Source organism: Esox lucius, chromosome 8, assembly GCF_011004845.1.
Source record: "Esox lucius isolate fEsoLuc1 chromosome 8, fEsoLuc1.pri, whole genome shotgun sequence".
NCBI classification, from domain to species: Eukaryota; Metazoa; Chordata; class Actinopteri; order Esociformes; family Esocidae; genus Esox; species Esox lucius.
In genome coordinates, this window is record NC_047576.1 from 20,185,449 (window position 1) to 20,471,175 (window position 285,727).

Consider the following 285,727-nt stretch of genomic DNA (forward strand, 5'->3'; position numbering starts at 1 on the left):
AAGTAGGAGAAGACCATCGACCCCAGCTGTTATTTTGGAAGAGAGGAGCGCCGTCTTTCTTGCAGCTAGAGCAGTGCGTTTGGAGAGGTGTACTATCATGTCCTGGCATTGCCGTGCCGGTGAAATCCAATGCCGTCTCCCTCATTTGGTGCACGAACACCTGTTGTTAAAGCCCTCACCTGTGGTCTTTATCATTGTCCTATAAGTTCCTCCTTCCCCTGTGTATTCTGGGTCATTGTTCAGATTCTGTTCCTCTTTTGAAACATTGTTCTGTATTTTGTTTTACTGTTTTGTAACTTACTTTTTTTTAAATGAACAGTCCTCAGTTCTCCCTGCGTTGGTGTCCTGCCTCTCAACTGTCTGCACCCTAACTGAGTATGTGTGTGGTTCCTCATCAGAAACAGAATGTACAAAGAGAGGCTCAGTAGATGGCCCAGGTTAGAGTTCATTATCGTTTGTGTGCGCTGTGGTAATGATCTATGTGTGGCTACTGTGTTCAGGAGTATGATGTCTTGACCGGGTTACATTCATGTTGAACTGACACCCCCGTCTGTGGTTCAACCCATCAAACAGAAAACCAACCATGAATCTGTCAAATCAATCAGCAGCTACAATAGACTATCACATATTGAATTGGATGATTTAATCTCTAACATATGGACCGTTCATTTATTGGGGCCTCAGGGCTTGGAACGGTTCATGCTGAACTTAAGGAGTAATGTTTGGTGCAGTTCATGTCTCCACAAACCAGTGTTTTGCTCTCAGCACATTAAAGGGACACGGAGTCAGATATATTGGACTCACACACACACACACACATACTAATAAAAGGGAAACAGCCTTCATCCATATAGAGCCACCATGTAATCTGCACTCCGAGGCAGGTAGAGGGGCATCTGGAAAGGAACAGGACCAACGCAGAGCTGCTGGTTCCAACCAGAGACAAGCTGAATGATTGTGTGTGTGTTCACGTGAAAGAAAGTCAGAACAGGACAGAAAAAAATGAGTAAGACTCGGAGGTAACTGAGTGCTCCTCCCGCAGAGAAGTGTGTGTGTGTGTGTACCCTGGGATAGAACTGTTTCTAGGTCAGCCAGGGGCGGAAATTACCTCCTGGATCCTGCTGAGGTTATAGGAGAACGGGTTCAAATATGTGTGTGTGTGTGTGTGTGCGTACTATATATAGTTGTCATAAAACTACAAATATAATGAGTGTAAAATACAATGCAGTAAAACTATACCACTAACCCGCAAATCATCTCAACTCAATTCAAATAACTAATTCAGTGGCATAACATAGAGGTCTCTCTTTTACTGTGCTTAAAAGGTTAAATTGACAAGCGCTGTCCAAAAGTTCTGACTGCATTTAGAGAGAATGTGGGAATCGAATCTGAAATAAATATGCTTGCGTTCACACAGACACAAATGCGTCCACACACACACACTCAAGCAGCTGTCAGGGTAGCTGTGATCTCTAACAGCAGATTTGAAAGACTTACTGGAAGAACCTTCCCTGGAACAGTGAATGATGCATCTGCTGCCAGACATGAAGCCTGTAGCTCTAAGCAGTAAGAGCAGCAGGAGCTGCCCCGTACCGAGGTCCAAAAATGAAACCCTCTTCCCATGGGCATGGTTTATGTCAGTGTTTCCTTGGCAACAATCAGCAGGTGGATCAAATGGCAGACCAGGGCTATGAAGGCTTATACGCACTCAGGCACAGTGGTAGAGAAAGGGAGAGAGAGATGTTGCTGATGATTGATGGGAAGCAGGAATGTGTGTGGGTGTGTGTGTGTGTGTGTGTGTGTAAGGGGGGGGGGGCTTGAGGTTCTGCCTGGAACAGCTGAGATGGTGACGTCAGTCAGAACGGAAGCTCCACTGTGTGTATGCCCGTGTGTGTATATGTTTGTGTGCATCCATGAGTGTGTGTGTGTGTGTGTGTGTCTGACATTTGCTGTCTTATTGAGTAAAGCTGAGAGCCTTTGAGAATATACAGGATACATTATATCCTGATATAAACCTCATACATTCACAGAGCAATGTAGTCCCGGACAGCTAGCCGTCAGAGTAGCTGGACTGAACCAATCTATCTCAAGTCTATTTCTCAACAGTATCCTCTTTAGCTCTTTATATGTCTAGTCAGGGGGGTAAAGGTCAAAGTAATTTGAGCACACAAATACATATATACTGTGTACAAACATGTATGTATGCACGCGCACACACACACACACACTGCTCATAGACCTATATGACATCCGGTATAAATGTGTGTTTGGCTATAGCATCTGCAGTTATGATTTAAGCTACAATGTGTCATTACTTGGTGTTTCAGTGAAATAGTCTGTATTTCCACCCAAGAAACTTTGTGTAGACAGACGTAATGTTATACGTGGAGTGGAGTAATCATGTTGTTAAGCACACATTTATCATTACTAGCTGGTCAGAGTTGAATGGCAACAGCTGAAACATGATCAAGCAGTTACAGATCATCTGAAATTAAATATTATCCTTAACCTAAAAAAACTTACAGTTACAGTTGTATTTAGTGTTTCTTTTCATTTGAGTGAGTCATACAAAAAACAGATATCTCTCAGGGCTGAAATATTCCAGGAACTTCCAGTGAATACCAAGGTTTTCCCTAAATCCTGGCATCAGGATTTGCTGGAATCAGGAAGGAATGTGGTTGCTTCCAGATATGTTTCTGAGATTGAGTCAGTCTTTCAAGTGAACTGGGTTCACCCGATGTGTCTCTCTCTCACACACACACACACACGCAATGAAAGTACATGCTATATAATGGCGTGATGCTTACTACATCACTAGCTCCATCTGGGAATGTAATCATGAACTTCCCAACATCATGCACCCTGATAGCCCTCCTCTTTCACGGCTGATGGGAATTTTGACAGGTTGTGAAGACACTAGCACTCTTACCACTTACACACAGATAGGGGGAGTGGAAACTCTGATTGGAGGACATCAGGGAATTTTTGGAAACACCTTCTGGCCCATGAAGCTGGTCTTTTTATGAGTCATTAGCCTGAAATTATGTTATGTAATAGTGTGCATGCTCCCCAGTTCTGTCCCATGATACTAAACCCCTACAAATTGCAACACTGTTTGTTTCCACTAGTCCCCTCGTCTTCCTGTTTGCTGTGTGGTAATAAAGCTTGTTCTGTGTATCTGTTTCCTACTGGTCATTTAAATCTTTTAACCAGGACTCTGGGACAGTTGTATCCACAAACCGGCTTACCGGTTGGTGGCGCTATTTCTTATGCTGAATTCCTCTGTACACTACAACAATGGACTTGAAATAAAACCACCGAGATGCAATTGAAGTGCAGACTTTCAGCTTTAATTCAATGGGTTGAACCAAAATGACATATGAATGGTTTAGGAATTGCAACCATTTCCATACACAGTCCCCTTATTTCAGGGCTCAAATGTAATTGGACAAATTAACACAATCATAACTAAAATAATACTTTGTCGAAAATCCTTTGCAGGCATTGACTGCTTGAAGTCTGAAACCAAACGGAGTTTCCTTTTTTGTTGTTGTTTGTTTGTTGTTTTGTCTTCAGCAACTGAAATGCATGCTTGATCAGGTTGAGGTCAGGTGATTGACTCAGCCATTGCAGACTATTCCACTTCTTTGCAACTGTGTTGCTTTCGCCGTATGTTTTGGGTCATTGTCCATCTGTAAAGAGAAGCGCCATCCAATCAACTTTGCTGGCTTTGGCTGAATCTGAGCAGACCTATATCCCTATACACTTCAGAATTCATCCGGCTGCTTCTGTCTTCTGTCACATCATCAAGAAACACTAGTGACCCAGTGCCATTGGAAGCCATGCATGCCCGTGCCATCACACTGCCTCCACCGTGTTTTACACATGATGTGGTATGCTTCGGATCATGAGCCATTCCAATCCTTCTCCATACTTTTTTCAACCCATTATTCTGGTACAGGTTGATCTCAGGTTTCATCTGTCCAAAGAATGCTGTTCCAGGACTGGGCCGGCTTTTTTAGATGTTATTTGGCAAAGTCTAATCTGGCCTTTTTATTCTTGAGACTTATGAATGGTTTACACCTTGTGGTGAACCCTCTGTATTTGCTCTCGTGAAGTCTTCTCTTTCTGTTCTTCACTTGGCTGGATGTTGTGAAGGGGGTTTTCTTTACCATGGAAAGGATCCTATGATCATCCACCATTGTTGTCCAGGCCTTTTTGTGTTGCAGAGCTCACCAGTGTGTTCTTTTTTCTCAGAATGTACCAAACTGTGATTATGGCCACTCCTAATGTTTTCTGCTATCTCTCTGATGTATTAAAAAATGTTGCAGCCTGAGGATGGCCTGTTTCCCCTGAATTGAGAGCTCCTTTGACCGGATGTTGTGGGTTCAGAGCAACAGCTTCCAAATGTGAATGCCACACCTGGAATCAACTCCAGACCTTTCACCTGCTTAATTAATGAAGAAATAACGAAGGAATAGCCCACACCTGTCCATGAAATAGCTTTTGAGTCAATTGTCCAATTATTTTTAGTCCCTTGAAAAAGAGGGGGCTACATATTAAAGAGCTTTAATTCCTAAACCCTTCCACCAATTTGGATGTGAATACATTTTAAAGCTGAGAGACTGCACTTTAAGCGCATATTCATTATTTAAATGTAACTTGAATATATTTTGGTAAACAGCCAAAATAAAAAACTTTGTGTCAGTGTCCAATTATTTCCACACCTAACTCTATTTGAGTTCGAATGAATTTTTGCTGTTTTCTAAAGAACTTCTATGACATGAACAGCATTTGGCTACTACTCAATACGTCATGGTGATACTTTTTTACAGGCAGCTTGAGAGGAAACGGTGTATCATGTCTTGTCATGTTTTAGGCTACTTCCGTCGGTGGGACAAACATGTGAGTCTGACACGGTTTCCATTCAGTGATGAATGCCAAGTTTTTGAAATTCAGTCATTTCCCTTTTTGCAATCCTCTACGTCTTAGTGATGCTCAGGTGCACGTGGCCACTCGTAAAACTCTGATGATGAAGACATTTTTATTGGTTCAGTTGGATATACATGTAATAGGTCATGGGTCTGCTGTAGTCTGTATCGTTTACCTACAGGGGAGACATAAGACACGCACAGGTTAGGCATAATAAACCTAACAATGAAATCATAATTCTAGTGAAAAAAAAAAAAATCATAATTCTAGTGAAATGCTACTTTACCAAGAATAACGTTATCAATTGAATCTCATATTAATATGAAATGAATATGTAATTGTTCCCAAAGTTGTTGAGGTAATGGTTTATTACACTGTATCTGGTGAATTTATTATATTGAGGTAATGGTTTATTACACTGTATCTGGTGAATGTATGATATTGATAAGTGAACACAACATAATCAGTGACAAGCCAAGTCTGATGTGGAAGACAGCTAGGTAAAGAAACAACAAAAGTAATAAAACGGCTATACCTTGCACCCATGAGAGTGAAAGCTAAGCTTTGCTCCTGAACGCAACAATATTTACAAGCTGTAATTACTTTGGAGAAGACTAATGATTGCTGCAATCAAGGTTTTTACCAGTCTACATGTTTGTGAATAACATCATATTGCTCTGGAAATGAATTGACAGAAACAGCCTCCTTACTCATTAATCATCTCATACATAAGGTATATACGCAGATATTTTCCTGGGAAATTACTAACACACATTTACACAGTCCTGCCTCTGCTAGTGTTTTCCAAGCCTATTAAATCTGATGAGGAAATCTATTTACATATCAGGTCACTAATGAATGTGATTTAATCTAACACTATACATCTGGATTTGCTATATGCAGTACATGTAAGTTTTACCTTTTTTGTGTTATGTTAGGAGAATTAAGTAAATTAAGTTGTTAGATCACGTTAGAGCTTGTTTGCTTAGTTATTAGGTAATTAGTTATCAAATTCCAATTAAAAATGAAAGACTTGTTTGTTGCTTGCCTCTAGGTAATAATTGTTGGTTCTGTTTTCCATGTGCTTGCCCCTGGTTTTCTATGAGTTGAAGGGGGAGGTCAACTAATTTCCTCAGGGGGGACTTGGACCTGGGGCCCATATTGAATAAAACGAAATACATTACATGGAAGCCAGTTTGAATCCATCAGCAACTTCAACTTGAATTTCAATATTGGATCATTTAGATCGAACTGCAAATGACAAACCCTGCAAAGTCTGTGTTCACTAATGTTTATTATAAATGGGATCAGTTTCACAACATATGCTTCAATAATCTGTGGTACCCTAGTAGCCAGGCTGTAAGTCTGCAAGCTTATGTCGTTAAGTGGCATTAGCCTGATAAAGTCATGTGCTGTGTTATAGCATCCTAAACTGATTATACAAAGAAGTATGAATGTGGATGCACTCACTATTCAAAGACGATCTGGATAAGAGTGTCCGCTAGCCAGAAAATCACATTGTATGATTTTTAAATAATTAATTTGCATTTTATTGCATGACATAAGTATTTGATCACCTACCAACCAGTAAGAATTCCAACTCTCACAGACCTGTTAGTTTTTCTTTAAGAAGCCCTCCTTTTCTCCATTCATTACCTGTTTTAACTGCACCTGTTTGAACTCGTTACGTATATAAAAGACACCTGTCCACACACTCAATGAAACAGACACCAACCTCTCCACAATGGCCAAGACCAGAGAGCTGTGTAAGGACATCAGGGATAAAATTGTAGTCCTGCACAAGGCTGGGATGGGCTACAGGACAATAGGCAAACAGCTTGGTGAGAAGGCAACAACTGTTGGCGCAATTATTAGAAAATGGAAGAAGTTCACTATGCCGTCATGGATTAAAATCCTGCAGCGCACGCAAGGTCCCTCTGCTCAAGCCAGCGCATGTCCGGGCCCGTCTGAAGTTTGCCAATGACCATCTGGATGATCCAGAGGATGAATGGGAGAAGGTCATGTGGTCTGAGGAGACAAAAATAGAGCTTTTTGGTCTAAACTCCACTCGCCATGTTTGGAGGAAGAAGAAGGATGAGTACAACCCCAAGAACACCATCGCAACCGTGAAGCATGGAGGTGGAAACATCATTCTTTGGGGATGCTTTTCTGCAAAGGGGACAGGACGACTGCACTGTATTGAGGGGAGGATGGATGGGGCCATGTATCGCGAGATCTTGGCCAACAACCTCCTTCCCTCAGTAAGAGCATTGAAGATGGGTCGTGGTGGGGTCTTCTAGCATGACAACGAACCAAAACACACAGCCAGGGCAACTAAGGAGGGGCTCCGTAAGAAGCATCTCAAGGTCCTGGAGTGGCCTAGCCAGTCTCCAGACCTGAACCCAATAGAAAATCTTTGGACGGAGCTGAAAGTCCATATTGCCCCACGACAGCCCCGAAACCTGAAGGATCTGGAGAAGGCCTGTATGGAGGAGTGGGCCAAAATCCCTGCTGCAGTGTGTGCAAACCTGGTCAAGAACTACAGGAAATGTATGATCTCTGTAATTGCAAACAAAGGTTTCTGTACCAAATATTAAGTTCTGCTTTTCTGATGTATCAAATACTTATGTCATGCAATAAAATGCAAATTAATGACTTAAAAATCAAACAATGTGATTTTCTGTATTTTTGTTTTAGATTTCGTCACTCACAGTTGAAGAGTACCTATGATAAAAATGACAGACTTTTACGGCAGTGTATCAAATACTTGTTCTCCCCACTGTATTTAGGTAAACCAAAGGGAAGACAGAAGTGGCTACACTTGCTTCATTCCAGGTTACACCTGCTCCAGCCCTTATTTGAAACAATGTAAAAGTGGAAGTGGTCAATGTAAAAAAAGTACCTGAAGACAACAGTAATGTTTGGTCTAGGTAGGCACGGTAGGCTGCCTACCCTGGGGAAGAAATATAAATATATGATATTGTGTTCCAAATAAATATATTTCTCTGCAGTGATTGTTGATTTATCAACAGAAATTTCCTTTTCATTACTCCAGAAAATGTCAAATTTTCTGGATTGAATTACAAGAAATATGTGCGGAGGTAGTGTATGGATTAACCGCTCTCCACCACTCCCACTCCCTCTAACGTTCATGGGCTTTGCTTCACAAAAAGGTGGGGCAAATGCACTGTTCATCCTAGTTCGAGTGAATGCAAATCATTTTGACAGTTGGCGCAGTATGTAGTACATTCATGGATATGGAATAGCACAAGGCATCTGTGCTTTTGGGGAGTAGTGAAGTCGCTTCCTACCAATGAAAATATTTTACCCACTGGCTCTCCAGTTCCACAAGAATATCAAGCAAAGCTAACTGACCTAGCAAGCTACCGAAGTGGCAAATTCATTCTCTTTTCCTATTTATGTTTTGATGAAAAAAAACAAATTGCGTTAAAGGGTAGACTCACACCTGATTTTATGGATTTACAACAGCATAAGATTACCAGACATTTCCCAAATGAATGGAATTTAAGAACCGAGTGGTTGTGTGGTTGCACTGAAGATAGTTAGCAGGTTGTTCTGCTTTCCCTGCATGCTGTTCTCAATTGCTGACTCCGTGTGGTCAGAAGGGAGGGGATCATGCTCTGCTTCAGTATGTCACAGTACATTGGCATTCATGGTTCCCTCAATGACCTGTAGCTCCCCAGTGCCGGCAGCACTCATGCAGCCCCAGACCATGACACTCCCACCACCATATTTGACTGTAGGCAAGACACGCTTGTCTTTGTACTCCTCACCTGGTTGCCGCAACACCATCTGAACCAAATAAGTTTATCTTAGTCTCATCAGACCACAGGACATGGTTCCAGTAATCCATGTCCTTAGTCTGCTTGTTTTCAGCAAACTGTTTGCGGCCTTTCTTGTGCATCATCTTTAGAAGAGGCTTCCTTCTGGGACAACAGCCATGCAGACCAATTTGATGTAGTGTGTGGAACCTGTCCTGTTAAACTGCTGCATGGTCTTGGCCACTGTGCTGCAGCTCAGTTTCAGGGTCTTGGTAATATTCTTATAGCCTAGGCCATCTTTATGTAGAGCAACAATTCTTTTTTTCAGATCCGTAGAGAGTTCTTCGCCATGAGGTGCCATGTTGAACTTCCAGTGACCAGTATGAGGGAGTGTGAGAGTGATAACACCAAATTTAACACACCTGCTCCCAATTCATACCTGAGACCTTGTAACACTAACGAGTCACATGACACTAGGGAGGGAAAATGGCTAATTGGGCCCAGTTTGGACATTTTCACACAGGGGTGTACTCACTTTTGTTGCCAGTGGATTAGACATGAATGGGTGTGTGTTGAGTTATTTTGAGGGGACAGCAAATTTACACTTTGCTACTTGCGCACTCAATTGCATACTTTGCGAGTCAAGCAGATAAAAAACACTTTTGCGTTACTATTGTCTTGGGCACCAAGACAAATATTCTCATTCAAAGTCCTATTTTCCCTCACTCTAATGCTAACTCTAATATTATCCATCCATCCATATCATCCATCCATCCATCATCTTCCGCTTATCCAGGGCCGGGTCGCGGGGGCAGCAGTCTAAGCAGAGATGCCCAGTCTTCCCTCTCCCCAGACACTTCCTCCAGCTCTTCTGGGGGGACACCGAGGCGTTCCCAGGCCAGCCGGGAGACATAGTCCCTCCAGCGTGTCCTAGGTCTTCCCTGGGGTCTCCTACTGGTGGGACAGGACCGGAACACCTTCCCAGGAAGGCGTTCCGGAGGCATCCGAAACAGATGCCCAAGCCACCTCAGCTGACCCCTCTCGATGTGGAGGAGCAGCGGCTCTACTCTGAGCTCCTCCCGGGTGACCGAGCTTCTCACCCTATCTCTAAGGGATCGCCCAGCCACCCTGCGGAGAAAGCTCATTTCGGCCGCCTGTATCCGGGATCTTGTCCTTTCGGTCATGACCCAAAGCTCATGACCATAGGTGAGAGTAGGAACGTAGATTGACCAGTAAATCGAGAGCTTCGCCTTGCGGCTCAGCTCTTTCTTCACCACGACAGACCGATACATCGACGGCATTACTGCACCGATCCATCTGTCAATCTCCCGTTCCATCCTTCCCTCACTCGTGAACAAGACCCCTAGATACTTAAACTCCTCCACTTGAGGCAGGCACTCTCCACCAACCTGAAGTGGGCAAGCCACCCTTTTCCGACTGAGGACCATGGCCTCGGATTTGGAGGTACTGATTTTCATCCCCAATGCCTTCTCCAAATCCACAAAACACATGTGGATTGGTTGGGCAAACTCCCATGAACCCTCCATCACCCTGTAGAGGGTATAGAGCTGGTCCAGTGTTCCACGGCCTGGACGAAAACCACACTGTTCCTCCTGAATCCGAGGTTCTACTATCGGCCGTATTCTCCTCACCAGTACCCTGGCATAGACTTTCCCGGGGAGGCTGAGAAGTGTGATCCCCCTATAGTTGGAACACACCCTCCGGTCCCCCATCTTAAAAAGAGGGACCACCACCCCGGTCTGCCATCCCAGAGGCACTGTCAGTGCCTAATCTTAACTCCTAAATCTAATCCTAAAATTATAGACTTTTTCATTTCTGGGTCAGTTGTTCCGTGTTTTACAATCTGTGGATTTTTGGTCTCCACAAGTGTAGTAAAACAAGGACACATACACACCCCTTTTCTGGACTATTTGGAAAGAAAACCATTTAGTACATACAGACGCAACGCACTGTATTTTGTGAGTTAACATTGTCATTTCCCGGCAATGTAGGCCATGACAATGCCCTCTCTTCTTCATCTGGAGAATTCTACAAGGTTTCTCAAGTTTTCCGTATGCCAGGGCCTGACAACGGGTGTGCCTTGGTCATTTGCATTGTGGTTCATTGTTTGTGTTAAGTGTTATGCACAGTTCTTGGTTGGTTGCGCGATGTTTGTTGGTTTATTTTCTGTGGTTTGAGAAGACCATTAAAAGGAATGTACTACAGCTCTGCTCCATTTGTCCTGCCTCACCACCACATAACACAATAAAAAATAATATTGTTTATTTTCTTTCATTGTTTTCATTTTCCTACTGCATACTGTGCTTACCTTAACAATTGTAGATCAGCCAGTGGGTGTCCAGCAGCAAAAACAAAACCACCTCCTTGTTCCAGACACTCTACTGAATATAGAACATAGTTGTTTATTTTTAGTTACCACTGGTAATTATTAAGGTATTTATTTGTAAGTGCACCTGATGAGCCCAGCTTCCTGTCATCGTAGACCTCCAGCACAATCAGTGTCTGTGTAGGTCACAGGGCATCATCAGGGACCTTACACATCCATGCCACAAACTGTTTGCCCTCCTACCATCAGGCAGGCGGTACAGGTCTCTTCGGTCCCGCACCCGCAGGCTCAGCAACAATTTCTTCCCATCTACTATACTCTGTGAACTCTGTGATCCATCACTAACCACACTCCCCCCACCTCTCAGGGACCTTGTTGCACTACTCCCTTTGTACTACTCTGACAATGCCTTGGAAAACCTGATAATGGAGGTTTTTCAGTTGTTGCAGGCACGTGTCTACCTCAGGAACCTCACCTGCTGGTATCCCTGCATTTCAGTTGCACATGCACCTTGTACATTCAATTTTCCTCTTTGCAACTTTGCCCACTTAGGATTGCCATTGTGCTTGCATTTGTACAGTTGTTACACACACGTCTACGTCGAGGACCTTAGTGCAGCTATTTCTGCATCCCGGTTGCTCATGCTACCCTACTACATTACTCCTTCATTTGCCTCATTTTCAACAATGCCATTTAGAAATTGCCATTTGTACCTGAACAACAATTATCCATATTGCATTTGCCTTCATTGCACATCTATACATTCCACATGTTAATACTAGTAATTTGTCTGCCCTTTATTTGCACTTCTGGTTAGATGCTAACTGCATAATCTAATCTAATGAGGGTAAATTTCCACTGACTCCTTTGTTTAGCTTTTGGTTGATAGCATGGCTTGCTGGTGTCTTACAGCTAAATTTAACACCAACTCACAACTCACCTCCAAATAAAAGACAGCAAATTACGCATTTTGTCAATGCAATTACTGTAATGGCTTAAATTGCATCATCCACAAGATTCTGCAGGACACAGTAAAAAGAACAATGGTGCGGCAAGCCAAAACAACAGAATCAGGTGGCACGTAATGTCTTCAACAAGCTGAATCATGATCGCATGATGATGGACTCATAGGGATTACCTTGGTCATGTTTCAGAGAGAACAAGGAAGCAGAGTTCCTGTGAAGGTTGCCTGTGTGCGTACGCATGTGTGTGCGTGTGTGTATTTGCGTGTGTGTTTAAGTGATCCAGGTCTATATGCACATGTGGGGACCGGAGTTAAGTTATGGAGGTAAAGGTTAAGTTAGGGTTAGGCTAAGGGTTAGGTTTATAGGTTTATGGCTAGTGGATAAGGGATGGATTTCTGGGTTTCTAGTCCACACAAGGATAGAAGAACAAATGTATGTCTTTGTGTTGTGGGGCCTTGTGCATTCATATCGCTGGAGGTTTTAAGGAATTTATTTTAACAAGTTCCAGAACTTGTTAAAATGTTAGCATAATCTGAAATGTCCAATAATTCTCTTCCCCAGTAATAACACAGAGCTTTTTTCCCAGGATGGGATGCTGTCCCCAAGGGGACGCAAAGTGATTAAGTAATTGCTTCTAGTTGAAGGAAATGAGAGGAGAAAGGTGATGGTGAAGGGAAGGACTGACCAGCAAACTGCAGACTTGGAAATCAACCAGGTAGGAAGGAGGACCAATTCACTGTTGTTGACCTTCTGTAAGAGGTTTCTTTCCGCATGGATCTGAGAGAGAGGGAGGGAAATGAGGAGTGCATCAGTAGATGGGGTGTGAAGAGAGAGAATAAAGAGGTAGAGGGGTTAGAAAAAAAGAGTAAGAGGACAGAGTGAGAGGAAGAAAGATAGAAAGAGAGGCATGGGATCTTGTTCCTGCCACACAGACTGGAATACTAACAGGAAGCCGCTCTATTGCTGGGCTCCTGAAGTTCCCATGGGGATCAGGTCATGACTTCTTTACCTTTCACCCTTGATCCTAACCCCTGGCCCTAACCCATATGTGCCCCTAATGCTCTGAGTGTGTCTGGAATGCCTATTGGTCTGGAAACCCAGTGAGTGAAAACACACCAACATCATGTAAAGAGTAATTGATTTAGTAATTGACACTAGGATTGCTGTAAAAAAATTATTAGATCAGTTCAATAGTTGAAGCTATGGTATGGAATTTCATGTTGACGTTTGCAATTTAAAAACAAGGTAATGTGTTTTCTGATCAAACTAAAATACTGCACTTTCTTCAGGACGGAAATTTGTTAGGAAATGTTTTGCTTTTTTTCACTTTTACAGAATAAGTTCCCAGAAATTGCAAGTAAATTGTAAAAAGAGCAGGAAAGAGACTGATGGTGTTATTAAGAGACATGCAGTGACAGGGCTGAGGTTTAGCAGTCAGCTTTGGGTTTAGGTGGTCAGGCCTAAGGCCATTAAATGTTGTAGACTGTAGGCTGAGCTAAAGGCCCTAGTGGTCAGATGTAACCAGCGAGCAGGATGTCTGATTTGGAGAAGTCCTTCCAGCCGTGGGCCTCAGGGACTGACATTTCTAAAGCCTCTAAACGGGTTCATAATTAAAGGCAGCTTTTGTTTCCTCTCACAAAGCCTCTTCTGTCTGTGAAGTGTATCTCTCTGCATCCTCTTCCCCTTTCCTCCCCCCCTCTGTTTCTGTACTGCCCTCATTCGCTCATCTAATTTACCTCTCACTCACTCTCTTGCTCTATCTACTGCTCTCTCGTCCTCCCCATCTCCCACACTCTCCACTCTGGTCTTTTCTTCTGTATTAGCTTTTTCAGAATATTAGCCAGAACCGATAATAAGCAGTTTTTGGATTTACTGTACATTAAAGAAATAGCGATCCAATACATGTTGCATATAACTGAAGTTTCTAAACATCTTTTTATTCAACAAAAACGTTTTATCATTCCCACCCACATCGTTGTGTGCTGATATTATCAAATGTGTTACGAAATCTAAATATCTGATGCAACTTTTAATAGATACAACGGAAGTCTGGACTCAAAGTTCCAGATTTCCACAGAAATTTTGAAATTAAGTGGTCTTAATATGGTCAGGAAAAAAGTAGTTTTCTCGCTCTATTCATTCAGAACTATGTCCCGTGTGGGTGATTGCTTTACTGTCCAAAAGTTATTGGAATTCTAATAATATGTTCTTGCATGCTTGAATACGCTGCAGTACCTTCTAGTGTTTTTCAAGATCAGTATGTGCTCTACAGTTAAATAATGTTAGGTGTAAAAAGTATAATATGGTCGGCCCACACTCCTAACCATGCTCCTTTAAAGAGTCTGGGCATACTTTTTAATTAGCACTCCTAGGATATTACTGACCATTTGCTCTCTGGGAAAGGTTTGAAGGATCAAGCTGGGAGTAGTGGTTTTGTTTGTTCGATTTGAGTGATACAGTAGGATATTTTGAATCACATTCAAATTACCTTACTTAGATGTTTGTGATGCAGGACACTATAAGTACTACCAAGAAGTCATAGCCCAATTAATTTTGTAGATGGAAGACCTCTAACCCTGGCAGGGAGAATTCATGTTACTCTCAGTGTCCATACCTTCATTAGAAACCTTTTGGTCGATGCTAAAATTGTAGCCATAGAAGCTAACTACATTACATTTAGCTATCTTAGCATTCTAGTTAACATTATACAAAGAATGGTTTGGAATTAGTATTTTTAAAGCCTATCCTGCCTGTTATAAAAACATTTTTTTAGAAGAAACACTTTTTGTTCATGTCATAGACTATGGCAAAAGATATACAGACAGCTACTTGCTTCTCAGATTTGATATACCCGTTGAAAAAAAAAAAAGCATAACACCTTGCTTTTCAGGTCAAGTTGGCACATGTATTCCTCCATTGTTTGAAAGCAGTTCCTATATTTATAAGAGTTATTATGAATCTAGATTTATGGTATGGAGCCAAATTGAGCTCAAATGTATTGACTGTAAGAAAAATGCAAATGAAATATTTCATAGTATGAAAAACCTAATTCAATCGTATGAAAAAAAAAAATTCATGCGTGAAAAGGTTTATGCTAAAATCATTAAATTGATTTTTGCGTCCGATTTTAAAATGTCTTCGTTCAAACAAGTTTTTTCCTCCAAGTTTTGAGCCTCGTTGGCGTGGAGGCGGGCTTTATCTGGGCATTGAATCCTCCCAACCAATTAGCCATGAATCACACCATTATAAGGTGAATATCATAGTCTTTCCATGTACAGCTTTCCAAATGCAACCTGTGGAGAGAATTTTAAGAATCGGGTGGCAAAAAAAACTAAATTCAAAATCTAGAACTAATGGTTATTAGCCCATCTAACTTCTGTCCCTAGAACGATTGAGCATATTGTGAGTGATTTTGTAGCATGTTGGAGGACTGAGTGACCTCGGAATGATCTATAAAATATTCTTTAGGACTAATATCTAAAAATGTACAGCAGCACAAGTGGAGCACAAACAATTAAAGGTACAAAGATGTACCCCATCCAGCGCAAAATAGGCTTAATACTTCATGCTCGCAGTAAATAAAAAAATGTGTGCTGCTATAATTTTTTAGATATAAAATAATATTTCATAGGTTTGTTTTTGCGACTGCTTTCTTACCAATGAGCTATAGTGGAAAGAGAGTACAGCCAGTGTGCTATCTAGTGGGAATGTAGCTATATACCTAAAACTGTAGCAGCACAAACAAACCACCTAATACTGTAGCAGCACAAACAAACCTTTTAGCGGCACAAACGGAGCATAAATGATTGAGCTTATTTTTAGGAGCAAGTTGTGGGGCTGGTGACACCTAAAATTAAATGTCTAATATATAAAACACTGCATCAGCATGACTGAAAGTTAAAAGCACCAACCAGCACAAAGAAGCACAAACAAAAGAGACTATTTTGGTTGAATTCGGAGCATGTTGGGGGTCTGACTGAAGTCATCGGCAATAATTAAATGTATAATATTAAAAACACAGATGAAGCACAAACGAACATTTTAACGGCACAAACCAGCACAAACGAATGAGCCTATTTTGACTCAGTTTGGAGCATGTTTGGGGGCTGAGTGACGGCATCATCAATAATTAAATGTCTAATATATAAAATGCCAAAGCAGCACAAAAATATTTTTTGCAGCACAAACCTGTACAAATGAAGCACAAACAAACAAGACTATTTTCATTGATTTCAGAAGATGTTGGGGGGCTGAGTAACCTCAGAATGACCTATAAAATATTCTTTAATATCTATAGAATGATAGCAGCACAAACGAAAATGTTAACGGCACAAACCAGCACAAACGGAGCACAAACGATTGAGCCTATTTTGCCGAAGTTTTGCGTTGGGTGGGGGGCCAACTTCACGCAGGTGTAAAACCTTCATCAATATCTGTCTGTGACCATGCAGCAGTGACGTCGATGATACCTGTGAATAACCATTTATTATTCTGTTTAAATGTAGAAATTTAGCCTAGCTTATACAATTCTTAAACCTCTCTCCACAGATTGCATTGGAAAAGCTGTGCATGGAAAGGCTATGATTTTCACCTCATAATTGTGTGATTCATGGCTAATCAGGTGGGAGAATTCAATGCCCAGATAAAGCCCCGCCTCCATGCCAATAGAGGTTCAAAACTTGGTTTTGGAAAAACAAATCGTAAGAAGAAGCAAACGTGGAAAAAACGTGTTTGAACGAAGACATTTTAAGGTCTGACGCGAAAATCCATTTAATGTATTTAGCATACACTTTTTCCATGCTTGGATCAATTTCTTTCATATGATTGAATTTAGTTTTTTCATACTAAGAAATATTTCAGTTATGTTTTTCTTTTCTTAGTCAATACTTTTGAGCTCAATTTGGCTGCATATATTTGAGACTGGCAACATTACACAATGACAAGACCAAAATAAAGTGGAAGAGAAAATAATCTGGATTACGTTGGTAATAACCCAACAAAAACAAACTATTTGGGAATTATTCAATTGCAAATAACTTCTACACTCACCTAAAGGATTATTAGGAACACCTGTTTAATTTCTCATTAATGCAATTATCTAATCAACCAATCACATGGCAGTTGCTTCAATGCATTTAGGGGTGTACTGGTCAAGACAATCTCCTGAACTCCAAACTGAATGTCAGAATGGGAAAGAAAGGTGATTTAAGCAATTTTGAGTGTGGCATGGTTGTTGGTGCCAGACGGGCCGGTCTGAATATTTCACAATCTGCTCAGTTACTGGGATTTTCACGCACAACCATTTCTAGGGTTTACAAAGAATGGTGTGAAAAGGGAAAAACATCCAGTATGCGGCAGTCCTGTGGGCGAAAATGCCTTGTTGATGCTAGAGGTCAGAGGAGAATGGGCCGACTGATTCAAGCTGATAGAAGAGCAACTTTGACTGAAATAACCACTTGTTACAACCGAGGTATGCAGCAAAGCATTTGTGAAGCCACAACACGCACAACCTTGAGGCGGATGGGCTACAACAGCAGAAGACCCCACCGGGTACCAGTCATCTCCACTACAAATAGGAAAAAGGGGTTACAATTTCCACAAGCTCACCAAAATTGGACAGTTGAAGACTGGAAGAATGTTGCCTGGTCTGATGAGTCTCGATTTCTGTTGAGACATTCAGATGGTAGAGTCAGAATTTGGCGTAAACAGAATGAGAACATGGATCCATCATGCCTTGTTACCACTGTGCAGGCTGGTGGTGGTGGTGTAATGGTGTGGGGGATGTTTTCTTGGCAAACACAGTATTAGTATGGTGTTCTTAATAATCCTTTAGGTGAGTGTATATCCCCAATACCTTTTATGATATACAGTTCTGAATTTTAATGGTGAAAATTTTACAAATGGCTCCTTAAATATTTGAATGTAATATGGATCTTTATGTACAGTACATGTAAAGTAGATATATATCCTTTAACATGTGTAATGGAGTGTAATCTCCCCTCCTTGGATCAATTGGAGTCTGACTTCCTGACTTATGAGAAGCAAGTCAAACCTTAAAGGACCCTGACACATTTCCATGAGGATTCTAAAAACATAATTGAAAAATGTTTGCTCAGGCCAGTGATGAGGGAGCACTGTCTCTGACTCTGAAAAAGCTGCTGGAAAATGCAGGGATCCAGAAGAAATACATTCATGAAAGAATATTTGATCCCCTGCTGATTTTGTACGTTGGCCCACTGACAAAGAAATGATCAGTCTATCATTTTAATGGTAGGTTCATTTGAACAGTGAGAGACAGAATAACAACAACAAAATCCCTTTGATGCGTACGATCACACCAGTGTGATCAGGCTAGAGTCGTCCCTGAAGCATACGATCACACTGGTGTGATTAGAACGTATTGTTTAGAACGCACCATTAGCACGCCTAGGTACAAGTAACGTAACAATAGCAGGTCAGACCGCGCTGTTATTTACTCACATTTAGCTCAAACAGTATTTATAACTTTATTTCCTGATTGTAATTGTTTCAAGACCACACTATGATATTAACCAGGTAGCAAGCATTCAAATCGGGAGAAGAAGTGTTACTTACGTACCAACAGACAGCCAACACTAATAGACAAAGATGAATTATATTAGCAAGTACTATGTTAACATTTCCTGGAAGAGCTGACAACCGATCAAAACCATTGTAAAAACCTTCTAGAAGTTACGTTACCCATTGTGGGCGCCGCTATGCTTTTTATATAGTTTATTTTCACTGCACTGAATTACAGGTCACGCTTTGTTAGCTAGCAGTTAGCTGACGTTTGCTAGCTAGCTACAGTTACACATCAACCAGCTTTTGCAGCTCTTTGAATTTGAGTCAATGAGAGAAGCTTGCAATGCAATGTATGTAGTGTTCCTTACCTGGCAAGGTGACTGTTCAAATTCTGGAACTCTGAGTGAGTACTGAACTCGCGCAAAGAAACTCACACTGGGGGGTCATTAAGGAATATTTGAAACTCACGCATGAAAAGGTTAATGAGTGAAATAAGTATTCAACCCCTCTGCAAAACATGACTTAGTACTTGGTGGCAAAACCCTTGTTGGCAATCACAGAGGTCAGATGTTTCTTGTAGTTGGCCACCAGGTTTGCACACATCTCAGGAGGGATTTTGTCCCACTTCTCTTTGCAGATCTTCTCCAAGTCATTAAGGTTTCGAGGCTGACGTTTGGCAACTCGAACCTTCAGCTCTTCTTGAGCCACTGCTTTGTTGTCTTGGCCATGTGTTTTGGGTAATTTTCATGCTGAAATATCCAGTCACAACCAATTTTTAATGCTCTGGCTGAGGGAAGGAGGTTCTCACCAAAGATTTGACGGTACATGGCCCCGTTCATCATTTGATGCAGAGAAGTTGTCCTGTCCCCTTAGCAGAAAAACACCCCTAAAGCATAATGTTTCCACCTCCATGTTTGACAGTAGGGATGGTGTTCTTGGGGTCATAGGCAGCATTCCTCCTCCTCCAAACACGGCAAGTTGAGTTGATTGCCAAAGAGCTCGATTTTGGTCTCATCTGACCACAACACTTTCACCCAGTTCTCCTCTGAATCATTCAGATGTTCACTGGCAAACTTCAGACAGGCCTGTACATGAGATTTCTTGAGCAGGGGGACCTTGTGGCGCTGCAGTATTTCAGTCCTTCAAGGCGTAGTGTGTTACCAATAGTTTTCTTGGTGACTATGGTCCCAGCTGCCTTGAGATCATTGACAAGATCCTCCTGTGTAGTTCTGGGCTGATTCCTCACTGTTCTCATGATCATTGCAACTCCACAAGGTGAGATCTTGCATGGAGCCCCAGACCGAGGGAGATTGACAGTTCTTTTGTGTTTCTTACATTTGCGAATAATCCCACCAACTGTTGTCACCTTCTCACCAAGCTGCTTGGCGATGGTTTTGTGGCTCATTCCAGCTTGTGTAGATCTACAATCTTGTCCCTGACATCCTTGGACAGCTCTTTGATCTTGGCCGTGGTGGAGAGTTTGGAATCTGATTGATTGATTGCTTCTGTGGAAAGGTGTCTTTTATACAGGTAACAAACTGAGATTAGGAGCCCCCCTTTTAAGAGTGTGCTCCTAATCTCAGCTCATTACCTGTATAAAAGACACCTGGGAGCTAGAAATCTTTCTGATTGAGAGGGGTCGAATACTTATTTCACTCATTAAAATGCAAATCAATATATAACATATTGACATGCATTTTTATGGATTTCTTTGTTTTGTTATTCTGTCTCTCACTGTTCAAATAAACCTACCATTAAAATTATAGACTGATCATTTCTTTGTTAGTGCGCAAACATACAAAATCAACAGGGGATCAAATATTTTTTTCCCTCACTGTATTTCTCTTCTCAAAACAGATTTTTGAGAACACATAACTAGAAGCAAAATCTGTGGCCGACAGGGTAAGATCATTCATGTCTAAACTAATGCATTTGAATCCGACTCATTTCATCCCTAATAGACTGAGGCATCCCTACTGAACTCAGATATGGATCTCGCCATTATATTTTTTGATGCAGAGAAGGGCTTCAACTACCTTCATTAAGTGGATAAATTTTTTATATAAGAGCTCCTAAGCAAGAATACTCACCAACCAATCACTATCTCCTTCAATTAGTGAGGTACACAACAGATGTACAAATGGTTGTCACCACTACTCTTCACATTAAACACAATAGCCAATAGCATCAGATTACAGAAAAAACTGTGTCATTATACCGAAGACACCTAATATAAAATGACATTCCTCACAAACAAGGTGTTAGGGTTTAGGTTATCCAAAACTGTCTGAACATGCACTGTGTTTTGTGTTCAGTTGAGTTCTCTGTGTTCAGATTTGGAGCATAATGAACTACATAAAGTTTAACTAGTAATAGATTTTTGCAGTAGCTTTGCTTTTAGCCTTGTGAGCAAGACACTCAACATCTGGGAGAAAATTGTTTAATAGGCTAAAAAGCACATATAATATAACCTCAATGTAATCAGTTCTTGCAATTTGACAATTCAAATGTACTGTGAAATGTATTTTGACAACCACTTTTTTATTGTAACTTTGTCTAAATGAGCTATATTTTGCTATATTTCCATGGGTAGCTTTATTTAAGTTAATGGTGGTTTGGAAAGGATGTTTGTGGCTATATATTACCAAAAGCATTTAATGTAAATTAACTGAGGTGTGTAATGCTTGTGATCACGTAAATGGGGCTCTACTGTGAAGTAATCCCTTTAATTCCCTCAACATGTCACTGTTTAGTTCAGACCTCTGCTTTGAAAAGGCCTGTAGACCAGCATGTCAAAGGTGGACCACGTCGACTGATTCTTTTCAGTTGACTTCCATCTGAAAAGAAGGGATCGCTATGTCTCTGATGAAGTATGGACAGCAGCTTTATGCTAGATGGTAATCCCAGTAAGATACAGTGTACAATGTGGCTCTGCTGCTAATCATCATCTGATGCTGTACTCTCTGTTGCCTCTGAAGACCCTGAACTGAGCCGGAACAGAACTCCAAACTGAGAACAGCGATGTGTGTGTTTGCATGTGCGTGATCTTAGCCGAATTTTAACCTATTTAGACAGTATAACAAACCAGAGGCCAAAAAGAACACGCTTGTCCCAGCTAACCAATAAGAACGCGGCAAGGCTTTATCCCCCACAGAGAACTCTAAGACGCACATGCACACACAGAGAGACACAAACACAAGCATTTAGAGACCTTGCGAAACATTTTTCTCTGCCTCCTGTCCCGGCCAATGACAAAAGGCAGAACCACGAAAACAAAACCAGAGAACATCTCACTAATTACACCATATCTCACTCTTTATTCGCCCCCGCATTCTCTCTTTCTGTTCAAAATCTGTCTCTATTTTCCTCTCTCTCCTCCCCATCTGTTCTCCCTTCTCTCTGCCTAAAGTCTAGACCCTGCAGTATTTCAGAATAATGGCGTCCCATAGGAGGCTGTGACTTACACTCCATCAACACACCAACGTCAAAGATATGTTTCAAGGTTCTGATAAATATATATTACACCCATTAGATGGGCTGTGGGGCATTGAGGTGGAGTTTATTTCAGTCTTTTTTATTTTCGTCAGGCAGCCAGAGAACAAGGGGACTAGCTTGATGCAGTAACATGTTTGTGTTGTGATTGGTAAACCTGCAGCTGTGGTGTAAATGTGCATGGAGTCAGTCAGCATGCAGAAGGCATGGTTCATCTGTTAAAAGGACATCCTGGACAAAAACATTGATTCCAGGTAAAACATTTTGGTTCCAGGGAGCAAACATTTTGGTTCCAAATAATGTTCTCCCTGGAACCAAAAAAGGGATCTCCTACAGGGACCGCCAAAGTAACCTTTTAAAGTATTTGTTTTCTGAGAGTGTGAGTCGGCTGGAGGCAGGATGTTCCCACTGTTCAGGCTATCAGGATGGAAAATGTGTGTTTGTCAGTCGGCTCAGTCACACAGATCATGGCTCAGTCACACAGATCACAGCTCAGTCACACAGATCATGGCTCAGTCACACAGATCATAGCTCAGTCACACAGATCACAGCTCGGTCACGGCTCAGAGGTGATCTCCACGGCAGTACAGAATAAGTTCAACACACACGGCTCCATATACAGTACATTATAGTCTCTCAAACCTGCACACTAACAGGGCTCCAGGCCATCTCAAGACCTGCAGATTAACAGTGCTCCAAACTGATTTCCAACCTGCAGACAAACAGGGCTCCAAGCAGTCTCCGCACTAACACTGCTACTAACAGACTCCAGACCTGCAGACTAACATGGCTCCTAACAGACTCTAGACCTGCAGACTAACATGGCTCCAAGCAGTCTCCACACTAACACTGCTCCTAACAGACTCTAGACCTGCAGACTAACATGGCTCCAAGCAGTCTCCACACTAACACTGCTCCTAACAGACTCCTGACCTGCAGACTAACATGGCTCCTAACTGACTCTAGACCTGCAGACTAACAGGGCTCCAAACACTCACCAGATTTGCAGGCTTACAGGGCTCCAACCGCCTCCAGATCAGAGTAACAGGGCCACAAACTGCCTTCAGACCTGCAGACTAAATGGGTTCCAAAACAGACTCCAGACTGGCAGACTAACGGGGCAACAAACAGACTCACAACCTGCAGACTAATTGGCTCCAAGCAGTCTCTAGACCTGCAGACTAACAATGTTCCAAAGAGACTCTAGACTTGAGGACTAACAGGGCTCCGAACAATCTCTAGATATGCAGACTAATAGGGCTCCAAACTGCTTCCAGACCAGACTAACTGGGCTCCAACCTGCTTCCAGACCAGACTAACAGGGCTCCAACCTGCTTCCAGACCAGACTAACTGGGCTCCAACCTGCTTCCAGACCAGACTAACAGGGCTCCAACCTGCTTCCAGACCAGACTAACAGGGCTCCAACCTGCTTCCAGACCAGACTAACTGGGCTCCAACCTGCTTCCAGACCAGACTAACTGGGCTCCAACCTGCTCCAGACCAGACTAACAGGGCTCCAACCTGCTTCCAGACCAGACTAACAGGGCTCCAACCTGCTTCCAGACCAGACTAATAGGGCTCCAACCTGCTTCCAGACCAGACTAACAGGGCTCCAACCTGCTTCCAGACCAGACTAACAGGGCTCCAACCTGCTTCCAGACCAGACTAACAGGGCTCCAACCTGCTTCCAGACCAGACTAACTGGGCTCCAAACATCCCTCAGACATGCTGACTAATGCTAGGTGTACTTTGCACAACTTTCAAAATCCTAACATTCCGAAGCCTCTCACATTAAACGACTGTCTAGATACCACAGAGTACACTGTCTTGCAAAAACAATGACGTGATTATGTAATTATACTGTTAACATTGCTATAATGAGCAGTGGTGCAAAGCGGCTCAAACCTTTCAGTCAGACATTCTCGTTTACCACACAGAGTTGAATTATCTAGAGCTGGAACAATTTCACACTTTGGGAAGTGCCAACATATAATAGACTAAAATATGTAATCGGTGCATGATATAGGCAACACCTTGGGGTTTAGGTATTTAATCTCAAACACTTGTCTGCAACAGCCAATCAGACACAAAATAGTTTAGGTACACTAGACATAACCAGACCTGCATACTAACAGTGCTTCAAACATCTTTCACACCTGCAGACTAATAGGGCTACCGACTGCATTCATACCTGCAGACCAACAGGTTTCAATCATCCCATAGAGATACAGACTAACAGGTTTCAGTCATCCTCTAGAGCTGCAGACTTACAGTTTTCTGTCGTCCTCTATAGCTGCAGACTAACAAGTTTTGGTCATCCTCTAGAGCTGCAGACTAACAAGTTTCAGTCGTCCTCTAGAGCTGCAGACTTAGAGGTTTCAGTCGTCCTCTAGAGCTGCAAACTAACAGGTTTCAGTTGTCCTCTAGAGCTGCAAATTAACAGGTTTCAGTCATCCTCTAGAGCTCCAGACTAACAGGTTTCAGTCGTCCTCTAGAGCTGCAAACAGGTTTCAGTCATCCTCTAGAGCTGCAGACTAACAGGTTTTAGTCGTCCTCTTGAGATGCAGACTTACAGGTTTCAGTCGTCTTCTAGAGCTGCAAACTAACAGGTTTCAGTTGTCCCCTAGAGCTCCAAACTAACAGGTTTAATTCATCCTCTAGAGCTCCAGACTAACAGCTTTCTGTTGTCCTCTAGAGCTGAAGACTAACAGGTTTCAGTCATCCTCTAGAGCTCCAGACTAACAGGTTTCAGTTGTCCCCTAGAGCTCCAAACTAACAGGTTTCATTCATCCTCTAGAGCTCCAGACTAACAGGTTTCTGTTGTCCTCTAGAGCTGAAGACTAACAAGTTTTGGTCATCCTCTAGAGCTGCAGACTAACAAGTTTCAGTCGTCCTCTAGAGCTGCAGACTTAGAGGTTTCAGTCGTCCTCTAGAGCTGCAAACTAACAGGTTTCAGTTGTCCTCTAGAGCTGCAAATTAACAGGTTTCAGTCATCCTCTAGAGCTCCAGACTAACAGGTTTCAGTCGTCCTCTAGAGCTGCAAACAGGTTTCAGTCATCCTCTAGAGCTGCAGACTAACAGGTTTTAGTCGTCCTCTTGAGATGCAGACTTACAGGTTTCAGGTCGTCCTCTAGAGCTGCAAACTAACAGGTTTCAGTTGTCCCCTAGAGCTCCAAACTAACAGGTTTAATTCATCCTCTAGAGCTCCAGACTAACAGCTTTCTGTTGTCCTCTAGAGCTGAAGCTAACAGGTTTCAGTCATCCTCTAGAGCTCCAGACTAACAGGTTTCAGTTGTCCCCTAGAGCTCCAAACTAACAGGTTTCATTCATCCTCTAGAGCTCCAGACTAACAGGTTTCTGTTGTCCTCTAGAGCTGAAGGACTAACAAGTTTTGGTCATCCTCTAGAGCTGCAGACTAACAAGTTTCAGTCGTCCTCTAGAGCTGCAGACTTAGAGGTTTCAGTCGTCCTCTAGAGCTGCAAACTAACAGGTTTCAGTTGTCCTCTAGAGCTGCAAATTAACAGGTTTCAGTCATCCTCTAGAGCTCCAGACTAACAGGTTTTCAGTCGTCCTCTAGAGCTGCAAACAGGTTTCAGTCATCCTCTAGAGCTGCAGACTAACAGGTTTTAGTCGTCCTCTTGAGATGCAGACTTACAGGTTTCAGTCGTCCTCTAGAGCTGCAAACTAACAGGTTTCAGTTGTCCCCTAGAGCTCCAAACTAACAGGTTTAATTCATCCTCTAGAGCTCCAGACTAACAGCTTTCTGTTGTCCTCTAGAGCTGAAGACTAACAGGTTTCAGTCATCCTCTAGAGCTCCAGACTAACAGGTTTCAGTTGTCCCCTAGAGCTCCAAACTAACAGGTTTCATTCATCCTCTAGAGCTCCAGACTAACAGGTTTCTGTTGTCCTCTAGAGCTGAAGACTAACAAGTTTTGGTCATCCTCTAGAGCTGCAGACTAACAAGTTTCAGTCGTCCTCTAGAGCTGCAGACTTAGAGGTTTCAGTCGTCCTCTAGAGCTGCAAACTAACAGGTTTAAGTTGTCCTCTAGAGCTGCAAATTAACAGGTTTCAGTCATCCTCTAGAGCTCCAGACTAACAGGTTTCAGTCGTCCTCTAGAGCTGCAAACAGGTTTCAGTCATCCTCTAGAGCTGCAGACTAACAGGTTTTAGTCGTCCTCTTGAGATGCAGACTTACAGGTTTCAGTCGTCTTCTAGAGCTGCAAACTAACAGGTTTCAGTTGTCCCCTAGAGCTCCAAACTAACAGGTTTCATTCATCCTCTAGAGCTCCAGACTAACAGGTTTCTGTTGTCCTCTAGAGCTGAAGACTAACAGGTTTCAGTCATCCTCTAGAGCTCCAGACTAACAGGTTTCAGTCGTCCTCTAGAGCTCCAGACTAACAGGTTTCAGTTGTCCCCTAGAGCTCCAAACTAACAGGTTTCATTCATCCTCTAGAGTTCCAGACTAACAGGTTTATGTTGTCCTCTAGAGCTGAAGACTAACAAGTTTCAGTCATCCTCTAGAGCTGCAGACTAACAGGTTTCAGTCATCCTCCAGAACTGCTGACTCACGGGACACTTACACTAATAAGAAGTTAACTGGCTAACAGTCCATTAGCGGTTCACGTTACTCTGATCCAACTGTAGTTGGATGATTAGCTGGTGATTAGTCTCAAATACTCTTTATTTCTCTGGAGGTATTTGATGTTATTCTCCCATTGGAATATCTTTCTTTTAGCAATAACCTCAGACATAGTTCAACAGGAAAATAATAGATTTTATGTTGTAAAACAAACCCTTTTACTACCGTCCAGAATGTATGAATATGAACTGTGACGTGAACAACTGTAAAACAGTGGTAGTCAAACATGACTGATTAGCCACATGACAGATGATATAGGCCTAACTCATCTCTCTCTTTCTCCTCCTCGCTGCTCTCTCTCCTTGTTTTCCCTCTCTCTTGCCGTCCCTGGAAAGATTTTGTGCTTTTCGTTCCCGAGTTATGATTGTTCTGTCTCAGAACTCTCTGCTTGATTCAGCCGTCCTTTCACTGATCCCTGACAAGCACAGGAACTCCATCTGGAACTCTGGAACTGGGTTCCACGTATACAAACCCACTCTAGTAGAACAGCAACAGAGAAAGAGGCAAAGGGAGAAACAGAGTGGGAGAGAAAGAGATGGTATCCTATTTATCAGATGCTTCTTTTTTAGAACAACTCACATTTGTCAGTGCATAGGCTTCCATCCTTTTCAGTCGTGCCGTGTGTGCACTATTTTTAAAGCTGCCACTTTCATTTTCATAATTGAGTTTATCACTTGGCTTTGTTAAAATGAACATTGTTTTATTGTTGCCATTAAAGCTTATTGAATTACAGGGAGAGAGAGATGTAAGGATAGAAGTAGGGAGTGAGAGAGGGAGATAGAGAAGGGACAGAAAGGGAGGTAGAGAGAGGGAGAGAGAAGGGGGTAAGAAAGAACAGGGGAAGAGACCCATTTGTCCCTCAGACCAGGTAGAAAAGTCAGGAAAGTTCTGTGATGCCCCCCCCCCCCCCCCCACACATGCACACACACACTCACACACTCCCCACATGCACCCCCCGCAGATAGAGGAATGAAGTAGGGATAGAGAGGGATGAAATGGGGATGGGAGAGAGAGGGATGAAGTGGATATAGTGGAGCTACAGAATAACATACAGTTAATCTGAGACATTAGCACATGGGTTTTACAGAGCTACTTGCTTCAGCTCAAAAGGCTAATACATTTTCTCACAGCATAGACATTCTAGGGTGACATTGATATCACACACACAAACACACTTTGTGAATTACTGTAACAGTGAGGACCAAAAATGTATTAACCTTAAGCTAACCCTAATTCTAACCTATCTTTAATCACAAGCCTAAAAATGTGTATTTTCTAACCGAGAACCAGAAAAACAACCTCCTTTGCCCCCATTTTGGTCATTAGAGTACAGACAGAAATGGTGTGGGAGACAGAAGGTAAAGTAGTTAGCACGTATGGTAGTGATATTTAAACAGTCCCCAGGTATCTGGAATGCTACTTCACTCTTCTCCTACTGTATGCGTGTTACCCTGTTAAATAGAGAGCAGGGGATTTAGGTTGAGAATTGTTCCACTGGAATTTAATTTGGGGATTTAACTGCTGGCAGCATTCTGTGGGATCCCTAAGCACACCAGCCATGGGGTTTTTATAGGTGAACTTCACAGTGAAATAATGTTCACCCAATAGGGTCATAGCACACACAAACACACACACACATCGTATGATTTTTCATGCTGTATTCCCAGGAACAAAGACATATCTTTTCCCACACATGACATGTTGTACACAAACCCTCAGACAGATCCACAAATATACAGGGACACAAAAACCGAGACATATTCACAAAATCACAGACAGATCCACAAATACACAAGGACGCAAAACAACTGACAGATACACAAATACACATGGACACAAAACAACAGAGAGATACACAAATATACAGGGACACAAAGACACAGACAGATACACAATTATACAGGGACACAAAGACACAGACAGAAACACAAATATACAGGGACACAAAGACACAGACAGATACCCAAATATACAGGGACACAAAGACACAGACAGATACACAAATATACAGGGACACTAAGACACAGACATACACACAAAACTAGTCATACACACACACAAACAGATCCACAAACATCCAGACAGATCCACAAACATCCAGACAGATCCACAAACATCCAGACAGATCCACAAACAGACAGACAGATCCACAAACATCCACACAGATCCACAAACATCCAGACAGATCCAAAAACATCCAGACAGATCCACATACATCCAGACAGACCCACAAAAATCCAGACAGATCCACAAACAGACAGACAGATCCACAAACATCCAGACAGATCCACAAACGTCCAGATAGATCCACAAACGTTCAGACAGACCCACAAACATCCAGACAGATCCAAAAACATCCAGACAGATCCACATACATCCAGACAGACCCACAAACATCCAGATAGATCCACAAATATCCAGACAGACCCGCAAACATCCAGACAGATTCAAAAACATCCAGACAGATTCTAAAACATCCAGACAGATCCACAAACATCCAGACAGATTCATAAACATCCAGACAGATTCATAAACATCCAGACAGATCCACAAACAGACAGACAGATCCACAAACAGACAGACAGATCCACAAACAGACAGACAGATCCACAAACATCCAGACATTTGAAGTAAGTATGGAGGGAGAATCAAAAGAGAATATAGAGAGGGAGAGAGATAGGGAGGTAAAAAGCACTGTGCAAGTGACTCTATAAAACCATGTGTTCAGTCGGTACGACGGTCATCAGAGTTTTCACTGAACTCTACAGCAACAAAATCTAAATTAACATGAACACTGATAATACAAATGACCATTTTGATCTTAAGGTTAAGCATAACATTAAATTAAGGTTAAGGAAGGATGAGGTTAGGCATAAGGTTAGCTGTGTGGTTAAGGAAAGGATGAGGTTAGGCATAAGGTTAGCAGTGTGGTTAAGGTGGGGATGAGGTTGAGCATAAGGTTAGCTGTGTGGTTAAGGAAGGATGAGGTTAGGTATCAGATTAGCAGTGTGGTTAAGGTAAGGATGAGGTTGAGCATAAGGTTAGCTGTGTGGTTAAGGAAGGATGAAGTTAGGCATCAGGTTAGCAGTGTGGTTAAAGTAAGGGTTATGAATATAAATTGAAGAAATATAATTGTGGTTTAGCCATAATTATGACTTTGCGGCTGTGGGAGCTAATTACGAACAGTCATCAGCCCTTTGATGTCACTCTGTGTATTTAACTCAAAGCAGCATGATGGAAAACATGATTGGGAAATATTTGTCAATGGAATTAGATCCACATGTGATCTGCTCTCAAACCACCATTTATACTGACAGGAACACAAAACTCTCCCCTCCACTCACCTCCTCTCTTCTCCCCTTCCACTCACCTCCTCTCTTCTCCCCTCCACTCCACACTCCCCATCTCCCCTACACCCGTGTCCTACAGTAATGAGTTTACTGTAGTGGCTAATTGAACACAGATGGGCTAATGTCCATGTTTGTTTTATTTATACTCTGTCCAGTAAGGACCTACATGCATGTGTACGTGCATGCGTCTGTAGTATGTGTGTGCGAGCATGCATGCGTGCGTCTGCTTTTACCATGACTCTAAGAATCTGACCTACAAGTGCAATTGAATTGAGAGCATTTCAAACAGTGGTTGTTGGAGCCAAACACAACACAATTCTACTGCAAATTCATTCCCAATCCCCAGAGGGAGCAGGAGGAGGTGCATTGAATGGCATTTCATCTGTACACGCAAGAATCAGATTCCTTCTGTACCTCTACATCTCTTTCTCACTCTATTTCTTTGTCTCTCACTCTCTGTTTCTAGAGTCTCTCATTCTGTCTCTCTCTCCATCTTCTCAGTACTCTGACTCATCTGCTGACCTCATGATTTCTCATCACGCTGCAGGCATTTTTAACAAGCGTTTCCAGAAACCTCAATTTCACCTTCTTCCTGTATGAGACGATGACCATAGATGAGGAACCACTCGATGACCGCACACAGATCAACCAACCTTAACCGCAGAGGAGCCACTCAATGACCACACACAGATCAACCAACCTCAGCCGCCGATGAACCATTCAATGACTACACACAGGAAAACATCCACCACAGATAAACCAGTCAATGTCCACAAGCACGCCGACCAACCTCGACTGTTTAACTGATACCAAAATGCAAAAAAAAATGTTTTAACAAGTTATATTTATTTATTTGGTTTTCTTCCAGAATACACCCAGGTCACTCAGAAGACAAGGACAAGGAGAAAGAAGATAGGGAAAGGGGAGGATGAAGAAGAGGAGGACCTTCAGGACAGCATGACCACTAGTAATGTCAACATGACATCATCATACACTTGACATGAATCCTCCATCACAGCAGGTGGGCAGAATGATGGGTGTCATAGACGCTTGGCTCTCTCCTGGGTTTACATCATCACCACCCCCGACCCGTTGACATCACCTATCGTCATGGACACGGCCATTTCTGACCGGTGAGGAAATGAAGGGATCCAGAGGGGGAGGGTGGGAGAGACAGAGAGGGAGGGAGGCAGGAGGGTGGGAGAGACAGAGAGCAAAGAGGGACAGATAACTCAGCCTTTAGTGTGGAGGGGGGAGATGGGGGGGCTTAATGAAAACCACATGCAGGTTGAATCTCTCTTATTGTCTTCAACTCAAACCAGCTGTCTACTCCTGGCTCGTCCTTCAATACAAACATCCCTGCAGTCTCCCTTGCATAGGCACACAAACGCACAGGCGCGCACACACGCGCGCACATACACACACACACGTGCATAATCACAAACACACTTCTGACCAGTGAACTAAAATGGCCCAAAACATTCTGTGGTCACAGAGCTTTAGTGAACCCTTAAAGCATTTTCTGTATTTCTGCATGCATTTGACCTAATGTGATCCGGTCATCATCTAGCTAGCCAGCTCATACATCCTGTTCATAGATAAAGTGAACTTGGTTAAACAAATAGCCACTAAAAGGTTTTCATTTGGCAAATTAATAAACATTGAGTTTTTTTGTTGGAAGAATTATGTGAACCTCTAGATTAATCTGCTCAATAAAGTGTATTAAAATGTCAAAAGTATAATGTTTTTTGCATGCAATGACATCACCAAGCGTGTAACTCTACAAAATGTTTAGAAATATCTTCCTTTCAAACGACCAGTGATTCCAGAATGGCACATTTTTCACCCTTCAGTTCCAGTTAGGCCAAACTTTACCCAAAGGACAGAGAAGAAATGAAAATGCATCCAAAGACTTTGTAAAGTTACAAACTTCATGTTGTCATTGCATGTAAACAAAACGGGACCAAATACTTTATTACATTTTACAGAGCTTATTCATTTAGAGGTTGACATACTTTTTCAAAAACAAATATAGGATACATTTTCTTAATAGAGAAATAAAAAGTAATATGTTTAGCCTCTATTTATCTTTCACTAAGAGTGTCATTTTAGGTCAACTTTTATTTGCAGTAAAATTCCTAAGTAAATGCTAAAGGATTCACAATATGTCTCTGACCACAGTCTCTCCATTCTGCATTACCCAACACTCTTTCTGTCACACAGACAAACAGACACACATACTTACACAGATGTACACACACATAAACACACACACATTCGCGTTGCTGGGGGGTTGTAGGGGGGCAGGAAATAGCCTCTCCAGCTCCAAAGCCTCCGCTGTTGATCTTGGCACACTGCAAAGCATGCTGGGGGATACACTGCGCTGAGTGGACTAACAGACCAGCTTGCGCCAGCACACAGGCGCACACTCATGCACACATGCACACATGCACACATGCACTCATGCACAGTAGAGAGTTCCGTGTGTTTTATGGATTATTGCTGAGTCACCATGATCCTTCGCTCTTTCAGTTTGATCCTGTTCTTACTTTTTCCCTGTTAGTTTCCCACCTCCCATCTTCCATTTCCTCCCTCTCTACTTTCCCTGTCTCACACTGTCACATCACAGGTGTCAGCCATACTGAAATATTGTTTCCCCTCTCTGTCCCTCTCTCTCTCTATTTCTCTGTGTTTCAGCCTCATTGACCTGATGCCCTCCCACTCCACCCTGGTCTCCAGGTACGGTACCCTGCCCACAGGACATCCTCCGGGTCAGACACTACAGATGCTGACGTCAGTCTGCTAACCTCTCCACACTGCCACACACACACATGCAAACATGCGTGCGTTACAACGTGTGTGTGCTAGGACTGCCAGAGAGGTAATTGCTGTTTTCGCCCTCTTACAGTAATGACTAGCAGACCAACAGGTTGAAAAAAACAGGGAACATTTCAAAAAGAATGGAAGAAAAAAAAGAAAGCGTGAAAAAAGCGAGAAAGAGAGGTTGCAGCATGTTGTTTATTCATTAGTCAGACTGTTGTTTGTTCAAAATGATCAAAGACCAAACATTCTCTGTTTATGACTGTTCTGTGTGTGTGTGTGTGTGTGTGTGTATGGGTGTATGGGTGTACTGGGCCCAATCTTCCTAACAGATGCTGTTTATCTGCAGGTTATCGTTAGTACAGCTCTGTTCCCAGGCCAGGTACACATGACAGCTATCTCCCTCTCTCTCAAATGCATTTCAAAGGGGCTTTATTTACAAGGGAAACATTTGTTTACATTGCAAAAGCAAGTGGAAAATAAGACACGTATAATATAAATAATCCCAATTATTCATGATTCTCTTGTTCTCCCTGTGTGTGTGTATGTGTTTGTGTTGGCAGGAGATGTGACAGCAGGAAGAACCACCAGCAGGACAGAATGGGGCACCAGAGAGGATCTCCAGCTGAGTTCATAGTTCCAAGTTAAGTAAGCCCTGATTTGCCAAAGGACCACTGGTCCAGCAGACATGCCAGAACTGGCCCGGACTACAATGGCCATGAATACTACGGAGTTCTTCTCTCCTATGAGGATGTCGCGAGAGAGTTGATCCATTAATGGCAGTGAGGGAAGTGGGAGGCGGGGGAGAAGGAAGAGGAGGGGAAGGAGTGAGAAAGCTGTGAGGAGGTGTGAGGATGGGTGAGGATGGGTGAGGATGGGTGAGCGGGAGCAGGGTGGGAAGGGGGAAACTGAAACACAGACAGATGTGTGCGGCTGGTCTGGTGCCACTCCGGCTCCTGGCATACTCTAACGAGCTATTTCAGAACGGCGGCTCTCACTGGGAAGACTGTAAATAGCCCTTATCGACTCTTGATGATCTTGTTCCCGTGGAGCAGGAAGAGGAGGAGACAATACTCTATTAGTTTATCTGCCTGAGCTCCTGCACATACACATACTCTGTGTTTGAGTAATCAGTCTGAGATTCTTGTCGGGCCCCAGGGTTATCCTTGGAGGACGGATATCAGCACTCTGACCTACACTCTCTGAACAACACTCTCTGACCCACACTCTCTGAACTACACTCTGTGACCCACACTCTCTGAACTACACTCTCTGAACTACACTCTGTGACCCACACTCTCTGAACTACACTCTCTGACTTACACTCTCTGAACTACACTCTCTGAACTACACTCTCTGAACTACACTCTCTGAACTACACTCTCTGACACACACTCTCTGACCCACACTCTCTGAACTACACTCTCTGAACTACACTCTCTGAACTACACTCTCTCTCATTGTTTTGCTAGTTTGTGTTTACTGGAAGCTCTTATTACCTGACTAAATACAGGCACCTTTCATTGAGGAGAAAAGCATGTGTGTTTCCGCTTAATTGTGTGCGCACTACTGATGTGTTCAGTTATTCTTAATTAAAAGGCAACCTCACAAAACTGTGACCAACCAACTCTTTTACACTCTAGAAAAGAAAAAAAAAATGCTATTTTGCTGCCCCCATCTAGAATGAAAACAACACTTTTCAATTCCTGTCATGCTGTCATCCAACATAAATTATTTTGGCTTACATGAAGAACTTTTTCCTCTGAGGATTTTGCATGGAACTGAAAATGATTTACCTGGAAGCTAACCAATTCTTCTATTGTGCCAATATATGGAAGTAGTGGAGTGTTAGCACATAGACAACACAATCAAGGAAAAACATCCACATTACCTGCAATTATGTGGTGCTCGTTACTGTTTATTTTTGCCTTTTGCTATTTAATGTTAATGAAGCCTAAGACCCCTAAACATAAGTGAAGCCAAATCAGTAGACCTTTAGTTTTGTAACAGATAGGTTTTCATCCGAGATACATTGTATAATTAACCCAACGCATGGAATGTTTATTTGTTCTAAGTATGCACTTAGTTCACTGAGTATTAATTCTTGAATAATATAACCACAATTCAATCACAGCACAGGGGTCACTTTCATTATCTTTGACAATCTTGCTGCAACCATTACATAATCGTTCTTAGCTAAAACATAACGTCATAATGACCCTCGAGGGTAAACCAGTCCCATAACAGTGGTCTACGATTACCCTGTGCAGAGGTCAATTCTTGACAGACTATACCCCAGCAGATATGTGTATACATCTGAGCTTGAAAGACCACACATCTGTAAGACCAAAATATTTGGGTCATTTGCGCCTGTAATGGCTGACCTTGTCTCTAAACAAAGCATGTCAAATGTGTGTTTGTGTGAATCCCAGCTGGACAGACCACCACACGCATACGTTTTGAAACAGGATCCTCGCAAATAAATACATTATAAATAAGGTATTAATAATATCAGAGTGGAGGACTCACCCTTCCTCATCCTCGTCTATTTCCCTATGGCTCCTGTTTTCAGGACATACTTTCTAGAGTATCAATAACACACAAACCAATGCTGGAGGAAACAGGGCTGTTATGAACATTTAAACAAAAAGACAATTTTAGAAAGTTCCTCCGGAGCCTGGAAACAAAGGAGGGAAGAGAGATGACGTCGCACAGCGGGAATTGGAGGGTCAACTTTTGGCATTGGGGACACACCCTGGGAGTTCACAGTGGAAGGTCCACACACACACATATATATATATATATATATATATATATATATACACACTTCATGTAATCTTTCACACACATGTAACACCCACAACCAAGGCCTTCTGTGCCGGTCTTATTATAGCTATTTCCTTTTCCTTTATGTATCTATAATCAGAGGATATGTTATGTATGTATGTGGGTTTAAAGTGTGTTTGTATAGCTGTATTTTGTTGTCTTGATGTATACCTTGAGGATCTGGATATTTCTATTGATGCTGAGATGAAACAGTCCTGAGGTTTGACATTGGCTAATTCCATGTAAAGGGGCACACAAAGATTTTCCATTTTAAAAACATTTCAGACAAAAAACTATTTCGGCAAAGTTGAACATACCATATTACTTTGACCTCACCGTGTGCTTTGAATATTTTTTCATATTTTTTAAAAAAATCAAACAATAATAATAAAAATGAAAATAATAATAATTGCTTGGTGGCACCAACCAACTGTCACACACCCAGCTGTAATAGTTAAAAGTAGTGCATAAGAGATATAGGGGTTTGTGTAACTTTTCATTGGTTATACACTGAAATAACCCTATTAGGTCATGCTGTCTCAGGTTTCTGTATGAAGCTGCTATAAAGTGGCAGTCAGGGACAAAGAGAAGACGCATGGAGGTAAATCCATTTAGTTTCCTACCTTTAATGTTGCAACATGATATGGTTTTAGGAGGTGTAAAGAACCATTTCATTTCCCCCCATGAAATAAACATACTTGAGCTTAAGTGGCAACTGTTCTTGCTGAGTCATTGTTGTTACCCCATGTGCCCCAGGCTGATGTGTATTAGCAATTAGGGAACATTTCTGTCTTTCAACACAGATCTCAGATGGAATCTCTCGTTGTGATTGGACCACAACAGGAACTTCACAGCACAGCAATCCAGGAGTGTCCACACACATCACTTCTCTATCACATGCACACACATCACTTATCTATCACATGCACACACATCACTTATCTATCACATGCACACACATCACTTATCTATCACATGCACACACATCACTTATCTATCACATGCACACACATCACTTATCTATCACATGCACACACATCACTTATCAATCACATACACACATCACTTATCTATCACATGCACACACATCACTTATCTATCACATGCACACACATCACTTATCTATCACATGCACACACATCACTTATCTATCACATGCACACACATCACTTATCAATCACATACACACATCACTTATCTATCACATGCACACATCACTTATCTATCACATACGCACACACATCACTTATCTATCACATACACACACATCACTTATCTATTATATCCACACATCACTTATCACGTACACACACATCACTTATCACGTACACACACATCACTTATCTATCACATACACACATCACTTATCTATCACATACACACATCACTTATCTATCACATACACACATCACTTATCTATCACATACATACATCACTTATCTATCACATACACACATCACTTATCTATCACATACACACATCACTTATCTATCACGTACACACACATCACTTATCAATCACGTACACACATCACTTATCAATCACATACACACGTCACTTATCAATCACATACACATGTGATAAATCTATCACATACCTACGCGTCCCTCATCTATCACAGCAGCGAAGCACATGGTTGTAGTTGCAGGTAATTCTGTTCAGCAGTGGGGCTGTGATAGGGGCTGAGCTGCATGGGTCTGGCCCTTGGGGAGGACACACACACAGCAGGCATCTGGACCAGGTTAGATCTGCTATATTTATTATGCCTAAATATCCCTGGACCTAGGGGCTCATGCCATCAATCAATAGCAGGGGATACACACACTAACACACAGACAAACACACATGAATGTACACACAAAGCTTGCTGAGGCCTGCAGGTAAGGGGAAGTATTTGCCTTCCTCCCTGACAGATTAGCCTCCTACTGTAATTCAGGACACAGAGTCTGGAGTGGAAGTTAGCAGGGGGCAGTTAGTAAACCTAGCTTTAACCCACTTATCAGTAACTTGGTTAAGGTGGTCTTAAATCAGACTTTAGGTCTGGACAGTAATTAACAACTTGGAGGAGGAAAAAGGAGACAGGGCTTTGAATTGTAACCCCTAGAGAGTTGTACAAGTTTAAAATGATTCATGGTTGTACTACAGTGAGAGCTAAACTAAGGCGTAGTTGCAAGCGCAGTAGCCAGAATTGTCTCATTTATAATGTCACGGGATGTATACAGATCGACATTGAGAGGGGGGTAGTTCATCCATGTTGCATGAAAAATGCTTGTCTAATTTTGCATTACTTATCATTGACCACTATATTAAATTTAAATTTGTTCAAGCATATTATAAAATGCTCATAAACCCTCAAGATTCTGTATTATGTCTCTGCATTGATTTATACAATTCTGTGCAAGGGTTAGGTAATCCTCTCTATCAAGTCATTCCTGAAATATGTGGTGTTCCCAGTCATACTTATCTGGTAAATATGGGCAGAAAATATATTTTTAATGTCTTCTACTTGTTCTAACAAAGACAAAACTGATCTAGTAATTATATCTTCTCAACCAGAAACTAATCTAGTAATCTTCTTAACCAGAATATGGCATAATTAACAAACAACCGGACACAGATATGTACAACAACTCTAAGCTATGATCTAACCCTATGATCTAACACTAAATTACTTCAACCCATTCTTTATCCTCTCTCAGACAGGAAATTAGTGACTTGTTCACAAAGAAGAGCTTTGTGTCTCTCCATCAGCCATAATGTGTCAACCACAGCAATGACTTGACCACTGACATACCAGAACTCCCTATCTAGACAAAGATGGCTGCAAACAACTGTACAAAATGTTTCCGGTCAAATAAGTCATCCCTGCTGTTTACTGTGAAGTTAGTGATGTCCAGTATTTATGATGCTGTTTGTTGGTCTCTCATCAGTGATCAGGGGATATTCAGTTTGTCACACAAACACAGGTTGGAGATGAATAAGAGACATCGTAATCCATCTGGTCCCTCCCTGTCTCCCTCAGAGTTGCCAGTAGGTCTGGTAAACCATGGCCGGTAGTGTTTTACCTGGTATTAGTTAGACATGGTACCAATACCAGAGATGTTGTACACATGAAGACATAGAAGTGAAAAACACACACATACACACTTCATGAATACAACTGAGCTTTTCCAGAACTGCTGACTTACCCAACAGTGTGGTGTGGCGTTCTGCCCTGCTATTGTAACTGGCCTTCTTGATTGATGTTCGATATTTCTCAATCACATTTCTCAAGCACTTTCTCAGGGACTTCTGCGGTCACAAACAGTCAGAATGGTCCTGTGTTCTGTGAGTATGCATACTATGTGTATTTGCCAACACTGGATATTGTTCCGTTCGTCTATCTTTCATTCTGCAACAGCATGAAATTGCATGAACTTGTAACTCCTCCACAGCAAACACAATAGATTCACCTTGAGACGACTCACGCAGCCCTTGAGTAGGTGAATCAGGTGTGCTTATTCAGGGATACTGTATAGGCAGATAAGCGGGTGGGCCCAGAGGATATAGCAGGCTTCTATCACACCTCCCTTAAATAATACACTTTCCTGAGAGAGAAAGATTTGGATAATGGTGGGATGGCTGGTGAAAATAAACATTCAATCCTGTCTTTCTCTGTGTCCCTGTGGATGGAATTGAACCCCCCTCGCACAGTGTTACACCCCTGTTGTGCTTTTTCTGTGGCCGGACAGAACTAGGCCCCCCACACAACCTAGGTTCAAACCCAGTTAGTCATACAGTATGTTCTATCCCCCGAAGAAAGTAAGTTGTAGCAACAAGAGAAAACACCAGGTTGAAGCATTTATAGACAGAGAGGGGGCAGAGAGAGAGAAAGAAGAGAAAGAGAGAGGTAAATGTTACAGTATGAATAATGAGCTGGGCCTCCACTGGCCTAATGACAGAGACCTGCTTTCGATTAACCCCCTACAACCACGCACACACACACACACAAACACAAACACTCATGACACACAAGCATGCACACAGGAGAGGAGTGCAGAAGGCCCTATCCATTCTGATCTGTTGCTCCTGGCAATAGGATCAGTTGTGCTCTGCTCCAGGACAGCTAATCATCAACAGAGAAAGGGAGACATTTGGGGTGGAGGGGATTGAGAGACCGAGGGGGAAGTAGATTGAAGAGAACATTTCCCGTACATGTCCAGTGGAGTTGGTTGGGTTGCATGCGTGTTATGGCTTAGAAATGAAACAGTATGGAAATGTATGCACTAGCTACAGCAAGTCAGTCTAGATACCAGTAATGCAAATTGCTTATTTCAACTATTTTAAATTGTGTATGAGAGCCTTATAAGGTTCTGCTCTGAGGTATTTCCATGTATATTCAATGTACATTAAAATATTATTTGTATGTACCATTCATAGGTATATCACACTCATATTTATAATATTCAATACTTCTAACCATATTGTCCATATTTCCCATTCTACACTCTTTAAAATTGCTACTAGTTTTACATTGTTATATACACTCACCTAAAAGATTATTAGGAACACCATACTAATACTGTGTTTGACCCCCTTTCGCCTTCAGAACTGCCTTAATTCTACGTGGCATTGATTCAACAAGGTGCTGAAAGCATTCTTTAGAAATGTTGGCCCATATTGATAGGATAGCATCTTGCAGTTGATGGAGATTTGTGGGATGCACATCCAGGGCACGAAGCACCCGTTCCACCACATCCCAAAGATACTCTATTGGGTTGAGCTCTGGTGATTGTGGGGGCCATTTCAGTACCTTGAACTCATTGTCATGTTCAAGAAACCAATTTGAAATGATTCGAGCTTTGTGACATGGTGCATTATCCTGTTGGAAGTAGCCATCAGAGAATGGGTACATGGTGGTCATAAAGGGATGGACATGGTCAGAAACAATGCTCAGGTAGGCCGTGGCATTTAAACGATGCCCAATTGGCACTAAGGGGCCTAAAGTGTGCCAAGAAAACAACCCCCACACCATTACACCACCACCACCAGCCTGCACAGTGGTAACAAGGCATGATGGATCCATGTTCTCATTTTGTTTATGCCAAATTCTGACTCTACCATCTGAATGTCTCAACAGAAATCGAGACTCATCAGACCAGGCAACATTCTTCCAGTCTTCAACTGTCCAATTTTGGTGAGCTCGTGTAAATTGTAACCCCTTTTTCCTATTTGTAGTGGAGATGAGTGGTACCCGGTGGGGTCTTCTGCTGTTGTAGCCCATCCGCCTCAAGGTTTTGCGTGTTGTGGCTTCACAAATGCTTTGCTGCATACCTCGGTTGTAACAAGTGGTTATTTCAGTCAAAGTTGCTCTTCTATCAGCTTGAATCAGTCGGCCCATTCTCCTCTGACCTCTAGCATCAACAAGGCATTTTCGCCCACAGGACTGCCGCATACTGGATGTTTTTCCCTTTTCACACCATTCTTTGTAAACCCTAGAAATGGTTGTGCGTGAAAATCCCAGTAACTGAGCAGATTGTGAAATATTCAGACCGGCCCGTCTGGCACCAACAACCATGCCACGCTCAAAATTGCTTAAATCACCTTTCTTTCCCATTCTGACATTCAGTTTGGAGTTCAGGAGATTGTCTTGACCAGGACCACACCCCTAAATGCATTGAAGCAACTGCTATGTGATTGGTTAATTAGATAATTGCATTAATGAGAAATTGAACAGGTGTTCCTAATAATCCTTTAGTTGAGTGTATATAATTGCTATATTTATTAGTTTATATATTTCTTAATTCTTTCTACATAGATGTCGTATGCCATGTAATAGGAACTTAATTGTTATAAATGACACTGTTATTCGGTGCAATTTATAAATAAACTTTGAATTAATTAGGGTGGTTGGGTAGGGTTGGTTCGGGCACATGCGTGTGGTTAGTTAGAGTGTGTGTCTCTGGATATTGGTAAAGATGCGTTTGGCAGGTAAGCATTCAAATTGAAACAATTCAATCAGAATGCTTATGAAGCCTATCTCAGCTGTGTCTTATTGCACCATCATTCAGAGCGCTTATAAGTGCGATTCTGATGTTCCATCAATGACTCACACGAATAATAACAGCTCAAATTACAAATTCACACAACTATTTTTGATAGTCCTTATATAAAGAAACATCTAAATAATGTGTTGCGGCCTGTTACTTCTAGTTCCCTTTTCCCACCCTCAGCTGATTCACTTTTGAAAGGGGCAAAACATTTCTCTTTGAACATCTAAACTATGCCAAATGATTTGTACAATTAGTACTTTTACATTTGTAGTTTTATCTTCTAATAATCTGTCATTCAGAAAACATGTCTGAGATTAGTAGTAATTCAAGCATTGGCTTAGCACACAACTAAATAGATGCTTGTTCAGCTAATTCAATAATTTAAACTAGAAGAATAAAACATATTATTAAAGGAACCGTATGTAAGAAATCTATTTCAATTAATCATAAAATGGCCCTGATGTGTCACTAGACATTAAGAAATCATGTTCATTTCAAATACTTATATCACTGACAACTGTAGTCTGGCCAGGATATTGTCATTTAAAAGTGAGAGTTGCAGCCCTCAACTGATGTTGTCATGTTGTGTTTTGGCCTGTTGCGCCACCCTCTACCTATCTACCAATCACGAAGTCAGTAGTGTTTCAGGATCCGGGTTGCCAGCTCTGCTCTAACCTACCCTAACTCTAGTCGGATAAATAATGTCTAACGTTATGAAATCTAAAAGACCTCGTTATAATTCCGAAATACGTCATGAGAAAGTCCGAAATAAAACAAGAATTTGTATAGGAGATGCCTTTGAAAGATGGAGACGGCTGAAAACGGAGAAGAATTTGAAGACAGACGCCAACGTTGCTAATTTTCTCCTGGACAGGTAAGATTAATCTATGTTTGACTAACTTGTACTTGATGTCAATGGACATTTCATATATTCATGACAGTCGAACAAAGTTATGCATGTTCGTGCAAAGTAACGTTACGTTAGCTCATATGGACGTATGCTAATATTAGCAATGTCCTTATGCTGAGACGCTGAGGAAAACAACATTAGCACGCCCATTATGGCAATTTGAAACGTAATTGAAACAGAAGCCTTACTCAAAATAAACATTCTCTACCTTTTGGGCTATACACTATGTTAGTGTTGGTTTGGAAGCACTAGGCGCAATTCCAAGGTAAAATAACATTTTCTAATGTCCATAACACTAATGAAAACCACAGTGTAGCCAATGATGTTAAAAAAATTTGGCCCACTTGGAACGTTTTATGCCTACTTGTTTTTCATGCAAGTTCTACAGCCAAAAATAGTAGAATGTCATGTAATCTTTCACATCACATATTTTAGCGTTGTGGACGTGTTCTGCAGGGTAAGTAAAAAAATACAGCTGCACACTTTCGCTTATAGCGTCAGCTAAATGAATAGCTGTATCTTTGATATCGGTTACACATAGTGACATAGGCTTGTGCATGTACTTACGTTAATGACAGATACCTAATGTTACAAGTTAGACTAACAACTACTGTTCTAACAATGTACTGTCACATACGAGCATACATCTTTACGATTATATTTGACCAATGACAATTAGTAAATTTTTGCAATACATAATTACTTCGCAAAATATCTCTCTGTTAATTAAGCATAAACATAATTAACAGAAAAAAAACTTGCTGTGTACGACTCTTCGTCACTTGCCATTGGAAGCTCGTAGAAGCAGCCTACGTTTCTGCTGAATCCTGCAGCTTGTCAGGCAACCTTGAGTCAGGGGGAGGGGATACACCGCTCTACAGTATTTTTAAAGTGATTGCAGTACCAGTTTTGGCCACAATCCTACATATGGTTCCTTTAAGTAAGATACAGCAGACAGTACCAATTATTTCATTATATTACGTTTAGACTGGAAAGAAAGTTAAAACCTTATATATGTGAAGAATTGGGAGCACGAATCTGCACCTGTCTGTGGAGTTAAGCGGAGGGAGAACGGCTTCAACCCCAGGTTTGATAATGAGATAATAATGTAAATTTTTACAGATCACCAATTTGTATAATTTATAATAACATTTTCTTAATCGGGCTCAACAAACACACCACCTGCGTCTTTACTGACAGTCGAAAACAGCCAATTGAATGCTCAGCAATCCGCACTGTGTGAGTGACACAAGAATGCTTTTCTAAAAAACATAATTACCTCTTACCTTGGAACTCTCCATCACCACCTGTTTTTCGGTCATCTTACACTCTCCACTTAGATATATTCCTCCTGCTTCTGTCACAGAAAACAGTCACTGTAAAGTTTTTGATCTAAATTATGTTGATTTCTGGAATTAATAAAAGCACCAACCAGAAACAAATGATAATGACTTCCATGACGGGTTTGTGATCCAGACCATGACCTTGCACATGGGACATCAACATGGCTTCCAACGGCTTCCTCACTATATACATGTATGCCTTGTGTGTATCGGTCTGTGTCATGCTTCTGCTCCCCTTGTTCATCCTAGTAGGCAGGATTATAGTTGCCAACCACACCCAGTTACAAGAGGTTGTGTTCCTGCAAAGGTTGAAGCCTGACATGAATGCTTCTGCCTTCACCAGGACTGCTCATTACAAGGTGTTATAGGTAAGGCAGGGAGGGTGCGGTCTGTTATTTTGGAGGGATATGTTTGATCTTTCATACTTGTGTAAGTATAATGAGAAATACCTGGAGAAAGTCAGATGTCTCTGAAATTAAAATGGATGGCCCATAAGCCAAATATGTTTTCATGTGACCTTTTCTGAACCAATACCCCTTCTCTCCCTGGAAAATAACAATTAAGACCAGACCTTAAAGATTCATTCCAGGACTTTAGCGAATAGCAAACTATTTTTTAACCTATAATTTTGTTCTAGAAGTGTAATATGTTGTTTAAATGTGCGTAATTCATGAGTGGAACCACTTTCATACCACATGAAATTGCAAGGTTGAGAGTAACTGGTTTTGATGACATGGGTCAAATGTCACATGACATAAACATGACATAATTTGCAATTTTTGGAGTCCCATTTTAGTTCAACAGCCCTAGTTTTACAACTAATTTTACAAGAATGCATCTTTAATTTTTTGTCAACATGTGCTGGGTATTGTGCATGTTACAGGGAAATATTGATGGTTTTAGGTAACAGAACATCTTTTTTTGCATCGCATTTGTGTAGTGAAATAGAACATAGTTGAGCGTTCAGAAGTTGGGGATTTTTCTTTTTTACATATTGAAATGACAGTTTAATTTGACACTGATACACAGAAATTGAGGAACTCATGATAAAAAAAAAACTAGGCCTAGGTGTGTGAGAAATATAATGTAGCCTTAAATATAAGAACAAAAAAACTAATCAGGCAAGCCTAGTTTGGCTGGTCCATAATTAGAAGGGATGAATGTTGTTGCCCTCGCTGGATTCAAATTGGGGTCTCCCATGTGACAGGCTATTTCTATGACTACTACACAACTAAGCTAGACATGTCCCGAGTGTTGGTATAGCGTCTCAACATTGGATAATTTTGTCACGCATTAACATCACACCAAGTTTTTTAAGTTTTAAAAATATTTTGCTGGACAACATTATGCATTGTTTTAAACTGACTAACGTTTCTTAATCTATGAACTGTATGTCTTTTGCCACTGGCCATTTTAAACAACTTATTAGGCCTAGTATCCACTAACTTACTGTAGTAATAGTCATAAGAATTGAGCAATTGCTAACGAGATTGAAGATGAACATCACACTGCCAAAGCTATTTCATTTCATTGCAAAACAATGTACATTTTTTCTTTCATTGGTGAATGACATTGATGTAATACCTGTCAATACAGGGGACGATCTTTGACTTTTTCTTCAAGTAAAGAGATGAGAGAATCAGATATGTTTTTTTCCATCCTGAACAAATCCAAATTTATAATTTGTTTTGTCATGTCATCATCTTCCGCTTATCCGGGGCCGGGTCGCGGTGGCAGCAGTCTAAGCAGAGATGCCCAGACTTCCCTTCAAAGCTCATTTCGGCCGCCTGTATCCGGGATCTTGTCCTTTCAGTCATGACCCAAGGCTCATGACCATAGGTGAGAGTAGGAATGTAGATTGACCGGTAAATCAAGAGCTTCGCCTTACGGCTCTGCTCTTTCTTCACCACAACAGACCGATACATCGACCACATTACTGCAGAAGCTGCACGATCCGTCTGTCAATCTCCCGTTCAATCCTTCCCTCACTCGTGAACAAGACCCCTAGATACTTAAACTCCTCCACTTGAGGCAGGCACTCTCCACCAACCTGAAGTGGGCAAGCCACCCTTTTCCAATTGAGGACCATGGCTTCGGATTTGGAGGTACTGATTCTCATCCCCACCGCTTCACACTCGGCTGCAAACCGTCCCAGTGCATGCTGAAGGGGCCAACACGACAACATCATCCGCAAAGAGCAGAGATGAAATCGTGTGGTCCCCAAACCTGACACCCTCCGGCCCCTGGCTGCACCTAGAAACCGGCGACAAAGGGCAGCCCAACATGCACTGGGAACAAGTCTGACTTACTGCCGGCAATGCGGACCAAGCTCCTGCTTCGGTTGTACAGGGACCTGACAGCCCTTAGCAAAGGACCCAGGACCCCATATTCCCGAAGCACTCTCCACAGGATGCCACGAGGGACTGTGGATTGGTTGGGCATGTGGATTGGTTGGGCAAACTCCCATGAACCCTCCAACACCCCATAGAGGGTATAGAGCTGGTCCAGTGTTCCACGGCCCAGACGAAAACCACACTGTTCCTCCTGAATCCGAGGTTCTACTATCGGCTGTATTCTCCTCTCCAGAACCCTGGCATAGACTTTCCCGGGGAGGCTGAGAAGTGTGATTCCCCTGTAGTTGGAACACACCCTCCGGTCCCCCTTCTTAAAAAGAGGGACCACCACCCCGGTCTGCCATCCCAGAGGCACTGTCCCCGACCACCACGCGATGTTGCACAGGCGTGTCACCAAGACAGCCCCACAACATCCAGATACTTGAGGTCCTCAGGGCGGATCTCATCCACCCCCGGTGCCTTGCCACCGAGGAGTTTCTTGACTACCTCTGTAACTTCAGCCTGGGTGATGGACGAATCCACCTCTGAGCCCTCATCCTCTGCTTCCTCAATGGAAGACGTGACGGCGGGATTGAGAAGATCCTCGAAGTACTCCTTCCACCGCCCGACGACATCCCCAGTTGAGGTCAACAGCTGCCCACCTCTACTGTAAACAGCGTTGGTAGGGCACTGTTTCCCTCTCCTGAGGCGCCGGATGGTTTGCCAGAATCTCTTCAAGCCCAGCCGATAGTCCTTCTCCATGGCCTCACCTAACTCCTCCCAGGCCCCGAGTTTTTGCCTCCACAACCACCTGGGCTGCAGTCCGTTTGGCCTGCCGGTACCCATCAGCTGCCTCAGGAGTCCCACAAGCCAACCAGGCCTGTCCACCACCGGGTTCGGGGATCGCTGACAGGCACCGGAGACCTTACGGCCACAACTCCGAGCGGCCGCTTCGACAATGGCGGTGGAGAACAACAGTGAGAGACCTATCCCCGACCCGTAGGCGCAGGGAAACGACCTTCTCGTTCACCGGGGTAAACTCCAACACATGGCGGCAGAGCTGGGGAGCTATAAGCAAACTTACACCAGCACCGGCTCGCGTACGAGCCCCAACCCCGGGCCTGGCTCCAGGGTAAGGCCCCGGCTGCGCCATACCGGGCGACGTCACGGACCTCAAAATGTTTCTCATCATTAAGGGGTTTTGAACCGCTCTTAGTCTGACCCGTCGCCTAGAACCTGTTTGCCTTGGGAGACCCTACCAGGGGCATATAGCCCCAGACAACATAGCTCCTAGGGTCACTCGGGTACTCAAACCCCTCCATCACGTTAAGGTGGCAGTTCATGGAGGGGTCATTTGTTTTGTGCTATTTAATTTCATGACACAACAACGTTAGTTTTTTTGTCATTCATTGAATGACATTGATACACTAATTATCAATATAGGTGACGATAACTAACTTTTTGTCGAGTGAAAATAATTTGTGTAGTGATATTTCATTTCATAGCACAACAACATATGTTTTTCTTTCATTCGTGAATGACATTGATGCAATAACTATCAATACAGGTATTGTTAACTGACTTTTTCGTCAAGGGCAAAGATTAGAGAATTGTGGAAACTCCTCCTCTTTTACAGCGCAAGGTGTTGTGATCTACTGTATATTACCCCAAAAAGCAGGCACAGATGCATACTTCTAATCCACCAGGAATAGTCACAATATAACCGCAAACAGTTTTATTTTAGGCTTACTATAACGTAGCTAGTGAAGGTTGTAGACAGTGAAGTTTTCGTTGATCCTGAAAAAATCCTAATGCATAATTTGTTTCGATTGTGACTAGGCTCGACCATGGGTTTTTGTATGGCAGTCTGCGTCTTGAACCACTATTCTATTTAACAAGGGATAGTAACTTACACACTCAGTCAGTAAGAGATTTTCGCTGTTCTTGGTAGGCTCCCTGGGAAAATATTGTGTTGTATCACTGAGTTTCTCTGTTTTTGCAAATACATTTTATTCCAACCTGTGTTTTCCAAAGACTATTGAAACACTGTGAAGGCTGATGGAGTTTTAGAGCATCAAAAATGCAGGCCTTAGGATATTACACAAAATCAAATTCCAGGTGAAAATAATAATACAATTAAGCTAAACTGTGTTATTACATTTGGGGAATCTATACACACACCTCTGGAAAAAATTAAGAGAAAGAAGGGTTAAAATTAAGAGACCACTGCAAATTGAATGCTTCTGTTCCTCACTCAAAAGTTTGCAGTGGTCTCTTATTTTTTCTGGAGCTGTATATATAATCTTTTTTTTATTATTATTTCTTACCAATAACACAATAATAGGTCTAATTCTTCAACTTCCGCAAACTACAATATCAGGACATCAGATTGGAAGTGTCTCGTCTGGCTAGGGCATCTCTAGCACTCCTACTAGAGTATATTTCTGATAAAGGAAGTACATAAGGGCTATGTTGAAGGATTAAATGTTCTAGGCTAATGTCCACAGTCCAGATGGGGGACATTAGCCTAGAACATTTAATGTGAATCACATATAAGGTTGTGCAAACCATAACAGCACAACCTGAACAGCCTTAGGCTATTACATTATTAAAACTAATCTGTAGGCAATCAAGTAAATGACTAAAATCTGGCATATTCTGAGGTCAGTAATTGATTTATTGCTTACATTGTTGTTAATTCAATATTTTGTGGCAGAATTGCATTAGCAAGCTATTAAAGTTTAGGCTACCTACGGTCCTTTGGGCTTCATGACCTCGCTTGTCAAAGTTAACAATATCAAGTTTCAATATTACGGTGTTTCCAACTGACACCGCATGCGCTGATGAGGACCGATAACAGAACCGCAGTGGCGTAGGTCAACAGGCAAGGGGTTACCCTCAAACCATTCCTCGTGGAGCAGTGTGCTTTTTTGGTCGCTGCGTACGAGTTACCACCAGCGTATTGCATCCTGGGTGAGGACATTCCAGGGGTACCCCGTTCTTCGAAGTGGAGACTCCATCCCTCCTTAGGCTTCGAAGTACAGTCATGCCCATTATATACTGGACTTGAAAGGCGTGGCTGAATTGCGTGTTCCGCTTGTGCAAACGTTTACTGGGTATACGCGTTCCCCATGTTTGATACCTGCGTTCAAATCAGGGCATGTATATAGTGGCATCGTTAGGCCTGGGTTTCCGGGGACAATTACAACAATGGGCCAGTTAATGTATTTGATTTGGTGTATTTTACTTGCGCTAAGATTTCTGCGATTTCAAATTAATATAGCTGGTGCTGTATTTGTAAACTCGCACTATGTGAGCCAACGACTGTTTGTTTAGTTTTCATAGGTCGCACTTTGTTTCATTTGCAGAGGGTTGCATTTACTACCCCCCCCCCCCCACACACACACACACAAACTCTTATGTACACGGAATTTTCATTCTAAACCTGCTCATTGCACTGCCACGGACTGATTCCGACATAAAGTTGCTGGCTTATTTTAACGTTGGGCCACAACGACCTGCCAAAACAGCTTCAATTGATGTTGGAATATATTCAAGGGCCTGAAACTATACTGAAAGATTTTGGTCGGCGTTGTGTTGATTGTGGAAAGCTCTGTCCCAGAATCTGACATAAGTATCTAATTTAAATCTTGTGACAGATACGGGTATTGCTTATTGCAAAACATCAAGTCGGGCAGTTGTGGTAACTGACAGTATTGCCAAAGACACCCCAAACACTCGCTTTTTTTAAAGTCACTCAGATCTCGACATAACTGGCAACCTGTGTGGAGGCGCTTGCACTTTTATTATTCCTTATTTTCCGGTGTGTTGTTTTTTGGGTAGTACCCCGTACTTTCTCCCCTGCACATTATCTTGTAAAAATGCAGGTTATAGGGTTTATTAGATTGTCTGCAGTATTTAGCATCACGGTTCATCAAGATCCTAACGTGGATTTAATTTAACTCCAGTATGTTACAAACGCATTTACAAATATGGAGCACCACTGCCATCTCCTGGCCAGATGATGATGACATTTTATTTTCCAAATGTGTTGTCAATCGAAGGTGTACAATTTCACATATGGCAATGGTATTTAGGGACAGTAATGTTCACACAAAGAAAGTATTATAAAGTTAATTAGAAAATGTCTGCTATTTAAAGAAGCTAAAGTCCTTCAGTAGAAAAGTGAACGTGGTTGTCATCGTAGCTGTGTCACGGTCTGAATCAGGGTGGCGATACTATGTTAGTGTGCACCAGGGAAGGAGACAATTCCATATAAATTCACTAAATTAAGCAAGTGAATTAGAATTGTGACAGGGTGTCACAGAGTGGCTTTGCTAGTAGGAACACAAATACAAATGAGCCCCCAAAAAGCCCACCTTAACATGCAATGTTAATGAACCAACCAGAATTACAACACTAACATCTAACATCTGAGATATCCCTCCAACCAACTCCAGGCTGACTCATGTCTCTGGAATGACATAGAGCTGCTTTACATTTCAGCAGATATCACATGGGTTAGTCTACAGACTGGGCAACCAGTAACCCTCAGGCCTCCTCAAATAACCCATCTTCTTCCATTGCTTCTGATGCATTTCCTTATATCCTCCTCAGCGCTTCTCCAGTTTCTTGAACTTGGCCTCTGTAAAAACAGAGATGGACTCACTCACTTCACACAAGAAGCAGCAGTTAGCTTAGCAGTTAGAGCATCTTACAAGTAATGAAAATGTTGCTAGTTTCAATCCCAGAGCTTGCAAGTTGACAAATCTGTCATCCCTGAGCAGGGCAGTTAACCATAATTATTCTCAGGTCATTGCAGTAACTGAGAATGTGTTACCAGTCAACTTACTGTAAAATAAGGGTTAAGAAATAAAGAAAAAATGACTCACACTTAATAATATGCAAGAGTAAGGGGTGTGTGTGTGTATGTATAAAGCGCCTACTTGGGACACATTACAGGGTTCATCAACTCTAACCCTCAAAGCCAGTTCCACTCCTTTTTTCCCATTGCAACCCTCTAAACAGGGACCTATTAAGACCTGAGACACCAGGTGGGTCCAATTAATGATGAGGTAGAACAGAAAACCAGGAGGATCCTGCCCTCACAGTGTAAGAGTTGATGATCCCTGCTTTACTAGGTAAACAGACAGCAGAGGGCGCTGTCAGGCTGTCCCAAATCCAAGGCCTAAGGTTCAAGTTGAGCTGAACACTTTAGCATGGAAATATCCATGGAGACTGAAAGCAGATACTAAAACAGGCGCGCGCGCGTTAAGATTACACCCTGCAACTCAGGAGGCACTTCTCCTTTTACAGCCCTGGTTTAAATATAGACCAGCAATATGGACCTATGGTCTGCCTGCACAGGCATGCTACTTTGTGTGAGGGGGGGGTGCATGTAAACAACTGCTTATCATACCCAGCTTCTTGGAGTATGTGTCCAGTTTGTAAGCAGCCTGCTCCAGAGACGACACCTGTTCCTCAATCTGATTTATCTGGTCTAAGTAGGGCTGCAGGCTGGCATCTAAAACACACACACAATAAGTTAAGGTGTTTTTTGTAAACACATTGTATGGGAATTCTGTCCCCCTCCCTTTAGGTTATGGCTAATAAACATACATTTGTGGTTAAGGTCCTGCAGGTTTCTGCTAATATTGATGCTGATGTCCTTCATCTCCATGTACTTGAGACTGGTCAGCTTATTCATGTTCTCCAGCAGACAGTAGTCCTCACAGGTGCCTGGGAGAAAACAGTTATCATTTCAATGACTGATACTATCCTGAATTCCCATCCAGAAGTATATAGACAATGTAGAGAGACAGACAGGCAGACAAACCTGTGAGTTCTCCTTGTAGGAAGATAGCCATTTTATCAAACATGTCAGTACAGAGTTCATTGATGTCCGGCTCTGCCGGCTCCACTGCCTCCTCTGCAGTCTCCACACCACCATCACCTACTCACAGACAATTACACAACTTTCATTTCTGAAAAACATCCCAAATCAATTTCTGCACGCCAGGGTGTTGCTGGCTGCATTTCTCAAATACTTCAATCAAGGGGGGTGGACTAATTTGCCAGTCCTAAGTCAAACATGATATTTGATTGTCTTTCAACCTGCAGTATTTCATTGTAATGTATTCCAACATCATAGCAACAAGGTATTAAACCAGACGACTATCAGTAACAAGATAACCAAAATGTAAAAAAATAGGTACCTATTTAGCTTAAAAAGCTGCTACAATTCATAATCTGTTTGTCGACTAGCTACAGTTAGCTGGAAAGCTAACTACAACTACTCACTGCTGTTAGTGGGCTTTTTAGGTGTAGGCACAATTTGGCTATCACTGGAAATCTCGCCAATCTCTCCTCGGGGTTCGGGCTTTCCTCCCAAGCTCAGAACGGTGGGATGGGCCGTGGGTACTCTGGAGATGCTGTCCATCGCAGCAGCCTCCTCTCCCGTAGCCGCCATTTTACCTACCCCCAGTCACATGATAAAGATTTTCACGTGACATATACCCGGGCCCCCTCCTGTTCCCCTCCTCTTCAGATTTGAGCCCCACCCATTACTTGACAGGTGCTGAAGTTATAGTTAGTAGTTGTGGTTGTCATCATCAAACGTCACGATGCATCTACAGTCCAGGGGTCCTATTTATATTGGTTTATAATTATATATATATATATATATATTCATTTTTCAAGTCCAATGCTAGCGGTTTAGAGCTGTCTATGCTGATTGCCTGTATTCAATTTGTATCATGAACACCGTAATCGTGTTAGAACAGCATGTGTTTTTAGAACCATTTAATAATTATGAATATAAACTAATGTTAAATGTGTTTTTTGGGGAATAGCGCTAAGGCGGTTTCTCAGACCTCTGTCAGTGTAATGGGTGGGTCAGGGTGGTGACGCTCTAACGTTACGCAGGAAGAAGCGTTCGGTGAACCATCGTGACAGCCTGTGTTGCTGTAAACATGGCGCCATGCACGGTAATAGGGCTGTGCGGTATTACACCCCGTTTCTAGCTAGACTGAGATACACACAACCTAACCATGGAAACAGAAGAGGAGCAGCATATGACGACCCTCCTCTGCATGGGTTTTCCAGACGCGGTGGCGATACGTAAGGCGCTACGCCTGGCAAAGAACGACATAAACGAGGCTGTGGCGCTTTTGACCAACGAAAGCCCCGGACTTGGGTATGGATATGAGCCGATGGAGAGTGGCCCTGCACCGGGCCCTGGCTCTAGTGGAGACGGGGAGACCAGCGGGCGGACTGGAACTGGAGGGTTTGACCCACCTCCCGCCTACCACGATGTGGTGGAAAGCGAGGTAGGTTGACAGAATCTCGATTAAAACTGGTCTTTGCTATAACGCAAAGCTAGCTAGTTAGCATAAAAAAAACAGCCATGTCTAGGGATATATCTAGTCTGACTCGCCTATTACGTTCCACTCCACATAGAGCGCTGCGCTCATGCTTGGACTGTCAAAATAGGGAGGGAAAATCTGTAGTGAGCTCAAGTAATCTAATAAGATGAATCAATGTGGGGCTGCATACATTGATCGAAAGGCTCCGAATAAATGCATTACTTTGATGATCCGCATGCTACGTGCGCTAACCAACATCAGACATCTAGTCGTTGCTAGCTACTTCTACATAGTGGGTTAAGTTAGCTTGTTAGCCCAGCGTATTGGGCTGGGGGAGGGGATGGGGAATGCGCGGATCTTTACCAGGGCAGCGTTCAAATTTAGTTGCCAACGAACTAACGAGTTGTTCTATAGTTATCCTTATGTTTGCAACAAATATAATGTTTTGGTTTAGGCAGACTCAAAACCTTCGTAATGTGAAATGCACATAACTGTCTGCATGTAGCTAAATGGAAAATGTAAACGGAGCCTGCTAAACCGGAGCTACTATACGGATGATAGTAGATAGCCAGGCTAACATTGGTATGCTAACATTGGTATGGGGAGTAAGAATATGTGATTTCGTAATCGGCTATGGTTAAGATGATGTGGCCATCTTGGGATTTAAAGATTTTTTAATCATAGCTCTTTAATATTGTTCGTAGTCCAGTGACAACGTAATGTCTCGCTCTCAGGTCTAACCGGTCTGAACCGCATGTCTGGATTTCTTACTAGTGTCCTGTAGATAGACAGCATCAAGTGTTATCAGCTATACTGTATTCTGTTGTGAACATACATTATTTTGGTTTCTAGCTTTTATATGCCAAAGTTAGAAAAATGGTTCCTTAAACAATTGGATATTTCTGCATGTATTTATGACTCTCATTTCGTCGCTATATCTTTGTATCTAATGGTTTGATTCACTATACATTGTGCTGTAATCTCACTGTATTCTAACCTGTCATTTGATCTGGTTGTTTGATATATCATTTTAATGTGACCTTAGCTGGAGGGCAGCTGCCAATCATTTAATAAGCAAGTCACTTACACTGCTCTGGATGCCACCTGCCGGAGTGCTGATTGGGCTGCTGCTCTGTCTGTTCTCAGTCTTAGCTATGAAGCCACAGTTGCCCTAGAGTAACTTAATTGCAAATACACTTTTGTTGCAATCGAAAATCAGTATGGAAGATGCAGGAACGACAATAATTCTATGCAACTTACTCTTAGCTCCATCTTTATGGATGTGAACGTATTGGCTTTGTGAGGGTTAGTGGTAATTGCTTTCACTTACCCATTGGTTGGGTGACTGGTAGGCTACTGTTGTTTTGAGAGCTCTGGGCCAGTAACAGAAAGGTTGCTGGTTCAAATCCCAGAGCTGATGAGGTGACCTGTTGACCTGCCCTTGAGCTAGGCTATTAGTCCTTATTGCTCCTGGGAAGCCATAATTAATTTCTTATCCATGACCTCAAGAGGGGTTTGGAATGCACACAAAAACATTTGGATTTCACTACAACACACTACAAGACATGAGAGGTTGTGTGTGAGTGGAATGAGTCTCCCATATGTCACGTTTATGCATTTTCCCTGAGTTCAGTGGAGATTAAGAAGGGGACTCTCCACTGTACATTATTGGAGATTTTCAATGCCGTACTCCTCGTGTCTTTCCTTCTCAACACCTATTGAAGGAGAAGCTCGGAGGGGAGGGATTTCTGGCAATCTCATCTAATGGGTTTTGAGGAGGAGACCAGGGAGCTTTCCTGTAGTGAGGTGGGCAAAGCTTGGGAAAGCGCAATAAAGGGCAGTGGAGTCCTAATGTAGTGGTCACCAGTCTTGTATCTAACTAGGATGAGGTCACCATCTTTATTCTATACACTCCACAGATCATGTCAGATGTTCATTACTATGATCTCAAGCAGTTCAAAAGACAAACAGTCCCTAAGAAGCCACATGAAACAGGTATTGCATTCAGTATGACACTGCGTTGCGTTTTCCAAGATTTCCCAGGAACTGTTGGCAGTGTGACATCAGAGCAGCCTTGTTTTGATTTTGAAAGCATGTGTCTGTCCAGGTCCTATTTTCACATTCACACACCATTCCTCTCCCTTCGCATGCCTCCCCTCCATCTTCCTCCTTTCAGTTTGTAGTGCATCTCTGCTGTTTGTGCCTTGGGAGGCATGTCACAGGTCTGTAGCCCTGCGTTCTCGTCCTAAATATAGCTCTGGACAAACACACTCACACAGCTCTGCTGTCTCATTTGTCAGATGTACTGGGGGCTCAGTTACCTAGCCGCCCCATCTGCAACACACACTGATGCACCCCCACGAACAGTGCAACATACTCTGATTACAAAACACACACACATACACTGGAAAGAGTCAGACACACCAAACAACACACCACACCCTGTCCTCCTGAGAGAATCCAAGAGCTCCAGACCTCCCTACCCAGTTCCCCTGGCTTCTCCTAGTTCAGGAAAACATCACTGGTTCTGTTATTGTTACTGTGTGGAACCGGCTATGGGGCCTTTGGGCCAATAGTGCTTTATGCTAGTCATTATGGCTTACCAAAGGGTTAGATTGCAAAACCTTTTGTGAAACAGTTAGGGGAGCTAGGGCCCCCCCCCAAAAAAAGCAACTCTGTTTGACTGAATGTTTTTCAGCTGAAACATTATGTTTGGCTCAGTTTTCCCACAACCCATTTCTAGACTAGAACACCTATTCAGTGGAGATTCACCTACAAACTCTGGTTCAAAGCCCATATCCACAAAGCCTTTTAAGTAGTATTATATTTTCTCTAGAATCCGTTGTGATAATTGAACATTATTTATATGGACAATTTGGGTGCTGATCCCAGATCAGGACTTTTAAACGCTTTATGGATTCGTCCCCTTGAGCTGTCTGGGAAACTGGCAGCTTGTGTCTCTAACTAATACCGTTATTGTCTCTGATTGGACGGTGCCGCTCAGAGGTTTCTGGTACATAGGGGCTCCCCAGCAGTGGAATGTTTGCCTGATGACCTTTGGACCTTAGAGAAAGGCTCATGTCTATCACTGCTTCAGTCCAGATCCTCCCCTCTCCACCTTTCCCTATACATTCTTTCTCCACCTCCACTCCCCAAATCCCCTTCAGTCTGTCATGTTAGAATGAAGTACATGATCTGCTGACAATGCTGACATCTGCTGAGGAGTTATTACACAAACATACTCTCAACTGTTGCTCAACCTGTGGCTGTGACAGTGCTGACGTAGAGCATAATTGGCAGGCTGCAGTATAACTCAACTGTCTGTGTTTCAGAGGAGTAATGATGAGAATGGGAACTGTTCTGGGAGCAGCATGGAGTTCCCCACCACTAACCTGTATGAACTGGAGAGCAGAGTGTTCACTGACCACTGGTCCATCCCCTACAAGAGAGAGGAGTCTCTGGGCAAATGTCTGGTGGCAGCCACCTGCCTGGCCAAGCATGGTAAGAGGGATGGAGGGGGGAAGGCTTGGATGGAGGGGAACAGTTTAAGTGAGAATTGTTGTTGTGTGGGTTTTTGCCTTTTCACACAGATATAGATTTTTCTGTTTCTTTTCTCTGTCTTGCCTACTCTGTTCTCACATGCACTCTCTGTCTGTCTTTCTCTGTCTGACAGGCCTGGCAGATGCAGATGAGAACTGTAAAAGGTTTATGGACAGATGTATGCATGAGGCTTTCAAGAAGGTGAGTGAAAAAGTAGCCATTGGATGGGTTGTCAATACTGTTGATACTAGTTAATTATGCATTTTAATATACACTCACCTAAAGGATTATTAGGAACACCTGTTCAATTTCTCATTAATGCAATTATCTAATCAACCAATCACATGGCAGTTGCTTCAATGCATTTAGGGGTGTGGTCCTGGTCAAGACAATCTCCTGAACTCCAAACTGAATGTCAGAATGGGAAAGAAAGGTGATTTAAGAAATTTTGAGCGTGGCATGGTTGTTGGTGCCAGACGGGCCGGTCTGAGTATTTCACAATCTGCTCAGTTACTGGGATTTTCACGCACAACCATTTCTAGGGTTTACAAAGAATGGTGTGAAAAGGGAAAAACATCCAGTATGCGGCAGTCCTGTGGGCGAAAATGCCTTGTTGATGCTAGAGGTCGGAGGAGAATGGGCTGACTGATTCAAGCTGATAGAAGAGCAACTGTGACTGAAATAACCACTCGTTACAACCGAGGTATGCAGCAAAGCATTTGTGAAGCCACAACACGCACAGCCTTGAGGCGGATGGGCTACAACAGCAGAAGACCCCACCAGGTACCACTCATCTCCACTACAAATAGGAAAAAGAGGCTACAATTTGCACGAGCTCACCAAAATTGGACAGTTGAAGACTGGAAGAATGTTGCCTGGTCTGATGAGTCTCGATTTCTGTTGAGACATTCAGATGGTAGAGTCAGAATTTGGCGTAAACAGAATGAGAACATGGATCCATCTTGCCTTGTTACCACTGTGCAGGCTGGTGGTGGTGGTGTAATGGTGTGGGGGATGTTTTCTTGGCACACTTTAGGCCCCTTAGTGCCAATTGGGCATTGTTTAAATGCCACGGCCTACCTGAGCATTGTTTCTGACCATGTCCATCCCTTTATGACCACCACATACCCATTCTCTGATGGCTACTTCCAGCAGGATGATGCACCATGTCACAAAGCTCGAATCATTTCAAATTGGTTTCTTGAACATGACAATGAGTTCACTGTACTGAAATGGCCCCCACAGTCACCAGATCTCAACCCAATAGAGCATCTTTGGGATGTGGTGGAACGGGAGCTTCGTGCCCTGGATGTGCATCCCACAAATCTCCATCAACTGCAAGATGCTATCCTATCAATATGGGCCAACATTTCTAAAGAATGCTTTCAGCACCTTGTTGAATCAATGCCATGTAGAATTAAGGCAGTTCTGAAGGCGAAAGGGGGTCAAACACAGTATTAATATGGTGTTCCTAATAATCCTTTAGGTGAGTGTACAATACCATTCTAAAGTATGGGGACAGCTACTCTTTCAAGGTGATGTTTTCCCCCCTCCATTTTCCGCATTGTAGAATAATAGTGAAGACTTCATGTAGTAACCAAAAACTTGTTCAACAGATCAAAATACATTTCATGTTGTAGATACTTCAAAGTAGCCACCCTTGATGTTGCCTTGATGTTGTCTTTGCACAATTTGCATTCTCTTAACCAGCTTCATGAGGTGGTCACCTGCAATATATTTCCATTAACGTTGTTAAATATTAATTGGTGGAGCTTCTTGCTTCCTTAATGCGTTGGAGCCAATCCGTTGTGTTGTGACAAGATAGGGTTCATATATGGAACATCATTGTCTGTACTGTAGTAGTCCATTTTATAGCAACAACAGCTCAAATCAGCAATGAGAAACAATAGTCCATTATTTAGCGCTGCACCAATACCACTTTTATTCAGACCGAGTACAATTACGAGTACTTATATTTGGGTACTTGCCGATACCGAGTACGGATGCCAAGTATTCAAAGCTGCACTTGGTAGGATTTTCAGTAAAAAACAAAAGTTTTGTCCCCTGTAAACTTGTTGTGGACTGTGTTCATGTTGTGGACACTATTCTCTCATCTTTTCACTTATTGTATCAATGTCATTCACAAATGAAAGAAAAACCAACGTTGTTGTGCCATGAAATAAAATGGCTTTGTGAGTGTAAAGTTTGTCTTCAGTCTCGCTAGCAATCGCTCAATTCTTTTGACTTTTCCAAGGAGTAAGATACTAGTAGGCCTATTTCAGGCTAATAAGCTATTAAAACGGTCAGTGGCAAAAGCTATACAGTTCATAGATGCTATTTGTGGTGGAAGTAAACTTCATAAGAAACGTTAGTCAGTTTAACACAATGCTTAGTAGTGTCTAGTGACATATTCAAAGTTGGGGTGTTGTTAGTGCGTGACAAAATGGTCTAAAGTTGAGAAACAATTTTATGACTGGCATACTTGCTTACCATACATTAAACAGTTTGTACTTCATCTGCGAAGTATGAACTTGTAGTATGCAATTTGGTTGATATATGGCATTAGAACGCAATTGGGAGCAGCTAGAGACCAGAACGACAAACTGCCAATTCCTCCCTTGTCTGCTGCATCATACACTAAGAAAACTGTAAAGAAGAAAATGACTTAAACTAGCTCTCTATAGATAGCAACCAGGAACCCTAAGCTAAAATTAGCAAGGCTAAGAATAATGTTGAACTCTGAGTTAGCGCTGTTTTTTTTTGGAACAGGTAATTCTATTTTTCATATTATTGTTATTATTATTATGAACTTCATTCTCTATCGGCGTTAGTGCGGAACTGCTTTCTGACTGGTGAATAATTGAAACATTTTGTAATTGTTTTTTTACTGAGAAGATCCTAACTGGTGCGGCTTTAATAAGGCAGTATTCTCCCATATAAATCCCACATTTATAACAACCGATTATTGCTGGTCATCAAATCCAATGAACTCTTCAGGAGCCTCTGCTTTTTCTTTTTTTTTTCTGCCCGCGGGCTGTCTCTGGACATATTATTTTGCTTCTCCAGAGTTTGCTGCAAAGTTAGCTATTGTTGTGGGTCTGCACTGCTTGCATTAGCATACTCCTTGAACCCTGCACTGTGTTGTCTAAAGATGTTTGCTCAAATTGCTTGTGTTAAATTAGTGTTTCTCTTGACAGTTTAGCAGAGCTTTCATTCTGCTTTACTTGTGTCATTGCTGACATCTCCGTCTTCCTGCTCTACCAATCTGAGTTCTATACTCTATTCTTAGGTGTCCAGAGGCGACACAACCATCGAGTTTAACTTAATGTTTCCATGATGTGGTATCGGTGCATAGTCATATTTATATGAGTACAAGTACATAAGCTCAGAATTGTCCCGATACCCGATACTGGTATGGGTGCATCCCTAATTATTACTTTAAGACATGAAGTTCAGTCATTCAGGAACATTTCAAGAACTATGAACGTTTCTTTAAGTGCTGTTGCAAAAACTAGAATTACCTGCCTCAGAAACCAAAAATGTATTACTTCTAAGATTGCAATAAGTGCTTCACAGAGTTCATTTAACAGACACATCTCATCTTCAACTGTTCAGAGGAGATCAGGCCTTTATGGACGAATTGCTGCAAATGACTACTGAAGAACACTAATTAAGAGAGACTTTCTTGGGACAAGACACATGAGAAATGGACACTAGACTGGTGGAAATCTGCCCTTGGGTTTGTTGAGTCTAAATTTGAGATTCTTTATTCCAATCGCCCTGTCTTTGTGAGATGGGCTGATCTGAGCATGTTTGGTTCCTATTGTGAAGCATGGCAGAGGAGGTGTGATAGTGTGGGGGTGCTTTGCTGGTGACACGGTTGGTCATTTATTTTTTATTCAAAGGACTCTCAACCAGCATGGCCACCCCATCATTCTGCAGCGCTATGCCATCCCATCTGGTTTGCGCTTAGTGGGGCTATCATTTGTTTTTCAACAGGACAATGCCCCAAAACACATCTTGATGCTGTGCATGGCCTATTTGACCAAGGAGATATATGGAGTGCTGCATCAGATGATCTGGCCAAAATCATCTGACCTGAATCCAGTTAAGATGGTTTGGGAGTTGGACCTCCTTCAAGACTGTTGAAAAGCATTCCAGGTGACTACCTCATGAAGCTGGTTGAGGGAATGCCAAGAGTGTACACAGCTGTCATCAATGCAGTGTGGCTACTTTGAAGAATCTAAAATTTTAATGTATTTTGAATTATTTAAATATATTTTGGGTTACTATGTGATTCCAAATGTGTTATTTCATTGTTTTGATGTATTCACTGTTATTCTACAATGTGGAAAAAAGTAAAAAAAATAAAAAAATACCCTTGAATGAGTAGGTGTCCAAACTTTTGACTGGTGCTATATGTATGCACATTTTAAATGCTTGAAGTAAGGATTACCAGTACTTTAAGCAGAAGATTAAGCAGATTAACTTGTTCATTCTACCTGTCAAATATTTTTTCATTGTGACACATGCATTAGTTCCTCAAAACACTGAGCCATTCACGTTTTGATTTGTAAAGGGCACAGCGGTAGAAGGCAAGAGCTTGCTGACGAGGTTACACTTCCTACCATTTCACTGCTAAACATTTGTCAGCTAGATGTTTTATAAACCATCCCAGACGTGTTATATTCACCAGCTGTGTGTTTGGATTTACTGTATCGATAGGCAGAAGGGGCAACATAAGTGTTAGCTTCCTGCTATGTTTGGGAAGTCATAGCTGTGGATGAGTTATTCTTACAGCTGCCATTGCTGTCTTTAATTTCCCCCCTCACTGTGCTTCCTACTGTTTTTCTGCTCTGTTCTCCTCTGTTCAAAGCCTAGCCCTTTGCTCTAGCTGCAGAGGCTCCATGTACCATTAGAACTTTTATTTGCACAATCTTTCATTCACTTTTGCTGTTAACGTCCGCAAGCATTAACAATTACGGTTTGCTGCTGCTAGCTGTATTTGTTTTAATTTTGTAGCTGGTGTGACCATTGAAGTTAGATTAATGCTACATGACGAGTGGCCTCTTTTGGCATTTAGCTACCAGATTCTTAGGTAAGTTGTTCGTACTTATGTGAACTCTGTTAGCATTTGTTTTTTCTATACCGCCTTGTGTTTTATGCCAGGAATACTGTCAGTTCTGGGATGACAGCACGACTGTGACATCTACAGTATATAGCTCCCAGTTGTATGCATGTGTGTGCCAACACTTAACACAAAGTGCGAGATGCGAAACCCGTTTCAAATTGATTATATTCAAGAACGGAAGCTTTATTGAACAGTCCTGGTGAGATGTATCTGACCCCTCCCCTCCTCCTCAGCTCCTGACCAGCAGTGCGGTTCATAAGTGGGGGACAGAAATCCATGAAGGAATTTACAACATGTTGATGTTACTGGTGGAACTGGTGGCTGAGAGGGTCAAACAGGACCCCATTCCAGTTGGCTTGATGGGAGTACTGACTATGGTGGGAACATACACATGTGTTACATACACACACGCACACACCTGATACATAGAGTACATACACACCTGGTACACACAAACAGACCCCCAACACACACCTGGTACATAGGGTATATACAGGCCTGGAACACACGCACATCTGATACAAAAAGTACAAACACCTGGTACATAGAGTATACATACAGCTGGTGCAGACACACACCTGGTACATAAAGTATATACAAACCTGGTACATACACACACTTAATACGTAAAGTACAAACACCTAAATAGAGTGCACACACAGACCTGGTACACACAGACCTGGTACACACAGACCTGGTACACACAGACCTGGTACACACAGACCTGGTACACAGGGTACATCCACACCTGGTACATAGAATAAATACAAAACTAGTACATACGCCCCTGTTACATGGAGTACACAGAAATGTCTCTGCATTGCTGCTTTAAACCCTGACAATGAGTATCTCTGCCTCCTAGGCTTTTAACCCGGACAATGAGTACCACTTTAAGAACCGTATGAAAGCCTGTCAGAGGAACTGGAATGAGGTGTTTGGAGAAGAAGCCATGTTCGCTGTGTCGCCTAGCAACAACTACCAAAAGGTGAGGCGGGTGTGGCTCTATAGATCACGTGGAAAAATAAAGAAGCTGCAGCTCGACCTAAATGTGACTGATAAAATGTGCGTGTCTCTGGTTTCTACAGGAACCTCACGGCTGGCTGGTAGACCTGGTCAATCGGGTAGGCCCACACCCACTTCTGATAAGTCGGTTTTGTCAGTGTCTGAATTAAGTGGTGTGATTGTTCGGTCTTCTCTTTATTTCATCCCACAAGTTTGGAGAGATGGGAGGGTTTACTGCTATCCAGGCTAAACTCAACACAGAGCAGATTGAGATTGGGGTAAGGACAGGCATACATCCCCACACACACCCACACACACACCATCCTGAAGCCCTTCTCTGTGAAATGCTCCATTGTCGGGCCACTGTTAGGTCTCCTTGTGCGAGAAACTTCCTTTGAGGGGTCTAACCGGAACCACACTCTCATTGATCCCTCCAAAGCACAGACCATCTCCGCCATTAGCATGTTAATCTCTCTCTGTCACTTGAGACTGCAGCTGCCTCCCCCAAAACCCTCACCCGTGGGAGACAGCCACTCCGTAAATGATGTATCTGTAACGGCCTGTCTCCTTGCAGTGTGTGTCTGCGCTGGTCCAGCCTCTGTCTGTGTGTGCGGAGTACCTCAACTCCAGCCTGGTGCAGGTGAGGCCTTTTTCCCGCCTTCACGTGGCGTCCTGTACATCCTAAGGATTCTTAGTCAGTAAATGACACTAAATGCTATGTGTTTGCAGCCAATGCTGGACCCCGTCATCCATAAAATGATCACCTACGTTCAGAACTTGGAGGAGAAGGATCTGAAAGACAAGGTACCACCATACCACCTGCTCTATGTACCCACAGTGCCTAACTCAGTGTACCCACAGTGTGTCGACAATTCCCCAGTCTATATACCCACAACCCATGTGATTTATATATCCACAATGCTCTACCCCGAAAGATCATGGTTAGAAGGGATACAGCTCATGTCAGTGGCATCTCACTTCTGCAATGGAGCGGCGTGTTCAGAGTCATTCAGTTTTGACAGAAGTAGTTGTTTGCTTTCCCATAAACATTTGACCTCATTGGTAAACTCATAGTTTCAGTAGAAAAAATGTCATGTAAAGTGCTTAAGCAGTCCCCCCTGATATTAGCTACGTATATTTTAGCCACCTTTGTCACTTACTTTGGACAGCATTGTTGCAGCAATGCTGAGTAGATTCCCCACTGAGTAGACTGTCACTGATAGGCAAGTGGATACTAGGGATGGGCATGGATAGTCGAATATTCGAATACCTGAAATGTACTTAGTATTCGAATACTTGTGTGTGTGTATTCTATTAATGTTATTTTTCTAAATACTTTTACAATTTTAAATTCCAATCTCAAATGTTTACATATGACCATATACCATGACATTTAAAAAAAGTATAACATTTAAGTAGTTTTTATAACATGCGCTCCTTTACACGTGTTTGTTGTTTACGTTACACAATCCGTCGTGGTAGTGTGGTCTGGCCCAGTCAGTCAGAATGACGCAATATATACGTCTTATCCAACTGTTAACAAGTGGATGAAAGTCGGCTAATTCAAGGGAAGATGGAATATATTTACTGAATTAATGTTACTGAATTAATAAAAAAATATTTGTCTATAAAACGCTACGTAAAGTTAAGCTGCGGAATCGAAAGGCGGTTGAGAGCAAATAGCATATAGCTGGCTAGCTTAGCTAACTAGCTTCTCTAGACTCTTCCAAACAATAACCCAATGTTGTGTGTTGATGAATATTGTCTTCTAGTTCTGTAGTTTTGCATGTCAAACACACTGCCTCCTCTATGCACGCAGTCGTTTTTTTTGTTGTCACGAATGGTCATTGAGCCGATGTTACATGAGAACACCCTGTCCTTCGCGCATTATGTAGTAGCCCTCATGAAGTATCGTGTTTTTTAAAAACATGTACTTCGGTTAACCGAATACTATTCGGATAACACATACTATTCAGATAGTAAAATATGGCCCAATGCACATCCCTAGTGGATACAGCTACTAATGTTCCGGTACTTGACTATCCTACTCAGAAATGGCCTTCAATAGAGAAAAAACATGTTGGCTACCAGCCGTGACATAGAAATGCCGCATAATGTTTTGGCCTGTCCTGTGAGACATACTCTCTGTTGGAACCTCAGTGCAAAATGGTGCTGTGGTCATTTACACAGACATAATAAATACCAGGGGCATTAATATGACCTCACCTGTCATAATAAGCACAACCCCTTTTCACACGTACTTCTATAGCAGTTACATATCTTAGCTGTCAGAGTCTGAGTGCAGAGTGAGACTATGACATCACTGATATATATTTTTTTTTCTTCAAATCTTAAATTGAATACACTTTTATTTTATGATGTTATGTATATACTTTATGAACTGTCTTTATTTTTAATACCACTGAAAATACACCTACAAATGGGGAGAACGGCGACCATTCAACGTTCCCTCCTGACACATCAACAGGGGGTGGCTAACTGTTGTTCTCCCCCTTTCCTTCTGTAGAGGCTGGTGAGCATCCCGGAGTTGCTGTCTGCCATCAAGCTGCTGTGTATGAGGTTCCAGACAGCCTTGGTTACCGTGGTGGACGACCTGCGCCTGGACACCCTGCTGCGCATGCTGAAGACGCCTCACTTCTCCACTAAGATGAACTCCCTCAAAGAGGTGAGAGACCGGGGGTTACAATGTCCAGGGTTATCACACACCAGGCCAGACAGGAAGCCATTGTCCAGTATAATTCTGCGCACTCCATGGGGAATTCAGTTCCGTCAATCTGTTGTCACACTTCGTGTGTGTGTGTGTGTGTGTGTGTGTGTGTGTGTGTGTGTGTGTGTGTGTGTGTGTGTGTGGGTGTGTGTGTGTGTGTGTAGGTGACTAAGCTGATCGAGGAGAGTACTGTGTCTAAGACAGTGAAGAATGCAATTGACACCGACAGGCTGCTGGACTGGCTAGTGGAAAACTCTGTCCTGTCAATAGCACTGGAGGGTAAATACTTTAACATAATTACTTTGAGTTCTACTGTCCTGATGTGGAATTCCAGGTAATAAAGGCCTGTGTGTGTGTGTGGGGTGTAGGTAACATTGACCAGGCCCAGTATTGTGATCGAATAAAAGGCATCATTGAGCTGTTGGGCAGTAAACTCTCTCTGGACGAGCTGTCTAAGATCTGGAGGATACAAGCAGGCCAGTCGTCCACGGTGATAGAGAACATCCACACCATCATGGCTGCCGCTGCCGTCAAGTTCAACTTCGACCAGCTCAGCCACCTGTTTGTCCTCATACAGAAGGTATGAATGTGTGCTCTTAGGAACCATGGTTTCCCTGTGGGTTTGTGCATCTGCTAGTACTCTTTCTGTTTTCCAATTTTTCCGTCCTCCACAAGGATTGGCACAAGGAACCTCTGAGCTTTTGGCGACATTCGCCAGTTCCTGGGAGAAAAAAATACATTTTATGGTCGCAATTTTGGGCAAAAGATGAAATTATAATTAGGGTTGGTGGGTGGTTGGGTTAGGTTTAGGTTTGTGGGGTTAGGTTTAGGACAAATAGGACTTTTAGGATATTTCTAAAATGTGTGTGTGTGGTGTGGTCCAGAGCTGGGAGGTGGAGAGTGATCGTGTGAGGCAGAAGCTGTTGAGTCTGATCGGGAGGATCGGCAGGGAAGCGCGGTCAGAGGCCACCACAGGGAAGGTGCTGGAGGTCCTGTGGGAGCTGGCCCACCTGCCCACCCTGCCCACCTCCCTGGTGCAGCAGGCCTCCGAGGAGCACCTGGCTATCCTGACCGACGCCTACGCTGTGAAGGAGACCGTCAAACGCTGCTACATCATCAAATGTATAGAAGACATCAAGAAGGTAAAACACACCAAACCAGCCGCTTGCCTGGACGAACAGTCACAGCATCTGAGTTCAGGTTGCAGCTCTCAAATGTACACACACACACACACACACACCAGGGTTTTGGTTAGCCAATAATTGCTGGATTTTGGCAAATAAATACTGTTTTTTTCCAATAAATAAAATTGTCAAATTGCCCAGTGCTGTTGTTTATGTACGCCAATTTTCTCCTCTGCCTGCTGCTTGGGAGATACAAGCCAGGGAGGGGCAATTTATTGATAGGATTTTAATTCAAGTAAATTCAAAGTTAGAAGAAAGGGCTGTGGAAATAGTCCCCTCCCTATGGACACGTTTTAATACTAACTGCAGCATCCACCCATGATTAATCTGTGTTTTGCAAGGCCAGGCTTTGTAGCTTATCTTTTAGCTCTAGAAACCTGTGTCCCATGAAACCTTTCAAATGTGCATGCTTGGTTATTCGCTAGGTGTGCATTGGAGGACATGTTGCACACTCCACCTGCCTCTTATCTGACATCCTACTTTAAATACAACTTCACTGACTCATTTCTGTTGTGTTAAGATGAATTACCATTGGCTAAATGTGATTTTCCTGAGCAGCATGGGTTGACACCCTAATTGGTTACACTCCCATGTCCTGCATATTCCTGAATAGTCAGCTGAATTCAAATGCCACATGAAACCCTGACCCACACCTACACACAAACAAAGCGTGAATAAGCCAGTTTATGTTTGTAGACTCAGGCTGAGGAGGAGGGTAAAACCAGCGACGCCCCAAGCTCCTTTCTTAGTGGCTCCTGGGGCAAGAAGAAAGCCAAAGAAAACTCATTGGCCAAAGTAAGAGATGCCCCTCACCTTAAAACTCTATTGACCAATCAGCATTTACATTTAATCTTTTCACTGCTACTCACCAACCAATCCTAGAGGAGGGCTGGATCGGGGTGGGTTAAGGCGGGGTCGATTTGATTGTCCAGTGAGTAATTGCTTCATTGTTGATTTTACCATAAGATGTTTCAGTGAGGGAGTTCTAAGCTTAACTGGGTTGAACCAAGCGACGGCCCACCGCATGAACGGACAATAGCCCTGTTGTCATGGGTTTTGAGAATTTGTTTTCATTGTGAGCTCTATTTGTTATATACTTTTTGCCCAAAGCACCTGGCTTGTGATCGGGAAGCAACCTGGTTCCAAAGCATGTGACAGGGCCAAGGCACAAAAGCCAACAACTACCACCCAGGCCAGATAAGAGAACTCCCTCATTGATACTGCAGCTGTGTTTAATTCTTTGTGGGATGCGTGCGTTCTTTCCAAAATGTGAGAGCGAGCTATTGTTTAAGCATTGTAGGGATTGGCATCTTTCTAAAATGTTGATTACAGTGTTTGTTGTTGTAAGCAGCTTTGGTGTTCTTTTGTCTTTTCGTGATTGGATGAGATGAATGAAAGGCAATCAGAGAGCACTGTTTAAATGCTGTCTGTATTAATGAAGATAACACACAGGACTGTGTAGTGCTTTTCAAGGACCCAAGTGGCCTAACGTGTGTGTGTGTGTGTGTGTGTGTGTGTGTGTGTGTGTGTGTGTGTGTGTGTGTGTGTGTGTGTGTGTGTGTGTGTGTGTGTGTGTGTGTGTGTGTGTGTGTGTGTGTGTGTGTGTAGTCGTCTCAGCAGGGCAGTCCCCAGGCAGTCTGGGTGGTTCCGGCTCTTCGACAGCTTCATGAGATCACACGCTCCTTCATCAAACAGACCTACCAGAAACAGGATAAGGTATCAGACATGTGTCTTTGTGATGTGACTATCTGCCATTTAAATGGGTATTTAACTGTTTATGTACACAGCCCCAGAATTTGTTTTTGTGTTTAAAGGGTTGTTTGTATAAAGCCTACCAGTACTTATCTGAAACCCTTTCCAAATATATTTTCGTCAAACATATTTCAAATGCTGTGCTCTAAACATTTAGCAAAAGGCAAATGTTTATATAGAATTCAATGAAAAGATGTTCTAAGTTAAGGCTCAATCCTTGAATTACTCAAACTGACGTTGTACAAACACCCTTACAGTTTCGGTGAACCGCTGAGGAATATGGCTTGTGAAATGTTACCACCAACAAATAAAGAAATGGAGGATTACAAAATATTTTCCTCTGAAGTTCTGAAACACACACGGTCACACAAACCCACAGTGACTAATGACTGTCTACCTAAATGTCCCAGCATCCTCAGCACCTTTAGAGAAGCTTTTCAGCGTTGGAGTGTGTATCCATAGACTAGTGTGGCTGTCCAAAACATTTTTGAAGCAGCAGTAGACATCATAAATAAGAGCCACCAGGCACGTCTTCATAGTGTGTGTGTTCCCCCAGCAGAGTATCATCCAGGACTTGAAGAAGAATTTTGAGATCGTCAAACTGATTACAGGATCTCTGGTGGCATGTCACCGACTTGCCGTCTCTGCGGCTGGGAACAACGCACTGACCGGACACACACTTGTGGACGGAAGATACACTTACCAGGAGGTACAGCTGCCTGCCTGTGTCTGCCTGCCCTCCTGCCTGCCTGTGTCTACCTGCCTGCCTGCCCTCCTGCCTGCCTGCCCTCCTGCCTGCCTGTGTCTGCCTGCCTGTGTCTGCCTGCCTGCCTGTGTCTGCCTGCCTGTGTCTGCCTGCCCTCCTGCCTGCCTGTCTGCCTGCCCTCCTGCCTGCCTGTGTCTGCCTGCCCTCCTGCCTGCCTGTGTCTGCCTGCCCTCCTGCCTGCCCTCCTGCCTGCCTGTGTCTGCCTGCCTGCCTGCCCTCCTGCCTGCCTGTGTCTGCCTGCCCTCCTGCCTGCCTGTGTCTGCCTGCCCTCCTGCCTGCCTGTGTCTGCCTGCCTGTGTCTGCCTGCCCTCCTGCCTGCCTGTGTCTGCCTGCCTGCCCTCCTGCCTGCCTGCCTGCCCTCCTGCCTGCCTGTGTCTGCCTGCCCTCCTGCCTGCCTGTGTCTGCCTGTGCCTGCCTGCCCTCCTGCCTGCCTGTGTCTGCCTGCCTGCCTGCCCTCCTGCCTGCCTGTGTCTGCCTGTGTCTGCCTGCCTGTGTCTGCCTGCCCTCCTGCCTGCCTGTGTCTGCCTGCCCTCCTGCCTGCCTGTGTCTGCCTGCCTACTTAAATGTTTGACTTCTAAAATTACGTCATGCCTTCTCCTGACTCTCTCCTCCTTCAGTATCTAGATGGCCACCTGAGGTTCCTGGCCTTCTTCCTCCAGGAGGCATCCCTCTACCTGGTCTGGAACCGAGCCAAAGAAATATGGGACTGCCTCGTCTCAGGACCAGAAGTCTGTGAGCTGGACAGGGAGGTAAAAATGAAAACATTCCAGTCATTTACCAGAGGCTCTTCTAAGTGGGCCACTGGCTCAAGGACGGGTCAGCCTACATTTTCACATTGTCTGCTCTGGGACTCAAACTTGTGACATTTCAGGTTAATGACCCAACACTCTTCTGACTACCACTGGGTTATGTGGTTACCGACCGATCTATTTCAATGCATTACGTAACTGAGTGACTCTTGTTAAGAGGCCTTGTTGCTGGTCTAGTGTTATTATGTGTAAGTTCAGATAAAGTGTTAATGTGTAACTCCTCCTTAACTCTGTGTTTAGATGTGTTTTGAGTGGTTCACTAAGGGCCAACATGATCTGGAGAGTGATGTTCAGCAGCAGCTCTTTAAAGAGAAGATCCTCAAACTGGAGCCCTATGAGATCACTATGAATGGTGAGGCGACAGTCATACACACTGAGTGTTAATGCATGCTATGGCGACAGTCACGCTGGGTGTTAATGAATGGTGAGGCGACAGTCACACACGCTGGGTGTTAATGAACTGTGAGGCGACAGTCACACACGCTGGGTGTTAATGAACTGTGAGGCGAAAATCACACACGCTGGGTGTTAATGAACTGTGAGGCGACAATCACACATGCTGGGTGTTAATGAATAGTGAGGCGACAGTCACACGCTGGGTGTTAATGAATAGTGAGGCGACAGTCACACACTGGGTGTTAATGAATGGTGAGGCGACAGTCACACACGCTGGGTGTTAATGAATGGTGAGGCGACAATCATGCATGCTGGGTGTTAATGAATGGTGAGGCAACAGTCACACACTGGGTGTTAATGAATGGTGAGGTGACAGTCATACACACTGGGTGCATGCTGTGGCAACAATCACACACGCTGGGTGTTAATGGTGAGGCGACAATCACACACACCTGGGTGTTAATGAATGGTGAGGCGACAATCACACATGCTGGGTGTTAATGAATGGTGAGGTGACAATTGTTGTACAATTGCAAAAATTATATTTACAAATGTATAATTACTTTTGTAGTTGTATAGAAATACGTATAATTGTAACTAACTTGATATTTGAAGTCATGCAAATCATTAATAACACTTGCCAATGTAAAATATGCACGCTCTGAGTTTTGTCACTAATATTTCGCTAGAACTGTGAAAATTTTTTTTTTACTTAATCACAGCCTGTGGTAGTACGTTTCACAGCATTTACAAGCCGAGATACCCATGAGGCCTGATTGGCAGGCCATAGCTTTTTCTGACCAATTAATTGAATGCATCGTAAATGCAACACATTTTCACTCTTTAACCAAAAAATAAACATGGCTATTCGGCTTCTCGTAGCCTTCCTCAGTTTTAATGGGATAACAAATGTTTTAGATTATTTTTCCACCTAGCTAAATCAATGAACAAAGTCACACGCTGGTGTTAATGAATGGTGAGGTGACAGTCACACTGGGTGTTAATGTTGTGTTGGAGGTCAGAGCTGTGTGGCAGTGGCTTCAACCAATGTTTCATGTTTTAGGCTTTAATCTGTTTAAAACCTTCTTCGAGAACGTCAATCTGTGTGACCATCGACTGAAACGCCAAGGAACTCAGCTGGTGAGTCAGTCAGCTCACACACAGCCACTCTCCTTCCCTTAGCCAAGCTGAGACTATTAAAATATACACATTTAAATCTTAAGTTCATCTCTGTATTGGCTGCATCATGACTTTTGAGCTGGACACTCCTGGACTTGATTTCTGTCAATATGTTCCCTGTCTTAGTATATGACGCTAACACTAGCACGCTAACACTAGCACGCTAACACTAGCACGCTAACACTAGCACGCTAACACTAGCACGCTAACACTAGCACGCTAACACTAGCACGCTAACACTAGCACGCTAACACTAGCACGCTAACACTAGCAGGGTTTGGATCATTACACCTCTTTTCATCATATCTCTCCTGTCTGCGCAGTGTGTGGAACGACTGGATCTAGCCGGGATGGACTTTATCTGGCGCATCGCCATGGAAACACCTGACGAGGAGATTGCCAACGAGGCCATCCAGCTGATCATCACTTACAGCTACACCAACCTCAACCCCAAGATGAAGAAGGTGTGTGTGTGTCTGTGTGTGTCTGTGTGTGTCTGTGTGTGTAGGTGTGTGTCTGTGTGTGCCTGTGTGTGCAGCCTGCATACAGTCTTGTTGACTCTTCATGTCTCTGTAGGATTCTGTCTCTTTGCACAAGAAGTTTATCGCTGATTGTTACAAGCGACTGGAGGCGGCCAGTTCAGCCCTGGGAGGACCCACCCTGACCCATGCTGTCAGCAGGGCGACCAAGATGCTGACTGCCACCGCCATGCCCACTGTCGCCACATCTGTCCAATCACCTTCCAGGTCCACCAAGCTGGTCATCATCGAGAGGCTTCTGCTATTGGCTGAGTGTTACGTCATCACTATCGAGGTATGACATCACACTGAGGAGAAAGTAGCACATAAACCTGGAGCCCCCATGCTGGCAACGTGTCCGTCATTGAAATGTGGTTCCTTCTTAGACTATGGTTTCAAAAGTAGAAGATTAATTGTGGTTAAACATGAATAATTTAATCCTTAAATCAATGTTATTTCGTTATAATACATTTTCAGTTTGGCTGATGAGAAAAACTCGGCAGTGTTATGTGAAGATAACTGTGTGTGTGTAGGACTTGTACTCTGTGCCTCGGACCATTCTACCTCACGGTGCGTCATTCAATGGCCACCCCGTCTCTCTCCACGTCACCTATGAGTCCACCAAAGACACCTTCATCCTGGAGGCTCACAGCAACGAGACTGTAGGCAGCATTCGCTGGAAGATCGCTGAGCACCTCAGCTGTCCGGTGGACAATGTCCAGATCTTTGCCAATGACAGCGTGGTGAGTTTGTGTTATTCATTCAGCAGAGTGTTTATTGAACAGCGTTGTAAGCCAAAAGATGGAAGCATTTGGCTTTGTGTAAATCTGTCTGTAGCTGACCATGAACCGAGACCAGAAGCTGCTCTCCCAGCTGGGGTTCAGTGATGAACAGTCTCTGACGGTGAAGAGCTCCAGCACTGGGACGCCCTCTGGTGGCAGCTCCGAGTCCTCCGCCTCAGCCTCCTCCACTAGTTCGTCTGTCTTCAACTCCGCCTATGCCATGGAGCAGGTAGACTGCTCACAAAAACACAAACACCTTAAACACAGACATGTGTTTTTTGAGTTGATGTTTGAGTCCGTATGTGTGTGTGTGTTTCCAGGAGAAGTCTCTTCCAGGTGTTGTCATGGCATTGGTGTGTAACGTGTTTGAGATGCTCTATCAACTGGCCAACCTGGATGAACCCAGGTGAGTCGCACACACTCCCAGCGCCGACACCAGATTCCTGGTTTCAGAATGGTTCGAAATGGGAAACGGTGTGTGTTTGTGTTCTAGAATGTTGTTGTTTTGTGTGTGTGTGTGTGTGTGTGTGCGTGGGTTTCAGAATAACGTGTGTGTGTGTGTGTGTTCATGAATAGTGGTGTGTCTGTGTCTGTCTGTGTTTTCAAGAATAATGTTGTGTGTGCGTTCCAGAATAACATTGCGTGTACGAAAGCTGCTCCTGCTCATCCCTACGGACCCAGAGGTTCAGGATGCCCTTGATAACTTTGTTCCCAAAGAGTCCAGTGTCTGGAGTCACCAGGTACATCAGTTCTCTGGTTACTGAGCTACCAAGCCAACATGACCAGTATGTTGTTGTACCGAACTAGCTGCAATGGTAACATGTTGGGGTGAACTGGCAATGTTTCTCCAGCCCCATTACATAACTCTTTGAACTGCAGATTGCCCCTTTAACTGTGTGTGTTACCCATGTTTGTTTGTAGAAGACATTGTTCACATTGGGTCAGGGGTCAGGCTCTCGCTCTCCTTCTCTGGGTTCCAAACAACAACACCAGCCTAGTGCTGCCTCCATCCTGGAATCTCTGTTCAGATCGTCCGCTCCCGGGATGTCCACCTTCAGAGTCCTGTACAACTTAGAGGTACAATCACAAGCTGTAACTACACACTGTCACGACACACTTCAGTTCTACTTCGTACTCCCTTCCCGGGCCTCTCTTTTCTAGGTGTTGAGTTCCAAGCTGATGCCAACCTCTGATGATGAGATGGCTAAAACCAGTGTCAAGTCTTTCTGTGAGAACTTCCTGAAAGCTGGAGGGCTCAGTTTGGTGGTGAATGTGATGCAGCGAGATTCCATCCCTGCTGAGGTTGACTACGAGACCAGGCAGGGAGTCTACTCCATCTGTCTACAACTGGCCAGGTACACACACACACACACAGCAAATAAATATTCAGTGCCTTCAGAAAGTATTCTTCACATCTACATTTGGTTGTGGACATTTTGTTATCAATCTAAACACTACCCTTTTTTATTTTCAATAGTTTGGAATAAATGTCTATAAAAAGTGTTTTCGCTCTGTCGTTATAGGATATTATTCAGTTTAAATTAATGGCAGTAGATATACAGTATCTCAAAAGTGAGTACACTCACATTTTTGTAAATGTTTGATAGCGAGTGTACAGCTTGTATAACAGTGTAAATGTGCTGTCCCCTCAAAATAACACAACCCACAGCCATTATTGTCTAAACTGCTGGCAACTAAAGTGAGTACACCCCTAAGTAAAAATGTCCAAATTGGGCACAGAATGTCAATATTTTGGGTTGCCACCATTATTTTCCAGCACTGCCTTAACCCTCTTGGAAATGAAGTTCACCAGAGCTTCACATGTTGCCACTGGAGTCCTCTTCCACTTCTCCATGATGACATCACAGAGCTGGTGGATGTGAGAGAACTTGCGCTCCTCTACCTTCCGTTTGAGGATGCCCCACAGATGCTCAATAGGATTTAGGTCTGGAGACATGTTTGGCCAGTCCATCATCATTATCCTCAGCTTCTTTAGCAAGGCAGTGGTCGTCTTGGAGGTGTGTTTGGGGTCGTTATCGTGTTGGAATACTGCCCTGCAAGCCCAGTCTCTGAAGGGAGGGGATCATGCTCTGCTTCAGTATGTCACAGTACATGTTGGCATTCATGGTTCCCTCAATGAACTGTAGCTCCCCAGTGCCGGCAGCACTCATGCAGCCCCAGACCATGACACTCACCACCATGCTTGACTGTAGGCAAGACACACTTGTCTTTGTACTCCTCACCTGGTTGCCGCCACACACGCTTGACACCATCTGAACCAAATAAGTTGATCTTGGTTTCATCAGACCACAGGACATGGTTCCAGTAATCCATGTCCTTAGTCGGCTTGTTTTCAGCAAACTGTTTGCAGCCTTTCTTGTACATCATCTTTAGATGAGGCTTCCTTCTGGAACGACAGCCATGCAGACCGATTTGATGCAGTGTGTGGCGTATGGTCTGAGCACTGACAGGCTGACCCCCCACCCCTTCAACCTCTGCAGCAATGCTGGCAGCACCGATACGTCTATTTCCCAAAGACAACCTCTGGATATGACGCTGAGCACGTGCACTTAACTTCTTTGGTCGACCATGGCAAGGCCTGTTCTGAGTGGAAGCTGTCCTGTTAAACCGCTGTATGGTCTTGGCCACCGTGCTGCAGCTCAGTTTCAGGGTCTTGGTAATCTTCTTATAGCCTAGGCCATCTTTATGTAGAGCAACAATTCTTTTTTTCAGATCTTTAGAGAGTTCTTTGCCATGAGGTGCCATGTTGAACTTCCAGTGACCAGTATGAGGGAGTGTGAGATGGATAACACCAAATTTAACACACCTGCTCCTCATTCACACCTGAGACCATGTAACACTAACGAGTCACATGACACCGAGGAGGGAAAATGGCTTATTGGGCCCAGTTTGGACATTTTCACTTAGGGGTGTACTCACTTTTGTTGCCAGCGGTTTAGACATTAATGGCTGTGTGTTGTGTTATTTTGCAGGGGCAGCAAATTTACACTGTTATACAATCTGTACACTCGCTACTTTACATTGTAGCAAAGTGTCGTTTCTTCAGTGTTGTCACATGAAAAGATATAATCAAATATTTACAAAAATGTGAGGAGTGTGCTCACTTTTGTGAGATACTGTACATAGTTAATAAATTATGAATTATGAATAAATCAGCAAAATGTGGAGGACGTGAAGGAGTGAGAATCCTTGGTCCAGGCTCGAGGCATTGTTTTACGTGTGGACTGTAACAGAACCTTTTCCCTGCAGGTTCCTGTTGGTCGGCCAGAGTATGCCGTCGTTGTTGGATGATGATGCAGTCCGAGAAGGCGACACGCTGTCTAGTCGTCCGTTCCGTAACGCAGGGCGTCCGGGGAGGCAGTTGTCGCTGTGTGGAACGCCAGAGAAGATCTCCTACAGACAGATGTCCCTGTCGGAACGCTCTTCCATCAGAGTAGAGGAGATCATCCCTGCAGCACGCGTGGCTATTCAGGTACTACACACCTAACACACACCTAACATAACACATACACCTAACACCCCCACACACCTAATACACACCTAATATAACACAATACACACACACCTAAAACCCCCACACACCTAATACATACCAAACACAACACACACACCTAATTTACACAAAACACAATATAACACACACCTGATACAAACTTTTACACAACACACACACAAATTTTTCATCATAAATCTTGTCTGTAGACGATGGAGGTTGGGGACTTCACTTCAACTGTGGCGTGCTTCATGCGACTGACTTGGGCAGCAGCTGCTGGCCGATTGGATCTCGTTGGTAGTCCTCAGCCAATCAGACCTGAACACAGCTCGCTCCTACCCCTTGGGGTACGCAGCCGTGTCAGCAGCACTGGTGAGACGCACACAGCACAGATTCATACACACACACAGCACAGACTCATACACACACACAAGACTGCCTTGCTATCCATGTGAGGACTGGAAATACTCTTTGCTTACTTGCTTTTTAAAATAAACTAAACCCTTAATGCCTAAATTAACCATAACCCAAATTCCAAGCCTTGTTAATCCTAACCCAAAGCTTAAAAATCATCATTAATGTGTGAGAACATGAAGAATAGTCCCAATTACCCGAAAGGTTGTTGCTTCCTTGGAGTCAAACCCAAACCGGTCCTCACTTTGATAGTGATTTGAGTACACACCCACAGAGAAGGCCCTGGCAAGATTACTGACAACATAAACGCCTGCCTGAATTATTAGCAATGAAACAGGTCATCTGTTATTCTGATATCAGTTTTTCTTCTCTCTCCTCCCTCTCTTCCTTTCTACAGGAAGTAACTGCAGCTCCAGCAGTGAGGGCGAGACGGCACCCATAGCATTGCATGCTGGGATATGTGTAAAACAGCAGAGTGTTTCTATTAAAGACTGTATCATTGCTCGAGAGGCCCTGTCTCTATTGGTCACCTGTCTACAGCTGAGGACACAGCAGCTAGGTAATACACACAGACACACACACTCTATACGAGTCACCTACCGTGAAAACAGAATGCAAACAGAGTGTTTCTCTTTCCAGGGTCGTTTTACAATCTCCCCTGTGTCAGCGACTTCATCATCGACATCCTGCTAGGATCAGCCAGTGAAGAGGTAGTGTGTTTGTGTGTGCGTGTGCGCGCGTGTGTGTGTGAGACTGAGACACGTGTGCATTCTAACCCGTGTCTCTATGCTAGATTCGGCGTGTGGCGTGCGACCAGTTGTACACTTTAAGCCAATCAGACACCTCTGCGTTCCCTGAAATCATAAAACCCAATGTGTTCCTACTCCGAGTCGTCCTCACCTCCCAGCTACCCCTCTGGAGTCCCACATCTGTCATGAGAGGAGTCAACCAGAGGTACACATACGCACGCACGCACGCACGCACACACACACACACACACACACACACACACACACAATGTGTAGCTACAACAAGGAGGCAGTAGTTAGTCATCAGCAGATGGCACCAAATGATCTGTGACTAATTATATTTTAACTGGGAAATTTTTTGGGGGCTGTGATGTACTGTATAGTGTTCTGTAGTTCTATATACTGAATAATCTGTACTGATCTGTTTGTCTATTGGAGGGGATAATCTGTCTGTCTTTCTTTCTGACTGTATAATCTGTCTGTCTTTCTGACTGTATGATCTGTCTGTCTTTCTGACTGTATGATCTGTCTGTCTTTCTGACTGTATGATTTGTCTGTCTTTCTGACTGTATGATTTGTCTGTCTTTCTGACTGTATGATCTGTCTGTCTTTCTGACTGTATGATCTGTCTGTCTTTCTGACTGTATGATCTGTCTGTCTTTCTGGCTGTATAATGTGTCTGTCTTTCTGGCTGTATAATGTGTCTGTCTTTCTGAGTGTATAATATAGGTCTGTTTGTTTGTCCAGATTGCTGTCTCAGTGTACTGAATACTTTGACCTTCGATGTCAACTACTGGACGACCTGACCAGTGAGTCCATATGCACACGCATGCGCAAACACACGCAACCCCCCCCCCCCAACTGTTTTAAAGCACCATCATTGACACCATGATGGCTCCATGCCCCCAACCCCCACCCCCCTTCAGGTTCAGAGATGGAGGTGTTGTCTGTGAGCGCGGCGGCCATGTTGGAAGATGAGATCAGCTGGCTGGATAACTTTGAGCCCAGCTGGAGCTCTGAGATGGAGACAAGCGAGGCGGACAACATCCTGCAGGCGGGCCACCTCCGCCTCATCAAAACACTGCTGTCACTCTGTGGCACGGAGAAGGAACAGCTGGGTGAGAGCACACAACTGTTTTCATCCTCAGCATGCCACAGTTCACCGTGCGCACGTGTCCTCACGCGTCTGTGCGTGTTCCCCCCAGGTCCCTCCCTGATCCAGCAGCTGTTGGACGACTTCCTGTTCAGGGCGTCCCGCATCATCCTGAACACCTCTAACCCCGCCTCCGGCTCCGCCCCCAGCCACGACTTCCACCCCAAGTGCAACACGGCTAGCAGCCGGCTGGCGGCGTACGAGGTGTTGGTCATGCTAGCGGACAGCTCTGTGGCCAACCTGCAGCTCATCACCAAGGAACTGCTGTCCATGCACCACCAGCCCGACCCCACCCTCAGCAAGGAGTTCGACGTGAGCCTGTTTCTTTGTTTGCACTGTAGTCCGTTAGCAGACAATGTTGTATCGAGCAACAGTTGCAGGTGACGATTACTATCCGGTTTTTGCCTTCGTCAAGTCTAACGCTCTCATATCCAACCCCCCCCCCCCCCCAGTTCCTCCCCCCGGTGGACAGTCGGTCGGTGTCAGGGTTCGTAGGCTTGAAGAACGGGGGCGCCACCTGTTACATGAACGCCGTGTTCCAGCAGCTGTACATGCAGCCAGGCCTGGCCGAGGCCTTCCTGTCTATCGACGACGACACAGAGCAGCCGGAAGAGAGTGTCTTCTGTCAGGTCCAGTCTCTGTTCGGACACCTGATGGAGAGCAAGTTGCAGTACTACGTCCCAGAGAACTTCTGGAAGGTACGCTCATTACAGTACAGTACACTCAAATGTGCACACCTGACCAACAGCGTTTCAGTCGTAATGATTTGGTGTTTGCTGTAGATCTTTAAGATGTGGAATAAGGAGCTGTATGTCCGAGAGCAGCAAGACGCCTACGAGTTCTTCACTTCCCTGGTGGATCAGCTGGATGAGCATCTGAAGGTAATCTGCCCTCTTCTGCTGACGCTGCTGAACTCATGTCTGTACTGAGAACACACACAACACATCACACAACAAACACACAACACACATCTTCACTGTTCACATTTTCAGAAAATTGGCCGGGAGCAGATCTTTAAGAACACTTTCCAGGGAATCTTCTCTGATCAGAAAATCTGCAAAGACTGTCCTCACCGGTGAGTGCAAGCGCGCGCGCGCACGCACGCACGCACGCACATACACAACACCAAGTCTGGACCCCTCACTGTAACATCTGAACCTGATTTTAGGTATGAGCGCGAGGAGACATTCATGGCGCTGAACCTGGGTGTGACTTCCTGTCAGAGTCTGGAGATCTCATTGGACCAGTTTGTCAGGGGGGAGGTGTTAGAAGGAACCAACGCCTACTACTGTGAAAAGTGCAAGGAGAAGGTGTGTGCAGGTTGTACTGTACTTACGGGGACCCATTAAATAGTAAAACAAGGTTTTTGCGGTGAAAGTCACGGATGGGTTAAGGGTTAAAGATGTTTGTGATAATGTCAGGTTAAGGGATAATGGTTTAAATAGGGATAATGTAGTAGAACACGACGTGTGTTCATGTCTCCAGCGCACCACAGTGAAGCGGACCTGCATTAAGTCCCTGCCCAGTGTCCTCTGTATACATCTGATGCGTTTCGGCTTTGACTGGGAGAGCGGTCGTTCCATCAAATACGACGAGCAGATCCGGTTCCCCTGGGTGCTGAACATGGAGCCCTACACTGTGTCCGGCATGGCCCGCCAGGATGGGGGCGCGGAGGGGGGAGACGGCCGAGGGGAGGCAGGGGGCTCACCCAGGAAGAAGGTGACCATCTCCGAGAACTACGAGCTGGTGGGAGTTGTAGTCCACAGTGGGCAGGCTCATGCCGGACATTACTACTCCTTCATCAAGGACAGGCGGTAAGAGGAACACATTTCATTATAAGAGCAATTACTTTCAAACGTCTTCCTCACGAGTGATGTGTTTTGTTTATCTTGTTGGCTCTGGAGTTCAAACCAGCTATCTTTCGATTACTGGCTCCACCCAATTGATTACTATACTGTCCCTCGCCAATTTCAAATGTCTTTTTAGACAAGCCAAATAAATGCGTCTCCAGCTCTTCTAATTCTGTTTCTCTGTCTGCTTTGTCCTGTGCTGCAGTGGTAGTGCTAGAGGCCGGTGGTATAAGTTCAATGACAATGTAGTGGAGGAATTTGATATGAACGACGAGACTCTGGAGTATGAGTGCTTTGGTGGCGAGTACCGGCCTAAAGTCTATGATCAGTGTAAGTCTTTAGTAGATGACATATGGATGTCAATCAAAGTATGGGGTCCCTCTGGGTAGCGTTTTTGGTCCACACTTTTTTACCCTTGTTCATTATGGAATAATTTATGTTCCAACATGACTTTCTCTGTCTTTTGCTGCGTAGCTAACCCCTATCCGGATGTGCGGCGTCGATACTGGAACGCCTACATGTTGTTTTACCAGAGAATCAGTGATCAGAACTCTCCTGTTCTCCCCAAGAAGAGCAGAGTCAGTGTCATGAGGCAAGAGGCTGAAGACCTCACACTGTGAGTGATACACACACAAATACCCTACCCACACACACACACACACGCACACACACTCAACCCATTCTTTACCTCTCCTTCCCACATAGTTCGGCGCCCTCTAGCCCCGACATCAGTCCCCAGTCTTCCCCTCGACCCCCCAGGGCCAACAACGACCGCCTGTCGGTCCTGACCCGGCTGGTGCGCAAGGGGGAGAAGAAAGGCCTGTTTGTGGAGAAGATGCCGGCTCGGATCTATCAGGTGACTAGACTCAACTGAGTTGTATTCGTCATCTTAGTCAGGGACTTCACTTTAGATATATTTCTGGTGATGTTTTATATCGGTTTCTTCTTTACATTTGGTTTTTGCAGTTCTACTTCTGTGTAGACTTGCCTGGAGTCTAGCTAAAAAAAAAAATTTCTCTTTCCCACACCTTTCCCCTCCTCCCCTTTTTCGTCATCTCTCTCTCCATCTCTCCCTCGGTCTATGTTGTAGATGGTGCGAGATGAGAACCTGAAGTTTATGAAGAACAGGGATGTTTACAACAGCGACTACTTTAACTTCACTCTTTCTCTGGCCTCAGTCAACGCGGTACGTGTTTATGAGCGTTGGTTTGTAGAACAAACAGATGCTGATAACTCCAGCCTGTGCCTACCTCTATAAACACACCTCTTACAAGGCGTGTGCGTGCGTGTGTGTGTGTTGCAGACGAAGCTGAAGCACCCAGCCTACCAGGCCATGGCCAGAGAGAGCCTGCAGCTGGCGGTCCACTTCCTATTCCACACGTACCTCCACACTAAGAAGAAACTGCGGGTGGACACAGAGGAGTGGATGGCCACGGTGGAGGTGTTGCTGTCTAAAAGCAGTGAAGCCTGTCACTGGATGACTCAGTACCTGGTGGAACCTGAGGGCCGAGAGATCACCAAGTCAGCACTGCTTTTAAACTAGTTCTAATCAGCCAGCAAGGCACGAGGGTGTGGGGTATTTGGACATGTCGGCAACACGGAGTGCCTGGACGCAGCCGTTAGCGGTGCTATATTGGCCATATACCAAAAATCCTTGAGATGACCTATTGCTGTTATGAACTGTTTACTTGTTTGATAAAAATAGTCAAAGGTACGTGGGGGTTGACTTCTGCCAGTCAACCCCCACATCCCAAACCACAGTTTATAAACTAATTCATACCATGGATTTTGTTTATGTTAGTTTCTGATTGGCTTGCAGGGCATTCTGGACTGGGCATTATTTCCCTACAATGCACATTAATATTTTGTTCATTCTTACATGTTACGTGTTTGTTCTGCTTTTGATAACAACCCTCCAAATCCAAACATTCATTGTGTTGTTGAAGTACATATTTTTATTTTATTTGGCGAGGTTGAAAGATGGTTTGCTTAGCTAAGTTAACAAATGTGTTTGCTTACCATGGCAACTACACAGTGTGTTGTTTCCTATTGAGCGCATATCCCCTCGCCGTCTTTTATTGTTATTCCTGTACACAAATCCACTGCAATGCTAATAATACCGTCACAATCCTACTAGCCTTTTGCATTCATCTTGGGTCTGTCCTCTTACAGGGTGTGTTTGTTGGAGTGCGGGGTGAGAGAGGTGAGGATAGTAGTGGCGGCCATCTTGGAGAAGACCTTGGAGAGTGCACTCAACTTTGCTGACTCTGGATTGGACAGCCTGACCAACACTCTCCTCTCCCTATTGGACAAAGATGTTCCAGAGAACGTCAAACACTGCAACCAATACTTCAGCCTGTTCAGCAACTTTGCCCAGAGGGGCTCGGCTCCCTGCCAGTTGTTGCTGAAGCACTCGGCACACCGCAGGATGCTTGTCTTCCTCCTCGGTCCTAACAGACAGAACAACCAGGTGCGCATGCGCGCGCGCACACACTCTCACACACACACACACACACACACACTACTCCGCTGCAGATACATTCATATGATGCTGTTGTTGATGGTTCTGGGGGCTTATTACCTTTCTCTCCTTTTCTCTTTCTTTCTGTCCCTCCCTCCAGAATCGAAGGTGGAGTCCGGCCCAGTCAAGAGAGTTCTTGCATCTCCACTCAACCCTGGCACTAATGACACTCCACTCAGACGTCAGCTCGCAGCGCACACATGGTAACACACACACACAAAGACGTGAAAACAGATACCCTCTCACTTCCATTACCACAGTTAGGACACGTTAGTAATGGGCTGGTGTGTGTTTCTCAGACAAAGGTGTGTGTAAGCTGAATGTGAGCAGTGTCCCTGCCTCCTCCCCCCTCCTCCCCCTCAACGCTGACATCATGGCCTCGCTATTCACCCCTGAAGGACAGCTTTACCTGCTGGAGGTAGCACACGGTCTCATTACACACACACACACACACCGTCTCATTACACACACATCCCTATATGGAACAGGTTGTGTTTCTGAAGTGTGTTTGTGTGTGTATAGGTGATGTTTGCGATGCGTGAGTTGTCAGGCCCTCTGACGGTGCTGATCGAGATGGTGACCTACTGCTCCTTCTGTAATGAACCTTTTTCCCTCGGAGTGCTACAGCTACTCAATGTAGGAACTACAACTCCCAGCTCTAAATACACAGAATTATTAAAGAGAATTCCAAAAGCCAGTAAACCCTGCCATTACCATGTCTGTGTGTGTGAGTAGACCCAGTTGGAGACGGCTCCGCCTCATGAGCTGAAGAATGTGTTCCAGCTGCTGCAGGAGCTGCTGGTGAGTGATAGATGTCAATCAGTCCAATCTGTCTTGGGTCACAGTGACCAGTGCCAGCTGCAGGCTGTGTGTGTGTTTAACGTGTGTGTTTGCAATTTTTTCAGGTGGTGGAGGATCCTCTACAAAGCCAAAGACTGAAGTATGCCTTTGAGACAGAGAAAGGCCTGCTAGGTAGGATAACTTCCATCTTCAACTGTGTGTGTGTGTATGTGTTTGTGTGTGTGGATTAAAGTGTTTTCCTGTTTACAGCTTTGATGCATCAGAGCAACAACGTGGACAGCAGCCGCTGCTACCAGTGTGTCAAGTTCCTGGTCACCCTGGCACAGAAGTGAGTCTCTCCTTCAGAGTGTCTGACCACAGATCACTGCCTTATCTGAAAATATTCAATGGGTTTGGCAGCAGAGACTTAGAAGCAAGGTGCATTTTTTCAGTTCTAATTTCATGCCGACCTGGTCTATTTTCCTCTCCAGGTGTGGTCCTGCCAAGGACTATTTTAAGGATCTGTCTGGTCACTGGAGCTGGGCTGTGCAGTGGCTGCAGAAAAAGGCAAGCATCAAACAATCTAGCACACAATTTCAGACGTGTCTGCCTGCCTGCCTGTCTGTCTGCCTGCCTGCCTGTGTGTCTGTCTGCCTGCCTGCCTGTGTGTCTGTCTGCCTGCCTGCCTGTGTGTCTGTCTGCCTGCCTGCCTGCGTGTCTGTCTGCCTGTCCGTCTGCCTGCCTGCCCGTGTGTCCGCCTGCCTGGCTGCCTGTGTGTCCGCCTGCCTGTGTGTATGTGTGTGCATGTGTGTGTTTGTGAGGGGCAGTGGACTGTACATTAGTGTGACAGCGTGTGTTTCTCTGTCAGATGTCAGAACACTACTGGACTCCTCAGAGCAACGTGTCCAATGAGACGTCCACAGCCAAAACGTTCCAGCGCACCATCTCAGCCCAGGACACTCTGGCCTACGCCACAGCACTGCTCAACGAGAAGGAGCCGTCCGGCAGCAGCAACGGCTCCGACGGCAGCCCAGTCAATGACAACGCAGATCGTAGCCTCCGACAGGTACAAATGCATGCGCACATGCGGTCTGCCAGTCACTCATTGTGTTAATGGTAAACTTCATGTAGCGATAGCGTATGTTAAACAGGGAGTCCAAAGATCTCCCTGCTGAGACTCCTGGGCTGGTTTCGGTGATAGATCTAGACTGGAGTGTTTCATAACAGTATCAATCATTTACAATCTGGGTCGTTTAGGAATTTAAGTCATACAAAAACACCTCTGGCCTTTAGAATGTATTTGATCTCAAATGCTACATCTCATGCGATCTCTCTACCCACTGTTTACCTCAGGGTTCTGAGTCTCCCATGATGCTCGGCGATTCAAAGAGTGATTTGGAGGATGTTGACCCGTAGCTCCTACAGGACGCAGTCCCTCCAATGGAGACATGCCACAGCTCCAGACAGCCAATCAGGACTGCTTTTTGCCTCTGATTGGCCAGAAAATGGAGGGAGGGGCCCGTTACAGCCAATCAGAACACCTATTCTCCTGGTTGCTGGGGCATTTAAGGATGCGTGAATAATCATGAGGGACTTCCTGCCAGACCAGACTAATGGAATCCGAGCTGGAGGAAAGAGTAAAGACTTAAGTGGTTTATTGTACTACTGGTGGAGTCTGAAATGGCGCCTTGCTGGCTATGAAGTTCACTGCTTTTGACCAAAGGCTCAGTGACAGAGGAAGTGCCCTATATAGGCGTTAGGGTGTCATTTCAGACGTAGCCACTACTGTCTCACAAGGAAAGGACTGTTGTTGTTTTTTAAGTTGTTCCTCATATTTGCCAATGTAACTAAATAGACATATTCGTTATTGTAAAGATCTGTTCCATAGCTGTAATTTCAAATGTAAGATATAATATTTTAAAGTCTCTTGTGCTCCACTCAGTAGAGTGTTTATGTGTGAGGCAGCGGTATAACCTGCTCTGGAGGAACTAAGATACACACACACACACACACACACACACACACACACACACACACACACACACAACCTGGGTTTTTAAGTATGCACTTTATAGTCCACCTCTGTCTATAGTGGAGTGCAGCAGTAATCAGGTCCACTAGAGCAGTTAATCACCTTTCTGACACACACTTTTTTGTTTTGTTTTTACAGTTCTTACTGTATCAAACTGAGTTTGTGCTCTGTGCCGATACAGCCAATGCCTCCAGAGAGCAGTGCTTTTCAAACCTCTTTTTCCACGTCCCTCGGCCATTCCGTGTATATCAGCTATACCAGATACTGCCCATTTGAATCACATTGCCAACTAATTGTCAAGCCCTGGAAAAGGTGAATGAGAGAGTTCAGGGCTACAACAAAGTTCTGAAACGGATGTGGTCTATGACAAGAGGTTTGAGATCCACTGCCATAGAAATTGTTTGCTTCTATGGTTGTCTCTGTTTCTCCAGTTACCACATTGGTATCTATGGTAACAGCCTACAGATGTTTCTAGAACATGAATTGAGCCAAACCGACCAATGAATCAATGCTTTCCTCCCCTCCAGCTGACAAACAGCAAATCATAAGGTTGAATTTTTGTTTCTACTGACACGACTGTACTTAGGCCTTATTCCACGACAGCTGACCTGTGCGAGAGACAAACATGCTTGACAGCAGAAGGGTCATTGTGCCAACGAGAGGAGATCTGGAGCAAGTTTTATTTTGGGTGCCAATGAAATATCCACACACACGCTCTCCCTCTTATACCCACAAACGGCTTACTCCCTGTGCTTTATCATTATCTTCATTATTATTCAGGATCTTATTTGCCAACTGGGTTTCTTTTTCTTTGCCTTTGTTTTTCATAGTCCGTTCATATCTGCCTTTGGACACCCAAAGGGTCACAACCTCCGACACCAAACAACTCCACCCTGACCTCTGACCAGTAAACCTCTTGACCGAACCCACCCCCTGGGAGAATTCAAGTGCCTTCGTCTCCTGACTCCCTTCACCTCTCTCACCCCTCCTCCCACCCTTTGCCCCTGCCCGGTGGCAGGTGACTGGCTACAGTGAACTCTGTGCGTGTGTGTGTTTGACCGTGTTGTATATCGACCAGCAGACTGACCAGCTCCTAGTTTCAGAAGGTGTGTGTGTGTGTGTCAGCGCTTTCAGCAACACCCACTCACAGGGCAGACTGCTCAGTTTGACCCTCAGCAGCACCTGTAGTCCTCAGAACAGTACCAATCAATCATTTATTTTTGTCTGTGGGTCGGTGTGTGGAGGGGTGGAGATTACGGGCGTGAAGGGGAGAGGGGGGGGAAGGTGCCGGAAGGAATGAAATCGATCTAGGTTTTTTAATCTGTGTGATTCTGCTTTGAGCATCACTCCTGCTGGAAGCCAGTCCGCCATGCTAGGACACTGCATGTTCAAACCCAGTTTTCATTTGTACATCAGAGTTTGATTATGGGGAAATTTGATATAAAATAAAATGGAATGCACAACTTTTTGTAAACTGTTGTATTCTTTGTGTGTGCGCGAAGCACGAGTGATTACATTTGAGCTATAATGTCTGTCAAATACGTTTATTTCCAATCAAGCCATGTGAAGTATGGGACAGCTGCGGGAGGTGTGCATTACCATAGGGATAGAACAAGAGGGGGCGGGACCGTTGATGCTGACTTTGTTGTAAAAATTAGTCAGTGGATCCCTGCGAGAGAGGGAGAAGAGGGAGATGAGTGACAACAGTACAGAAGATTCTCGTCATTCCCTGGAACTTCATCACATAAGCATTGTCATGATAGTCATGATCATTCTTCTTAGTAACAGGGTATGGTGGCCTTTAATTATCTAAAGCATTTCCTTCTTTTGGCTAAGTTTGTATTTGATATCAAAATATTACTATGAAGTTAAATAATAGATTAATATCTAGATGATTTCACCATTCTGAAGAATAACCTGTCTATCCTGTTTTGGACGCATCTTAAAGTGGAGCCTTGGTAGTTTTGCTGGACATTCTGCAGAATGAGTTGGGTGACAGCCACATTTGCCTCATGGATTCTGTTTCTGATCTGTCAAATCTCAGCTCACCAGTAAATTTTTTAAATGAATTTCATAACTGTTGTTTTTGGTGAGCATAAGGTTTTGGCTGGTTCTTTAAGATTTTTCAGCTTTGTAGTTGTTTCTTTAACTTGCATTGACACATCGTAGGTCGTCATGCTAACAAATACCAAAAGCAGATTCCAAAAGCAAATGCAAAACCTACAACCCTGTCTCCAAAAAAGTTGGAATGCCGCATAAAATCTAAATAAAAACAAGGCAATTATGTGCAAATCATTTAAACCCTATATTCAATAGAAAATAGTACAAAGACAACATATCAAATGTTAAAACCTTTTCGGCAACATATTTCAAAAAAGTTGGGACTGATGCAACAAAAGTGAGGAAAGGTTGTGTAATGCTAAAAACACTAAACCTTGTGGAATATCACAACTAAATAAATCAATTGGCAAGAGGTCAGTAACATGATTGGGTATTAAAAGATAATTCCAGAGAGGATAGGCCTGTCAGCAATGAGGACAGGAAGGGGTTCACCACTCTCTGAAAGACTGTTTCTCAATGTACAATTGCAAAGAGTTTGGGGATGTCATCATCTACTGCACATAATATCATTAAAAGACTCAGGGAATCTCGAGAAATCTCTGTATGCAAGGGACAAGACTAGAAACCAATATTGGATGGTCGTGATCTTCGGGCCCTCAGGCAGCACTGCATTTAAAACAGACAATTCTAAAGTGGAAATCATTGCATGGGCTCCGGGACACTTCCAAATACCATTGTCTGTGAACACAGTAGGTTGCTGCATCCACAAATGCAGGGTAAAACTCTACCATGCAAAGGAACCATAATTGAACAAGATCCAGAACTGCCACCACCTTCTCTGGGCCCAAGCTCATTAAACACGGATTGAGGTGAAATGGAATTCTCTCAAGTGATTATATATTATAAATTATTTTGGGGAATCAAGGATGCCGCGTCCTCTTGACTAAAGAGGATAGACTGACCATCTCCTAGTCTCTGGCTTGTTATCAACGAACAGTTCAAACACCAGCATCCGTGATGGTATGGGTGTTCATTAATGCACATGGCATGGGTGACTTGCACATCTGTGAAGACACCATTAATACTGAACAATATATACAGGTTTTGGAGCAACATCCAGACAATGTCTTTTTCAGGGAAGGCCTTGCTTATTTCTGCAAGACAAGGCCAAACCTCTTTTTGCACGTATTACAACAGCTCCATAGTAAAAGAGTCTGGGTGCTAAACTGGCCTGCCTGCAGTCCAGACCTGTCACCCATTGAAAACATTTGTCATATTATGAAACGAAAAATACGGTTGCACCAGAGCCTGTGGTGGGTTGGGGGGACCGTGGTGGGCGGGGGGTAATTATTCATCCGGGAGAAGGGGTGTAAGGACAGCTTGTACCCCGGCCTGGAGTAACCATGCTACACCAGTGGAAACAGTTGTAGAATGAACACTAGATATTGACCACTCTGTCTTATGCCAGTACAAATAATTAATAGAATTCACCTGTCTAACCAGAAAAAACGGTCAAGCCAATTGTCTCAATTTTGGTGCCCTTACAAAGGGGTCTATATACAGTTGTGCTGAAAAGTTAGCATACCCTTGGAGAATTGGTCATATATGTACCATTTGTAAAGAAAACATGAGTGAGCAGGAAAAAACACATCTTTTATTTCTTATGGGATACACATTCAACTGTAGGTCATAACAGAATGGCACAATCATAAAAAAATGAACTGACCCCTGTTCAAAATTCTGCATACCCTTAGTTCTTAATATTGTGTAGCATCAATGACAGTGTGCAGTCTTTTGTAATAGTTGTCTATGAGGCCCTGAATTCTTGCAGGTGGTATAGCTGCCCATTTGTCTTGGCAAAATGCCTTCAGGTCATTTCTAATAACATGAAGCGTTCATCTTGCCATCAATTTTCACAAGACACCTTGCTCTCACCCCCCCCCCCCCCAAAACATCAGTGAGCCACCACCATGCTTCACAGATGGTATTCTGTTCACTATGGGCCTTATTGACCCCTCTCCAAACATAGCGCTTATGGTTCTGTCCATAAAGCTCTACTTTGGTCTCATCACTCCAAATTACAGTGTGCCAGAAACTGTGAAGCATGTCAAGGAGTTGTCGGGCATATCGTAACCGGCTTTTTTGTGGCATTGGCATAGTAATATTTTCTTTCTGGCAACTAGACCATGCAGCTCATTTTTGTTCAAGTATCGTCATATTGTGCTCCTTGAAACAACCACACTGTCTTTTTCCAGAGCAGCCTGTATTTCTCCTGAGGTTACCTGTGGGTTTTTCTTTGTATCCCGAACAATTCTTCTGGTAGTGTTGGCTGAAATCTTTCTTGGTCTACCTGACCTTGGTTGGTATCAAGAGATCCCAGAATGTTCCACTTCTTAATAAGTGATTAAACCGTACTGACTGACATTAGCAAGGCTTTGGATATCATTTTATATCCTCTTCCATCTTTATAAAGTTCCATTACCTTGTTACACAGATCTTTTGACAGTTATTTTCTGCTCCCCATGGCTCAGTATCTAGCCTGCACAGTGCATCCACGTGAGAGCTAGAAAACTCATTGACAATTTATGCACAGACACTAATTGCAATTTAATTAATTAAAGGCCAAACATTCAAGGGTATGTAAAATTTTGATCAGGGCCATTTGCGTGATTTCTTTTATCATTATGATTTAAAAAGGAGCCAAACAACTACATGATAATAAATGCCTTCATATGATCACTATATTTCACAATTTCTGTCAGGTTATGGCAACTTATGAGCACAACTGTATAAAAGGTTATATTATAGAATTTTCTAAGTGATGAAACCAGTATGTACACAAATATTGTCAAATAAAAGCTAACAATGTACAGTAATAGTACCTGCTGGTTTCCTCCATGTTGATCTCACCTCTCTCCTCTGGGCTTGAAGAGATCAACACCACCTAACACAGAAATAGACAAGGAGATTTGACAGTCCTGTAAACACTCATTATTTGTTCATTTTGTCTCTGGGACCGACAGTGGAAACAATGACAACCAATCCAACCGTTATTGTACTTGACAACATTCCAAACACACACTCTGAGGAACATAGCCATGAAAACTCTCTCTCTTGCCATCTTTCATACCCAGATTTTTTTGGGGGGAGTTTGCTTTATAAAAGCCCCGGTCGGCTGGTTCCATGATGTAAGTTTAATGTCACCTTTGCCTACACACACACACACACACTCACCTGTCCTTACCTTAGGGTAGCACTGGCAGACGCTCCACACTGTGCCGAGGGCAACCATGATGACCCCCAGTGAGCAGAGTGTTACAAAGACATGAGGCTGCTCCTGAGACATGACGAACAGACCAACCAACAACACACACAGCCCCGCCGCAATCAGACCATATCGATACGGCTTCCCCTCTGCCATGCTGCTAACCTGACCAGTGACCTCTGACCCCAATCCCACTCTGTAAGGGACAGCTTTAAGATCCGTTGAATCCAGGTTATGCTCTGGGTCAGAAACCAAAGGAGAGAAGGAGTAAGAAAGAGGGCAGGTTATAGATTTGGAATTTCAGAGGAGTTCCACTCTGCTGGTTATTAAAGCCTGCAGACTGTGGAGTATGGCTATGTCATGTGTGTGTGTGTGTGTGTGTGTGTGTGTGCATGGTGGCCAGTACTAGGTCACCTTGCCCCAGGGTACTGCTGCCAGAAGGCCCACAGGACCTACTCTTCCTCCATCGTACTTACTCTCTCCTTGTCATTCTTCAATTCCTGAGGCATTTGCCTGCCATTATAAGTGTCTAAATAAACGTAAACCATTATAAATATAAATATACAATGCCCAAATCCCTGAACTGAACAATGTAAAGACTCCTTTTCCAGGAAGGAGCCTGGTCTATTTTTTTTTGTAGGGTTTGGCAATGTAGGCTTTTGGCAAAACGCTTGACTTAATAAATAAATTGTCATAAAAAATATACAAACATAAATATCATTTTATAAAGGATCTGACTGTATTTCAGTGACTGGTCAGACACTTTTACCTCTAGGCTCCCTGCTGCCACAGAGATGACCACTTGGTCAAAAAAAATCTAACTTTTACATTTTGGGGAATTACAAACCATGCGTAGTGACAGAAATGGCTATAGGGGCTCTTACTATATTTTAGTGAGTGAAAGCATTTTCGACTTTAAATTGGTTGCAGGGTAATAATCATTTCTATTGTCTGAGCTCAGAGGAGAAGCAATCATAAGAATCCTCTAAGCTCAGGTACTGAGGCAGTTGAGATCACAGGGAAGTGGAATGTAAAAGACAGTTACTTTCACATAATATACTTCACCACTCACAATGGAGACACAAACCACTCAGAGACCTTGGGCTATTCATTTACTACAGTTGATCAGGACATCACAATACAACCGGAACAGTGGAAGCCTGCAATGTGCCAGAGAATACAGTGAACAATACTGTGCTTGGACAACAAGCGTCTAAGCGCTGATACAACAAGGCACTTCTGGTTGGGACCATCTGTCTGTTATGATGTAATGACAGTTCAGAGTCCCTACTGAACAAATCAAAGTACGAACAGAGAGAATCAGTGGTGCTCATGACCACAAGCGTGCATGCACATTTACATACACTTACATTGGGGAAGGACAAAAAAGACTCCCCCAAAAGTCACAGCACATACAATGGAATCTAAGGCCACAAGAAAGTAAGAGTGGTTTTAAGGCCACGTTCTCCATTGAGTCTGGTAGTAAAGTCTGGGTGCTGCTGTGTAGTGAAGGCTTATACTGGGCTCACCTGACTGATGGAGCACAAACCGCTAAAAAGACAAAATATATGGCAACTGGACTGTCTTGAAAAGAGACAGCAACAACAAGTTCCAAAAAGTATTTTTTATAAATCACAGGAGCGCAGTATGTTACGCTTCAGTAGTCTTAATAAAAGCATTATAACAGACTTGTCATTCGTCAAAAAAGTATGTAAAGCTGTCATGTTTACATGTAAACAACGTTGGTGGGCCAAATCCCTTCCACCCTCTGTGCTACTGCTACTCCGCTCCAGAACAAGGTCACTCCCAGAACGGCTGTCCTTGATTTACTGTTCAGCTCAGACTGAACTGTATAGTGTTCTCGTAGTCCTTAGAGGTCAGAGGGTCCCTGGCTCTTCATGACAGAGTCGTAGGAGGGTGGAGCCTCCAGGTCCCAGGGAGGGGGGGTGGGGGGCAAGGGGAGGGGTGGAGTGGGCGGCACGCGGGAATTCTCCGACATCTCCCTGCGTATCCGGTCCAACCTCCTATGGAGAGAAAATTAAGGGACATCACCAGAATATTTCTACGGGACAGACAGGCTTCCTGAAAGGAAGAGACCAGGTTGACTACAGGAAATGAACTGATAGCAGTGATACTATATTACATATTGGAACACTGAAAGATACACAGTAAATTTGCCTATGTGCTATCAGAGGACACTTTCTGCTGAAAGAGCAGTGGGCCGGACTCAAATCCACCCTGCAGCATAAACGTGTAGGACTCAGCCAGGGCTAATGCGGGCACAGGTGGGCATGATTCACGGGTCCAGGGCTTGGCAGGGCCCACTAATCCTAATAATGTCTAAGTTGTCTATATGTGAGGAAGCCCAGGCATATATGTTCCCAGGGGGGCCAGGATTCCTGGCACGGGCCCGGACTCAGGAGCATACACCACTGGACCAAATGGGACCGTGAGGATTCTGAAACCACACAAAGGAAAAGCACGGTTCGTTGTTGGCTCCTTCCTCAACTTTCTCAACTCCCATGGTGCTCCAGTGGCATACTTCCCTCGCCGCGCAGAACCCTTCCCTTGTCTCCAATCCATCTGGCTCCATTATGTACCACGGTCAGAGAGGCTGAAGCCAAATGGTGGGATGATCTAATTTGATTGTACATCATCTCTCATCCTAACCAGGCTGAAACAAAGCAGTGGGGGAAAAAAATTATTTCTATTCTATACTGAGCTGTATGCAGCCACCCAAGAATGCCCTAAAAGACAGTTTGGCTACTCTGGTCAATGTCCGCTGCAGTAATTAGAACCTGATGGCTCTCTGTGCCTGGCCGGTACTCTGCTTACTTGGTCCTGTTTGTGTGTCAGTGTGTGTCTGTATCTGTTCATGGGTCAGTTGGACACTGAGCAGGACCAAGCTTGTTTAAATTCACTGACAGTTACAACAGAGTACAGCAGGGAAACATAGCAACAACAGAGAAATTAATGTGTGCGCGTGTGCATATGAGTGTGTGCGCGTGTGTGTGTGGGTGCGCGTGCGCAAGTGTGTGTGTGCGTGCGCATGTGTGTGTGTGCGTGCGGGTGTACCTCTGGATGGCCAGAGCCTGGTGTGGGCTGTAGCGTGTCCCTGTGCGGGGGTGTAACAGGAAGTGTCCCGGTACATCTGACACCTTTAGCGTTGTCATGAAAATACAGAGTCCTGCTATTGACAGCGTTGCTCCAGTAACTGCCATCATCACCCCCAGCCAAAGGAGTGGACCTTCCAGACTCAGGAAAATCAGGAAACCTGCTACTATCTATACACACAGTAAACATTCAGTAAGTAAGGACACAACCTAGTACCCAGTTAACATGTTATTTTGGTAATAAACACACACAAAGACTGAATGTGACCACCCCCCCCCCACACACACACACACACACACACCATTATAGATGGACCGAGTGATAGCAGCAAGCGCTGGGGAGACAGCCTCCTTCCTTCCCCCTGTCTCCTTGGAACTACAGCCTGGCTTTGCTCAAACACAACTCGACACTCCCCCTCCAACACCATCACACCATCATACACAATCTACAGAGAGAGACAGAAAGAGATCTAAAACGGATGGGAGTTATTATATCATACTTGTTGATTGATCTGTAACTCTACTGTGAGGTGAATAGCTCACTACTTTACCTTCTGCAAAGGCTTCTTCAACTTCCAAGCCAGGGATAATGGACAGTGATTACTTATTTTCTAAACCTCCTTGTCTTTTAACTTCTCTTTTCCTCAGCTGTTTTCACTTCCTTTTCTCTTTCCATGTGCCGAGCATGGCTCTGATTGTTTGAATAACGAACCGTTATAAATCTGATATTCCAATCGACTGTATTCCTCTTTCCAGATGTTATGCTGATAGATCCATTGAAACAGCTATAACGTGACATGGCGCGGTCGACATTTAATTTGCATCGCGGTGTGCGTAGGGCAGAACACTCGCCCCAGTAGTCACACAGCCCGTTTCTGCTTCATGGTCATAGGAAGTCAGTTTCCGAACGTTATTCGGTGACGGGAAAAGGGAAGGAGAGGGAGACGGAGAGAGAGAGATGGGTGGGGGAGGCAGGGCAATGCAGTGTCGGAGAAGAGAAAAATCTGGAAGTCGTCAGTGTTTGTCAGAAAAATATTTGGACGTTGCTTAATCTAAACGACAGTGTAAACAGAATCCAGATGATTATCCTAAACCAAGGACAATACGTGGCAGTGACGACCGATTGTCCCGTCCTCTTTTTTGGCTTTGCTAGGGTTACATAATTAGAAATAGCTAGAGTTAGCATTCAGATTTTGGGTTAGATTTATACATTAGGGCTAAATTACGAGTGGGATGGTTAGGGTTATTAAGGAAATATTAATTTTGAATGAAAATCTGTTTACTCGTCAAACGTCTGTGTTTTAGCCTGTGTTTGTGATCCATGGTTATGTGTAGGCCTACATTTAGGGATTCGAACCCCAAATATGTTAAAACTTTAAACATTTGGCAGATTTGGGAAATAAATTTCCCGTCTTAGAAATTAGTTTTAGGAAAAACGTTAAATTCGGCGTAGTGTTAGAATTTGGATTTGTGTAACTATTACATTACCGCTATATGTAAAGTTTGGCATCACGGTTAAGGTCCAGTTGAAGCAGGCAGGGCGAACTTTTTCGCTTGAGGCCACATCAGGATTGTGCAATTAGAAGAATGGCCATATTTGTTTTGTCATTTGTTAATCATGAATGACTTGCAGACCAGAAAGGGGCAGTAATTAAAATATTTATACAGTAGGTCCATTATAGCGTCTAAATAAGTTATGTTTTACTTCCCCTCAAAAGTATTTTATTAGCTAATTGCCTTAGTTTGCCCACCCCTGGGTTAAAGGTTAGGGGATAGGGAACATAGATTTCACTTTAAATTATCTTGTTCATTTAAAGAGGTGTGAGCATACACACCTCTGTTCATCTTGGTATTAACATCTTTATTGATGGTTGACTGTGAGGGTTGATGGCCCAGCCTGCCTTCTCCACTACAAAATATTTGTTGAATGAAATAGCACAACTCAAATCCTATTCTCAAATAACCCAATTGCACACAACAATACAAGTTCAAGGTTTTTATTAGTCATATGCATAGGATTCACAATGCAATCGACACTGCCCAAGTCTTCTACACTGCTAGAAACAAATACAAATAAGTTCAAAATAAATAACAATAATAGAACGCACTACCAATAATTTATTTACTCAAATATTGTGTGTGTATGTGTCTATAGGTAGGTGCCCAAACCAGGTGAAGTGTCCAGCATTTGTATGGCTTGCAGATAAACATATTTGCATGTGCATTTATTAGGTACCATCATTAGAACATGATGAAGTGAATACATGCCAGCCAAGGAGAGGCTACATCTGGATGGATCTTGTGTAGTCTGTTGCTATTCTCAACCTGAGTCTCTCCTGAGGATGTGTTGGGATGGATAACATGGTGGCAGAGCAGGCGTAGGTCATTACGGCCCAGTTTTAGACAAAGTTATCCCAACTTTGGCTTTTGGATAGGATTAATGCATAGAGGTAACAAATGGGAGTACTTTTTCAACTCAATGTTTCTTTTTCTTTTTAATAAATTTTTCTTCAGGAACAAAACTTTTACTAAAATAGTGTGCACAACATCTGTAACAGCCATCAGAGAACTGTTCAGGGCAAACAATAGAGTAATGTTTTATTTTAGCCATTATTTTATCAGGTAAGTATGACTAAGAACACGTTCTTATGTTTTAAATCATTTCTATTAAACATTTTGGGAACCTTTTGGGAGAATATCGTATGACTGTACGCTTTGAGTTAAATGTGTTCAGAAACAAGAGAACATAGTTTTGTATGTCACAGGAAGTCACGTTCTGTCAAAGCTTGCGGCATAATTAGCCAAAGATACTCAGTCGAATTCCGGGAAGTTACGCACCCTGTAGAAATGAGTGTGTATTTCCATTTCCTTACTGAGACGAGTACACTAACCAAAGAAAATACACTTACTGCGTAATTATTCAATAAACCATTGTAATCTCTCCCTTGACTCGGCGGGTACGTTATTCACCAAAGTAACCACTGTACGTAAAGGCCGTATTCATACACTTTAACTGACATAATGCATTCTGGAAAGGTTCTTGCAACATCTGGTGAATGTTTGGTGCAAATGTTGTATAATCATCCACACAACTGGACAGTTTTTTGTAGTATTTGAATTCTCTGTCAAGCTGGACAGGGTCTTCAGTAGTGAGGATTGGACTTACTGCTTTAGGACAATGCAATATTTGCAGGACTTTGATAGTCTGGTTGCTGCAGGTCGACTGACCACTAGATGTCCTTATAGACACATTCACTTTACATAATTAAACAGTTGTTTACGTTGTATGTTATACATGCATATAATATACAGAACTAGCGGAATTAGGGAGAGGCACTGTGGACATTGGGTGTGGTTTGCAATTTTGGGTTATTTCACCAGTTCATTTCCCCCCTGAAAACTCAAGCAAGCAAAGGTAAAATATTTGAAAGATATTAAAATGTCTCATTTTCAAGGCAGCTTGTGAAAACATGCTAAACTACAGGTCTTTGAAGACGGTTGCCTAAAGTTTAGGTGTTGCTGTAAGTCTCCTACTCCTGTTTCTTGATGAGAGCTGACAGGGAATATGCAGAGCCTGAGAATGGGGTGTGGCCACAGTATCTCTCCTCCAGTCTGGTTGGTGGAGGCAGTGCGTGGGCCTGTCTGATGTTGCCTCATACTTCAAAGCTGATCTCTCTTGATCGGCCAAACAGGGGCTCAGAGGCCAGATGTGTGTCTGAGTAGGAGCGCCGCAAGTGGGTGGAGCTACAGGTGGTCTTGATGGCAACCTCATATGGAGGTGGGGGACCCAGGCAGTGGGGGTACCTGGAGGGGGGGCTGAGTGGGGGGTAGTCCACATCATCGGCCCCATATACCCCTCGACGCAGGGGCTCATTCCTACACACACACACACACAAACACACGGTTATAGTACATTGTGATCTTTACATTTAAATGCATTTTAGATATAACATTTAACTGAACATATGGAGTTATAACTATTCATAACGGTGACTTAGACTTAAAAAGTAATATGCTTCACCTATGCAGTAGGGCTGACTGGGACCCTGGAAAGTGGCTGCCTGGAGCTGGCGGGGGGCTGAAGAGGATGTGGGTCAGGTTTGGATGGCCGTATCGACCAGGGTAACTGAGCTCTGGGTGTGGGTAGGGATAGTTGGGATGTTCCCCCTGGTGGGGGATGTTGGGGTAGTCTCCCTGGCTGTAGTCCACGTGGTTCCGGTTGTTCATGCCCCAAAACAGCCCCAGAATCAGCATGACGGCTCCCAACACCACACAGCACAGAGAGAACGCCTGAAGGCGGCTCTACATTCACAGCAACATTATACTCACATTAACAGCAACAGCAATAATCACAGATCGTACGTAGTTCTTATAGATGACCCACCTGTGAGGAGGTGAGGAAGGCTGTGGAGCCGCCGGTGACAATGAGAAAGACTCCGATGAAGATGGCGACGTGGTGGAGGGACGGCATCGCTACAGGATCTTCGGGGCTGAGGTGTGTGTTAATATCTGTGCTTTAGGGAATGCTTCCGCCTCTCCATGGGATCACTGGGGACAGATAATATGGTCAGTCTTCCCAGTGGAACCCCCTGGGAAAAAACCCTAGCCCCCGTTCAGCTTGCTCTGCCTGGTCTTGTTCCATGGAACAAGCTCCCATTCCGAGTGTACTTCCTAGGTCCACATGGGTTTGATGGGATTCGAAGAGCAATCAAATGAGGAATGCCGCTGAAGTCAAAGGAGAGTTAAAGCTGAAAAGCATTCCCAAATAGTTCCATTTTCTTCAGCTAGTGAAAAGACTGAAAAAATCGATGAAATTGTATTTTCCTTTTATTGCTTCCAAGTTGGATGATGAAAAGAAGAGAAACGATGAGAGAGTATCCACTCATTCACTTTAAAATAGAAACACATTTTTCATTAATATCCAGAGGCTCACATGAAAAACTCTTAGTAATGTCAAACTAAAATGTCAATGATGACCTACAGAGAGAGAGACAAACAGAGAGACAGAGAGTGAGAGAGAGATGATGTTTAGGGCTGGAGAGGCTGTAGATCTGACAGCACAGCCCATTAAGGACCCTTACTGGCGCCCGGCCCCACCCACTAATGTGCTCGTACCACTCATCGCCCAGTAATGCTCCAGTCATGTGTGTGAGTGCCTGAATACATATGTGGTGTTGAATTGACTTTTATTCATACAACCCAACAATAAAATAAAAATGGGGTTGTCACTAATCAAACTTGATTAGAACAGTACCGACCATCCGGAAGACTACAAGGCCTAGATAACTAATTAGTCCGGTATATCTTTACATTTTTGTCATGCAGGGATTTTTCACGGATTACAATAAACTACAAGCTACCATGAATATTGTTTAAATACTTGTTTCACCATGTATTCACACATCTTCTTGTGGAGATTGCATGTAAATATGACTATTGCTTAATTTTATTATACTGGGAGTTATATAAAAGTTTATAACAGATTTATATTTTATGTTACTCATGTTTTATTTACAGTTAGTAATTTTATCATGCCATCCTGAAAAATGTGTAAACATTTGCCCAATTGAAAATTAAATGAAGACAATTCGTTTTTAGTTTATATTTTAATTGCTCCCCGCCTCGTGTTGCACTCCCCAATAACTCTCCAGTTACATTACGGTTGGACCTTGTTCAATTGAAGAATACATTCATTTTATCCTTTAATTTAATATATCCAGTGTATTACCAGAGGGTTGACGCGGAGTGAGACAGTTAATTCTCGCCAAAATGCATCAGGTTATTCCGAATGCATTCTATGTGTTTAACCAGTTCTTAACTTGCTCCCAACCGGGAACACTTCCATAGTTTTGACGGATGTATAAGAGGTTCTCATCGATTGGAGATCCCCGATATTACAAAATTGCTGCATGTTAATGAAGGTACGAACAGGGGTGAATGGTGTGACCGGTGTTTTACCCTCTCATTGGACAAAGCGCTCCAACGTACCAACTGCAGTCATCGCAATTGACGCGTGGTTGACCAATAAGGACCGACAAGAGGCGGGGAGGCCAAACCCCCAGCCAGACTCGCCAATCAGAGAGAAATAATTTTAGTGGCAGGTTGCTGACGGCAATATTTACACACCTGTCTTCGTGTGTAGGTGTCTTTATGTTTTGGCGTAGAGAATTGCTGTTGGATTTTAAAAAGCAGAAGTTTATAAAATTACATCGTTCGCTCTAAAGACTTGACAGTAAAAGGTTGATAGTTCCCAGGAGTGCTTTCCTATCTGCTAGCAAACTTGCAGATTATGGATCCGTTGTTGTATCTTGGAGGAATAGTAGTTCTGTTTCTGTTGTGGATCAAGGTGAAAGGGTTGGACTACGTGATAGTTCATCAGAGATGGATATTTGTCTGTCTGTTTCTACTGCCGCTGTCAGTCATATTTGATGTCTATTATTACCTGCGCGCGTGGCTCATCTTCAAGATGTGTTCTGCACCAAAACAGCACCACCAGCGCGTGCGTGACATCCAGAGACAGGTACGGACACGTGGCTACATTGCAAGGATGCATATGAATATTGTTATATACGTTGTTTAAGATAATGTGGTGCGCCTTTTTTACTGACTATAACCAGGCTTTACCCACTATACCCTTAAGCAGTTCTACTTCCCACCCTATCTAGTTCTACTACTTTACATAAAACGAATACAAACACATAAGAGCAGAAGTGTAAAGTAAAATTAGGTTGTTGTCTATAATCTGGACATTCACAGTTCATACGTTAGCAATAATGCAATATTGCCTAATTTCTAAGCACCTAGTTTCTAAGTTCTGATAACTCCCAGTGTGACTATGTAGGAGAATTAATTCTGATCCAGATCCCTGAAAACTAAAGCAGACATAGTGTGTGGGAATAGTGATAGTGCTCAGCTTTTCAGCATGGTATCAGATACTGCACTGCCCCTCTCTAGGTTTACTACATCTCATTCTCCCGTAATGTTCTGCAGTGATTTACATTGAACAGCTGGGTCTTGGACTGGGTCTTGAACCAGAGGCCCCAGGAGAACTCAAATATCAACCTTTTTCTGTGCAATACATGTCCAGAACTGTAGGTAGAGGCCATAATGCTAACATCCAGAACAATTACTCTGTTTGTGTTGGGCAGGTACGTGAATGGAGGAAAGAGGGAGGGAAGACACAAATGTGTACAGGTCGTCCGGGTTGGCTGACTGTCTCCCTGAGAGTAGGGAAATACAAGAAGACCAACAAGAACATTATGATCAACATGATGGACATTCTGGAGGTGGACACACAGAGACAGGTAAGATACACACACACACACATTTTGTGTTTTATTATGCTTGCAGGTAGCTGAGATTGTTCCCATTTAAAATCCATAACCCCTAAACTTTACTCTGATTTTAACCGTTTTATGCTAACCCTAACCATTAAATTGAAAATGGCTTTTTTCTTGGGATTGACCACAATATCCGATTGTTCTTCTCTTGCTATGCTTGCAGAGATTTCTGGCCCCCACCTGTACTCACACACACACACACACACACACACACAAACATACTGTTCATGCATACCGTCATATCAAAATGAATGGCACCCTTGATAAAGATGAGGAAAAACGTTGTTACTTAATTAACACAGATAATAAGCTGTATTGTCATTTCCCACATGTAGAATATATTGTACTTCATTAAGAGTTTAAAGCAATTTCCACTTGGTGCAGAACCTGGTGGATCTTTGAAGGGTTATTTGGCATCCACTGGTCCTTTGTTACGGTCCACAGCATAATGGACTGTACCAGGTAACCTTGCTGAAGACTTGCTGCCATGGGCTGAAACCTGTACGCTCCCTGTTGCTATTGTAAGTCAAGCACACATCAAAAGGAGTTAATTCACCACAAAATCAAACGCTTCCAATGCAATTGTAGTCTCCAAACTTTAGTACCATAGAAAACCTGTGGTTTGAATAAAAAGAGGGCAGTCTGTAAGTGATGGATCTCAAGGATCCATCTTGTGTCTTGTGTCTATCCTGAACAAATCCTCTTTTGCCACTGGACGTTTTAACAGCTTATTGGCCTTTTTCGTGAATGATATTGATACAGTTAAACTGACTAACGTTTCTTACTAAGTTTACCTCCACCACAAATTGCGTATATGAACTGTTAGCTTTTGCCACTGGCCGTTTGAACAGCTTATTAGCCAGTAATAGGCTTTACCACTATCTACTAACTTACTGGACTAGTCATAGGAATTGAGCAATTGCTAGTGAGTCTGCCAAAGCTATTTCATTTCATGGCATAACAACTTACTTTTTTGTTTCATTCATGAATGACATTGATACAATAACTATCAATAAAGGCGACGATAACTAACTTTTTCAGCAAGTGAAACGACAAGAGAATCGTGGAAATAAAATTAATAAATATTGTTGTTCACAATAGATTCAAACTTGAGTCTTCCACGTGAGAGGCACTGTCTTTAACCACAACGCCACGGAATTAAGCATTTCAATAGTCGCTAAACACTTTTGAGGATTGTGATAAACTGACTAACATTTCTTTTTATGTTTACCTCCACCACAAATAGCATCTATGAACTGTTAGCTTTTGCCACTGCCCGTATGAACAGCTTATTAGCCAGTAATAGACTTACAAATTTCTTAGGAATAATCGTAAGAATTGAGCAATTGCTAGCGAGACTCAAGATGAATGTTTCCAAGCCAGAAACAGTCGCAATATAACTGTATATAGTTTTAGGCTCACTATAACGTAACTACTGTATGTTGCAGACAGCAAATGTGTTTGTCTATCCTGTCTCAAAGCGCATGCACGGATGCGTACTTCGAAAATCCACCAGAAACAGTCGCATAATAACCGTATATTGTCTTATTTCAGTCTTACTATAATGTAGTCACTGGAGGTTTTAGCCAGCGAAGTTTCGTATATACGGAATAATTTATAATGTGTACTTTGCTTCGCTTGCGAGGAGATACGAACTGGGGATATATAGTTCGCACATCCGCTTCTCTAACCATTACGCTATATAACAAGGTGAGTGAGTCAGTCAGTCAGTCAGTCACTCTTCTTGGCCGGCTTCGTTTACGCGATCCGGCAAAAATCTATTCACTTGAATCCTTAATGAAGTACAATATATTAAACATGTTGGAAAATTACAGTAGAGCTCATAACCTGTGTTGTTTATTTGATACAGCCTTTTTTGACAAACTTTACTAAGGATGAAACTTTACCAGGGGCAAAACTTTACCGGGGCAAAGCTTTCCCGGGGTGAAGCTTTCCCAGGGACGAAGCTTTCCCGGGGTGAAGCTTTCCCAGGGACGAAGCTTTCCCCAGGGGCAAAACTTTACCAAGGGTGACTGTGACTTTAAATACTTCAATCTACAGAACTACAGCGTTTGTGTGCGTGTCAGTCTGAATGATCTGAGCATCTACATACTATGTGTGTCACAGGTAGTTCGTGTGGAGCCCCTTGTCAATATGGGCCAGATCACAGCCCTCCTCAACTCCCTGGGCTGGACTCTGCCTGTGCTGCCAGAACTTGACGACCTCACTGTCGGTGCGCACTGTATTACCATAATGTCTCATCACTGGTATCATTTTACAGTATTGTGGTATAGTTGTTCTTTATATATATACAGTATCTCACAAAAGTGAGTACACCCCTCGTAGTTTTGTAAATATTTGATTATATCTTTTCATGTGACTGAAGAAATGAGTACAACCCTAAGTGAAAATGTCCAAATTGGGCCCAAAGTGTGGCCACCATCATTTTCCAGCACTGCCTTAACCCTCTTGGGCATGGAGTTCACCAGAGCTTCATAGGTTGCCACTGGAGTCCTCTTCCACTACTCCATGACGACATCACAGAGCTGGTGGATGTTAGAGACCTTGCGCACCTCCACCTTCTGTTTGAGGATGCCCCACAGATGCTCAATAGGGTTTATGTCTGAAGACATGCTTGGCCTTTACCCTCAGCTTCTTTAGCAAAGCACACGCTTGACACCATCTGAACCAAATAAGTTTATCTTGGTCTCATCAGACCACAGGACATGGTTCCAGTAATCCATGTCCTGTGGTCTGCTTGTCTTCAGCAAACTGTTTGCGGCCTTTCTTGTGCATCATCTTTAGAAGAGGCTTTTTTCTGGAACGACAGCCATGCAGACCAATTTGATGCAGTGTGTGGCGTATGGTCTGAGCACTGACAGGCTGACCCCCCACCCCTTCAACCTCTGCAGCAATGCTGGCAGCACTCATACGTCTATTTCCCAAAGACAACCTCTGGATATGACGCTGAGCACGTGCACTCAACTTCTTTGGTCGACCATGGCGAGGCCTGTTCTGAGTGGAACCTGTCCTGTTAAACCGCTGTATGGTCTTGGCCACCATGCTGCAGCTCAGTTTCAGGGTCTTGGCAATCTTCTTTTAGCCTAGGCCATCTTTATGTAGAGCAACAATTCTTTTTTTCAGATCCTCAGAGAGTTCTTTGTCATGCGGTGCCAAGTAGTGTTGCTGTACACTCACTACTTTACATTGTAGCAAAGTGTCATTTCTTCAGTGCTGTCACATGAAAAGGTATACTCAAATATTGACTAAAATGTGAGTGGTGTACTCACTTTTGTGAGATTCTGTATATTGTTTAGCTGCATTGTATAATATAGAGTCTACAGTATTTATCCCAAATTAACGGTAAAGCATTGTGGAGGTGTTTTGGGGATGCTTTTCTGCCACAGGGCCTGAAAATCTTCCCGTAAATGTAAAAAAATCTATTCTGCTCTATCAGTAAATGTAAATCTGTGAGATGATGCTGACAATGCAAAACAAACAAGCAGGTCTACATCAAATGGCTTAAAAGTATGGCTTGTCAATGGCTAGATTTAAATTGAAAGGACATACTGCATCAGGAAAATGTTCAGAACAAATTGTCCAAGTATTTCTGTATGGAAGAGTGTATCCACAGATGTAAAAGACTGATCGATAACTACAGGAAGCTTTTGGATTCAGTCATTTCAACTGAAGTTGTCACAACCAGTTTTTGAGTGTACTGGAGTGGGGGGGGGGTAATTGTTTTTCACACAGGGGAACAGGGAGCTGGACAACTTTGTTCATTAGATACATTAAAGGGGCCGTATGTTTCATTTTCAACTAGCATAAATGTAAGCAAAATTGACCATTAAACCTCCGCAATTCATGTTTTAAGTTATGGTTTCAAGTATTGTCTTTCCATAACATTTAGTTTTTCTCCAAAAGTGCCTGGGATATTCAGGGTTTCATCTTTTCTGCCAGTCCATCAGGTTGCATCACATGCAGCATCATCCCTCCCACTCACAACCACCCTGGATTAGATAATACTATTGTGGTCTGGTTCAGTGAGGGAAGAGGAGAAAAGTCATGTTATTCTTTAAATTCAGTCTTGTGTACATTACCAGGCAGGATTCTACACACCGCCTCTTTAAATAAGCATCAAAGTGTATTTGTTCACTGAAGTTTCCTTTCCAAAATCTGAATACTTTTCAGTAGCACTCTACATGGTGATGGGTCATTGTTTGCTTATGTTGTTACTCCTATTCATCCTCTCCTACTCCACTCTGAGCTAGGCTGGGAGCTGGGACATTTACAGAATATTTGAGTTGATGCCCAGCTTACCCAAAACAAATATTCACCACAGTAAACGGATAGGGAGCACAGGGAAATTACTTTAATAAGCTATGCTCCTGTAGGACAGGTTCCCAACCCAAAATGTCACTTCCCTAAAAGGGGGGGGGCACCCACCGAAGCCCCCCTGGAATGCCTGGGCTAATCTGTGAGCAGGATTTGAACTCTGGTCTTGCAAGCGTTAGTTATTTTATTCAGTGTATTTTGCAATGCTCATGGACACAGTTTCTGAAACTTCCGTTTGTGTGGACAAGATACGAGCATGTTCCCCGTATTGCGCCATAATGAATGACCGACTGAAAGGCAAAACCCAGTTTATAAATGGAATATGTTTCTATTATTGTTGTTCTATACAAAGACTGGCAGTCTGTCAACTTGGAGTTGAGTGTTTCCATGGCATCTCACCCATCAGGGTTGTTTATTTCCTGTTGAGAGCATCATTAAACTCTTATTGGATTAGAAAATAGATGGTAGATGGTAGAGATCAAAGGGGGGGAACTCTGAGGAAATGGCTTCGGAGTGCCTGGCCCATTGGATCAGATTCCGTAATGGTTTTCCGGATCCATAAACGTTAGATCAACAGCTTAATGTTTTCCCATCAGCCAGCTGTACATACGTCTAGAGCTGCACACACAAACACACAAACACTTTTGTATGTGTGTCATCTACTGTTTCCCTGAACATGATAACACCCTCATTTTGCACCTTTATCTCCCTCCTGCTCCTCTCTTTCTCGCTACAGGAGGTCTGGTAATGGGTACAGGTATAGAGTCATCCTCTCATGTCTACGGACTCTTCCAGCACATCTGTGTTGCATTTGAGCTGGTGCTGGCTGATGGCAGTCTGGTCCGCTGCACTGAGGTAAACAGCTGTTTTTACTGCTCTGCTCGTTGCAGCAGAGTACTCTTACATACCTCCAGTTCAGTGACTTAACATCCAGTCACATAACAGAGTAATAGTAAAAGCCTCCAGTTATGTTACTGAGTAATACTAAAAGCATCAAGTTATATAACAGAGTAATACTAAAAGCATCCAGTTATATAACAGAGTAATACTAAAAGCATCAAGTTATATAACAGAGTAATACTAAAAGCATCCGGTTATATAACAGAGTAATACTAAAAGCCTCAAGTTGTATAACAGAGTAATACTAAAAGCATTCATTTATGTAGCAGTGTAATAGTAAAAGCCTCCAGTTATGTAACAGAGTAATACTAAAAGCATCCAGTTATGTAACAGTGTAATAGTAAAAGCGTCCAGTTATGTAACAGAGTAATACTAAAAGCCTCCAGTTATATAACAGTAATACTAAAAGCCTCCATTTATATTACAGAGTAATACTAAAAGCCTCCAGTTATATAATTGAGTAACACTAAAAGTCTACAAACCTCCAGGTCTATAAACGCTTAATACTATATATCCAGTTCTACAACTGAGTGATACTACATGCCTCCAGATCTATATATAAAAGTGTGTGCATACAATCACTATAATTGTTTTGGCCGCAACAAGAACAGTAAGACAAATGTGTGTGTGTTCTTTAACAGGAGGAGAACTCTGACCTGTTCCACGCGGTTCCATGGTCCTGTGGAACTCTGGGATTCCTGGTTGCTGCGGAGATAAAGATTGTCCCGGCTAGATGTTGGGTTCGTCTGCAGTATGAGCCAATCAGAGGGCTGGAGAACATCTGTCGTCGGTTCACTGAGGCGTCTAAGGACAAGAACAACACCTTTGTAGAAGGTCTGCAATATTCCCTGGATGAAGCGGTTATTATGACTGGCACAATGACCGACACTGCCGAACCCAACAAGGTTAGAGAGAGAGAAATAGTGGAAATTGAACTGAGAATGAGGGAGAAGGCACCTGCCTTTGTCTGCAAAATCTAACCTTCCAATATGCGTGTTGGTCTGTGTGTGTGTGTGTGTGTGTGTTTGTCTGCCTGTGGGTGTTTCAGATCAACCGGATCGGCCTCCACTACAAGCCATGGTTCTTCAAGCATGTTGAGAGTTACCTCAGCAACAACCAGAAGGCTGTGGAGTACATCCCTCTGCGCCACTACTACCACCGGCACACGCGGTCTATCTTCTGGGAGCTCCAGGTACAAACACACACCCGGTACATTAGACAGATGATACAAAGTGACCCTTTCATCGTGCAGATTTTAGCATGTCATCATCTTCTCCCCAGGACGTTGCTCTGCATTAGCCTCCCTAATGCACACAGACCACACATATACGCACAGTACCATTAGGCAGCCATGTGTGGTTGGCTGGTAATTGTTCCTGCAAAACCTTAAATGGTGTTATAAATTATGTAGAGTATTTTTCTGACAGGCAGAGGATGTTGTAATTCTCTAATTACTGACCATGTGCTGCTGCACCCCCACCCCTCCCCATTCAGGGTTGCACGCAGCAGCTAACTGATCTGAAAATGTTACATGAAAATCTGAAAAAACGTTTTATCCATGATGGACACGACTGCGCAGCTGGAAACCTGATTCCTGTGTGTGTGTGTGTGTGTGTGTGTGTGTGTGTGTGTGTGTGTGTGTGCGGGCGCGCGCGTGTGTGTCTCCAGGACATTATCCCATTCGGAAACCATCCAGTGTTCCGCTGGTTGTTTGGATGGATGGTTCCTCCTAAGATCTCTCTGCTGAAGCTAACCCAGGGAGAGACAATCCGACAGCTGTACGAGCAACACCATGTTGTTCAGGACATGCTGGTCCCCATGAAACACATCCAAACCGCCATCACGCGCTTCCACCAGGACATCCATGTGAGACTCCCGCACACTGGGACATACACATAAGGCACATAATACGGACACACACACACACACACACGTGTGACTGAGCTGGGATATCCAGTTGTAGGGGTGTGTCTGACTGGGTATGCCCCGCCTTCCAGGTGTACCCCCTGTGGTTGTGTCCGTTCCTGCTCCCCCCGGGCCGGGGGATGGTCCATCCTAAAGGCGAGGAGGCGGAGCTGTATGTGGACATCGGAGCGTACGGAGAGCCCAGAGTCAAACACTTCCAGGCCAAAGCCTCGTGCAGACAGCTGGAGCAGTTTGTCAGGGAGGTGCACGGGTGAGTTTCTGCGTGCACACCCACTCTATGTCCAGGGTCATCATGGGAAGTCCGGGGAGTGGAATCCGTCCGCTAGGCGTCCTCTCGTACGGAGGGCCATACACATATTTCAAGTCCTTTTTTAACTGTACATTTGATTTGTGGCCTCAAATAGAGCATTTTAAAATGTGCGTCCAGGTTCCAGATGCTGTACGCTGATGTGTACATGGAGCGCAGTGAGTTCTGGGAAATGTTCGACGGGACTTTGTACCACCGCCTGAGGAAAGAGCTGGGCTGTCACGACGCTTTCCCTGAAGTCTACGACAAGATCTGCAAAGCAGCACGGCACTGACCTCTGACCCTTTAGACTGCCACCCCACCAGCAGTATAATGAAGACGATAGTCGCTAAGCGTTGTTTGCACCCTGTTCTCAGCCTGTTTGTAACTTTAAGTCCACTGAACACAGCCCTATGAACGGCCTGTTTTCAAGGCTGTGTAACCTGGTTATTTCTCGTGATGTTAACGTTTATTTGATCAATTCCTAATTTGACTTTCGAGGGGTATATTTCCTTACTTCAGACTGGACATCTTATGCACTGTGGCTTTAATGATGTGACGTAGTAGAGAAGGATGTTTTTTATGCACTTATGTCATATCCGGTCTACTGTTGTGTCTGTCACGTGTTGACGATCACCCTGTTAGAACACCCTGTTAGAACACCCTGTTAGAACACCCTGTTAGAACACTTGAGTATTTTTTGTCTTTTCCACTGTACTTAAACTCAGCCTTAAACTCAGTGGTCTGTGGAGTATGAAGTATTTCACAACTACCTCTGGTTTGTGAAATAACAGTCACCAGCTTAGTTCACACTGTGTACTCTATGTATGTATGTATGAATGTATGTACGCGTGTGTATGTGTCCTAAAGAAGAAAAAGGACATTACTGCTTTTGACCACAAATATTTCTGTTGATGCATGATAATAAACTTTGATTTGTCAACAATACATTTATTACTTTATATCCAAGATAAACATGTTAGTCCTAATACATTTTAATGTTTGAAAAACTGCATTTTCATCTGATGTCTTGATGTGGTAACGTCTTCAGTGGGTGTGGCTTGGCGGGTTGAGTATCTAAGCTGCTGTCATGAAAAGGTCCCTTCGGGGCGGAACTAAGAAACTCCGCCTGTCCACAGGAACATTCACAGCACGCAGCCTCTCCCTGAAACACACACATTGTCTTTCAGAGAAAGTTCCTGTCAGATCAAGTGTTTGTGTGAAGCTGGCGTGTGTCTCACTGTGCGTATTTGTCTCTCTCCGGAGTGTGAAGGTATCTCTGCGTCCGGGAACTGAAGGAGGACGTTGGGCATTTGGCCTTCTTGCTCTGCCCCTTTCCTGCAATGTTGTAACGCCCGGGACCAACCGTGCCCTGATTACAGGAGAGAAGAGGTTGTGGGTTAGAGGACAGGGTTTAAGAGTTGAAGGGTGAAGGTTTTGGCTCAACTCACGTAATTTCCATTCTGCAGTCTCTCTGTCCTGGGGCTGGTGCGGGACGCAGAGCAGAGGAAGGGGGGGGGGGGGTGACACGTTGGCCGGGACTTGGGGGGCACACCCTCATACCACCCTGGACCCGGGGACGTCTGACGGGACAGGATACATAAAAGCACCAGAACAATTCTTCTACCGTTTCAGTCAGAGTTGGATGTTAAAGGAACGCCTCAAATGTTTGGCAGGGCACTGGGGCGTTGTTAAGGGTCAGAGATTACTCACGGCAGGGCGAGGGCATTGGGACAAAGTGCTGCAGTAGATTCTCTCCGTTGGCATGGCTGGGTACTGAGCCAGCGTTCCAAACTTGCCGTGATTCGGCTTTTGGCGGCCCCCCGGCTCCTCCCCGAGTGGTGGACTCACCACAGGGGCCCGCCCTGAAGTCAGGTTCACATGCTTCTACACACACGCACATGTACTTCTAACTGATCAGAGTGGTCACTCCACCAAGTGGTCACACACAGTGTGTGTGTGTGTGTGTGTGTGTGTGTTTGTTTAGTCAGTTAGTTACCGGGACAGCGTAGAACCCGGTGATGGGTTTGTCTCTTGATCCAGTGAAGAGGTCATAAGGCCCTCTCTTGCTGGTGCCACTTGCCAGCAACAACTCTGTGCTGCTTTTCAGAGTGTAGGTACAGGGACTCAGACCTGAATCCTACACACACACAAACACACACGGTTATTTCCAGTATAGTGTAACCTTTACCCTACTGTCCCTATTAGAAATAGTTATAGTGTGTAATGCGTGTTGTACCGTAGCGCTGGCTTCAGGGAAGCGTTTCAGCGAGGAGCTGAAGTGCATATTGGTAGCTCTGTTTGACCCCACCCTTTTCTCCTCCAGCGCAGCCCATGGAACACCCCCTTTACCATAGCAGCCAGGGCCTGGCGTGCAGCTCTATGCACACAGGGGTTTTGAGGAGGGTTGGTGGTGTAAGGAAATTTGAGCATCAGAGAAATATTGATTTAAATCTAACACACTGATTTCAAGTCTGTAGCCAGTTGATAACTATCGCAACATGATGTTGACATGCACCCAACCGTTCAGTGTTGCTGGTATAATGTGGTACCTCCCAGTTTGTCGGGTGGTACCTCCCAGTTTGTCGGGTGGTACCTCCCAGTGTGCCGGGTGGTAGCCCCCAGTGTGTGTCGTGTGGTTCCTCCCAGTGTGTTGGGTGGTACCCCCCAGTGTGTCAGGTGGAACCTCCCAGTGTGCCGGGTGGTAGCCCCCAGTGTGTTGTGTGGTACCCCCCAGTGTGTCAGGTGGAACCTCCCAGAGTAGGTTGGTACCTGAGCCTTTCTGAACCTCTCTTCCCTGGTGTCACACACTCCTCTCACACTGCCTGGTTTCTTTTGAAGTTTCTCTATGAAATCTCCTGTTCTGTAGCTTCCTGGGCCAAGTTTAGTAGTCTACAGGACAAACAGGCAGAGATTAGGGGTCTGCACGCTTGTGTGTGTCTGTGGAAGTGTGCACGTGCATGTGTGTTTGACCCCACACCAGGAAACGTTTGCTCTCCCAGGCACCCCTTTGGAAAGGATTACATATGGCTGCCAGCCTGGCTGTCTCCTGGGCTCTCTGCCAACCCAGCCCTTTGGCCCGCTCTGACACCGACCGTACACTGAAGTCCCCGTGGCTTGCAACATCATATGACCCCGGGCCCAGCCGTCTCTCCTGAAATAATCAACATACCCAGAATTCTAAGGACAAACTCAAACAAAAAATGGAGCCGTGTCTGTTATATTTAAGCAAAATGGCTTAAGGAGGTTTGATATATAGCCAGTATACCATGGCTCTGAGCTGTTCTTAGGCACGATGCATTGCATAGCCATGGTACAACCCTGTTTCCAAAATAGTTGGGATGCTGCATAAAATGCAAATAAAAACAGAATGCAATGATGTGCAAATGCTTTAATCCCTATATTTAACAGAAAATAGTACAAAGATAACATATTAAATGTTGAGAAATGTTCTTGTTTTTGGAAAGATATACAGTGGGGAGAACAAGTATTTGATAAACTGGCGATTTTGCAGGTTTTCCTACTTACAAAGCACGTAGAGGTCTGTAATTTTTATCATAGGTACACTTCAACTGTGAGAGACGGAATCTAAAACAGAAATCCAGAAAATCACATTGTATGATTTTTAAATAATTTATTTGCATTTTATTGCATGACATAAGTATTTGATACATCAGAAAAACAGAACTTAATATTGGGTACAGAAACCTTTGTTCAAAATGTTCACACTGCAGCAGGGATTTTGGCCCACTCCTCCATACAGATCTTCTCCAGATCCTTCAGGTTTCGGGGCTGTCGCTGGGCAATATGGACTTTCAGCTCCCTCCAAAGATTTTCTATTGGGTTCAGGTCTGGAGACTGGTTAGGACCTTGAGATGCTTCTTACGGAACCACTCCTTAGTTGCCCTGGCTGTTTGTTTTGGGTCGTTGTCATGCTGGAAGACCCACCCATGACCCATCTTCAATGCTCTTACTGAGGGAAGGAGGTTGTTGCTCTATTTTTGTCTCATCAGACCACATGACCTTCTCCCATTCCTCCTCTGGATCCTCCTCTGGATAGTTCTGGGCTGATCCCTCACCTTCCTCATGATCATTGATGCCCCAAGAGGTGAGATCTTGAATGGAGCCTCAGACCAAGGGAGATTGACCGTCATCTTGAACTTCTTCCAATTTCTAATAATTGCGCCAACAGTTGTTGCCTTCTCACCAAGCTGCTTGCCTATTGTCCTGTAGCTCATCCCAGCCTTGTGCAGGTCTACAATTTTATCCCTGATATCCCTTACGTGTGTGGACAGGTGTCTTTTATACAGGTAATGAGTTCAAACATGTGCAGTTAATACAGGTAATGAGTGAAGAACAGGAGAACTATGATAAAAATGACAGACCTCTACATGCTTTGTAAGTAGGAAAACCTGCATAATCTGCATTGTATCAAATACTTGTTCTCCCCACTGTATCTGGTTTATTCTTTGCATGGTAGAGTTTTAACTTGCATTTGTGGATGCAGTGATGTACTGTGTTCACAGACAATGGTTTTCGGACATGTTCCTGAGCCCAAGCAGTGATTTCCACCACAGAATATTGTCTGTTTTTAATGCAGTGCAAAATCACGGCCATCCAATATTGGTTTTTGGCCTTGTCCGTTATGTACAGAGACGTCAATCGATTTTTTGAATCTTTTAATGATATTATGTACCGTAGATGATGAGATCTCCAAACTCATTGCAATTTTACGTTAAGAAACATTCTTAAATTGTTGCACTATTTGCCAGCGCAGTCTTTCACAGAGTGGTGAACCCCTCCCCATCTATACTTATGAAAGAGTCATTCTCTCTGGGATGCTCTTTTTGTGCCTAATCCTGTTACTGACCTGTTGCCAATTAACCTAATTAGTTGTGAGATTTTCCACCAGGTTCTTTTTTTAAACGTGTTGCTGGCATCAAATTCAAAGTGGGCATATATTTTTCATGGAACAATTAAATTTTTCCGTTTCAACATTTGATATGTTGTCTGTGTACTATTTTCTATTGAATGTAGGGTTTAAATGAATAGCACATCTTTGCATTCTGTTTTTATTTCAATTTTACACAGTGTCCCTGTGTAACTTTTTTGGAAAGTATATTGGTAATATACTACAAACCGCCAAGATGCCTTATTGCTATTATGAACTTTTTGCCAAACAATTAGAACAGTAAAAAGTGATGTCATGTCATACTCATATAATAATAACTGCCATGATATATGAGACTGTATACCCCAGGTATGACATTTCATAAGCGCAAAAAGGCATCTTAGGTTTGTGACATTGCCAATATACCACGGCAAAGCGCTGTGACCAGCAACACAGCTCTTAGACATGGTATACTGGCCATACACCACACTCCTTCCTGCTTTATTGCTTACATATACCATGGGCTATCAACCAATTAGCAGTCAGGATTCAAAGCACCCTGTTTATCATGAAGCATATACCAGCTCATTGGTCATCTTCTTACAGTAGGGTATCTCAGTATAGGTCCCTGCTCTCTTATTGGCTGGATGGACCGCTGACACGTCAAACCTGCATTATGCACATTGAAGTATGCCATCAGAATATTGTTTACTCCATCTAGCTAGCTTTTTTAGTGCCTTATCAAATGTATTGGTCTTACCTCGCCATCTGTGTTCCAAACGGGGCTCCTTTGAACTTTTTCTCCGCCATCGTTTATGTAGTTGTACCTCCCCTGACACTAAAACTAAATGATGCTTGTGTTTTAGACACAAACGTATCTATGGCAACACTGACGTATACGAACATCACATAACGTCTTAATAATGAATATATCCTAACAACCCAAGTTTTAGCTCGTTTTTTTTTCACGCAACAGCCCGCATGTTTCGCTGACATACGATATTAATCAAAAAGTCTGTAAAGAACGAATCAATATGTCAGCGCTATCCTTAATGTCTTGAGTTATTTTGTTATACTTTTATACAAACGTAACACGAAGACTCCTACCTTGCGTTGCTTCAGTTTTCGTGTCTAATCTAGTGGTTGTAACCCTGTAAATGATACGTTCGTATTTACTGCCATCTACTGGAAGGACCCAGTAGCCCTATTTGGGAATGCATGAAACTGTAGTCTGATACCTGCAAGGCCGCACCTGCTTTTGCGTTCGCAGCTCATTTAATCCACACATGGAAATGCTATTTAACTATAGATTTATGTTACAGGGGAGTTAAAATGAGCAATAACTCACAAGTAAGCAACCTCTGCCGAAGCAAGACCGCACAGATGCGGTTGATTAATGAATGACGGTGTTACTTCACATGTGAGTGCTCAGCGGCCAGAATGATATTCTTCAGAGGTGGTAAAGCCGTTTACATTGAGCTGAGCTCTCAGTATTGGCTGATGATCCGGCAGGGACTATGGGGTCCAATTCCCCCTGAGTGCAAAGTCCTAAAGGAATTACAAATATAAAACAGAAAATAATTACTAATAGCATAAGTATTCACTCTATTTTATCAATAATTGGTAGAGGCAACTTTGGCAGTAATTACTGACATGAGTCTATTTGTACAAGTGCCAATATGCTTTGTACATCTGGAGAATTTCTGCCCATTATTCTTTGCAAAATTGCTCAAGTTCCATCAAGTTGGTTGGGGACCTTTTCTGAACAACAATTTTCAACTCTTTCCACATGCTCAGTTGAACTGAAGTCCAGGCTTTGACTGGGCCACTCAAGGACATTCATAGACTTGTCCCAAAGCCACTCCAGCAATGCAATGGATGAGTGCTTTGGGTCATTTTCAACTTGAAAGATTAATCTGGACCACAGTCTGAGGTCCTGTGTACTCCGAATCAGATTTTCTTCAAGGACCTCTGTATTTCGCTCTGTTCATGTTTCCCTCAATCCTGCCTCGATCATTGCTGCAGAGAAGCATCCACGTAGCATGATACTAACACAAAAAGCTTTATGGCAGGGATGGTGTTCTTAAGATGATGTTAGGTGTTGGGCTTGTGCCAAACAGTACTTAGCAGTGAGGCTCTATTTTGGTCACTTCAGGCCATGGAATCTTTTTCCACTTTGTCTCAGAGAATCTCATGTCTTCTGGCAAATTCTACCCTAGTTTTTTTCAACAATAGCTTTCTATTTTCCACTCACACACTTTTTTTAAGCACCCAAGCTATTGTTACAGTATGTACAGCACAATGTATCCCTGCTGAGCCATGTAAGACTGTAATTACTAGCCTGAGCCTGCATGACTAGTAGCCTTCTTGCCCAGATACTCAGTTTTTGAGGACGCCCTCTTCTAGACATATTCCAAGTAGTGACATTTTCTCTCCATTTCTTAATAATGGATTTTGCTGTTCTCTTGGGGTTTTGTAATGACTTGGAAATTTTCTTATATTCTAACATTGATTTGTGCTTTTCAAGAACGTTGTTCTGGATATGCTTTGAATGTTCCTTCGTTTTCATTATATTGTTTTTGTAAGAAATTGTCTTAACCAAGTGTGGGACCTCCAAGAGACACCATGTGAAACATCTTGCACAAAGGTGGACTCCAGTCAACTAATTAAGTGACTACAATTGGTTACACCACAGCTTGTGTGTCTTAGTAATGTCATGGTCGAGGCAAGGGAATAGAGGCATAGAGAGGTTTGGGATGTCCATTCCTTTAATATACTTCTTCTTGCACAAAACAACAAAGCAGAACTACAACCGTGAACTGAAGTGACATACAACGCAGACACAAACAACAACAAACAACTATAGTGATGGGACACATGAAGCCGAGGCTCTGGGGCTTGCTTCGAAATTTCAACCCAGTTTGCCTCAAGCGAAAAGGCCATAGCTTGCTTCTGAGAAAAAGAATACCACGTGATGGCGGACATCACAGATTTCGGAACACGTTCGTTTTAAAAGATAAGGCGCTTTCCAACTGGTAGGGCGTTCCAAGCCTTTTCGGCGAGCATACTCGTTGTAGGTGAACGGAGCCAAACTAATTTACATTAAGCACAGCAATTTCATTGGGCTACGGTCAATCTCATTTCGAAACTCAATTTGCAGACATTTTCATAATACTGCTGCTGCCCAATGATCAGTATGAATGTGTGTGCATATTTTAAGGTGCCACGAGTGTTTGTCGTTGAGCAGTGTATTGGCGGGGGCAGTGACGTTTCAGCACTGGACAAGAGTGGGAAGCTGGAGGGAATGCTTAAGTCAATCGGAGTGCTACAGTAATCTTCAGGTAGGCTACTGGAAAACACTATTTTCACACAATTATGTACAGTGCTTTTATATTTTAACTGTATGGATATCACTGGTGGCTCACCTATCTCCTTCCACACAGCCTCTCCTCTCCACCACTCTCCATTTATGGCCACAGACACCTATGGATATCTCCATAATTTGGAAGAACCCACCTGTCTGCTGAACTTATACTGAGATACCAAACATTGTGCATACCTGCATCAACAAATTTGATCTTTAATATATTTAGTTTATCGAGATCCGATATGTGATTTAAGTGTTCCCTTACATTTTTTGAGCAGTGTATATTCTCTTCATATTCTGCTCTGTAAGTAGGCTATGGCAACCTAATTGGCTTTCTTCTCCCTGTTTTTATATGAACCCATCTATCCTGAAGCTAAACACTTAACTTACACTAATACAGAATCAAATCAACTGCTACATTTTATGCTAACATTGATTTATTAGTAAAACAAACCGATGTGATTAGATTATAATTTGGTCTTTTGCAGGATCAGGACAAGGACTTACTGTGTCCTAAGTTAAGACTAATTAGTTGGATAGCTTGCTAATCAAATGGATGGTTGCTGGCTAGCTGGATATTGATGGGTAGATTCTTAGGTTGCTTGGTCAGTTGGATGAATTGATGGGTGGATTCTTAGGTTGCTTGGTCAGTTGGATGAATTGATGGGTGGATTCTTAGGTTGCTTGGTCAGTTGGATGAATTGATGGGTGGATTCTTTGGTTGCTTGGTCAGTTGGATGAATTGATGGGTGGATTCTTAGGTTGCTTGGTCAGTTGGATGAATTGATGGGTGGATTCTTAGGTTGCTTGATCAGTTGGATGAATTGATGGGTGGATTCTTAGGTTGCTTGGTCAGTTGGATGAATTGATGGGTGGATTCTTAGGTTGCTTGGCCATTGTTTAGTTGGTTGATCATCAGAGATGTCCCCCATAATGAAGAGAGAAACCTAATTCTCCAATTCCTCCTGCCTCAGGTACCAGTCCTGGAGATTGTTATCAGGAGTTGTGTGCCTGCTAGAGCTCGGGTCCTGTTTATATTCAGTGGTTTCACCCTCAGTCGTGTTTACTTTGTTAGACGTGTAGATATCGATTTCTGACCTGCTCTGACAACCCCTAGTAGGGTTCAGATCTCTGATTGTGCTGTTGTGGTCTTGATCACTCTCATCAGCAGTTTTGGGCAGACCAGCGATGAGAGTCTCCTTTCCAAGTGAGCTCAAATCAGGACTTGACAGTTCTGACCAGGGGTAGCTAATCACCGACGTCAGAGAGCTGGGTGTGCTGTCACCTGAGATGTCATCTGAGTCAGTGGTGCTGGATTGTTCTGAATTAACGGTTATCACACATTGTCTAAAGAATGTGCACCCGGCTTGTTTCTCACCAGTGGTTTTGACTCTCTCATCTCCTGCAAACGATAGGGATGGCACACCTGGCAACTCCTGCCAGTCCAATGGACAGTCCGTGGAACCTGTGTACTTCCGCTCTGACGGCAGTGATGTGCCGGATTGGCATGAGGTTGAAGCTGAGGTTTGGAGAATCTTGGGAGAATGTAAGGACAATGAGACTGTTGAGCAGATGGACATGTTGCTAGGAGGCTGGGTGACAGGCCTGTTTGGAAACAACTCTGGGGAAATGCTGATCTTCTCAACTTGAGTTTTGTTTCCACCAGGATTACCTAATTTTCGAGATGTGGTTGATACTCTGTTCTTGTTCTTAGGCTGTTCGGCCTTTTCTGGGTCTGGTTTCCGCTGATCTTTCTTTCTTCTGGAGGACTCTGGACATGTTGATTTGGAAGATTTCTTGTTTGACTTTTGATAATCACGGTCTGATGGCTTTTTTCTGTCTGAGGAAGATCTAAACTTAGAGGAAAAATACATGTTTTCTCTGCTCTGGTTCTCATAAACATTTTCAGAATTATCGTAATTATCTTCCTTTTCATCACAGTTGATTCCACAACAGGACAGCATTAAAAGAAACTGGAAGGCAGACATAATCGAATGGCTTTTCTTCTTCTTCTTCTGCACTTCAACATCCTTCTCTATATGCTCAGATTGCCTCTTGGGGACAATTGGGCTCTGAACCTGACCCATCTGAGCTTAAAGTAGGTCTACTCAGTCTAATCCTAGTCTTGAGTCAGTCAAGGTAAAAAATAGACACAAAATACTTTGCTGCTCTCGTAAGCGATGTAAGGAATTATTTGAAAGTGATTTATACGACCTATATAAGGAAGCAGCCATTATGACACGTATTCATTGCAACTAGTGATGTCATAATGTTATTTAACGTAATGACATCATGTTGTGATCCATTTAGGTTCCATGTAGGTGTTTCAGGCTCATGTGAACGAACAACACTCATAGTATGCATTGTTTTAACCCTTGTGTGGTGCTCAAATTTTTGCCGGACCGCGTAAGAGGAGCCGGCCTAGAATAGCGAATGTCTCTACCCGACCAACCGCGGTAAATTGTGTACTGGTTAGAGAAGCGGACCTGCAAAGCTATAGGTTCCGCGATCGAATCTCCTCACAGTCAAAACAAAGTATGCATTTAGATTTGTGCACTGGCAATAACCTTCAGTATCTACAGTATAGTAAGCCTAAAATAAAACGGTTCACGTTTATATTGCGACTGTTTCTGGTAGATTTCCGAAGTACGTATCTGTGCATGCCTTTGGGGGTAATAATATAGGCTTTATCAAAACCCCATGGGCAGTAAAAGAGTTGGGGTTTCCACGATTCTCTCATCTTTTCACTTGATGAGAAAGCTAATAAGCTGTTGAAACGGCCAGTGGAAAAAGCCATAGTAAATAGACGCAGGTGGCTCACTTATTTCAATCCAGTCTGCTGGAAGCAAAATTATTTATGTTATAATGTGTGGTCCATATCTTGAATTTTCGTATTTATTAACAGAACCTGAAGGATGTTGACTCCACCATTGTAGTCATGCAAGAGAGTTGTGATGGGTCTTGGGAGGTGAGGTTGTGAAATTCAAGTACAGTAGAGGCAAAATGTACATGTAGATCACATATCAGCCAAACATATTGAAATACAAAGGTCTGTAGTAGCTCTTCTCTTAGAGCACACATCACATACAGTATGTTAACTAACTAATATTAAATAAAAATTTTGTGTTTATTGAAGCAGAATCATTTAGATGTTGTATCCACCAGTGCACATACATCCTATTGCCAAAAGTATGTGGACACACGACCATCATGCCTGTATGAGCTTGTTGGCCATCCCATTCCAAAATCATGGGCATTTGCAAAAACATATTTTTCCCCCTCACATTTGAAATCAAACCTACGCCTCTGGTAGTGTCCCTCACTCATAAGTTGTACTTGTTATGATGCAAGATCGAATCCAGATCATGTTTAAGTTTTTGAATGCAAACGATACTGTTTATTGTTGTTTAAATAATTTGTTTTATTTATTTACTTATGACACTCTTGCCTTATTAATACAAACCTTAGAATGGATGCAGTGTTGAAACATTCTAGCTGGAATGGCAAGAACAACCTGACTGTGGCTTCCAGGCACATAGAGATGCCTAGAGGCACCCCTTCCAGGACCTGACAAGCAAAGGTGGTGAATACTTATGCAATGAATTTGTTGATCAGTGGCAAAAACACCTAGGTAAATCAATTTTGATTTAATGTTGTCAGACAGTAAAATGTGAAAAAGTCCAAGGAGGTTAATGCTTTTGTGAGGCACTGTATTCAAGATGAACTCCTAATAGCAGGGGTGTCCAAACCATTCCACAGAGGGCTTTGTGTTTTCAGGTTTTTGGTTTTTCCTATTAATTTGTTCCCTGTTCACACCTACACAACCAGGTGAGGGTAGAAATTAACCAATTAGTAACCCAATTAGTCAATCATACAAGGAGAGAGCAAAAACCTGCCGACACAGGTTTTGTGTCTGCAGGTGGAATATTCTGTGGAATAGTTTGGACAACCCTGTCTTATAGCTATCGTAGCCTTTATCAGTTTCCAAAGTAATTATAACAGAGAAATTATAATCGTTGTCACGGCTTTCAGCCAATAATCATTCAGTGTTTGAACCACCTGGTTTATGGTTATTTTCTGTATGCATAGAGATGCCTATCATTTTATGAACTAATTTAGTGTTTATAGGCAGCAATCAGTTGGGACAGCCTTGCAGTTAGAAGAATCAATGATTTCTAAAGTTGGAGTTGAAAAACATTTACTGATTAACTAAGTTATAAGTCATGTTTACAGGGGAAATGAGAATGGTCAATTGTGACACTTCAGCAACATTGAATTCTAAAAATGTCTTCCTTCATGTTAGTGTGGAAGCATTTCACACCAGATTTGTATCTCAAATGGTACCCTATTCCCCACCGACTCTGTTCAAAAGGAGTGCACTATGGAGGGAAAAGTATGCCATTTGTAACACTGACACCAATCAGAAAGGTATTAACTATTAACACCCAGAAGAGAGATGTCAGCTATCTTCCTTGACCTCTCTGTCACTTCTGGTGGAGCATTATCTTGAAGATTTCACCAGAATGTGTCGGAAATATGTTTATAGCTGCTACAAAAGTCCTAAAAGTGGTCTGTTAATGGTAATTACACTACCGTTCAAAAGTTCTGAGTCACTTAGAAATGTCATTGTGTTCCATGACAACATACATGAAATAAGTTTGAATAGTAAATATAATAAAATGAATAGTCATTGACAAGGTTAAAATTATAATTTTTTATTGAAATAACAATTGTGTCCTTCAAACTTTGCTTTCGTCAAATAATCCTCCATTTGCAGCAATTAATTAATGCCTTTGGCATTCCGGTTGTCAATTTGTTGAGATAATCTGAAGAGATTTCACCCCATGCTTCCTGAAGCACCTCCCACAAGTAGCATTGGCTTGATGGGCACTTCATACATACCATACAGTCAGGCTGCTCCCAAAACAACTCAATAGAGTTAAAATCCTGTGACTGTGATGGCCACTCCATTATAGGCAGAATACCAGCTGGCTGCTTCTTCCCTAAATAGTTTTTGCATAGTTTGAAGCTGTGCTTTGGATCCTTGTTCGGTTGTACTAGGAAATTGGCTCCAATCAAACGCCATCCACAGGTAATGGCATGGCATTGCAAAATGGAGTGATAACCCTCCTTCTTCAAGTGGGGGATGTACAAATCCCCCACTTCACCACCACCAAAGCACCCCCAGACCATCACATTGCCTCCATCATACTTGACAAATGGTATAAAGCATTCCTCCAGCATCTTTTCATCTGGTCTGCTTCTCACAAATGTTTTTCTTTGTGATTCTAAGAAATGAAGATTTGCCTGTCCGTAACACTTTTTTCCAGTCTTCCCCTGTCAAATGTCTGTGTTTTTTTTGCCCATCTTAATCTTTGCTTTTTATTGGCCATTCTGAGATATGTATTTTTCTTTACAACTCTGCCTAGAAGGCCAGCATCCCGGAGTCGCTTCTTCACTGTTGATGTTGAGACTGGTGTTTTGCAGGTATTATTGAATGAAGCTCCCAGTAGAAGACCTGTGAGGCAACTGTTTCTCAAACTAGACACTCAAATGTATTTTTCCTCTTGCACAGTTGTGCACTGGACAGGGGCACTATATGGAGGTGGAGTGGGGGGGTTTGGGGTTAGGATGATTCTAAGGGCCTGTGACTGACAAGGGCCCTAAAAAAATATCAACAAACAATTATTAACCTATACACTCATCCAATTTTCTTTTCATACTTTTTGAATTAAGTAAACATTCAGAGAGCCTTTGTATTGCGCGCACCCCCCCCCCCCATGAAATGTTTCGGTCCTGTCCCCAAACCACACGTGGACAGTATTTGCTAGCAGTGAATTACGTGAGGAGTGCCAGTGGAGAGTAAATTAGTATCTTCACAGAATATTATGAATGTTTACATTTCATTCTTCTTTCAGTTTAAATGTAATCAATGCTGGCAAACTTTTAGCAAACTATTGACACTAAATCAGTTGTCCCTGTCCCTGCCTGGTGCCAAGCCCAACAAATGCAGCTTCATGCTCAGCAGCCCTGTCTGCCCATCCCCATACCCCTGAACCAGCCCTACTCCCTGTCCGCACATCCCCATACCCCTGAACCAGCCCTACTCCCTGTCTGCACATCCCCATACCCCTGAACCAGCCCTACTCCCTGTCTGCACATCCCCATACCCCTGAACCAGCCCTACTCCCTGTCCGCACATCCCCATACCCCTGAACCAGCCCTACTCCCTGTCTGCACATCCCCATACCCCTGAACCAGCCCTACTCCCTGTCTGTCCATCCCCATACCCCTGAACCAACCCTACACCCTGTCTGCACATCCCCATACCCCTGAACCAACCCTACTCCCTGTCTGCACATCCCCATACCCCTGAACCAGCCCTACTCCCTGTCTGCCCATCCCAATACCCCTGAACCAGCCCTACTCCCTGTCTGCACATCCCCATACCCCTGAACCAGCCCTACTCCCTGTCTGCACATCCCCATACCCCTGAACCAACCCTACTCCCTGTCTGCACATCCCCATACCCCTGAACCAGCCCTACTCCCTGTCTGCCCATCCCCATACCCCTGAACCAGCCCTACTCCCTGTCTGCACATCCCCATACCCCTGAACCAGCCCTACTCCCTGTCTGCACATCCCCATACCCCTGAACCAGCCCTACTCCCTGTCTGCACATCCCCATACCCCTGAACCAGCCCTACTCTCTGTCTGCACATCCCCATACCCCTGAACCAGCCCTACACCCAACTGAAGGAGGTGAGCAGCATTATTATGTCAGCCTCTTGTCTGTTTTGGATGCAGGACAGTTTGAACCATTGAGTGACAAAAATCAAGTTTCAGCTACAATAGTCATTTAAATATTAACTATGTTTATACTGTATTTCTGATGAATTATATGGCTTTTTTTTTAAACAAGGACATTTCTAAGTGACCTTAAACATTTGAACTGTAGTGTGTATTGCTACTGAATGACAAATACTCCTTAACATGGACATCTTTTCCATAGTAAAAAAAAACCTGTAAGCAAGGCAAACAGAGGTTGTGAATTTACACTAAAGCAGGCCCGCTGAGTAAACAGACTTCACAAGGCCTGCCTCCCTTTCACACTATTAAATCTCTTCCACTTCTCGGACTGCTTGGACACATACTAGCTAAGGGTCTATTTGACCAGTGTTGTTGCAGTAAGGCAGTCCAGCAGCAAAAGGACTCTAGAGTTTACTCCATAACGACCTTGATCGTTAGGTGTTCAGTTTGATTTGGCTATTAAGCTCGGGTTAAAGAGCAATACTGTTAATGTAACAGCATATTGGTGCTAGTTGTTAATTAATCATGTAAATCTTCCTGATCTGCAATTCATTTGGAAGGGTAAAAGGCACATCAACAAGACATGATCGATTTAAGATCCCACATCTGTAGTGCTTTCACTGCTCCACATGCATTACGTGCACTCTATTATTTTGCTTTCCATGTATGCTGTGCAGGTTAACAGGGCTGTAAGAGAGGGCTGTATAAGATAAGGCTGTAAATCTTTTTTTAAGGTGGGCAGTGAGGTTTGTTGAAAACAGCTGTGTCATAGTTTAATCTTTAAACCACCCTGTTTTATTCTATTGTTGAACTCCTACCCGCTCCTCCTCCCCCTCCTCATGTCTGACCTCTGGGAATTTTACTGAGCTGGAAACACAGCAAATTCTTAGCAATGCTCATATGTTCAGAGAGGATGTTTGGGAGAATCTTGGTTGTGCTCTGTCTGGCAGGATTACCTGCCCTGGCACAAAATATCTGCCAACCTGGTAAGCTACTCAGAATGATCTAAGGCGCTTTGGTCCTCACAGCGTTGTGATTTTGTTCATAGATTCATAGATAGATTTTTGGTTTGCATACAATTACAGACTTTGTATTGGGAACAGGTAGACTGTTCAATAACTGTCAAGTGATCAGAGTTTTCTTCCGAATACTTGAATGGTTATGAGAATGGTTATCATGAGAATTACTTCAGTTGTCTTGGTTTGAGATTTGTTAAACTGTTAAATTAGGGTTGGGGTTAAACAGTGACTACTAGAATTGACACAGTGAATACGGTACGGTGTGCAGAGTAAAGAAATCAGAAACAGTATGAAAACAGTGAAAATAAATGTATATTGTGTCTTATTTACTGCTGGTTTCCTTGTGAATTTCTCATAGTTGTAATATTTGTGTCAATCAACCCATCAACCCATTTCAAGCCCACAAAACAGTTTTTGTATGTTCGCTGTTGTTGTGGAAAACTACCCCTAACTTTGCTGGTAACTACCTATATCTTAAGATGAATAATGTGATTTTGTCTCACTTTTTGTCTATCTTAAGATGAATGCACTAGCCGTAACTTATCTGGATACGTTTTGTCTGCTATATGACTAACATAAAAAATTATCTAATTTTCTCTGTAGGTTCTGCAAATGCCTACAAAGTGCGAATCAGCATCAAAACTGCTCTGAAAGACCAGGCTGTAAGCAATAGTTTTACATTACATGTTAGTGTCACTGCCCTAAATCACAAACAGGTAACATTTAAAACTGGGTGATGAAATGTATTTTCTTTTTGTCTGCAGTATGATTGGAATGAGAACGAAATGTTCTTTTTCCGAGCGTCTTTGGCCTTTGCCATGAGGACATACTCTGCAATAGAAACGTACAAGTAAGAAAATGTACTGCTTCATTACAACTTATGCTATGCATTTTTAAGTCAATCCAAAAAAACTGTATTGTACAGTATACCTTTTGTTTAATTTTGCCATACCTTTCCAAAGAATAATTTCCAGCATACCTGTAGGAATGTTTTATGACTTTGAGAAAACTGTCTTCCTGGTGTATTGTGTAATGCTGTTAAAATGGCATTTACAGAGTAATGTTTTTGCGACTTTTCCAGTGTCGACAACATTATAGTGTGTAATGAAACTCAGAGGGTGTCCTTCTGGTTTGTGGTGACATCCCCAAGCAACCCCACTGTACTAATATCTAAGGCAGATGTGGAGAAGGCTGTGAGGTAATGTACTGGTCTGCTTTAAATCTCAACCCAGTTTACCCCCAGTTTTTCCCCGCACATTAATATTTTTTTTAAAACTACATCAATTTTGGGGGCTGGAAAAAAGGTGATTTAGTTTCATTCGTATCAGGGATGACAGCAGCTCCATCCTCATGTTGTTGCATCTCAGCAAAGTGCCTCCACGTCATGAATTTCAATAGTAGTTGAACTATTCCAGACAATAGACAACTTGTTTTACTACATAAATACTGAAATACATCAGATTTGCTACAAACTTTCTGAAAACCAGAATTTCACTACAACTAAACACCTGAATATATAATATTTGTAGTAAAACGTTTAGCATAAACAGACCCCTAATGTGCTTACAATGTAAAACACAAACCTTTAACCTATATTTTTACAGAGTAAAAAACACAATGAAAAATTACAATATAGAAATGTAAACATATTTAAGAAAAGCATCAGCAATTATTGATCCGGGACATCAACTTATGTCTGGATAAACAACCGAAACTGCCTGAGGTTACCACAACATCTAGCTGCTGGGGGCTCTTCAGATAGTTCCAGACTTGGGGAAAAGAAACCAAAAGCAGAGAATTTCCCAATTCTGTGCTGACCGAAGGGATTGCCAGAGACTTAAATGCCTTGGAATGGGTTTGGTATTTTGTGCTTCAAAATTGTATCAAATAAGTTATATGCAGAGGAAGTTTCTGTAAGATCAAGTAGAGTTTTAGATCAGAGACCTGTAAAAGTTGAGATGTACAAGCGGTATTAAGACAGATTCACTTACAGCTTGATATCACAGACTTCTAAAATATGAGATGTACAGGCAGTTTTAAGACAGATTCATTTACATTTTGAGATCAGAGACCTGTTAAGTATGAGATGTACAAGCGTTATCACTATTCAGCATTTGAGATCAGAGACCTGTAAAAAGTAGGATGTCCTATCTGAATCTGAACTAACCTGTTCTAAATCAATCAGGATGTCAAGACGTCGCATCAACAACGCCTTCCTCCTGACAGATAAGACACTGGAATTTATTGACATCAACCCGACGATGGTCGCACCTGCCATCCCTGCCACCCCACCCTGGCTCATTGTGTTTGGAGTGGTTATAGGGGCTGTGTTTACTGGAATGATTGCACTGCTTATATCCACCGTGCTTCAGAAGAGAAAGTCAGTCCACACTTTGACAACACTTCAGTCTCTCTAGTCATGATGATTTATTTGGTTATTGAACTTGTGTTAACAGTTCATCCCATTCTAGGAAAGCAAAAGAGATGACAGAAGATAAGCAGGATGAAGAGGACAGACAGGTGAATGGACTGGAGAATGGCACTGTCCTTGATGGCACCTACAATAGAGGATTCAAAGATGATGATTGCTTCACAAATCTGTGAAGACTTCACCTGTAAGATGCTGCTCAACATCCTGGGGTAAACAAGCACATGATGAAATAAGAGACATTAAAACTTAGAAGTCCTAAATATTTTAATGCACTACAGTTTAAAACCGCAGCAGCGATGAGTAAAACAAAAAAAATGAATAGCAACCAGGGAATAAATTAAAAGAACATTGAGACATGTCAATCCAACTGTTATAACAAAGATTTGTATGTCTAGCATTTTTTACAAACCTTACGATCAGCGATTGGGTTTCCTTTTTAATTTTCTGGTAGATTATATGGTGGCATCTGGTGAATAATTTGAATTGACATTTCAAATTTTCAAACTATATATTAAACACTCCATAAACAGTGATTAGCTTATTTAGAAATAAGTGTTTCAATATCTGAAAATAATCCAAAATGAAGCATCAGAGAGGCACATATTCATGTATTTGAGAAGGATGAGAAATGCCAATGATAACTGGTTTGAATAAATGATGGGTGGAGTCAGCATGTACAGTTAGGTCCAGAAATAATTGGACACTGACACGTTTTGTTATATTGGCTCTTTGCCTATATATATCTATTCAAGTTACAGTTAAATAATGAGTATGGGCTTAAAGTGCGGTCTCTTAGCTTTAATATTAGGGTATTCACATCCAAACTGGAGGAAGGGTTTAGGGATTACAGCTCTTTAATATGTAGCCCTTCTTTTTCAAGGGACCAAAAGTAATTGGACAATTGACTCAAAAGCTGTTTAATGGACATGTGTGGGTTATTCCTGTGTTATTTCTTCATCAGTTAAGCAGGCAAAAGGTTGAGTTGATTCCAGGTATAGCATTTGCATTTGGAAGTTGTTGATGTGAACCTACAACATGCGGTCAAAGTAGCTCTCTGTGCAAGTGTAACAGGCCATCCTCAGGCTGCTAAAAATAAAAATCCATCAGTGAGATAGCAGGAACATAAGGAGTGGCCAAATTAACAGTTTGGTACATTCAGAGAAAAAGATTATGCAGTGATGAGCTTTGCAACACAAAAAGGCCTGGACATCCATGGAAGAAAAAAGTGGTGGATGATCGTAGGATCCTTTCCATGGTAAAGCAAGACCCCTTCACAACATCTAGCTAAGTGAAGAACACCCTCCAGGAGGTAAGCATATCATTATCCAAGTCTACCATAAAGAGAAGACTTCACAAGGGCAAATACAGAGGGTTCACCACAAGGTACAAACCATTCATAAGCTTCAAGAATAGAAAGGCCAGATTAGACTGTCAAAAAACATCTAAAAAAGCCAGCCCAGTTTTAGAACAGCATTCTTTGGACAGATGAAAGATCAACCAGTTCCAGAATGAAGGGAAGAAAAAAGTATGGAGAAGGATTGGAACGGCTCATGATCCGAAGCATACCACATCATCTGTAAAACATGGTGGAGGCAGTGTGATGGCATGGGCATGCGTGGCTTCCAATTGAACTTGGTCACTAGTGTTTATTGATGATGTGACAAAAGACAGAAGCAGCCAGATGAATTCTGAATTGTATAGGGATATATTGGGCTCAGAGTCAGCCAAAGTTGGCGAAGTTGATTGGACGGGGCTTCACTTTATGACCCAAAACATACTGCGAAAGCAACCCAGGAGTTTTTTTAAGGCAAAGAATTGGAAAGTTCTGCAATGGCCAAATCACCTGATCTCAACCCATTCGAGCATACATTTCACTTGCTGAAGACAAAACTTAAGGCAGAAAAACCCACAAACAACAACTGAAGACAGCTGCGGTAAAGGCCTGGCAAAGCATCACAAAGGAGGAAATATTCCAGACTTCAAGCAGTCATTGCCTGCAAAGGATTTTTAAAATGAAAATTTTATTGATGATTGTGTTAATTTGTCCAATTACATTTGAGCCCCTGAAATAAAGGGACTGTGTATGAAAATGGTTGCAGTTCCTAAAAGTTTCATATGGTATTTTTGTTCAACCTCTTGAATTAAAGCTTAAAGTCTGCACTTCAATTGCGTCTCGGTTGTTTAATCACAAATCCATTGTGGTGGCGTACAGAGCCAGAATTATGAACATTGTCAGTGTCCAAATATTTATGGACTTAACAGTAGCTCATAACTGTCAACTACCTATTGCAATATTTTTACTGCTTTTCTTTGTTCTGAACAACACATGAACATGTGTTCAAACTAAAGTTTTTTTATTGAATGTACATTCCTAGAAATTTTGCAAACGGTTTAATTTTATATTTTTTATTATGACCATATATTCTGTGAATCAGAGAACATGTAAACAAACTGCCAGAGATATACTGTATACTTCCCTCTTGGCTATTTAGGAACCTTTTTTCCAATCTTTATTTTGTTTAGATTGAATCAAGTTTAACTAAATTGAAGACCAGCTCTTTTTTCAGCTACAGCACATGGAAAATCGTTATGGACTCCTGATGGAACAAAGAAACACATTAAACTAATAGCAGCAATTACACATCACATGGAGTAGATGTGGTGTAAAATTTTGCCTACAAGGATTTGCAGCTAGTTCTTCAGTAATAATTAAACAGCTACATTGGTGGCTTTTATCTTCCCAAAATCACTCTAATGGGGAGTTATATCTCTGATAGAACACACACAATGGCTTTTTATTTTAATAATCTGATATAGCATTACCAACTCCCAACAGCCAACAACAAAAAGTGTGCTATTCAGGTTAATTTGACTGGTCATCATAAGTCAACATGCTGGGTTTCCTTGGGAAAGGAATCATTACTGTTCTGTTTGAGAACATTCTGTTCAACAGCTGATTGTTTCCTTGTACAGCACTGTCATTACTCTAGAGTAGGGGAATGTTTGGGCCAGATTTCTGTCAGACTCGACATGGTTACGGTTGTTTTACATAGGCCAAGGTTGTGTATAGACCAGGGATGGGCAACTTGGATGGTGGTGGGGCCCACAGAATTTATGTAATGATCATCAGGGGCCCACAGATTAACTTGGAAAACACACACGTCCATGTATTGTATGTAGTTATTAACACTTTAAAAGGTATAGTTTTTTTTGCTGTTTTCACTATGATATTTTGGCTTGTATAGAGACTTCTGTAATAGGTATCATCAAGTGTTTTATGGCTCAACCATCAGCACATTCTCAGCTACACTCTCAGAAAAACATCACAACAGTTTTCTGAGACCCTGAAATTACTGTTTTATGTGTAAACAGGCAAAAAATTATTACAAGTCTATTTCATGTTTTGTTTCCAGCATAGATTTTGGTTCAAACGAATTTAAGGTCAAACATGACATACTGTATATATTATTTTCATATTTTTTGTGTATATATCCTTTTACTGTTTTCTAAATTAATCTGAGGGCTGCACAAAAAGGGGGTGGGGGCCGCCAGCTGCCCATGCCTGGTATAGACTAATCTCGTTCCCAGGTACTTTTACACAATTTTGCGGGAAGTCTGGTCTTTGACCAACGTGGCATTCATTAGCCAATAACAAACTTGTAAAAACAAAACACAGCATGTCAATTGGCTATTACCAATAGACATGTTCATAACATAATCACTTGACAGTTGAATAAAAGCCTACTGTCCTAATATTTATTGTAGCTAATGTTTCTTATTTTGGAACATTAAGGATGACAATATGAGATCAGAACAATTCTAAGACTTAACCTCATTAGTTGTTTGCCTTCCATCGTTCTCAGGTGATCCAAAGTGCCGTGGATCATCGTTTCTTCCGGTGAACGAAATTTGAAGATCCTACTGAGATGAATCATGAGTCACGATTCACCAAGAAGATCAGTTCAAAAATAACTATTGTTCGCAAACGACCCATCACTAGTTGGGAGATCACCAGCCAACCGTAACTTGTGTCTTGCTGATGTATAACATTTTCTTATACAAAATTCCTCTCTGCGTGCGACCAGAGCTAAAATGCTTTCACAAACTACACAACAACATTATGTTTTGGATCAACTCTTCACAATGCTAGTAACAGAACTTAATAAATACCTTTTTAAGACGAAATGTAAAAAAACTAAATAAGAAAATTTAAGATTTTTGTAGGCCTTTTATTTAGATTAACTAATTTAAATATTTTCAAGACTTTTTAAAGACCCGCATACACTCTGTTCTAAGTCTCCAGGCCAACAATCCCACAACACTTAACCCCAAATATAGAACAATTTGGAGTGGACGTTTAGGTTACGTCACTGAAGTTTGGTGGTGGCAGAAAACGGCGGGAAGTGTACGGAAACGGGCAAGATTTTTGGACTAAAGGAAACAATGACTGTTTATCAATTCCAAGTACGCTAAGAACCTACTTGTGTCCTTGAGAAGAACGTTCTTGCCAAGCGTCCTTGCCTATCTGGATTGAGATGCATGTGTACTTGGCTATTGCGCAATACCCCTCCACTCTATGAGGGCTGTAACCTCCTCATAGTCCCTGAATAAAATATTAATGTGAATATGAACAGCAGAAGGTTGTATGGAGACTATAGCCATAATCATATGATATGACATTGAAAGTGAAAATCAACTGCAATTCTAAAAAAGCTGCCCTTCTCTACCGGTACTGTAATTAATTAACTTAGCTAACGTTAACTTGCCTCTCCACTGCAATGAATAACGTTAGCTAGCTGATCGAAAAGTCGGAGCAAATTTATAAATGAGCTATTTCTTAAATAAAATAAGCAAATATTCAGTGACTACAATGCCCATTTCTGGTCTAATTTTTTTCAGATGCTGCTTTACAGGTACTGTTCACCTGAAATAAGAAAAGTTAACTTATTACAGTTGTGGTGTTTTTCTTGCTCTCCTGAATCTTGCATTGACTTCTGTGATATCAGATGCGTTATCGCTGAACAAGTCACCAACCCATGCATCCTTGATAAGAGGCCAGGTACACATCCGGGCATTTTAGGCGTTCTTGGTAACTTGCGTTCTTTGGATTGGAACTCTACTTGGGCCATTAAAGATGATGTCAAACGAGTTCACAAGAACACAAGTACGGACAAAAATGTGTATTGTACCGGTAGAGAGGGGCAGTTTTAATTGCAGTAGATTTTCACTTAAAAAAAAAAAATATATATATACAAATGGGGTACTCACACAAAAAGGGTGCACCCATGCAACAATTTCTATGTTGTAACGTTGCTGTGGAATACTTTGACCAACATGAACTTCATTAGCCAATAAGAAAACTGTGCGGCCCACATTCTTTTTGGCTTGTAATTGGGTCCACGCCTTTGAAGCTACAACATATAACAAAGACAGATTGCAGTGCTTAGAATCTACATAGCGCTGCATTTGCGGGGGGAAATTTTTTTAACCAGATGGGTCATCCTAGTCTGCATTGCAGTTTTAGGTTGGATGTTGGTCTATGTCATTGTTTTTATGTACACTGACAAAATAAGCATTTAGGGCTAGTTATGGTATAGACCTGATCTGTGACCAGGTGTGCAGAATTAGGGGGGACGGGGGTCATGACCCTCCCAAAATTACAGACCGGTCAATGTATCCCCCTGGAAAAGACCTGAAAATCCTGGGATCCATTGACACTGACATAGACATTTGCACTTTTACCCTGTTGTGTAAAAAATATTTTTGTATATGACATGTAATACTGGTCTATGCCTCTATAAATGAGGAAGAGCCTCAGTGCATTCTCCAAACATTTCAGTTTGGTTCTTCAAACAGGTCGGGTCTATAGTGGAAGGTAGTTGTAAAATAATGACATAGGCTGAAGAGAAGATTACCATTGAGAAGGTGTGCTGGACCCAGGATCAAAACCGGCAACACTCTTTGGGCAGTTTTTCTACCCTCCTTGCTTTCCCCCCATTTGAGTCTGTCATATCGGTGGCAGAACTGGCAGAGAAACTCAAAAAACCTCAGTGAAAGGTTATAGCAGAAAAGACTGAGATGGACCAACTTAAGAGTGGCAATGACGAACTGACTACTCTTCTGCTTAAGGCAGGAAAGGACCCTCCCACCGCTTCTCCTTTTGTCTCATCTTATGCCCCATCACTTCCACCATTTGCAGCTCCAAGGAGACCTCCATCTGCAGCTTCAGGAAGAGAGAAGAGGATCACATAGTTGAGGCAACATGCATGTTACAACATACAAAAACCAGTGTTTTCAGGACACAAAGGTTCTGTCTAGTTCTATAACTGGGTTGATGAATTACAATGTTCTAAGCTCAAAACGCTGCAAAGATCATGACGCTGACATGAAGCTAATTATATCTACGGTCTCATATCTACGAAGGGGAAGCTAAGCAAGAAATAGAACACAAGGATTCTAAGAGGGTTCTAGATGTATTAAAAGATCTTTGTGCAGGCTCAGTCTCTGACACAAGCACAGACGGTTCTATGATAGGAAGGAGAGAGAAAGGGAAGAGCCTGCGGGAATGTTCACATGCTTTGATGACACTATCTACTGAAACTAATCGGTGTAATGGGGGTGAAATACTGTGTAGGGATCAGGCTGTGTAGAACCAATTCATAGAAATTGTTAGAGATGCTGCTCTTTGTAGTGAGCTCATACGACAGGTGAGGCAACCTCTGAGTATGTTGTTTGTTGATTTGCAAAGGGAAACCAATTGTTTTTGTGAGGAGGACAGTGGCGTGAGGAAAGTTGCCTTCGCATGGGAAGGTGATTTTGAGCAAGCTGAATGTAGGAGTATTACCTCGACTAATGCCCCTCCGAAAGGAAATGCTTTTTTTCCTAGGGCTTTGGGATGCATTAAGGCAGCAGGAGGCTAAACTTGATGGCTTATCATAGGAAGGGAAATGGCAGGGTCCATCAACAGAAAACTCTTCTCCCCTGTGGTGAGGAACCAAACTACGGGAGGGAACTTACTAGGCTCTGAGGATTCATTTATTTCATAGGAGGAAACATTTTCTAGAGTGACAAAGCCCAGTCATGCAAGTCCTTATGGGAGACATTCAAGTCCCCTGCTCATTTGACACAGGTTGAATGGTTGCCACTGTTACCGAGACCTTTTCCAGGGAACATTTTGAGTGTAAAGGAGAAGCGTTTTAAAGGAATGTGGGTGGTTGACCTTGAAGCTGGCGAATGGCTTGTCAATACCCTGCCTTGGTAATACGCAGCTTGATGTGGAGGGTGTGGGCAAGGTGGTTCCACAGTGAGGTGTATTGGTTGTTACTAAACATCCCACAGGCCCTGTCACTAAAATAAGAAAAGAGCTGTGTCAGGCCTAGTTGGAATGGACGCAATGAAAGAAAGCAATAAGCTTTTGCCATTTCATCCTATTTCTAGGTCAGACAACAATAGTGTTAAATCTTTTAGTGGATTTGTAAAGGTGCTTTCTTCTTCCACAGATTGAAGAATCCCTTGATGCTTTGTGGGGAGCCCAGTGGTGACTTGGACAGTTGTTACAACCAATTAGTAATGGCTGAAAAGGATAGACAGAAGACTGCTTTCTGCCATCCCTTTGGGCTATATGAGTACAACTGGATGCAATTTGGTCTTTGTAACGTGCCAGGGACCTTCCCGAGACTAAGGAAGAATTCTGAGAGAGTTTTCAGTCAGTTACTTAACCAAGACAATGTGGTTGTGTTTTTTTCCTCATTCCAGTAACACCTGGTTTGCCTTCAGCTTTTGTTCCAGGAGTATTGTCTCAGGGAAAGATGTAAGTAAATAGATTTGAGTATTTAGTGTCATACATGGGACGTTATCTCTCATAGCAAATTCTAATGGATCTGCCGGATACGACTAGAACTTCTGAAGAGGTTAATAGCTCACTGGCCGCAGGAGTTGGTGCTAATCATGCAGCTTTTTTGAGTAAACAAGGCTCCTCATTCATTTTACCAGTCTATTCCACTGCCTTTTTGGCAGCCCAGCAGCAAGCAGATCCAGTGATTTTGGCAATATTACACCAGGACACAGGGAGGTATGGATCTTCTGAATAATCACAGTACACGAACCTAAGCCAAACGAAAGAAGACTACAAACAAAACAAAAAATGCAATCCAGCACAAATGGTGAACATGCACACAAGTGGAAGTATAACAATCATTAGTCTCTGCGATAATAACAACGGGGATTCGGTTGGGTATGCTCTGGCTTATGCTCCCTTTGGATTGGTGGATAAATCTGGATAAATACTTTTAGAATATTCAATAAAGGGTGTTGACGCGAAACGACTGTATTAAAACGAAGTGACAGATGTCATTGTCAAGCTTGTGAATATGCATAAATGTTTCGATATAAAAAAAAAATGTTGATGGTGCATAACATATTTATTAGCAATTGCGAAAGCACTTACGAAACATATGATATCAAATAAATCTCGTATGAAAATATTACATTTATGTTTGACTTGATAAAGTAACAAATTTACCCCTTACTTTATTATTTGACGGCGTGGACAGATTAGAAAGCAAATATATACTCAGACCGATTCTGACCTCCTTTTCGTGCCTGACTACCGTGTACACATGTACTTCCGTATCACAAACGCATGATCGGAACACTGGAACTGCCCCTACTGCATGGTTGATTATTAGATATTGGGAATTATTGGGAGCATTTCACTAACAGACAAAAAAAATAACAATACGACTGCTAAAATTGGAAAATAGCTGGCTGGCTATGTCTAAACCAAAGCTGGTCGTGTTTGACCTGGGTAAGTTGAAAAGCTAGCTAACTATGGTATATGTAACTATAGCTAAATACTTTAGATAGCTAGCTCCAGGGTCTGTATAGTATAAATAAAAATAATGAATAACTAGCCATGCAGCTAATACCAGAGCGGAACTTGACATTGCTAACGTAACTATTACTTTGTCTAACTATCATGTTTTTGTGTCTCATCCTACATATCTTTTCTTGTTTACTTTTTATTTCAGATTATACTCTTTGGCCGTTCTGGGTAGATACCCATGTGGACCCACCATTTCGTAAGGACAAATCGTTAGTAAATAAATAATTTAAAAAAAGATCAATAGCCGAGTGATTGCCTTAGTCTATGACCCATCAAAACTCGTACTCACTGAAATCAGCCATGTATTTTCAGATTTCAAATCATCCCTCACGTACCTTTTCCGACAGGGGAGTGGTGTTAGATACTGGAAGGAAGAAGATCCAACTGTATCCTGACACAGTGGACGTACTGACTGCAATACATAGCCAGGAGATACAGATTGGAGTGGCATCACGGTCAGTTCACAGAGGTCAACTGCATGCTATTTCATGTTATAATGGTCACTTCAATTTTGTAGCTTTTAGGTTGGGGATTTTTTGAAGTACATAGCCATTATAAATAATATCACTTTGCCTTCTATTCCTCAGCACTGGAGAGGTAGACGGAGCCAATCAGCTGTTATCCCTCTTCAATCTCAACCAGTACATTTCCTTCAAGGAAATTTACCCTGGGTCAAAGGTCTCTCACTTCAGAAAGTATGTGTTTTGATCAATGGCATTGGTACTGGATGTATATTTTTTTGTGTTGGTGTTCTTTGTCCAAATGTGTGTGTTTGGATTTGACTGTGTTTTTTTTCAGGCTCCATGCAGACAGTGGGTTCAAATTTAGTGAGATGATGTTCTTTGATGATGAACATAGGAACATCACAGACGTCAGTAATCTAGGTATGCAGTACATACAGTAGGCCTACCCACTAAAAAAACATATATAAAATGTATATAAAACCTATACTGCACCTCTGTAAAGATACATGCTTTCAAAATGATTCCACACCATCAGAATTGAATTCCAATAACCATGTAAAATTATCTGTACATTGATTGAGCATCACTGATTTTGATATCATGACAGTTGTTTTAAAGTATAGTAACTCAAAACGTTGCAGAAACAGTAAACACAAAAGGAAATTACAAAACAAATAACTTTACTTTAACTTACCCCCTGAACTCTGCTTCCTTTGCCAGGTGTGCACTGTGTGCTGGTTCCTAAAGGAGTGACTATGAAATTAGTGAAAGAGGAGCTTCTCCAGTTTTCCCAGGTTGTGAAATGAACGCTTGGGCAAGGATGAGGAAAGATTTGATGCATTTATGCAATACATAGACTTGACCTTTGGGGGCACTGTTGCACTGCCATTAACCTGATTTATACTGAATGTTAGAACTCAATACCTCAGCACTTAAGGTTACTGCAGAGCATTGTGTAAGATGTAAAAAACCTTATTTCCTTGACCTTCTATGTGTTAAATGTCTATGTGTAAAACACATAGAAGTTTTATAGGTACTGTATGTATGGAATTGGAAGTGAAGTACATCTGTCTTATCTTGAATTTACCAATTCAATTATATGTATTTATTTAGAGAAAAATAAATATGAATCTTTTAATATTTGTCTCATTTTGTATTTTCAAATCCTTTAAGTATTCCATGGCAACTGTGCATATTTATGGTAATAAGATCCCTCATATATTGGTTGTGTGTTTTTATATTAGCTCATATGTATTCACATTTACTAATCGATATGACCATTTACTCACGGTTTTCATATACTCCTCTCCCTCATTGCCTTCCTGTTCTTATAAGATCCAGACAATTCTCTACACCTCATTTTTCTCCCCAAAGAGCTAAAGATTGTTTGCCAAATTGATCAAGTGCAAATCGAATTCTCATTAAGATGGTTGGTTGATTAAGATTTAATTTCCCTTGGTTTGCAAAGAGTTTATCCAATACCTATAGTCTCGGCTAAATGTAGTCATCACATAGTATTGGAAAACAACATTACCATTCTAATGGCTCATTCTAAAAGCAATGAGTTTTGCAGCAGTGGAAGTAATGAGCCATACAGGGTTTACGCATCTCGTATCTCAGAAGATCTTTTGGAGGGAAATATTAATTATAGTCATCATATTAATCATTTTCTAGTTGAATTATTCATAGTATGGTCAACGGTGAGATTGTGTGCGTATGCTTTCACAATTTCATCTCGGGATTTGAAGAAAAAGCAAGCTTGTGCTGTAGGAAGGAATGCAAAGTGAAAATCTGACTAGGAGATCACTACTGCGCCATTAGGACACAAGGCCTAATATCAATAAACACATTTGTATTGGGCATACTGCTTGTATCAGAACTACCGCAACTGGGAAACAATCCTGAGGGAAATAACATGGCACAACACACAACTTCAACACCAACCATTTAATCACTACAAATAGGGATGTGATTGTTCTTTTTCACTGCGTGAATTAATGTTTTTCATAGTGACACTTTCATGGTTTGTGTGAAATCCTCCGCTGAGTAATAACCACCTTGCAGTGGTTGGTATTTACAGTATACACATCAGAATCATGTCGCCACAGTAGGAAACACTCAGCTTTTTACAAGGCTCCTTTCTTCAAGGACATTTTATCTCTGGTCAGTGTGCAAATTGCATAGTGTTTTATAGAGTTTACTACCGTGACTGTAATTACTGGGAGTTAGACAATACATAGCCGGCTGTCCGATGCCAGACAACACAGTTCTGAGAAATCCATCTTGATTGGGATCTGTTGTAGTATATACTACAGGGTCTAATGAGAGTTTTCCATCAAAAAAAGTATCCATTTGACTGGATGTTGTGTGTAGATTCTTAACATCCCTAATAAACTGTATGTTCACATAAGTTCTGTGAATGGGTATCTTGTGTATGTAAATGCAAGTGTGCTTTATAGGATTGGTTCAGTTCCGTTATCTGCCTCTAAGTGTTGCATTTGGGAACCAGAATGTGAGTGAGAGTGCCCCTATTAAACTATCAATATTAAATATCACAATTCCTTTTCATTTTTCATAAGGCCTATTTTCCCACAATGCAGCTTTTAGGGCTGGGAATCAATATTTCAAAAAGTGAATTTTTCATAACTTTCACTAAGTGCATTATTCATCTCAGTTACAAGGAGTTTTAAAAGTGACAGATTTGATATGCTCTTTATAAACACAGTAGGGGTGAGTTTATGACGTGTGCTCCATGGATACTCTGTCATGTCTTGGCGGTACATAGCCAACAAGCAGTTTTGTCATTGAACCGAACACAACATTACTTTCTCTTTGTAGTTGAGCATAATGCCCCCGTATTGCTTTTAAGTTGCATCAGTTGCAGTGTTTCACCTAGCTCTTCAGACTCCTATTCTGTCTCTTTAATTCGCAGGTTCTCTAAAAGTCCCACCTTGAGACCTGTTTCCCTTCATCCACCGTGCTCTCAGTTTTGCTCATCTCGTTGACATCCATACCTTGGCTCCCGTCTCCTATCGGTGTCTCCTCCTCCACTGAGCTTTCCCATTCTTCTTGTTCTCTCTCTTCGATTATCTTCACTAGCCTCTGGAACTTTGGGTCCAACTCACACACTGATTCCATCTCTTGCTCCTCCTCTCTCTGCCCCTCGCTCTCCAACGAGCTCAGCGACCCTGCCCGGGAGTCCCCCCCTTCAAACTCGTAGGTCTGCAGTGAGTCATAGGGCGGCTGGGATAAGTCAAAGGTCACCTGGTCCAGACGGTGCTTCAGGAACTCCTCCATCCTCACAGGCAGGGAGGAGTTACAAGTGGCCTGTCCCACTGCTCTGTCAGACACTAGTCCCTTCCCAATGCCCCACCCACTGCCGTATCCCAGCATGCCTCCAGAGAGGGTCAGTAATTGTGGGGTCAGGTCCCTTTTACCCACTGCATACAGGAACTCTGCACTCCCTGGATACAAAGTATTCCCGGTCACGGGTATCCTTCCGCCGCCCTGGTTGAGTGAACCCACAATGCTGTATTCTGAGTCCCCCAGTGTGTTGTTGTGGGTTAGATTGGTATTTATCTGGCTAACACCAACAGTGTTTTCATTCTTCTCTGAGTTGGGAAGAGTAGAGGAATCTGTATCCGTGTCGTCTACCGCAGAGCTGGAAGCTCCAGTGGTGGTGGTGATCTCTGAGGGGGATGGATCTGGCTGGTTCTGCTGCTCTGATGAAGAGATGCTGCTGCCACTCTTGCAGGATGAGCCATTTGGGACAGAATCTGTCCTATCCAGCACTTCATCTGTCACTACAGGCTGCATCTGGGGAGGAAATGCATGTAATGAGGTCTATTAAAACACTTACAAAAAAAGAGATTGACATTGACACAAATCACTGCAGCTTATAACACCATTACATTTATTTCATACATTTATTTTATATTCAAGTCAATAACTGACCGTGATCGGTGCCTGGTCAGGGGACGGCCGCCTCTGCTGGGTGTCATTCTGCACGCCTCTCCCCGTCTCTGTGTGTCCGCTGGCAGCAGGCGGGCTGCCCTCTTGTCCGTCTCTGCTGGGGCACCATGTCTCAGCGGGGTTGAGATGAACCGCTCCAGGCTCCAGCAGATCAAAGGTGTCCTGGTTCTGTATGGCTGGTGAATTATTTCCCACCTGATTGGCAGGAAGCCCATAGGTTCCCATTAGCTTGGCCAGCTGTAGACCTGACTGGAAGGTGGTGGGCTCCTGACGGCAGTCTCTGAGGAGCCCAGGCAGCGCGTGGATGCTGTAGCAGAGGCGTCCGTAGACGGGGGCGGAGCCAGGACACCGGGGGTCCACTGCGGATTGAGGGGTCCGGCTCCAGCTGTACGTCCTGGCCTGGTTCTGCTGGGTGTACCATCTGGAGGGAAGACGAGCATAAGGCAGAGGAACACAAACACACGCACGGATGAACACACTCACGCACGAACAAACGTCAGAGCTCACATGTTCCGGCTGTCCTGCATGCGTTGCACTCGGTGCATGCTCTGGAGTGCGGTAATGTCAAAGGCAGCTGTGTCCGCCTCCCCTCCCCCTTCGTCATCGTAGGTGATTATGTTTTCCCTCACATCATCCTCCTCAAATGGGGAGTGGGAGTCTCGCTTCTGATGGCGCAGAGAGAGAGACAGGGCACACACCACTGGGGGAGAGAGGGGGAGAAGCACGGCACCGTAAACGCCACACATTGACTGTGCAGTCCTTTTCACAGGATACTAATGGACAGATAAATAGACAGGCCAATTGTCAGACAGTCAGATAAAGAAATAAAAAGGTAGAACAGGTAGACAAATAAACAGACAAATAGACTGACAAATTGAAAGGCAGATATAGAAAAAATAAAAAACACAGCAGAGAAACAGTCAGACATAGACAGACAGAAACATAGACTGACAGAAAGATTAAGAGAAAAAACAGAACGACACAAACAGACAGACACATTTAAAGGCAGACAAATTGACAGACAGACAGAGGTCAGACAGACACTCAGAGTGACACACAGACAGGCAGAGGTCAGACAGACAGACAAAGATCAGACAGACAGAAAGAGTTCAGACTTACCGAGCAAAGTGGTGACAAAGGCCAACAGTACCAGCAGGGTGACCATGCTGAAGATCAGTGATGGAGAGGCAGAGGGGAGAGGCAGACACACCAGCTGTCTCTCCCAGCCTCGGTCCCTCTGTCTCCCCCTCTCCTCGGCCCGCATGCCTCCTCTCAGACAGGGACACACGGTCACCGTGACAGTCCCAGTGTTGGTGAGGCCCGACGCCCCATCCCGTAGCACGACTGGCACATACAGTGTGAAGAGCGAGGATAGGTCTGGGAGGGGCTTCAGGGCCGACTGGAGAACCAGGCTCGCTGTGGCACCTGGGGGGGTTCAACATGACAATCATTCAGGCCAGTCGTCAGGTCAATAGTGCACCAACGCCAGTCTCCAGTCCAAATGGCCCTTGCACAATGTTAACTTTTAGCAAACTTCAAATGTAATTGAAGAAGGCAAAAGAAGACATTGGATTTTCTCCAACCAATCTCCAAAACCTAGTCCAGATTTCAAAGTGAAATAAAACATTTAGAAATTCCTCCACATTAATTAATAACGAAGATGTATTGATTGCCTAACCCAGAGTAAATACTTGGTGAAAGCACCTTTGATAGCCTTCAGAGCTGTGAGTCATTTTCATTCTTCCACCCCTGCTCACCTCTTAGGGAAAGATATACATCTTATTTTGTAAAAGAATTGCTCACGCTCATTCAAGACTGAGAGTGGACTGGCTAACTGTTCTCCTTTAAGCAATTTTTTTTTTAATTTGCAGAATAAAATATAAAATGTTATATTTTTAAAGTTGGATTTTAAGGCTGCAAAATGTGAGTGTGCCAGGGGTGTTTAGACATTCACCAGGTACCGTAAGTCATAAAATAAGCACTGGAATTTCAAAATGCCCTGTGACATACAGTTACAGTGAGAAGCAAGTTCACTGTGATTAAGCTTGTCAAAAAATCATGCATGTGATCATTAATAGTCCAGTTGCAGAATTTCATGCTCGGGGGAAGAGAGTGGAGGAGTGTGACAGCTTGATAGAGAGGCTGAACATAGCTAAAGGCACCTCCACTCTCCCTGATGGTGAGGTTGAGAGCCGAGCTGGACTCTGGAGGGAGGCTAAAGTGGATGGTGGAGTCCTGTCCTCCCTGGTCCCTATCCACTGCCCGCACCACCTGAACAACCTAGAAGACACAGCAGAGGGGATACATGCTACTGGGCACGTTGGAGAAAACAGTCATAAAAAGGAAAACTGACACATTGATCTGGGCAGGTTTGTTTGGCGTGGCCCTGTGGCCCTGTGGCCCTGTGGCCCTGTGGCTCGAGTGGGTGTAGTCTGTATTACTCTAAAAACACTACAAACCAACTCATACATTCCTGGTAATCTGGACGAAGTGGATCGAGTATATAACCCATTTATGATCACATCTTGTTTAATAATGAAAGGGAGATAGTTATTTACTTTAAGTGTCTTTTTTTTGTTTATTTGTAAACAGATGATTATATTTATATATTATTTAATAAGGAAGGAAAGTGTGTGTGTGGGGGGGGGGTGTGGATCTGAGATACGCATTTATTTGATTGAGCCACATTGGAACATTTTGAAACACTTTTGCCATCATTCGGGTCCTTTGTTGTTTTTCTTTGTTTTTATTTTACGAGCCGTTTAAAGTATGGTTTCGATCATGAAGGGCTTCAGACTGATTAAGTGAGTTCCGTAGGTGACTGGATACTGGCTGCAGCACTGACCTGTCCGGGGCTACTGGAGTCACACACTGACGTTGTGTACTGCCTGTCCAACTCTGGCGCATTGTCATTCTGGTCCAGGGTCTCTATGGCAACCACAACCCTGGTCACAAGGTTGGGGTTGTCTGCAGGAAAGGAAAAGAAAAAAAGGGAAGAAATTGGGAGAAAAAAAAGGAAAGGAGTGCCTACCAAGTTTAACTTCACCTCTATCATAGAATTTCGTAGTTCTCACCCAAGGGCTGAAGTGAGTGATATGAGGGAAAAGATGACTGTACTAAGTCAGAATGCTTGTAGTGCCTAGGGGTAGCTGAAGCAGTCAGGAGGCCTCACCTCTCTGTGTAGCAATGACGGTGATATTATGCCACTGCTCGCGCTCCCGGTCCAACTCCATCACTGTGGTGATAAGCCCGCTGTCAGAAGTAATACGGAACAGAGCCTCCGGGTCTGACTGGGGATCGATGGAGTACCTGAAGGCACAGGGGAGGGAGAGAGAATGATAAGTAATAGTGAGTGACTGATGCAGACGCTTTGTCCAGGGCCTATTTCTGTGTCCTACCTGATATTATTGCTTTGTCCTGTGTCTGGGTCCACAGCAGAAACCCGGCCTACGCTGCAAACGGGAGGACAGTTCTCAGACACGTCCAGGCGGTAACGGGAACGGGAGAAGCGGGGGGGCTCATCAGCGTTGAGGACCATGACACGTACGGTTGCACGGTCCTTAAAAGGACCCTTCCGGAGAAACCGCGTGTCCACCACTGGGTTTACCACTTCCACAGAGAACGAGTATGAACTGCGCGTCTCGTAGTCCAGCAACTGCAGAGAGAAATGCAGCCTGTGTTTCACCATATTTTTCTATAATCATTTCAGCCACATTGTTTTCTCTCTGCCCTTTGCTTTCTCTCTCTCCCTCCTGAACACTATTTATAATCCACTTTTCATATCCCTGGTCCATTATAGTCATTCATGTTCACTCACATTCGACCTGATTCAGTTTCAAGCTCTCACCTTCACCACACTTTGTTAAATGTAACACCTGATGCCCTAAGTACTTGACACCACGCTGCAGGAAACACGGGCTCCCAACCTATTTCCCACATGGTGATTTTATTTCAGCTGCTAACCAGAATCATTTTCAATTAGTTGTGAATACATTTCAGGCTATTTGGATCCCTTGCCTATTGCCTATTTCCAAACCAACCAAGGTGAATAATGTTCTGTTTCAGGTAATTAAGTTTGCTACGTTCCTTGCAATTACATAAGAGGATTCAGAGGGAGAATGACTGAGGAAAAACTGTTCAATTAAACATTTCTTCATTCAAAACATCCTACTGCCTTGCATGATTAGAGTGGAGGGTATTCCATGCAGGCAACACAGCTGTTTTCTATTATTTTCACTGAATTCACTGCCTGGTAAAAGTACCCTGGAGAGCTATGCTGAGTTTAGCCCCCCACATTATACCTTTCTGGATGTTTTTTAAGGTTTATTCTGATACTATATATATGGTCTCCCTCCTCAATTTCTCACCTTGTTTAATACAATGATCGCTTCCTGGTCTCTTCCTGTGATATTAAACATGTCCCTCCCCCCCTCTCCATCTAGGATGGTATAGTCCAGCAATGCGTTCTCTCCCATATCAGCATCTGTGGCAGAGAGTCGACCCACCTCCACCCCTGGTGCTGCCAACTCAGAGATAGAGAACGACCAGACACCTATATGTACAGACAGACAGAGAGAGAGAGAGAGAGAGATTTCACATTTGTTAATTATTAGTTGAATTACTTATTCTGATTTTCCACTTGCTTAGGCAATAAAGAAATATTTCCCATGTCAATAAAGCCCGCTTGAATTGAATTAAACTGAGAGTGAGTGAGAGAGTGAGGAAAGGGCAAGACAGACAGTGAGCGAGAAACCACACTGATGAATGACAAGGCACAGACTGACTAAACATACCGTTAAGAACATAAAATGATACAGGAGTCATTCCAATAGACCTCAGGGAAAATCTTTACAGTAAAGATAAAAAACAAATGTCTGTGTGAGCGCCCTGCAGCCATGGAGATGGCAGCCAAAGTGCAGTAGTCTGTGACAGCATGGTTTGGCAGTCGCCTCTCGACGATGACTCTTTAAGTCTGCATCTCTCTTTGATGCTCTACAGTTACTAACTGTAGGATCAGTGCCATGGTCTCGCAGTGAACAGAACAAAGAGAACACAGCGCAATCTAATGATGCATGTTAATAATTCAAATATTTGAGAATTCGACACATGAAAACACACCTCTATATCTCCAGAGATGAAACAAGAATGGAAAATCAGTTGTTTGTTAAGACACATTCTCCATTTCCATGTCAGGTAAAAAATCCTGACCGACCATGGAGAGCTAGAGTGAGAGGACAGCTACAGTGCCTGAAAAATTCTGTGCACTTGGAATTATAAAAATTGCTTGAGAGAAAGAAAGACGAGAGAGCGTTAGTGGGGGTAGCAAGAGGAGTTGGAGGAGAAGAGTGAGAGATGGAGAGACATACAACATAGAGGAATGTATTGTATGTCTCAAAGCGTTATATTCTGCAGTGATTTTATTGTCTATTGGAGCAGAAACAACTGAACTTTGGCTGAAATATTAATAGAATGGAATGTAGAAGATCTTGGATCAGAAAAAGACTGACATTATCGCTCATTGTTTTCCATGAGGACCTTTAAGTACTGTTTAACGTCACTGAGAAATCTTAAAATACATTATTAATTTAGGTTGGTGACCATGGAAATAATGATGATGCTGGTGATGATGATTATGGTAATTATGATGGTGATGAGAATGGTGATGATGATGATGATGATGATGAGAAGTAGGAAGAGTAATACAGCTTGTTCATGGAATTTGCATTTGCTTTGCAATGATGAAACAAAAGATATGACTATTCAAGAAACTCTGCCTAGAATGGCATCACAATAAACCATGATCAGAACAGGTTTTCCAGAGTAGGTTGTTCATGATCAGAGGAGCTGCTGTGAGACATAGCCCTGGCAGGAAAGACCCTAAAGATACAGTTTGAAATACTGTAGCAGAAAGAGACCAATGCAGCCATCTTAAGTGTCACATTACAAGGCATTTCATCATGCTAAACATACACACACACACACACACTCACACACACACACACACATACACGCATACACACACACACACACACACATATACACACACGCGTATAAACAGAATTCTAACACAGTTGTATCTAAAGTTATAGGAGTTGAAAACTGGAGTAGCAAACGCCAACAACCAAACCAAGACAGCAGCAAGACAAAGGCCAACAACCGAACCAAGACAGCAACAAGACAAACACCATCAAGAGAATTTGACAGTAGCACTGCTCACTCTTTCTGAACTGAGGCGGGTTGTCGTTGACATCGCTCAGGCTCACGGTGACTGTGGTGGTACCTGACATCCCCCCCAGGTGGCCCCCCATGTCTTTGGCCTCCAGGACGACCAGATACATGTCCTGACTCTCTCTGTCCATGTCAGGAACAGCAGTACGTAGGACACCTGGTGGAGGGTGCAGCAAAAGGGCACTAATTAACCACACAACAATGACAAAGACAGCTGAAGGGACCTCTGTGCACTGGGACGATGCACCTGCTTTAATGTCACAAGCCTTTGGGTACATGGGGTGTATGTCAACTGTCTAGGGCTGTACAGACGTCGGAGGGACGCTGTGTCATATGGTATCTCCGTTCATCCTGGCGGCCACCATACGGTTAACATGCAAGTTGTGTACTGCGGGTGGACCAGACCTGTCTGAGGGTCCACAGAGAAATACAGCTGGCCCTGGGTGACAGCATACACCAGCCTGGCACTGTTGCCGTACGTTGGGTCGTCCGCATCCGTGGCTGTCACCTGGATTATGGATGTACCTGTTACAGAGGGATGCTTCGGTGAGACTTCAGGAATGACAAATAAGCCCCCGGGACAGCCTGTCTAGACTGTAACATCAATGGTCAGGACGAGAGGGAGACCTGTCAGTCAGGCCCTTGTAATACCTATGTTGGCCATCTCCGGCACGGTAGCGCTGTATGGCTCATCCGTGAAGACTGGTGGGTTGTCGTTGATGTCCTGCACTCTGATGATGAATGTGGACGAGGGCTCCAGGGCACGGCCTGTCTGGCGATCGGTTGCCGTAGCGATGAGGCGATACTGGTCCTTCTCCTCGCGGTCCAGGGACTTAGTCACGTGGATGTTGCCTGTGTTGCCGTCGATGACGAAAACAGAGCCCACCCCCTCTCCTTCTAAGATATACTTGGTGCGCCCATCTCCTCTGTCCAAATCTGTATGAAGCTGGAGAAAATTATTGAGTATAAAGAGAAAAGCATGAAGACAAAATATATGTGGATTATATGGAGCCTACGGTATATCCTCAATACTGTTTTCTCTAAAACTTTTATTTGTTTACACACTGTGTTCAAGGCAGGACTGACGCGGAGCATGTATCATTATCATTAACAACCCACATCGTCAACGTAAACAAGAGCACGTCAAAATGAACGACTGACTCAAGACGTGTGGTTCAGTCAGTGTAAATCGAATGGCACCAGGTGCTAAGGGTACAGAGAGGGACCGGGATGAGTACTGATGCGCACAGCCAATTAACTCATCGGACCAAGCAGGCCATTAGGGGATTGTTAGGGTGTGAGGGCGCATGCCTGTAGACAGCGGCCCTCGAAATGTCCTGCTCACACATGCAGAACACTGACAGTCCAGCGTGTCTATCTGCATGTGTCCTCCTTTCTGTCCGTTTTGTCCATCTGTTCGTTATCTTCCCGTCAGAATCCATCTGTTTGCCCGTCTCCGAATCTTTCCATAACTTTGTTGTTCTGTCACCCCCTCTCTCTCACAGGACGTATACCTAAGCATATCTCCGACAGTCCGTATGTGCCCATCTGTTTCTTTACCTGAGTCTGTGTCTGTCTGTCTGTCTGCCAATTGTACTTGAAAATGAAAGTGCTTGCTTGTTTAGTATTTAATGGCGTACGGTAGTTGGATATTAGAGGTGGGTGGGTAAAAGGCCAGACACAGAAATAGAAAGCTAAAGAGATTACTCAGCCTTCATCACACAGAGAAGGCTTTCTGACCAGGAACCTTCACATCGCGCTTCCCTTAAGGCACATGTTCATAATCCACAAGGCAAAGAAGCACATGGTTCCCTACGCTCTGCTGCGGACATCCCGACTGACACTAAAAGCCTTCATTAGAAGTATACATGGAATGTTTAATACTGACTGAGTCGTATACTTCAGGTTTTAAAGTGTTCACTTATTCTATAGACAGTGGTTATTACATTGTTTTCACGTAAGAATAAAATCTAGCCGAGCAAAGGACATTGTTATTTTTATTATGTCAGAGGGTTTGCGGCCGCTATGGGCCCTACTTGAAACAGATGCACAGTGCATTTCGTCTCCCCAAGAATTCAAAAGTAGTACATGAAAACATTGGTATACCTGTCAAATGTCATTCATAACCCTTAGGTCTATAGAGCCGTAAAACAAGTGCGTGGGGGTGTGTAATTACGAATGCATGTGTGTGTGTAACTGGCTATGTGTTCGAAAAAGAGAGAGATCTCAAGAGGGAGGAATGGAAAAACTGTGTGTATGTGTGTGTGTGTGTGTGTGTGTGTATTTCAGCCGAGCGTGCAGTTAGGGATTAAAGTAACACACGATAACATACAGGAAGAAATGCTGGATGGGGGAGTGGGGCGGTTTATTCTCTCCAACCCTCTCCTCTTTCTCCTTAAATCTGCTATGATTCTGATCCCACGCATCGCCACAAGAGACATCTTTGTCCGTCTCCTTCTTCATCACACTCCCAGAAACACCCCGTCCCTCGCAGCCCCCACCTCTCTCGCACCACCCACTGCACCCCTTACTCTCAATCTAATTGCTAGCGCAGTCATGCTGTGCATCCGTCGCCATGGGAAAATATTTTCTCTGTGGGGTTGAAACTTATCCAGTCCCCCCAAAAATAAAAAAACTGTAAAGGAGATATTTTTTTACAATCTCTGATATAATTCCCAGAAGGCTACTTTTCCCCATCCCCGCTGCCTTTCATCTCAGCGTTCCCTTCTCCTCGCTCATCAGTTTGGCAAGGATGTTAAGTCATATGCTTCTGGTTGATTTTCTTCTTAAGCTTCCAGGAAAATTCTCTTTCGTTTCCGTGGTGTACTCCGCGATGTCCTCACGAATGGTTCTAGAAATGTCTTTCAAATCGCACGGAACATAAACCTCTAATCATGTATGTGACTCTGGGTGTGATACTGTATGATCACATCAGACTATCTTTTAGTCCTAACCAGCTGCAACACGCTTGACGTAATATCCAAAACGACTTCGCTCTTCGCATGTTAGGTCCCTCCGGGCGTCTTAGCTATCTTAGGCCGTGAATCAGACTTGTGAACTAACTACAACAACATGGATAACAACAAGACAGAGAGGATCATGTATCCGCCGAATGAACTAACATATCTTGCCGGCTGTATCAATATCAGGCAGAGGGGAAGATGAAACATTTATGAGGTGTACACAGCGTTGGCTGGTGAGCTTCCATCTGTGGTGTCATAATAAAGTATGCTGCCTGCTACCGTGGCTGGCAGAGTTCCCTGTTAGCGTTACAGATAATATAATCCTACACGCGCGCACACTAAAGCTGCCAGCAGCTGCATTAGCAGCCCAACACTTTGCTTGTGAAGTGTTACGAGTAACCTCCAGGGATCTGAATGGATCAGGTGTGTTCTGGTTTCAGATCTCTCTAATTATCATCAGACTGGTTAAGCGCTAACTTACTGACTTATTTCAGTATGGTAGTGCATTTTGTCATCAGGCTGTTGTTCTAGAAACGTGTACCACATTTCAACAAGTACAATCCTGAGTAGAATAATTTTCACCCCTTACCATGTCTTAAGATTTTGCTTTCTAAAAAGCAATTACATTCATGTTATTCCCCTGCAGATCTATACAATTTGCTACAGACTTTCAAAGTGAAAGAAAATGTATGGAAATGTTTCTAAATTAGGAAATAAGGATGCCTTGGGTGGTCCAGTCTGCTGGTGCTCATGCATTACTGCAGAGAGGGTTTCGATCAGTCCCTTTTCTCATTAGGCAACAACCCTCTTGTCTGTCTGAACATATGTTTTAAAGAAATAAAGAAATACTAAAAAGGAGGTATCGATTGTACATGTCTTCACAACTCCAAGTCATTACTTGGTGGAAGGATGTTTGGCTGCCATTGCAGTTGTGAATCACCTGTAATGACATTCTTCTCACTTTGCCGAGGCCTTAGTGCAGCATTCAGCCATTTGTTTTTGTGAAAGTTGCTCAAGCTATGTGCATTTATTTAGCAATCCCTGATGGACAGGATTATTCAAGAGCCCTCTGACCTTTTAATGCAGATTTAAAAGTGACTAGAACAGGGTTGTTCAACACTTATCCAAAGAAGTTTAAGGATTACAGTTTTTTTGTTATACCAGTAATTGCACTCACCTGATGTCCCATGAACCCCATTTCCAAAGAAGTTGTGACACTGCATAAAATGCTAATACAAACAGAATGCAATGATGTGCAAATCATTTATCCCTGTATTTAATTGAAAATAGTACAAAGACAACATATCAAATGTTGAAACTGAGAAATGTTATTGTTTTTGGGACAATACATGCCCATTTTTTTATTTGATGCCAGCAACATTGTTTCAAAAAAGTTGCATCACCTCTTCTTTTAATAATACTCTGGTTGCGTTTGGGAACTGAGGAAACCAATTTCCTGTAGTTTTGAAAGTGAAATAGGATTTCAGCTGCTCAACAGTTTGGGGTCTCCTGTGTCATATTTTTGTCTCATAGTGCGCCAAATGTTTTCATTGGGTGAAGGTCTGGACTGCAGGCCGGCCAGTTTAGCACCCAGACTATTTTATTATGGAACCATGCTGTTGTAATATGTGCAGAATGTGGTTTTGCATTGTCTTGCTGAAATAAGCAAGACCTTCCCTGAAAAATATGTTGTCTGGATGGCAGCATATGTTGCTCCAAAACCTGTACATTGTTCAGCATTAATGGTGCCTTCACAGATGTGTAAGTCACCCATGCCATGTGCACTAATGCACCCCAATACCATCACAGATGCTGGCTTTTGAACTGTGTGCTAATATGGTAGGTCCCTCTCCTCGGTAGTCCAGAGGACGCAGCATCCATGTTTCCCAAAAATAATTTAACATTTTGATTTGTCAGACCAGAGGACAGTTTTCCACTTCGCCTCAGTTCATCTTAAATGAGCTCAGGCCCAGAGAAGGTGGCTGCGGTTCTGGATCTTGTTTATATCTGGTTTCTTCTTTGCATGGTAGAGTTTTAACTTGCATTTGTGGATGCAGCGATGTACTGTGTTCAAAAACAATGGTTTTCAGAAATTTTCCTGAGCCTAGGCAGTGATGTCCACTACAGAATCCTGCCTGTTTTTAATGCAGTGCTGCCTGAGGGCCCAAAGATCATGGCAATCCAATATGTTTTTTTTGGCCTTGTCCTTTGCCTACAGAGATTTCTCCAGATTCTCTGAATTTTTTAATGATATTATGTACCGTAGATGATGAAAGCCCCAAATTCTTTACAATTTTACATTGAGAAAGGTTATTCTTAAATTGTTGCACTATTTGCCCGCGCAGTTTTTCACAGAGTGGTGAATCTCTCCCCATCCTCAATTCTGACAGAGCCATCCTCTCTGGAATTATCTTTTAATACCCAATCATGTTACTCACCTGTTGCCCATTGACCTAATTAGTTATCCACCAGGTTAAGTATTTTAGCATTACACTTTTCCTGTCTTTTGTTGCCTCGGTCCCAACTTTTTTGAAACATTTTGGGGATCAAATTCAAAGTGGGCATATATTTTTCACAAAACAATAAAATGTCAGTTTCAACATTTGATATGTTGTCTTTTTGTTATTTTCTATTGAGTATAGGGTTTAAATGATTTGCACATGATTGCTTTCAGTTTTTATTTACATTTATGAAGCGTCCCAACTTTTTTGGAAACGGGGTTGTATATATGCGCCCCCGATTAGAGGATTGCAATGAACAAATTGATTGAAAATGAGGGCCAGAGTTTATATTGGTTTAGATAGAGTTTAGATTGGTATAGGTAGAGTTTAGAGGAATGGAAGGTTCAGGAAAACCTAACACCTCTTAGAACACCCTGGTATTGAAATGTGTGCCAATTTACAAGGGAAAGAAATACAATGTACCCTGGGGTTAGGTTGTCATAAGCCCCAAGCACGGTTTTAATGTACATGTTTACATGCAAGTCCTTTTATATTTGTTTTGACTCCATAATCCTTGACAATACAAAGAGATCAACAACATCAGATTCACTACACGTTACTGGCCTGTATGGCAAAGTGAAATGAAAGGAGCTTATTTTAACAACCCCCATCCTCTCTTCTGTTTAAAACAAGGCTGTTAAGTAATGCTGCGACAACACCACATCAACAAAACATCACGTTTTGGCTAAATAAAGAATGTCATGTTTGGGTCATATGAAATGTAACACAAAACCTTTCAGTATTTTCAAGTATTGTGGTGGCAGCACCAGGTTATAGGTATGCATGTGATCGTCAGGCACTGGGGAGTTTGCCAGGTTGCAAATATATTTGAAAGGAGCAAAGCATAGGTTAAAGGTAAAAGGAAGTCTTCTGGAAATCGAATATAGTTTTACACTCAGATTTGTGCCACTCTAAAATGGAGTTCTGAGGTTTTACTGTTTTTGAGTGGTCCAGTTTCCCTTAAATTCACTTGGCAATTAGAGACACATTTAAATATTGCAGTCCATCAATTATTCCCAAAATAATTTATTGAGCTTGAGCAATTTTGGAGTAAGTTTTTTTTATTCACTGCTTGAATGACTTCCAAAAGTGCAACCACCAATTACTAACTCTGGAGTGTAAAGACATTCAGTTTTTATTTGAAAAACATTTTGTAACATTCTTTCACTTCTAAATTTCAAAGTATGTTGCATGGATCTGTGTGGGGAAAGAATTACATTTAATAATGTTTAAGATTAGATTCAAAAGGCAGCTAAATTTACAGACAATGCAAGGAGTGTTTACACTTTCATATGAAATCACACTGTGTTTGTAATGATAAACCTGTTGTGATGAGGTCTTACCCGTCCAATGAGCACTGGTTCTGGACCTCTGTACTCCTCAATTACAAAGAACTGGTTCCACTGCCAGCTCCGCCTACGACGAGAGTGAGCCCACTTTCCTTTTTCTGTTAATCCAGGAGCTGGTGAGGTGTGGGGTTTTATAAGAGCCTGAGCATTCTGGCCAGGAATCACTGCAGGGATGGTGTTTTCTGCAGCCCATGGTTTGGTTAGGTCTTCCTGATTATTGTGAGTAATAACTGGAAAATGAACCATCAATGAGCTACATCCTCTTTGTTCTTTCCACATATAAACTAAGACAAGAAGAAGCACTGTTGGGGCGGTCATCGCGAAGGTAGAATTCAGTCAACTCTTTTCAACGAAAGACTCTCCAGAGCTAGTGTTTTTTCTCTCCTTGGATTCTGCTTGTCTCCTCCCTGCATGATGCTTTTCTTGTCCAACCCCAGGGTCAGTCTTCATTCTTTTTGCTTCTCATTCTCACACATATGCATTCTTGTTTGGCTGTTACACATGATGTAGGACCCTTTCACAGCCAGAGTGCAGTGGACCAGGATTACCTGAGAGGAGAGATAGTTAAAGTAATCTCAGTTGTTTTAATTAAAAGGAGAGCAAACAGCTCTGAGGTGCAGGAGGCACGCTGAGATGTTGACACTGTTCTCATTAACTTCATAAGACCTGAGGGGGACTGGCGGCCATTTTACAACTCCACACTGTGGGAGTATGATGCAAACCTCGTTTTACTGCCTGCATTGTGTTTTTGCATGCTGTCTGTCCAGATGTTTAATGTATACTGAATTGAGGAATTTGACACCATAGACATCAGGTAATAGAAAAAAATTATCTTTTATAAAGTTGCATAAAAATCCAGAAATATCTATTAAAACAATGCAAATATTCATACATGCACATAATGAGTCATAAAGAAATAACCTGTTGGTTTATTGCTTTATGTGAATGAGGCCGAATAACAATGTTCATTATGGGTTATGAGCCTGACGCAGAGGTATAACAGAGGTTTTGGTTTGGAGGTTGACTTTGGGCCTGAAAGTTTAAGGCACAGCTTCCCTAGTTTTGTGTTTCAACCATCGGTCCACGATGTGACTGATGCATGTCCTCCTAAAGATGCTCTCCTCAAGCCTCAGTGTCAAGTGGTGAAATAAGTCCCCCTTAAGAGATGAATTGGACTCGTAAATATGTCCTCATTTCCCAGAGGTTTAACGATCCGAGTTTCGTTAGTATTAGAGTCAGACTTCCGGCCATTGATCTTCCAGACTTTGTGCAATGAAAGCTGTCACCAATTTAACAAGACTGAAAATGAGTAATCACAATTCCTCTATCTTCCTTTCTTTTCATTTATCCCTTCCTCTCTCTCTCCCTTCCTCTCTATAACTTCCTCTCTCCTTCCCTCTCTCTTTCTACCTCTTTCTTCCTTCCTCTCTCCCTCTACCTGTGCATTTGTCATTGTCACGTTTTATCTTTCCCTCTCTGACATATAACACAGAATCACAAAAAAACACTCAAATTATACAACAGCCATTTATTTCTGCCTATAACAATTTAATGCCAGTCAACCTCCAAACCCAGAGCATTCCCATATCCTCTTTTTGTATTGTATAGCCTCATCTGTGCTCGCAGTTGCATCAACATTAAAACATCTGAAATTCTATTACAAAATCCTATCATTTAGATGCAAATCAGGGCCCAAGTTAAAACACAATTAACCCAAAATGACTGTGTAATATGTATTAAAATGTTTAATTTATCCAAATTTAGAATGTTTACAGCAGGGACACAAGACTAATTCATTTCCATTCAGCAATTGCCCTAGTTTCTTAATGCTTGGGAACAAAGAACTAATTTGAGCTTTTGATCGTACGGAACATTGTCGACTTTGTTCTGTTCCTTTCGCCTCCTCACATCAATTCTTTTGCAGAAGAAGAGGAAGAAGAGTAGATAACTGTTGAAAGTATTTCTTTGTATTTTGCACACATTAATGTCCCCTCATCAATATTAATGCTAGCTGTGCACTCAGGCTTTCTGAACCAATGTGTCTGCTCCCTCATCTTTAAACCATCCCATGTATGTCCTATCTGAGCCTTTCAGACCCATTCTCTTCAGTATAATGCTGCATCTTTAAACCATTTACATAAACATCCAGTCATAGCACTGCCTGGACCATTTGAAAACAGTTAGTTTAAGTGTTCATATTGTTTTAATGTCTATCACATAACAATTAGTGAGAAAGAAACAGGCTCATGTAGCATTTGAGATGCATGTGTGAGGGGAGGGGACTGGAGACAGTAGAGACAATGAAGAAAAGAGTGAAGGGGAATTCACAGTTGCTGGTTTCGGAGGGGGATGATGAGTGGTGACACAGGCCTAAATTGCAAATGGCTGTTTCAGTCTCGCTTCACTGCGAGGAAGCTGTTTCATTTTTATTAAAAATAGCATGTGCATGTCAGGCCTTTACATAAAGATATAGCGAGAAGAGGGAATGGGAGAGAGAGGAGAGAAGGAGTGGGGAAAAGAGAGGGGGGGGGGAGAGAAGAAAACAGTAGGAGGAAGGAAAAGAGAGAAAGAGTGGGAGGAAGGGAGAAGGGGACAGAGGGGGACAGAGGGGGAGGGCGGGGGACAGAGGGGGACAGAGGGGGACAGAGGGGGAGGGAGAGGGTATGTGAAGACAGGAGAACTTGGCTGGCTTAAGCAGCAAAGACAGGCAAAGATATTTTGCTCCACCCGTGCATCTCCCTGACATTCTCCTTCCTTCCATTCATCTTAATGTTTCAAGACTGCTCAGCCTCTCTCTCCCCTCCTTCTCGTTTGCCCCCTCTCTCTCCTCTCAGTGCAGTGAGTCCTCTTCCCAGTCTGTCTAAATCAAACTGATGAGGACAGGCCTCTGTCTCGCTGTACTCAGCACATCACTCATCTTGCCATTGTCAACGTCTGACATTCAGTCACTCAATCACAGCTCTACGTTGTGGCAGCGTGCTCTAATGATGTGCTAGTGTTTATGATTCAGCCGTACATTCACTTGACAAAATGAATGCTTTCAACAAAGACTCTGGTAAGTGGGAACTGGGGAATATCTATACTGGCTGGCTAATGTGTTTGTGTGTGTGTGTGTGAGAGAGAGAGCGAGAGAGGGAGAGAGAGAGAGAGAGAGAGAGAGAGAGAGAGGTGTAAGAGAAACCTACTGGGCACAAACTGTTTGAATCACTGTTGTTCACAAAGTATTGTGATGCTGAATCTGTCAGAAACACACCGGAATTTCATAAAAGTGATCTTCCAGGGTTGTTTCCTTCTCATTTCTACAAGTGCGGCAAGCATTATAATTAGGTTAAACTTACTGCAAGTGTGCCTTTTCAAACACTTCATTATTACATAATAATAATCTTAGATTGATTTTCTACCTTCGACACAATGACATTTAAACTGATATGATATCAGGAAACAAAATATAGCCTTGATAGCCCCACCCATTGGAGTGTAATATACCTACAGCTGTCCATACTCTTCCATACTGTCAGTGACTACAAGTAGGGCGGTTATTGTGAGGATTATTACTGATGTCTCTTAATGAATTAATATACAGATTAACTGTATCCATCAAAGTCATTCCAAAGGGTACGTTTAACAATTTTTTTGTCATATACACAATAAATTACACATTTATGCTTGTATAGCAGAATAATTCATCAACAGCCGTTGTTTACATTCAACTGGGGTCCAACTAAAAATGGCAACAAAAAAAAGGCAATACACATAGGACTAGAGTTTCTGGATTTGTCTGATTTTAAATACAATCTGAATGAATCCCACATATACATTATATCACACATCTAAAATGTTATTAACGTCAGATCAAGTCAGCAGCTGCTATAAATGTTGACATTTGGTTCTTTTGACAAAAAAAACACATTTGAATATGACATTTGTAATACACTATATAGCTTATAGACAATGTTGACTATACTATTAATTATTAATTAAATTAACATCTCCAACTAAATCTAAATGATACAATTAAGCTGTTTGCTCAGACTACATTACTTATCCCTGAACTTTAATAACGTTTTTTTGTTGTCAACAAAACATTAAATAGTACTGTTGTAATACCATGAATAGCCTAAAGTTATGGCTACAAAAAGCAAGTAATTCTATTTCTTGAGGTTACTGTAAATATACTGTAAATGTAATCACAGACCACATGTGTGTTCTGTGAACGTCTGGGGAAAGCTACAATAATAATTTGTGCAGAATGTTAAAAAGCATTAATCACTTTTAATGTTATCACAATTGCAATCCAAAAAGATTGGTTAGGCTATTAAACTGAGCATATAAAATATATCATTTAGTTGTAAAAATACAAAATATCTGAAATTCCCATTTGAATTCCAATCTGTGTTTTTAAAAGATTAAACTAGGGGTGATACCACATTGAAATGATGGCCAAATTTAACATCTGACATTGTTTTTCCATTGGAACTAGGTTGTGCTTTTAGATGGTTAAAAGCATGACACACTCTAGGAATTTAACGCCGTTATTTAGTAATTAAATAAAGGTTGAACTCTCATATATATATAAAAAATTACCGACATTTCCACGTTGAAATTAGGTGGCATGCCCAGTGGAATGAGTATGAACATCGTGCATGCGTACGTGCGTGTGTGAGCAATATGTGCTGAGTGGAAATACAATGGCTGATAGATAATATTCTCTTTCTCTCATTGATGTCTAAAAGTAAACGTGTTGTATACGTGCGAATGTGGTTCGTGGTCTCATTCTAATTCAAAGCTTTGTTTTTTCTCTCCCTACTCCCTCTCTTGTCACAGACAGACACAAACGCGCACGCATCCAAGCTGTTCATTTGCATACTGTGTAGAGACACTAAAAAGCCTGGAGCACGACCTTGTCTTGTTAGAGAACGCTGGAGATGTGACCTCTCTGACGCATGTTAATGTGATTTACACACACTTGGTCTAACTATAATAATGAACGCAACGCTAACCATTCCGCGCTACAGGCGACGCGCTCATCATTTTCATTACCAGTGCGGGCTGCAGGTGAGAGTTTCGCGCGCAGCTATTCTCTCTCACTCTCTCTATCACACACAGACACATACACACAAACACAGACACGCACAGACAGACACACAGACAGACACACACACACACACAGGTGCGTAGCCTACAGGAAGAATGGGAAGCTATCACATTGGTACCATCTGTCAAATCTCCGCTTAGTTCAGTCAACCAGAATATTTCCGCGTTTGGTCCCTTCCAAAGGCTCTTTTGGATAACTCTACATTGTTAACATTTCGCCTACTGCTAAAACAACTGACATCTATCCGTGGCTGGTTCCAGACATCTGAAGGCAAAAATAATGATATACATTATTTTAGTATATTCACGACATACGCATCATATAATTTAGGCTATATGTCAGTTTCACAATCACGTATCGGTATTGGAGGAACATTTCTCTAGTTGCCATGCATAAGACTGTAAACTGTCAGAGACTCAATAAATTGTGAACTAACCAATCGATACCCCATCCTTGACGCAAGACGCATGGGCTACAGCGGACTACAAATAAAACTGCACCCCATAAAAAAATCAAACAATCTGTTCCGACCCATTTTTATCACAAACATGTATCACAGCCTTACCTTTTAATAGAGCTATAATCTCGCATCCCCTTTGTCTGCCTCCGATATTTAAGTGAACGCGCTGAATGAAACAACTAGAATCCAACGTGGGGAAAGAAGCCGGTGTTCCGTGTGAGCGCGCGCTCATACACTCAACTCTCGCTCTCTCCAGCGCTTGTTAGACTCTCCCTAAAAATTCCCTTTCACTCCCTCTCTTCACAGGCCCCTGTTCTCCTCGCGGGGTTTAACGCTTGTCATATTTTTGGGATATTGTTGACTCGGCTAAAATGTTTTGAGCCTTCATGGCAGTGTAATTGTGGGCATATTCGTCTTGCATTCTGCATATAGCCTATTCGGGTACGTCTAAACCTAGCACTTAGTATATCACCAGTCCAGAATGCAACAGCCAACTGAACAATGTGATCTTTTTGTTAAGGGAATGTACAATAGTTTGAGTAGAATTCAGAGGTCAATTTGAAGCCATGCACTGACAAATCAGAATACAAGTTGTCTCATAAGTCACTCATCAATTGTCAGTTTCTTTCAGTTAGTGACTCTTGAAATGAGGTAGGAATATGCTGAGTGAAGTAAATAAAATAAAAAAAGTCAGTGAATACATACTGTCCCAAACTGGTGTTGTAAGAACATGAATTATTAAAATCTTTAAATGTGAAAACATTACAGTCAGTGTACATGGGGGGGGGAAACAATGTTTTAGCAAGTCTGCACAATTTCCCAAGCGCATGGAACCCCCAGTGGCTGTTACTGCTATACAGCGTGAGGCGTGCAGAAACGACTTCTGCTAAATGACTTCAGCCTTGAAGTGGGAGCTGTGCTATGGTGGTTTTCATTAAAGAAAAAAAATATAGGGAGCTGAACGCTCATTCCTCCTTTGCCCTGTTATTTCATGACAATACACTTAAATGATTACTGTTCAATTAACGGATACCAATTGAGAAAGCACATTAGAATGATGAGAATGAGAACATTTATTGAAAACTTTACAGAGCAATTAAAAGAAAATCAGTTACACCAGACACCATTATTTTCCAGAAGGAACACATTTATATCAATGGCACAGTAAGGAACATGTAGTGGAAGCCAGGTTATTGATATTCTTTAAAAGATTTTTCTTTAAAAAGTTCATATCCTGTGCCAAGATCCTGTGTGTAAACACTTATGAAACTGAATGGTCCCCCGTGTCGGTCTCTCTCTCGCTCCATAACATTAACCCATGTCGTCTCTTTATGCTTTTTCTGCCTTTTCTGCCTGGTACTGTTGGTGGAGCATGAGGACATCCGACTGAGATACCCGGGTCCAGCCCTGACTGTGGACATGGTACAGGTTGACCTGTCCTCCACTGTAGGCATCCCGGTACGTGGCCTGGTAGATGGCCCGGCGGCCCAGGTCACAGGCCTCCTCCACAGTCAGGTTCTGCTGCTTCAGACCACTGTCCACGATGCCGTACGCGTACATGGAGCCAGAGCCTACGGCAAACAGGTCCCCACACACCCGGTTCCCCTCAGAGTCCACGTAGTACAGGCCTGGAAAGGGGAAGGGTCAAAGGTTACACCTGTCAGACATGGCAGATAGTCATTTCTTTCAGAGGGAACACTCCATAAAAGATGGCTGCTTCATGCAGTAGATCACCAGCAGCAGAGTTTCACTAGGATGTTTTTCAGCGGCGGTGGAAAGGTTAGTATGATGGGGGGGTTTGGTCCAATGTCTACAATGGTCTGCTGGCCCGGGGGGGTCGTTAGTCAATGGCTCAATCAGACCATTGAGCACATTTTTGATTTCCAATTCCACATATCTCCAACTGCACCAATAAAAGCCTAAACTACAATAATGAATACTCTATAAGCTGTATGCAGTTACATCAAAAAATATATATTTTTAATTCCTACATTATACAACATTCTACACATGTTGTCATGGGGCTGAAAGAAAAACATAGGTTTCAAGGTGATGCAATTCTACACATAATAAAATAAATAAAATGTTGGCAAATAAAACTGCTAATATAACTGAGCTACACTAAAGCCTGAGAGAGTGTCAGGTGTTGCAATTAGCTAAGGCATGCTTCCTTTGAAATAAATGATAGCAGCTAGACTGCTCGCATTGTCTCATGTCCAAAAGCAGCATCCAAGCTCAAGACTCGCAGAGGTTCAGTTCACAATGGCTGACGTCCCCCGGTCATGTGAATAGAAATAATTAGGGTTTCTCCCCGCCGATGGGTTTCTGGTTTAGAAGGGAAAATGTCACACTGACAGGATACTGATGGCAAAGCAAACAACGTATGTAGGGGAGCTGGAGTGTTAGGAGAACGGGCCAAAATATTGTACCACAATCACACGCGTCAAAATAAGACAGGAACAGAATGTATTTCTAGGGTGCTTATGTCACCAGGGCTGCCTTGAATGCCTCAGAATGACTTCTAACTGTAATGGAAAACAATTATTTGAGTCCCTGTGCCAACAGTGAAAACCAGTCATTCCTCAGTCTCAGACTGAAATAGGTTGAGAATGATAGAGCAGCAACAGACCCGTTTCAGTCAGGCAAAAAGGGAGTCTGCAGCAACGGTCGTCTTTTCTGCTAAAATGTCATTGTGGTGTTAACGGTGTCCCATTGTTCAGGATTTTGTCTATTCGACTCAACCTTGGAGGCACAACACCTTTACAGCACAATAACAAGAGGTGTTTCCCCTCCCTAAGAAGAAGGGTTTGCCATACATTCATAAATCATGGAGGCTATGACATTTAGGCTACTGCAAAATTTAAATGCCGCACATGTGCAATTCAGAATTCAGATCCCAAGTTATTTAATTTCACAGTCTAAGAATGCATTGACCCGATAAAAAGGAGTTCTCACAGGGCTTTTCCACCAAAATGGTTGAGAGCATTTCCCCCCCCCCAAACTCTGGCACGCCTGCGCCTTTAGTTTGGCCTGGCAAAAACACCAAACCTAGAATTTCATGTCTAACTGAGGTATGATAGGGATTCTGCTAATGGGTTATGCACATAAACAACATTACACACCAGCCCAAAACGGGAGTATGAAAAATTAGTGTTCATCGCAAGAATTCCATACTGCATCCTAAGACATTTTGCAATGTGAAACCATATGGGCCAAATAAAGATGACAATTGAACAAACAATTTAACCAATTTGAACTACAGCTGAGAAGGACTACCAAATCAATACTGATTGTTTGGTGGACATCCTCCTGTAACTGATTGGTGTAGGTAGGTAGGCAGCACTGGGGTAGCGTAGTGACGCCGGGCCTGGGTGCAAGCTGTTGAATAGGCGCATTGCGATTGTACCACTGAAAAACAAACGATAGCAAATAATGAAGGCAGAGCATGGGCCTCCTCGTCACCAAACACGGGCCCTCCACCCACTGCGAGCCCTGGTGCAACCGCACCGCCTGCACCCCTCATAGCTACGCCAGGGGTAGGGAGTCATGTGTATTTTGAGTATGGTCTTGTTCCAGCTGGTTTTACAATGTTCCAGCACTGAGAAACCAGTCACATAAATGGTATTTCATATTTTCCATACCTGGTCCAGTCTTGTCCCAGCCACACACCATGGTTCCCATGCTGAGGCCCATGCCTTTGTACTGATACACCATGTTGGCCAGCAGCTTGGAGGCGGCGGCAACGGAAATGCGTTCCTTGTTGCGCAGCTCGTAGACGCGACACTGGCGGGCCAGCAGGCGCTCCCAGAAGCTGCAGTCAGCAGCCCCTCCAGCCATGGTGCCCAGCAGATAGGGGTTGATCTCTATCACCTTCTTCACTGTCTGGGAGGCGATGTAGGAGCCGGCTGTTGCCCGAGAGTCCACAGCCACGATGACACCGTGCTGGAACTGAGGTAAGACAACGGAGGTTACAGCTAGTCTTGTATCCCCAACAATATAATCTGAAACAATCAGGTGTTTAATTTATTTTCATAACAGCCCTTTATTTGCAGGCTAGGTTTTGAGGAGAACACAACTAACTAAACATCTAACTTCGTATATAGATGCCAATTTTGAAGACCGATTCGCGTTAAAAGGAGGGAAAAGGAGTACTGTAGTGTAAAAAATTATTTACAGTGAAAGTAAAAAATAAATAAAAATCTACGATACGACTATAAATACAACATAAAAATCCAATGTCAGGTGTACTCATGACTCCTATAAAATGCGAGGTATACACAATGACGTTTCATAGGTAAAACAATCACTTATAATCAACCTAGATATATAGGTGAGGAGCAAAACATGATTATACCAACATGTTGGTGGTTAGCACATTATTAAAGAAAACTAGAACAACAACCACAACAATACTTTATAAGAATGTTGTCAGCTAGCATGCACACTTACTTTGAATGCTAGCGTGGTTGTGCCATGAAGAAATTCAATCTTTCTCTCGGGTCCATCTCCATCAGCGCATGCAGTCCTCACAGCGAAAGAGAGGTTATCACCCCCCACAGACTCCACACCCAATTCGGTTTCATACAAACCACTGGCAAAGCCACGACGCTGGCGTCCATAGTTTGAAAAATCTACTGACTCACTCTGAAGCACATTAGCAAGAGCCATCTTTGAACTACGAATGCTGAAAGCACCTTCCACTTCCGTTACTATGAAAACAACTTCTTCCTCGTCTTTATGTTAGTTTCCGGCAGACAGAACGCTGTGTAGCGTATTACTGCCTTTTACAGGCCGGAATGTGAATTGCACAATTTAGCATAAACTAGAATAAATTCCATCTAGACAATGTGCCCCCCTACAAAATAACTATGAGAATGGAACCACCTCTCTCTGTGGCCGAGGTTGCTACATATTTTCCATTATTGGGAGAAGATAATCCATCTTGCACTTGAAGTGATCATTCATTGATCCTAAATTCCCAAAACAGTCCGGGTTCTCAAATTATTTCCCAGTTAGCTTGAGGCCTGGGGGCCATCAGCCATCTACCAGCATGCACTGCCAGTGCCTTATCAGCGATGTGCCCATCAATTTCATGCGGCCCACGAGTTACCTTTTTTTTTACACGATCTGGTGACCATAACAGTTACAGTCAGATACATTTTTTGTAAAATATTTATTGTTAAAAAAAGTTATTTGTCCTGACGGAACATGTATTTGACTATGAGCCAGAGGGCCTGCAAGCAGACATCTGTCGGAAAATTGGCGTCAACCACTGGTGGGCCGCTGACAAAACGGGTTAGCCAGACCTAATCGAGTTGAAGCTCTGCATCAAAGCTCAACAAAACAAAAGTGTGTTTTCAGTCTCTTCACTGGGTCCATGTCTTACCAAAAGCAAGAATCACAAACCACAGGAATATTGTTTGTCATCTGATACCCCTTTACACTTAAGGCTACCGCATTGATCACCTAATTTAAAGGCATGAAAAGACAGGAAACTGCTCAAAATAAACCCAAATGCAAAAACAAATATCAGGATAATATGGTTGTCAGAAAAACGTACCAATGTCAGTATACACATTTGCTGGTGATGGATTAACACACAACCTTCTTGGAACAGTGAGCCAGAGTTTGTCTCAAGCCCTTCATATCCACTATGGAAAGAGATGACATGTCTGCTGCTGACTGTTGAGTCTTGGAAAACTCAACACAAAGATGTCCTTTGATGTTATGCTGGAATGACCTCTTTATCGAGACAGAAATGAAGAGCCTCCAGCCTGTGAAGCAATACGGAGAAGCTTATCCTGATCCAGCCCTGTGCAGCCTGGGCCAACCCTTTCCTTCTGGAGTACAGGGACATCTTCCCTTGAAGCTAGAGACGTCTTATCCAACACAGCGTTGGAAGGCAGCCCTTGTCGGACACCAACCTCACAAACCTGGACGTTGATGAGCCAATTTGGACCAACAAAGGTGAGGTCCACAGAGACTGTCCAGATTTTGAATTAAACATCAGTGTGGGTTAAGATACATTAAGTCAAACATTACAGGCAGCAGTACAAACAAGAAAAACAGGACATTTTATTTTATAGCATTATAATAATGTGGATTTTCAGGTTTCGATCTACAACCCTGTTTCCAAAAATGTTGGGACGCTGCATAAAATGCAAATAAAAACACAATGCAATGATGTGCGAATCTGATTGAAAATAGTCCAAAGACAACATATAAAATGTTGAAACTGAGAAATGTTGTTGTTTTTGGAAAAATACATGCCCATTTTGAATTTGATGCCAGCAACATGTTTTAAAAAAGTTGGGACAGTGGCATGTTTACCACTGTGTTGCATTACTTCTTCTTTTAGCAATACTCTGTAAGCGTTTGGGAACTGAGGAAACCAATTGCTGTAGTTTTGAAAGTGAAAAGTATTCATATTCTTGCTTGATATAGGATTTCAGCTGCTCAACAGTTTGGGGTCTCCTTTGTCGAATTTCTTCTCATAATGTGCCAAATGTTTTCAATGGGTGAAGGTCTGGACTGCAGGCAGGCCAGTTTAGCACCTGGACTCTTTTACTACGGAGCCACGTTGTTGTAATATGGAATGTGGTTTTGCATTGTCTTGCTGAAATAAGCAAGACCATCCCTGAAAAAGATGGCAGGATATGTTGCTCCAAAACCTGTACATTGTTCAGCATTAATGGTGCCTTCACAGATGTGCAAGTCACCCATGCCATGTGCACTAATGCACCCCAATACCATCACGGATGCTGGCTTTTGAACTCTGCGCTGATAAGAATGTTCTTCTCATAATCATTTTGATTTGTCAGACCACAGGACAGTTTTCCACTTCGCCTCAGTTCATCTTAAATGAGAAGGTGGCAGCGTTTCTGGATCTTGTTTATATATGGTTTCTTCTTTGCATGGTAGAGTTTTAACTTGCATTTGTGGATGCAGCGACATATTGTGTTTACAGACAATGGTTTTCAGAAGTGTTCCTGAGCCTAGGCAGTGATGTCCACAACAGAATCCTGTCTGTTTTAAATGCAGTGCTGCCAGAGGGCCCAAAGATCATGGCCATTCAATATTGGTTTTCAGCCTTATCCCTTACATACAGAGATTTCTCTGGATTCTCTGAATCTTTTTAACATTGAGAAACGTTAGTCTTAAATTGTTGCACTATTTGCCGGTGCAATCTTTCACAGAGTGGTCAACCCTTTAATATGCTCACTTCTGACAGACCCATTCTCTCTGGAATTATCTTTTAATAACCAATCATGTTACTGACCTGTTTCCCATTTATTTAATAGTAATGTGATATTTGACCAGGTTTAGTTTAGTTAGTTTAGTTTTAGCATTTACTACTTTCCCAGTCTTTTGTTGCCTCTGTCCCAACTTGTGTGTTGCTGGCATCAAATTCAAAGTGGGCATATATTTTTCAAGAAAAAAATAAAATGTCTCAATTACAACATTTGATATGTTGTCTTTGTACACTTTTTTTATTGAATATAGGGTTTAAATGATATGTACATAATTGCTTTCTGTAATTTTTTAACATTTTACACAGCTTCCCAACTTTTTTGGAACCTTGGTTGTAATTGGCTTGTTTTAAAAGTGTACTACATGTAAATAATAATAAATTAGGTCTACCAAAAATATCACTAATACCCTGAAGGGTACAGTTATTCGTCCACTACAGGTTTTGGGTTTTAACTTTTTCCTCTTCTCCTTCAGGTCACTGATTTCCCATTTTCCTTTTCCTGTCGCTCCTTTCTCTCCTTTACCTTAACTCTCTCTTGCTCCTTCTCTCTGTAATATTCCTCTCTCAGCTCCTCTCTGTCCCTGCGTGCCCAGCCTTTGGAGGTGATATGGTACACATCTACACAGTTTCCAGAGTAGGCATCTCTGTGTGTGGCCCTGTACACAGCCTGCCGGGCCAGGGAGGTGGCCTCCTCCACTGTCAGCCCCCACCGCACCCCTCCATCCAGCACAGAGTAGGCATAGGGCGAGCCGGAGCCCACAGAGAATAGCTCTCCCTGCAGGCGAGTCCCATCACTGCAAACATAATACAAGCTGGGCCCTGAGGGCCCCTTAGTAGCTCCAGAAGAGCATCGTTGCGCATTTCTGGCTGGTGAGAGGCGCTGACTAGTTCCCATTAACTCTGCTGGAGAGATGGATTCACATGCTGGATTTTCTGTTTCATTTGTTATTATATGGCTGCTCTTCTTTTGATCCAACCTTTGGCTGCCAGGCTCAGGTGAATGTGTAACACTCTCTCCTCCATCCCAGCCACACAGGGTGGCCGCCACACACAACTCAGTGCCCTTAAACGGGTGCAACATGTGGGCCAGCAGCTTGGCAGCACCAGCTGTGGACAGCCTCCTGCCGTGACGGAGCTGGTAAAGCCGGAGTTCCCGAGCCAAAATCCTTTTCCAGAGGGCACAGTCGGCGGATGTGCCCGACGTGGTGCCCACTAAGTGGGAGTGGACGGGCAGGATCTTTTGAGAAGCTGGGCAGGCAACCAGCCCGTTGCAGCTGGAACGAGTGTCTGCTGCCGCTATCACTCCTCCCTGGAAGATGAAGGCCAGGGTGGTGGTGCCGTGAGACATAGTAAAAGGCAATGGCACCGAGGGAGAGCAGGAGGGAGGGAAGCCAGGAGGGAAGGAGAGGACTAAATCCTGGTGTAAGGTGTTGATGAAATTTGATGCAATGTTGGGGTTGATTTGGCCAAACTGTATTGGGCTTTCACTGAGGTACTCTGCGGCTGGTACAGAAAGATGCAGCGGGCTCCCACTGCTGCTCCACAACAAACCATTGTTTGCTGTATCTCTGGTTCTCTTCCCAAAAAGCATGGAGGTGTCTTCCTGGTTCATACATGGAGAGCTTGTAAAATTCCATCTGGAGTTGAGAAAAGACTCATTAAAACCACACAAATCCTGTAATGCCATTGAACAATGTGTCCCCTCAAAATGTACGATTCTGTATCTTGAGTGTACAAGGCGATGTCCGGTTGTCTCTGTGAGTGAGATGCACTGAACTAAATGTAATAAAAAGCGTCCTTTTTATGTAGTAAATGATCCCCCATTTGTAATGTCCGAACAAGTATGACATCGATAGCGTGGCCACAGTAGTCATCAAAACATATAACCCTGATGTAACACATGCGGTAGTAGATATGCTGATTTTGATTTATAAAATGAGACAGTGTCAGCATACAAATATATAAAAGTTGCACACTACGAGTGTCAGTGCTTCATGAGCATCAAACCCCTTAGACATTGTGTTTACCCTATAAACTTGTAGGCCTACCATTAGAGTATGAATGGTTTGAGCAATAAACGATTAGTGCAAAAAACGTCTACTACTAACTGGATATTCACTTGAATTGTAATAGGATTTCTTTTGATTACATTCTTATTACGTTATTTTTAGACAGACCTCGTTTTTGGGTATATTTGTAAATGAAACGCATGAATGCAAATGTCAAATAGTTTTGTACTTACCAGGAGTCATGAAAAGAAAATGGTAAAATAATGCTTAATACCAGGGCTGAGAAAGAATAATGAAATTGCAATAAAAACGCCCGTATTTGATTGGAGTTTCAAAAGAGGAGGATCGACAAGGAAGTTCTCTGCGTTCTCTGCAAAAGTCAGCTAGTCGACTGGCGCTGCAATTCTTTTGCCTAACAGGTGTCGCCACATTGCAGTTCCACCTGTTTTAAGGAACTGTTTAGAAGTATAGTTTGCCTTTTTAGAAATAGATTTGAAATGATCACATCATTTTAAGTTAATTTCATTCTAACCGGAATTCTTTGAAATTAATGATCATTCAGTTCATTCCTGAAATAAATTTGGCAGGATTGCAGGAATAATGCAAATATGAAAGCGACTTTTAAACCTTGTGGATGTGTCATCTCCATTGCAATTTGTATGTCGTTGGTAAGAAATGCTCGATTATTGTCTAATATTATTGAATTGTTGGCTATAGGCAGTACAAATGTATGAATGCGAACGATTACGTTCACGGAAGTTCATCTGATTAAGTTGTAAACCTGTGAGAAGCTATCTGTCTAGCATACACTTTTTAAGCATTGCTCTCACGGCTGAAACTGTATCTGGTGAAAAGATAATGAAAGAATCATACGGAAGAGATTATCATATCGTCTCTCTGCTGGTTCATGTAGTCAGCGATAGGCTACTGTATGTTTACAGGCTACCACCACACATCACTTTATTTTCCTCACAACTATTATCCACAAATGTCACATAGCTCCTGGTGATATACTGACCTCGTTTAAAACAAGTGCAACATATGATGTTTAATATACCAGACTAGGCACACTAATGCTTTTGGCCATTTTCAGCAATTGCATTTTTCATGAAGATTCATTTTACTATAGTTATGTTTCAAATTCGAATAAAATATTATATTTCAAGCATAACACTGCTAGTCACCAGGGCTGCGGGCACAAGTATGAATCTGACAAATAAGTTAGACTAAGTGAGGAAAAGGCCTGCGGCTTTCCTCATTATTTTGGTTGGCTTGGTATTATGAAGAAATAATACACAGGGGATGTTACCCATATATTATAGTTTATTATAATTAACTATTCAAAGTGAGGTCTTTTTGAACACCTCAAGCGAGCATGCTTTGTGATGGACATATGAATGAATCCAGCTAATTTCCACCCGCGTTGTCTCCATCTTTACCAGGCATTATGTGAGTCTTCATTCCACACGTCTGTCTCCTCATCCCCAGTTAGAGAAAGCACTGTGCTGCATAATGATTCCATACAGTTTGACCATGTCCCCAATATAGCCATGGATGGCTCAGTGGTCCGAATTCGGTACCAGTGCTCTAGGGCCTGTGAGGTGGGAGTGGAGGTAGTGGTCTTTTCCACACAAAACAGGACAGGAGTGTTGGCCTTCCAGAAGAGATGGACCAACCACAGGCGTCTCCATGTCTCCAGAACGCTTCCAGTGAAACTGAAATTCACACAAGACTTGCACCACAGAGACGATTGCGTCATCAAGCACTCAGCTGACGTCCGTAGTGCGGTGGTTCAAGCTTGGCTGTATCACCTTGAGCAAGGAGACAAATGCCATGTGAATAAGACCAGCTCATATCTTGGGTCTTTGGTGAGGACATTCAAAGTGCTTCAGGCAGTTCTGCCCTCACAGTGTCCAGCCAGGCCTTTCCCTCGGTGCCCCACCTGGATGGCTGATCTTAGGTGGCAGCTGACCAGAGACAGACTCCACCAGTGTCGTCCACATGAGTCAGGTCAGGTCTCAATCAACCAATCTGGTTTTAAACTGTTTTCTGTTTACAGTTAAATCCCTATAGACAAACATAGACATAGAAAAGTAAAACCCATTGATAATATGTATTTTGTCACGTGATGTGTTCTCAGTCTTTGTTGTGCTTGTTAATACTATTGTTTACCCATTGATTTGTAGACACTGTTGATATGTTGACATTCCCAATGGCCAGTACTGGAGAGAGATTTGGAGTTATCCGCAAGATCCAGCCATTCGTCAACAGAGGGCTGGAACAAGCTCGTCTCCTCACTGTGGAGAAAGCCAGGTTTGGATTGAACCTCACTCTAAATAAGTAGTATCATTTATTAAATTCATGAAACATTTCCCACCATTGCCGTGACAGCTTTTCACAAGTGCACTGACAGTGTCACCTACAATGCCTCTCATATACATAGATAGTTACAACTGGTTACAAGTTTATTTATATAGCACAATCCATACACAGAAGCGATTTAATGTGCTTTACAGTGAAAATAAAAATACAAAATGCAATGGAAGAATGTATAGAATAAAACCAAATAAAACGTGATAAAAACATAGGAAGCTATAAAAGCTGTGAGACTAATAAGTGCGGTTATGTTTAAGTGAGTTAAAGAGCTCAGTCATAGGCACGTGAGAAGTGTTTTTACCTGGATCCTCTTGTAGTTTATTGGAACTGTATAGACTGCTTTAGACCAGGTTTATCAGAAGACAGAAATGATCAGACAGGGCCATGTCTTTAACCATGACAGAGGAAATATCGAGACCTTTTGAAATAACCAGATCTAGAATGTGGCCTTGAGTGTGTGTACACTCTTTCACATGTTGAGTGAGATCAAAAGTGTCAAGTAGTGCAAAAAGTTATTTGGCATTATTGTCCGTATTAAAGTCCCCTGTAATAATAAATAAGTTATAATCAACTGATATAACCGAGAGTAGTTCAGCAAAATCATCAGTAGAATTTGCAGAATGTCGTGGAGGTCTGTAAATGGTTAAAAACTGAATTTTGGGGGTACCATTCAATATAAAACAGAGGTATTCAAAAGAAATAAAATTACCTAGTGTATTTTCTTTCCACTGGAATGCATCTTTGAATAGGGCAGCCACTCCTCCTTTCCTACAATTTCGACACATATTCATATAGCCAAATTTATCAAGTGCTGTCTCGTTAAGAATAATAGCACTACAATCTTCAGTGAGAAACGTACAATCTAGGTTGTAGGATATTATAATGTAATTTGCCAAGAATGATTTGTTGGCAAGAGATCTGATATTAAGTAAAGCCAGCTTAATGGATATAATAGGGGTTCCTGGACTAGTAGGTTGACGGATTAGACACGTTTACTTTATAAGTTGCATGGGCACTATTCCTTCTATTTCTAATGAACACAGGAATAGACATACTGGGTCCTAGCTTGTACTCAAAACAGTCTGCATTGCTATTTTCACAATAGCAGGGACCCGAAGCACATCACTGAGTATATTCTGTGCTCTGTGGAAATAAAGGACAAGGTTGTTGACAATGTGGTAGTTGTCTATGGTTAAAACTAGCTCCCTGATTGGTGAGTGTGGTGGAGGGGGGGGGGTGACTATGGTAGAGGGGGAGAGGGTGGGTGTGATTGAGGTGGAGAGGTTGAGTGTGGTGGAGTGGCAGATGAGAGTTGTTGGGCCCCCATTCGGGTGATTTTAGTTAGAGGGTCAGGAGAGGGGGGGTGGATACTCTGCCTATGAGTTCTGTCCTTCATGCTTATCTTGTTTGGACATGGCATTCCAAGAGTGTGAGGTAAGTTGGCACCAAGCAGCCGGCCTCCCATGATGTTTGGATGAACCCCATCAGTGTCTTTACAGTTCCAAAAGATATTGAAATTGTCAATAAACCTTATCCCATAGTTGAGGCATGCCGATGTCAGCCACATATTCAGCCCAAGGAGTCTGCTAAAAGATTCAATTCCTTTCCCAAGGTTGGAATGGGGCCTGAGATGAAAAAATGTTGTTGAAAGTTGTTTATTTTCTCAAGTAGCATAGAAAAATCTTTTTTCAAGATCTGAGAACCAGTTTTCCTTTGTAGAATGTCAAAAGACCCAGTGTGGATAATAATCTGCATGTTGCTTGCATGTGTAGAGAGAATAACTGGCAACATTTCAGTTAGCTCTCTGACTGATATGTCAGCCATGGTTTGGTTTTCAGTCTTTGCCATTCTGATATGCTTGGTTATGTCATCCCCAATCAAGGTAGTACCAGGTTCATCAGATGTGGTGTTAGCAAAGTTTCTTCTTTCCCTCATCCTATCAGTGGTTTTAGGGCTATTTCTTGGATTTTGGTTTGCCCTAATGCTAGTGTTGTGGTTAGCTTCCCTAGGTTCATTTACACACATTTTGTTCCGAGTCAGTGGATTGAACCTGTGCGTTCGGGTGGTGGATTGAGGGCTGGTGCTCTCTTATTTGATTTATTGCTGGATTTGCCTCTGCTGTGTACAACGTAAGACCAAGTCCCTGCTGGGGTTGATGCCTTCGGTCTAGCCCAAAGGCAAATTATTTGTACCTTATTTTGACCTCTCTTACACACTGAGTTCATATAAAGCTCAACTGAAAAGGTCCATTATTTAGCTTTTTGAAAATGATAGCATCGGGGCATCAAATGTCTCTGACTCTTATGCACTCACCTCATTTCACTTCCATTTTCCCAAATACTTTGAAAGATCAGCTAAAAAAACATGTAAACGATGATACCAGTGGGTGAGCATGATGAATGCTTAAGCGTGGATGCACCATTTAAGACCAAATCAAGATGTAATCACAGATTACAAGGACACAATCCTCCCACCCCCTTCCTGAGGCGACCACGGAACAGTGACACCGAAGATGGGATGTGAAAGATCTCATTAATCTTCTTCTCCCCAGGATGACAGTGTCTGTGTGGGTTTATCTGGTGCAGTGGTGTGACAAGTCTCTGTGCGGAATCATCCATCACATTGATCAAAACAGCAAATATGACACTCCTCTGGTGCAGCTTACTAACACAGGTGAGGCACGGGTTGGCAGCTTGTTGTCTACTCACCCGATAGGGTGTCGGTGTGTATTTAGAAGTGTGTTTTGGTCTCACTTCACGCTTATGACGCCATGCAGGGCTGTGAATGAGATGAAACTGCGGTCTCCTTGAGCGGTAGTTCATTTTGTATAGGGCTGCATATCCACATGCATTATGGGTGTCTGCTATAAAGAACTGTCACCACGTGTCCTCTTTAGGTGATATCATTATTCAGGTGCGGGTGGCGTCTGGCAGAGATCAGGCATTCAGAGCCCACATGGCAATGCCTCTCTTTACCTGGATCAGACTAGACTGCTTCATGCAAGGCTCCAAGGTACCATACAGAATAATTCAAATGGAATAAAACCTGCATTAATCCTGTTTATAATAAAACAATTATGGGATTTGTCACCAGCAAGACATGTGCAGCAACAATATACTTACAGTAGCTGCAGAATCACACAATTGGTAGCTTAAGGAGCTATGGTGATGAATGGCAAATATCAAAGTGTAGAATGTGAGTATATTAAGAATGTATGTTTTGCGTGTCTTTCAGGTGACACTGCAAGTTACGCCTGCTGTGAAAATGGAAGGAATGGTGGAGCATGTACACATATTTGAGTACACCATCAAAGCTTTTTGGATAATAATTTTTTTTATACATATCTCATAATCTTCTTGGATAAAAATAACCTTTATATACATTTCACAATGTTTTCTGATAATACTTACTTTTATATGCATTTTAAGATATTTATGAATAATGCAACATTTTATACACATTTCATAATCTTTTTGGATAATGCTAACTTTTATACACATTTTATACTTAGTCTTAGTCCAACTTAGTTCAAAACATAGTCCAAAACATTTTCATATGCGAACACATAAAAGGGATTGAACCTTTGTTGCTTTCACATCAGCACAATTCTGAACATACCCAAAAAGGAGTGTTTTATTACTCTGTCAATCTCTATTTCTGTTCAATTTTCTGCAGCTTTCAAACTGACATCCATTACAATGACACGGCTGGATACTTTGTGATTGGAGGGAGTCGGTTCTTGCCTGGTATCCATGGCTTTTTTGGACCAATAAAATACTATCGCTTGGGCACTGAGAAGGTACATTTATTTTTATTTTATTGTTCAATACAAGTGTTACCATTCTGGAAATGGACAATTTGTGTCATAGTGGTGGTGTATGTTCGAATAGTTGCAATATACAGTATATAATGACAGGTGCATTTCTATACTACAGGTGATCAACCCTCTTGCTCCTACCACATTAGAGGTACTGGATAAGAAACTGCGACAGTGTGATGAGATCAGAACTCTCACTGTGACCTTTCTCCAGGCTCTGACACAGAGCCAGGAAGTCTCTATGACAGGTGAGGTGTTTTCTGTGTAGCTTCGTGTTCCGTTGTCTCTGTGAGCGATGTGGCAACGCCACCAAGTGAGTCTGTGTCTCGTAGACAAAGTGTTGCGCTGTCAATATGAAGACTCCAGGGTGTTTCCTGTCTCACGGGCGACCACATCTGACAACTTGAGTTCCATTTTTCAGGTTTCTGTCACTCTCACTACATCAGTTTATGGAGACGGTTTGGACAGAATAGCTGCAGACAGACTTGGACCTGGGAAGCACAGATGAAGCACCGCACGCTTTTCAGCTTCCTAACGACCCAGCACACAAGTATGTTTCATCGTAGGATAGACTCTTCACACATGTAACTGATGTACAGTGGGGAGAACAAGTATTTGATACACTGCCGATTTTACAGGTTTTCCCACTTGCAAAGCATGTAGAAGTCATTTTTATCATAGGTTGTCATGCTGGAAGACCCAGCTACGACCCGTCTTCAATGCTCTTACTGAGGGAAGGAGGTTGTTGGCCAAGATCTCGCGATACATGCCCCCATCCATCCTCCCTTCAATACAGTGCAGTCGTCCTGTCACCTTTGCAGAAAAGCATCCCCAAAGAATGATGTTTCCACCTCCATGCTTCACGTTGGGATGGTGTTCTTGGGGTTGTACTCATCCTTCTCCTTCCTCTAAACACGGCGAGTGGAGTTTAGACCAAAAAGCTTTATTTTTGTCTCATCAGACCACATGACCTTCTCCCATTCCTCCTCTGGATCATCCAGATGGTCATTGGCAAACTTCAGACGAGGCCTGGACATGCGCTGGCTTGAGCAGGGGGACCTTGCGTGCGCTGCAGGATTTTAATCCATGACGGCTTGGTGTGTTACTAATGGTTTTATTTGAGACTGTGGTCCCAGCTCTCTTCAGGTCATTGACCAGGTCCTGTCATGTAGTTCTGGGCTGATCCCTCACCTTCCTCATGATCATTGATGCCCCACGAGGTGAGATCTTGCATGGAGCCCCAGACCGAGGGAGATTGACCGTCATCTTGAACTTCTTCCATTTTCTAATAATTGCGCCAACAGTTGTTACCTTCTCACCAAGCTGCTTGCTTATTGTCCTGTAGCCCATCCCAGCCTTGTGCAGGTGTACAATTTGATCCCTGATGTCCTTACACAGCTCTGGTCTTGGCCATTGTGGAGAGGTTGGATTCTGTTTGATTAAGTGTGTGGACAGGTGTCTTTTATATACATAACGAGTTCAAACAGGTGCAGTTAATACAGGTAATGAGTGGAGAACAGGAGGGCTTCTTAAAGAGAAACTAACAGGTCTGTGAGAGCCGGAATTCTTACTGGTTGGTGATCAAATACTTATAAAATGCAAATTAATTATTTAAAAATCATACAATGTGATTTTCTGGATTTTTGTTTCAGATTCTCTCACAGTTGAAGTGTACCTATGATAACAATTACAGACCTCTACATGTTTTTTAAGTAGGAAAACCTGCAAAATCAAAATACTTGTTCTCCCCACTGTATGTGTATGTCACCTGTGACCTCCATTACTCTGGGTTACCTACAGCTTCTGTATCTGCTTCATATCGTCACTGTTTACCACCCATGATGAAATAAACATTGACCCTGTAGGAATGTGGAACAGAACAACACCCCTTAATAAACTTGGGAGCAGAATGTTTGAGCACGTAGTGAGAATACTGTCCAACAGAGGGAGCCCCAACGTGGACCCTACCACCCCCTCCTCCCTCATAGAGCTTCTCCAGACCTCCTCCTGCTATGGCTACCACCACGCCTCCTTGTTGCTCTCCACCATTCATCTAGCCGGCCTGATGGGCCATGTTGACCAACAGCAGGTATTGGACCGGCCATTTGTCCCCACTACTGGTAATGCCACTGCTGCCACAAGCTTTAATGTGTGACCCCTTACATTGGTAATGTGTGACATTGGTTTGACCTCTGCATATTCCAGGGTCATGTCTTCAGTTTGATTGGTGCCCTGGGAGACGACCGTTTAGCTCTAATGCATTTGGGTTACAAACACACACAAGGAATTGACGGGTTCCCGAAAGATTTTGACATGGCTTATGTCTACTACTCCAATGTCGGGGCCCAAACCAGTATTGACCAAGGGCATGTATTGGAATATAAGGTGATTTTTTAATGTCAAGAAATTTAGAGACATTGGTTATAAATACAACTATTAACCATACATTTACTCTCACCCAAGCAACACATCACTGAGCACATTCGTATCAGTAACGAGGACCAGCTAAAGGGCCTGACTCATGAGACGGGGGACACCTTTCTGTTTCTCAAACTTCAAGCTGACAAAGGAGATGTTGAATCACAGGTCGAGTATTGGAACATGGATTAATGGTTAAGCTTAAGCCTGAAGTACTTTGAAATGTCTTTACATCAACTTACAAGAGATTCGGGGGAAGTACATTTAAAAATGACATTACCTTAATTTATACAGAAACATCTAGCAAAGCTTCTGTTCTGGGGACAAAATGGCATCTCTAGGGACGTTGGGAGTGCAATTAAGTGGTATGCTAGGAGTGCCATAGAGATGGAGGATCCAACAGCCATGTATGACTTCGCCATCTTATTACTCAAGGTAAGCCTTGAGCCGTATTCATTTAGTTCTGCCGGATCATTGTGTTTATGTTTGTATTTTGGCTGATTTCATATGTTTTCCCCAGGGACAGGGGGTGAAGCGAAACAGGACTCTGGCTCTTCAGCTGATGGAAAAAGCTGTTGCCAAGGTGGCTATATATGTTGGTATATCCTAACAGTGTGCGCTTATGTCTATTTAATTACCTTTAATCAAAACGTACCCTGTGCATATCTCTGACCATAAGGGTTCAGTCCAAGCCCTGAATGCTTTGGGATGGTACCACAGCACCATACTGAAAGACTACAAGACAGCCTTCGAGCTTTTTGATCAGGCTGCACGCAATGGCAGCCACGACGGACTATTCAACCTGGGCATTTTCCACCTGAATGGGAAGATCCCAAACAACCCGGGGAAGAATGAGGTAGGATCCCCTACTCCTCCAGTATGAACAATAGCTTGAGTTTGAAGTTAAAAGCTTTTTACAGATTTATGAAGGGGCTGTTACTCATTGTTTTCCATGTACTCCCAAGACTGCTGCGTTCCATCTCTTCCTGAACTCCTCCCTGCATGGTCATGTGGACGGGGCTGTGGAGGCGGCCTGGTACCTGTCCACAGGACATCTGGAGGGGGTCGTCCGGGATACAGAGAGGGCTGTGATGTGAGTCTCTTATGTACTCAGCTCAGTGAGTGAAGAAAGCTCCAAAATGGTCCACCGCACCTGAGGCTAGCCTACAGCCAAGTATCATCTGACTCATTGACAAGGGTTAATTCAAGGACAGGACCTGGGTATTTACATGTCTAAAAATAAGTGCTTCACAGCATGGATGGCAGAGAGAAACAGCGACGCTGCTTTGTGCTGAGGCACTCGTGCCTAATGAATCCTTGGATGACACAAACATTTCCAGCATCCCGGCTGATGCCAGAGTAACGAGTTAGTCACTCAGCTTATTATAGGTCGGGAAGCTCTGTTGATAATCAGTCCGTACTGTTGTGTTACTGTAACAAGGATGGAATTATAATGTGGTAATAATACCCATTTCGTTATGTCATTCGCTGTATCTTATTGGATGATGTTAATGTGTTATGTTATTCTGCTCTCCAGCATGCTGAAACAAATCTGTGAGCAGAACGGATACCTGGGATACGTAGTCAGAGAGGCCCTGCAAGCCTTCCTCCAGGACTCCTGGTAAGAGAACCATAACAGACTCATAAGTCCAATTTTACTCAGACTAATTCGATTTGTCAAATCGAATTACTGATGTTGGGTTTGTGTATGTGTGCGCGTGCATGTGATTGTGTGCCTGTATACGCATGTGGATAATATTAGCTTGTATTGTTGTTTTTTTGCTGCGTTTCTTCTGTATTGTTCCTTCAGGGGTGAGGCTCTGTTGAGGTATGCCATGGCTGCTGAAACTGGTTTAGGAGTGGCCCAGAATAATGTTGCCTACCTGTGTGAGGTAATGTTTCTGTTATTATCACCTTCAAAGTCATTACATTTAAAATGATTCTAAAGTCATTTAGATTCATAGTTAATGATGGTAGTTATGTCTTTATACCGTACTCATATATACTGTTTATATTCTGTATATATGTAGAGCATTGACCGATAGAGACACGAATACCATAAAGCCAACAATATTTTCAGTTACACCTAATAAGCTATCACTCTTTTCTCAATGCAGGAGATGGAGCAGAGCTATGATTGTCGATGGAGATATTACAACCATTCCACAATGAACTATGACCCACATGACTCAGGTGAGTTTCTTTTCGACACTGTCAAAACATGGGTCCTTGTCACGAGTGGAAAAACTAGTTTGCATAAAGGAACTGTCTGTCTGTAAGTCTGGTCCCCAAACTGTTTGTCATCTTGCCAACCCTGTTGCTGTCATCATCAAGCCAAACATTTGGCATGAGATGGAGTGACAAGCAGTTGGCATGATGGCACAGCCTGATGCTGGTCTTCTTGCAGGATTGCTGAAGATGGGAGACTTCTACTTCTCCAGCAGCGTCCCTGGAGCTGTAGATCAGGCTCTATCCCTGTACACCAGAGCAGCACTGGCAGGAAGTTCTCAGGTGACCATATTTGCATTGGATGCAGTAGTCTTACCATTCATTACCGCTGTTATTTACATGTTATAATCAAGCCTGCAGAATCTTTAAACGTCCTGTAAAACCTGTATTAAAACATTCATTCATGCCGATCTACATTTGTTTTGATCGTTTTTTTTTCCTCCTGAAACAGGGAATATATCAATTAGTGATTTTGGCAGAAAAGGGATATGGAGTCCCATGGATCATCCGAGACTGGTTAAATATATCAGTTCACGATGGGCTGGACATTGTGACTGAGAGACTCTTAGAAAGGTACTTCCCCTTCTGCTTTTAGATCACGCTCATCCACACTAATGAATAGTAGACTTTGTAGAGTCATGCTGTCTTTGTTGGGTTTGGTTTACATAGATGTGTGGAGCTGAATGATGACAAGGATCTGACACCCTGTGCTTTGTCTCTACTCCGAGTCCGCATTGGAAAAGCCTGGAGTAAAATTACTCAAAACACCATACAGCTCTCACTGGTAGGCCAGTCTCTTTATGACAAGTCGGACAAGGGTCAGGGGGTTCCCCTATCTGTCATAGGATTTGACCTTGACTTCTCCGACTTGTAAGACAAAGTTTAAATCAGCTCATGGGTTTGAATCAAAATGAGCAACAATTTCATAATTGTCTCATGAAATCTGATCCTGTAAATCATGTCTGTCTTTCAGGTTTATGCATCTGCTGCTACTCTAATTATTACTCTGATTAATTTGCTAATCCTGAATGTTCTGGGTAAGTCTAAATAATCTCATCCTAAAACAGTTACAGGTAGTTATTTAAGGTTTATTTATTCAATGTCCATTTGTCATGATTGCATCTCAATTTTTCATTACCCTCTCTGTGGAGACATCGACATATCTGGGCCACAAGGTGGTGCTGTTCCTCAGTTGGTTCTGTCACGTCTGTCACGTCATTGCCACAGCATTACTGTAGACCAGTGGTTCCCAACCAGGGGTACTAGGACCCCTGGGGGTACTTGGCCTTTCCACCGGGGGTACTTGAAAACACTCATGACACCATAGACTTACTAGTGAAATGAACATGAGGGGGTTCCAAGCAGTGCAAATTCTTTTTGGGGGTACAGTAACTGAAAAAGGTTGGGAGCCACTGCTGTAGACTATGTCAGACAAGGCTGTTGAACGTAGGACTACCCACTGTAATATCTGAAATGGAATCAATAGAACAGTATCAATATTGAAATGAAGTGTTTGACGTGTTTGATATTTTCCTATGTATTCCCCTCCAGACATGTTAATTGTCCGTTTTGCAGTGACACCAGCCACCACTGAAATGCTGTGCCAATCTGCTTCTGTCTTATTTCACTGATTTACCCTTAATTGTAAAGACTAAAAGCTCAGGTTAAATGTGAAAACCTGTCAATTGTTTAATGATTCCAAATACTTGTTGATTCATGATGTCAGTGCTTGCCTGCTGAATTGATTATTTTCCACCAGAGTGTCTCCAAATGGACATCCCACCTAGACAAGGAAGACATACTGCTGGCAGGGCAGTAGAAAATCCTCAAACATCTAATAGGAATGGACCGCAGGATCAGAATGACCTTCTTAGGGGAGAAGACAGGATGTCCAGAATGGTTACAATGTCCCAGGGTCTATGGTTTAATCTCTGGAGGGGTACACAGATAGTGCGGAGGACAGCTGATCTGTCGGTTACTGTGTCTGGGGTGTGTCTCTGTGCCCTTTGTACATTGATCCTCCATCATCTACTCCAATAGATGTCTTAAAACACAGGAAATGCCTGAGGCAGGAGATAACAGATAAGGGAATGTACTGTTTCTGGAAGCAATGTCTGGAAGCAAGCCTGTAGTTATGGTCAAACATATTTTGAGACATGTGACTGAGTGAGAGAGAGCAGACTGATATGACAGTTTGTCTGCTACAGTATCTGGTTATTTTCTTTTTTTTGTTTTTGCCTCAATATGCTGAAACACCTTTTTTTCAGATTGCTTTGTGTTTGAGGGAATAATTTTAGGCTTAAGGATTACTCCCACACACACGCATACAAAATATCTGATTATTTTACTGTATCACTTCTGGCCTTGACATGCATTGTGGTGATGTCTTTATAAAAGGAGAAAGGAGTACAAGCGATTTCTTTTCCTAACGCCATTGTCAGTATAAAATAAAATGCAAACTTTTCTGTTACTTTTATTAGAAATTACTGTATAAACATATGTATATACTGTAGATTATCAAAAATTACATGGAATTGTAGGAAATATTTGAAGTACACAGAAAATATTAGGTGCATGTACTTTGCCGGCCTGCTCTGACATGAGTTTAGCATGACTGGAAAGATCATGCTAGAATGTAATGATTTTTCTAAATCAGTCTAAAACTGAAATTAATGTTTCAGTTAAAATAATGTTTTGGCCACTTGTAGATCATTAGACTATTAGACTAATCTACAGTGTAGTGAGTGCATTATTTATTTTTCCTTTTTGTTTTGGCCACCCTTGGGAATTGAACCCAGAACCCATACTCTACCTTCTAAGCAACATAGCATATTTTTATAATATAAAATATATTTTAGAATATTCTTTATCTTTTCCACTGACTGGAAAAGAAAAGCAATAGCAAAAGGAAAGGTTTTACAATGTTAAGTGTTTTATAACTAAGGAAGTAAAATGTATGATGTAGACCCCACCAGAAGGCCATGATGTTAGCATGATAAAAAAGTTATATTTTGCAAGTTTAGTGTGGGGAAATTCACGTGCAACACCTGTGATTTGTGCTATTGGCCTGCACTTTTTTGTCGTTATTCAAAAGGGATTCCTTTTGAGAAATGGCGTCCTACTTGCCACCCTTTCATACCGGACAGAATTGTGGAATGCTTGGAAAATTTTGGTCACCTATTTTAACCAGTCTATGTCATTGAAGCCTGTAGAACTCTTTATAGAAGGTCTTATCAGTCTCTTTGTTCAATCCAGTTTGGATGGCCTGATCTAGGGTGTTTGTGGTGAGATATATCTTTCACTTACTAATAATAATTTGACCGTATTCAATGTCTTTGATACCCTTTTTTTAATACCCTTTCCCTGTTGTCTTACCACAGTTTTGACCCTCACTTCATTTGAAAATGCATGGTGTTTATGAGTAAGTGTTTGTTTTGCAATTCACTTCCCAACAAAGGGAAACTACAGAAATGTATCCTCAAATCAAGTGAATACTCCAATTTAACCCTGTTCTGGGCTAATTAACATGGTGTATGATTTTGAGAGTGGTTGTTTACACCTGAGCTAATTTAGGATTGCAATTACAAGAGGATGGAGACTAATTATGATATTTCCGTTTTGTACTTTTAATATAGAAAATAACACCTTGAGGCTGTGGTGTAGACTTTCTCTGTATACTATGTAGGAAAATGTCTTATTTAAATTAAAATGTCATCTTTCATACAAATGTAATGCTGTCTTTTAATTTAAACATATTTTCTACTGGCTTGAGTTGTTGCCAGATTTATGCCCTGTAGACATTGTAGCTGAGATTAAGTCACATAAATAATGTGCTGAACTTGTGTTATTAAGAAAATGCTTGAAAAGCATAATGTCAAGATAGCTATAATTTATTAATTTATTAGTTGGCTAGAATGTTGCGATTTATATCAATCGAGTAGAGCTCTTATATCAACGCAAATGACCCTTTAAAGCATTAGCATTAAACTTCTTTGGTGACCACAGGAAGTTAAAAAGTCTGACAAAGAGGGAGAGCTCTGTTCCAGTAGTGATATATTCTTCCTGTTCTTATGTCATGCTGGAGATGTGTTCATAGTGGCTCCATACTGAACAAGGAATGACAGCTGCTCCCTGCCTGTCCAAGGCCGATCAAACTGGTTTCTGCTGGTGAACTTTTCTAGTAGGCAAGCATGTACTTCACTGTTGCTCTTCAGAAAAGGACGTGTTGTTATGGCGATGGTAGAAGTGGTACTAAGTATCTGTCTGTGATATGTATGTAATAATAGGTTGGGGAACTCCTAGGAACTAAACAGCCGTACTGCTTCTAGAATTTGCTTGATCAGCAGTTTTTTTACAGCCTAAATGATAGCTGTTGGAGGACTCTGTTTCAGTGTGTTTCGCTCCCTCTCTCTCCCCCTCCCTCTTTTTTTCTCAAAATAAATTGGCATTCATATTTAATGATATGATGACAACTTATGTCTTTAAATTGTGGTTGATTGCCACCAGGCACTGTAGGCATGATTAACGACGCTCATGTCATGTGTTTTTAATAATATTATGTTTTTGTTAAACTCGCCTAATAGATATGATTCCCATGGTCAACCATGAATGACACTTCTGTTTTTCTTTGAGTCTGATTCATTGTCAACGTTTTGTGTGTGGCTTAGAGTTATCTAGGGGTCATTGTTTTGTGTGTGGCCTAGGGTTATCTAGGGGTCAATGTTTTTCCCCTCTACCAGCTCCCATCTATCAACTCCCCTTTATCAGCTTCCCTCTATCAACTCCCCATTATCAGCTCCCCTCTACCATCTCCCCATTATCAGCTCCCCTCTACTATTTCCCCTCTACCATCTCCCCTCTACCAACTCCCATTTCCCCTCTACAAACTCCCATCTATCATCTCCCCTCTATCAACTTCTCTCTACCATCTCCCCTTTACCAACTATGTCCTACCCACTCCATGCCACCAGCCACATAGAAGCTTTCAGGGATAATTTTTTTAAATGACATGGTTTGCTAAATGTTTTGATGATGGGACAATTCTGTAAAGTGCTATGACAGTCACCAATGTGTGTCCAGACAAACATAATGGAAATTATGTCAGTCAAAATACTGTACATAGGATTATATACTGTACATCGTGTTCAGTTTATAACACATTTAATTTATTTACAAATATCCACATATGAAAAAACTCTTAAATAGTTAAAACAGAAGAAATAATTTCAATAAAATCAATTAATTACAAATATTTTACAAATAGTTCAGATGCTGTATGTGTTGCAGACATGTTCCAGTGAATCCAGGAGATTGTTAGAGATGTGTTGATTTTGCGGTTTCCTTGGCAGCCCCTGGTTGCTCATCGTCTTTGGTCAGGGCTGGGTTATCATACATCTCCAAACTCCTCTTCCTCTCCTTCCCGCCTTCCTCCTCATCCTCAGTCCTCTGGCAGCACTTGCAGCAGCAGCAGCAGCGGGTGGCGCAGAACCCCATCCCAGACGTCACCACGCGGTCCAAGGGGGCCATTGAATGCAGAGGACGGGGAAGGAAGTCCCAGGTCCGCAGCACGCTGGGCAGGTAGCGCGGACAATGTGTCTGCATCAGGTTGACCACCATGACGAAGACGGCGAGGATGACAATGGGCACGGCCACCCCCACCAGGACCTGCCAGCCAGCCATGGAGAGCCCCAGGATGGCCAGGGGCAGGAGGAAGAAGCAGAGCAGGAGGTAGAGTGCTGCAAACCACCGGTACTTGGCTGTGCGGTTCCCCAGGGCTCTGGCCAAGCGGATGGGGACCCTAGTGAAGGGGAAGGGGTACCACAGCAGGATTCCCGCTATGTTGAAGAAGAAATGGCACAGCGCAATCTGGATAGGATACGCAACCAGCAGTCAGTGAGAGTGGACAAAGAGCAGTGTGACTCACCATAGAAAATAAATGATTGCTACGACAAACCTGGAGTGAGTTGGCCAGTTTTTCTCCAGGAGAAGCCATAGCAGCAAGAATAGCTGTGGTGGTTGTGCCAATATTTGAGCCCAATGTCAGGGGATAGGCTCTTTCCAGGCTGATAACACCGATACCTGGCAGGCAAATGAGAGAACACATAAGAAATTAAAAAAAACTGAATTAAAGGGTTATATACTGAAAGAGGTTGCAAGTATTTGCTCTCAACACAAAATGGTATGTTTGGTTGCAGCGAAGAGTAAATGAAATGAGCTAATAGAAAAGAGTCCTAACAGCTCACCAACAAGAGGAGTTATTGCAGAGGTGAAGACAGAGCTGCTCTGGACGATGAAGGTCATCCCTGCTCCGACCATGATGGCAATGTAACCGGTGACCCAGCCGAAGGGGAATGGGAAGTCTGGCCAGACAAGACACAGCAGGTTCAACATTAGCTTGGCCCATATTAAAACGGCAGCACTGTTTTCACCACAAGATGACCCTTCTATCAGCAAAGTAAATGGTAGCGTTAGTTTCAATGTCAGCATCAAAGTGACAAAGGATTATGGGATCGTTGTACCATCATATTCTGTGACAGAACCAAGGCACGTGAGGAGAACTTATTCCATCATGTACTGTAACAGGAGCAGGGAATTTAGATCCTGCACAGGGGCTGTGTCGCTCATCAAACGTCAAGATGTGCTTGTACCACTGCTGACAATCAAAGAGAACGCTAATTCTCCTGGGTAGATTACATTAGATTGGGAATATGGCCAAATTATCAGACTACAAAGGGGTTCTTTACGGATGGATCCTTATCTACTAGCAAATTCTACTAACAACTGTTGTGATCTGATGGTTCTACCTAGAACTTCTAACATTAACTCTTTGATTATTGTATTCTATACAAAAATATACTCCAATGTTTTATAAAGAAATCCAAATGGTTTGTTTGATTATTAGAATGGTTGTATCAGTGTGGATGAATGAGGTAGTGTGAGTACTCCATCTTTCCTACCGTGTCAGCCATTCTGAATACAGGTTGCAAGTGATTAATAATTGCACTTGCTGGAAATCCTGCCTCTGGCTGGATTCCAAAGGAATTATACATTACCTTCCAAGCCAGCTTAATGAGATTCATAGGTCTGATGCTACACGGCTGTGTGAGGTTATATTGTATGTAGGCCCTCAAAGGAAGGCCTTACAATGTATTTAATGTATTATCATGAATAATTCAATTGTAAAGATAAAGGTGGTGGAACAGTTAATAGAAAGTGCTAGGAAGAACCTTTATATTATACAACTGAGTTTTGGGGGCTATTCTTTGAAGAAGCCTACATAAAAATATACAGGGTTCTATTCAGGACGTTTTTGGTTTGCTCACCTGTGTTAAGAACCTTCTTGATGACCACAGCAACCTGTCCCTTGAGCATGGAGTTGAGCAGCTTGACGATGAGGATGAGGCAGGAACACAGGATGAGCAGGGACACGGCCAGCAAGATTAGTCCCACAGCCAGGTCGGGCAGATCAGAATAGGCAAAGATATGGCTGCCTGCATTGGAAGATGCCAAATGTTATTAAAGAAATTACTTGATTAGAAGTTATATTTATAATTAGCTTGGTGAGATTAGAGAGAAGGGTATTTATCTGTCTTGATATGTTTTCCCACCACAAGGGAAAGGATTTGAATAATGGTGTTTCAATAGTCAAAATGTTTTCCCCAAAAGCTTTTACACTTTTACAGCTCTGATTTGTCACCAAGTGTAGAGTGTTATATTGCAATAGGATTTAATCCCAGCCAACAGGGGAGAGACTAACCATTACCTTTCTTTGATTGGCTGATTTAACATCCAAGTATACAGGTATTCATTTTGATTGGCTGTGTCCAACGTGTGAGCTCTAGTCCGTCATTTGGCCTCTGGCCATTGACATGCTTCAGCTGGCCAGAATGAATGGGCCTTTGAGCAGGTAGAGAGGGTGAGGGGAGGTTATGTGCTGAGTCACTTCATGGACTAAATAGAAGTCATTGTCCTGGTGTCTGGTGGTCTTGTCTGTTGCTGGGGGGTGAAGGAAAGTGTTCACGGGGGAGGTGGGTGATCTAAGGTTTCACATTGTTGGCCGGACATTTGAGGTACCTCTGTAAAGATGTTTATGGGGTTATGGGCTGTTCAGTGATTGTCCCTGTACTTACATCTCTCTAGATTAATTGTCTCAGTCACATTTATCTGGGTCCATGTCTGGTTGCCTACCACCCAACAGGGGGCGCCGACTGTGCAGTTGTCAGCTGAGGAAACTGTTTTATTCTCAAGAGTCTAAAAGAGAGAATAAAAGCCATATTTAGATTATTATTTTTTTATTACAAAACCTAAGCAACCAAAACCTTATCAACTGTTTAAACAATCAAGAACATTTTATTTAATTCAGGAAAGTCCATTTTCGTCATGTTATATTGGCAACAAATGACTCAGTCTTCACTGTGGCTTCACTGTAAGCTGCAATACCTATTAACCATTAACTGTGAGTGAATGGCGGGAGAGATACTACAGTATACTACAGCGTTATCTTGTTTCTTGTAGGATACCTCAGAAATTGTCAGGCATCGCACCACTAAAGCAGACTAGTTTTAGACTAACAGATGACTAATTTATTGAGAGACTGGGTTATATTTTAGCTAAACTCACCGTGATTTTCTCGGTTTTGCACCAGATTTTGATTAAACTCTTGTTCATGGCCGCTGGGTCACCGGTAGCAATGCCATTGATGACAGATTTGTCCAGCTAGAAGAGAAAAAAGGTTTTAGTCCAATAATCTATCATTTATAGCAAACAGAAATTTGCCAATGTATCAGCGTGATGTATCTTGTTAACTATATTGGGTGGGTAATGACACGTTCTGCCTACCTGATCGGAATGACTACAGTTATAATATTTGTGAAGTGTTTAAGGTTTTATGTTGCCTCTTTTAACTAAAATAAGTGTAGACTACTTAAAGTCCTATATGGAGGCAGTGTACTTAAAGGGGCACTGTGTATAACCTTCCTCCAACATTCACAAGACTGAATTTAAACAATGGCATGATTTTCTGCTCCAGGTCTTCCCTTAACGAACGAGACTGGAATAGTTTAAGCTAGTCCAGGGTGGTTGAGCGTGTTGGAAAGGATAGTACTATGGGTATCTAGATAGCATGAGGAGATTACCATTCAATATATACTGACAGATGGGCGAGAAAGTTAAAATACCTCAGACACGTGGCACAATTTAGTAGAATAATAACATTTGAAATGTTAACTGAAAACATTAACTTCAGATGACTATTGGTGCTTTCTTCTTGTATTTATGCAGGTAGTACAGTAATAATACATATGGTCCCTTTATAATAAGGGGTATACTATGGCCAATATAACACACATAAGGGCTGTTCTTAGCATTTAGTTGTGGTATGCTGGTGATAATGTAAACACCTGAGGTCCCTTACTGCTACTATAAACTAGCTACCATCTTATTTAAAACAGGGAAAAGTTAGGTTTGATATACAGTACAGTACAGTGGTGTGAATCCTGAATGCTGATTGGCTGAAAGCTGTGTTATATGAGACCATATACCGTGAGTATGAAATCACATCAGTATTCACTACACTATTGTTAACCAGTTTGTCAAAGCAATTAAGCTTCTCCGTGATTTGTGATATATTGCCAATATACCAAGTTTAAGAGCTGTACCCAGGCACTCTGATAAGAACAACTCTTAGCCATGGTATATTGGCCACACACATACCCTTGTTCCTTAAAGGTTACTTTCACAGCGTTCAGCAAATCAGCATTCAGGATTCTATCCCCCTGGCTTATAATTCCTGATGAAGATTAAGCATGCGCTAAAGGTAAAGATAACATTTCCATCTCTGAAAACGGGAGCATATGCTTGTGTTAGCATCTATTTAATTTTTTTCAAAAATTTCACATTAAAACTAATGCTTTATCTGGTGCAAGCTAATGACCAACATCACATTTCATTTAAAAACAAGACGATGAAACCCTGCTATTACCTCTATGATGGAGTTGGTGAGAGGGTCTGTGATTACGTTGAGCAGGTCAGGGGCGTTGTCGCCTCCCTGGATGTCGAAGGAGTCAATGACAACCTTAGTGAGTTTGTACAGTACGCCTGTGATTGCCTCCAGAGGCAGCAGGACCAGCACAGACAGCCAGTTGAAGAAGTCATGGACCGTGGCACCAGCAAAGGCCCTGGAAGAAAGAACACTCGGTTACACATATCTGTCCCTCTCCAAGATTGTTTCAGAAAGACAAACGGCAAAACTTTTCCCATACACATGTTGACACATTGGTTAAGGTGTTCGTAAATGTTGATGTGGTGAACCGTTTATTAAAAAGATTAGTAACTTTAAAAAAATGCTCTGTAGATTTAAGATGACTTAAGCCCTTTATTGTGCTTACCCCTTTCACCATATATCGATAATAAAAGTAATTACTAATCTTTTGAATTAATGGTTAACCAAAGATATTTTTAAACCTTTGTATAAGCAGGAATGTTTGTGAAATGTGTACAGGAAAGCTGAGTTTCAGTTTGGCTTCCTGAACCCCAGTGGGAGCCAGGTTCACCCAGAGTCCTGTTTACCTAGGACGATATTGTAGAACAGCAATTGTATTGTGAAATGCACCTTATTATTTTGTCCCACAATGACAATGGAAAGGGGACTATGGATTGTTCTTGTGTTGGTGTGCATGCGCATGTGTATGTCATATGGGGTGTCAGACTTTCCAGGCAGATATCTTGTGTGGCACTATCATTCACTACATATTTAAGTCTAAGACTCCTTCCATTGTTGTCCTTTTGGTGACGTAAAAAATGAGGGGTGTTGTACAAAACAATGTCATCATCAGTCATTGGATCATATCTAACCAATCAGTATCAAAGCCAATGACACATTTTCTAAATGTTGCTTTACCCATGTGGGTTCTTGCTCTGGCCCAACCCATCTGTTTCTAAAACCAATGAGACAAAACACATTGGTTTTTGAGAGCCATCAAATTGTTTGGTTGTTTTTGCAACCTGGGACTTTGTGCAGCCAAATCAACCACACGGGGGGAGTCTCACTAACGCACGTGATAACACCACTGACACAATTTTGACTACAGTTAGGTCTTCATAAACGGGGGTCGACATGTTCACTGTTGCGTTGTTTATTTAATATCCCATAATGTAGTAGCTAGCAAATGCAAAGAGGTTGTTTGCGAAGTTAAGTTGACACTTCCCCTTCCTGAAAAGAAACGCAGATTGATACCATTTGTGAACATAACTGACCCATAAACCAAAGAAGTATTAGTTTAGATGAAAATGAAAATATTATTTAGTGTAATAAAACGTTGACAGGTTCTTTGAGGTAAACAACACCAACAGTCTTAGTTTGAAGTCACCAAATTCCGCTGGCTGTTTTGTTACTAAGCAGACAAACATTTTTGAGTTTGAAGTATTTTAGCGTTGGTTCCTGCTTGCAATGCAGCATTTTTGGTTAGGGATGCACAGTTTCAATTCATGAATTTAGACAATGCTAATAATGCCAATTCCAGTTGTTGACAATCTTGGTGAGTGACCTCCAATGCTAATAATGGCTTGTTGTAAAATAATGACTCCACTTCAGGAACAACTCAGGGTATGTTGACTTTCACTATAATATGAATGTAGATTGAACTATCCCTTTAAAGTGTGCAGTCACATGACACACATTGTGCCATCTTTTTCTAAAACAGAACCTACAACCCAGATCCTTACAATATCATAATCTCTCCACTTTTCTAAATAATTATTTTTAATTATGGTCCAAAATGTTGATGTATACTTCTATTCATTTAGACTGTTTAGAAAAGGTTATCCAGTTTACCTGCGGAACTCATTTCTATCTCCTGCCTGCATCATGGCCACGATGGTGTTGGTGACAGAAGTTCCAATGTTGGCTCCCATAATGACCGGCACCGCAGACTGGACCTCCAACACTAAGAAAACATACCATCAGGTGAAGTTTGTAAGGGACAGCAGAGGTAAAATTTGTGGGGAGCTAGCAGGAGCTGAGCTCCTGCACATATGGTTGAAATAAGATCTAGCTTCCCCTAGCTTCCCATGCTCCTGTACTTCCACTGGCCAGCAGTTTAACATTTTAAATACATCTGGGAAATAGAAAGTAGGTTTCTCCCACTTTCCAAATCCCAGTTTAACCCTGAGGGACAGTTAAGTGCCATTTGCCTCTGATTATGCAGGAATGTGCATAGTGTGTATGTATGAGTGCAGGCGAATGTGCATTTCTCTGTGCGTGCAAATCTGGACTTCAGTCTATGTGCACTTGCAATATTGTGGTCCCATGCGCACTTGTGTGTCTGTGCACACTTACATCCAGAAGACACCATGCTGACTACAATGGAGGAGGATGTGCTGGAGCTTTGCACCAACACTGTGACCAACACTCCAATCACCAGGCCAGCCACAGGGTTTGACAGCACTTCATTGTCCTGGAAGATGTCCCCGGCGGCCTTACCTATGGAAACACATTGACACACCCAAGGCTAAATGCACCATGGAAACATACCATAAATAGATACATGTCAATAAACCCATTAAGATGTCCATAAACGAAATGATGGGGGATTGCAAATGTGAATAATACTGCGTAACATCAACATGACAGCACGGCAGTATCATTAGATGAGCAGAGCTATAATCTAAGTAGGTCCCTTATCAGTCCCTAGTTGATACGAAACATAACTTTGTATCTTTTTGACTTCATCATATGACTGCGTTGGATTAAGTGCATCCACTAAGATTCAGTAAAATACGAAACCCTAACATTTATATTTTGAAGTGGTATCATTTACCTCCAACAAGCTGAAAAGCAGAGCTCAGGACATCCAGAGAGCAGACAAACATGTAGAGAAATCCAACCATCAGAAAAAACTTGGCAATGGAGGTCAGAACCCGCATAACCTTCCCTTTGGTATCAATCTCTGTCCAAACAGATTAGAGCAGACTGGATGAGGGTTTGGTTAGATCTTACTTTAACAGCCTAAAATTTCCTCACAGTGAAGGGTGAAACAGATGTGCTAGTTTACAGTAACAGGTGAGCTGGGCTACTGTAACAGGTGAGCTGGGATACATTAACATGTGAGCTAGGCTACAGTAACAGTTGAACAAAGCTACAAAAACAGATTAACTAGATTACAGTAACAGGTAAACTAGGCTAGAATAACAGGAAAGCTAGGCTAAAGTAACATGTGAAATAGGTTACAGTAACAGGTGAACTATGTTACAGTAGCAGGTGAACTAGGTTGCAGTAGTAGGTGAACAAGGCCAGAGTAATAAGTGAGCTAGGCTATAGTAACAGGTGAACTAGGTTGCAGTAGCAGGTGAACAAGGCAAGAGTAACAGGTGATCTAGGCTATAGTAACAGGTGAACTAGGCTACAGTAAAACAGGTGTGCTAGGCTACAGAAACAGATTAGCTAGGCCATTGTAATATGTGAGCAAGGCTACAGTATGACGTGAAAAAGGCTACAGCCTGTTCAAAATGCCAAGCTGATATTACCTATACATTGCAAAACTTTTGATCAGAGCCGTACAGAGGACTTTGTTAGGAAGATTTAGACTTAAAACCCATTCTAGCCTATGACTTACCAGACCACTTCATTCCAGTTTCCTGCAGGTCAGGGAGGTTCCAGGGGTCATCCCCATCTGGATCCTTGTTCTTGTCCACCAGGTCCATGGTGGAATATGCTGGCAGCACACCTGCGTCTTCATCTGTGGGATTTGGAGAAATTTGAGTGGAGATCCCATTGAAGTTGCTTGGCAGAGAGTCATGGGTGAAATGTATTAAGGAGTAGTATAATGTGTTTACCAACAGTGGGAGATTGACCATCTCCAGATTCTGGACGAGGAGCCATTGCCCTGTTGAGAAAAATTTACTTACATTAAGGTAAACGTTGAAGAACATGGAAAAAAAAATAGGACTGGAATAAGGTTAAACTATTTTCACTTCATTGAATATGGAGAGACAAACACTGACCAGTTCACTTTCAAAATATGTATTTACTCTTAGATGGAATACAAACAATGTCCTTTTATATTGTAAACACCTCTATTTCCTAGTTCCTGTAAATTATATTTTTGTATCCTCCAACGCATTGCAAAGCATTCTTGCGCTTGTCACAAGACTTTACAGATTATGACAATTATCCTTTCAATTATGAGAAGATATTCGTGGGAATAAGTCATCGTGATGTTGCTATTTTCCGTCCTCATTGATAAAACCCACGGAGAAATACAACACAACGTTCTTCCATCTTCAATACACCCTGCCTTCTGTAACCAGTAAAGCGCTCCAACTTTTCTAAGGATCATATTCAGTTAAAAATCATAATAGACCTAGGCTAAGCTATAACTATTACAACTGATACCAATTATTTAAGTAATACAAATAGCAAACTTGTTATTAAACGTAATCGATGTAAAATGAAGTTTTTACAGCAGATGATGAGAAAAAATAAAACCAGGCACACGCGGCTAAAAATAACACTCACGCACATGCTCGTCACGTCATTTGCTTCACAATTAATAATTCTTAAAATATGCTAATAAGCACATAGACCAGCGGCTACATAGACCAGCAGATATAATAATAACTTCTATCTATCTTCTTCTTAAGTGTGGCATATCAAGGTTTTTAATACGGACCTGCAGAAGAGGATTTGGTTTTTGCAGGAGTCCTTATGAAGAGGAGAGTTCACCTGTGTCTGCACACCTGGCAAGGTCCCGAGTGCTGCTTATATAGCGTTGGGGCGGGAATCAGGCTGGACCAAGATTCGAAGGACATTATCTGATCCGCCACAATAATTGTAAGCCGGGAAACAAACTACAGTAGTTAATAACTCCTACTGCTCTGGCATGGGGTTTTAAAACACCAGTGTCATAGGTAAAAAGCTAATTAAACTATTCTTAAAGGATACTATACTAATACTTATTTTTCGGGCAGACAGTAGCCTCAGACAATTTTAGAATACGATGAGAAGAAATGCAAATGAACTGCAGTAAAACAAATAACTTTGGGTTAGGGTTATTTTAACACTGACTTGTCCAAACATCAAGTATCTGAAAGGTTATTCACTTTGTTTGAGTGCTGATTACAGTATACAAATGACGAATATTTCACATAGGCCGTTTGTTGTCATTCTGACCTTATACAGGTGTACATTTACTCCTGAGTGGAGATAATCTGCTCTCTAGTGGTGATTTGTGAAAAGTGGAAATACCCAAATCCCAGTAACATTTCTTTCTGCGGGGTTTAGAAAGATGTTGTAGAAAACTAAGAACTAAAAAAGAATGTAGGCTATTGTTAATATATTTCTAGTTTCACAGTATAAGGCAATACACTTGACTACACCACAGAGATCTGATAAATGTCTGATATAGAATGGTCATAACTATTAGCCAGAATAAAGTACACTGCCATCATGGTGACACTTGTTTCATGTCTCTGACAGTATGTGGCATTTTAAAATAACCTGTTTCTTACTGAATCATACAGGGTTGAAGGGTTAAGCTGTAATTACCACATTAGAACAAGTCTAAAGCATCTGTGAGGAAAGGACAGTCTAAGACAGGATAATTACTACAGTTACTCTTCATGTTTAAATTGAACAGTATGTCATAGTAAACTATGAATCCTATAAAGTAGGCTTGGCTACTGTACCAGATAAACCATTTGGTTTATAAGGAGGAGGGGAACTTTATAAATTATTCATTTACTCTAGTTAGCAATGTACAGTACTGTGCAATAATAATAATAAAAAAACTGAGCAGTATTTATTTGTTTGGGAAAAATAAGTCTATGAAAACAAAATAAACATTAAGAAAAATTGAAATACATAATACAGTGACCAGTGAGAAAAACCGACTGTTAGTATTTTGTCTAGAAGATTGGTGGAATGTAGAATGTTGTGTAATTTGTCAAGTATAACCCTGTGGTAAATTCTTCCTAGCATCTTGCACAAGTTTCCATGACTCTTCTTTTGACTTTTGTTTTTGTTTTTTGATTTTTCTTCCTGTCCAAGTGATCCCACACCGCATCAATTATGAGATTGGGGCTATGAGGTGGCCTATCTAATAATGTGAGTGTTTCATCTGCAGTCTTCCACTCCCACTAGGTCTTAATCATCCTTTAAGAGTGTTTGAAAGATAAAGACAATGTTGCCAATCAATCAAAATTGACATTGTTAGTAGACTTAGTCTCATGGACAAAGTGTAAACTCCGCTGCCAGATGATTCTGCCAAATTCTGAGCAGATGCCTCCCTTGATTTCCTTTTCCTTCTGTCCTTCAAGGAACCTTTACTGTACTGGTCATCAGATGAAGACAGCTTTTTGGGACCTCTGTGGTGTTTTCTGTATTCAACTTGCCTGGTTTCACCAGATATTTATCACATTTTGCAAAACATTATTGTTATTGTCGTTATATATTGGATTAATAGTGATTTATTTCTATTGTACTGTTATATAGTGTTTTACAAGCAAATAAACACAAAGCCCAGATGACTAGCTTTAAAATCCTTCTTGGCCTAAGATTTTGCACCATACCTACAGTCTCTGAAAGGTTTTTGAAGCAGCTCAATGTTAATATGGGCTGGGCCCCTGAAGGGCAAAGCAGTAAAGTCACAGTCTCATCATTGGGAGACCAAGGTTAAAAATGACCATTGGGCTCCATCGATGGGTGATGCAATTTGCTTCACCATCTATGGTTGGTGGGTAATCAAATTGGCTTGCCTTGCCTCATCGAGCTCTAGTGACACTTTGTTGTGGCTTGGGCACCTTTGAGCTCAATCAGGGGGTGTGTAGCTCACCATTCCTCAGCTGAAAAAACCTGCTGGGGACCAACTTGTCAGGTTTTACAATATTTGAGGGGACTCGCATGTATAATAAAACCAGGTTCATACTTTCATGTGGGGGGGGGCTTAACCTCACAACATGCTCTCCATCCAGGGGTGGTGCACTGAAATCTGTGTGATGTGTGTGCTCTGGGATCATAGGGTTTACTGTGAAAATAAAAGTTGTTTTGAGTTTCTAAGTCTTATCAAGCAATAGAATGATACCATATAAATCGTGTGCCAAGAGAGCAAAACAAGGTCAGGGTATGTGGAAAATGTGCCTATCTATGTATTTATAATGAACAAAAAAACATTGGAAAAATTAGTAAGGATATGAAAAGATTATTTTACAATGAAAAGCAAAAAAAATAAAAAATCAAATTTATATTCTGGCTGACTGAAAAGAAAAATCCATAAAAGCCAACACATAGAACCATTTGGTAGTGGCTGGATTCATATCACTGATATTTGCATGCTGCGGTGAGGTAGTCTGTAATGTATTTAGGATCTGGTATCTATCTTGTTTATTCCATCGGAAATCTATTATGAGTACAGTGAACTTCCCTTCAAGGTCACATGCACACATGCACACACAAAAATAACTGGTGACTGATTTGTCATTAACACACTGTTAACATTGTAATTATCACGCAACCAATCAACTTCAAATGAATGGAATACAATTCTTTAGTTGCTAGGGAAAAATCCCTAGAAAGGCAAGAACCTAGGAAAAATATGGTGTGCTCTCCAAGGGGTCTTCAGTCCATTGTGCCAGATGGAGAATATAAAAGAATGTAAAGTCATTATGGCCAGACTATTCATGAGGTTCAAATCGTTCAGACGTTCAGCGAGTCAATAATAGGTACTCCTCAGAGGCAAAATGCTGAGCTTTCAAAAAAGGCGTTGTTAGGCAAGGATGTCCCGAGACATGGACCCAGGGCTATGAATGTGAGCGAGAGTTAGAGAGACACACAGTATTAGCGCGAGAAGGTAGACCAATTGGTATTTTATAGTGGGAGTTCCAAAATAAGCACAGGGGTTATGGAGGTTGTTCTGGGTCAGGAGTAGGCTTCTGTGTAGCTTATTTGGTATGGGCATAGTGTTTGGTATGGGCACAGTTTTTGGTATGGGCATAATGTTTGGTATGGGTATAGTGATTGGTATGGGCATAGTGTTTAAACAGTTATGTGGCTAGGGTCCAAAAACCCCTCTGGACACAACAAACCAGGCAGGTAATAGCCTTTGCCAAGCGCAACCCCCACCATCAACGGGACTCAACAGACCACTAACTGTCCTGACACAAGGCACAGTGTAGCTCGAGAAGATTTCCCCTATCAGACAAGCACAAGGGGAGTGCAAAACCAGACAGAAATATTCAGTGACTCAACCCGCTCATGCAGAGTATGACACGAAAAAGCCTTGCATGATGTAATCCCCCCCCCCAGACAGCGAGGGGACCATCAGCCTGTGACTCAGCCCTGTAAAACGGTCATTGGCAGAGCATTCCAATGGAGACAAGTGAGCCAGGCAGAGACAGCAGGGGAGGTTCTTCACTTAATCACACTTAATCATAGGACCTACTGAAGAGATGAGTCTTCAGTAAAGACTTAAAGGTTGAGACTGAGTCTCCATGTCGAGGTTTGCCTGCCATGGCTGGTCCTGTATCCTGATTGGTTGCTTTCATTTATAGTAGGCAAACCATTGTAAGGGTCCCTACAAAGAAGTTAACATAGCAATGCTTTATGCTTGCTATCGTCTGACTCGGCTTGGCACCTTGTTGATTGTCTTCTTCTAAAAGATTGATCACCTCCATGTGCTGCCTAGCATCACATAGCAATGTCCCTGTTTGGCAGTTTAATGCTTGCAACCATGTCATCAGCATTTGCAGAGTTTACCAAGAGCACCAAGCACTGCAACAGTCTCCACTGCACATACACTTGATATGACAGTGACTACTGTTCTAATGGTGGCATGGAGAGAAGCCCATTGAGAATGCCAATGGAATGTCATAAATAAAGTTTATCGCAAGAATATGTATCTATATTCTACTATTATCATAGCAATTAAAATTATCAGATTCTGGTATGATTATTGCCCCTGGTAGGCAGTAAAATATCGCTTATCTTAAAATTTATTATTTGTTTTAAGGAGTATTAAGTTCAGGAGATTGTGATGGCCACTCCAAAACCTTCACCTTTTTCTGCTGTAACCACTTGAAGGTCAACTTGGCCTTGTGCTTAGGGTCATTGTCATGCTTTTCCATCTTTATAAAGTTACATTACCTACCAGGTCTTTTGACAGTTTTTTTCTGCTCCCCATGGCTCAGTATCTAGCCTGCTCAGTGCATCCATGTGACAGCTAACAAATTCATTGACTATTAATACACAGACACTAACTGCAATTTAAAAAGCCACAGGTGTGGGGAATTCACCTTTAATTCACCTGTGTGTGTCACGATGGCCAAACATTCAAGGGTATGTAAACTTATGATCAGGGCCATTTGGGTGTTTTCTGTTATCATTATGATTTAAAAAGGAGTCAAACAACTATGTAAATGGCTTCATATGATCACTATCCTTAAATAAAATAAAGTAATAATAATATTTTTTTCGAAATCAATGGCATAATTTCACCATTTATGCCAGGGTATGCAAACTAATGAGCACAACTGTATAAGCGAATGAAGTTGCACTTGTGCTAGCTCAACCCTGGTCCCTCTGAGTGAGAGAGTTGTGTACGTAGAGAGACAGTCCATCAATTACTTCCAGCGATTTACATTTAGATAACTTACATTTAGATGTAAGATATTTGTTGTTATCCTTTAAATAGCTGATCCCACCTGATGGCTGGTTGGTTATTGGCATGTCCATCCCAATGACTGTGTCAAGTAACTCCCCTGGGTCATCAGGAAGGATCAGCCAAGTAACTATACCATAACTGACTACTTTAACATGGAGATGACAGTGGCACTGCCAATTCTGGAACTGATATTCTATATATCTGTGGCCTGCTCCTGTGTGGATTAATGACCAGATAGGCCTAATAAAGGTGTGCCACTTTGAACATGATTACAAGGAAGTTTCATACATTTAGATTTGACAGTTTACTGTACACATACTGATGTACTGTATATTTTTAGGACTTGTAATGTCAGATATACCCAAGAACCAGAATGTCTGAAAACGTCAGTTTTACCTTTAATTCAGAAACAGAACATTACCCAAGAACCAGAATAACCAAAAGCTAGTGTTTATTGAATGCAAATATTTTTGAGAACATACTGGCTCTTACAAAGAGTAGTAAGGTCTTCAGTGAGCAAGGTCTATATCCAGGGAGTGATTCTGATCAGATGCACGCTCATTTTCATTCTCCCCAACACTATATACAAACAGCATACTATTCCACCTTTGATTCCATTGAAGCGCACGTATCTTTTCAATTTTATTACACAACAATGTTATGCAGTGTTCTCACCAGTGGCCGGGTGAATGCACATTTTTACATACACTAACCTGATTCAAGTACCAATTAACCCTGAAGAAGGTGACAATAGGTTGAATTGTTGGGAACATCTGAATAGGGTTAGGGTGGATTGAAGGACGAATGTCTTTTACCATGCAAACACATCACCTCAGTTAACTTAAATACTCCAGACCTTTTCGTGCTACATTTTTATGTAATTTATACGGATTATAAAAAATTCCCCATGACTTGAGGATTCCCACATTACATGGCATGACCTTTACCCAACTTGGTTGGTACTCCACCCACACTCCAATAAAATATATTTTTAGATGGATTGAAACAGATTATGGTATGATCATTGACATAGAGTAGTAAATCATGTGACCGAGTTCAAAATATTTTACATATGAACTATTTTTCCTCAAAGTCTCATTGAATTGTACACTACATTCAACATTGCCTTCCATATTACATTTACATTTCAGTTATGCCCGACTATACCATGGTGGTTAATGTTTACACACAGGGCCTTGAGTTGATTCTGTATGGCTCAGTAGTAACAATGCTGGTTTTATTACCAAAAATCTCTACTTTAGTTTCATTGGACCAACATTTCTCCCAAGATCCCCATGGAGAAGTTAACTCTGACTATTTGCACACTGACTAAAATTCTAAATGTTTTCAAAATCAGTAGACTATCAAGGGCTGCAATGCTTAAATTAGTGTCCAAAAACTCAATCTGTCTTGTCCTTCAGGACAACAACCCAAAAACCAAAATACCTAAAAAGGATGCTGGATAGCTCAGAAGTAAATGCAACACTGTTCTTGAGTGGCCAATGAAGAGTGCAGTTGTGAATTATAAACCAACCTCATGGCTAGAGCTGAAAACAGCAATTGGTGCCACAAGCTCAATGATGAATAGAAGACATTTTGTCACATGGATTATTCCAGGGGTTCTGCACCATCTGGGTTTGGAGGGTTAGTAACCAAATATGATAGCTTGGACTTCAACTGTCCCAAGTCTGCAGGGAGTTGTTGCGATGAACATTGTATATAACAAAACTGAGGAGAAAAATACAGAAAAGAATATATGCATTTGGGTGCAGTAATCTAATTCCAGTTCTGGGTTGTCCACAGTTTAATAAATTACATTTGGCTTTATTTTTAAGTAAAACTAAACTTATGCTTACAAACATGTAATTGGTTTGCAATGCAAAAAATCCTTAATTGGTAGGGGATGCCAAGCACTTTTTTCTGTTATTTTTTAAAACTGGCAGTTAAAAAAAACTTTAAACTGGCCTATTGTTTCTATACATTTTTCTGCATTTAAATCTGTCTTGTTGGCACTATGGTTCATGCAGGGTCACGGAGTCTGCCCTGTCAGAGCCACCCAGCCCAGTACTCAATAAAACCATAAACACTTTACCCCATTTGAACTCGTCTCAACTAGTCCACGTGTGGCTGGATCTATAAACAAGGCCAATGTAGGCCTACCACACTGCCTTGAGATGATGGAAAACTACTTAGCAAGTTTACATGGTTATTATGCTGTACAAATGAGTGGGGAGCATGTAATGTAAGATATTGAGATATGAGCCGTGAATATCTAATATACGTGGATTTATAAGACTAGTATATCTGGATTTAGGGTAATGAACTAAGTTTTAATGCACTATGGTGCAATTAACAGTTTAGAGGTGCCTTGTGACCATAGTGCTATTTGTATCTATTAAGCAGATGGCCGGTTGCTGACGGCCACTGCACCAGGAAAGAACCTGTTCAAGTGGCAGAATGTTTTGGTCACAGTTGACATACTGCCTGCCCGCCCTCCACCCGCCCTCCACCTGTCCTCTGCTTGCTCTCCACCCGCCCTCCACCTGTCCTCTGCTTGCTCTCCACCCACCCTCCACCTGTCCTCTGCTTGCTCTCCACCCGCCCTCCACCTGTCCTCTGCTTGCTCTCCACCTGCCCTCCACCTGTCCTCTGCTTGCTCTCTGCCTGCCCTCCACCTGTCCTCTGCTTGCTCTCTGCCTGCCCTCCACCTGTCCTCTGCTTGCTCTCCACCCGCCCTCCACCTGTCTTCTGCTTGCCCTCCACCTGTCCTCCACCTGTCCTCTGCTTACTTTCTGCCCACCCTCCACCAACAGCTACGTTTAAATGTTGGACTGAAGCAGAACCCAAAATATATACGTTTGTTTTACTCCAGTGTTTGTAAATGTAAACAAACACAAAACATACAAAACAGTTTCTCTATGAATTTCTGTTCATGAGACCACAGCTATGTCTATGAGTGATTGCATACAGCAACAGGTGCCGAGACAACTGCTGATCACCACATTAAGGTTTTGGAAAGACGTGAGTGCCGCAACATAAAACACGGCAACAGATTCTGCCCTCTCAGAGTACTGGGCTGGGTGGCTTGGTTTTAGCTAATTGTGAATATTGCATGTTACTAACAAATTTCTGTTGATTCATTTGTAAATGCCAGAGCTCTATTGCAGGATTTATAGTTCACCCACAATTAATCAAAATCAGGATTTTGGTGTCTGAGATATCATGTCGGTTAATTTATAAGGCCGCTGAAAAGTTGTCTTTTGGACACAGATACTTTAGCTAAATTCCAGACATTTATTAAGAAAGTAAAGTAAAATGAACAAATAAAAAACAAAAAAAACTTTGAAACCATTTATGCAATTAAAATAAACTGAAATAAATACAAAATAAAGAATCCATTAATTATGAAGAGCCTGACTATGATCCTGCAAGTGCTTATTCTTCAACAGTGGCCATGTTATTTTAGATACCAATCTGAGAAATGTTGCATTGACAGACATCAGCCCATTATTTTGTTAAATGCCTTAGTCATCAATCAACGTGGGATAGGCCATAGAAAACACAAATTAAATTAAATGAAAATTAACAAAATGATAAATTCTCACAATGGCTGTGTAAAGATAGATATATACCTAAAAATACACATCTCCACAATCAGGGCAATAATTAAGACATTTTAAACAATTGGAGCTGTGATGAACATGTCTGGTAGAGATCATGTGTGTATTATTATACTATGTACAGTCAAAAGAATGCTTCAAGGGGGGGGGGGGGAATGCTGTTACCAAAAATGGCATTTAAACCACAAACATAAGCACCTAGGGTTTGCTAAATGTCTTTGGTGCTTTAATTGGAACCAGGTTCAATGGTCTGATGAAACTAAAATTGAGCCACCAAAGGTGGGTTTGTTGTTAAAAGAGGTGGTCATCCGGAAAACCTACTCTCAACTATGAAGTATGATGGTGGATCTGTGATTTGGGGGGGCAACATGGACTTTATCAAGTAACAGGGGAATTTAGACCAAAACCTGTCTGTCTCTGATAGGAGGATAAACTGGGTTGCAGTTTATTCAACCAGCAGGACATCATTGTCCATCATTGTCTAACAGCAGGACAATGACCCAAAGGAAACCTCCAAATCCACACAAAAATGGTTAACAGAACATCTTTTGAATAGGCCTTCACAGTCCTTGGACCTAAATCTTATTTAAAATTATGAAGGTTTCTGAAGGATTGAACATTTTCACTCAGTTGAAGGGTAGATTCATAAATTTTGTAGTGTTTGATAATGATATAAAACGACTCTAGGCTGGTGCAGTCCCACTCTCTTGGCTAAAGTTTGAATAACTACAGGGATTCACAACGACAAAATTATTTCAATGGTTATCCATTGATAGGATGACAAACAGCCCATTCATACCAGTCCAGTCCCCCAAATACTGAGCGTTGACTTGACTTGTGGAGCACATTAGAGGAATCTACAGTAGCCAGCTGAGATTCATCTGATAACCAGCAGAGGGTGATGAATGACTGGTTATAACACAAACCTGACAGGTCAAAACTTTTAACATAAAATTCATTTTTACAAGGTGTGGTAGATGTGGTGACTTTCTACAATAATGCAAAAGCATACTGTTGCTATTAAAATATTAAAAGGCTAAGGAGACAAAAAAAATCTTACAAATCTGTGTCCAGATCATCTACAGTTGCACTATTTTTGTCTGAAAGTAGGGCTTTTGACCTGTTAAAAGAGAGCTCATGACTGACTAACATTGGAATTAAAATTGACTCCAATTGAGCATCCTGTACAAAAGATCATAAACACATAAACATGAAGCAACTTATTTTTTAGCCAAACATATTCTGATTGGCCAGTGTGATCTGAAGCCTCATTGGCCAATGGCCAGTGGGTTGGATGTTGGACAGGAGCTGCCCAATCTCATCACTCTAAAGTGATTCCTTGTTGCAGGTTCTTTTGTGGTCCTTGAGAATTTGCTCTCCTTCTAGTGAATATTTACTGTCTGGGTGAGTAGTGGGATAAGAAGCAGAATGGCTTGGTAAGATATGCTTTGAAGGATACGTCTCAATCTCAATCTTTGAATAACCTGATCCAAATGTGAGTTGCTGCCATAATGCAAGGCCATATTATTAAATTGTAGAGAGGAGAAAAATTGGGTATAACCACATAACAATAACAGTCATTTCTGTTAAATGGAAGCATTGAATTTATCATTTTATTTTTATTTTTAATACAAATTTTGTGACAATTGTCCCCCTCCATATTTCATGATTAGTGATTATTGCCTTGCCTCATTCATGCAACTCAACAGAAGTTCTGTAGGAGTTAACGATCTAATGTGTTTCCTCCGAAGCACATGTCACTTTTCTGCTTTTTATGACTCTGCTTGCTCAACCAGGAGGTTTCAGCTGGTACACAAGTGCTGGAGAAGAACACATTCCTCGGCTTGTTAAAATCAGAGAATCAAGGTGTCGAGGGAAACATTGGGCAACACATTTGGAGTACCACATCCAGACCTTCATCCACAGCCCAGCACTCTGTAGCATAGCTCCTTCAATCCCAGTGGTAACAGACTAAATACCCAAAATGTACAGTCTCTGGCTACTTCAGTCAAAACTCATCCAGACACCTGAATATAAACCCACAAAAATTACGTAAGCATGGGTTGAGGCGAGGGCCATGAGAAATTCTAGTTGTTGCTTTAACTAGCAGAAATAAAGGCCAGATCAGACCAATCCCAATGTGTGTAGAACTGTATAAGAAGCAGCTGTCACATGACACCTCAGGCCACATCTCACTTTTCCCAAAAAAAACTACCCTGAGAGAAAATGTGCTATGGCCTCCCATACCACAGGAAAATGTATGCAAAAAATATATAATATGAAAAACGAACATTTCTTTTAATATTTCCAAAAAAAATGGTGTTCCAAAAACCATCACAAATGTGACATATTGAAATACATTACAGAATGCATACTAAATGTAAAAATTGTATATACTTACTCATATTTAAAACATTTTTAAAGTACATTTATTTTAAATGTATACTTTTTCTATATGGACTGTCATGTTATCAGGCAAAATAGAAGAGGGATAATTTGTCAAATCTCAAATCAGGTCACATTGTCTGGAGCATCTTACACAAATATAAATCTCTTTTTCATAATATGTTTGAATTGTCTAACACATTTTCATTAGGATGGTAGATGAAAAGAAATCCTACTAATTTCTTCATGGGCTAATTCTTTCACTTCTATTTCAAGCTAAATTTGCCAATATAAGCCCTGAAGATATAGTCTGGGAATTTTGCAAATATCACTTGTTTTTAAGCCTCCACTTTTTTTAAGCCTATATGTGTATAATGTATAAATATGTGTATAATGTAGGTTAAATCACTATAATACTGTACCCCAGTTAACATTGAAATGTCAAATATGAATGCCATGGTTTTTATGACATGGGACACATATCGGCCCATTCAGTTCATGACACATTACCCAATTTTCTAGAGGATGAAAAAACTAGAGGACTGTCATGTTGCCAAAACATTATAATTGTAACAACTGAGCAACCCATGCAATACTGCAATAGGCCAAAGTCATCCCAAATATAATCCTGTATTGCGATATAGGATGGAGCATAACAGTGCTGGGAGCCTGCATGTTACACAGGCCAAAAGGTTTATTTAAAGTGACATCACCACACTGTGGTGGCTTGGTCCTAATCACAGGGTTTTGCCTGAGTGGAAAACTGCTGACTTGAGAACAGAAGGCCTTTTGATGGTAATCGTTTCACACGTTTCACCTAGGCCTGCACAGCAACGATTTTAATATAATAGCAGAGAGAAGAAGAAAAAATATACGGGAAGGGGAGGGGTTGGCCGGGGGTTCTATTTCCCACATCTCTCCTTGTTTGATCATCCAACCGGTGGCGAGTGCTAGCAATTTAAAGTCAAGGTTAGCCATCACCACCAATTTATCCACTTCCCCCCTCCACTGCCCCCTGCTCATAAGTCCCGACTCCGCTCCCTTCCTGCCCGTTCCGCGGCAGGGTCGCGGATGCTGACATTTCTCCGGCCTCGGAGGTGATTGATCAGCAACGCTGCCTCCGAAGCGGTGCAGACGGCGCTCGTTTATCTCAGGTCACGCGAGGAGATGAGGAATGAAGCCGTGACCCTGGAATGGGGGCTAGCCATTCGCATTTCACACAAAGCTCTTTTTTTGCGTGACCGAGCGAAACGCTGACAGAACTCACTCACATAAATGTACCGCTGACAGGTATAGTTTCTTCATAAACTAATTTCAAAAGTGTGTGATTTTGGACCCCAGGAAGAGATTCTTAATAATGGAATACAATTCTGCAAATGTTCGGTCTGTGTGCGCTGATCTCCAGGAAATGCGTGCCTTATGATTAATTATTCATCTATCATAAGGTTTGCTGATATGCTAGACTAATATGTTGCTTCACATGTACAAATCTTACCATTTAGGCTTCTTATTAACTGAAACCCTGTGGCATTAATACTTAACCCTATGTGGCTAGGTCAGCACAAGTTCATCACCTTTACCCCTGTGCACAATATCTCTTACATTTAGTCTATCAATCTTTAACTGGGCCCAGACCAACATTACAGTCCCCAACGTTTTACAGAACAGCAAACATATGGGCAGAATCTGAACCAAAGGCATTTAATTTAATTACATGACAATATACAAGACGGTCCACTATCAGCTTTGAGATACAGTATTCGGATCCTTAGGAGTTAATTATGGTCTGAGGAGAGAAATAAGTTAAATAATAAATAATGTGTTACAAATTGCTGTGGGTTACTTAGATCTAAACATTGTGGTGTTACTGTAATTACATTAGATTTGAACACTATTTTTGAGTTGTGTTAGTTACATCTGGACAAAGTGGTGGAGTGGTGTTACTGTAAGTAAATTAGATCTGAACAAAGTGGTTGAGTGGTGTTACTGTACGTAAATTAGATCTGAACAAAGTGGTTGAGTGGTGTTACTGTACGTAAATTAGATCTGAACAAAGTGGTTGAGTGGTGTTACTGTATGTAAATTAGATCTGGACAAAGTGGTTGATTGGTGTTACTGTATGTAAATTAGATCTGAACAGAGTGGTTGAGTGGTGTTACTGTATGTAAATTAGATCTGAACAGAGTGGTTGAGTGGTGTTACTGTTAGTAAATTAGATCTGGACAAAGTGGTTGAGTGGTGTTACAGTACGTAAATTAGATCTGGACAAAGTGGTTGAGTGGTGTTACTGTATGTAAATTAGATCTGAACAAAGTGGTTGAGTGGTGTTACTGTACGTAAATTAGATCTGGACAAAGTGGTTGAGTGGTGTTACTGTACGTAAATTAGATCTGAACAAAGTGTTTGAGTGGTGTTACTGTACGTAAATTAGATCTGGACAAAGTGGTTGATTGGTGTTACTGTACGTAAATTAGATCTGGACAAAGTGGTTGATTGGTGTTACTGTACATAAATTAGATCTGAACAAAGTGTTTGAGTGGTGTTACTGTACGTAAATTAGATCTGGACAAAGTGGTTGAGTGGTGTTACTGTACGTAAATTAGATCTGGACAAAGTGGTTGATTGGTGTTACTGTACATAAATTAGATCTGAACAAAGTGTTTGAGTGGTGTTACTGTACGTAAATTAGATCTGAACAAAGTGTTTGAGTGGTGTTACTGTACGTAAATTAGATCTGGACAAAGTGGTTGAGTGGTGTTACTGTACGTAAATTAGATCTGGACAAAGTGGTTGATTGGTGTTACTGTACATGAATTAGATCTGAACAAAGTGTTTGAGTGGTGTTACTGTACGTAAATTAGATCTGGACAAAGTGGTTGAGTGGTGTTACTGTACGTAAATTAGATCTGGACAAAGTGGTTGATTGGTGTTACTGTACATAAATTAGATCTGAACAAAGTGTTTGAGTGGTGTTACTGTACGTAAATTAGATCTGGACAAAGTGGTTGATTGGTGTTACTGTACGTAAATTAGATCTGAACAAAGTGGTTGATTGGTGTTACTGTACGTAAATTAGATCTGAACAGAGTGGTTGAGTGGTGTTACTGTACGTAAATTAGATCTGAACAAAGTGGTTGATTGGTGTTACTGTACGTAAATTAGATCTGAACAGAGTGGTTGATTGGTGTTACTGTACATAAATTAGATCTGAACAAAGTGTTTGAGTGGTGTTACTGTACGTAAATTAGATCTGGACAAAGTGGTTGAGTGGTGTTACTGTACGTAAATTAGATCTGGACAAAGTGGTTGATTGGTGTTACTGTACATAAATTAGATCTGAACAAAGTGTTTGAGTGGTGTTACTGTACGTAAATTAGATCTGGACAAAGTGGTTGATTGGTGTTACTGTACGTAAATTAGATCTGAACAAAGTGGTTGATTGGTGTTACTGTACTTACACTGCTGATCCAGTCGGTGAAGGCTGAGACTCGGGTGAAGACGGTTGGCTTCTTCACTTCATTACAGACACGCGAGGACACAAAGCTAGTCACCCCCTGGACGTACCACCTACCGTCAGAGCCCTTACATATCAGAGGACCCCCAGAATCCCCCTGCAGAGGGAGACAGAAAGAGAGAGACTGAGACATCGGTTCTAACACACCAGTCATAGTGAAAGTGATACAGCATTTATCATTAGAATACGTATACCCTGTTGCCTGACTCACGTTGCAGCCTGAAACCTCTCCCCCACCAGCACAGACCATGGTCTCCTTCACCACCATTCCCCACCAGTCACTCTGTCTGCAGACGCTGTTACCCACCACAGGCAGCAGGGCTTGGTGCAGCTTATCAGGCATGGGACCATGGGCTGCCGCAGAACACAGATATGATATTCAGCAGGACACAGTTCCTTGTTGGAATCAAACCCACAACCGTGACAACAGTAGCGCAATTCTCAAACAACTTGTTGTGGGAGATTTTGGACAGAGAGTGTGTGAGACTGCCAGATGTCACCGCTTTTGATTCAGTTGAGTAAAAGGCAACTAGTTTTAAACAAGGGCGAAGTGCAGTTCTTTTACGATGTACCTCATGATGTGTCAACTTGCACACAATTCCTCCATCCTTAACATCGGAGTGCTACAGCAGACTGAGCTAGCGGTTGGTGACCAATCAGATTTATGGAAACGAAAGTCGTGTGGGCTGGACGCAACGTGCGCTCTCACACTCTCTTGGACGAGTCAGATGAGTAAGGCTAGAAATTATCTGTAAATTGATAGCGACTTTGACGCATATATTATAATATTTATTTTTAGGCAACTTATTTCCCATTTCTTTAATTTTTGAAAATGTCAAAATGATCAAATTTGGTTTCTATTCATATTTGGGATTATTTGTCTACATAATTCTTTACAATCCAAAATGATCTACTGGAATAATAATTAGTAAACTAGAGTTTCGAATTAGGCCTACAGCTGTATATGACAGGACTAAACAAAGCTGTATGAAGCATGGTTGTTCATGCTCATTATTGCCAACCCTAAACATCAATCATGACACTTTTTAGTGTCTGTTTATCTTTTAAATACTGCATATCTACAATTGCTGCAGTCGGATATGGTTTTCATAATCTTTCAGAAGTAAAAATCAAACATGAATATTCTAGTCCAATTATAGCCCGTATTAAACCTTTTTATAACAGATGAATCATCATACTGTGAAGGTCCAGAGTCCTATCCAGTTAGGTTTCTTGATCAGGAAAAACTGGGCCATTATTTTCCACCTCGCTAATCTGGTGCCACCAGTGATTGATCTGTTTGCTAATCACCCGTTAGATCAGTTATGGAGCTCCAATCGGTTTGATAACATTTGAGAATGTGTGTGATGTCACGATTTGTTATTTAATTTGCCCACAAAATTCTAAATGTGAATTCATGTTGGGGGTGTTTTCTTGTCTTTTTGGTTTAGTTTTGCTAAACCGACCCCTGGACAATCCATATGTCATGGCAATTTGTTTTATAGGCTAGCCTTACACTTTTATTTCATTCTGGAGACCTTATAAGATATTAGATATATAGTATTATGTTATATTTTGGAACCTTCCATGCATTACAGATACTGTTACTTCTACCATTGTCACTAGTTTAAATCATAAGTGATAGTTTGATTTGAGTTGATATACATCCTTTACTTTAGTAATCCTAATTGTTGTATGCACTTAGTTCATTCATAACTACGTTTATGGCTGAAATTAAAAAGAGAAATCAAAGCTAAGATTGAATTGCTACAATAGCTGTTCTGTCTTTGAGTTTTAAGTAATTCCATGTTTTCGTGTGGTTCTCAGCCACGCGTACATGTAACAACATAGGGAGGGTTGTAGCTACCACAGAGGAGTATAACAATGTGTATGATAATGTGATTTCTTACTGTAGAGGTTTCCCCAGCCAGAGATGAAACAGGCGTCTCCGTGAGCAGGGATCTCTCCTGCCTCAGGAAGACAAGCCTGGGCAACGTTCTCATTCATGATGGGAGCCTTGTCCAGTTTCAGCAGGGCCAGGTCATTTCTGTGACAAAACCGTACAATGTTGTCCACATTCCTGCTACTTTATTGTGCTGTTACAGCTGCAGTATTACATTTGATTCTTGATAACATAAAGTGTGCTTGGAAGTTGTGGCATTTCTTTTTGTCAACATAGCTACGGTTGCAGTACTAGCTAGCTATTGCTGTGTCACCAGTGACCTCATTTATCAAGCATGTACGCACAAAGGTGTGTTGGATTTAATAATATGAACTTTGAATTTACGCAAAGCAATAATTATGCATACACACAATGACAAGTTGTTGAACAAGGGAACTGGGGGTCTATCAAATGGATGCTCACCCAGCGGCAACCATGTTGATGTTCCAGTCGGGGTGAACCAGGATGCGCAGAACATCTCTAATCTGCTCAGTTCCCTCCTGTACACTCTGGTCATGCTCTCCCATCACCACACGATATACATCTCCAGGCCTGCATGGGGCGGAGATGCCAAACATCACTGAAAAACGCAAAGTAACTTTTCATGATATCTGTGCGTTCAGACTCAAGTTATATGCAGTATAATTTTCCAAAATTGTTCTTCACAATCAGGAACTCAATGAGCTCTTCCTACTCAATGTAATCACCATATGCATTGACTCTCACCATATGCAGTGACACTCACCACATACAGTGACACTCACCACATGCAGTGTCACTCACCACATGCAGTGTCACTCACCACATGCAGTGTCACTCACCATATGCATTGACTCTCACCATATGCAGTGACACTCACCACATACAGTGACACTCACCACATGCAGTGTCACTCACCATATGCAGTGACACTCACCATATGTAGTGACACTCACCATATGCAGTGACACTCACCATATGCACTGACACTCACCATATGCACTGACACCATATGCACTGACACTCACCATATGCACTGACACCATATGCACTGACACTCACCATATGCAGTGACACTCACCATATGCAGTGTCACCCACCATATGCAGTGACACTCACCATTTGCAGTGTCACCCACCACATGCAGTGTCACTCACCATATGCAGTGACACTCACCATTTGCAGTGTCACCCACCACATGCAGTGTCACTCACCATATGCAGTGACACTCACCATATGCAGTGTCACCCACCAAATGTAGTGACACCCACCATATGCAGTGACACTCACCAAATGCAGTGACACTCACCATATGCAGTGTCACTCACCATATGCACGGACACTCACCATATGCAATGATACTCACCATATGCACTGACACTCACCATATGCACTGACACACACCATATGCACTGACACTCACCATATGCACTGACACTCACCATATGCACTGACACCATATGCACTGACACTCACCATATGCACTGACACCATATGCACTGACACTCACCATATGCACTGACACTCACCATATGCACTGACACTCACCATATGCACTGACACTCACCATATGCACTGACACTCACCATATGCAGTGACACTCAAACATATGCAGTGACACACACCATATGCACTGATACTCACCATATGCACTGACACTCACCATATGCACTGACACTCACCATATGCACGGACACTCACCAAATGCACTGACACTCACCATATGCAGTGATACTCACCATATGCAGTGACATACACCATATGCATTGACACTCACCATATGCACGGACCCTCACCATATGCACTGACACTCACCATATTCAGTGACACTCACCATATGCAGTGACATACACCATATGCATTGACACTCACCATATGCACGGACCCTCACCATATGCACTGACACTCATCATATGCACTGACACACACCATATGCTCTGACACTTACCATATGCAGTGGCCGGCGGTCAGGACCCACCGGGAACCTATCAGAGTTCCTCCACAAGTGTGGTGCCAACGGCTACCGTGCTTCACCTGCATTGAAATCTGAAGATGCAGATGCACACATGTTAACCAGCATGAGGAATGTGTTGGTCAGTGGCATTACACAATGAAGTAATGCATGTTCTCACCTGCCAAGGCCAGCTGTGAGCTCGAGCCTCTTCACCGTTAACTATCCTGTTGGTGTTGGGCTGTATGGCTGGAGTACCACAGCCATTTGCTGGAGAACATACATGGTGCATGGTCAATAGCGTTATACAAAAACTCACCTTTTCACCATGTGAGTTCAGTCACAGTGACAGAAAGAGCTGTAAATGGCAGAATTGATGATGTGCTATGTTTGGGTTAGAGGGAGGTTTGCATCAGTGTTCCAAGGAAGTGCGTTACTCACCGTGAGCTGCCAGCAGCAGGAAGACCAGTTTCTCCAACATGGTGGTAGTCTTTCAGCAATGTTAAGTTCTGGCCACTCAGCACTGAGTGCTTATATTCCTGTCTGTCACTGTCAGGCATCCCCAGACGCTGTGACCAGCCTCTGCTGCCCTCATTATCATGTCCTCCTGTCAGAATTGGCTGGGAAGAACATCCCGGTCTCCAGATGCTTAGCTGACGCTTATCGCTACTCTGCTAGATGGGAAGTACATTATATCCACCTGAAAATGTTGACAAGGCAAACGGGAATTGACAGAGTTGAGCATGCATAAATTGACCTTATAACCTTTTCATGCACTTTTCTCTTCATGCGTGTTCTGACCTTGATGTGTCAGCCAGTTTGGGTGGAGATATGCTGTACTCCGACCTTCGGTTAATTCCTTCGTAATTCCAGCACATTCACGACTAAAGAATCTATGGATGAGGTTGAGCCTGGTGATTCCAGGTGGGACAACGTGAACTACGTTCTTTTTTATCCAATACAAAAAACACGGCACTGTAATTTATTAATTTATACCAGTCATTGATAAGAAATGGGTAAGTATGTAATCCATTTATATAAGGGGATATTGCTTTCATTTTTTTATGATTGCTGGAGATGAATACGAAATTGGGCAGCATATGAAATTTACCACAGTAACACTTATGAAATATTTTGTTATGATACAGAATTTAAATTGTTTGGCCTCGAGGGGATACATCTTGGAGACGCAAAGCATATATGTACGTAATAATGACACAAAGCATTAATTGCACAATGACATCCACGCCAAATATAAGTGATCTTTGGGCACATACACACTGTCATGTTAAATATTAGCCACTATCAGTATCAACAACCAGTAGGTCTAATAACAAATGGGGACATTTACTGCCTATGTGCTGTTATTTCAGTTCAATTAGATTACATTTCCTATATTACATTTAATTCCATTTGCTTCCTTTGGAAATTCTGACAATGGTGTTACAGCTGTGTGTTTGTTACTGTCTTCTTACAATTCCTATTTAAGGCAGTTCAGGTGACAGCCTATTGTGTTGTACACTGCTCTTCCTTCTATCATTCTACATACCATAGTCTTCCAAGATTATAATGGGTCAAATTTCTCAATTGGCTATTTTCATGTTATGTTTAGTTTTTGTGCATAGGGCTCTTGACTGTTATTCTTATTATTCAAACAAATGTTTCTCACACTAATGTAAAAGGTCAGAGAATGTAACCATTTTCAAATTGGGTCTGAAAAGGTGGCAAATATGCATGTATACGTTAGACGGCTTTCTTTCAGTGATCTCCAATCATTCTAACCCATTCTCAATATATTCTAGTGACAAAATGAAATGATCCAGGTACTGACCACCCCTTCAATGTACTAGATCAATCTTCTTAATAGGAAGCAAAGGGGGAAAGAAATGGCAGCTTGATGATTAGTGGAGCACGTTGCTGCGATGGGGAGATCAGATGTCCTCCATGGGATCCCGGAGTGCTGGTGATCTGGCACCAATGTAAAGGTTGTCTGTAGAATGTTCTGATAGCCAGTACTCATGGTGGAGGGATACGGTTGTCTGTAGAATGTTCTGATAGCCAGTACTCATGGTGGAGGGATAGGGTTGTCTGTAGAATGTTCTGATAGCCAGTACTCATGGTGGAGGGATACGGTTGTCTGTAGAATGTTCTGATTGCCAGTACTCATGGTGGAGGGATACGGTTGTCTGTAGAATGTTCTGATAGCCAGTACTCATGGTGGAGGGATAGGGTTGTCTGTAGAATGTTCTGATTGCCAGTACTCATGGTGGAGGGATACGGTTGTCTGTAGAATGTTCTGATAGCCAGTACTCATGGTGGAGGGATACGGTTGTCTGTAGAATGTTCTGATAGCCAGTACTCATGGTGGAGGGATACGGTTGTCTGTAGAATGTTCTGATAGCCAGTACTCATGGTGGAGGGATACGGTTGTCTGTAGAATGTTCTGATAGCCAGTACTCATGGTGGAGGGATACGGTTGTCTGTGGAATGTTCTGATTGCCAGTACTCATGGTGGAGGGATACGGTTGTCTGTAGAATGTTCTGATAGCCAGTACTCATGGTGGAGGGATACGGTTGTCTGTAGAATGTTCTGATTGCCAGTACTCATGGTGGAGGGATACGGTTGTCTGTAGAATGTTCTGATAGCCAGTACTCATGGTGGAGGGATAGGGTTGTCTGTAGATTGTTCTGATTGTTCAGTCTGGATGGAGGACATTGATGGTTTGAGATCATTGAAGAAGGGTGATGGTTGGGGGTTGAATGAGGAGCTTGATGGTTTGAACTTGTAGGAGGAGCTTGATGGTTTGAGGAGGTAGGATGAGGTTGATAATTTGATCTGGTAGGAGGAGGTTGATAGTTTGAGGAGGTAGGAGGAGGCTGATAGTTTGGGACTGTAGGAGAAACTAGATTTTGGTTTAAGATCGAAAGAGCTTGAAAGTTGAGGGAGATGGAGCGTGTGTGATAGACAGAACAGGAGAGAGAGGTAGAGAGGAGGGAGACAGGTGGAGGGAGTGGGAGGAAAGAAGAGAGGTTGAGGGGAGGACTTAGTGTCGTCAGCTGTGTTAGTAGGCAGGGGCCTTTGAGAAGTACGTTTTCTTGCTGTACCCGCAGAACTGGATACGCTTGGGCTGCGTTCAAGAAAAACAGTTCCGTAGCAACTTTTTTTTCTTCAATGAAGAAAGTGAAGTATGTCTAAGCTGTTACCGCGCTCCCAGTGTATCTGGAGCTGATTCTTTATGCCTAACCCAGACAGGATCTGTTCCCTCTTAGGGGAATAAGCAGCATTTTCTAAAGGAGACAGCACAAATCCATAAATTTCCCATTTTAAAGAAGCAGAGCGAATCGATACTTGCCTGAACCGCTAAAAGGCTGTGTTTGTTTTCTCACCGTGTTATAATAATTCTCCACAGCAGATATTTTGTGTACTGATTTATAGAGCAGACATGTGCAACATGTTTAACATGGCACTGATATGAGAAAAGGTTAGGTCTAATGTACATGTCTTATTGGCGTGGTATGCACAAAAGTAACAGACTTATGATTGATGTCTTCCTTCTGCCTCTCTTTCTTTCTCTCTCTCTCTCTCTCTCTCTCTGCGTTTGTGTGTGACACCTGTTTGTTCTTCATAATGTACATGGTGCCATTCAAGAGTTCTAGCATTCATCAGAAAAGTAGCAGTTCCTGTCTGTCCACTATGTGCTGTAACGACTTAAGTCGTTCCATTACCTACAGAAATTCTTTTTTTATTTTCCATTTGGACAACCTTGTAAATACTTAGTAAATCAAGACTTCCAAAGAAAGGAGCAGGCAGCCACGGTAGCTTGTCACCTCTCTGTCCAATCGTAGTTTCAGACAGAGATAAATGATCTGTCTTCAACCCCCACAGTGTAAGGCCAACTGGCCAGTTTCTCTGTTATGGATTTCACTTCTGACAGGAGCCAAGGGACTGCGGGAAAATCGTTTCAAATGGACAGCTTTGATCCATAAATCATCTTTAACTGGATTGTCAGTTAAACTGGTGAATATCCTATTTCCTGACATTTAAATTGGGGGGTATCAGTCATTAATGTCAGCATAGTAAATTGTACCGGGAATAAATGAGCTTCTGATGAATGAGTTTGTATAATAACAGAGATTCGTTCTGCAGGGTGATATTTATCATTCTTATTTAAGAACTGGGTATTCTGTTTGGAAACAGACACTTACCACTATGGTTGTATTCATTACACAGTCATATTTCTCCAGGATTTGGGCCATTTCTTCTAATCATGAATTAAAATCTATTGGTAATTTTATGACATTTTAACAACGGAATCCTTGGTATTAACATGTCCTGTTTCTGATGTAGTGTCATCTACTTTACACATGATGGATGACTCAAATAAACTGATGAGGACAGAATTCAACTTTTCACACAAACATCTTGTCCTCCTTCACGCCCATCCATCAATGTCCATATTCAAAGAATGTCCTAGCTTTTGCAGATATTTAAAAAGTAAACACAATCGCACCCATTTACCATGAATAATTCCATCCTGTAGTCTCTACAGAAACAAACGTGTTGATTTCTTGATTGGTCACCGTTCCCTCTCCCCCCATCTCTCTGAGGCTCCGTCTATGGCAGGGACACTCTGATGTGCACCACCAGGCAGCTGATCTGTGCTGATGGAAAAACAGACTAAGATGGAATCAGCGTCTTGAAGGCTCCAGTCAGAGTGTGTTATGTCTGGTTGAGGCTCAGTGAATCACAACCCTCAGGTTTGCCAACAGTTTAAAATCCTGTTCTTTTTTACATATGCAATCCCACCCATGTAACCCTCTTTCATTTTCTCTCCCCCTCTCATCTTTCCCTCTCTCATTTTCGCTCCCCCTCTCCTGTTCCTGGCTAATGAGAGCTTGGAGTTTTGGAAAGCCTGAGTTGATCCCTCAGGTCTGGTTGAACGCAGGCCTGTCCTCGCCCCTCTTTCCTTAAAGCCCATCGTAGCCCTGTTGCCCAACATGAGACTTCTTTCTAATCACTAGCGCAGATGTTGGCTTGAGTTTATCAATGAATGGATCTGAAATACTTAAGGAACTCCCAACTCAGATGTGCTAGACTGGCTCTACAAATGAGCCATTTAAAGTGTGTTAAAGGGCTAGTGCCATGCTCTGTTGTGGGTGTAGTACATCTCTCCTTTTGGTATTACCTTATATTACATTCCTTCTTTCCTCGCCTTTAAAACCCACCACCCAAATCCACCCTTCCCCTTTCAGCCCTGCATCGCTCATTTCCCCAACCAGCGGTCCTCCACCCCCCCACCCATCAACCCCCCAACTAACAACTAATATACGTCTCTAAACATCCATCTTCACTGTTGCGGTGTCCACAGCTAACCTATTCGATATTAACTCCAGCCCATTGTCCACAGATCAGCCCATCATTCACAGTATTTTATCTATTTTATTGTTTCCATTCGCAGTAGATCCTTCCATTCTGCCGTAGTGTTTCAAATGGGACCTCCCTGCCTCTATCTCATCTGCTGATGTTCATTCATAAACCTGATGCCATAAATTCTTCCCAAGTTGGTCTTTTTTAATTAATTTAATTAAATATTAGCCATGATATTTGTTGTATTCCTGCTGGCAATCTGCTTACTTTGTGAATGAAATTCAACATTCGGATTGTTTTGAGAATAAAACCAAACCATAAATGATTTCAGAAACACTTGAAAGGCTTTCCGCACTAAAGTTAAAACATACACTGGATTCATTATCTTCCCCCAATAACACTTTTGCCCTAACAGAACATCTTTTATGGCTTTCTTTTTGCTATCTTTTGTCTTGTTCTGCTTGCAGCTCTGTGGTGAGGCTACTAGTGGACAGACTGACAGACAGACAGGCCGACAGAGGAGTCTGCATAGAAAGGAGGAGTCTTTCGCCTTCAAACCAAGTGAAGAAGAAATAGAAGACTGAGTTATACAAACCCATCATGCCCTCAGATAGTTGGCATGGCGATGTGAAAGGAGGAGCTCCACCTTCTTCTCTACACTAGACTCCATCTGGCTCACTCCCTTTTTCAAACCGTATTCTTCTTTGACCCCCTGCTTCTACCACCACCACCCGCCACCTTTCCATGTTCATTTCCTCCACTCTGCCGCTCTGAAATGTGTGTTTTCACTCATAATTGGCTCCATTTGGGCACCTTGAGTCTCCTATGGCAACACTTTTTTTTTAGCTTGATTCACTTTCACCCCCCGTCCCTCCTGCCCCCCTCCTATCCCTGTGTTCTATGGAGCCTTAACTAAAACCTTGTTGTACAAATCAAAAACGGTTTAGTCTGTGTCTCTGCCTTGCATCAAAAGCCCATAAACACACAGGGCTTTGGTCATTTAAGACAGAGGCCCTGTGATTATCTCTGCTCTTTAAACTCACAAATCAACCCTGGTTTCAGACGTGGGCCCTGACAGACCAGAGGTGTTTTAGCCCTAACTATTGGGGCAAAGAGGTAAGGAGGAATGTGTCTCATACACAAACCTATAGCACACAATCTAACCAAGATGCCAAGTCCTTTGAAAACAGACTAAGCAAATACGAGTTAGAGACAAACACCCAGCCATCGTCTTGATCGTGGGATTGACACTAAGTGGTTTTGATTGCGCTTCAATTTGAGAGAGAGAAGTGTAGTTAAAAGCATATGTTTCATACATGCTATGTAGTGTAATGAGAAATGTCTGTTGAGGAAGAGTGGGAATGTATTCAGTGAAGAGGAGCGTCTGGCCACACCAAGTTTCCAACAGACACTTGGAGATGTTAATCAGGTGTCCTGCATAACATTTGCTTCTCTAAAGATCAACTCCACCCTACTGAGCTCATCTGGGGAGGTGTGAAACTGAGTAAACTGGAATGTAACTAAAGGCATTATAATGTGGACATTTATCAGTAGTGTTTGGATTTCCCATGTTCCCCATAAAGGACTGAATAGTCTGATATGCTTTATTGTACTGTACAAGTTATGGACCAAACTTTACAAGAACATTGTAGAATGTTTGTCCGTGTTGCACGAGTGACAACAACAGGCGGCAATGTCCAATCCATTTGATAAAATTGCATTGGTTAAGTGGGACAGTTCCTGTCCTGTGTTCATTGATAGCCAAGGTAAAGTAATGCTAATGATTATGATATGTCTGCTGATAGGATAAAATACCATATCTCAAACAGTTGTGTCGTTTTAGAGTTTAGAGTCTATTGTTAACGGATGTTTCTAGCACTCGTTCATACCCATAGTGTGTTTTAGACGCAATTTGTGAGGATGTGAATATTGCTGGTATGTAACTATGTTTGGTATTGTAACTTTATAAGTTGATTGGAATAAATTGTGTTACTTTGAAACATAGTTTATGACGACATTCTTCGTTCATCTTAAATTAATTCAGTGGAGTAATTGGGAACCTATATCCATACTCTTATTCATAGAGCTATTGATAATTGCACACATATATGTAAGTCAATGCGACCAGACTGGTCATCCCTGAGTGCTGGACGTTTAAACAGTGTAGGTAGAACCACGAACACATGCCATTTTAATGTACAGTTCGTGAAAAACAATCTACAAACTTTGAACGCTTACGAAAAATTATATACACACACATATGTAAGTCGAAGTGACCAGAGTTGTCATCCCTGAGTCCTGGGTCTCTGAACAGTCTGGGTAGGCCCAGGAACACGTTTTAATTGCTTGGCTTGTGACAAAAGGATTAGTTACCTTAAGTACAATAAGTTTGTACTTAAGGAAACAAACTTATAAGTACAAACTTATAAGTACCAACTACATAATATGGTCACTTACGATCAGATATATTTACAAACAATATGGAGTCAGATTATATACACCAATCAGCCATAACATTATGACCACTGACAGGTGAAGTGAAAAACACTGAATATCTTGTTATCATGGCACCTGTCAGTGGGTGGGATATATTAGGCAGCAAGTGAACATTCTGTCCTAAAAGTTAATGTGTTAGAAGCAGGAAAAATTGGCAAGCGTGAAGGATCTGAGACAAGGGCCAAATTGTGATGGCTAGAAGACTGGGTCAGAGCATCTCCAAAACTACAGCCCTTGTGGGGTGTTTCTGGTCTGTCAGTACCTATCAAAAGTGGTCCAAGGAAGGAACAGGGGTCATGGCGACGGGGTCATGGGCGGCCAAGTATCATTGATGGGGAGTGAAGGCTGGCCCATGTGGTCTGATCCAACAGACAAGCTACTCTAGCTCAAATTGCTGAAAAAGTTAATACTGGTACTGATAGAAGGGTGTGAGAACACACAGTGCATTGTAGTTTGTTGTGTATGGGGCCGCGTAACCGCAGACTAGTCAGGGTGTCCATGCTGACCCCTGTCCACAGCCGAAAATGCCTACATTGGGCATGTGAGCATCAGAACTGGACCACGGAGCAATGGAAGAAGGTGGCCTGGTCTGATGAATCACGTTTCCTTTTGCATCACATGGATGGCCGGGTGTGTGTGCGTCGCTTACCTGGAGAACACATGACACCACAATGCACTATGGGAAGGAGACAAGCCGACGGAGGCAGTGTGACGCTTTGGGCAATGTTCTGCTGGGAAACCCTGGGTCCTGCCATTCATGTGGATGTTACTTTTACACATAACACCTACCTGAGCATTGTTGCAGACCATGTGCACCCTTGCATGGCAACGGTATTCCCTCTTTCATCAGGATAATGCTCCCTGCCACAAAGCAAAAATGGTTCAGGAATGGTTGGAGGAACACAACAACAAGTTCAAGGTATTGACTTGGCCTCAACATTCCCCAGATTTCAGTTCAATCGAGCATCTGTGTGATGTGATGGACAAACAGGTCCGATCTATGGAGGCCCCACCTAGCAACTTACAGGACTTAAAGGATCTGCTGCTAACGTCTTCAGAGGTCTAGTGGAGTCCATGCCTCGACGGGTCAGGGCTGTTTTGGCGGCAAAAGGGGGACCAACACAATATTAGGCAGGTGGTCATAATGTTATGGCTGATCAGTGTATATACATATTTTTATCACAAAGGTAGTATTCCCTTGCACTAATTTCCCTAGCTGTCTCCATACAGTAACCTGTAAGTGGTAAACTCAATCAGCACTACAACAGAAGTAGGTGATAAGAGTACGGTAGTAAGGTAGGAACATTTTGAATTTAGTAAAGGGAGGATGTATTATGGTTGCTTGCCTTATTTAAGCAAAGAGTGAAAGGGTACACTGACCCCTGGTTTTGGAATGAACCTGGTTAGTGTGACATTAGATTGATCTTAGCAGTGCTATGATTTAGGGTCTCAGACTTCAAAAGGAAATCAGTGTAATAAGGCCTAGACGTTAGTAACGTTCGGATGGCTAATGATCCTCCAATCGACTGTCAGTTCTTATTAAATAGCTGAAGGCTTAATGCTAACCCAGGAGACTAATAAAAGTGAGAGAAAAAAACTCATTTCTCTTTAAAAGGAATATGTTAACATAGACAGAAAAGTGAGGTGAAGAGAAAAAGAGAGGGAGAGACAGTGGGGGGAAATGCAGACCAAGAGAGAGAGGTGAGGAAGGGAAAGAGAGAGGTGAGGAAGGGAAGAGAGAGGTGAGGAAGGGAAAGAGAGAGGTGAGGAAATGAGAGAGAGGGAAGGGAGAGAGGGGGAGGAACGTAAAGAGTGAGAGGGGAGGAGATGAGAGACAGAGAAAGAGAGGAAGAAGGGAAAAAGTGAGGTGAGGAAATGAGAGAGATGATTTAGAGGAGCCAATTGTTGGGAAATTACAGGGAAAACCAGACTGAGGAAATGAAGAGAGATACACGATCCATGATAGATGATACATGATACATGTGCTCTAAGCAGTATTTTACAGCCCTGAACACTCAGGGGAGACATTTGGTAGTTAATGTTGGAGATGTTGAGCATGGATCTGTCTCCGGGTGACAGTGTGTGGCCTTGCTGTCCTGCCAGGTGACACCGGACCAAAGCCGCAGAGGTGCTGCATGATCCATGATGGATCTGATTTACAGACTCCAGTCAGGTGGCTGAGGGCGGGCGAGTGATGGATGACGCCTCCCAGATTCCGGGACAGCAGAGGGGATGTTGACCACGAGAGAAGTATCCTACTGCAGGTGATGTACAGTATTACAGGCAGCAAGGTTACCTGTTCCATCCCCCTCTGTCATTCCATCCTCCCCTTTACTCTCAAACCTCAACACGCCATCAAATGGATGGCTGGAGTCCTTGACTGTGATTGATATACTTACAAAGTAGCAATGAAGCAGAGGCATTCCTTTTCATCCCTTAGTATCTGTGTCTGGCTGTCTAAACATGTACTGGTCAACAGGAAGAGAAGGACTCAGACATGTTTACCCCGATGCTTTCAGTTTTGTTTGGCCAAATCTAATGTGTCAAGTGTCTTGTGACATTGCCACGCAGAACAGCACAGCTCGGCTTGTGTTTCTAAGGTCACACTCCCCCCAGTGCTTCCGGCCAAACTTATTGTAAATATTTTTGGAGTACCGTAAAATAACATGGAAGTCATAGAGTTTTCCCTCAAACAAAATGTCTGATTATAGTTATTTGCTAAATGGCAGCTGACTAAACAATGTGAACACTCCAGCTGTAACTTCAGTGCTCGGTGTATTTGCATGAATGTGTGTGTGCAGAAATAATTCAACGACTGGTTGTTCAGGTCCCGAGAGGCAGAGAAAAAAAGTATACATTTTTTAACAAGATTGTTTTACTGCAATTGGCCTGGGTTATTATTTGCATGTTATACCACATTGTTTTTCCTAATCTCAGTTTGTCATTGTCAGAGTAGTCACATATATTGGTGTTTTTGTGTGGTTTTAAAAATATTCAGCTAATGTTTTTCAGTCATGTAAATGAAGCAGTAATGCATAAAATGAAATCTATAAAACCAATGTGAAATACAGAAATGTCTCTTCTCAGCTATAAGATAAAATGCTACACAAAAGTTATTATAAACAATGTGTGTGTAGGTGTATTTGTCATGCTTCTGTGTCTGTGCAGGACGTACTATGTGTACAGTATATGTGGATAGATATACAGACTATCCCAGTATGTACACTACCAGAACAGGCATATGTGTTCTGGGTGAGAAGAGCCTTATTTCAGTTTCCCACAGTTTCTTATTCGGATAGTTGATGGTGTGACGTGTGAATGTGTGTTTGTGTGTTAGTGAACAGAACAGATGTGTTTTAGTTGTAGAGAGATAGAGGGAGAAATAAAAAAAAATTGCTGGATATTTGTTTGTGCTTCCCGGCACATGTTAGGTTCATAATGGGGCCATTGAAAAGATCCGGCACACCTCACAATCTTCCAGTGACACCTGCAACACCCCGGCAAATTGGCAGGCTGCACCACTTTAATATACTGTGCTGTGAAGAGTCCGTAAATCAGCCACAACTGAGCTAATACCACAGCATTAAGACCAGGAAGAGTGAAGCCAGCAAGGTCAGGCGTAGGAACACTGCTGTGCCCCCACAACGGTGATTCATTTAAATGTTTTAACACAGTGTCACCACAACGCTTCACAGCAACACTCACTGCAGAGAGAGCAGAGCATCCCGGTTAACGGATCTTTTAGGAGGGAAAGTTGGAGTGCAGAAAATGACTAATTGTAACTCACTGCGGAGCGACTGGGAGAAAGTTTGTTGAATGTGAAATGAAAACAGTTTGTTAACTGCTAAGACTGAAACTCTAGCTGACCCAGCAGTCTGTCACACGGCCAGCAGCTCCAGTGTGTTAATGAAAGCGACACGTACCGTCTAAACTTGAAACCTGAACCTAAAACAAACATATACAAATCACTGGTCCGATGTGTCCAACACTGTTTTCACTGAGCCCGTTCTCACACTGAAAAGGCAGTTTTCCTGCCTCAGCAGGTAAATACACCTGTATATTTATAGTTTTACATAAACATTATGTAAATGTTGTCACAAATTCGTTGACATAAAGTTGGAGTATGCTGAGTGGTGGTGCTTCCTGAAGTTTATTGGTACACACAAAGAACCTACTGTGTAGGATAGGGACATACTCTCTCTGACACACACACAATTATACATGCCACCCCACCCAACCACACACACACACAAAACACAAAAAGCTAGAAATGCAACACATAGGCCTTAATGTAGCATAGTGGTCCAGGATGCTCTTTGATAGAATTACAATGACCACCACACTCTAGATTCAAACCTCAACCAAGCCACTCTCTTGACCAGTGCCCTGTGTGTGAGCTGGCTAGGGGGGAGGCATGGTCAGCAGGGATTTCCTGTTGTCCATGAGCTCTAGCGACTCTCCTGAATTCACTGGGAAACAGTATTACTGTATATACATGGGATACAGTGATACTGTACATACAGTATCTAACTAAAGAATATAAATAAGTTCACTTGGAAAACACGACATTAGGAGAGATCCAGACCATCCCGGAATACAAGGAGAAAAATATATTGTAACTGTTCTCAACTAATAAGCAAATACAGGAGTGTATATTTTGTATGTATGTACATATGTACAGAATGTGTTTACAGTAAGTCTGTGCATGTACGTATGTACATTAAGTATATGTGTATGTAGAGTATCTCACAAAAGTGAGTAAACCCCTCACATTTTTGTAAATATTTGATTATATATTTTCATGTGACAACACTGAAGAAATGACACTTTGCTACAATGGAAAGTAGTGAGTGTACAGCTTGTATAACAGTGTACATTTGCTGTCCCCTCAAAATAACTCAACACACAGCCATTAATGTCTAACCCGCTGGCAACAAAAGTGAGTACACCCCTAAGAATAGTTACAATATATCTTTCTCCTTGTATTCCGGGATGGGCTGGGTCTCTCCTAATGTCGTGTTTTCCAAGTGAATTTATTTATATTCTTTAGGAGCCATTGACTTGGTGCATTAGGGGTCAGGAGTTTGGAACATGCCATTTCTCCAAACACACCAGTGTATGTTCGGGCCCATGTGCTAGTGATTTCTCCTGTCTCCTATGTGTGCAAAGCCTGGATGACATGATCAGATGTTTGGACTGCCTGGTCCCGGCACCGCTTGTATCAAACAGGGACTCTGAGATGTGATTGGTTGTTTTGCAGGAGTCACGTTGATGAAAGGAAGGTTGCTTGTTGATTGGCTGCTGTCCCCTGGTCTTTACATTAAACAGCTTGTCACATTCTGCTTGGATAGGAAGGTTGGAAAGGTTATCCAGAGGGCTGCCCTGAAGGCCCCATCCATCTCTTCTAATGATCAGAATATAAACTCTGGGTGTCACAAAGCCTACCGCACTGAACGTCTTGTCTTGGTCTGGCATAACAGACTCCCTCCACGGTCTGTTGTTGCAATGGATTTGTATCGCCCATATTATTTTATCGACCATATTTTCCTCACAGTGTTTCATGTTTTTTTTTTCCTTTACAAGCTAAACCTGATGTAGCGGTCACACCGTGAGATGTGGTTGTCAGGCTCGCGACTGGCCAGGGCAGGTGCAGATTCCCAGGGGCGAGGACGCATGGTTCAGAATGTGTCTGGACGTGTCTGGCCCCTCTCTTCCAGACAGGGATGAAGGTTTCACACAGGACCTTCTGTCCACAACCATCACTCTGCTGATCTCTATGGAACCAGGCAGACCTACATTCCACCAGGGTGTCGTCATGGCAGCGTAGTGGGGCACTAGTTCCTTAATCTCTCCCAATCCCTGTGGTTTTCCTTCGAGGTGTTTGATTAGGGAATGTTCTGGGTGTGTGCCGTTACCGAGTGGTTGTGTATATTGTCATATGGAAGTGATACGGCTGAGGTGAAATCAATGTATTCTGACACACAGATGTTCCACACTGGATTATGAACCGCATCAATCACTGCTCAATGAGCCGGTGAGAAGAGGTGTAAACAGCACACACTACACTAGCACGACATGCGTACAACTCCAACCCTTCTGCACACCGCTAGTCTCACGGTCAACCATGCTCTCCGTACACCACACACCGTCTGGAAGTCAGTCCACACATATCTCCATTATCCCCACACGACACTCAACATAATACAGTACAAGACAGAGTAATGATCATCCAGACGCTCCATTCACCATTGTAGGCCTGCCTGTGGTAGTATGTAGTGTTAGGTTACTGTCAGGTCTAGCCTAGCTTCATGTTGGAACAGCAAGGTGTAGCGAATAGAACATGTGACCAAATGATCTCTGTGCAGTTCCAGAAGGTGGCACTCTCTCGAAAGGCATTGGTGTTTTCCATTGTTTGCCCATACCCCTGCTTCAGGAATTCCAACCATACAGTTATTGAAAAGTTACATTATTGACAGGAATGTAAATGCGTATGGTTATATTTTGTCCTCCGATTACAACTTCCCCAAAGTTTCAATCTTTGCCTGGTCTTCACTGTAGTGGTAGATTTGTCTTTTTTCCTCAGCACCTGAAAAATAATGGATTTGCACATGTAGTATTATACTAATTGACCATATCATTCATGCAATAGAATTAGAAGAACTACGGTCAGTGTAACTGATTTTGTTTGCTGACAGAACATTTGAAATCGTTTGAATGTTTTCCATAGTATTTTGACCGAAGACAAAACAGCAAACTCTTAAGAGTGTATTTTTCTTTAGGGTCACTGTCTGGTATCTGCACGAGTGGCCATAAGACAATATATCAATAAGACAAGAGATTCAGTCCCAGATGTCCAGTCTTATTAAACCTCTCTCAGCATTAGGGCCTGATTCATCGGCTAAAACAGTTTGATGATGAATCATTTTGTTTCCGGAAGGAGCACGCTGGCTCTTTGTTTTGTTTTACAGCACCTGCAACTGGAGAAGGCCTAGTGTGCAGACGTCAGCCCTGACCTCATCAGAGAGACTGACTCCTGTGGACGTGTTAATCTGGGTGGGGGGTTTTCATGTGTTTTCTTCTGGGTTGTGTTTCAGGACCACAGCACTCTAAAACTATTGCTGTGAGCTTATAAAATGGATGAGAGCAACAATGTGAAACATGTTTTGAGCATAACTGGTATTGATTTGACCAGTCCTTTAATTGTCATCAAGGTCCAAAGCATTGTTGAATTATAGAGTATTAAATGAATGTGTGAAAGTAGGAGCAAGTTAGTAGGGTTAAGTGTTCCTATAATCACCTGAAGATGGCAGTAGTAGGTAACTCACCAAGGATGAAACACAGGTAATGTACTATGGTAGAGGATAGCTACAAAGACTGGTGAGTCAAAAACCAAGATTGTTTTGAGTAAGACTTGTCACACAGTATTTTGTCCTGAACTAGGCTTGGACCAGGGATATCTAGATCTCAAACCCACACGAATGCCCTCCTTGAAAATCAACCAACTGTTTAGCTATACGAAAGTGACCAATTAAACAGTTTCATCTGCAACATTTCAAACTAGCTGTGGAGAAAGCTTACAGTAGGTTTTTTAATCTGTTGCAGTAGCAATTGTTTTTACTTACCAAAGTAAAAACGAAGTGTGTTCAAAGACAATAGGTATTTAGTTGTTCATACTATGCTTACCAACAATCTTTTGAGGTTTGAGGTTTTGAAATATTTATGAACTGAGTTTCCTATATCTTTGATATCGTCTTTCTCTCTGGCTCTGGTAGATTACTCAGCTGAACTCTTTTACCATCAAATGGGCCCCAGCAGTCAATCTGTGAGTAAATCTCTCTCTTAGCTTTTTGATCTGCTGGTGAAGGATTGCTGTTATTAGTGTTCTGTGGGTTTCTACTTTGTTGTTATGCTCTGGAAAACTGTTATGTTTTGTTAGACTGCTGTAACTAGCCAGGGTAGTTAGCCGGCTAAATAACAAAATATTACCTGGCTGGCTTGTTGTAGGCAATTTTCAAAATGCTTGTTTACTTGGGGCTACAGCAGCTGTAAATCAGCAAGCTCCCTATGTGTTAAAAGCCACTGAATCATGCAGTGCTAACATAAAAGGCTTAGACTAAAGACTATGGACAACAGTCTTGCCTTATATTAAATTCATTTTGTATTTGCTTATAAGTGGGCAGAACAAGTCCTCAAAATCAATGTTCATGGGGGGACACAGTGTTTGAAGATATACTTTTTTGTTTAAATTGTGGGTATTGGACTAACTTCCAGCTGATGACGTTTGAAGAGTGAAGTGTACAATTCCATTGGGAATTTTGATGTATGTCCTATGGCAAATGTATATGTGCAACAGTACCTGCAGTTCATGCCACCATCACTTTAACCCAGCGTAGAGGTAATGATATACCCATGTTCTATGACCTCACCATGACTTCACCATCATCGGATGGAGGTCAGCTGTTAAATCAGAATGAGTATAAATAAAATCCTTCAGATTTCCTGGATCTGGGTAGCAGGTGATCATTAGAAATCTCCATTGAGCTTGATTTCCATTGAGCTAGATTTTTTTAGACCAGGAATTGGATTAACTGGTGTTAGTGAAACTGGCTCTGTATGTTTAAATAAAGATGACATCGCCTGTCTCCTTAAATGAATCAAATGCACATGCAAAGGTGTTGACAAGGCTGAAGATAAGGAAAATGGCTTTTTACCATGTTTAAGGCTGAAGGAGTCATGTTCTTTCAATCTTCTTCAAGTGTTCAAAAAACTGAATTGATACTTTCTCCAAATAAGATAAAAGCATTATGGACTGACATCATCTCCTATGGTAATTAAAGCTCCTCATTGGGGGGATGGGGGGGGGGGGGTAAATGTTTAACACAAATAAAGACTGATAATACATGGTTTTAATAAAAGTCGATTTTGGGATTTATTAAACACACCTCTAGCTCCCCTATCTGCACATGAAATGTTCTCTGTGGAAAAAAATCATAGTCTTAAATCACTTAATTAAAGTGTATTCTTCTTTTGAAGCCTAAACCATCCCCATTAGCTATGGCATTAGTACACAGATAAGAAAACGTAATCATTGCTGTGCTATGTCAATCCAAGTGCATTTTTACACCTTAAAAGTATCAGAATCCCCATTTGATGACATGACAAATATAGAGTACATCTAGTACACAGTGGAGGGCAGCAGTCTGTTGAAACAAAAACAGTTTACCCCCCCATCCCCTGGGTGCATGTCTGCCTGTCTGTGTGGCTGAGTGTGTGTGTGTGTCTATGCACGCCTCTGCGTGTACCCCTGGGTGTGTGTGTGTGTATCCCATACCTCAGTGACACACAGGATTGTTTCCAGGAGGCGGTAATGAAACACAGATCATTTCATTGCAGCATAAACTAATAAAGCGGGACAAACAACGGCTCCCAAACCTAATCAAACCTGACGACAAGTGACAGGGGAGCATTAGCTGCATTTCGGGAAAATTAACATTTTACTCCTGAGCAGGGCTGAAAGTCACATTTGAAAGGCCTAGGAGTCCTTCATGGAAGCGATTATCCTGCATGGCCGTCGCCCTGCAGGACCCTCCCAGAGACATGAGGTCAGAGGTCGACCAGGCCATTAGCAGCCTAATTATGGGGCTTCACTTCACATTTTCTGTGCCACAGACAGAATAGACCCGTTACCGTGGTAGCTGGAGCAGAAACAGGTACACCCAGAGTAGGACACTCTATATCAGGGGTGTCAAACCAGTTCCACTGAGGGCCAAGTGTCTGCAGGTTTCTGTTTTTTCCTTTAAATTGGTTCCCAGTTCAGACCTAAACAACCAGGTGAGGGTAGAAACTAACCAATTAGTGATCTAATTAATCAATCAAGTGAAAACCTGCAGACACTCAGCCCTCCGTGGAACTGGTCTGACACCTCTGCTGTATAATGATGCCCAACAGAAGCACCACTGTATAGCTATAGAACTGCAAATGTGTGCGTTTCCAACAGAACACTAGCATCTACTAAGAGGTCTTTCTCTCGACTTCATTTAAGGCCAGCCCCAGCTGATGGAGCTTTACCTAGCAGCTGAATATACTCCTGACCAAAAATGATTATAATCTAGTTCATCTTTGAAACGTTTGCTCTCGGTCTAAAGGCCTTCGATTCTTTGATTGCCCGAATTAGGAGAGCTGGGCCTCAGCACTTGGAAGGATCTTATGCAAGCGATGATGGACTTACAGTACATTAACTGATATTTGGACAAAACACAATAAAGTACTTGAGATAAACAGTTACGGCTTAAGGTGCAGCTGCAGCCTAAAAATAGGGGTAGCCCTCCACGAGTCTGATCCCAGAGATCCACTGGGCGGCTGTTTTAGCCCAAATGAGAGGCAGCATGATCAGTTCGGGCAACACAGAGGTGTCCATTGTCTCTTGGCGGCTGTTTGTGCAGAAAGATAAGCCCCCTGGTTAATATTCATGCGTTGATGGGGGAAGGGGGGGTGGGATTGTGGCCAGTTTAGCCTTCCAATACAGTTGGAATAACTCACTGCACTTTTAATCAACAGCTAAGTGTGCACACACAATGAACACACACGCACACACACGCACGCACACTCATGTATGCATCCTGGCTTGTAACTCTAATAACGCCTCATTTTGGGGGCTTTCTTTAATCGCAGGGTCATTGTCTCCATTCCCAGTGAGTCACAGTCAATAAAGACAAGTTAGGGGAGACAGAAGTTGAGGGTGAGGGGGCCGACACAGGGGCGGTGACCTTGGTGTGGAGACAATATGAAGCACCAAGCCCACCCCTCCTAAAGAGGCATTCTTCTGCTATCTGGACTCTGTGGAGGGGACACTGTCAGTGGCCACCATTGTGAGGCAGGGGAATGACTCATTCTCTTCAACCAACAACTTAAAAGGATCCCAGGGATTCAGCAGACTTGGATCTGCTCCATTCTGTTTGTATGTGTGTGTGAGAATTGCCCCTACATGGGCCCACATCAAATGAAGTATTTTCAGACCTGCCAATCCAATACTGAAATAGTCCACATCCATGATTCCAATAATCCTGTGTAGACATTGGGTAATTCTTGATGAGATAGCCTTTACCCCTGCCCAAACCATGCAATTTATGTAGTGCGTAAAAAAAACATAAAATCTGTAAAAAAAAAAACATTTCACTTGGTGAAGGAGAAAACAAGCCAAGCAGTGATTTAAATTGGCTAATTTATGTTAGAGCACAGGGCTTTTACATGCATGATTAAACATCTTTATTCACTCGAGCTTGTTTTGAACATGCTGTCATTGATAGCCAAAACATCCTCAGCAACGCTGTACTTCCCTGTGATTGGTTCCCACCACCCCGCTCCTGTCAGTCAGCCCGTTGTGTTTGTGATATAGCCCACCAGGATAGACCTGATGACCCGAAAGTGACCTCCTCCAGCCGACTGCAATGAACTCCAGTCACCCATTACATGTCTGTCTCTCCAACCATCCGTCAAGTTAATAAGGACATTGTAACAATGGACTGCATGGCTCAGAAGGTTGTACAGGTCGGAAAGGCAGGCAGCAAGGCCTTGACAACCCCCAACTGTTGCAAACCAATTACTAAGGGAGAAGCTTGGGGATATACTTTGTGTGTCTTAAGACTTTTTTTCTCCCTTCGGAGATGTAGTTCTGAATGACGATGTCTGGCTGGGGGACAGTGGATTTACATAGAAAACTCAATTGGACTGTTAACAGGCATTACCCAGAAACTCCCTGCTATCGACCAATCAGCATCGACTGGCCAAATAACCTGTTTAGTAAAAGGTAACATTCATTTGGAGTGAAGCAGATTTGTAACATTTCCGCTGAGACGCTCCTCAATGTGTGTGTGAATACTGGTCCCTGTTGAACATAGAACTCAGATGTTGGCTTGGCGCTGGGCCTCTCTTCATATGAATCATGTTGGGTTTATGGGCTTTTGGCTGAGTGCAGCTCCCCCTATTAGCCAAGACAGACCAATCATGTCACTCCCCGGGATTAAATCCTGGATTCTGTCTTTACACAGGTCTATTGTCTTACTTAGCTGTGGAATTTAAAAACATAAAAAATTTGGTATTCTTGCCAAAGGTTTCTTCCTTTTATATTTACTTTCTAAGTACAGTGCCTCCATTACAGTAGTACAATATATCAGGATTTCTGATCCAGAATTATCAACAAATTTGTGCTTGAGTGTGCAACTAGAGAATCACCAAGGGTAGCCAGTACATGGATCTCAGTGCAGCTAGTCTCAACAGACTGAGCCTCACAGTGAAACTAGTCTCAACAGACTGGGCATCACTGTGCAGCTAGTCTCAACAGACTGGGCCTCAGGGTGAAACTAGTCTCAGCAGAATGGGCCTCACAACAGACTGGATCTCACAGTGCAGCTAGTCTCGACAGACTGGGACTCACGGTGCAGCTAGTCTCAACAGACTGGGCCTCATGGTGCAGCTAGTCTCAGTAGACTGGGCCTCACAGTGCAGCTAGTCTCAACAGATGGGGCCTCAGGGTGAAACTTCTCAGCAGAATGGGCCTCACAACAGACTGGATCTCACAGTGCAGCTAGTCTCAACAGACTGGGCCTCACGATGCAGCTAGTCTCAGTAGACTGGGCCTCACTGTGCAGCTAGTCTCAACAGACTGGGCCTCACGGTGAAACTAGTCTCAACAGACTGGGCCTCACGATGCAGCTAGACTCAGTAGACTGGGCATCACTGTGCAGCTAGGCTCAACAGACTGGGCCTCAGGGTGAAACTAGTCTCAGCAGAATTGTCCTCACAACAGACTGGGCCTCACAGTGAAGCTAGTTTCAACAGGCTGGGCCTCACGGTGCAGCTAGTCTCAAAAGACTGTGCCTCATGGTGCAGCTAGTCTCAAAAGACTGGGCCTCACAGTGAAGCTAGTCTCAACAGACTGAGCCTCACGGTGCACCTATTGAGTCATGTGGCCAACTTGGTCAATTAGTGCCCAGAGTGAATACAGGCATCCACAATTTCAGTTTAAGTCTTTACCCTGGCGTGGCCCCCATTTTTAGAACCAAACTGCCAAAGTAATTTATGATGTTGTTAAGGGAAACATTGCCCAGGAGCTCTGGCCTCGACACTGGTGCAATATTTAACTATTATCAGGGTACTCCAGGTGTTGTTTTAAAACACCTCATGGTACTGACTTGCTCTCTCGTTATCTCTCCTGCAGTCTCTCTGTGGCTGTCTCTCTCTGCCTGTCCTTCTCTCACTCTCTGTCTTGCTGTCTCTCCCTCCATCTCTGTATCTCTGCATGCTGGGTGTGTGAGTACATGTGCTCTGAAGGGTTGGATGGCCTGTGTTTCTTCTCTTGGGACTTCCTTTCCTTTTTTTAATGCATGATTGAGTTATTTTCAGTGGTGGAATTAGGTATATTATTTCTTGTTAGAGCCGCCCTGGTTTTGGTGGGAAAGGCGAACCACTTGGTGACCGTAACCTTGTCTCCTCGGCTTGGCTTCAGGTGTGTTACTGAAGCTACTGTCATGGCGGAGGAGGTTCTGGTCGCCTAGGTTACGATACTGTTTCTTATGTGTCGTGGATGAACAACGCGGTGGTGGTTTTTCTTAACAAAGAATGTCTTAAGGAATGTTTTTCCAAGTCACGCCATTCTGATCTCTGTGTACATGGATTACAATTTTGAATATGCCAACATCCATTTCCATTGAGCTCTTGCAGCCCGAATTGTTTGCGTTGTTGGAAGTTTGCAAGTTGACATCCGGAACTGAAACAAGTTACATAATTTCGTGTTTATGTTTTTGGACTCACCTGAGCAGACTTTGGAGTTGTCGTCTAAAGTCAATCATGACAACAGGCTGTATATGGTTGATGTTAGTTCAGACAGTCAACAGTGTTTTGAGTGCAGGTATACTGGCCATAAACGTCAGGCTTGCCGGCATAGGGAGAAGGCAAATAGCGGTGGTGTTACTGTGATGCCTGGGCTCTAATGTAGAGAAAGGCAAGCCAACTGTGTTGGAGGAAGCATCTACTGCTGATTAGGTTTTTAGTGCTGAGGGCACTGAGCCGCTGAATGTAGAGCTGCTGAATGTAGGGCTGCCAGAGGGGAGCGCAGCACCTGACACAGGTTGTTGTAGGGAGGTGTTAGTGGTTCTGGGAATATGTTTTCCCAGGCAAATGTGGAGATGCCCACTGCAAGTGGTGGGGTACAAGAGGTGGGTCAGGGGGAGCTAGTTTTCCTGATGATGGAGATGCTCAGTACTGGGGGTGGGGTACAGGTGGGAGTTGTGAAGGTGGTGGTGGATGGGAGTCACGGGGCTGTGGCCTCTGTTGTTTCTAATACTTCTGTTGACATGTTAGCTGTCGGTGACTGATCACTCTTCTCTCTGGATGAGGTAAACGAGTTCCTGGATCTAACTTTTGGGAAATCTGTTAAATGAGCAGATTTTTTTGACATGTTTGTGTGACTGCTGTGGTGTTACAGAAGACTACAGGGTTAGAGCTCCACCCTTTACATTTGGACAACAGTATAGATTTGGTCGACGAGGTGTAGTCATCTTAACTTTGTGTCAGGGGAAGCTAAATTAGCCATTTGGGAGACAGGAAGGACTTGTATTCAGGAACAGGGGTCTGTGGATGTGGTGGACATGTTTGAGGGGATGCTGGCAGCCAGACCGAGGGCTGAGTATGCCTATTACAAACTGGTTAGGAAACTTAAGCTGTTCATGAGTATATGGGGCATTCAGGGGTTGGTGTGTTCAGTTTCTGTGAGAATGATTTGGTGTTGTGCTTTTAAATGATCTTATACATGTTTTTGTTCGTTTGAATATTTATTGTGTTGGGGGCTACTGGATCAAATACAGATGTTTTAAAACTCGGTCTCTGTCTGTCTGTCTCTTTATCTGCCTCACAGGGAATTGGTGGCATTTTTTCCCATCATAATAACCAATACATTATCAATTCAACAGTTTCTCTTTTAGACATCTATAAGTTATTAAGTTTATACTGCTCTGCACTGAGTAAAGATGCATGTAGAGAATAAAGTGGTGCCAAACAACGAAGGACTCTTTTTCCCCTCAGAATTATGTTGGAAGGAAAAAAGTCACAAAGGAAAAAACCCAAACAGTGTTTCTCAGAGAAGTGTTTTATTGGCCGTCTTTCAGCGCAGCGTGTAATTCTGCTGTTGATTTTAGGTGGCTCTAGCGGAGCTGCAGTTTGCCTCAGTCAATGGCACTGTTCAGGTCTTCTACATCACTCTCTCTGGGGAGCTGTGACTACACATTAAAGCTGCTCATTAACTGCCAGAAACAGAGCAGGCTATGCCATGCCTTAACACATACAGTACCCTAATGCACAGAACAATGCATTAAACCAGCTAAGCTATTTACCTGAATGGATTATATTCTGCTCAATTATACTGACCGGCCGAGATTTAAATCCTGAGTTGAGACTTGAGTTACATGTGGCTATACGGCTTATGATAGGGCCAAAGTTCTAATCTTGTACCCATTTTTGAATTATTTTACATACGTATCTGATGATTGAACTTTTAGAAGTTATTCAAAAATAGTGTAGCGATTTGAAATACATTAAATAATACGGAAGCCCAGATATTTGTGATGATGCGGATGACAATCATATGATTGAGAATAAGAGGAAATTGTTTATTACAGCCACGCTGTAATGCACTGATGTCATAGACTGACAGAGTTAGGCCAGAGGAAGTGGTTGTGTACTACTGTCTACAATAACAACATTTAGCCCCATGGGCTTCAGTCACCTGTCACTCAGCTGGTTGGCAAGGAATCTTTTGGTGTCTTTCAAAACAGGTTTCAATTCTAAAAATCTAAATGGGAGGGTGATCGTACGGCCTGAGATCCATTATGCCGATGGGTTCTCAGCGGAACCCTACAGCGACAGGGTTTTTTTGGCTATGATTCCCACCGGAACGCCATAGAAACCCAGAACAAACTCAGCGGAGAAACATCCCACGTTTGCCTTCAAAATTTGTTCAATTAAGAAATGCACTGGTGGAAAAAGAGATCCCAATCAAATGGACTACCAACCTTCAGACAAAGGGGGTCAAAGGTTTTTGTTTTTGGGTGTGAATGGATGGTGGGTGATGGAGGGATGAAGACAGAGCAGCATTTAAGGCCCCACAAAGCTGCTGCATTTAAATAAACAGGGTTACGTCCTCCTCTTTTGGGACCAATGAAGTCCATCAAAGAACATGGTAATGCCCAGCTGAATGGACGCAAGGACTCCCAAACTCCTGCCTTTTCACATTGTGTGAAAGAATGTGACATAAAAAAAGACAACCTCCTCCTCCCCCCAAACATAAATTGCGCTTTAAATATTTTCTGCCCTGGTTACGACTATTAATCATAAAAGGGGTTGCCAAGTGGACCATTTTGCTGTTTGCAGCAGATGTCAATATCTTTGTGTGGGGAGTTAATGAATGATTGTTTTGCCCTAAGGTGACACATAATAAAAGAAATCAATATATATATATGGAGAGGGGGCTAAAGTAGGCCAAACAACATGAAAACATGTCCTGTTTATCTGACCTAATGTGCAATAAAGTCAGATGTCTACCATATTTCTGGAAACAATTTGTATTGTATTCAGTAAAACACATAGGCATTGATCACTGTAAACAATGAATCCTTTTGGTTTGCCATTAACTGTCAAGGTGAATGTGCATTGTGAATGCATTCTTTTTCATATAGTGAAAATGGTTTAGAAAAATGATGTATTGGTCTTATTCATTTGTGTCAAATGTTGTATGGCTTGATGGGTTAGACAGCTCAACTCAGATGACCGGCTAAAATAAAAGAATAATAAGATCACGTTTTAAGCCGTATTGTCTTGGCCAATTCATATTTAAAGTTATTATTACAAACAACTTATAGTAAATGCATTGCATTTGGTAGATTAATTAATTTGGCTATGGCATTGTCCTATCTTGACAGTCCAGCAGAATGGTGAGAAAGTTGGCTCAAGTAGCAAATATTGCCCTTTTTGTACTTGTGTAAAAAAAACACATGCTGCATGTTCTTACCTGAGGGTTGGAGAGATTGTGGCTGCTTCTATTCTTTTTTATATTAACGAAGCATTCAAATTGTCTACATAATCAAATAACATAAAATTCAGCCACCCATAACAGATGTCACCCAGTACATCACCAGGCTTCTTTTTACACTCTCTAAGTCTAAAACAAACTCATGGCAAAGCATAGTATTGTGTAGAGCCATGATCACTGTGAACTCCCTTTCATTCTTAAAACGTGATGCAAACAAATAAAACAAAAATCATCTCATGGCACAGTGAAGAATGTGAAGAGATAAACACACAATCTAACACATTCAGACACAATAAAGTAGCTGTGTAGTATACAAAATCTTCTGACTGTGTCTATACATTTATCAGGGTTTTGAAATTTGTTTAAATTGGTGTTTTTATAACAGCAGGTCATAGCCTTTGCAGTGCCGGCCGTTACATTTCTATGGTCTGTGTATTTCAGTTCTAGTTTATTTGTTTCTATGTTCTGTTTAGTTCCCCTTAGTTTATTGGTTTCATCTGTCCAGTTTAGTTTTGTCACCTGTTCCTCGTTTGCCCTTTGATAAGTCCCTATTTAAGTTCCTCCTGCCCTAGTGTTTCAGGTAAATCATTGTTGAATGCTATGATCTGTGTTATGTTTGCTTGGGTCAAGCCTGGTAAAGACATCTGTCTTGGAATTAAAGCACCTTCATGGAAGTCACCTCTGTGGCTGCGTCCTGCTACCCTCTAGAACTGTGACAGTTATCTGTGGACTCAGGCAAGGAGCTGCTGATTGGACAGGAGATAATGGGGATCCAAATAGACGATATGTCTAAAGTGTTTCTGTTTAATTGGTAGATCTGAAAAAAATCAAAACAATTATTAAAACAAATTATTATTCAGGTACTTTATGGCCTGAATAATAATAAAAAAAAATGGCCCATCTCTTAAGTGGAGGTATCCCTGGGGAACTTTAACTGGCACAAGCAGGGGGCGCTGAACAATAGAAAACTACAAGTAATGTGTGAGTGAATATTATTGGCACCTCAAGTCCTTTATAGATTTTTGGCGGCCCTGTACACACCCACATTTACATACATGCTCAGTGGAACCACGTTGATTCCTGTTATGGACGGCTCTCAGGAAGAGTCAGGTGTTGCCAGCCAGTTTGGCCCCGAACCACACCACACAGACGCAACATAACCGGCCCGCGAGCGTCACCTTTCAAACTGCATTTCATTTTACAAGAGCCCGGGGCCATTAGACTGGTGCATATGAAAGCACTGCTCTGGTTCTAGAGCCCTAGAGCTGCGGCGCCCTGGGCCTGGCTATACTCCACAGGACCCGAGCCTCAAGCTTGCTTGCCTGAGTAAACAGTTCTTAACCCTGGGGGGCTGCTGCAAGGCGGCGTTAAGTCCAAGTTTCTCTGGTGTCTTTCCAGCAGCGCTAGTAGCTTGGGATAGCACTGGGGGACCCTCACACTCAGAATCCCGCTCAGTTAGCAACAATTTACTGCCAGGCTAGCCTCACTGCAGGAAAGTTCACTTGGCCATCCTCGGCACCTTTCCACTCTCTGCGAATACAGAGTTATGAACAAGCAGGGGGGTCAGGGGGAATCACATTTTTCAAAACGGTGCAAATTGTCTGACGGGTTGTATTTAGAGAAGTCCTTTTGTCCAGTTACTTTAGAGCCCACAGACAGCACACACACATCCCATTTGCTCTTTATCTCTCTCAACAGATATCGCCCTCACACCAGAGGACGCGACCCCCCCCCCCCCCACCCTCCCCCCAAAGCTCTTATAAATGTTAGCTGATACGGCTGCAGTAGAGAAGCTCTTCCTGGGAAGAAGGAGCGAGTGTGACATAAGGGGGAAGAGGAGAAGGGAGATGGGCCGAGGGAGGAGGACTGCCAGACAGCAAGAGAGGAAGGGAAAAAGAATTGAGGGGAGAACAGAGACAGGGAAAACCGAGGAGGGTGACAGAATGGAGACAATTATAGAGAGAAGGATGGTTGTGGTGAGACAACGTGAGGGAAAGAGTGGGAGGGGGATGGGAGAAGGGAGATATTAGGCTGCTCTTTGAATCCCTCTCCGCAACAACAATGTACAGTCCATTATTCATACAGAGGCATTTCAAAGCATTTCTTCTGTGTTCTTCCTAGCAACACTTTCCAGGGAAGAAGTCTATTACATCCACATCGCCTAATCTAATAATGGGGCTGACAGGTTCACAGAAAAGTTCACAAAAGGAGTATAAAAGAAATGTTTGAGGTGATGTAGGTACCATGATCGTATTTCCCACACTGCGCAGCCCCCTTAATGCCTGTGCGGAATGTCTTTCTAGGAATTCTGGAAGGTTAGAATCTTCCATCCGCTCCCTGTCATCTGGAGCATAGCTCAGGGGGCATGACCTAGACTCGGGGGTCATGACCTAGGCATGTGACATGTTTCCTTCTATCTCATTACCTTCATATCCTTCCCCTTCTCTCCAGGCTCGACCAATCCCCGACCAAACCCCTGCGTGACTGCGACGTGTTTCACGTGCAGGCTTGTGGCCTAGATATCAGGCCAGTTCTAATCCTCAGTTGAATTGTATGACTAGAGACAGCCACATGCACCACTCTTCTCCTTATAAGTGCTATTCAAGGGCCTGTCTCCTATGAACATTGGCCGCTTCGCTCTAAGAGCAGGGAGGTCTGGCTGGTGTGCAGTGGTAAAGCTGGGCTTATTTGCTGCCCGGGCCATAAATCTCCTGAATCTCAGTGTCTACGCAGCGGCTGGTAAACTTTGAGCAGACGTGTGCAGGTCTTCTGCTGCTGATAATGTTTCCCCAGGCCATTAGGGCAGGTGTTCACAGGGTAATAAAGGCATTAATGAATTACCAAAACCAACGATAGGTCTTCAGGTACACAAGCAGAGGTCTATGATTGGGTTGAACCTCCACCTGTTTTAGTTGGTGCTGATAGTGTGTTTATCCAGTTGCCTTGAAACACAGAAGGAGTTACCACCCAGTCGTGCTCTCCCCGAGGCAGATAAGGCAGGGGTGAATCCAGGTCAGCCTGTTCAATCAAGGACATGGTATTTTGGTACAGTTTATGTTGTGGTATCGATCGCCTCTTGAATGAACAGATTCAATCTCTTTTCCAAACCTCTCTCTTTTACACACACAGGCTGCAAATGTAACAGAGTTGCTGTGTAAAGTTTTTAAAGGGATGTAATAGTTAATTATTGTATGTTGACTCCAGAGAAACATTGCAGGTGGATCCATCCGGCCTCCTGTCTGGCTCTTATGGCCAGTATGTTGTGAAGGTGGGTGGTCACAACTGTACTCAGGCAGAAGATCACTGTTTGGAGACTGACTGTTTCACGCAACAGCTTTATTAACCCACTACTTCATTAAACCATGACTTTGTCCTGTTCTGCTCTTTTAATAAATGGGGTTTATCCCTGAAGCGGAACATCACATTAGTATTGTCATCTTTTCTCCCCCCCGTGGAAGGATGCTCAACACTTCTCCTCCTCCTTCTCATCTAAGCCTTAATACAATGTCATATAAACAGCATCTAAAAATAAAGTGTTGATTGTGATTAGTGGTGGCAATGACTGAGGGCCTTTGACACCAGGGAGCCAGCGACCGTGTGTTACATAAGTCCAGAGAAACACCCTGCCGTGGAAGGAAACACGCTACAGGAATGGGCCTCAGGCTCCTTCCCTCATGCTTCATGGTATACCAGTTAGGTACTATACAATTAAAGCGTGGAGCTAAGCTTAACATGCCACCTCTTCAAGGGCAGGTGGCGGTGAGCAGGCGGGGTATTGTCTTGGTGCGTTCCCAACATTCCCTGTGCTACTATTTCCACCCTCTTTTCGTGACAGGTCTTGATTATTTATAGTTGGTGGTGGTTTACCGTGTTATTAACAGTTGCTGGTGACTGGCTTTCTATCTTGTGCCCCCAGGGATGCTCTCTCACATTCCTGTTGCTACTGAAAAAGAAAAGAAAGTTCTGGAGAGTGCCAATGGTGTGCCATTATATACAGAACATCAGGCTGTGAAGTCAGGAATGAAAGACAGTGGGAAGACACAGAAATGCTATCTAGAACATGCAGAGTGTGCAATTTTCCTTCTATTTGATTTTGACAAAGAAAAGCAATTAACTAGAATTCAGGAAGCTAAGAATTCCCATTACAGGCCTTTGACAGCAGAACAAGTCACTGTACAAAAGAATGAACGAGAGCGGGATATATTGAAGGGATAGAAAGAGATAGAAGTGATCCTAAACCAATATTTCTTCTCCAAAAAAGCATATGGATGGAACTGGATAACATTAGTAATCTCATCCATGCATGTAAATCACGTATATAAAGTCTTTCTTGCGTACATGGGTGGTTCTATACATCCCAGTTTAAACTGTGTTTTAATGTACAGTAAAAATGGGCCCAAATATTGAGAGGTCGCGGGTGGTCTAAGCAAACTACCCCTGGTGCACATGTACCACTGCAACATGGGTCTTTACTCATCGTCCCGTCTCTATCCAATAAAGCAGGTATCAGAAATATATACTTTACACTTCTTTAAAAGCTCACACATGACCACACACACTGAAGAAAATACCTCTGTTCAGACCTTCAGTGAGACTTCCTGTCATAATGCAGAACATGCATACATGGATACATGGCACCGCTCATTAATCACTGTAACTTTATCTCTCTGAGGGCAAGATGCTGAAGGCCTGCTATCTCACTGATCGATTCTGACAGACCAAGACCGTCAGCTTCTCTTTCAGGTGGAATTATTATGCTGTTGTTCGCAGTCAAAAATGACGCTGAAAAGGTTATATATACAAAATGCAGAGAATACACCCATACTCACAACTACACACCCATAGTTTTTAAATAAAAATCATGTCAGATCAGAGGTAGAATGGTATAGAGAAGTCTGAAAGTGACCTTCAAAATGACCTTTAGCGTTACACTGAATTTAATCTCTTCCCTATGCCAACCACTGTAAATGTAAAATGCTGTTGTGTTTGGAATACATAGTTAAATAGTGTTGGCAAATATATTGTTTGGCCAATTTCTATTATTTTGTGTGACTTTTTGAACACTCAACAAAGAGACATTGGAACAGTTAAAAAAGATATCGTAACAGTTTGACTAGTCTGTTGCTGCAATACGTTGGAATCATACTGTCTCCATAATTTTACCAGATTTTGTCCCGTTGCTTGTAAAATAAACAGCTCTGATGCTGTGGATTTGGTTATTGTGCAGCTTGTGTGAGCTTGTACAGTATTGAACTGTAACTAGAACGTAGGCGTTTGCTTCCTGGACTGCGTATTTGGAGGTAGTCACTCGAGGTACAGCCCTTAACCTTGGCTTTCAGTCTCTCACCTTCCTTCCATCTCTCCAGGATTTTTTTGGTCTCCAGTCATGCTTTATAAAAAGCATCCAAAGCTCTTTCCAGAGGTCTTTCCAAGCTACAGCCCATCCATCACTGTGAGTGAGCTCTATAATGACACTCGCTCCCCACTGTGGTCAAGAACCGTGATAACAAGACAGTGCAGAACCAGATGTGCATAAAGGTGAGTGCATGTGTGCTGGATCTGGAGAAGGTGAGTGGAGTCCTGTGTGCCTGCATGTGCGTGTGTGTTTGCATGTGTGCGTGAATACGAGCGTGTGTAAATTATGGCTCATACCTGGAGCACATGTTTAATCATAAACTAATGGGCCCTCTGGTTCACCTCTCTCTGCTGGCTCTGTGGCTTCAGTGTCACACAGACACGCTGCTTCTCAGAGGACCCAGTCAATCCTCTCTCTGCTGGCTCTGTGGCTTCAGTATCACACAGACACGCTGCTTCTCAGAGGACCCAGTCAATCCTCTCACTGCTGGAAGTGCCTGGCTCTCTGCCTCCTCAACATACTCCATTCATTTCACTTATTTCCGTTTCAAATACCAGGGCACCTTGATCCATCAAGAAAAGCACAAGAGAAACATCTAAACATGACATTTCCCAAAGTCGATAACAACGCTTGGAGCTTAGTTTTAGCACTGAACCGTTGTGTCATTGTGTTCCCTATATTGAGGTTGATGGGTATCCAGATATGGTTTGTATTTGACAATGCATGTCGTCCGACTGACTGTTGGAGATAAAACACAGTCTATGGGACACAATGAACACTGCCATTCTCAGGCTTTTTACTGTTCCAGTTGTCCACCCAGTCTAACAGGGAGGTTGCGTTTGGGGGGGAAGTGTGATAAAGCAGCATTTTCTCCCAGTGTTTTTATGTTGGTCTCCCCCTCCGCTCCCCGGGCCACACTGGTCTCCGGCTGCAGGCGGGGAGTAAGGCGATTGTTTTCCTCCAGGTTACAGGAAGGTCAGATCCAAAATCAATGAGGAAACAGCTCTGCTGCGCTCATCTCTATTTCTGCCAAGCAGGGTCCTCAGAGAGGAGCAGGAATATCAGCAACAACTCAAAACAGGAGGATCACTAACTCGAGAGAGGAGGATGGAGACAGAGAGGGAGGGAGTTAGACATAAAAAAAGAGGAAGGAGTGGGAAATAAAGCCAGTGTATACCACTGCCTGTCTGCAACATACGGATAAAATGGAGGTATGAATTTTAATTGAAAACATTTGCAAAAAAAATATCCCTTTCATTCCTTTCCAATTACATTCCATGAACATAGGAGTGACTGCGTGCACAATTGTATATACAGTAGTTTATACAATTTGACTTGATGCAATCAATAAAAAAAATATTTGAGCAAGGTCGTCTGAAACGAAGCAGTTAGAAAGTAACAAGAAAATTATGTTTTCTGCCCTGGATGACAGCTGTTAGTTAGTTAGTTAATTAGTTAGTAATCTTTATTATCCCAGAAAGGATATTTGTTGCACAGCCAGCAATACATTCAACCATCAACACAATTAACACAATTAACTCCCTAAACAATTTGCATAGTGGAAATAAATAAGGACTAGAAGAACTTCAAAATGATAAACAGAACAAAAAGCAACTGAAGCCTAACAACACTTGACTAAACCTGGCTTCAATAAGGCCTAAAGACAATTAGCCTGAGAGGCAGCATGTTTCAACCCTCTAAAGCTGAGACGATTAAATTTATTGACACCACTTATTAAAAATGTTGTACTTCTTTTAGCCACCATAGCAGCCACCAGTGTCTTCACATCGGGATGAAGAAGGGACAGTGTTTACAATGTGATGTAATTCAATTCAACACGTAATAACAACTAAACGACTAAAAGTTAAAACATGAAACAGACTGTTAGTAAACTGCAGGAGAGTAAAAGAAAGTGAAACGTTTACTCAAAGGACATCTCAACAAGCCACATCTCAACAAGCTACATCTCAACAAGCTACATCTCAACAAGCTACATCTCAACAAGCTACATCTCAACAAGCGACATCTCAACAAGCCACATCTCAACAAGCCACATCCCAACAAGCCACATCTCAACAAGCCACATCTCAACAAGTCACATCTCAACAAGCCACATCTCAACAAGTCACATCTCAACAAGCCACATCTCAACAAGCCACATCTCAACAAGCCTTTCTACTTCTTATCACAAGCTGATGGAGAGAAAACAAAGACAGTGCAAAGTTGTCATCAAGGCAATATACTACAATATAAAATGTATTTTGATTATTGACATTATGCGTAAATGGAAATAATTTTAAAAAATCTGTTGCCTCAGGCAAAAAGTTTGGTGCCTAAATGAAATGGAAAATATGTATTTGTCAGGGCAGCTTTACTCCATGACAGTGAAATATAGAGGAAGTTGTCTACTACTTTAACGGTGGACAACGTTTTAACACATATGAAGAAATATGTACTGCAACATCCCTGAAAACTGTACATTACACCATAAGATCTTGTCAGACGAAAGGAAAAATGTGTCCAGTTAAACACTGCAAAGTAGAAAGTAGGAGGCATTTTTTCCTTTCACAATACAGAAAAAAAACATCATGCAGCATAATATACCATCTTTAACAAAACTGGGGGTAAAATAGTCTCTTTTCTGTCCATGTACAACCTATTTGCCCTGGGAGAGCAGAGGACTGACTACACATAATGCAATAAAGGCAGTGTCACAGGCCCTTCTGAAAACCTCAAGGGGGTTCTTTAATGTCCCCCTCCCTTTCTCTTCTCCCTGGAGCTGAACGGATATTACACATTTGGAGTGTGATGGTGTGTTTATGAAATTTCACCCTGGCCATTAGCAACACGAGCCATTGGATTTTAAAGGTTTATTGTTTTGTAAGATTGAGCTGGACAGTTTCTTTATGAATGGGTTTTCACGGTCCGGTCAGTGTCTTTATTACTGTGTTCTCCTAGCTGGACGCTGGCTCCAAAAACATCCCCCAGTGTTCAGCTCCGACCCCAACAGGTCAACCACATAACTCTTTACTCTGTTCACCCATTTGGGGGGACAAATTCACTGCTCTATCTCTCTTCTAGCTTTACCCCAAACTGAGGCAATACAAATCTTTTTTATCACCTCATTAAGAAAAAAGAAAACATTCTGGTTCTCACCAAACACCATTACACCTTCCTCCACCCCTTCCAGCAACACTCAGTTTCATAATCACCTTCTTTGTATATCTCACAGTATCTACAAACATAAAGGCTGTGGTCCATCTGGGACTCTCTGGATCAGTTAATGTCCTCTTTCTCTTGACTGGAAAGATGGGCCCGTCCGTTAGACCAGGCCCAACGTGACTAGCAGGATATGAGCTGACAAACTTTTATGAACTCCACTTAAAAATTCCAGTCAACTTCAAAGCCCAGGCGGAAACATGTTACAATGGGGTGTAAGTAGGCTCCACCTGTTTCTGGACCCACCCAGCTGGCATTACATCTGAGAAGAAATGCTTTTTTATTGTGATGTTGGGACAGTTTATGCCTTGCGCAACTGAGGAAATATTAGGACTTGGTTGCAAATGGTTGCAATCCAGGCCCCGGGAGTTGCTCACATTGGGTTATCACATTGAGTATGGGTGAATGAGGGTTACAGCTGGCGGTTTATTGTGTTCCTCCATGGCCCTTTTGGTGGGATGGAAGCAAGATCTTTCACTGGCCTGTAAGGATTATAGGGATTATAGCTACTGAGAAGTTATAGTACTGTTTTGTTGATGATCAGAATGAAGGCATACAGAGACTTCCAACTTGCATGGCCTTTCAAGTGTAAAGATGCAGAAGAATGCCCACAACTCAACCTTCATGATCCTTCTCAGGCTAATAGGCCTCAGCAAAAACATGTCCAACCCCATCCCACTCTGACAAAGATCAAGAAAAGCAACAATAACAGGAATAGTCTTTGGGGGTTAAGTCTCCAGACACACTGACCTTCTGCGCAGTTTCCGAACTCAGAGGGACTATATTGTTGTTGTAGAGGAGTGGTGATTCAGAGGTGTATGGGAAATGTCCATTATAATGTTTAGAAAAAACATTGGGTAAATGGAGGATGACCGCTAATGGTTCCCTTTGTATCAGGGGAGTGCAGATGAAATAAACTTAGGGTTTAAGAGAAGGCCTTCCTCAGGTAGGTAGAGATCAGAGTGACTGTAGACAAAACAATGACAAGTCTATGGCTTATCCAGTCAATCCTGAAAGCAAACAGGATGTGGACCGCTTGCCAGTCACAAAGGGTTTGCTGCCCTGACATAACCTCTGAACCTCAAAATAGACACATGCCCACACATCTGGGATATGCGTTCTTTAGCGGCGCAGAGCTCCCCAACATTTTATTAAATTATGAATTTTGTCTGGATTTTTGCCCAACACATCCTCTTCAATGATTTATGGTTTAATGCTTTATTAAGGAAACTACAAATAAATAAATATATGTATATATATACATATATCCATAAAGATGGATCCCAAAAATGAATGGTGGTTGTCTGTGTTTTTAAATATAATTTCCTAATGGGGCGTTTACCTCTAAGTTTGCCTCTAAAGCCAGGTATAATTCAACACAGGCATTCAGGATTAACAGAAATACATAGCAGTTCACTCCATCAGTGAATCATCTAGGGTTTAGTCAGTTATCATTCCATAATCTTTCTCGTTAATTCCTTGGCTCGCCCTGTAGCCATGCTTGGACACTCTCCCTCACATCTGTCAAGATCTGATGATGTGATAAAGTCTTCTGTCAGGAGAGTTCCTGCTGAACAAAGTGTGGGAACAGCCCTCCCCGCGTGTCTGAAGTTTCTTTACGGTTCTTCAGACAACATCATTGACATTTTCAGTCATTGGGTTGAGAATGCTCTTGAGAGAACTTCAATTAAAAGTCATTGTTCCGGTGGCATTCGCGGCGTGTTTCTCCAGTGGTTTTGGCCAGGACTAAAGGAGAATGGCAGGGTTGTGCGGTGAGATGTGTGCTGCCCAGTGGGTTTTGACATGGTCCAGGTCTTTACAGATCCCTCTGTATTGAATAAACACATGTCTTTGGAGACAGAAAGATTGGTGCAGCATCCATTGAACTCTGGGTTATCCCTCTGGGTTTGTTGGTACTAAGGAAGGGGGCACAACCCCTGCTTGTTAAACATACCATTAAAATGCATTATGTGCTGGTCTCTGGAAAGACTTCTACTTGTCATTGCTTGCATCTGTTAGAGGGTGTTTTTGGGGTCTCTGTGTTCTTGTTGCTTTTGATTATGCCAGAATAATTCTACTCCTAAGTGTTATGGAAGTCAGTGGAAATATTAAAAGCGACATGAGGGCGGCACTCAGAAACCGAAGGATGTCTGACTGACGTGCTGCTGGACGAACTGAGGCGTCATCATCGCCGCCATAACTGATCCATGAGCTTCAAAGCAGATGATTTAGAGACGACGCGACGGGAGAAACATTCTACCCACATTTAAAATAGAAAGATGATGAAAACATTTCCACTGGAAATGATGGCAAACAGAGACTGGGCCCACGGAACAAAGGCTGGTCAGTACATGTAGTGACAGACAGCTGATACAACACTACCGCACTTTTTAATATCTCCACCGACTGAATTTCAAAGAAATTGCTGTGGAGACACTGCACATCACATGATCTGGATGAACCAAGTAACACCCTCCTGTCAAAAATTATTGGGGCCCCATCTTGTGCCTCAGTGTTTATGCTAAAAGGACAATGTGTAAAGGTAGACATGGCCCTGTGACATGGTCACAATGAGGTCAATATCCAAGTCCAAGGCGAGTTGTTACCCCATTAAACCTCTGAAGGAAGAGGATTATATCTGTCTTGCTTTTAAGACCCCGGGTTGTGACTGCAGTTGTACACACTCCACTGCTCCAGAGGAATCTGCCAGGCCTATGGTAGCATGTGCTCCTTGCAACAGTGTAAAATGAAGGCACTGTTGGAGTTTGGGGCGGGGACAGATTCCCTTCCCAATAAAAATTATATATCATTCCTGTTAGACAGCAATGAAAAAACAGAGCAGGGAAATAGAGCAGTGATGGACAGTACCCATGTAAAATAAAAGGACAGTAGGCCATCTCTCCCTCTCTTCTGTTTTAAGTACTGGCCCTCTTACTGGGTCAGCTGGAAGTGGAAAATTAGCACAACTCCCCCAGGCTGGGATTTATCCCACATCTCTTCCAATTAGCTTCCTGAGCTTTTGGAGATAATTGTGGCGTACAGTGGAGAGACAGGAGCTTCGACAGCCATTCCACAGGCAGACTTAATTTCCACAGACAGTCATGTGCTCTCTCACAAAAAGAGACAAGGGAGTGAGAAGGCGGGAGAGAATGTGAATGTATTTGTATGAGAGAGGGTGAAGTTTGGGATCAACATCCGTACATCTCTACTGGTTAATCCTGTTCAGAGAGCCCGTCCCCAGAGCCTGGTTTCGTTAAGTACTTACATACGCCACCAGAAGTCTTGTTGGAGTTGGTAGAAGTTTTGCATGTGTTGTCATTTATAGCGCTATCATCGTTAATAACAGGGAGGGATTAGTGGAGTCGCCTTTTGATCCTATAATCCTCGCTCTTCGAAATCCCAAAACTTTATCGGCTTGCCTTTCTAACCGGACCAAGTGATCTTCTGGGACGGAAAGAAATTGACCTCAAATATGAGGCGCTAGTTGTGCTGCGAAATGTCAGACAGGTGACAAGGGTAATTCATGGGTGGCAAACAGTTGGTCTAATGTGCCTGAGATGAGTCTCAGGCTCATATGAGGCTGTTGTTAAGGGAAACTAAAGGACTTCATAAATATGCCCTCGATTTTGTGCTGTTGGACATCATTGGGTGGTTGTTTTAATCACTAAAGCTTACAATGTAATCTAGGAACTTCTCCATAATAGATTTGCCTAAAATTGATTCATGTAAAATAGGAATGAATGCAACACATCCTAGAATGCACATCACTCAAGATGCTAGTAACTCAAAGCCTCATGAATGCTTGCGCTGCGCAGGTGTGCTTCAGCATTTCCCCAGAGATTGGAGCTTGGGTAGCCAGGCAAAGCAGTCTTCAAGGGATATTATGAAAAGGATTACACCATCTCAGACACACCTGTTACCAGCATCACAAATATGGTTAATCATCTTTACCATACTTAATTCTCCAAATCTCTAACCAGAACAAATTGCAACCATTATACTGACTGCACATGTATTTGACTCTCAAGTTCAAGTCTAAAAAAAAAATTCAGAGAGCAAATTAGACGTTAAACTCATAAAACAGACATTTGCAGTGACGGAATAAAAGCCTGTATCTACTATTGTAGTGCCTCAATTGTGGATTTTCAACCATCAACATACATAAAAAATACTAATGCTCCAAATTGGCTTCCTAAACACAGTAGGTAAAACATAGCAGATAAGTGAAGTGCTCTGTGCTTTTACACCCTCAAATAATTAAAATGCATTATTTGGGTCTATCATTTAATCTGCAATAGACAGTAGTCTAACATTTTGACATTAGGCCAAACCAGAAAAATCTTGTGTAAAGCACTGCATGAAAGTTCACCATTTGATGTAGGGCTTTAAAAAGTCGTAGTCATTTGTGGCTCAGACAGTTGGTAGAGCCTGGCGCTTGCAACGCCAGCGTTGTGGGTTAGAGTTCCACACGGGACTAATATGAAGAAACAAGAGTATGCAAATGTATGCGATCAGTAGTGGAAGCGCTGCGGATGAGAGCGTCTGCTAAATGACTAAAATGGACGGGAGGAAACTACTCAACATTTTTTTAAAGATAGAATCGGCACGAGAGAGTTCCGCATGGCTTGTCCTGCTCTCTTCATTAATCTGACACCGTCTCCCTCCCCATCGCCCCCTCACGATTGATGCTCTACTTAATTTACATCCGGCCCTCCTTTTCACTACCATAAACCCGGTCCAAGGAGCGGGTTGGTCTCCGCCGAGCGAGAGAAAGAAGCGAGTCGTGATCGCGCACTGGAACTAATTAATGAGCCAGGGTTCCGTTTATGTTAAGCAATGTTTGAGAGAAGAGAAGGACAGGAACTTAATTACATGGAGCTGGAGACGAGAATAGCAGCCAACGATTTGGTTGCAAAAGGGGGCTAGGCCGTTTGAAGGGCTTGGGGTTCTTTATAGGCTTGAGCTAGCTCATGCTCGTAGTGCTGCCTGCCTAGCTGTCACTGTGTGGACATTAAACCCTGTGTCACATTGTTTCTTAAGATTTGTGAGCCGTGTATTTCTCATGGGTGATGTGTCCAATGGGCTGTAGCGTTGGAGATTATTTTACTCTTGGTAAGGAAAGCGAACACTCTGGGTTCTGCTGAATAACCAAGCATTGTTTAATAATGGCTGACAATTGGGAATCATTGGTACCTTGGTGTTAGGAGGTTCATCGTCTGAAGGGAAACAAGTCGGTATGAAATGCCATGCTGTGCCACATGTTGGCCATTTTCGTTAAGGCAATCAATCAGTCGCGGTGTGCCTACATACACGTGCAATGTTATTAGATACATGTGATCATTGAGTGTCCAGAGCGTGCCTGTGTGTTTGGAATGTTTCCTAACCTTAGGGAAAGGGGGTGTCAGGAAGGGAGCCTGAGGTTAGCTGGGGGAGCCCACAAGAATATGTAGCTGCCATAAAACAAAGCTGGGTTTCCAAATACCTTGCTGATGGATTTATAAACTTCAGACTGAAGAAAAGAGAGCACTGTTTATTTAAGATGCTTAGATCTGATTCTTTTTTAAGGCTGACCACAATTTATAGTAGAACAAAAAGAAAAGGCTACGGAAAGCCTCAGTGTGGTATGTTAAAAAGACAAACCTGAAACAGAAGAGAGGCAGGGGGAAAGATTGCCTTTCCATGCATCTCGGGGTTAGTGCGATTAGGTCACCTATGTATGGGAGGAAGTTATTAACTCCAGGTCGTGGAGCGAACTGTGAGCCCGGGCTATGGCCTTCCCTAACCCTTACCCTTGCCTCCGTCCCTCCCTCTCTAGATTTTCTCTGCCTCCTTCCATCCCTCCCACACATGTGCTGTGAGGCCCTGGTCCTCTGGAGACCCGTAGGGTGCAAAGGACACTGGGAATTTAACAGCGCTCTCCACACCTCGCTGAAACAAGACACATGGGTCTGTGGTCTGCATGTGCCTAGTACCAGAGAACGGTATGTTATGGGCACATACTGTATAGTTCTCAAAAGTAAGGTAAAAAAGTTTTTGTCTATATATATATATATAGTAGATACGAACATGCAACCTATCATAGTCATAATTAAATTAAATGATGTCAATTGCCTAATGCAGTTAAAATTCAGGAGTAATACCTAGCTCTTCAAATACAATAAATATGGAATCAGTTTACGGGGTGGAATGTGGAAAACTCCAGGCGGTTATAAAGTCCTGTTACCCCAATGCATTTAAATAGTTATTTCTAATGTTGGATTCCAGGGTTTCAGCGCTCACCAGGCCCTCACCTGTTTTGCTGCCTGGAGCTACAGAAAAACCTCAGAACAGCCAACCTCAATACGCCACTGTGACAGACAGACGCAAAGGGAAGAATGGTCAGAAGGGTGACGACAGCTTGGTTTTGTGTGGAAGATGGGGCTGGGCGTGTAGGAGTGGGGAAAGACACAGCACCACAGTATTCCTATGGGGTTGGGCAGGGTGGTCAGCCAACCCTGTTCCTCAGAACTCGAAAATGCCTTATCCCTGCTGGGGCGGACCGCCAAAGCCGCAGCTGTTATAGAGGAAACCCTGACCATGAGTGACGCAGCTCAACCCAAACATCCACAGCGACACCACGACACCATAGACCCATGAAAATGCAGCACAACCATTACGCTATTGTGGCATTTCCAGCCTAAAAATGAATCTTAATCACCTGTTGCCTAAAATCCACTTCACTGAATCAGGACACAATGATCAAGCAAATAAGTCTCTCATCCACTCATCTCTGTCATCACAGACCGACATGAATCATCCCTTGTTGGATTTTGTTTAGTTTTTTTAAGACACCGTTTTGGGAATTTGTATGCTTTTTTGAGAAGATGTGGGGAAATAGCAGGGAATCTTTGCTGAAAGAGCAGCGTGTCAGCTGTTAACCTATGACGCTGCAGTAGCAGATGTCCACCGGAGGCAGCATCTCAGGCCACTGTACTACACCTGACCACTGTACTACACCTGACCAATGTACTACTCCAGGCCACTGTACTACCCCAAGCCACTGTACTACCCCAAGCCACTGTACTACCCCAGGCCACTGTACTAACTCAGGCCACTGTACTAGACCAGGCCTCTGTACCACCCCAGGCCACTGTACCACCGCAGGCCTCTGTACCACCCCAGGCCACTGTACCACCCCAGGCCACTGTACCATCCCAGGCCACTGTACCATCCCAGGCCACTGTACCATCCCAGGCCACTGTACCCCAGGCCACTGTACTACCCCAGGCCTCTGTACCACCCCAGGCCACAAATGGAAGACTTTCCCTGCCTCTCAGCCGCATACTGTTTTATCTGAGAGAGATTCCCTGTTTCTGGTAAGAAGCTATTCTGGTCTAGTTGGTTATAAATAAGATCTCTGTCTTATCCTCTCTCAATCAATTTAATTTTAATTTACAATGACACATATTTTATAAGCTCCTGTACATACTAAGTTTTAACAATGGCAAGGGAAAATACATATGATCTATGGGAAATAGTGTTTGTGTCTCTAATGTGGTTATTCATTTGGGAGGATATTAGGAAATGCAGGTGGTTTCTCACCTTTTTGTGGGCCATGTGAACAAGCCCCAGATCGACCCTTGCCGTGTTTATTCAGGTTTGATGATCAGTTTGCTACAACACAGAATTCTGCCACAATAAATCCTTGAAGCAGTGCCCAGGATGCCGCTACACCCCTAGTGGGAGCAGAAAGGGAAAAAGCCAGAAGGCTAGAGTCCTGTGGGACATGGACGTGTTGTGGAAGCCGCATTGGAGTGACATTTTCATCTAAAATTGTAACCAGGAGTAATTATTTTTATTTAGGAGGGGGTTTAGGATCCATGTACACTAAGGTTCCAGAGGAGTATGTCCAGTGGTTCTCCACCAATTCCCACAGGACACGCTGAGAATGCTGGGAAGTAATTGATGAGAATGACTGGCCCTCCTCAAGCAGTTGGTCCACAGCAGGGCTCTGTGAGGGGAGAATCCAAAGCCTCAACCAGGCTTCACACAAACTGAAATTGACACGGAGCATGACCTACTGTACGCCAAAACCCCCAAACTCTTGTGAGCAGTCGGTGAAACAGTGATGGTACAAGCCACATGATATGGAATAGCAAAGTTTCCAGAATGCAAAACCAGCATGAAAGACTTCATCCATGATTTGATTTGTTTCTGGCTGTTAATAACTCAAAACAGAGTGGTTCCTACAAATGTTCTAACTTGTTAACAGTTAAAGTTAGAAAATATGACCCCATTCCCGATATATAAGATTCTCAGAAACATGTATCTGTTTGCTTCAGAACCATTTATAACAGAGTGGTCAATGATTATGAAGTCATTTTACCAAACTATTGCCTGATCTTCCTTCATACATTTCAAATCTTTCTTCCTTAAGTTGTTGAATGAATAACAATTCTGAACAATAAAAACACTGACATTTTGATATTGGTGCACATAGCTGTAACGTCTGCTCCACGTGGCACCGCGGCTCCCCTTCCTCGCCGGCGCTCCACCCTCGCCGGTGTATTTACCACCGGCAGGAGTGTGATGGCAGCAGTGCATCCCCAGGACGCACCTGTTTCCAATCACTGTTCGGTTGTGTATATATTCTGTTGTTCTTACGGATTATGATTTGTCTGACGTGGCCGTGTTGGTGCGTCTTGTTTTACCTTTACAAAAAAAAGACTAAAGAAAGACTCATTGATTGCTATCGTCTGTTTTATTTCTTTTCCCTTTTGGCCTCACTTTTACGCATTAGTTGCAGTCGCACCATCACAATAGCAAATAAAGTTAGGAAAGTACTGACTTTTTTTGAAATAATGTCTTTTTTTGAAAGCCAGGTTTGCCTATGGCAGCCTTTAATGATGGCAAGGCCATGCTCATTGAGTCCCAAGCTGGCTGAGGAGGGTCTTCTCCAGGGTCAAATCTCTGTGGGTGTGGGCTTTGTTTTTGAAGGTTTGAGAATGAAATGATCTCTTTTCAGGATTTTACTCATTTGTGTTTATCCTAACTCTGCTTTGCGTGTATTATTATAATAGTTTGTTTACTCTGAGGATACTGCAGAATTCCCATTTGGGGCATTTGTCCCATTCTGGGTTGGTAAGTAGAGCTGAGACCTCACTACCACATAGGGCAATGGGTTCTAGAACTGATGCTAGTATTTTAAGCCAGATCCTGTCTAGAACATTTAGTTTTATGTTCTTTTAATGGTGTCTGCCTCTCTTGTCCAGCTCAAAGCATGCAAAACAGTTTTTACTTTAACCCAGTGATCACTGACAAACCTAATTACACACTGTTCAAATATGATGATTCTATGCCAGGCCAGGTGGGGTTTGGCTACCTCTGTTCCCCGTGTTTCTGTTTAAGGGTTCTAACATTTTTCAGTTTTTTTGGCCTCTTGTTTAAAGTTCACAAGATGCAACGTATGTATACACTTCCTGGATGGCTTCCTGGATGCAACCAAGCTCAGAACCAATGTGCCTACAGGACAATATGCGAACAGCAATGAGCTCAACACCACTGAAGGCCACAACGAAGCGGAAATAGACAACTTTTTAGGGATACAGATCCATTCTATGACAACAACCTTAATAGATAAGCATGGACACACTGACACTCATCACCATCTATATCAATCGATCCGGCACAAAAATATGACCAATGCACGGACCAGCACCACAAAGGCAGGATGATAAATAAGCCTGAGGGCTCACTTGAAGAGAAGTTGGCACGGCAGTTCTTCTGGGCAAACTTTTCGATTACTTTGATGGACAACATGGCCAATGCATTGAGTTGCGGCTGTCCCATGGTATTGCGAGTGAAGGTTTTTACCCTCTTCAAGGTGTAAAAGTTCCTCTCTGACTTGGATGTCGTCATAGGTGTTGTTTTGATAACGGTCTCAACAAAAGCCTCCTCTAGGTTGTTCTCATGGATGGATCTTAACAAAGACAGGGCCGTCTTACCAGTGTGAAGCTCAGTGTGGCAGTACAGAGTGGTCAGCTCAGACTTCAACTTTTCCTTGTTTCCTAGAGGACATAGTTTCACCACACAACTCCGATGTAGGGAATGACCGGACAAATTTTGAGAAGAGCAAGCTGTCAACCAGCTTGGCAGCAATCCGGTGGTCACTTTGTGAAAACCTCTGCTCCATCTGGGAGATGTGTGTCGCATGCCTCCTTCATCACCGGCGCTGTGTTGGTTACTCATCGGCCTGGCTCGCCTGTTCCATCGTGAACGGTGGCAGCCCATTCATCAGTTTGCTTCCGCATATCCTGGACATTCTCCTTGAAACGGGTGAGCGCACTGCTAATCCCAGATGCACCGATGCTCCGTTTTTGCAAATTGTTGTATAAAACATCAACTTCTGGCATAAGGAAGAAAAATATTTCCAGCAGCAGCAGAAAGGCTCGATCCCAGAGTTTTTTTGACAGCCCATATGCCTCACTTATGGTGGCCTCATCCCATCCTGGTTGTGTGCGTATGTCCTCCATACACAGGAGCAGCGCAGCGCAGTTTTCCCAAACTGCATTGACAGTTCTACTTTTAAATCTCCTTCGTACAGCGGGTGGCCTTGGAATGCGTCTCTGTGTTGCCTCAGCAAGTGCCGCAACACGTTTTGGAGCGCCAGAGAAAAAGGTGGCAAAAGCAGTTAAATCTGCAAAAAACACCTTCAGGATGTTTATCCTTGCTGAACAAAGTTGCTGGTGAGCATAGCAGTGATCAAACTGGGCATGTGGGTATGTCTCTTTCATTAGCGTCTGTACCCCTCGGACGTTTCCACTTATTACAGTCGCACCATCATAAGTTTTAGTGATCAGCTTTTCTCCCAGCTTCAGTGGTTCCAGCACACCATTGATGCGATTAGAGGCCGAGTCCTGTTTTATCTTTGACTTCCACAAACTCCAAAAACATCTGTCACTGTATTGTCAGGCAACATGTATCGCAACACAACCACCATTTCTGATTTACAGGAGACATCAGTTGTCTCATCTGCCTGTATGGCAACAAATGATGTCTCGTCCACTTGCTTGGCTATCTCCTCCCTGTACACTTCATACATACAGTCTAACAGTTCGTTTTGTACAATGCTAGATGTCCCTGTGAAGATGTGCTGAGCGTCATAGTGCCTCTGAAGTCTTGAATCGCCCTCACACATAGTCTCGAAAACGCATCTGAATATTCCAGGATTCAGGAAGTTGGAATATCGTTGTGCCCTCGAAGTGCGGTTTCACATTTTCCATGCAGTTTAATACATGTTTTCCTCCACCTATTTGTTATGCTGCTCAATGGAGCGCCTGTATGCACTGTCAACTTGGGCCGCGACATTTACCCTTCCAAGTAAGCCCAACTTCACAGCATTGCCCAGATGACTCCCGCTGCTCTCATGTTTTGCAATCCTCTCAGAATAAACCGTCCTCAACCTTCTTTTTTATGCTAATCGTTTGCCACTTTTTATTTAAAAACCACTCCACATTAAACCCGTGGTTACTTTTACCAGCAGTTTGAGTGATGACAATATCCTGTGGCTGAAGGGCACCAAGTCACTTTACTTCAAGTTTCTCCTACAAATTAAGGTTTTCAAGCCGGTGCTCGAGTATGAAATCCACTTTATTCATTTTCTCAAGTTATCTGGCATTTGTGAAGCTAACAAGCTAGATAAGACAATCTACCCTCCTTGCTCTTCTTGCCGACTAATGTTGGTGCCAGACAGACAGACAGCCAATCAGGTCTGAAATACGCTGTAGTGGGGCTACTGGCTGCCAGCCCCACTTGGCTTCAAATTTGTGTGATCTACATTGATCACACTAACATTCTGAGCATACGTATTAATATTTTTTCATTGTGAGAGAGGGGCTAGCCCCACATTCATGCTTAACCTATGGCCTACTGTGAACTCGAATCGGCAGAATGCAGTTTGAAGCAGCAATGCAGGGACCAATGAACATGAAAGAAAATCCTAACACAAATTATATGCAATTTAGGAAGATGCTATATTCTTAGATAATAAATTATAGGAAGTAATCTTTGAGAAATTAAAATAACATAATTTTGTTGCAGTTCTTTCTGATGACAATAGGTGGGGCTGTGCACATGGACAGCACCTGCCCCTAATGACCAGTCGCCCCTGTATGCATGCATGAAAACACACCATTTCACCACCACCAGTCTGTACTTTTGACACAAGGCAGGATGGACACTTGGATACATGCATTTAATGCCAATTTCTAACCTTACTGTATGTTGCAGCATAAACTGAGATTTGTCAGACAATTTTTTTCAATTGTCCAGTTCTGGGGATCAGGTGCCCACACTAGCCTGATCTTCCTGTTTTAGCTAACAGGCAAAGTCTATTGCTTCTATAGCACATCTGCTTCAAGATCAGGGTATTTGTGGCCTTTCTGTCAGCTGGAACATGTCTGGCCATTCTCCTCTGACCTCTCATAAACAAGGCGTTCATAACTGCCGCTAACTGGATATTTGTGTCTTTTTGCATAATTCTCTGTAGACTCTACAGAATTTAGTGTGTGAAAATCCCAGGAGGTCAGCTGTTTCTACTGAAACTAATGTCTGGCCTCAACAATCATACCACAGTCAAATTTGTTTTGGTCATGGGTCTTCCCCATTCTAATATTTAGTTGAACAACCACTAAACCTATCGACCATGTCGGCATGCTTTAGATATGGAGTTGCAGCCACATGATTTGTTGCTTGTCTCTTTGTGTTAACGGGCAGGTGTACCCAATTAAGTGGCCGCTGGACATGATTTGAATCGAATAGACAATCTTTGTCTTGGATGGGAACTCCAGTTTTATTAATTCTATGAAATCTTTCCCTCTAAACGATAAGCGGTATGCATGTGGATAACATTTGAAAAACTGCGCCTGTGGCTAGATGTCTGGAATGTTCTTTTTACACAACACGGTAACAGTAGCTAAGTGATATAGGGGATAACATGCACTGGCTACACATGGGAGAGATGGCTTCACAAATCAAAAAAGGTTGTAGTTCAGTCACTGTTCCTGAACTACAAAGCCCCAAAGTCAAGCAGCGCTCTCCCCAAGGTGCCCTCTGTGTAACTGCCTTGATATGTATCTTTCCTGTAAGCCAGTTGGTCGTCCGTCCATTTGGTGATTCATGGGAGAGCACATGTGAACCTGCATTTTTAAACCACAGGAAGAGGTGTGGTGTGTGAGGACAGAGAGACAGGGCCAGAAAATATATGGCATTTGTAGTTTACTCCGTGTGTGTGATCCTCAAGAGATGTCTCAATGCAACTTGAAGGGGCTTATAATGGAAGACAAGCCTACACAGGAGAGAGGAGCATTGCAGTCTTTCTCCTTGTTTTCCCCAATCACTCACTCACAGATTCTGTATGCAGTCTACTGTACAAGGCTCTACGGTGTCCTTCACTCTCAAACAGAAGAAGGTGCAAAAGACAACCTCTTTTACTGTGTAATACTTTCATTCCCTCCTTTTTCTTTCTTTCTTTCTTCCTTTCTACTAAACTCCAGCCACTCTGTTTGTGGTTCACTCATGACATTTCGGTAATTAAAGCCAAATGGTATCCTTCGATTAGGCTTCCAGCTGCATGCCTTTAATTCCATACAATCAAAGTGTCCTGTTCAACTGCTTGCTGTCACGGCTACCAGAGCTATTTGTCACAACAGAGACAAAAAGGAACATTTAGGAGCAATAAAGAATATCACTTCTACAGTTTTACCCCGTTATGGCTGCATCAAAGAGAAAATGAACGAAAACATATATGATTTCACAAACAAGGGTAATTGTAGACACTATATTTAAACCAGCAGAAAAAGGAACAACCTTTTGCAGGGCCAACTTCAGTATGCACAACGCTGAAGTCAAAGGCTTGCCTGTTGGGAACAGCATTGGAATGAACCATGTCAACTTCATACACGTTAGAGCTTAACGTTTCTGAGGTTGACACTTTGAGAAAATATAACTATGCTGATATGTGATACGCGCTACCTCTGTGTCATCGGTTCCTCCAGATGGCTGTTCTCCCCCAGCGCTGTGACCTTTAGATAGCAGGAGCACTGCGTGATCCCATGAACTCACCCCAAACCAGGAACTCAGCGTTGTTTTTTGACTCATTTCCCGCTGTTTTGACTAGGGGTACACGTGTGCCAAACTCGCATACACACATGAACCATCCAGTTTCCCTTTGATGTAACATTTCTCTATAGATCGAAGGCTCATTGTTATCTCTTTCCATGTGGAAAAAAGACCTGGGATTTAGAATAGAGTTGGAGGTCTCCTTTTGTATAATGACTCAAACTGATATCTTCGCATCCATATCATTCGCTTTTCGTCAAAGACTCCTTTCATTGCAGGCATTTAGGTGATGGCTAAATGAGTGGCAAAGTAGAAAACTGAAGTAATCAGCGATTGGATCCAGTTTCAAAGCCACTAACAAATTGTTTTTTAAAATATGGCACATCCAAGGTAAGCCATTGATTTATTCAGATGTTTTTGAAACAAGACATTTCTTGGGAGGCGTTTAGATTCAGACACCTATAGTTGAAAAGAAACCAGCGTCCCTAGACGTTCAACCAATAGGAAGGAGTTTGGGTTGCCAAGGAAACTCTCCGGGTGCCTGGGAGATTGGTCATGGTGGCTGCCTCAGCTACTGCTGTCAGAGATATTAAACTGTGTTGATCATGGTGCATGATGGGACAGACTTGCCTTCCACTTCTTCTTTATGCCCAAGATGCTGGCTAGGGTTCCTTATGGGGCTGGGGTGTAGTGTTTCTGTGAGACAGTAGATCTTGGGTTGTTTGTCTTGATACACTGAAATATCTTCTTGTTGAGTGCATGTGTAAACAGAATGGTGCGGTAAGTGCTAGTCTTTCCTTAATTATGCAGAACTAACAGTTGGCTGGAGATTAACCCACACTAACCAAAGGGATTTACAATTTTAGGAAAGCCTTTCAAATCCATGCATTCTGGAAGGGGGCTGCAGGAGTTAAATCATTTGCTGGGCAAAAATGACCCAATTATTTGGATGCAAGTCATGAAGCAGCCTCCCATTCTTTATTGTGGCCTTTTTATTGGTGAAAATAGCCTATGAAATGAATATCCTTTTTTCACGACAACTCCGCTGTGTTGGACTGATTCTTTCCACCAGCTCCTCAGGACATGGGATGGCTGCGGGGACGGGGTGTTGGATCCAGGGGGGGAATTCTCTTCCAGTCCAACGCCAGGACAGCCCTGTATCCTGGAGACGGGAGGCCAAAACATTTCAGCTTGGATTTAGTGCCATCGTTAAACTATTCTGATGTAATTATGAGGCACTAAATGAAGAGTGGGATTGCCCTGTCGCCAGTGGAGCAAAAAGTCACTCCACATGAAGTTGATTTCAAGAGACGCAAGGGCCTCTGTGCCATGGCTACAAGGCTGAGTGAGGGGTCCCCAAGAGGACCTCTTTCTCTCACACCCACACACACACACACAGACACACACAGGCATGCACACACAGCATGCAAATGCACAAAAAACACACGTACACTCCAACCGCTCCACCCCCTAGCACTCTCCCTATCTCTAAGTAGCACTAAGCATCCACCCTATCATTTCCTATGCATCATGAAGCATGATGATTTAGCGTGCGCGGAGGGCTCTGGGTTCATCCTTCACATTGAATGAGCCGGTTATTATGCACATCCATCCACTGTTGTCCAAACAGGCAAATCAATGTTTTCATCAACTTCATCCAAACCATTAGATCACCCCAAGGAAATCACTAAATGTTCATTAATGTGGCTTGCAAAGGCCCCAGTTTCAATCTTTCACATATTTCTTATTGTTGTTCATATTTTGGAATGCGACTCCTCGTACAACATTTATGGTAGGAATACCATTCTAACCGTAAAACGTACAGAATGTTGTAATGTGGGATGCTTGTATTTTTCTTTTTAATACTACTTAAACTTTTTAAATTATATATGTTTCACTTTAAAAACCTAATTTGCTTAACTGGAATTGCTACAAGACTCTAAAGGTCCCATTGTTGAAAAGCAAATGATTTCACATTAAATCACAGTTAACATAAACAAGCTACTTTTAACACTTTCACTACTTAGAAAAAACTGTTTAATTAACCCTCTAACAGCATCTGTTGAACTTTTCAAGCATGGGAGACCAAATGAACTATGTTTTACATGTTTAGTCCTGCCCAACTTACAAGTCCTTAAGACCTTGGTAATTTATAACTATCTAACTGTGCATACATTTGCATAATTAGCTTTCATTAAACCATTTACAGGACCTCTTGAACCTTTCAAACGAGACACTCCAAACAAAACCACCTTTCTTCTATAGACATTAAACAGTCTGATTTGATTTAATTTCAGGTGAAAATTAATTGGCCATTATCCAGACACAAACCTTCAATACAGAATCCAGTCAGCCCATCTAGTCTTCATGAATACACAATTAAAACCTCATACAGTCATTCCCTTAACCTCAGACCCTCTAATCGGATCTCTCCATTGCCCTTAGTGCCAGAGACACGGGATGTGAGCACTTCTTTCTTTTCCCCTGTGAAGGGGTGTGGCTGTAGTGTAGCGTAGCTCTGCCACAGTCAAGACCTGGTCCAGACTGTCACACAGATGGGTTTCATTTGGTTTTATCTGCTGACACATCCTGTCTCCATCGCGTGCAAGGACATGCCGGCACTCCCACAGGCACCGGGTTAGTGTTGACCCAGCGCCAGTCACTGTATGCCCATACCCAAAAATACTATGAATATTGGTGAGAAAACAAGTTGTTTTGCAGACTTTAGTTTAGTATTCAACAACTATTTCTGCAGTCTTTAGTGTAATATTGATTTCAGATTTTTGCTGACTTTAATATAGTATTCGCTGTTGTGTGTTTGCACACTATGGAGGTCGGCAAGGCTTTGATGTGTATATTCATTTATTACTGTAGTGTTATTAGAGTTGAAAACTGTAGTGTTTTTGCTGTCATTAGAGTGCGTCACTGGGCCTGGCGCTGTCCAGAGTGCTGTAAGGTCGCTAAACATTTTTGAGCAGCAGCACTTTGGTTCCTCTTTCAGTGAGTGACGTGTGCCAGAGCTGTTCCGAGTTCGATTGGCTATTTTGAGTAACAGTACGGAGGCTGTGTGTTCTTCTTTAAAGCAAGTAGGCTATCACATGCACAGCTTTACACACAGCCAACTCTGAAATGAGAAGATTCTTGTGTCTCCCCTTCTCCCTGCCTAAACCCACAGCAAGGGGAAGACAGAGGTCACACTCCTCTGACTCTACTCCATCGCGTCACGAAAAGGTTATGTGGACCAGAGTCTCCTGGTAACTGGCCTGACAGAGACATGATTTCAGCAGCATTTGGGCCCCAACAAGTCTACTGACTTACTAGGTCGCTCATTCAGATAATTGACTCATTGCATGGCTGTCCTTTTCCATTTGAACCAACATAGTTATCCTGAGTTACAGATATGCTTTCCACACTGAAGTTCCACACTGTAAAAATGGAAAAACTGGAAATTGACAGTTGTCTCCTTTGAAATTGACAGTTGTCATGGCTATTCAGATGGGCTGCACTGTAGCCTTATGGGAAACAGCAGTCAGAACTGTGGTTGAACTCCTCCGGAGAGAGAGGGAGAGGGCTGTGACTCCAGGCCCCATCACTCATTGTTTGGGTTCACATCTTCTATCACCATATATTCTTTAAACCCTGAATGACCCTAAACTCCTCCCCTTTCTCCTCTTTTAAAAGGTATGGCACTGTAAGGAAAAAAGGGTTGCAGTGAAAGGAGGGGAACCTCGTGCACACACACACGAGCACACCTCCCCTGCTGGTCACTCATGAATATCTCTCTAATTGAATTCATTGAAGACAAACAAGTGTTAATTGGGAGAATAACGAGGAGTCCTCTGGCTCACTACAGTCCTGTCCCCCAGCGGGAGTTTGGGGTTGGCTGGGTGGGGAGGGCTTTGCCGTCTTTTGTGCTTCTTTTATTTGGTAGGAAGCAATAAAGCAATAAAAAGCCTTGGCAGTTGAGTCTTTCTGCTCTGCACTGGCACTGTTCTGCAGTGTGAAACACAGAGCCCAGCGACAGATCCCTAACCACTAACGAGAGCTAGGCCTGGACGTACTGTGCGTATGTGTGTCTGTGTGTGTGTGTGCGTATGTGTGTGCGTGTCTGTGTGTGTGTGTACAGATGCATGTGTGGATAAGAATTCTGGTATCCCTTGATTTTGAGACTGAAAACCCTTTTTCTGTGGTAAGACAAAGCATGCAATGCAAAAAGATGCACTGTTAGACCGCGGCGAACAATGTGCATTCAGAACACAAGGAATGGACAGAGATGTGTTCAGGGTTTTTAAAACAAAACCGGCGTTGAGGAAGTAATCAAACCCAACAGACCAATCACTGTGTTGTTTTTGGGGGCGGCCCCCCGGTGGCGGTTTTGGAGGGATGGGTTCTCGGTGGCCTCGGTGGCTGCTCCCCTGACCTGGCCCAACGGCAGTTCAAGGCAGCGTGGCTGGTTGTGTCTCTCTCTCTGCCCTCTGGAGTCTCTCCTCTCCATCTCCTTTGCCTTTTTCTTCTTTATGCCTCCACATACGAGGTCCTGATGTGATGCAGCTGGGCTGGGCCGGGGTGGGCCGGGGCTGGGCAGGCCAGGGCAGGGCGGGGCTAGCCCTACTGCCTGCCCCTGGAAGGTTACGGAACTTTCCAGCCTTGTTTATGCCATGCCGCTTGTTTATTGTGTGTGCTGGTACACTCAACCCCTCACTAACTGTGTACTGTGACAGGCTAGGTTGTTTCTATACCATTCCCTAATCATATGATTATTATTAAGGGAGAGTACATAAAACATTAGCTTGTCACAATACCATCTTGTTATTACAACCCATGCCTTTATTGCTTATTCTATCTATGATTTAATATGTATACTATAAATATTTAAAGAAGTTATAAAGGCACATTTGTTTACACTTATTTGGTTTCCCCAATAAATGTTATTTGCCTTCCATGAATTTTTCATGTGTTAATATAGCTACACCATACAGTTCAACACCCTCAGACACTAGCTTAGCTAGCTAATATTCTTTATTTACTGTCACCTCTATTAGTTCTTCTGCAATCTCTCCTCACTCTGGTCCATGTAGCAGTGAGGGCTTTGGAATTAGGGGCCTGCTGGGTTGGGAGGAGAGGATGGGGGAGGTGATAACACAACACACACGTGTCCCTATAGTCTCTCACTGCAGTTTCGTGGGCAATAGAGAACCAGGGGGTCCAGCTAGTCCTATTTGTGGGTTGGGTTAGTGGTGGAGACTGTGGTGGCACTGGTCTCAGCTGATTTCTGAATAATATTTACAGTGGGCTACAGGGTTGATCAAAGCAATGTTATAATTATAGTTATATTATGATCACAGTAATTTTATTATAACAGTGATGTTATGATTACGGCAGTGATGTTATGATTACGGCAGTGATGTTATGATTACGGCAGTGATGTTATGATTACTGTAATGCACATTCCCCCGTAGTAATAAGTCTTATTCATCCATCATGTTCTTCCTACAGTCCTTTACTTAGAACCTAAGGGTGATGGGTGTAGAAAGAGCTAGAACCTGGTATCTGTGTCTCAGGTTGGTCTCCTGAGGTCCTCCAATAAGTGGAGACAGTAGAAAGGTGCTTGGCTGCCTCTCTCCTCAGAAAGGCACGGCAGGGTTCACTTCACCCACGCTGTGACCCTGGACCATGTCTGAGGTTCAAAGACACGTGCGGCCTCCCAATCACATGAAACATCTCTCCCAGCACCCCCTCCTTCCTCCTCCTGCCTCCCGTGCTGGCATCTGTTTGTTTCCATATATCAGAGGTGTTGACCGTGAAGGGGATTACTCTGACCGGAGGATCTGCATCCATTTCCACCATTAAACAGGATTCAGGTGTGACTGCCTTTCCTGTTCTCCATAGGCGTCCCGTGAGTAATGGATGCCTTTCGCCTCTCTCTCTCTCCATCTTTCTCCCAGTCTCTCACTCTGCCTTTTCGTATCTCTGGACGCTCTTGCGCACGTACACACAGAAGCAGACACACGTTTGCGAAGCATTAGCATGGACATACACACACACACAGTGAAAGATACGCACGCGTTGTTGCACACAAGCAGACACATTGATGCGCACGCATGTACACGTATAGAAACATACACATATACACACATAAACACACATGTAAATGTACAAGCACAACCCTTTAGTGATCTACATTCTGGACTGGTACTCTGTTTCCTTCTGGTGACCTGTACTCAGTAGGAGGAATGTTGGACCATGACCAATATGATGCATCATTCTGCCTCCACTAAACTCTAGGTTGTCCACATGTGATGCTGTCTTTAGAACAGAGTAATAGAGGTACTAAGTTCAATCAGTTGGAGCTTTCATTTCTCATTCCCACCAGTTTAATGTATGGATCTGTCTTACAAAATCAAACTCATTGGCCCAAGAGAGTGCTATAGTGTGAACTGAATTTTGTTAGTCACACAATATTTCAGACACCAATTGACAGGTTTTGACTAAATGCATATTGCCATGTAGCTCAGGCACTTACATAATTACGTTGATATTCCCAAGGGGGCGCCATAATGTAATTTTGTTTATCTTGGATAAATATGGCAAGACTCATCATTTTACCAAATTTTTGATGGCAGTGTCTGAAATGGAATGTGACTAAATGATTTTCCCAAGTGGTGCCACCATAGTAACCAGATGAAATTCGTAACTGAATGACCTGTCTTCCCATATCTTAAGTGTTGTAATAAATTGTTTACAAAACCTTTACGATCAAATATAATAGGACTTTGGAGCACTTTCTTTAGTGCATTGTGAAGGCAGAAGGCAATCTCAAAGGGCTTCTACCTTCTAACTTTCTTTGACTGTAGTCAGTGACTGAGTGCTCATATTAGCTTGGTCTGTTGATAACCCTTGGCCCCACCCACACTGAGTGCTAAAAGCTTTCCAAACATAGCTGCAGTGGCTCTACCCTAACACAGGAATGGTTTTAACGGCTGCCTAGGAGGATGATAGTGGCGAAGAGAGGATTTATGTGGAAGGGAGGCCTGTAGCAGTTTCAGAGATGGAAGAACTGTTGACCTTGTGATTTAGTGTGGAAGGAGAGAGAGGCAGAGACCGAGAGAGAGAGAGAGGCAGTGACAAAGACAGGGAGAGAGATGAAGACAGAGTTGAACACAGAGACACAAAATGTTCTTTCAGTTCTCCTCTAAGTGGAATCCATCTCCAACGGGTCATGCTATTCAAAAGAACAAACTTTCATTTGGAGAACAAACAAGTAATTTCACTAACAGAACATCAGAAGCTCAGCAAAATGAGTTTACTGGAGGAGCCAAAACATTTGCAGAGCTAATTATGCCTTTTTCTCTGAGTGGTTAGAGGTTGTATGAAGAAGACACTGTAAATTAGCCTGGGGCTGTGTAGCCTGAGGGACCATCCTTTAGCTTTTAATTACAGTCATCAAAATAGAATCTTCTCGTTCTGTGTATGTACATCTCCACCGCTGCTTCCTTTCAGGTCATCACAGTGTTTATTATAAATGACAATGTTTGTGTCTTTAGAAATGATGAGATAATTGGTAGGGGTGCAGGTCAACTTGGTTTGTTGTCTTTCTAAAATTCGCTTTGTATCAATAGCTTTTCTTTCAACATGCTTGATCCCTAATGTGCGGTTCCGCGATACACAATAACAAATAATAGATGGGGCAGAGAGAGAACATTTTTTGGGAACTTAATGGAAGGTTCCATCTGAATCAAAAGGCTGGAAAGAGAACCCAGTAATTTCTGTCTTGAGCTAAGCTGTACCTTGTGCATTACCTTTCATTTCCTCATCCTCGTTCTTTGTCTTTGGCGTGCAGAACTACAGAGACAGCAGCCATATTAACCATCTCACCTAAGTACAGCAACAGCAAGTGAGCGCTCCCTTGACCGTCAACCCAACAGGTAGAAGTCAGAGTTAGAAAGAAACAAGTCAATCATAAAGCTGTTTGGTGTTAATGTACAGCAACGCTCTGTCTTAAATGAAAACGTGACTTGAAGCTTTGTACCTGCTTCGAGATGCTTAAAAGCAGTTGATGTGGAATTGCCTTTGTTGATGCACTGCTGACTTTTGAGCTTTGTCATGCCAGTATGGCAGTGATATGAATATGGAAATGGAAAGGGCAGTCAATGTTTGACACGGCTTTCTAAAAATAACAGCCCCTCATCAAACCATGAGCCGGCAACATAACTCAAAAATCATGTAACCAATTACAGACCTCATCCTATATTTCAGATTTATATTCTAATAAATCATCTGGGAAACTGTAGCGATGACGGCGAGCTGGAGGGCTGGGCAGTGTCAATGTGCCACCCGCTGTTCACTAACTCCACAGAAATATCTCTGAAATGCTTTGAACACAACCTGGCTGCGTTGACTCACTTGTGCCTCAACTCGGATGTGGTGAAAACGGGCAGAGGCGATCCAAACTGAGGCGATCCAAACTGAGGCGATTCAAACTGAGGCGATCCAAACTGAGGCGATCCAAACTGAGGCGATCCAAACTGAGGTGGTTTTACACATCGAGGCAGATACCTGTCAGATGACTCAGCCCCCTGTGTCTTAAAACGGCTGTGCTTGCTGTGTGTGTGTGTGTGTGTGTGTGTGAGACTGATGATGTAAGCGGTGTGTACTCCGTCGCGGCTGTAGTGCGGGGGGGGGGCTCACATAAGGGAGTTCCGCCAAATATGGTAATCTGTGAGAGGCTTGACATTGCACTGTACCGCGCATTAAGACAGACTGGCTGATGTGCTTGTCAGTTGGAACTTATTTTAAGATGTATGGGGCCTGTTTAACATAGACCTGACACTAGCCCTTTACGCTAACCTTAGCTTGACATCCATATCCCAGCCGGACCCTAAACCAACCCTAACAAATGTGGCCCAACAGGTAACAGCCATCAAGGCTTGTAGACTAACCACAAATGTCATGTCATGATGCCCAAGGCAGGAGAGAGGGCGTTCAGCGTTAACCCGCTGGCATCTGCCCACACAGGACTGAGGGCTAACCTTGAACAGACAGGAGGGAAAGGGGAAAACTGATGGAAAGGCAGCACACATGGCCGTGTTGGAGAGCTGAAATAAAACTCTCCCGCTGCGGAGATCTGCCCAGGCCATGTGTTCGACGTGAAACATTCCAGAAGCATGAAATTATTCCTAAACGAAACCCAATCTGTCCCGTTTCTCGCCCTGCTCTTGCTCCGGTTCGGTCGGGTTTGATCACGCCAGTTCAAAGTTGTCCTCCATGAAAGACTGCTGTTGGTTTCCCTGCATTACAGGTAAACGTCCATAATCATTTATGTCTCCTGGTTTTGGGTGCAGAATGTCTTTGATGAATGAGCCACCCCATATGAAAGACGACAAGGAAGTGTCTCCGAGGAGCTCAGGTAATTTATCAAAGACCCTCCACCAGAACCAGAACCTCAGTTACCTCCCTCAAACAACACACAGACACACACACACACAGCAAAGGCTTCCTCCTCTGGAGCCTGACTAGAACACCTGAAAGACCTGAAGGAGAACAGACTGCTGGGAAATTCCCTATCCAACATCATATCACAGAGACATGGCATTGAGTGAGGTCTGTTGCTTTCAGAGCTCAAGAGAATACCATGTAGCATGTAATTACCTGACTTAGATATATCCTTCACTGATTCTCAGACCTCACATATCAAAGCCAATAGGCCTACAAAAAAAGGTGAGAAAATAAAACTAATCCTCAGCGACAAGCCAAGGAAAGATTAAGACAGAAGATTTAGTGTGAGCAAATGCATCTTAAGTTATGCATGGGTTTTGCCCCTCTTAAAATCATGTGTTACATAACTATAAACATGGTGTCATTGCCTGTGGCCTGAGAGCAAGTTGGACTTTAGTTGGTGTGTGGACGGAGGTTGTGTTTGTATATATTTTTTGCCGTGGCCCAGGGTAAGACAGAGAGAGACTGAGGGTCAACTTTTAATTTGATGTGTGAGAGGGGACTGAATGACAGACGCCAGCGGGAGACCTTGTCCAAACAAACGCACTGAAGACAATGTCAATCAGCAGGCTCAGATTAGAGCGTAGAGTTCCAGGCTATTACTCAAGACTGAAATCTTTCGTCTCCCCTTGAAGAGGACAAAGTGTACAGCAACTGAACTGACCTATGGATGGACTTCAGGACACTGGAACAGGCTGATATAACTTCAGCCTCCAATGAGTTTAAGACTGCATTTTTGTAGGCTTGTAGATCCTGTGTTTAGGGAAACAGTGGCTTTTGTCCACAGATCTAAGCCCCTTGTAGTCATTGTTCTGATTGTGATTAAGCTCAGTTGATGGGCGAAGCTTTGCTCTTTGAAGCATCTGGTCTCTGTGAAGTTTATAAAGGCTGTCTGACTGTCTCTGGCTATTCCCCCGAGCCCCACACACAGAGATTTCCATCGTCAGAAACCAGGTGTTTGTTTATAATTGGCTCGCTGGGCGAGAGATCTGAAATACCAGACCTATTCCCTCAAGAACCTAACTACCATGGATGGAAGATTGTATGCCAGCCGTCAATTGAAACATAGTATTTTGTGGAATATTGATGCTGGAATGTTGCTGCGTAACACTACTCATTTTGCTTGGCCCCTTTCCCTTCTCATGGCGACAGATGTGAAATCAAGCATAATCACAGGGGAAAGTGGGAAAATGATTGTCTGATATCATCTGTATTGAAAGAATCCTTCCCTGTTGACCTACAGACCTGTCACTCTTTGGAAAACCTCCCTGATTTTGTCATCCTGGGAAGTCTCCCCTTTACTGGTGGTAGGGAGAATTTCTATGTATCTGTTTGAAGAACAGTATTGTTCATGTGACTCCTGAGCTCCAGCGTGTGTGGCAGCTTGTACACCTGGTGAAGAGTCAGAAAGCAGGGTGGGACTCTTATGTTCTACTGCTCTACAGTCTGAGTGTCAGGGCCTTTATAGACCCTCCCTCCCATTGTATGAGTAGCCTGCGGTATTTCTGATATAACCACAACTGGTGCCGACAAATCATATGGTACATATCTACCAACGTAACAAAATATGAAATTATATATATATATAATATATGAATATATATGTATATATTTCTATGAACAGGATGTTTAAGCACCTGAGCACGTGTCATGGAGTCACTCAGACATGTGGAACATGCACGCTTGCTTCAGGGGGTGAAAAGTTCATAAACACGTGTGATTCCTATTCTCTCTTCTCATAGTTAGTTCAGTTTTACAGCCATGCCTTACTCACGAATCTACAGCTGTTTCTTGGATTTTTTGTGTTTTTTTTTATAGAAGTGAAATCACCCATTTTATATATTTATAGATCTCACAAGCTTTTTTCTACACTCCAGCACCCTTTTTAATGTTATTTCTCTCTCTCTTTCTCTGTCTGTGAAGGATTTTATGGAGTAATCCAATGATTTGCAGAAGGAGCCAGAATGGATTTTGATTCTTTCTTAATATCTGCATGTGTGTCAAAGTTGTAATGTGACTTGATAACTATTTGGAAGTCAGACTAAACTTAGATTTTCCCAAAACTTGCAAATATTTATTTTACATAACAACCCATTTTAGAACAGAGTTGAATTCCTGAATATTCCAAGCCAATAGGTCTATGACGTTAGTATGGGACATCTGACTGAAATCAAAAAGAAAAAAATGATAAACTTCCCATGGACCATTTTGGTCTTTTTAAGTAACGTTCATCAATATTCAATACATTGGCTTCACATTAACTTCGGTATTTCAGGGCTTCTGAAGGTTTTTCTCTATTTATACAGACTGAACTGAGACACATAATACAAACGCTGCTTATTTAACAGAGCTTACACTCATTAACCCGCTACAACTTGAGACTCTCTCCACCCATCTTCTCCTCACATAGTGATGAGCAATGTGTATTTCATAATGTGTTTCTGAAAATTGACAGCTTGTTGAAAACAGCTACAACACGAAGAACATGATCCGTACAAACTCAATTAAGCCAAAACAGTTTTTTGCAGAGATTGGTAAATTAGTTGCAAAGTCCTTGAAGGGAATCTGTCATTGAAACCAAATCTTCAAAGTTGTGTCCTTTTTACTGAAGACAGCCACATTAGTTATCAAGTCCCTGGGACATCAAGAAGTATCCCTTTGGAGTATGCAGGCTTAATAAATAATATTAGGCAGTAAATGTATACACTACATAGCATTCTACCCATAATTAAAGCTGGAGCTCTTAGGTATAGCTGAGGAAGCTTTGGAAAACCATCTTATCGTTCAGTGTAGAAGTCACTCTTGGTGAAAACAAAGGAGGCTATTGTGATTAGGAGATGGGACTTCCTCAAACACACCTACAGCGTATGACATGATGCCTGTGGCAGCTGTGCTTCCCTGGTGATGTCATATAAACAGTTTTTGAATGGAGGGCTTTCTTAATGTTTACCTGTTTTTAATGAGAAGAGTAGATAAGGTCTTTGTAAAGTCAAAATGAATCACCATGTTCAGAGATTAAGATTGAGATTGGGATAAATTCTACCATTCCTAATCCATAAACATCCTTTGTTTAACCATGCCACTAAAATTAGGATATTTTTTTATCATGCAGTGCCAGCTGTAGTCTTGATGGGGTTGGGGGCCCCTGTCAGGGGCCCCAATAAACCCATGTGTAAAAAGGCCCTGACAGCCTAATGTACAGAGTAAGAGGTTAGTGAAAAGGTTATTTACATATGGATGCAACAATACTGTTGAAACTGAGTGAACAGAGGATACACTGGAATATATTCATCTTACCAAACCGGTTCTCTATGTACAATTCTTTTTTATTTCATTGAGTGAAAATGAATAAATTAACTGAGCAGACAGCCATGCAGAAACAAGAAGCCTGGTTTGCCCTGCTGCCCATGGCCTGTTAAACATGGTATCAGGAGCTTGGTACCTGGACTGTGATTGGTCCTGGTTGTGCATATGTAGGCCGCCAACACCTCACTCCGCACCTGTCCAACACAGAATGGGTTTTACAGAAACATCTGGCAGCATGCAGGTCTTTCTCTCTTCTTGCCAATTAGTGTTTTTCCTCACTTCAAAAACTGCACTCCTCCACACTCCAGCATGCAGAGGAGAGCACCTTCCTCTCTGTTCTGCTCTCAACCTGCTCTGCCTTACCAAGCTGGACACACAGGGACGCAAACATGAAAGGAAACCCATAAACGGACTAATCTCCCCATTTTAAAACATAGAGAGTTTATTTTTACAGTCTCCAGCTGGAATTCAGTGTGTGGAAACAATCAGTAAACAGAGAAAGAGTAGGAGAAAGAGAGGAGAGGGAAAGAGAGAGAGAATGATGAATGGAAAAAGAGTAGAAGGTGGTGAAAGGGGGGATAGAGACAGGGGAGGTGAATGAGAGAGAGATAGATAGAATGAAATAAAACAAGAAAGAGAGAATAAAAATTGCATGATCAAAACCCTTAGGATAACTTATGGAACTTGTCAAATGCTTGTTGAAATACATTCTGGTTTGAGTGCTTGGGCAATTATCTCAGCAATTGACACAGCACTTTTGTCCGTGGAGGATAAAGGGTCATTTTGTTGAAAATTGAAACATTTGCTTTGTGTGTTTGGGCTACATGCCCATCATCAGCATGGAAAGCCACTTCAAAGCCTGTTAGTCTCTCAACAACTGGCCCAATGTAGTGGAATGTAAAAGAACATCAAGCATTACCAGACTGTTTCTATTGATGTTCCCAGGAACGTATTGTCAACTTTGTGACTGAAATGATGCGACTGTGAGGTGTGTGTGCGTGTGTGCATTGCATTACAGTCTGCTTCAGTGTATGTGTTTTTAATAGACCTACCAGGTCTATAAGGCCTTCCAATCATGTCTTTTTTATTGTCTGTATTCTATATCATCCAGCACGGTGAACTGTCTCCCAGCAGAGTACACTGGTGGAGATGTGGAAGCATTAGCAGGAGGAGAAATCTCTCTTTGAACTGGGACCAATGTCTTTCTCCACCTCATGGGGTGAATGTGTACATAATGCAAGTACAAATATTCAGAAGTGAGTGTCTAACATGTGTTTAAGCTGAATTCAGAGGGATTTTCCTTATGTGAACACACGCACCTCTGCTTACATGGACTAGGATGTGTGTGTGTGTGTGTGTGTGTGTGTGTGAGCAGCATCGGTGAGATAAAGACTCTTTGAACCCAGCCAGGTCACATGGTGCTCCCCGGGGCAGAGCATGACTCTCCTGTGCCCCTGCTGGGCCTGTTCAGTCTGACAGGCTGAAGGTCTGATGGATGTGTCCTGTCCAGGCGAGGTGGCCCAGTGCTTTCATCAGGCCCACTCCCGGCTGACAGGCCAGAAGCTATGGAGGACCATCACATGCTCCCTGCGCACGAGATAAAACGGCCATTCCATGTCACCACGCAGGAGATAAAACACCTCCGCTCTCCACAGGTCGTACATCAACGTTACGCGGACTGACGCCAGGAAGCAGCAATGCATGCTGGGTAGGTGACACACCTTTGAGATGGATGCCTTTTATCTGAGGAGTAAACACAAAAATCGCGAAGCACTGTAGACACTTAGCCATGGGACTTCGCTTTCAAGTTTTTAAGATAAGATTTAGATGCAGAGACAATAACAGCAGAAAATCCTGGAATACTTGGAAAACTGTTAATTACACTAATAATTAGATCTTCTCCAATTCTGTTTTGTCACTGGGAATGTGACGTGTTTTATGACAGACATCTGACATCTCTGCAATTATAATGTTCTTTATGTCATTCTGTAATGTGAGTTTCCGGAGAGATATCACACTGTCTTTTGAAATGCAAAGACAGAGTGATCGATTGACATGGGTCTTCTCTTCTCTCTGTCACTCTCTCTCTCGGCTCCCAGTGACACTTGGCTTCGCAGTGACACGTCGACCGCATGTCTCCTTCATCATCTTAAAAGAAAATCAGCCAACACCATGTTGACAATATCTCTTCAGCGCTATTATCTGTGTGTGCATGTGTGTGCCTTCATATGTTTGTTAGTCTAGTTTAGATGGATAGAGCAGGGGACGGTCATAATGTATCGTGGTGGAAGGGGTCAGACAAACGGCTGACATTACACTCTTGTTGTATCGTTTGGAGGTTCCTCCTGTGTTCTTCACATTTCAAACACAATTACACTTGATTGTTCCGTTATCCAGCTAACTGAGCTTCAACCTCGTCGTCCTCCTCCTTGCCACTTACCCAAATGTGGTTTTCATCTCTCTAACACGGTTTAGATTTCTCCGAGCAGGAGGGAGGAGCAGGGCTGCGTTTTCCCCTCTCCGTGACCGTGAACTAGGCTGCTGGCTGGATTACGGCGTAGTGGAAACGCCCGCTGCTCGCGGGGGGACTGTTTATTTGGAGAGCTTAGCCTCTCGCTCCTTCAGCACTACCACCCAGACAAGAGCTCTGCGCGCCTTCATTATTGGAGTTTGAAATGAGGCACCATTAAAATGAATGACCTCCATTAAAGCGATATTAGCTGGGGTACAGATGTCTCTGCTGGTGGGGTGAATGCAGGGAACTGGTGAAGGGGAACACTTGACCAGACGCAAGTGCCTGAATAAACAGCTCATCAGGTCTTTCTTTCTCTCCATCTCACTTTTCTGAAGCCCCACTGCGACTGCCATCTAGATTACAACCACCTGGCTGTGCAGCCCAAACACCCCCCCTTTCACCAAACATTTTAATCATGGATGAAATTCATTTATATGTTGAGATAATTGTCCCTAATTGTTTCTTTGAAGGGGAGTGAGGCCGGCAGCATCTGGCTGACATCTGGCTGCCTGCCCCGACTGACTTTTGGGAGAGTGACTTAGTGCCCAGCGTGAAACTGCGGGCCCTAATCCTCTCCTTAATGCCCTTTGAGCCGTAATAGAGGTGTGCCCTAAATTATGCCTTTGAGCCGTAATGGAGGCATGTCCTGGTGTTGACCTGCTGGGCTAAGGAGGTTGACTGAGTACCCTGGGTAGGTGTAATGTGCTAATCCTCTCCCCGAGTGTGTTAGCCGCAGCGGAGCTAGGTCACCACAGGGACTTGGTTGTCTGGTCCAGACCTGTTCCCCTGTTCAGGAATCCAGCAGCTCTGCTTCTTTCTCCTCCAGCTGGGCTTCCCCTGTCGGATCATACATTCCATAGCACTGCTACTCACAAACACACCTTTGCTCTATATTATATGTGCATTAATTAACAGTGCACACATGCAAACAAAAATACACTTTCTTAAGACATGCACAGACATGCTCAGAGGCATATAGAAAAGGCCCAGACTGCCCCACACACACTCCAACTCTCCGGTGTGATCCGTGAAAACAAACACGAGCACCTACCAAAACAGGGCGCACATACCAGGCTCAATCGGTGTACTTACACACACATGAACTGAAACATGCCCTTGTGTTGATAGACACACGCAGGTTGCCATTGAAGAGGCGATTATATCCCCCTCTCTGCCCGAGTGATGTTTCAGTCCTCTTTGAGAGCCTGTCACTCATGCACTGCCGATCGGGTGTCGCTGACACTGACACTGCACATCTGGAAGCTCTTCTCCGTATTTTGCTACATAGGCGTTCTCATGGACATCACTGTGTTCTGCTCTGCCAGGGGTCGGGACTGTGAGGATTCAGTGATTTCCTGGCAGCCCGAGGATTTAGATGGCAAACTCCACAGATTTCAACATCCCCTTTTACGCAATTTGGCTCCTTTTCATTAAGGATGCTTTAATACCTGGTCCCCTCTCAGGGGATTTCCTAGGCCATCTTTTAAAAGTGCAGGACATATGTATGGTATTTGCTTTTTGGGTTGGGAATTTTGGGAAATGTGTTGAATAAATAGGTGTCTAAAACCTTTTAATGAACCATTTGATGCCATTTCAATTGTACAGGCATGGCCGCAACCTCAACAAATGCAAAACCCTACATAGAAAATGGCAGTATTAAATGTATGTATTATAAATCAGTAGGATCCAGATCTTGCTTTGGTCTGAGTGAAACTGGGCCAGTTCATTGTGACAGGGAGCTGTTTGGGCTCCTGGTTCCTGTGAGAAGGACATGATAAACGTGTTGTATTCTGTCACAGACCTGGGTGTGTCCTTGGCTGATGTAGCGATGGAAATAACCAGCATTTGTCTGAGAAGTCCACTATGCTATGATGATGTCATGCACACTGAATAACTGTGTAACCACCAGGCCATGTAAGACTGGGACATAGTGATTGGCTCCTACACACACACACACACACACACACACACATGAATAAACAAATGTGTGAGCACACAGACACAAAAACAACCTCAGTGTACCAGTGCCCCCCCCCCCCCCCCCCCCCCCCCCAAGATGAGGCAAATCTGCTTCCATTTAGATTGCACCCAGTTCCTTTTGGACTGGCTGTTGTGCAAAGGAATGGATCCAATTTCAGGACAGGCTTTTTATAAAACCTCCGACTGGAACATGTTTGAGATGGCAGAACAAAGAGGGAGAATCAAAGGCGTTAGATGAGGATAAGCGTGCTCCTCACTCTAAACACAACGCCTCACCATGATTGGCCAACTGTAAACAAGAACTGTCTGAAGCATCCACTTCCTGATCCCTTCCCCAAACAGGTGAAACAATGAAAGGTATATGTTCTACTGTTGCTATCTAGAATTACGTATTGTTTTCAAAACTATATGACATTAGCATAAACCACAGTTAAAGTGGTTATGAACTCCAGTACAGAAGAGCCCAAGAGTAGAGGCTACTGAAACTAACCAGTGAGCTTTGAAGATGAGAAGCTATTTTACAAAATCGGTAATCCTCAACAAATGTGCTCTCCAGCTATTGATAGTTTAGTTATCTTAGAGGCACCAAGGGCACATGAAAAGCATTGAATGCAAATGGAACAATATGTATATCCGCATGACTTTTAGCAGCTTTGAAAATCCTTATTGCTCCATCTCAAAACAAAAGTACTTATGTTGCTGTGAAAAATTATGGAGTGATTTTTCTTGAAATCAAAATGCTTTGTCCGTTAAAAAGTCACTGTTAAAAATCACAACAGTGAGAAGTCCCACAACAAAGAAAAGAAATAAATGCCATGAACATTCAAATTGCCTTAAAGTTGCAGGCTGTAGATTCTGTGCTGGATGTGTAAAAGTTAGCCTTGAAATTCCAAGTTTAAAAGATGGTTTTTGATGATATGGCAAAACAGTGGCAAAAAAAATCCCAGAATGCATCTAATGGTGCGTCTTTCTACTGCCTTCAAAAGTAGAACCCCTCACATTCGAAAGTGTGTTTTTTATCTTACCAGTGCATTGATTGTTTAATTGTTTACTGAAATACAATTCGATATTTCATACAGATATTTTATAAAATCCTTGGATTCCTAGAGAATTATTCCTACAGAAATGTTATTTTTGAACTATGAATGTTTACCTTTTAAGGAGTGGTTGGCAAGGGGTTACAGGTGTGTTTACTATGAAAGCGTCTCATCTGGCAAGCAGATATGCTTTGATGTACTTATCTCTTGCATCTGATCATCCAGCATACAGTAGGCATCCTTGGTGCGACTGCTCCACGTTGACTGTATGCCCTCAAGCCCAGTTTCCTGAGGACTCCCACTGTGTTCTGTTGTACAGCTTGTCCCATTACTTTCCCCTTGAGGACTGGCCAGTGGGTCAGACTGCACCTGTGGGCTGCAATGTTCAGAACCGATAAATAACTCTGCTTCGGCCTAATGGAGCTTGAAAGGAGGAGCTCGATGCTCATTGGCCGTGAAGAACATGCCTTTTAGAAACTGCTCCACAAACAATGGTTTTTAGAGAGCGGTGTCATGCTACACGGCGTGAGGGGTCCACAGTTGTGTCGTGCACGAGTAAACTGGTGATGGTATCAGAGCAAACTGAGCGGGGCGGTGGAAAGATGTGGGATCTACGAGATCCGCGATTGAAAAGGTTTGCTGCAGAGGTTAAAAATGCGGGTTGCCCACATGCCCTGGGATAAACAAGCTGAATGTCCTTTGTGTGTTATTGAAGCAGAGCGAGTCAGGTTGGGTGCAGACAGAAACCTGGTCTACCCTACCGATCAAAGAATGTTTCTAGGGCATGAAGGGGAATGGTGCTAGTCACACACGTAGAAAACTGAGAATGGGATCACGTGTCTTTTTGGGTTATAATTCTACGGTTCAGTATCTGCTATCTAACTGATGAACAAAAACAACTCCGTCTTTGCTTGGGTCTGATTGGTAATCCCACCCTTGCGTTCTGTTGTGTGAAGTCCATTTCTTCCTTAGAAACATGATCATTCACATGATGCCTCCAGTGGTTGGCTGGTTCACAGTACACATCCGCTTTATCTCAGTTTTCCAAAGTAGCCTAGCATTTAGAGCTGTCCTGTCCTTGAGCAAGACAGCTAACCGTAAATGCACCCTGACCGCCCAATGTGGCAGTCCCCCTGACCTCTTCAACTGAGTTAAAAGACAAAGCTATATTTCAGTTGAACATGGTGGAATTGGCGACTAAAATAATCTAATCCCAGAATGCATCTATTAGTGCCCGTTGTAGACAGGTTTTTTACTGTAATGAGGGGAATATTGCCGGACGAGGAGGAGGCAGCAGCCAGCGCCTCCTCCTCATCCAGGGCCAGCGCCAACGCGCCGAGTGCCCCCTGCTGCTCCGCTTCGCCTCCCCGGCCTGTCCCTGCTCCTGACCCTCCTCTGCCGGCTCCACAGGTCCCATTGTCTTGTCCTTGTATGGTCCTTCCTGTTCTTGTTTCAGTTTATCAGTCTATTCCTTTCACCTGCGTTTAGCCCCCACTTGTTTCTGTTCTCCTCGTTAGCCTGTGTATTTAGTTCAGCCATGTTCTCCCAGTCCTGGTCGGCCATTGTTCCATGTCTGCGTTTGTCAATGTACGTGGTGAGTGTTTCGTTTTGGTTTATACCTTTTGTTTTGTTTAACGGTTTCAAGTGCTCAGTGTTTTTTTCAATTAAAAACCCATAACATCGACTGCCACTCTGCAAGCGCCTGGTTCCTTCAATCTCCACCACTACACCAACCGTGACAGTACCCAGGTCTTCCTCTGTCTCTCTTTGTGTACAAGAGTAACGGGATTAAAGCCCATGTTCTCTCACCCCCTACAGCTCGAGGCACAGGTACTACTGCATTTCCGTAAGTTATCAGCTCTCTTACAACCAAACACATAAATCACCTGCCCATTATGGCAGTGAGAGAGAGCATGACCCAGTCTCCTTCGTGACACTTTTTTTATATGACTTTCATGTGGCAATGTACTGTGGCAGTGTGGTTTCGTGCTGTAGTGACGTCTGTTCTTGTACAGTTTTAGTTATCTTCAGTTTGACTGTAATCGACTGGGACCAGCTAAAGTCTTTCAGAAAATGTGCCATCTTGATCTCATTACTCTTTGAATTATGTCCAGTGGCCACCACAGACGCCTTGAAATTCAAAATGGCGGCCATAGAAGAGCATGGTTCATTTACATCTAATGTGACAATCCTGCCCCATTTCTGCCATAGTGATGGCACCCTTGATATTCCCACAGTGAATAGCACTGAGAACGTACCACACTTGTGTGCGCTGGTGCGTGTTTGTGTGTGCTCAGAAAAGCAGCTCTCGCTGTATCGGAGGCTTGTTTGCGAAGCCCTGAAATCACAATGTGTGTGGGAGTGAGGCCTCTTTCACGAAGGCGAGAGATCGGCCTTGCTCTTCTTTCTCCGCTTCCCTCTAGTCGTTACAATGTGTGTTTAAACAGAGCATGTGAGAACGGCGTTTGAGTGTGTGCACGGTGCCCACGGGAGTGTGTTGGATAGTGAAATGGCTCAAACAACGTGATGGGAACACTGGATTCATTACGTTTGTTTGACCAATAACTTCCTGTGAAAGATAGATGTGTTTTGGCCCCAGCAGCTGTTCATCATGACAGCAGAGTCACTCCCCCTGCACGATGTCCCTGTACGCCAGAGGGAATTACCATTCAGTGCACGTGTATGTGTGTGTCTGTCTGTGTGTGGTCTAGGCGTAGCAGTGTTAGCGTGCCTAATGTAAAGTGCACAGACAGGCATAAAGGACAGAGACGTTGGAGGCCCTTCTCAACGTCTAAGTCGCAGCTCTTTCTGTGTGTCTTTGTGCACACATTTGTGCGTGTGTGTGCATATATCTTGTGCAGTGTGTGTGAGTGTGTGTGTGTGTTTTAGTGCTGGGAAAATCAGCAGATGAAAGGTGTGTGTCTCAGGGTTGCTCGTCTCTCCGGCTCTGACGGGAAACAGGCCTTCGGTCTGGTGTTTGGTTTCTCCATCTCTCCCACACACGTGATTCTGCAACCTGCTCACTTTCAAACAAAAAAACAAACAAATGTAAAACAGAACCTCCTGCAAGCAGACAGTATTAAATCTGGGTTGGCTGCCTGCTTCATACTGTCACACCCCTTTCCGAAAAACAAAAACACAATACATGGCTTGTTCATTACATTATATTATAGCATTACATGGTATGTTACTTGTGTTTGTTCGCTTAAATGCACAAATGTTCTGATTCAGTTAATGGGGATATTCACAATTTTCTCTCTGCCTGTTTCTGTGGTTGAATGAGTCCATGGATCTCAATGTATGTTTCTGGTATGTGTGTTCTGGTTTTAAAACTGTTCTTTTTTCAACTGTGATTACACTTGGTCTCTTGTCCTAACCTAACTGGTTTTCAAGCTCCAATGCTCTCTGGGAGCTTTCTACTGGCTGTTTCAACGTAGTCGAACCCTGAAAGACCGGCTCAGAAGGGCAGAAGGGTCAGGATGAAAGAGGAGGGGGGGGGGCAGGTGAAGGGATAAGTAACTGTCTGACCAGAGCCAAGGAGAAGAAATATGGTGGATCTTTCGTCACATTCCCACAAATGTTTTGACTAGACCAGTTAAGACTTATCTGTCATCCGCAATCACCTAGCGATAAATCGCAGAACAGCTCCGGGTGAACCTCAGTGAGAAGCGAATGGGATTCTGGAAAGATGGCTCTAGTTTGGGAAGAGTAGAGGCAGCCATTACACAGCAGCAGCATTCCCAACCATTCCCAAACTAATAAAAAGAATGTGTGGAATTATACATTATACAGCGGCTCTTGACATTTGTTTCTAGTTTTGCGAGTTACAACAAACCTTGGCAACTGCTCACAGTTTGATGGCGTTTTCTGTTCAAGCGGACGGGTTGTCAAGGAAATCTTGGAGAAAACTTAGATCCTGTCTTGTACATTGTTGTTATCTACACAGAGAGCTCATCCTGAAGGACACATCTGATATCACTGTCTGTGTAAAATGAACAGGGTGGAGTCCGATGAGATTCCCCTTGTCTTTTGGTATTAAAATGTGCTCGACAACATTCCCCGAGTGTCTCCAAGGTGCAGACATGGTGGGCTGTGGTCAGTAAAGACGCTGCAGAGTGAAGGCACACCCAGTGCACCTGATGACATGTTTGCAAGACCGCTGGGGCCATGGAGGTCGTCTCACTGAGTGATTCCTTTTACTCATAAGACGTTCATCGTCAACATCCACGTTTTCTGTGGTTTTTGCTTTTCTTTCATCCCGTCTCTCTGTCCAATCCTCCTCTTTCATCGACCCGCTTCGTCTTCTGTGAGAAAAAGAATGGAAGAGATGTTGGTTAGGGCCTCAATACACCCAGGCAGGCATTGAAATGCAGTTGCTGCTCTGAAGGAACAAGGTATCTGACAGAACAGGAAAAGTGGTAATGTAGAAGCTGCCATTCTTGAACTTAAATATTGTGTTTAGGGGACAATGCGCTTTCCCACTTTGTTATCTTTGCATTGTCTCGTTCACGGCTTCAGCAAAGGCATCATCAAATCACGTCCCACATCATGACAGAGGGGGAAAGTAATATGACATGTCTGCCCTCAAATCAAATCAGCATCTTCTCATCTTCTTCAGATTATTTGTTAAACAGTATACTGTACACCCAAACAGATTGTTTTTTATCTCAGTTCCCAGCTTTGTCCTTTTTAAATGAAAGGCTTTTCATCCTTACAATGTTACTCGGTTGTAATTACTGCGTGAAGGATGTTGAAGGAGAATATGGCAAAAAAATTAATTTCTTTTGTGTTTGGAATATTCAGGAAGTGTTGATTATTTTTAGGGTACTTAGATGACTGGGGGTGGGGCATTTTCATTAACAGCTTCTTACCCACTTAATTCAATAATCCCTGTCTACCTGACCTGATAGACCCATCCTCTTCACTGCAGTGTGGGTGATTGGATTAGATTAAAAAACTCCTTAATATATACAAACACACACACACACACACACACACATGCGCACACACACACAGAAAAAACATGGACACACAAGTGAGCACAGCATTCCAGTGGAGTACTTTATTTGACCAGCAGAGGCTCTTAGGTCAAGCTAGAGATTTGTGTTCACTCTTCCTTTCCATTTTACTCATCAACATCTATCTTGTCTTCATCTCTCTCTACCTGTAAATCCTACTCATATCACACACTTTTCGGCCCTGCTTTTTCCTGCTAGTGTTGTCTTACTCTCTGTCAGGTTCTCAAAACCTCTAATGGGTTTTGGACACCGGATTGGTTTCCACATTGGGGTTAGTTGGCATGAGCCACTCCCTGGTTTTCCGTGGATGCAGGCCAGCAGCTTTAAAGGAATGTCCAGGAATGTCAGAACAGAGACCCAGAATAGAGTCACACACCCTTCCTAAACATATAAAATGCCCACAGGTAGCAGTCTACCAACGGCACCCAACAACTCCACAGTCCACTGGTTACGGAAGTGTTCCGGACTCTCTGCTACCAAGGCAACAGCGGCCAAACACGGCGGCGAGACAGCCTTGTCAGGGCCATTCCTGACGTGACAGTGGTTTTTATGCTGTACACACTGACTGGCGTGGTAATGACACTCCGTGGTGGTGGGCGTGGCTGGCTGCGGGTGAACCCTGGTCTGGTCCGGGCCCAGTCTGGCCACGCTCACAGATGGGGAGGCACAGCAGGAAACTGGGGCTTCCAGTAAAAACATGTAATTAGAAACACATTTACTTTCTGGGAGCCCCGCTGTGCGTGATACTACAGCTCAGTGGATTTGGGCTGTACCGAGTAAACCAGCCTTGGCTGAGGGAAGCCAGCATGGCTCTGACCCGTACACCCACTGCACTTTGAGTCGAGGTGGAGGAAGTAAAGGAGTATTCCACGGTTGAGAGAAGCACCCGTCCTCTTTTGTTTTTAAAACGTGCTATATAAATAACGCCACAGGGTTCGAGAGCGTCAGCTTGGCCTGAGGCCTGACCACTAAGGGCAGGCAGCGGCCAGGCGCAGACGGCCGGCACAGCTGGACCGGTGGTCAGCGTGGGCCGTGTGTGCCGGCTGAGCCACGCCCATGCGGCTCCAGGGGGAATCGAAGCTAAAATCTGATCTGAGGATCGCCCGTCGCACAGCCAGCCGCACCGGTCCTCAGGGACGCCTGAACGGCGAGCGGGGAAGATGGGTTGAATAGGCGCGTGTTTGTCCCTGCCCATATCCACTTTTCTCCCATGGGGGGAAGGGGGGGTGTCACCAGTTTCATTCATGAGATTAATTGATCGATTTTTTAACCGCATAAACAAAATCCAAACGTAGAAAGTAGACGTAACGACTGCATTGGTTTTATAAACCCAAATGTGTGTTTGAGGACACTGACTGTCAAACATAACAGGATTTATACCCACTCTAGCAGCACCACAGCGCATTTGATGACAAGCTTAGAGAGACTCCCAGCTCTGGGAGACTCAACCAGCATGCAGCTGCCATTCAGGAAGATTCTC

The 285,727-nt window shown here is 42.8% G+C and overlaps 15 protein-coding genes and 3 long non-coding RNA genes across 29 annotated transcripts; 7 read left to right on the top strand and 11 right to left on the bottom strand.

The window, feature by feature from the left end:
* Nucleotides 1-4,841: 4,841 nt before the first annotated feature.
* LOC105011786 lies at nucleotides 4,842-12,797 on the bottom strand. Its single transcript, XR_828108.3, has 3 exons — nucleotides 12,712-12,797; nucleotides 11,044-11,116; nucleotides 4,842-5,107 (listed from the first exon to the last, which is right to left on the bottom strand). It is a non-coding gene; the product is annotated as an uncharacterized LOC105011786 (long non-coding RNA).
* Nucleotides 12,798-30,603: 17,806 nt separating this feature from the next.
* Nucleotides 30,604-33,652, top strand: LOC109616050. Its single transcript, XR_002197091.2, has 4 exons — nucleotides 30,604-31,184; nucleotides 32,749-32,932; nucleotides 33,221-33,253; nucleotides 33,435-33,652. It is a non-coding gene; the product is annotated as an uncharacterized LOC109616050 (long non-coding RNA).
* Nucleotides 33,653-50,306: 16,654 nt separating this feature from the next.
* Nucleotides 50,307-52,823, bottom strand: bloc1s2 (biogenesis of lysosomal organelles complex-1, subunit 2). 2 transcript variants are annotated; one of them, XM_010872109.4, is made up of 5 exons: nucleotides 52,616-52,823; nucleotides 52,152-52,271; nucleotides 51,935-52,054; nucleotides 51,735-51,839; nucleotides 50,307-50,960 (listed from the first exon to the last, which is right to left on the bottom strand). In XM_010872109.4, exons 1-5 carry the CDS (start codon nucleotides 52,782-52,784, stop codon nucleotides 50,929-50,931), a joined length of 546 nt encoding a protein of 181 aa, XP_010870411.1. In that variant the 5' UTR covers nucleotides 52,785-52,823; the 3' UTR covers nucleotides 50,307-50,928. The 2 variants fall into 2 exon arrangements, with proteins under 2 accessions (XP_010870411.1, XP_010870412.1); XM_010872110.4 differs by having other exon boundaries at nucleotides 52,152-52,268; nucleotides 52,616-52,822.
* Nucleotides 52,824-53,208: 385 nt separating this feature from the next.
* On the top strand, nucleotides 53,209-87,953 carry usp24 (ubiquitin specific peptidase 24). 4 transcript variants are annotated; one of them, XM_029121825.2, is made up of 55 exons: nucleotides 53,209-53,643; nucleotides 57,012-57,180; nucleotides 57,353-57,420; nucleotides 62,584-62,727; nucleotides 63,213-63,335; nucleotides 63,436-63,471; nucleotides 63,565-63,630; nucleotides 63,927-63,992; nucleotides 64,082-64,156; nucleotides 65,880-66,038; nucleotides 66,245-66,359; nucleotides 66,449-66,660; nucleotides 66,965-67,222; nucleotides 67,961-68,059; nucleotides 68,873-68,980; nucleotides 69,573-69,725; nucleotides 70,400-70,531; nucleotides 70,832-70,943; nucleotides 72,051-72,127; nucleotides 72,490-72,630; nucleotides 72,743-72,979; nucleotides 73,218-73,427; nucleotides 73,522-73,695; nucleotides 73,787-73,872; nucleotides 74,098-74,206; nucleotides 74,388-74,543; nucleotides 74,628-74,821; nucleotides 76,737-76,959; nucleotides 77,190-77,352; nucleotides 77,792-77,953; nucleotides 78,034-78,104; nucleotides 78,188-78,348; nucleotides 78,891-78,952; nucleotides 79,070-79,261; nucleotides 79,349-79,608; nucleotides 79,749-79,994; nucleotides 80,079-80,177; nucleotides 80,289-80,371; nucleotides 80,465-80,606; nucleotides 80,782-81,110; nucleotides 81,352-81,476; nucleotides 81,621-81,762; nucleotides 81,852-82,002; nucleotides 82,237-82,332; nucleotides 82,450-82,667; nucleotides 83,319-83,616; nucleotides 83,768-83,870; nucleotides 83,967-84,085; nucleotides 84,190-84,303; nucleotides 84,403-84,468; nucleotides 84,573-84,639; nucleotides 84,718-84,796; nucleotides 84,939-85,014; nucleotides 85,316-85,513; nucleotides 85,801-87,953. In XM_029121825.2, the coding sequence occupies exons 1-55, from the start codon at nucleotides 53,365-53,367 to the stop codon at nucleotides 85,861-85,863; spliced, it is 7,866 nt and encodes a 2,621-aa protein (XP_028977658.1). In that variant the 5' UTR covers nucleotides 53,209-53,364; the 3' UTR covers nucleotides 85,864-87,953. The 4 variants fall into 4 exon arrangements, with proteins under 4 accessions (XP_028977658.1, XP_028977659.1, XP_028977660.1 ...); XM_029121826.2 differs by having other exon boundaries at nucleotides 69,576-69,725; XM_029121827.2 differs by lacking the exon at nucleotides 67,961-68,059 and having other exon boundaries at nucleotides 53,210-53,643.
* On the bottom strand, nucleotides 87,597-92,045 carry bsnd (barttin CLCNK type accessory subunit beta). The gene is made up of 3 exons (XM_010872111.5): nucleotides 91,785-92,045; nucleotides 91,423-91,484; nucleotides 87,597-88,148 (listed from the first exon to the last, which is right to left on the bottom strand). The coding sequence occupies exons 1-3, from the start codon at nucleotides 91,959-91,961 to the stop codon at nucleotides 88,034-88,036; spliced, it is 354 nt and encodes a 117-aa protein (XP_010870413.2). The 5' UTR covers nucleotides 91,962-92,045; the 3' UTR covers nucleotides 87,597-88,033.
* Nucleotides 92,046-92,908: 863 nt separating this feature from the next.
* Nucleotides 92,909-96,030, bottom strand: si:dkeyp-51f12.3 (uncharacterized protein LOC107988041 homolog). Of its 2 annotated transcripts, none has more exons than XM_034293664.1 (4): nucleotides 95,470-96,030; nucleotides 95,221-95,388; nucleotides 94,881-95,089; nucleotides 92,909-93,829 (listed from the first exon to the last, which is right to left on the bottom strand). In XM_034293664.1, exons 2-4 carry the CDS (start codon nucleotides 95,344-95,346, stop codon nucleotides 93,676-93,678), a joined length of 489 nt encoding a protein of 162 aa, XP_034149555.1. In that variant the 5' UTR covers nucleotides 95,347-95,388; nucleotides 95,470-96,030; the 3' UTR covers nucleotides 92,909-93,675. The 2 variants fall into 2 exon arrangements, with proteins under 2 accessions (XP_034149555.1, XP_034149554.1); XM_034293663.1 differs by having other exon boundaries at nucleotides 95,221-95,364; nucleotides 95,470-96,027.
* Nucleotides 96,031-96,901: 871 nt separating this feature from the next.
* Nucleotides 96,902-100,805, bottom strand: si:dkeyp-51f12.2. 2 transcript variants are annotated; one of them, XM_034293888.1, is made up of 4 exons: nucleotides 100,647-100,805; nucleotides 99,303-99,466; nucleotides 98,940-99,220; nucleotides 96,902-98,794 (listed from the first exon to the last, which is right to left on the bottom strand). In XM_034293888.1, exons 2-4 carry the CDS (start codon nucleotides 99,387-99,389, stop codon nucleotides 98,572-98,574), a joined length of 591 nt encoding a protein of 196 aa, XP_034149779.1. In that variant the 5' UTR covers nucleotides 99,390-99,466; nucleotides 100,647-100,805; the 3' UTR covers nucleotides 96,902-98,571. The 2 variants fall into 2 exon arrangements, with proteins under 2 accessions (XP_034149779.1, XP_034149778.1); XM_034293887.1 differs by lacking the exon at nucleotides 100,647-100,805 and having other exon boundaries at nucleotides 99,303-100,015.
* Nucleotides 100,806-101,025: 220 nt separating this feature from the next.
* dhcr24 (24-dehydrocholesterol reductase) lies at nucleotides 101,026-110,653 on the top strand. The gene is made up of 9 exons (XM_010872114.3): nucleotides 101,026-101,438; nucleotides 102,067-102,222; nucleotides 104,386-104,491; nucleotides 107,330-107,448; nucleotides 108,135-108,398; nucleotides 108,542-108,685; nucleotides 109,162-109,359; nucleotides 109,491-109,669; nucleotides 109,847-110,653. Exons 1-9 carry the CDS (start codon nucleotides 101,208-101,210, stop codon nucleotides 109,998-110,000), a joined length of 1,551 nt encoding a protein of 516 aa, XP_010870416.1. The 5' UTR covers nucleotides 101,026-101,207; the 3' UTR covers nucleotides 110,001-110,653.
* Nucleotides 110,654-110,742: 89 nt separating this feature from the next.
* LOC105011792 (lymphocyte expansion molecule) lies at nucleotides 110,743-115,849 on the bottom strand. Of its 3 annotated transcripts, XM_029121824.2 has the most exons (11): nucleotides 115,704-115,739; nucleotides 115,357-115,440; nucleotides 115,178-115,265; nucleotides 112,686-112,859; nucleotides 112,478-112,597; nucleotides 111,945-112,085; nucleotides 111,705-111,845; nucleotides 111,419-111,592; nucleotides 111,157-111,288; nucleotides 110,947-111,077; nucleotides 110,743-110,870 (listed from the first exon to the last, which is right to left on the bottom strand). In XM_029121824.2, exons 2-11 carry the CDS (start codon nucleotides 115,404-115,406, stop codon nucleotides 110,783-110,785), a joined length of 1,239 nt encoding a protein of 412 aa, XP_028977657.2. In that variant the 5' UTR covers nucleotides 115,407-115,440; nucleotides 115,704-115,739; the 3' UTR covers nucleotides 110,743-110,782. The 3 variants fall into 3 exon arrangements, with proteins under 3 accessions (XP_028977657.2, XP_028977656.2, XP_019904278.2); XM_029121823.2 differs by having other exon boundaries at nucleotides 115,357-115,849; XM_020048719.2 differs by lacking the exons at nucleotides 111,157-111,288; nucleotides 111,419-111,592 and having other exon boundaries at nucleotides 115,357-115,849.
* Nucleotides 115,850-125,603: 9,754 nt separating this feature from the next.
* cltrn (collectrin, amino acid transport regulator) lies at nucleotides 125,604-132,174 on the top strand. 2 transcript variants are annotated; one of them, XM_010872120.3, is made up of 7 exons: nucleotides 125,604-125,759; nucleotides 126,396-126,454; nucleotides 126,557-126,642; nucleotides 126,874-126,990; nucleotides 127,978-128,172; nucleotides 128,264-128,432; nucleotides 132,087-132,174. In XM_010872120.3, the coding sequence occupies exons 1-6, from the start codon at nucleotides 125,666-125,668 to the stop codon at nucleotides 128,394-128,396; spliced, it is 684 nt and encodes a 227-aa protein (XP_010870422.1). In that variant the 5' UTR covers nucleotides 125,604-125,665; the 3' UTR covers nucleotides 128,397-128,432; nucleotides 132,087-132,174. The 2 variants fall into 2 exon arrangements, with proteins under 2 accessions (XP_010870422.1, XP_034149869.1); XM_034293978.1 differs by lacking the exon at nucleotides 132,087-132,174 and having other exon boundaries at nucleotides 125,605-125,759; nucleotides 128,264-128,697.
* Nucleotides 132,175-135,161: 2,987 nt separating this feature from the next.
* Nucleotides 135,162-138,709, top strand: mdp1 (magnesium dependent phosphatase 1). The gene is made up of 6 exons (XM_010872118.3): nucleotides 135,162-137,029; nucleotides 137,253-137,316; nucleotides 137,455-137,562; nucleotides 137,695-137,802; nucleotides 137,906-137,991; nucleotides 138,292-138,709. Exons 1-6 carry the CDS (start codon nucleotides 136,996-136,998, stop codon nucleotides 138,375-138,377), a joined length of 486 nt encoding a protein of 161 aa, XP_010870420.2. The 5' UTR covers nucleotides 135,162-136,995; the 3' UTR covers nucleotides 138,378-138,709.
* Nucleotides 138,710-139,503: 794 nt separating this feature from the next.
* LOC105011795 (cadherin-24) lies at nucleotides 139,504-160,560 on the bottom strand. Its single transcript, XM_010872122.3, has 14 exons — nucleotides 160,245-160,560; nucleotides 154,579-155,132; nucleotides 148,423-148,717; nucleotides 148,177-148,296; nucleotides 147,761-147,928; nucleotides 145,911-146,095; nucleotides 144,942-145,198; nucleotides 144,716-144,852; nucleotides 144,389-144,510; nucleotides 143,706-143,823; nucleotides 142,663-142,968; nucleotides 142,051-142,243; nucleotides 141,526-141,964; nucleotides 139,504-141,387 (listed from the first exon to the last, which is right to left on the bottom strand). The coding sequence occupies exons 2-14, from the start codon at nucleotides 154,900-154,902 to the stop codon at nucleotides 140,509-140,511; spliced, it is 3,543 nt and encodes a 1,180-aa protein (XP_010870424.3). The 5' UTR covers nucleotides 154,903-155,132; nucleotides 160,245-160,560; the 3' UTR covers nucleotides 139,504-140,508.
* Nucleotides 160,561-161,194: 634 nt separating this feature from the next.
* Nucleotides 161,195-164,846, bottom strand: LOC105011798 (proteasome subunit beta type-5). Its single transcript, XM_010872123.4, has 3 exons — nucleotides 164,589-164,846; nucleotides 163,781-164,087; nucleotides 161,195-161,767 (listed from the first exon to the last, which is right to left on the bottom strand). Exons 1-3 carry the CDS (start codon nucleotides 164,805-164,807, stop codon nucleotides 161,469-161,471), a joined length of 825 nt encoding a protein of 274 aa, XP_010870425.1. The 5' UTR covers nucleotides 164,808-164,846; the 3' UTR covers nucleotides 161,195-161,468.
* Nucleotides 164,847-167,698: 2,852 nt separating this feature from the next.
* On the bottom strand, nucleotides 167,699-169,711 carry LOC105011799 (proteasome subunit beta type-11). The gene is made up of 2 exons (XM_010872124.3): nucleotides 169,634-169,711; nucleotides 167,699-169,028 (listed from the first exon to the last, which is right to left on the bottom strand). Exon 2 carries the CDS (start codon nucleotides 169,001-169,003, stop codon nucleotides 167,861-167,863), a length of 1,143 nt encoding a protein of 380 aa, XP_010870426.3. The 5' UTR covers nucleotides 169,004-169,028; nucleotides 169,634-169,711; the 3' UTR covers nucleotides 167,699-167,860.
* Nucleotides 169,712-169,817: 106 nt separating this feature from the next.
* On the top strand, nucleotides 169,818-182,710 carry LOC105011801 (protein sel-1 homolog 3). Its single transcript, XM_010872127.3, has 24 exons — nucleotides 169,818-170,068; nucleotides 170,843-171,410; nucleotides 171,587-171,713; nucleotides 174,328-174,449; nucleotides 174,673-174,788; nucleotides 175,011-175,075; nucleotides 175,452-175,575; nucleotides 175,712-175,841; nucleotides 176,015-176,143; nucleotides 177,459-177,682; nucleotides 177,799-177,978; nucleotides 178,057-178,179; nucleotides 178,306-178,446; nucleotides 178,532-178,594; nucleotides 178,691-178,867; nucleotides 178,977-179,104; nucleotides 179,549-179,632; nucleotides 179,822-179,903; nucleotides 180,129-180,204; nucleotides 180,419-180,522; nucleotides 180,692-180,813; nucleotides 180,910-181,024; nucleotides 181,214-181,277; nucleotides 182,000-182,710. Exons 1-24 carry the CDS (start codon nucleotides 170,009-170,011, stop codon nucleotides 182,278-182,280), a joined length of 3,405 nt encoding a protein of 1,134 aa, XP_010870429.3. The 5' UTR covers nucleotides 169,818-170,008; the 3' UTR covers nucleotides 182,281-182,710.
* A 2,668-nt stretch (nucleotides 182,711-185,378) lies between these two features.
* Nucleotides 185,379-194,970, bottom strand: slc34a2b (solute carrier family 34 member 2b). The gene is made up of 13 exons (XM_010872126.3): nucleotides 194,907-194,970; nucleotides 194,071-194,120; nucleotides 193,851-193,973; nucleotides 193,056-193,184; nucleotides 192,575-192,718; nucleotides 192,071-192,182; nucleotides 190,220-190,415; nucleotides 188,860-188,955; nucleotides 188,370-188,490; nucleotides 187,563-187,730; nucleotides 186,483-186,599; nucleotides 186,194-186,318; nucleotides 185,379-186,105 (listed from the first exon to the last, which is right to left on the bottom strand). The coding sequence occupies exons 2-13, from the start codon at nucleotides 194,114-194,116 to the stop codon at nucleotides 185,554-185,556; spliced, it is 1,929 nt and encodes a 642-aa protein (XP_010870428.2). The 5' UTR covers nucleotides 194,117-194,120; nucleotides 194,907-194,970; the 3' UTR covers nucleotides 185,379-185,553.
* A 12,653-nt stretch (nucleotides 194,971-207,623) lies between these two features.
* On the bottom strand, nucleotides 207,624-213,923 carry LOC105011802 (chymotrypsin-like elastase family member 3B). Of its 2 annotated transcripts, XM_010872129.2 has the most exons (8): nucleotides 213,722-213,921; nucleotides 213,462-213,550; nucleotides 213,278-213,375; nucleotides 211,774-211,902; nucleotides 211,319-211,455; nucleotides 209,620-209,762; nucleotides 209,353-209,505; nucleotides 207,624-207,680 (listed from the first exon to the last, which is right to left on the bottom strand). In XM_010872129.2, the coding sequence occupies exons 1-8, from the start codon at nucleotides 213,759-213,761 to the stop codon at nucleotides 207,663-207,665; spliced, it is 807 nt and encodes a 268-aa protein (XP_010870431.1). In that variant the 5' UTR covers nucleotides 213,762-213,921; the 3' UTR covers nucleotides 207,624-207,662. The 2 variants fall into 2 exon arrangements, with proteins under 2 accessions (XP_010870431.1, XP_010870430.1); XM_010872128.5 differs by having other exon boundaries at nucleotides 207,628-209,505; nucleotides 213,722-213,923.
* Nucleotides 213,924-251,375: 37,452 nt separating this feature from the next.
* On the top strand, nucleotides 251,376-255,525 carry LOC109616026. 2 transcript variants are annotated; one of them, XR_002197058.2, is made up of 3 exons: nucleotides 251,376-252,490; nucleotides 252,615-252,780; nucleotides 253,064-255,525. It is a non-coding gene; the product is annotated as an uncharacterized LOC109616026 (long non-coding RNA). The 2 variants fall into 2 exon arrangements; XR_002197059.2 differs by having other exon boundaries at nucleotides 251,376-251,911.
* Nucleotides 255,526-285,727: the final 30,202 nt, after the last annotated feature.

Bases quoted from the DNA above. Each gene is read 5' to 3' on its own strand.
- bloc1s2 (XM_010872109.4), bottom strand. From the start codon at position 52,784: ATGGCGGCTACGGGAGAGGAGGCTGCTGCGATGGACAGCATCTCCAGA. The intron at 52,272-52,615 runs GTGAGTAGTTGT...ATTGTCTGTGAG, and splicing joins TAAAAAGCCCACTAACAGCA to TAGGTGATGGTGGTGTGGAG. The intron at 52,055-52,151 runs GTTTGTCTGCCT...GTTTTCTCCCAG, and splicing joins CCTACAAGGAGAACTCACAG to GCACCTGTGAGGACTACTGT.
- usp24 (XM_029121825.2), top strand. From the start codon at position 53,365: ATGGAAACAGAAGAGGAGCAGCATATGACGACCCTCCTCTGCATGGGT. The intron at 73,428-73,521 runs GTGAGTTTGTGT...ATCTGTCTGTAG, and splicing joins TCTTTGCCAATGACAGCGTG to CTGACCATGAACCGAGACCA. The intron at 85,015-85,315 runs GCAAGCATCAAA...TTTCTCTGTCAG, and splicing joins TGCAGTGGCTGCAGAAAAAG to ATGTCAGAACACTACTGGAC.
- bsnd (XM_010872111.5), bottom strand. From the start codon at position 91,961: ATGGCAGAGGGGAAGCCGTATCGATATGGTCTGATTGCGGCGGGGCTG. The intron at 91,485-91,784 runs GTAAGGACAGGT...TTTCTGTGTTAG, and splicing joins TCTGCCAGTGCTACCCTAAG to GTGGTGTTGATCTCTTCAAG. The intron at 88,149-91,422 runs GTACTATTACTG...CCTCTCTCGCAG, and splicing joins AACATGGAGGAAACCAGCAG to GGATCCACTGACTAATTTTT.
- si:dkeyp-51f12.3 (XM_034293664.1), bottom strand. From the start codon at position 95,346: ATGGTGTTGGAGGGGGAGTGTCGAGTTGTGTTTGAGCAAAGCCAGGCT. The intron at 95,090-95,220 runs GTGTGTGTGTGT...CTGTGTGTATAG, and splicing joins CACTCGGTCCATCTATAATG to ATAGTAGCAGGTTTCCTGAT. The intron at 93,830-94,880 runs GTACACCCGCAC...TTCTCTCCATAG, and splicing joins CAGGCTCTGGCCATCCAGAG to GAGGTTGGACCGGATACGCA.
- si:dkeyp-51f12.2 (XM_034293888.1), bottom strand. From the start codon at position 99,389: ATGCCGTCCCTCCACCACGTCGCCATCTTCATCGGAGTCTTTCTCATT. The intron at 99,221-99,302 runs GTGGGTCATCTA...CTGTGAATGTAG, and splicing joins CCTTCCTCACCTCCTCACAG to AGCCGCCTTCAGGCGTTCTC. The intron at 98,795-98,939 runs GTGAAGCATATT...GTGTGTGTGTAG, and splicing joins CAGTCAGCCCTACTGCATAG to GAATGAGCCCCTGCGTCGAG.
- dhcr24 (XM_010872114.3), top strand. From the start codon at position 101,208: ATGGATCCGTTGTTGTATCTTGGAGGAATAGTAGTTCTGTTTCTGTTG. The intron at 101,439-102,066 runs GTACGGACACGT...TGTGTTGGGCAG, and splicing joins TGCGTGACATCCAGAGACAG to GTACGTGAATGGAGGAAAGA. The intron at 102,223-104,385 runs GTAAGATACACA...TGTGTGTCACAG, and splicing joins AGGTGGACACACAGAGACAG to GTAGTTCGTGTGGAGCCCCT.
- LOC105011792 (XM_029121823.2), bottom strand. From the start codon at position 115,406: ATGGCGGAGAAAAAGTTCAAAGGAGCCCCGTTTGGAACACAGATGGCG. The intron at 112,860-115,177 runs GTATATGCTTCA...TGATTATTTCAG, and splicing joins AGAAGATGACCAATGAGCTG to GAGAGACGGCTGGGCCCGGG. The intron at 111,078-111,156 runs GTGAGTTGAGCC...TCCTGTAATCAG, and splicing joins GACTGCAGAATGGAAATTAC to GGCACGGTTGGTCCCGGGCG.
- cltrn (XM_010872120.3), top strand. From the start codon at position 125,666: ATGCTCATATGTTCAGAGAGGATGTTTGGGAGAATCTTGGTTGTGCTC. The intron at 125,760-126,395 runs GTAAGCTACTCA...TTTTCTCTGTAG, and splicing joins ACAAAATATCTGCCAACCTG to GTTCTGCAAATGCCTACAAA. The intron at 126,991-127,977 runs GTAATGTACTGG...TAAATCAATCAG, and splicing joins GATGTGGAGAAGGCTGTGAG to GATGTCAAGACGTCGCATCA.
- mdp1 (XM_010872118.3), top strand. From the start codon at position 136,996: ATGTCTAAACCAAAGCTGGTCGTGTTTGACCTGG. The intron at 137,317-137,454 runs GTTAGTAAATAA...CTTTTCCGACAG, and splicing joins CCATTTCGTAAGGACAAATC to GGGAGTGGTGTTAGATACTG. The intron at 137,992-138,291 runs GTATGCAGTACA...TTCCTTTGCCAG, and splicing joins CACAGACGTCAGTAATCTAG to GTGTGCACTGTGTGCTGGTT.
- LOC105011795 (XM_010872122.3), bottom strand. From the start codon at position 154,902: ATGACCGCCCCAACAGTGCTTCTTCTTGTCTTAGTTTATATGTGGAAA. The intron at 143,824-144,388 runs GTCAGTGCTGCA...TGTGTCTTCTAG, and splicing joins ACTCCAGTAGCCCCGGACAG to GTTGTTCAGGTGGTGCGGGC. The intron at 142,969-143,705 runs GTGCCTTTAGCT...GAACCCCCCCAG, and splicing joins CACCATCAGGGAGAGTGGAG to GTGCCACAGCGAGCCTGGTT.
- LOC105011798 (XM_010872123.4), bottom strand. From the start codon at position 164,807: ATGGCTCTTGCTAATGTGCTTCAGAGTGAGTCAGTAGATTTTTCAAAC. The intron at 164,088-164,588 runs GTAAGTGTGCAT...GTCTTACCTCAG, and splicing joins CAACCACGCTAGCATTCAAA to TTCCAGCACGGTGTCATCGT. The intron at 161,768-163,780 runs GTATGGAAAATA...TCCCCTTTCCAG, and splicing joins CTGGGACAAGACTGGACCAG to GCCTGTACTACGTGGACTCT.
- LOC105011799 (XM_010872124.3), bottom strand. From the start codon at position 169,003: ATGAACCAGGAAGACACCTCCATGCTTTTTGGGAAGAGAACCAGAGAT.
- LOC105011801 (XM_010872127.3), top strand. From the start codon at position 170,009: ATGAAAGCGACTTTTAAACCTTGTGGATGTGTCATCTCCATTGCAATT. The intron at 179,633-179,821 runs GTAAGAGAACCA...TTGTTCCTTCAG, and splicing joins GCCTTCCTCCAGGACTCCTG to GGGTGAGGCTCTGTTGAGGT. The intron at 179,904-180,128 runs GTAATGTTTCTG...TTCTCAATGCAG, and splicing joins ATGTTGCCTACCTGTGTGAG to GAGATGGAGCAGAGCTATGA.
- slc34a2b (XM_010872126.3), bottom strand. From the start codon at position 194,116: ATGGCTCCTCGTCCAGAATCTGGAGATGGTCAATCTCCCACTGTTG. The intron at 188,956-190,219 runs GTAATAGCAGGG...TTTCTCTTCTAG, and splicing joins TCACCAACTCCATCATAGAG to CTGGACAAATCTGTCATCAA. The intron at 186,319-186,482 runs GTGAGCTGTTAG...TTTGCCTGCCAG, and splicing joins TGCAATAACTCCTCTTGTTG to GTATCGGTGTTATCAGCCTG.
- LOC105011802 (XM_010872128.5), bottom strand. From the start codon at position 213,761: ATGTTGGAGAAACTGGTCTTCCTGCTGCTGGCAGCTCACG. The intron at 209,763-211,318 runs GTAAGAAATCAC...GTTCTGCGGCAG, and splicing joins TGGCTGGGGAAACCTCTACA to CCCATGGTCCCATGCCTGAT. The intron at 209,506-209,619 runs GTGAGTCAGGCA...CTCCCTCTGCAG, and splicing joins GAGAGGTTTCAGGCTGCAAC to GGGGATTCTGGGGGTCCTCT.